This window comes from Mangifera indica, chromosome 3 (genome assembly GCF_011075055.1).
Source record: "Mangifera indica cultivar Alphonso chromosome 3, CATAS_Mindica_2.1, whole genome shotgun sequence".
NCBI lineage: Eukaryota > Viridiplantae > Streptophyta > Magnoliopsida > Sapindales > Anacardiaceae > Mangifera > Mangifera indica.
Genome location: NC_058139.1, coordinates 21,527,908 through 21,813,965, shown reverse-complemented (window position 1 = coordinate 21,813,965; position 286,058 = coordinate 21,527,908). Strand labels below are relative to the sequence as shown.

Genomic DNA, 286,058 nt, shown 5'->3' with positions numbered 1-286,058 from the left:
AATCCAATTTCGGTTCCGGTTCTTCTAGTTTTATCCAGGCCGGTTTCGGTTCAGTTCAAATGCATAACACACACAGTTTTAAAAACTGGACTGACCAGCTGAATTGGGACTCGGTGGTCAGTTGGGAAAACTTGTTTTAGCCTTTGAACTTGATTGAATCAATCTGTCTAAAACCAATACTATTCGACATATAATTACTCGCAGCTTTAAAACATGTCGGCATGATTGAAACCAATTATTGATGATAACAATGACAGGTTTTATTGTATCTGAAATAAGAGGTCTGCTGTGTAAGCAAATCATACATATCTGATGTAGCCTTTGATGAAACTTCTGAGACAGAAACCATAGCTATTTCTGGAGCCATTGTCTATTTTTTATGAGCCACACACTGGATAGTTTTCTACAAATCATGAAAATGAAATAAAATTTGTATCAATTAAATGTAAAATGCTAGAATTGCAGAAACCTAGACTGAGAAAATTCACTGTAAACCATGTTTAATTTAGTGTATATATATGTATGTGCTGCATTTAAACAATGTATAATTTAGATGATAAAGTAAATTCCATTTATGAATTACCCCATATTCCCTTCAAGTCAACATATTTTCTATTTTGTTACTTAATGTAAATTAATGAAACAGAATCAAGTAAAGCAGAGCATTAAAGTCAAAAACAAAAATCTTATATTCAGCATTGCAAGGCCTACCTTCAACTGGACAAAATGTGCAAACAGAGGGCACTCCACATTCAACAAAATGTGAGGATCAAATCAGTTAAGATGGCAGAAACAAAGTCCGTCTTCAGCCGGAGGAAATGAAGCCATGGTCTATCGCAAACTATTTATAGGAGTGACCTCAATCTTCTTTGGAGCTCCACACTTTCTGTAATCATAAAGCATAGCTCATTGAATTAACAAAATAGAAGAGAACATGAATTCAACCAATTCAATTCATGAAACAATACTAATGCTTGAGGCATTTTGGTGAGGCGATAATATACCGTATTGTTGTACAAACATTGTATGGTGGAATTAAGGTTGCCTTCCCAACATTCTTCTACTTCATCCTCTCCTCCTTCGGTCAACTGTAGTCTTTTGAGCTTTGGTGTACTCAAAACTCCATGACAAAAAGTCTCCATCTCCAAGCATTGCCTAACAATCACTTTTTTCAAGGATAAGAATTCTAGAGAATAATCCCCACAACAGAAGCTTTTAAGGCTGGACAAGCAGTGAAGTTCCAAACAACCCAATTTGCTGAAAACAATTGAATTCTCCATTACTTCATCTCCCAAATGTGTTATAATTTCCTCCATCTGTTTGCAATTAGATACATTCATTCTTGTAAGTTGACCCAAAGTTTTAGTTTTTGAGGGGGTCAGTAAATATCTCAATCCATCACACTTTGAAACTTCCAGAGTTGTCAAGTTCTGGAAAGTCAATGATGAGGACCATGAATTTTCTAAACTGTCACATTCTGATACTTTCAGAGTCTGAAGATTTTGAAAAGCATTGCAAGGCTGAAAATTGCCTCTCCATAGATGCTTTAACCTGGGCATTCCACACAACTCTAATTTTTCCAAGCTAGGCAATGCATCCTGGGAAATCGGTTAATCATAAAAAGTAAGTGTTGAATCGAAAAAGAAAAGATGATTAATTAAAGTGCTTAGCACTCTATATGGTGACATTTGTGATATTTGTGGACTTACTTATATTCATAATGATAATGATGATAATGTTGTCCAATAAGAAAAATTGGTACTTGTTAAATTATAGACATGATTAATACCTTGTAAACGAAGAACAGTGGTTGTTGACTGTCTCCGTGACTTCCTGGGATGCCCAATAATTCTGAAGCAAGGATCTCCACATTATTACAACCATATACCTTCAAAACTTCCAAAATTGGCCATTCTGAAATATGCATATCTGGGCAGAAACTCTTGAGACTTGGTAGCATCTCCAGAGACAGGTTGGTTAATTTGGAGAATACAAACCTGGGGACTGCTTCCCCTTTGGCAACAATTTTTTCCATCATACTAGACCTTTTCTCGAGCACTTCAAATATCTCCTCAACTGAATCACAATTTTGTACTTCCAAGAACTCCAGTTTCTGGTGCTTCCCAAGCATGTTAGATGGAAAAACACTTGCAAGATTTTTACAAAATCGTACGAACAAGCGATTTAATTTACTGAAGGAATCCACGGAGACCTGATTGTTCCATAATTTTACTAGCTGATCAGCATGGGTGATTTTCAATCTCTCCAAACTAGGTAGTCTTACCTGAAGATTACAAGTTACAATTGCAACATAAACATCAAATGTTAGTAACTTTAAAACTTATAAATAATATATGATGAATGAGAAAAAAATTAAAAAAAAAAATATTAATTGGATGGATCACCTTCTGATCAAAAAGAGATGGCACGTGAGTGGAGTTCTGCTTGGCACTCATTCCTTCAGGTTCTTTGCTTGATAATGTCATATTACCACATACATAACTGGAGATGAATGTTTCAATACCAGGGCAATTATCAATCCAGAGTCTGAATAAGGAAGACATTTCAACATAATTTTCTGTGGAGTTATAGAATGTTGTGAGTTTCGGAAGATCTCTAAGCTTCAGCTGGTATAGTTTAGGAAACAACATCATTTCTGCTCTCCCTTCATCCTCATCTATTACTCTTTCCATTAACATACAATTAGATATCTTAAGCTTCCTCAGTTTGAAAAGACTTTTCACCATAGAAGCTGGGAATAGATATTGCAAATGACCAAAGCCATCGATAACCAAGATTGTTAAATTCAGGAAGCAAGAAGATGTTTCCAAGCTGGGTAATACAACCTGCAGGAATATAATTTTTCTTTTTAGAAAAAAAAATTCATTTTGTTTCGTAAGTATGCAAATTTATTTGATTAAACATATCGGTGCAAAAAGAATCGAAACAAACTTACCTTAACAGTGAAAAGGGATGAAAAATGAATATTGAGCTCCTTCATGTAGATCTTTTCACAGTCCTTAACAATAATAGTTTGTAAGGGAGGAAATTCCAAAATTTTACTTCCCGAATAGAAGCTTGTCAAGTTAGGCAATGACTTAAACATGATAGAGTTCAATAGAGGGATTATAATTTTATCACTTCCCGCATCTTTCTCCCCCTCGCTTTTGATGATTTCTTCTATCAAAGCACAATTTTTCACTTCTATCTCTTGGAGTTGAACAAGGCGCAATAGTACAGATGGAGTCAATATATATTTCAAGCTGTTACAATTGTCAATTTTCAATGATCTGAATTTCTTTAAGCCCAAAATTTCTTGATGATTTACCTCCAAATCAAACACTTGTTCTAGTGACTCACAACTTTTTACCTCTAACAATTCCAGATTGTTGAAGTGGCATAACACATTCAATGGAATACCACTTGATATATTTGAAAATTTATCCACCACTAGCGACTTTAAATTCCAGAATATGTCCATTGGCAATTGGCCATTCCATAATTTTTCTTTCATGCTAGGGAATTCTGAGAGTGTCAAATGTTCAAGGTTACGGAAGCCAACCTATGAAAACCAAATATTAATTTATTTATAACAAAGTACAATAAAGATTTTGATTTTTAAGAGCCAAAGCAAAGAAAGTTACACAAAGTTAAATATAAGAACTCACATTCAGCAACAAGTTATCAAGGTGCAAGAGCACCATCTTCAAAGGTTTAAACTTTTATCCATGAAAGTTTTCATAATAAGTTTTCAACGAAAGTTTTGATTTATTATGATATAAGTTATCAAACTATTTTGCATTCAATGTGATAATGCACTGCTAGAGTTTACCATTATTGGCTGTGTGGAGAAAGAACACGGCTAAAAAAAGGGTATACTAAAGAAAAATGGCATTTTTAGAATAAATAATGAATTTGCTTAGAAAAGTAACTATATCAAAAGTTTGCCTAAAAATGTTTAGACGACAATTTTTTTTGCCTATTTTAATTAATCTCCCTTTATTTTTATAGTTTTAATTTGTGTCCCTCATTGTTATATAGGACCACCTCAAAGTTGGACAAGAAAGACCACTAATAAGATTTAATCTTATGCTGCCACTAATTGGACAAGCAGCTAAGAAAATAGCCACTATGTGGCCGTGAATATATATATTAACAAGAAAATGAATAAATTGTATAGAATTGTAATATTCTTTTTGCATGCAATTGACTATCTAAATATACATTGAAACTGGGTTTAAAAAAAAATACATTGTGGAGTTACAAATAGTTCTCTTAAAAATTTAACCAAGGTATAATGACAGATTTAGAACAGTTTGAGAAAAACCAGAATCCAATAAAACAAAAAATAATTGTTCAAAAACCAACGTATCGAAAAAAATTGAACAAACATCTTTCTTAATCTCCCCAATAAAAATTGAACAACCAGAATGAATAAATTGCTTAGTCTGCAATTGATTTGTATATGGCATAATGGAATTAATTCAATCGAAATATGGGTTTGGTAACCTTTCATCCCAGTCTATAGAAGATAATGCTCTTGTAGTTATGACTTTGCCAACATTCCATTAATCTCCCCAATAAAATCAAAATTATAATATACTTAATATCCCAATTAATATTTCAAACTGATAGGGACCTAATGTGAATTTTATTACTATTAAAATAAAACATGTTAGCACCTCTATTTTTACCTAGTAACAATATTCCCCATCCTCTCAATACAATCATTTCTATTTATTTTACCGTTTTCAAATCAAATATTTTATCCTAATCTTAAATATCATATCATAATCACAAAAATCTTATCTTGATTAAATATTTTATTCAAATCTTATATTTTCTTTATTATTAGTATTATTATATTGAGCTCCAACCAACAAATCTATTAGTAGTAATATTTAAAATATATATATCAGTAGCAATATTGTAAAAGGAGAAAAAAGCAAATGTTTAGTGGAAGAGTAAGTACCATATCTGTAAACATTTGTTGAATGGTAGAATTGAGATCATCCTTCCATAAATATTCCACATCATCATTTGGCTTAGTCAGTTGTACTTTCTTTAACAACGGTGTGCTTAAAATTCCTTGCGAAAAGATGTTCAATTTTGGGCATTGACTCACAATAACTTGCTCCAAACAGGGGAATTTGAAGGAATAATTGGCTGAGCAGAAGAATGCAAGGCTTGATAAACAGTGAAGCTCCAGAACTTTCAATTGGCCAAAAACAATTTCTTCTTCTTTGCCTCCCTCGTTCGCTATTACCTCTATCAATAGCTTGCACTCTTTTATTCTCATCGTTGTGAGATTGACAAGAGTTTTGGTTGCTTCACTTGTTAGTACCTTGGCTAATCCATCGCAATTGTATACTTCCAAAGTTTCAAGATTTTTGAAAGGCATTGCAGAGGGCATTAAAATTGTCAAACAATGACATCTGTACACTTCTAGCTTTTGAAGATTTGGAAGAAATGTGTTCCCTAGAAAATCTCGTTTCCATATATGTCCTTGTTCATAGGGGAATAGCTCTTTGAAACTACTATCAAAAAAAGCAACTGACTCCAAACAACTTAATTTTTTAAGGAAATCGAACAAAGAAGCAACCAATTCATCATCAAAATAAGACAGCAAAAGTTCTTTAAGCTTGCCAAAGCTCTCAACTATTTCAGAGTGTAGGAATGTCAGTTTGAAGTCATGTGCGTCTAATCCCAACAGTTCCAAATTTGGTATGACCTAAAAATTATGAACAAGTAAATAAGTAGGTGTGAGCATTAAGTCATCAACGAGTGCACCGCAATGCACAAATAAATAACTAGGTTTTTTTTATATAAATGGTACAGGTGTCACATGCTATATAACGTCAAATAAACAAGTAAAAAAATATATAAGCAGATCTATAATCTGCAGATAATGTAAATTACATTGCTGTAAACAGAATCATAAAACGCAAAAGTCCTATCTACTATTATGAGCCAAATTTTAACTTAAAAAAATAAGAAATTGGTTTATAAAGTGTGAAACTTATGTTACTCGTTAACTTTCTCCAGCTCACTATTTATTTATGTATTTTAAATTATTAATTAAATAAATATCTTATGAAGTAAATAGACCTTAAACAAGAAGTACATAAATGACCAAGAATTTTTAATCAACAAATTGAATAAAATCTTGCAACTGAAATATTCAGACGATTAATATATATTAACTCAACAGATTTATTGAGAAAAACAAATTTATTATAATCAAGCAAAAGGAAAAGTAGCCCTTAGTTTATTTTCATTTGCAATAGAAAATTTAATGTCCTTATGAATTGAAAAATAAAATTCATTGATGCCTAATTCAAATCTTGATTTTGAGTTGGTGTAGTATATCTTTAGGCCCAGTAGTTATCTAACATCAATTGGCTGATGGAAGGTCTCGAAGAGTTCCTCCACCTATTAGACTTGTCTTTTGTGTTGGATACTTAGTTGTACACCAATAATACTAAAAAGTGCAACCTCTTATAAAAGGGATGATGATCAAATCAATTTGGATAATGTAAAGATGTTTTATTTATGAGTGGGTTTCAATGAAATTGAAATCATACCTTTTCTAACAAAAAAAGGGCAGGCTGCCTCTCCCTGTCTCTGGCTTGAAAGCTAGGAAATTCAGAAGCATATAAATTTATGTTCTTGCAATCACGCACACCCATAATTCTTAACATTGGCCACTCTACTGCATGCAACCGCGGGTAGAAACATTTCAGTTCCTGTAAATTTATAAGTTGGATGTGGGTTAATTGTGGAAACAAAAAGATTGGGGCCCCATTTACTTCTTCCTCAGAAACAATTTTCTCCAACCCACAAGAGTATATCCGTAGCTCTTTAAGTTGCATGAGACAAGTAGCGGTAGAAACTGGAAAGAGACTTTTCATCCTCCAACAATTCCAAACCTCCAATTTCTCCAAATTGTGAAAGGTGAGATGTCCTTGAGTATTAGATGGAACAATAGCCAACAACTTTTCACATGATTCGACTCTAACTACTTTTAGTTTGCAAAAGGATTCAAGATGGAGTGTTTGGTTGTGCCATATCAGCTGCAAGCTATCCAAGTGTAAGAGCACCATCTTCTCCAAGCTTGGAAAAGCGACCTGCAGTAGACAATTCATGACATTAATTTTGGGGCATTTATATATGACTCAAAACGAAAAAGTGTTTTGCCAGATTGAACAACTATTAAACCAAATCAAATCTTCAGGTTTGTAGGAAACAGAATCATAAAAACAATATTTTGAGTTCAGATAATGATAACAAATATTGCTGGCCATGATACTAAAATTAAAACTAGTTAATGGAAAACTTTTTTCACCTATGCAAAGAAATATATTCTACCTGGTGTAATTTTTAAGGATATTATAATTTTTAACGAAAATTCTTCTTGCAAAATATGCGCATTATGATCAAATCTTGAGGTTTGTAGGGAACAGAACCATAACAACAATATTTTGAGTTCAGATAATGATAACAAAGATTGTTGACCATGATATAAAAATTAAAACTAGCTTAGAGAAAACTTCTTTCACTATTGCCTAGAAAGAAAATTTCTATTTGTTAGAGTAACTTTTAAGATATTATAACTGAAGGGGTGAAAAATTCTGGAAATGAAAATTCTTCTTGCAAAATAGGAGAAAATTATTTTAGAAGTGACAACCTTTTCACTGAAAAGAGGTGCATTATGATCAAAATGGTCTGTCTTCAAATCGGAGAAAACAAACGTCTCCATCTTTGGACAGTTGGCTATAGTAATATTTTTCAAGGAAGGGCATTCCAAATAGTTAGTTCCTGAATAGAAGTTTGCCAAGTCAGGCAATAGCTCAAGAACAATGGAATTCAGATGAGGGATGAAAATTTTATCAATGGCTCCCTCCTTTCCTTCCTCTTTTGTAATAATTTCTTCAATCAAAGCACAATTCTTCACTTCAATCTCTTGAAGTTGATCAAGGCCCAAGATTATAGAAGGAGTAAACATATATCTCAAGCTGCTGCAATTGTAAACCTTCAGCGTTTTCAGGTTGTTGAAGCCCAAGACTTCTTCCTTACTGCTCTTCAATAACTTTCCTTTTATATCAAATAAATGTTTCAATGAATGGGAATTTCTCACCTCCAAAGTTTCCAGATTTCTTAAATCATCGAATACATGGACCGGAAAAGCAGTTGACTCACCAAAATCCTCATCCAGTTCTAACCACTTTAAATTGCAGAATAAGCCCACTGGCAATCCTTCGTTCCAAATTTTCTCCTTTAATGTGGGGAATTCAGAGAGCTTGACATATTCCATGTTCCGGAAACCAATCTATCAAATCCAAAAAAGAAGGTTAAGCCACAGTACAATCAATATTTTGAATTTTGAGAGACTAAAAAAAAAAAAGCTTAACAAAATGAATATTTATGTAGTGAAAATGTTATTTGTTTTTGGGATATTAATTAAAATAAACAAAAAAAAATTCAGCCTAAATGTTTTTAGGCAAACTTTTGATACAGTTACTTTTCTAAATAAATTAATCGTTTATTCTAATAATACTCTTTTCCTTTAGTATACTTTCTCTTCAACCTTATTCTTTCTCGACCCAACCAACGGTGATAAACTCCAGTAGTACATCATCACATTGAATATAAAATAATTTGATAACTTATATCATAATAAATCGAAACTTTCATTGAAAAATTCTTGTGGAAACTTCCATAAATAAAAGTTTAAAACTTTAAATACTAATTTCTAACAGAGGTTTGATTTTGTTTATTTGTTTTGTTACTAATTACATTAGTTGCATAAATAGTGAATATTTGTTGTATTAGTCGAAGTAAAACAAGTTTTGATGTCAGATCAGAATGGAAAGCAAAAATAGGATTTTCTAAAAACTGAGTGCGAATGCGTGCATGCGAGAATGCATACATTTCTTTCACTTTATATAAAAATATTTATATACACGTGTGCGAAAGCATTCTCGCACTCATATCTCATATAAATATAAAATAACTTTCCATATAAAAATAACTTTTTATATAATTATTTTATAAAAATAATTTATATAAAAAATAAATTATTATATAAAAAATATTTTTTATAAAAATATTATTTATATAAAAATAATTTAAAAAACCATTCTTGCACTCAATGTGAGAAGTGAGTGCGAGAATGGTTTTTTATGTGTAAAAAATAAATTATTATATAAAAAATATTTTTTATATATAAATATAAACATAAAATATTTTATAGTTATATCAATTATTTTTATATATAAATTTTCTTATATAAAAATATATAAAATAATTATATAAATATTTTTATATAAAACGAAATAAATGCATCCATTCTCACGTGCACTCACTCGTACTTCACATTCGCACTCACACTCTAGAAAATAGCTTTTTTGCGCCATTCTACTCTTAAATAAAAACTTGTTCTACTTTGACTAATACAACAAATATTTACTGTAATCAGTAACTGAACAAATAAACAAAACCAAAACTCTCTCAAAAATTGGCATTCAAAGCTTTAAACTTTTGTTCGTGAAAGTTTTCACAACAAGTTTTCAACAAAAGTTTTGATTTATTATGGTATGAACTATTAAACTATTTTGTATTCAATATGATGATGTACTACTGAAGCGTATTGTCATCAACTACGTCAAGAAAGAACACGGCTAAAGGGAAGGTATACCAAAGAAAAAAGGTATTATTAAAATAAATTATGAATTTGCTTAGAAAAGTAACTACATCAAAAGTTTACCTAAAAATGTTTAGATGACAATTTTTTTTGCCTATTTTAATTAATCTCCCTTTATTTTTATAGTTTTAATTTGTGTCCCTCGTTGTTATATAGGACCACCTCAAAGTTGGACAAGAAAGACCATTGATAAGACTTGATCCTATGCTGTCACTAATTGGACAAACAGCTAAGAAAATAGCCACTATGTGGCCGTGAATATATATATTAACAAGAAAATGAATAAATTGTATAGAATTGTAATATTCTTTTTGCATGCGATTGACTATCTAAATATACATTGAAACTGGGTTTTAAAAAAAATACATTGTGGAGTTACAAGTATAATGGCAGATTTAGAACAGTTTGAGAAAAACCAGAATCCAATAAAACAAAAAATAATTGTTCAAAAACCAACTTATCAAAAAAATTGAACAAACATCTTTCTAACTTTTTCAAACTTGCTTAGTCTGTAATTGATTTGTATATCTCATCAATAGATTGAGATTAATGGCATAATGGAATTAATTCAATCGAAATATGGGTTTGGTACCTTTCATCCTAGTCTATAGAAGATAATGCTCCTGTAGTTACAACTTTGCCAACATTCCATTAATCTCTCCAATAAAATCAAAATTATAATATACTTAATATCCCAATTAATATTACAAACTGATAGGGACCTAATATGAATTTTATTAATATTGAAATAAAATAGTGTTAACATCTCTATTTTTACCTAATAACAATATTCCCCATCCTCTCAATACAATCATTTCTATTTATTTTACCTTTTTCAAATCAAATATTTTATCCTAATCTTAAATATCATATCATAATCACAAAAATCTTATCTTGATTAAATATTTTATTCAAATCTTATATTTTCTTTATTATTAGTAATATTATTATTGAGTTCTAACCAACAAATCTATCAGTACTAATATTTAAAATATATATATATATATATATATCAATAGCAATGCTGTAAAAGAAAAAGAAAGCAAATGTTTAGTGGAAGAGTAAGTACCATGTCTGTAAATATTTGTTGAATAGTAGAATTGAGATCATCCTTCCAAAAATATTCTATATCATCATCTGGTTTAGTCAATTGTACTTTCTTTAACAACGGTGTACTTAAAACTCCTTGCGAAAAGACATTCAATTTTGGGCATTGACTCACAATAACTTGCTCCAAACAAGGGAATTTGAAGGAATAATTGGCTGAGCAAAAGAATGCAAGGCTTGATAAATAGTGAAGCTCCAGAACTTTCAATTGGCCAAAAACAATCTCTTCTTCTTTGCCTCCCTCGTTCGCTATTACCTCTATCAATAGCTTGCACTCTTTTATTCTCATTGTTGTGAGATTGACAAGAGTTTTGGTTGCTTCACTTGTTAGTACCTTGGCTAATCCATCGCAATTGTATACTTCCAAAGTTTCAAGATTTTTGAAAGACATTGCAGATGGCATTAAAATTGTCAAACAATGACATCTGTGCATTTCTAGCTCTCGAAGATTTGGAAGAAATGTGTTCCCTAGAAAATCCTGTTTCCATATATGTCCTTCTCCATTGGGGAATAGCTCTTTGAAACTACAATCGCCAAAACAAAGTGACTCCAAACAATTTAATTTTTGAAGGAAATCGAACAAAGAAGCAACCAATTCATCATCAAAAAAAGCCAGCCAAAGTACTTTAAGCTTGCCAAAGCTCTCAACTATTTCAGAGTGTAGGAATGTCAATTTGAAGTCACGTGCGTCCAATCCCAACCGTTCCAAATTTGGTATGACCTAAAAATTATGAACAAGTAAATAAGTGGGTGTGAGCATTAAGTCATCAACGAGTGCACCGCAATGCACAAATAAATAACTAGGATTTTTTTATATATATGGTACAGTTGTCACATGTTATATAACGTCAAATAAGCAAGTAAAAAAATATATAAGCAGATCTATAATCTGGAGATAATGTAAATTACATTGCTGTAAACAGAATCATACAAGGCAGAAGTCCTATCTACTATTATGAGCCAAATTTTAACTTAAAAAAAAAAAAAAGAAATTGGGTTATAAAGTGTGAAACTCATGTTACTCGTTAACTTTCTCCAGTTCACTATTTATTTATGTATTTTAAATTATTAATTAAATAAATATCTTACAAAGTAAATAGACCTTAAACAAGAAGTACATAAATGACCAACAATTTTTAATCAACAAATTGAATAAAATCTTGCAACTGAAATATTCAAACGATGAATATATATTAACTCGACAAATTTATAGAGAAACAAATTTATTATAATCAAGCCAAAGGAAAAGTAGCCTTTAGTTTATTTTCATTTGCAATAGAAAATTTAATGTCCTTATGAATTGGAAAATAAAATTCATTGATGCCTAATTCAAATCTTGATTTTGAGTTGGTGTAGTATATCTTTAGGCCCAGTAGTTATCTAACATCAATTGGCTGATGGAAGGTCTTGAAGAGTTCCTCCACCTATTAGACTTGTCTTTTGTGTTGGATACTTAGTTGTACACCAATAATACTAAAAAGTGCAACCTCTAATAAAAGGGATGATGATCAAATCAATCTGGATAATGTAAAGATGTTTTATTTATGAGCAGGTTTCAATGAAATTGAAATCATACCTTTTCTAACAAAAAAAGGGCAGGCTGCCTCTCGCCATCTATGGCTTGAAAGCTAGGAAATTCAGAGGCATATAAATTTATGTTCTTGCATCCATGCACAACCAAAGATTTTAAAATTGGCCACTCTACTGCATGCAACCGTGGGTAGAAACATTTCAGTTTCTGTAAATTTAAAAGGTAGATGTCTGTTAATTGTGGAAACAAAAATATTGGGGCCCCATTAACTTCTTCCTCAGAAACAATTTTCTCCAACCCACAAGAGTATATCACTAGGTCTTTAAGTTGCATGAGACCAGTAGCGGTAGAAACTGGAAAAAGACTTTTCATACTCCAACAACAACTAACACTCAAACTCTCTAAATTGTGAAAGGTGAGATGTCCTTGAATATTAGATGGAATGATAGACAATAACTTTTCACAGGATTCAACTCTCACTACTTTTAGTTTGCAAAAGGAATCCACATGGAGTTTTTGTTTTTGCATATCAGTTGCAAGTTATCCAAGTGCAAGAGCACCATCTTCTCCAAACTTGGAAAAGCAACCTGCAACAAACAATTCATGATGTTAATAATTTTGTATAAAAATAGCCATAAGCTCAAAATGAGAATGCTATCCAAATATTGTGTCAGGTTGGACTGCTTTCAAAACCTAAAAGCATTTTGAAGGTAATAGGCAACATTGTTTTTTATTATAAAGAATTAACAAAATTACCTTTTCATCGAAAAGTGGGTTTACGTTAATAAAGTCGTCCTCGGAGTTCACCTCTTCCTTAGCTTTTCCCTCTGTTTCTAGATAAAAAGATTTGCAGAAGAATGTCTTCAAATTATGGCAATGCTCAATGTGAAGTTCTTTTAAGAAAGGGAATTCAATCAAATTTCCTACACCAAAACTTGTGAGTTTTGGAAGAACTTTGAGCTTCATGTACAATAGCTTAGGAAAACTCATATTGACTATCTTTTCCTCTTTTTGTACTCCTTCTAAGTCAATTATTGCTTCCATTGACTTACAATTGTTTATCAAAAGCTCTTGGAGTTGATTTAGACTTTTGACCATAGAGGATGAAAACAAAAATTTCAAGTCATTACAATCCTCCACAGTTAAACTTTTTAGGCATTGACTATAATGAAACATTGCTAGAGGTTGATGAATGCATGTATTCTCAAAATTAATTGAACATACTTTCAAGTTCTCCAATCTTGAAAAGACAACCTGTAAAAAACAAATTTTTTCATAAACTAATAAGAATAATTCTTTCTACTTCAAAAGAAAATGAAAGATGAAAATACAAAGCATACCCTCATATCAGAGCTGATCCTTATGAATTTGGGCAGACGTTGTAGTGTTAGAGAACACAACTGATTGAGCTCAGTCTGATTATTTGTTTCAATTTCATCACCTTCATCAAAAATCTCTTTTAGGTTCTTACAATCAATCACTTCAATTTCTTGTAGCTGCACAAGGTTTTCTACCATGAACAATGCAAAGAGATACTTCAATTTATCACATTTTTCTATTTTTATGATCCTTAATTTTCTGAAAGACCCTGCATTGAGTTGACCATGACATATATTCTCCAGTTTAATCAAATTACCAAGAATCAAGGACTCCAAGTTGGGAAAGACTAGTTTCCAAGCAACTGAGTTAATGATATATAAAAGCTCAAGATCATCTTGTACACGCAGATGCTTTAAATGTGGAAAACCATCCACACTGAGTTCATAAATGACATTTCTAAGACCACTTGTTCCTTCTAGACAGAGATCTTCGGTCATCTTCAGCAAACTTTTGACCCCATGGCCCAAATGAATACTATCATCGATCTTGAGTTTCAACATTCTTGAAGTTGAAAGGTCAAATTTAATAGACCACTTCCATTTATCTCCTATAAATATTTTAAAACTCTTCAGTTTCTTGAAGAACAAGTCTTGTGGCATAACTTGAGCATCCTGAATATGAAGATGTAAAGCTGTTAGGTTAGACAACCACTTCAACTCTTCAAGACTAGCATTTCTTCGTCCTTGATTATCGACTCCTTCAACTTCCCATTCAACAAAGCTATTGCCCATATATAATTCTTGCAAATGAGACAAGGAAGAGATGACATTTGTGGCAATGTATTTAAGGTTTAAACAATTGCTCAAATCTAACAACTTCAACCGAGTCAATTGTCCGATTTCTGTAGGCAACTCTTCAATATTAGACTCGACCAAGCTAAGAATTACTAATTTACTTAGCTCTCCGAGTATTCTTATATCCTCTAATATGCAGGATTTCAGAAACAATGTTTGAAGGTTTTTTAGGAAAGAAATGGATGAAGGTAATGGCAAGAATCGCAATCCATGGAGACTTAAAACTCTAAGTTCTTTTGTCTTTTCGAAAAAAGCATCTGCAATTTGTGGAGAGCGATTTTTACCAAATAGGAAGAACAACTTCAGTTTTGGATATTCTAACCGTTCAGGAAGATCATCATTGATATTTCTACAGGGCAAAGATATGGCAGTTGAATCTTTTGATATTCTCTCCCCCAACACTTCTTTCAAGTCGGTGACATTTTGAATATTAAACATCAACTTCTCTACTGATGCAATCGATACAGCAACAGCATGAATAATGTCATGCATTTTAACTGTATTGTCATAGGTACCATCCAACAATAAAGAAGAAGCTTTGAGATGATCTATCAACCTGTGCAATCTATTCCTTCCTTCTTCCAACGTATAAACGTCTTCAAACAAATTCCAACCCATACCATATCTTAATAGGTCATCAATAAACACACTATCACCAGCATTGTAGAAAGCACAGAGAAGAAATAATGATTTAGCTTCCTCATTTTTCAGAAAGTCGTAACTCAGCTGTGTCATAGAATACAAAGTTTCATTCATACCTACAATATGTCTTGGATTAGACCTTTTTAGTTGAGCCAAGGCATCGTCCCAGGCATGAAGACTCTCATTTTTTAATGCATTTGCAATTAGTGAAATTGCTACCGGTAAACCATCACATTTCTTAACAATCTCATCTGCTACAAGACGAAAATCAGACCTTTCAGCAGCATCACCCACAATCTTGCGAAACATATTCCATGCGTCTCCATTAGATAGAGGACCAATGAATATGTCCTTCTGAGTCTTCATATCTTTGCTTAATAAATCCCGATTTCTAGAAGTTAACAATATTGTGCATGGCCTGATCTTCTCATCTTTTTCTCTCTCAACATCACCGAGAGGAATTCCGATTGCATCTGAGTTAACTTTTGTGCACAACCTGATCTTCTCATCTTTTTCTCTCTCAACACCACCAAAAGGAATTCCAATTTTATCCAAGTCAAGTTTTGTCCAAATATTATCTAAAATTATTAGTAAATTCTGGTGCTTCTTTATCTTGTCACGTAGTAGATCAGTCCTTTGATATTCACCCTCCTGCCTAAATTCCAGGCCTAACTCATAAGCAACTTTTTCTTGAATTTTTTTGTAGTCTGGGGTTTGTGTTGCCTCAGCGATGACCACCTCATCAAATAACTTGTTTTTCTTTGCTTCCCATGCTACTTTTTTTACCAGTGTAGTTTTGCCCACACCTCCCATCCCATATACCCCAATCATGTTAAGATTAACATCCTGTATTGCCTCCATAATTTCCTGAAAAGCTTGCTCTCTAGAATCAAACGTCTCATAGTCTCTAACATACATGGATTCTGTCCTCTGTAGAGCAGGACGGTAGGAAACACAACTAAAATTGCCTTTCCCCAGCAAATCGGCACCATCCATTGTGGCTTTCATTGCTTGCTTTCCAAGCTTGTAACGTTGAATCAAATTAGGACATGACCCCACTTTTAAACAGCCGCCCTTGTTGCTTCATCCTCATCCTCAATGATGGCCTTTTCTACCCTTTCAGTGAACTCATCTACATCACTCAGCCATTTCTTTACAGCTTTATAAATCTCTTTCCCCTGTCTTTCAGCCGACTCTACAGGTTTTTCTACTGTTTCTCTTTTATTTCTTAGATCCTCAACTTGTTTTTTGAGGTCATTGATGTAGCTCTGGTACTTGAACACATACGATATCTGCTGTTTAAGCAAATCACATATCGACTCTGTAGCATTCGATGCAAGTCCCGCAGCAGTACTGATAGCTATTTCTTCAGCCATTGCATATAAACACTTGAACACACACACACTCTCTCTCTCTTTTTTTTTTTTTTTTTTCCTTCTCAAGTAAAGCCACAAGTAAAGGGTGCTTAGGAGGCAAGGGAAAGGAAAGAAAAAGAAGTGGACAACATTATATAACAAAATATTTCAGCAAATATTTAAGAGAAAAGCTTAACGAACAAAATCTAGTTTTGCAGAGAGAATACTGAACATAAAAGCAAGGCTAATCGATAACTCAATAATGAAAACAGTGAAACAAAAAGAAACAGAAAAGATAAAGAATGAAACTTCTAAGCGTTCTCAGGAAAAAAAAACAAAGAACACACGCACACGCACACACAACAAACAACTATAAAAATCAAAGTTTTTAAGAGCAACCCTCAATGAACATAGTCTAGCTTGAAGTAAACAGATAACTACCTGCAATAATAAAAAGAGAAGTTGACGATACTGCTAAATTTTTTTTTTTTTTATCGTAAGAAATTTTTTGATACTGAGTAAAAACAGATCTAATAAAAAGATAGAGAATTGATAGTTAAAACAGGGGTAAGGAAAATTATAGAAAAGTAATTTGAAACAACAGACAATTAAAAGAAAGAAATCATAAGGGAAGGCTTAGAACAAGTACAAGTAGAGCTTGATGGCTTGATCAGTATGTTTCTCTGAGAAGTAGAGGTAAGTTTTGAGGCACCACAGACTACAGAGTGTTTGCTTTACTTGTTTGCAGGTAAGAAAGAAAGCATTGATGATTGTGTAAGAATGAAGAAGCTGAAGAGACAGAAGATTCAACGCCCAAGTCTTGCTAATATTTTAATTACCACAGAAAAAACAATAATGTTTCCATTCAACAACTTCGAAACATCCAGACAAAGACAAATGTACCCAACTTTTCTCACGGCCGGCATCCACCATCTCCATAATGCAGGATTAATTAATTAATAAAACAATAATTTTGTTATGTAAATATAATAAAGAATGACCACTACTTTAAAGACTGGATTTGAGTGCTTGTCATGTTTGAATATGAGTTTGATCAAATACGGTTTGAATTTTAAATTATTAGATTAAGTTTAAATTTAAACTAGTTGAAGATTATTAATGTAATTAATATTATTATTAATAAAATAAATAATATTATTATATATTATCAATAAAATAAATAATATTGTCAGAGAGAAATTTAAGTTAAACTTTCAAACTAAAATTCTGTTTAAATTCACTGATGGACAAAAAAGATACTACTATCATTATATTTGTTGTTAACATTGGAGAGAGTTACGAATTCAGTTTGAGTTTGGGTTTGGTGTCCAGGCTAGTGACACTAAGACACAACAATATTGTTTTTGTTTTTAAACAAATCAATGTCATTATTTTGTTTACTTACGCTTTCCAAAAAATGGTCTTAGGTTGAGTCAAACCACTCTTTTGTGGTCGTATTAATTATGTCAAACAAGACAATTTTTAATTTTTATTCTCAAAATTTATTCTCAAAATTTTGTTTTTTCAACAACTTATCTGGTGTGAAATAACATCAAGCAACTTTGAAACATCAAATAAAGATTCAATCGCTGTATCTCTGCCTTCTAGAGGAAAGTCTGATGGGCTTCCCAAAAGATTGGGATGTCTGAAACTTATGATGTTTTTTTTTTTTTTTTTCCTATTTACAAGTTTAACAAGAGTTCAAATATAGGAGAACTCAAATTTTCTTTCTAAAATTTTAATATTTCACTGATTTTAGTAATTATTTAGTGTAAAAGCTTTCAGCTTTAGGCGCCACTAAATATTCAACTTTGGACTTGTGAAGTTGTGAAAGCTCTTCACTTTATTCAATATATTTCGCTTATTTGTAGCAGACATGGACAAAGAACCAGCAAAAAGGTAGCAAATATGTAAGCGATTATAAGAACAGAGCAAAACAAAATCAAGTTTACTCCAAAATTACTGAGCTGGAAATGGAAGTAAAAGAGGGGGAAGATTTGGACTTTGATCTTTATCAGCCAAAGAAATCCTGAACGCATCTTCCAGCAAAAACCCACCAGACAGTTCAACCAAAACAAAGTTCACAGTGAGCAAAACGACGCTCCACCCAACATAAACGGCGGAGAGACGATAGAGGTAGAAGTTTGGTTGGGCTGGGCTGGGAATGTCAAAGCTTAAGGTAAGAATAGGCCTGATTAGAAAGGGCTATAACTTTATTAGATTCAGCCTGGGCCAACATAAGCCTACGAGTACGAGAGATTAAGGAGAGATTATCCGAGACCAAAATAAAAGAAAAGGCTAGCAAGCTCCGCTTAAATTCAAAACGGCCATTTTAAATCAAGCTTTAATGATACCAAAAATGAAAAAGAGTTGCAAAGAAGAAATATTATAAAAGAAAAAAATATTTAAAAAAGAAGAAAAACCATCGGAGAGGTGACCTCCAATGTAATGGCATTGACGAGGAGTTAATCTTGAGCTAAAATTTAAATTAAATTTGTTCAAATAGAATAATAATCCGATGCTAAGAGGATTGTGTCCAAATCAGGATTAATGAATTATCTTACCTCTAATAAAATAAAATAAAAAATTAATTTTGAATTAAATTTTAAATATAACATATAAAATTATAATCTTACCTATTCATCCTATAAAGAGGAATTGTATGAAAAGTAATACTATGTATACTCATTTTGAATATATAATTATATACACACTTATATGTATCATCATATGATTGAATGTTATTTTATCTTTAATTCAAAATCATTTATTCATATTATAACACTTTTAAGTATTTATATATTTGTGTATCCAAAAGGGTACACACAATTTTATTGTTACATGAAACATGTGCATAGTGGGAGAAATGATTATGAAACACATAAGATCAGGATAAGATATGAAGAATTGTGAAATCGAGTTAATACTATTAACAAAATGTTATATAATATATAACATTATAATATAATTCGAAATTGAATCATAATATTAAAAAATGATGAAAATAAAAAAGGACAAAGACGTTTGACAATAAACGATAAGAGACAGACAAAATGTTATGTCATGATGGCATCAAGAGTGAGAGAAAAAGGAGAAAAACTAGGTTGACATTGACTTAATCTCGAGAGAGAAGACAATCAGAGACAGAAGAAGAAGGTCGTCAGAAAGAGATCTCCAAATCATTGAAAAGTGGGGGTGTAAATATGAAGTTCCAAAGATTTGGAGAGTAGCTGCAATAAAAAAAAGGGAAAATATGAAATTAGGGGAAAAAGACAATTTTCAAAACTAAAAAGAACTGCAAACTTATAACACACCCAAAACAAATTTCCCATGTTTTTCTTTATCTTGATATAAAATGAACTCAAATCTATCTTAAAATTAAAAAATTTATTGTCTTAAAAACAAATTTAAAAAATTTGAACACTAAACACCTTGATATAAGATATTCATTCCATAGGTTCAATGTTAAAATTCTTTAAATTTATATAAAACATTTTTATAATTTGAGATAAATTTTTAATTCTCTACAAAATATTTCTGTATTTGAAAGAAAAATATTAAAAATTATAAAATAATAAAAATAAAAGAGAAACAATAAAAAATTAATTTTAGTAAATAACTGGTTGGTTAACCTGTATTCTTAGGGTTGGACATAGATTTGAAAATCATTACTTATATAATTTGGATGGTTTTCGATCCACACCTATATGGTAAAACTCTTTTTTTTTTTTTTCTCTAGAAAAATAGTATAGTTTGGTTAGGTACAAGGAAGAAATAAATAGATTATTGTTATCAATCCAAAACTAAAATCATTGGCTTAGAATTTAATTGAAGCTAATAAGTATATTATTGAATCATATTCCTTTTTATGCTTTCAACAACTGACATTTTTATAATAAATATTTTATCTAAAGAAGAAAACATAACAAAATAATTTGAATCTTATAAAACAAATCTCTTCAACCCAAAACAAATAAATTAACAATAAAACTATAGAGGTTTATTTTTAATAAATAAATAAATATATAAAATATATATTATTATATAATTTGATGATTTTTAAATTTAAAAAAATAATATTTAATTATATAATGATATATATAAATATATATTTAATTATGTATTTAAAATGAATATGCATAATATTACACATTAATTAAATTATACAAACTATAAAATATTTTAAAAAGTTCGGGCAAATTTTTTTTCACCACTCAAGCTTGGGTAATTTAATTAATTTCCAAACAACAATAAAAAGAGAACAGGGCCACCCGTATCAACTCGACTCGTACATATTGTTCAACAATCAACACTAATGCAGCGGGCTTATTCACAAAAAACCAATAAATTAAAGCATAAGTTGAAGTATTTTACCTTTCCACCCACTGATTAAGTGATTATTCAAGCGGGCTGATTAGGGAAATTTTAAAAAATAGCCAAAATGCCCTCCCATTAAGCCGAAATGCCCAAAATCACTATTTCCAAGCCGAAATGCCCAAAATCACTGTTTCAAAAAAAAATGCCTATGCTTTTTTTAAATACCAAAATTACCCTTCCCCTCATATTTATATAACTCTCCCACTCACTATAGGGGTTTTAATGGAATTTTAGATAAATATAGGGGGTTTTTAGATATTTTACACTATAAAAGCATTTTGATATTTATTTATTTATTTAAAACTTTTTCTAAAATGACAAAATTACCCCTCCCTTCATTTATATAACTCTCCTCACTCACTATAGGGTTAAATGTAATTTAGGATAATATGAGGGGTTTTTGGATATTTTACATTGTAAAGACATTTTCATATTTATTTATATATTTCATTATTTTTTCTAAAATGTCAAAATTACCCTTCCCCTCATCTATATAAACCCTCCTCACTTATTTTATTTCCACACACTTCTCATATCACTCAAACACTCACTCTCACTTTCATTTTTTTTTCAACATCAATTAGTAGGGATTCGTTCGGACAAAGGAAGTTCGTATTTCTGAATTCGATTCGAAAAAATACCATTCATCAAAAAAGGTATTTATGTCATTCTTATCCTAAAACTTCATTTTTTTATTAACTCTAGTTTTTATGTCGCAATATGGAGGGTTAAATGCAATGTTTGACAAGTATGGGGGGTTAAATGTAATTTAGGATAAATATGGGGGTTTTTTTTGGATATTTTACATTGTAAAGGCATTTTCATATTTATTTATTTATTTCATTACTTTTTCTAAAATATCAAAATTACCCTCCCCCTCATCTATATAAACCCTCCTCACTCATTTTATTTCCACACACTTCTCATATCACTCAAACACTCACTCTCATTTTCATTTTTTTTTCAACATCAATTAGTAGGGATTCGTTCGGACGAAGAAAGTTCGTATTTTTAAATTCGACTCGAAAAAATACTATTCATCAAAAAAAGGTATTTATGCCAATCTTACCCTAAAACTTCATTTTATTTGTTAAGCATAGTTTTTATGTCGTAATATGAGGGTTAAATACAATGTTTGACAAGTATGGAGGGTTAAATGTAATTTAGGATAAATATAGGGGATTTTTGGATATTTTACATTGTTATGGGGGTTTTAGATATTTTACAATATATACAGGATTTATATAACATGTTAAAAATATATAGGTATTGCTTTGATACAAGACGACATACAAGGGTGTCAAATGAAATGTTATTAAAATTAGGGCGTATTTTCATATTAAACATTGTAGGCGCATTATAATTAAAATTATAGGTTTTTTCGAGTTTCACCGCTTTAGGATATATCAATGCACATTTTTCTTATTTCTGAAGAATTTTTCGATTGTTGTCATTCTATGGTATTTCAACTTTTAGGATTCAAATTTCAGTTTTGTTTTTTTGAATTTTACCGTTTTAGTATCTATCAACTCGTATTTTTCAGATTTTTTTAGAATTGTTCGATTATTACCATTCTAGGGTATTTCAATTTTTAGAATTCGAATTTAAGCTTAGTTTTTTTTGAATTTTATTGTTTTAGGATATATCCACTAGTATTTTTCAGATTTCTGCAGAAATTTTTTATTATTGACATTTTAAAGTATTTCAAAGTATAGAATTTGAATATCTATTTCAAAGTATAGATATTATAAAAACGTTTTAAATAGAACGTTACAAACAGATAGATGCATTTTGATATAAGATAACATACGAAAGTGTTATATAAATTGTTAAATAATTATAGGGGGATAAATAACATATTAGAAAAATATGAGGAGTTTTTTTTAATTATTAATAATTGTACGACTGATTTACATAGTTATTATTGATTTTTTTTTATACCTGAATAATTATCTTCAAAAACTTGTCATTGCAGGATTGATATTTAAAATGGAGGGTTATGCATCGGTTCATTACCAGGGAGAATGGATTCAAGGTCGCAACAACACAATGAAATATGTTGGAGGAGTCAAACAATTGATTAAAATCCCTTATGGAACAACATTCGAGGGATTTATTGAGCTTTTGACAAAGTATTGCAGTATTGCAGTATTGATCCAATGAAAAACTACATTCAAGTATCAATGAAGCCAAGAAAAATTAAGCTTGACTGTCCCATGGATGTTGTTGTCATCACCTTTTGTGTAACATGCGGGCAAAGTATAAACGAGACTCAAAGGTATATTGTAAACAAGTAATTAAATTTATAACAGTTTATCATTTTCAAACATTTTGCTTACAATGAGTTTTCATATTTTTTACCCTCTTACAGGTCGCGGGTGCATATTGGAAAGCCGTTAAATCATACACAGAGTCTGAATTTGGTTCGATGATGCAATCCATTGACTCAATGAACCCCCAAGCTGGAGCTTATCTACGGGATGTCGGATTTGAGCGTTGGAGTAGAGCATACTTTCCAGGACATCGATACAACATCATGACCACAAATATTGCTGAGTCATTTAACGCCCTTGTCAGACATGCACGGGGCCTACCTATAACCATGCTTTTGGAGTTTATTCGTGGTACCATGCAACGATGGTTTTACGAGAGGAGAACTCATGCAAGTAAGTATCAAATCGATATTAATTAAAAGTTGTCTCATGTACTTTTTTCCACTTTGTTAATCATATAACCAAATGTGTTCTTAATATTTGTTTGAAATTACAGATGAATGTCAAAACTTTCTCACCCCGTGGGTGGAAGATAAGATCAGTAATCGTCTATCAAAGTCTGCAAGTCTAGATGTTCGACCGATTACACCTACTCGGTATCAGGTTGTTGGATTTGGTGGATTCATGGGTATTGTGGACTTTGGTGACATGTCTTGCACGTGTAGAAAGTTTCAGCTTACACGTGTAGAAAGTTTCAGCTTTCACGTATTCCGTGCAAGCATGCCATTAAAGTTTATTGTTTTTGTTTTGCATAACTAAATAGATTAATTTTATGTTGAACCGATAATGAGTTTTACTCTTTAGCTGAATTGGAATGACTATAAGTTCTAGCCAATCAGACCTACCCTTAACCTAAATCAAATCACAAGTCTTAATCAATCAAATCTACCTTTAACCTACATTAAACTTACCATTTCTTGGTAAAATTGGTTCAATCAAATAGTTTGATCTCAAGATGTCCAAACCTCACCTTATTCAAAATAGAGAAACACGCAAATTAAAGTCAATCATTCCAGTTTTAATGCACATCAAATTTACTCAGCTAACAAATGGTACAAGATGGAGGCCACTCATTACCTGTACTAAAAACTTCGGTTGATTTCTTGTTTCTATTTATTCGCATTTGTTGATAGGTAGAGAAGATTAAGAATCAATAACATGCATGTATACAATCCCGAGCAATCCTAAAGTACGTGATTATTGGAGTCTCAAAATACAACATATGTTCAAACATTTTCCCTCAGCCTACTTTGACAACATATTTTATACCACAGCCACAGGTGGAGTTGGCCTATTCATTGCTCTTACTGGCGACTTCCAATCCATTACCTGCACAGGACAGATAAAATAAAAAAGTGAAATTTGATGTTATGGATATAATCAAACGCTTGAGGCTATCTTAAGGGTACATAATCAAACATTTTAAATGCAAATAGTCTCAGAAAGAAATGATGTTATGGAAATAAATCGAGGAAAAAAAAGAGCAATAGCATCATTCACTAGTCATCTTTATGTATTATAAATCTTTTCAACAAAGGTTAACAGAACATTGTAGTTGTCAGAACACAAGAAGTTACCATCAGGATCAAAGAAGAAGACTTGTTTGACCTTCCCGTTGGGCAGGGACCGTTGGAAAGTCTGTATTCCCTTGTCCTGCAAAAGAAAATTCCTTTTATCTTCACCTGCTATTATTATGATAATTAAAGCAATAAATAGGCCAGCTCTTGTTTATGGTAGAATTTATTAGGTGGTAAACTTTAGCATGTTTTACATTCTGCCCATGCATAAGCTCTAAAGGAAAGGAAAGATTAAATTTAAGGATTTTGAAGTTCTAGCTACCATTCGGTTCTAGCCTTAACTGCTCATTATGGACCATCCTCCTCTAATTTTAGTATAATCTTTCAGCATAGTAGCTCATGAATTGGAAACTTGAGCTACGAAGCACATTATGATAGTTTATATTTCTTAATTTGGTTGTTCAATTGTTGATCTTGTATGCTAATTTATGTGTCTAAACAATATTCCAACAAAGCAGCCATAAAAATCCTGAAGAATGGGTATGTTAAGCACCAGGACTTGTTTGGGAAAAATGTCCTAATCCTAATGGGTAGGGTCGAGTATATATAAATGGGAGCTATAATTGTAATAGAGCAGGAGAAGAAATTAGGGCTTTTAGGCAGTTTTGGTTGTGGGCACGGGAATCTTTTGGCTTAAGGCAGGTTTCTAGCGCTTCAAATGGCCGGAATTGGGAGGCCACAGCTTCTCAAATGCTTGGTTTATCCACTATAAACTCCAAAGCAATAAAAATAACATTTGTTCTCTTCATCTGATTGTGTGTTTTGTTGTTTGGTTGACTATTGGTTGGGTATCTATCAGGGTACCAGAAGTAGAAAGAATATTCACTCCATCTTATCCACCTTGTTTTTGATTAAACCATATCAACTAGGACATCAAATTCCTGTTTTTGCAAAGCTTATTTTGGTGATAACTTCAAAAGAATGAAAGTTCACCCATTCAGTATTTTTGGGTTCCAATTGTAATTTTGAAAAATCTATGCAATAATGTTTAGATTTTGCTTTCAAAATTATTATTATGAATTGTTGTTTTCATTGTTTGTCAGCAGCATCGCAAAAAATGATTAAAAACATTAAAAATAATCGAAAATTACAAGAAAAAAACAAAGGAATACCTAAAGAGTGTGCACAAAGGATTCAAAATGGTCGACAGTGAAGCAGATATGATGACCTCTGGGGAGATGGCTGGCGTCAAGGACGGGTGATGTGGCGCTGTAGGGACCTTCTGGAAGCTTGGTGACGGGGCTTCTCTCGATGAGGTGAAGAGCAAAAGCCCCAGGCAAATTTAGCCATATCACCTTGAATTCTCCGAAATCTGGGGCTTCAATTTCCTCAAAACCAAAAATCTACAAAACGTTCATAATTCAAGTAAGTTTTAACAAAAATTTATCAGTTTCAGTGGAAAATTATACCTCCTTGTAAAAGTTGGCGAGACGCCTTATATCCGAGGATTCTCGGGAGATGTGGTTCAGGTTTGCTGCTTGGGCTCCTGGCATTTTTGTGACGCTGTTTTCAGTTTTTAAGCCAATCTTTATCTGCCGTGGCGATTGTTTGCATTTTATAGTGGCTTGTTTCCTCATTCTTGAGCTATGCGACGTCGCTTTTATAGTGGCTGTTGGATTGGATTGTGAACCATTGGATCTCTGTACAATACCAAGACAAAAAACAGGACATTCGAATTTCATAATTCTGTGTCTTCCCTGTTAGAGACCTTGATTTCTGTCACCAAGAGAGACATGCAGATCACTCCTTCCTAATTAATTCAAAAACTTTACAGGATGCGGAAAAAAAAGCTTTACACAGGCAGAAACAAGTGTTCAAGAGAGAAGGAATACAAAACCATAATAAAAATGCAAAATGAGTTTGAAATCTCAGGAGATAGAAGAATGAATATCTGTTGTTTTATATTTCCCTTAGTTTTGACCGTGTTTTGTGGATGGTTGTTGAAGAGTGTGCTCATTGAACCAACCAGTTGAAACATTGGGATAGGGTTGGCATTCATGGTGGCAGCCAAGCGCTATAAGCTTGTCATTACAATGCCTGCTTCAATGAGTACTGAAAGAAGAATCATTCTTCGAGCTTTTAGAGCTGACCTTGTTCTCACTGATCCTACTAAAGGGATGGTGGGGGCTGTTCAGAAGGCAGAGGAGATTTTGGCTAAGACACCAAATGCTTACATGCTGCAGCAGTTTGAAAATCTAGCCAACCCAAAGGTACATTTCTCTAGTAAATAATGAAGTAGATGTAGTTGGCAGTAGTAAAAGTTTTCCAAAAATATGTCATTGTTGGTTTAGGTCCATTATGAGACTACTGGGCCAGAGCTATGAAGAGGCTCAGGATGGAAATTCGATGCCTTTGTTTCTGGAATTGGTACTAATGGCACAATTACAGGTGTAGGGACATTTCTTAAAGAAAAGAACCCCAAGATAAAGGTATGATAAATATTTAATTTCAAAAGTCAATCCAGATTGAAACCAATTTATTTTGTTTCAGAAATTCGACAGAACCTGTAACTGTCTTTTTAAAAAATCTAATGTTATTTGTGTCCACAGTCAATTGACATCTCATTGCTTTCCTTGTAATTAGCTACATGGTGTAGAGCCAGTTGAAAGTCCTGTCCTATCCGGTGGAAAACCTGGTGTGTTGTATGTCTAATGCCTACACTTCTTTGACGATCTCATCTCTTTGCATTTTCTTGTCCAACTGGTCTGGATATATTTCGGTAACATAAAATCGATGCATTCAATGTATTTGTCATCTAAAACAGAAGTAGCAAGTAGTTTTTGGCATTGATGCATAATAAATACAGGAGGAACTAGAAAGGAGTCCTTATATCCTATTGAAATGTAGATAGTATTACAAACTTTTGACACCTATAGACATGGATGATAGTATTACAAACTTTTGAGGAAGGGAAATATTTTAAGGAAAAGTTTGTCCTCTACGCTGGTTCTCTTGCTTCCTGACCACTGATGTGAAGTAATTTTTATGGCTTGGTCTGCTCATCTCACATAACCTCCTGTAGATGCATAGTAGATTAAGTTGTTGGCATTTAAGCTAGTAAAGCTTAAGTATGAGATTAAGTTGACAGCATTTAAGATGGTAAGCTTTAAGTATGAGTTTATGTTAGATAACATTTAAGCTAGTAAGCTTAAAGTGTTGCCTCAATACCAGAAAATAACACAACAGTTGATATTAGTATATTTGGAGTGCATTTTGATTCTTAAGTAAGCTTTACGTACATTTTCTTCAAGTTCATTTTTTAATGAATCCTTCACTTCATAATGGTGATATTAGTATATTTGGAGTTAATTCTTTCTTTTTTTGTTTTTGGCATTTGTCTATTTATTTTAGTTTCTATCACACAACAGTTGTTATCTTCTAATCTCTTAGCACCCGAACCAAGCAACACTCACAAACAGCAACACACAAACACACAGAATGCGATTGTCTAGAAATTGCACAGATTAAGACAAGATATACTCTCTGCTGAATTTTATTCACTAGAGAATAGAAATATTTATATAAGTTATCTCTTACAACTACCATAAAGCAAACAACAAGAAACCAAATTGGATAACCGGCAATCAGAGGAGTCTGGACGTCTGTCAGCCGGTGGCTGTCCATACCATTTCCATAATCTGTCTTCTTTCTTTTTCTCGTCCTTTTCCACTTTTTATTCCTCCCTTCTAACTAATTTCCAAAATCTCCATTCCAAGCAACCCATGTGGCTTTCCCCTTCATTTGGAATCCTCAAACATCTCAGCCAGCCCCACAATCGTTCCATCGTTTAATCCCCTGATGGCAGCCCTACGTCTCCTACTGTACATCTTGAATGTAGGAGCTGTAACATAATCTATATCTATGTCTCCCCATGTATTAGCTGCTCATTTATATGATAAAGGAATTCTTGGGTCATTGGCTGTGAGTGATGGATGTGTACTGTATGTATAAATGTGAAGGTCCACATAAGATCCAAGGAATACGCATTGGTTTTGTCCCAGGTGTTTTGCAAGTCAACGTTGTTGATGAAGTTATTCAAGTAAGTCAAATTTTCTTTCAAGAAACCCTTGAATTTGTTTACTATGAAATTTCAGCTCAATGCCCCATGGAGTCCTTCAAAAGCATGTTTTTGAAATGTGTAAACAGGGAAAATAATGATGTTAAAGAGTAATAATGTTATGAGGCGAATTTTGATAAGTCCCACATTAACCAAACATGAAATGTTTGAAGATTTTAAGTGAAATGAAAATTCAGAAAGAGAGTAGATGTTGGGAAATTTGAACTTCACATACCTGTTGTGTATTTATGTACTGAGTACATGCTTATATCTTATTGGGCATAGCAGCTTGCTTATTTCTTCCAGTGACTTTTTCTAGCCATGTTTTCAGATTGCTAAACCACCTTTTTTCCAATTTTGCAGATATCAAGTAATGAAGCAATTGAGACAGCAAAGCTTCTTGCCCTGAAAGAAGGTTTACTTGTAAGTTTTCAACTTCTCCAAAATCATTTACTGTAGATTTAAAGCTGTTCTTGCTAGCAATCTCATGGAATAATTATGTAGCTTCTTTCTTCACACTCACAGCAACAAATTTGTATCTCCAAATCATCTCCGACCATTGGAGTGTCTATTCCAGTTGGGAATATCATCTGGTGCTGCCGCTGCTGCTGCAATTAAGATTGCACAGAGACCTGAGAATGCTGGAAAACTTATTGTTGTAAGTGGAGACATTCCCTTAGCAGGTTCTTTGGTAAAGTTTTCAATAATTTTCAGTCTGTGCTTAAAGATGGACTTGTGAATTTCTGATGCAGGTAATTTTTCCGAGCTTTGAAGACAGGAATCTGTCTTCCGTCCTATTTGAATCTGAGAGAAAGGAGGCAGAAAACATGGTGGAGGAGCCCTGATTTCCTATTTCACTCTAGCATTTTGGTCTCCTATTGCTTCTCCTTAACATAATTACATGAATTGTAGTCATTTTAAATGCCTGGTACTGCTAGCTACTCATTATTAGCTACTCATTGTTCATATCAAATATACCAAAAATATAGATAATATATTTTGTTTGTTTGATTTCTTATACCAAGTAACTTGCCATCCTGTTTTAAATGCATAACACATATTGTCTTAAAAACTGGACCAACAAGCCGAATTGAGACTTGGTGGTCAGTCAGGAAAACTTGTTTTACCCTTTAAACTTGATTGACCTGCAGTTGAATTGGTTGAATCAGTTTGTCTAAAACCAATACCATTCGACATATAATTACTTTGCTGCTTTAAAACATGTCAGCATGATTGAAACCAATTATTGACGATAAAAATGGCCGGTTTTCTTGTATCTGAAATAAGAGGTCTGCTGTGCAAGTAAATCATACATATCTGATGTAGCCTTTGATGCAACTCCTGAGACAGAAGCTATAGCTACTTCTGGAGACATTGTCTGTTTCTTATGAGCCTCACACTGGATAGTTTTCCACAAATCATGAAAATGAAATAAAATTTGTATCAATTAAATGTAAAATGCTAGAATTACAGAAACCTAGACTGAGAAAATTCACTGTAAACCATGTTTAATTTAGTGTATATATGTGTATGTGCTGCATTTATACAGTGTATAATTTAGATGATAAAGTTAATTCCATTTATGAATTAACCCATATTCCCTTCGAGTCATCATATTTTCTCTTTTATTACTTAATGTAAATTAATAAAATTACGTGTATACACTTTGATTACATAATTAGGTATACAAATGATATGTCATCATGCGATTGAATGATTTTGAGTTAAGGATAAAATGGTTTAATCACATTATGACACTTCATATATGTAATCAATTGTATACTCCAAAACATGTACACATAACATTGCTTTTATGACAAAGTATATACTTTTATGACAAAAGCAGAAGGAAAATAACTCACTCTTCAACCAATAACGATACAAATATTATATCAGTTATTGTCACATTATCTTTTTACTTGGACTCCCTTAAGAGATCTAAAAATGTACAAATTTCAATTATAAAATATGATATAAACCTGGCAAAATTAATGAAACAGAATCAAGTAAAGCAGAGCATTAAAGTAAAAACCAAAAATCTTACACTCAGCATTCCAAGGCCTACCTTCAACTGGATAAAATGTGTAAACAGACGGCACTCCACATTCAACAAAATGTGAGGATCAAATCAGTTAAGATGGCAGAAACAAAGTCTCTCTTCAACCGGAGGAAATGAAGCCGTGGTCTATCGCAAACTATTTATAGGAATGACCTCAATTTTCTTTGGAGCTCCACACTTTCTGTAATCATAAAGCATAGTTCATAGAAATAAGAAAATTGAAGAGAACATGAATTCAACCAATTCAATTCATGAAACAATAGTAATGCTTGAGGCATTTTGGTGAGTTGATAATATACCGTATTGTTGTACAAACATTGTATGGTGGAATTAAGGTTGCCTTCCCAAGATTCTTCTACTTCATCTTCTCCTCCTGTCAACTGTAGCTTTTCGAGCTTTGGTGCACTCAAAACTCCATGACAAAAAGTCTCCATCTCCAAGCATTGCCTAACAATTACTTTTTTCAAGGATGGGAATTCAAGAGAATAATCCCCACAACAGAAGATTTTAAGGCTGGACAAGCAGTGAAGTTCCAAACAAACCAATTTACTGAAAACAATTGAATTCTCCATTACTTCATCTCTCAAATGTGTTATAATTTCCTCCATCTGTTTGCAATCAGATACATTCATTCTTGTAAGTTGACCCAAAGTTTTAGTTTTTGAGGGGGTCAGTAAACATCTCAATCCATCACACTTTGAAACTTGCAGATTTGTCAAGTTCTGGAAAGTCAATGGTGAGGACCATGAATTTTCTAAACTGTCACATTCTGATACTTTCAGAGTCTGGAGATTTTGAAAAGCATTGCAAGGCTGAAAATTTCCTCTCCATAGATGCTTTAACCTGGGCATTCCACACAACTCTAGTTTTTCCAAGCTAGGAAATGCATCCTGGGAATTCAGTTAATCATAAAAAGTAAGTGTTGAATCGAAAAAGAAAAGATGATTAATTAAAGTGCTTAGCACTCTATATGGTGACATTTGTGATATTTGTGGACCTACTTATATTCATAATGATAATGATGATAATGCTGTCCAATAAGAAAAATCGGTACTTGTTAAATTATAGACATGATTAATACCTTGTAAACGAAGAACAGTGGTTGTTGACTGTCTCCATGACTTCCTGGGATGCTCAATATTTCTGAAGCAAGGATCTCCACATTATTACAACCATATACCTTCAAATCTTCCAGAATTGGCCATTCTGAAATATGCATATCTGGGTAGAGACTCTTGAGACTTGGCAGCATCTCTAGAGACAGGTGGGTTAATTTGGAGAATAAAAACCTGGGGACTGCTTCCCCCTCGGCAACAATTTCCTCCATCATACTAGACCTTTTGTCGAGCACTTCAAATATCTCCTCAACTGAATCACAATTTTGTACTCTTAAGAACTCCAGTTTCTGCTGCTTCCCAAGCATGTTAGATGGAAAAACACTTGCAAGGTTTTTACAAAATCGTACAAGCAAGTGATTTAATTTATTGAAGGAATCCACAGAGACCTGATTGTTCCATAATTTTACCAACTGATTAGCATGGCTGATTTGCAATCTCTCCAAACTAGGTAGTCTAACCTGAAGATTACAAGTTACAATTGTAACATAAACATCCAATATTAGTAACTTTAAAACTTATAAATAGTATATGATGAACGAGAAAAAAATTTTAAAAAAAAAATTAATGGGATGGATCACCTTTTGATCAAAAAGAGATGGCACGTAAGTAGAGTTCTCTTTTGCACTCATTCCTTTAGGTTCTTTGCTTGATAATGTCATATCACCACATACATAACTGGAGATGAATGTTTTAATACCAGGACAATTATCAATCCAGAGTCTGTATAAGGAAGACATTTCAACAGAATTTGCTCTGGAGTTGCAGAATGTTGTGAGTTTCGGAAGATCTCTAAGCTTCAACTGGTACAGTTTAGGAAACAACATCATTTCTGTTCTCCCTTCATCTTCATCTATTACTCTTTCCATTGACATACAATTAGATATCTCAAACTCCCTTAGTTTGAAAAGACTTTTCACCATAGAAGATGGGAATAGATATTGCAAATGATCAAAGCCATCAATAACCAAGATTGTTAAATTCCGGAAGTAAGAAGATGTTTCCAAGCTGTGTAACACAACCTGCATGCATATAATTTTTCTTTTTAGAAAAATTTAAAAAAAAACTTCATTTTGATTCTTAAGTATGTGAATTTATTTGATTAAACAAATCAGTGTAAAAAGAATCAAAACAAACTTACGTTAACAGCGAAAAGGGCTGAAAGATAAAAAAGAAAAACTTCATTTTGATTCTTAAGTATGTGAATTTATTTGATTAAACATATCAGTGTAAAAAGAATCAAAAACAAACTTACCTTAACAGCTAAAAGGGATGAAAGATGAATACTGAGCTCCTTCATATAGATCTTTTGACAGTCCTTAACAATAATAGTTTGCAAGGGAGGAAATTTCAAAATTGTACTTCCAGAATAGAAGCTTGTCAAATTAGGCAGTGACTCAAACATGACAGAGTTCAATAGAGGGATTATAAGTTTATCACTTTCCACATCTTTCTCCCCGTCGCTTTTGATGATTTCTTCTATCAAAGCACAGCTTTTCACTTTTATCTCTTTGAGTTGAACAAGGACCAATAGTACAGATGGAGTCAATATATATTTCAAGCTGTTACAATTGTCAATTTTCAATGATCTGAATTTCTTTAAGCCCAAAATTTCTTGATGATTTACCTCCAAATCAAACACCTGTTCTAGTGACTCACAACTTTTTACCTCTAACAATTCCAGATTTTTGAAGCGGCATAACACATTCAATGGAATACCACTTGATATATCTGAAACTTTTTCCACCACTAGCAACTTTAAATTCCAAAATATGTCCATTGGCAACTGGCCATTCCATAATTTTTCTTTCATGCTAGGGAATTCTGAGAGTGTCAAATGTTCAAGGTTACGAAAGCCAACCTATGAAAACCAAATATTAATTTATTTATAACAAAGTACAATAAAGATTTTGATTTTTAAAAGCCAAAGCAAAGAAAGTTACACAAAGTTAAATATAAGAACTCACATTCAGCTGCAAGTTATCAAGGTGCAAGAGCACCATCTTCAAAGTTTTAAACTTTTATTCATAAAAGTTTTTATAATAAGTTTTCACCGAAAGTTTTGATTTATTATGATATAAGTTATCAAACTATTGTGCATTCAATGTGATAATGCACTACTAGAGTTTATCATTATTGGCTATGTCGAGAAAGAACACGGCTAAAAGAAAGGTATACTAAAGAAATAGGGCATTTTTAGAATAAATAATGAATTTGTTTAGAAAAGTAACTACATCAAAAGTTTGCCTAAAAATGTTCAGATGACAATTTTTTTTGCCTATTTTAATTAATCTCCCTTTCTTTTTATAGTTTTAATTTGTGTCCCTCATTGTTATATAGGACCACCTCAAAGTTGGACAAGAAAGACCATTGATAAGACTTGATCCTATGCTGCCACTAATTGGACAGGCAGCTAAGAAAATAGCCATTATGTGGCCGTGAATATATATGTTAACAAGAAAATGAATAAATTGTATAGAATTGTAATATTCTTTTTGCATGCAATTGACTATCTAAATGTACACTGAAACTGGGTTTTCGAAAAAATACATTGTGGGGTTACAAGTAGTTCTCATAAAAATTTAACGAAGCTATAATGGCAGATTTAGAACAGTTTGAGAAAAACCAGAATCCAATAAAACAAAAAATAATTGTTCAAAAACCAACTTATCGAAAAAATTGAACAAACATCTTCCTTACTTTTTCAAACTTGCTTAGTCTGCAATTGATTTGTATATGTCATCAGTAGATTGAGATTCGTGGCATAATGGAATTAATTCAATCGAAATATGAGTTCGGTACTAGTCAACAGAAGATAATGCTCTTGTAGTTATGACTTTGCCAACATTGCATTAATCTCTCCAATAAAATCAAAATTATAATAGGGAAAAGGACTATTTCCCATCCAACTTTTGATGCGTTCTTAAAATGCCACTCACGGTAGATGGAAAACCACTTTTCCAACCTATGACCAAACTACCATCCAATTTTTCAGTTAGGGACAGGGGCAAAATCGTTATTTTACTTTTAAAACCTTAAAACTTTAAAATTTTACCGTTTTCCCCCTTCAGGTTTTAAAAATTAATAATTAACCCATCCTCAAAGTTTGAAAATTTTAGATTTCACCCCTAGGGTTTGCTTTCTTCTCTGGCCACCACCGACGGCCTACTCATTCGATTGATCTCCCATCTGTGACTACAAAGGATGACGAAGGACGACCCTCCTAGCCCAGATCTGGATGACAAAACATCATCCAGATCTGGAAGAATAGACGAAGGACAGCGAAGCGTCGTCCTTCATATCTGGGTGGAGCGACGAAGAGAGACCTCTTCGTTGCATGATGGTGCGATGAAGAGATCTCGGTCTCTTCGTAGCATCGTGCAACGAGGAGATGAAGATCTCTTCATCGCACCATCGCCGTCAAACCAGGAGAAGGAGGAGGCTGGTGACGACGCCGGAGACAACGTCGGGAGATGAAGTTGAAGAATGGGGGTGAAATTGCTAGTTTTGAAAGTTATGGGGTGCAACTACATTTTGAAAAATATGGAAACCCTAGGTTTAGGGGTGAAAATGTTAGTTTTCAAAGTTTAAAAACTTTAGATAAGGTGAAATGTTAGTTTCTAAAACCTAAGGGGGGTGAATGGAAAACCCTCACGTCAATTTTGAGACGAATTTGACAGATTAAATTGAGAGGTATTTTTGTCATTTCATCTAATAAGGGTAAAATGAACATTTTACCCTTATGCAAACAAATATCATTCATATTAACGGCTCATGGGTGGGAAAAGTGGTTTTTCATCTGCTGTGGGTGACATTTTAAGAACGCATCAAAAGTTGGGTGGGAAATAGTCCTTCTCCCTACTTAATATCCCAATTAATATTTCAAACTGATTCGGACTTAATGTGAATTTTATTAATATTAAAATAAAATATGTTAACACCTCTACTTTTACCTAATAACAATATTCCCCATCCTCTCAATACAATCATTTCTACTTATTTTACCTTTTTCAATTCAAATATTTTATCCTAATCTTAAATATCATGTCATAATCACAAAAACCTCATCTTGATTAAATATTTTATTCAAATCTTATATTTTCTTTATTATTAGTAATATTATTATTGAGTTCTAACCAACATATCTATTAGTACTAATATTTAAAAAATATATATCAATAACAATGTTGTAAAAGGAGAAAAAAACAAATGTTTAGTGGGAGAGTAAGTACCAAATCTGTAAATATTTGTTGAATGGTAGAATTGAGATCATCCTTCCAAAAATATTCTACATCATCATCTGACTCAGTCAATTGTACTTTTTTTAGCAATGGTGTGCTTAAAACTCCTTGCGAAAAGATGTTCAATTTTGGACATTGACTCACAATAACTTGCTTCAAACAAGGGAATTGGAAAGAATAATTGGCTGAGCAGAAGAATGCAAGGCTTGATAAATAGTGAAGCTCCAAAACTTTCAATTTGCCAAAAACAATCTCTTCTTCTTTGTCTCCCTCCTTTGCCATTACCTCTATCAACAGTTTGCACTCTCTTATTCTCATTGTTGTGAGATTGACAAAACTTTTGGCTGCTTCACTTGTTAGTACCTTGGCTAATCCATCACAATTGTATACCTCTAGAGTTTCAAGATTTTTGAAAGACATTGCAGATGACATTAAAATTGTCAAACAATGACATCTTCGTACTTGTAGCATTTGAAGATTTGGAAGAAATGTGTTCCCTAGAAAATCCTCTTTGAAACTACATTTGGCAAAATTAAGTGACTCCAAACAATTTAATTTTTGAAGGAAATCGAACAAAGAAGCAACAAATTCATCATCAAAATAAGCCAGCCAAAGTATTTTAAGCTTGCCAAAGCTCTCAACCATTTCAGAGCGCAGGAATGTCAATTTGAAGTCACGTGCGTCCGATCCCAACAGTTCCAAATTTGGTATGACCTAAAAATTATGAACAAGTAAATAAGCAGGTGTGAGCAATAAGTCATCAACGAGTGCACCGCAATGCACAAATAAATAACTAGGATTTTTTTATACAAATGGTACAGGTGTCACATGTTATATAACGTCAAATAAGCAAGTAAAAAAATATATAACCAGATCTATAATCTGGAGATAATGTAAATTACATTGCTGTAAACGGAATCATACAAGGCAAAAGTCCTATCTACTATTATGAGCCAAATTTTAACTTAAAAAAAAAAGAAATCGGTTTACTCTCTCCAGCTCATGATCTGTTTATGCATTTAAAATTATTAATTAAATAAATATCTTACGAAGTAAATAGACCTTAAACAAGAAGTACATAAATGACCAAGAATTAATAATCAACAAATTGAATAAAATCTTGCAACTGAAATATTCAGACGATTAATACATATTAACTCTACAGATTTATAGAGAAAAACAAATTTATTATAATCAAACAAAAGGAAAAGTAGCCCTTAGTTTGCAATAGAAAATTTAATGTCCTTATGAATTGGAAAATAAAATTCATTGATGCCTAATTCAAATCTTGATTTTGAGTTCGTGTTGTATATCTTTAGGCCCAGTAGTTATCTAAAATCAATTGGCTGATGGAAGGTCTTGAAGAGTTCCTCCACCTATTAGACTTGTCTTTTGTTGGATACTTGGTTGTACACCAATAATACGATAAAGTGCAACCTCTAATAAAAGGGATGATGATCAAATCAATCTGGATAATGTAAAGATATTTTATTTATGAGTGGGTTTCAATGAAATTGAAATCATACCTTTTCTAACAAAAAAAGGGCAGGCTGCCTCTCCCCGCCTCTGGCTTGAAAGTTTGGAAATTCAGAAGCATATAAATTTATGTTCCTGCAATTATGCACAATCAAAAATTTTAACATTGGCCACTCTACTGCATGCAACCGCGGGTAGAAACATTTCAGTTCCTGTAAATTTATAAGGTGGATGCAGGTTAATTGTGGAAACAAAAATATTGGGGCCCCATTAACTTCTTCCTCAGAAACAATTTTCTCCAACCCACAAGAGCATATCAGCAGGTTTTTAAGTTGCATGAGACAAGTAGCGGTAGAAACTGGAAAGAGACTTTTCATACTTGAACAATTATTAACTTTCAATATCTCCAAATTGTGAAAGGTGAGATGTCCTTGAGCATTAGATGGAACAATAGTTAACAACTTTTCACATGATTCGACTCTAACTACTTTTAGTTTGCAAAAGGATTCAACATGGAGTGTTTGGTTGTGCCATATCAGCTGCAAGCTATCCAAGTGCAAGAGCACCATCTTCTCCAAGCTTGGAAAAGCAACCTGTAGCAAACAATTCATGATGTTAATATTTTTGTATAAAAATAGCCACAAGCTCACAATGAGAATGCTATCCAAATATTGTGTCAGGTTGGACTGCTCTCAAAACCTAAAAGCATTTTGAAGGTAATAGGCAACATTGTTTTTTATCATAAAGAATTAACTAAAGTACCTTTTCATCGAAGAGTGGGTTTACGTTGATAAAGTCATTCTCTGAGTTCACCTCTTCCTTAGCTTTTCCCTTTGTTTCTGGATATACAGATTTGCAGAAGAATGTCTTCAAATTATGGCAATGCTCAATGTGAAGTTCTTTTAAGAAAGGGAATTCAATCAAATTTCCTGCACCAAAACTTGTGAGTTTTGGAAGAACTTTGAGCTTCATGTATAATAGTTTAGGAAAACTCATATCGATTATCTTTTCCTCTTTTTGTACTCCTTCTGAGTCAATTATTACTTTCATTGACTTACAATTGCTTATCAAAAGCTCTTGGAGTTGATTTAGACTTTTGACCATAGAGAATGAAAACAAAAATTTCAAGTCATTACAGTCCTCCACAGTTAAGCTTTTTAGGCATTGACTATAATGAAACATTGCTAGAGGTTGATGAATGCATGTATTCTCAAAATTAATTGAACATACTTTCAAGTTCTCCAATCTTGGAAAGACAACCTGTAAAAAAAAATTGTTTTCATAAACTAATAAAAATAATTCTTTCTATTTCAAAAGAAAATGAGAGATGAAAATACAAAGCATACCCTCATGTCAGAGCTGATCTTTATGAATTTGGGCAAACGTTGTAGTGTCAGAGAACACAACTGATTGAGCTCAGTCTGATTATTTGTTTCAATTTCATCACCTTCACCAAAAATCTCTTTTAGGTTCTTACAATTAGTCACTTCAATTTTTTGTAGCTGCACAAGGTTTTTTGCTATGAAAAATGCAAAGAGATACTCTAATTTATCACATTTTTCTATTTTTATGATCCTTAATTTTCTGAAAGACCCTGCATTGAGTTGACCATGACATATATTCTCCAGTTTAATCAAATTACCAAGAATCAAGGACTCTAAGTTGGGAAAGACTAGTTTCCAAGCAACTGAGTTAATGATATATAAAACCTCAAGATCATCTTGTACATGCAGATGCTTTAAATGTTGAAAACCATCCATACTGAGTTCATAAATAACATTTCTAACACCACTCGTTCCTTCTAGAAAGAGATCTTCGGTCATCTTCAACAAACTTTTGACCCCATGCCCCAAATGAATACTATCATCGATCTTGAGTTTCAACATTCTTGAAGTTGAAAGGTCAAATTTAATAGACCACTTCCATTTATCTCCTATAAATATTTTAAAACTCTTCAGTTTCTTGAAGAACAAGTCTTGTGGCATAACTCGAGCATCCTGAATATGAAGATGTAAAGCTGTTAGGTTAGACAACCACTTCAACTCTTCAAGACTAGCATTTCTCCGTCCTTGATTATCGACTCCTTCAACTTCCCATTCAACAAAGCTATTGCCCATATATAATTCTTGCAATTGAGACAAGGAGGAGATGACGTTTGTGGCAATGTATTTAAGGTTTAAGCAATTGCTCAAATCTAACAACTTCAACCGAGTCAATTGTCCGATTTCTGTAGGCAACTCTTCAATATTAGACTCGACCAAGCTAAGAATTACTAATTTACTTAGCTCTCCGAGTATTCTTATATCCTCTAATATGCAGGATTTTAGAAACAATGTTTGAAGGTTTTTTAGGAAAGAAATGGATGAAGGTAATGGCAAGAATCGCAATCCATGGAGACTTAAAACTCTAAGTTCTTTCGTCTTTTCGAAAAAAGCATCTGCAATTTGCAGAGAGTGATTTTTACCAAATAGGAAGAATAACTTCAGTTTTGGATATTCTAACCGTTCAGGAAGATCATCATTGATATTTCTACAAGGCAAAGATATGGCAGTCGAATATTTTGATATTCTCTCCCCCAACACTTCTTTCAAGTCGGTGACATTTTGAATATTAAACATCAACTTCTCTGTTGATGCAATCGATACAGCAACAGCATGAATAATGTCATGCATTTTAACTGTATTGTCATAGGTACCATCCAACAATAAAGAAGAAGCTTTGAGATGATCTATCAACCTGTGCAATCTATTCCTTCCTTCTTCCAACGTATAATCATCTTCAAACAAATTCCAACCCATGCTATATCTTAATAGGTCATCAATAAACACAGTATCACCGGCATTGTAGAGAGCACAAAGAAGAAATAATGATTTAGCTTCCTCATTTTTCAGAAATTCGTAACTCAGCTCTGTCATAGAATACAAAGTTTCATTCATACCTATAATACGTCTTGGATTAGACCTTTTAAGTTGAGCCAAGGCATCATCCCAGGCATGAAGACTCTCATTTTTCAATGCATTGGCAATTAGTGAAATTGCTACCGGTAAACCATCACATTTCTTAACAATCTCATCTGATACAGGACGAAAATCAGAGCTTTCAACAGCATCACCCACAATCTTGCGAAACATATTCCACGCGTCTCCATTAGATAGAGGACCAATGAATATGTCCTTCTGGGTCTTCATATCTTTGCTTAATAAATCTCGATTTCTAGAAGTTAACAATATTGTGCATGGCCTGATCTTCTCATCTTTTTCTTTCTCAACATCACCGAGAGGAATTCCAATTGTATCCGACTCAACTTTTGTGCACGGCCTGATCTTCTCATCTTTTTCTCTCCCAACAGCACCAAAAGGAATTCCAATTGCATCCAAGTCAAGTTTCGTCCAAATATTATCTAAAATTATTAGTAAATTCTTCTCCTTCCTTATCCTGTTTCGTAGTAGATCAGTTCTCTGATATTCACCCTCCTGCCTAAATTCCAGGCCTAACTCATAAGCAACTTTTTCTTGAATTCTTTTGTAGTCTGGGGTTTGCGTTGCCTCAACGATGACCACCTCATCAAATAACTTGTTTTTCTTTGCTTCCCAAGCTACTTTCTTAACTAGAGTGGTTTTGCCCACACCTCCCATCCCATAAACCCCAATCAAGTTAACATTAACATCCTGCAATGCCTCCATGATTTCCCGGAAAGCTTGCTCTCTAGAATCAAACGTCTCATAGTCTCTAACATACATGGATTCTGTCCTCTGTAGAGCAGGACGGTAGGAAACACTACTAAAATTGCCTTTCCTCAGCAAATCGGCACCATCCATTTTGGCTTTCATTGCTTGCTTTCCAAGCTTGTAACGTTGAATCAAATTAGGACATGACCCCAATTTGAAACAGCCACCCTTGTTTGCTTTATCCTCATCCTCAATGATGGCCTTTTCTACCCTTTCAGTGAACTCATCTACATCACTCAGCCATTTCTTAACAGCTTTATAAATCTCTTCCCCCTGTCTTTCAGCCAATTCTACAGGTTTTTCTACTGTTTCCCTTTTATTTCTGAGATCCTGAACTTGTTTTTTGAGGTCGTTGATGTAGCTCTGGTACTTGAACACATACGATATCTGCTGTTCAAGAAAATCATATCCCGACTCTGTAGCATTTGATGCAAGTCCCGCAGCAGTACTGATAGCTATTTCTTCAGCCATTGGCTATAAATACTCGAACACTCTCTCTCTCTTTTTTCCTCCTCAAGTAAAGCTACAAGTAAAGGGTGCTTAGGAGGCAAGGGAAAGGAAAGAAAAAGAAGTGGACAACATTATATAACAAAATATTTCAGAAAATATTTAAGAGAAAAGCTTAATGAACAAAATCTAGTTTTACACAGAGAATACTGAACATAAAAGCAAGGCTAATCGAAAACTCAATAATGAAAACAGGGAAACAAAAAGAAACAGAAAAGATAAAGAATGAAACTTCTAAGCGTTCTCAGGAGACAAAAAAAAAAAGCGCGCACACACACACACAACAAACAACTATAAAAATCAAAGTCTTTAAGAGCAACCCTCAATGAACATAGTCTGGCTGCAATAATAAAAAGAGAAGTCGACGATACTGCCATTTTTTTGTTTTTAATATCGTAAGAAATTTATTGATACTGAGTATAAAACAGATCTAATAAAAAAGATAAGAGAATTGATAGTTAAAACATGGGTAAGGACAAGTATAGAAAAGTAATTTGAAACAACAGACAATTAAAAGGAAGAAATCAAAAGGTAAGGTTTAGAACAAGTACAAGTACAAGTACAGCTTGATAGCTTGATCTGTATGTTTCTCTGAGAAGTAGAGGAAAGTTATTGAAGACCACAGACTACAGGGTGTTTGCTTTACTTGTTTGCAGGGAAGAAAGCATTAATGATTAGGGAAATTGAAATTTTTACCACTATTTTATTCCGTGTATACAAAAATACCACCTATCCTAAAGATTTAACAAATATACCACAACAGTAATCACCTTTTCCAAAATGCCCCTCTTTAATCTTTCATACACAAATTCTTTCTCTTCTTTTCTGCAACTTTTTTTTCTCTTCTTCCAAAGTGATAAAGGAATCACTCTCTCTTCTTCCTCATCTTCGAAAACAAAAGAAGGAAGGAAAAAACTATATTCTTTAGATTAAGAATTCTTCTAAGTGAGGATATAAAAAAAAAGAGCAACCTACAAAAAAACTCAACCACATCCATTTTATACCATGGAAGAAATGACCATTGAAGAAGATCATTTAGTAGGATTTAACTGGAAAAAAAATTAGCATTTAAGGATTAAAACTGAAAAAAAAAAAAAAGGTGAAAGCAACTGGTTTCCGAGGGTTGGTGTTAATGCCAACCCTTGGTGTTAACACCAAGGGTTGGCGTTACCCCTGGAGATATATACATATAAGGGTTGGCGGCGCCAACCCTTATATGTATGTATATTATTAAATTATATTATTATATTAATATTAATATTATAATATATATTATTAAATAATATTATTATTTTAATATAATATATTAATATTATATTATTATAATATTATAATATATTATATTATATATTATAATATAAAATATATAATATTTTATATTATTATATTATATTATATTATATATAAAATATAATTTAATAATATATATACATATAAGGGTTGGCGCCACCAACCCTTATATGTATATATCTCCGGGGGTTGGCGAAACCCAGCAACTTTCACCTTTTTTTTTTTTTTTAGTTAACACAAATTTTTTTTTTTCAGTTTTAATCCTTAAATGCTAATTTTTTTTCAGTTAAATCCTACTATATGATCTTCTTCAATTGTCATTTCTTTCATGATATAAAATGGATGTGGTTGAGTTTTTTTTGTGAGTTGCTTTTTTTTTTATATCCTCACTTAGAAGAATTCTTAATCTGATGAATTCAGTTTTTTCTTCCTTCTTTTGTTTTTGAAGATGAGGATGAAGAAAGTAAGGATCTCTCTGTATGATTTTTTTATCACTTTAAAAAAGAGGAAAAAGAGAAAAAAAAGTTACAGACAAGAAGAGAAAGAATTTATGCATGAAAGATTAAAGAGGGGTATTTTGGGGAAGGTAATTACTATTGTGGTATATTTGTTAAAGCTTTAGGATAGGTGATATTTTTGTATACACAGAATAAAATAGTGGTAAAAATTTCAATTTCTCTAATGATTAAGTGTCGTCAGCTGGTAAGTCTTTCTCATGCAGGAATTTACCACATAAAAAACAATGATATTTCCATTAAATTACCCAGACAAAGACAAACATACCTGACTTTTCTCACCGCTGGCATCCACCGTCTACCCCATGCAGGATTTATTAATTAATAATACATTTGATTTTGGTGTTTAGGTTAATAATGCTAAGGCAAAACAACATTGTTTTCGCTCGTAAGCAAAACAGTGCCCTGGTTGGTGTCGTCGCTGGGCCAAGATGACACTTGGACACGTGAACCTTTTGCTTGGCATTCTAAAGGAAAAAAACTCTTTCACGTTTCTTCTAGTTGACTGAAGTCTCCAGGCTCTCCACCAGCACATTTTCTCTCGCGCTTTATATTCATTCAGTCACATTTATTGACTATCAGGCGCATTTGACAGTTCGCATTCGACAACAAGAGCCACAAAAATCGGATTTTTTGCTGTTCCGATGCGTCATTTGGTGGGATGATACATACAATAGGCTTTTGTTCAGATGATACAATGTGCAATGGTTGAACTAGAATCCCATTTTCTTTTGATTTTCTGTTCTGAGCTTGCTTAATCGAACTGTACATGTTAATTTGTTGCAGCTAATTTCGATTGGATAATTCTTGCATCAAAACCGAACATGTTTGCACTTCCTGTTTCAAGCAATTTCAAGCCAAACACGATCTTTGTTCTTCCAATGAACTCGATCTCGATCACCATTTTCACAAAGCTCGGTGAGCTTGAGCTCCCCCAGTCATTTCCCAATTGAATCCAAATTGCACTATGTTTCCATTCAATTCTGTTTAAATCTAATTCCATCGTCAATTGATTTTAGATATTATTTATATTATCTTTAATTTATAATTATTTAATGATATGATGGTATATTATCTTATATTTATACAATTTTATTGACGTTGTTAACTGCATGAGATCTAGGTAGTTTCTTATACCACAATGGTATAGCTGGAATTGTAAGGAAACTTGGGGATAAAAATCATATACTAATGTGTGGGAACATGTTAATTCAATAAATTGTCTTTTAATAATAAAATACGTCAAATTTGATTAGGGATTCCAGGCTTTATTAAACAAAAAAATATATATATATATATATATATATATATATATATATATATATATATATATATATATTACAAAAAATAATAAAATAAAAATTTTGTTATTAAATCATATAATTCAAAGTGTTTAGAATCTCTCATTTTTCATCATTCCAAGTGTTGAAGACCTCTTTAATCACCATTTTTGTAATAAATCCTAACTTATGGAACGAGAACAAATATTCAACTCCTATGATTTCCCCTCTTTTGAAAAAACACTTGTTCTTAAGTTGGTTTTTATCGATAGTGAAGCTTCAGAGACTTGGAGATGTTGTCATCAAATATGGTGATTGGTGAAAAGATAAAAACCTTAGGAATTTGGGGAAAAAAACATTTTTCAAAACTAAAAAAAAATTTAAAAATAAGATAAAACTATCATTTTTTAAAACCTATGAAAAAAATGATAAAATTTTATTTTTTTAATATTACTAATGAAATGATAATTTTATTCTTAACTTTAATAAAAAAATTTAATAAAAGTTAGGTGATGGATAAAATTTTGAGTTTTCAAAACCCTATAAGATGTGTATTTATTTTTATATCAAAACTTAAATAAAAATTAGTCTTTTAGCTCTATTTTTATAATAAATCTTAACCTATGAAGCAAGGACAAGTATCCAACTCCTATATTTTTCCTCCCCTCGAAAAAACACTTGTCCTTAAGTTGATTTTTTATTATATTTCTTCTTTTTTTTCTTTTCAATTTTTTCATACATTTTTTTTTTCCAAACATTACCCTACTTTTCTTTCCAATTTTTCCACGCGTAACCCTACTTTTCTTTTCGATTTTTCCACACGCGTAACCCTTCTTTTCTTTCCAATTTTTTCCACACGTCTTCCATCTTTCTTATTTTTTTATAATTTTTTTTCTTTATTATTATTTTTTTTCTTTTTTTTTTCAACTTTTTCACTTTCTTTTTATCTTTTCCCAGCTGTCTCAGCCACTTTCCAACCATTGCTGTAACTTTTTTTTTTTTCACCGTCTCATTGTCTAAACACTTATTCATTCTTTCAACTTCTCTTATGGCCAGCTGTTTCCCCTGTTTTTTACTTTTTTCATTTTTTCTTTCCCTACACCCATGACAACTATTCCCCTTTTTTACTTTTTTTTTTTAATTTTAACTAACTGTTATACAAAACTTTTTTTTCCATCTTTTATCTAGTTGTCCTTTTTTTTTTCTCTCTTCTTTTTTTTTTTTTTTTTCCTTTCATATCTGAGAGGACTTTCTTCTACTCTTTCACAATCAGCTGGTTTTTACCACTCACTTTTGCGATGAATCTAGCGTCGATGATCTCGTTTAGATATTGACTTTTCATTTATCTTCATTGCTTTCTTTTCTTCTCCTTTCGTTTTTTCTTTTTTTGGCCACTTTTCCAACCTCAACTTCGATAACTCTTCATCTTTTCAGTCATTGATTTGTCCCTCTGTCGGATCTATTATTCTGATATTATTTGTTAAGGTGTCCACCATTTATTCAACAAAGAGCAGAAAAATAAAGAACAACGTTATATATATATATACTTTTGATATATAATTTGGATACATGAAAATATATTATTAGTATTTTTTATAGTCCCAAAATACAGCACATGTTCAAACATTTTCCCTCAGTCCACTTTGAGAACATATTTTATACAACACCCACAGAGGGAATCGGCCTATTCATTGCTCTTACTGGCGAGTTCCAATCCGTTACCTGCACAGGACAAAAAAATGTAAAAGTGAAATTTGATGTTATGGAAATAATCAAACACTTGAGGCTATCTTAAGGGTACATAATCAAGCATTTTAAATCAGACAGACTCAGAAAGAAAAGATGTTATGGAAATTAATTAGGGAAAAGAAGAGAAACAGCATCATTCACTAATAATCTTTATATATTATAAATATTTTCAACAAAGGTTAACAAAATATTGTAATTGTAAGAAAACAAGAACTTAATATCTGGATCAAAGAAGAAGATTTGTTTGACCTTCCCATTAAGTATGGACCTTTGGAAAGTCTGTATTCCCTTGTCCTGCACAACAAAATTCCCTTCATCTTCACCTGCTATTATTATCATTATTAAAGCAACAGATATTCCAGTTCTTGTTTACAGTAGATTTTATCAAATTTAAGGATTTTGAAATTCTAGCCTTAACTGCTCATTATGGACTATCCTCCTCTCATTTTAGCAAAATCTTTCAGCATAGTAGCTCATGGATTGGAAACTTGAGCCCAATGAAGCACATTATGATAGTTTATATTTCTTAATTTGGCAGTTCAATTGTTGATATTGGATGCTAATTTCCCTGTCTAAACAATATTCCAATATAGCGGTAATCAAAAATATAAAGTATGGGTATGTTAGGACCTAGGGATTGTTTGGGTTGGGACACGTCTTAACGTAGAGAGGAGGGTAAGTATATATAAATGGATACTAGGGAGAAGAAAATCGACCCCACAATCACAATTAGCACGACACCTATCATCCCCAATACTTTTCCGAATGCCAGCCACACTATCTCCTTAATCTCCTTCGAAACTCCATTCACAAATCTCCCGCTTTCTCCTCTTTCCTCTCCTGCAAAACCTTTTTAACCTCCGATCCCATCTCGCTCAACTCCGCACTCGACTCGCTAGCCATTTTAGACTTCACGTCAATAGCAGTCTTTGATTTATCCCAGCTTCCTCGGCTTTCTTTGATGGCTTTAAAACCGACGGATCGATTTTTTTCTTAATGATGTTATGTGTGTGGGTGTAAAGAGGCAAAAAGATACCTGGTGATTGACATGTGTCAGTTGTGGTCTAACGAAGATTTTTGGGGGAATGTTCACCACCAAAAATTGCAGGGAAACTGCCATCCTCCGTCCTTCTTGGCCTGTGAATGTGAGTTGTGACATTATCTGGAATGACAAAAAGGATAGAGCCAAAACTTTGGTTGGGCTGGGCTAGGCTGACACTATCAAAGCTTAAATGAGAATGGGCCTGATTAGAAAGGGCTACAACGTGATTTTTTCAATTGAGCCTGGGCTACATAAGCTCACGAGAGATTGTATACAAAAGTCTAAATATTTTACTTAATATTAAAGGTGGATTCGAATCGAATTAAATCACTCTGAAAAAATGTCAGTTGAGCTTGCCTTGAATTCAAATCAATCAGTTTGATATCTAGCTCAACTCCCTTGATTGATAAACAGTGATACCAAAGAAGAGGAAGAAGAGTTGTTAGTAAGACTAAATTTGAGTTGAATCAACTCAAACTCGACTCAAACGAATCTAAACTAAACAGTCATGACTTGAACTCACTATATTATAAGGAAAGGAAGAAAAATAGCCTACAAAAAACCTTGGATACACCTCGCTTTTCTTGTAACCATTATTTAAATTCCTTTTGAATACTTAGTAATTACTATATAAATTCAGATATTTTTAAATATTAGATTGAAGTTGAACTCTATTGATCATTTTAAATTTAAATCGAACTTAAATTTAAACTAACCTTTTTAAATTCAAAGTCATCTTAAATTTAAAATAATTATTATAAATTTAGATCAAATTCAAATTTGTTCCTTGTTGTTCAAGGAAGCTTATAGAAGATATAATCGAAATCTCAATTTAAACAGGGCATTCAAAGACCAAATAAATCCAAAGAAGATGAGAAACAAAGCTGGTAAAGACACAACCAGCAATTTACATGAGACTTGGAACATTCTCGTTGAACCTGACAGTTGCAGCTATAGAAGCCACCACTCCACCGGGGTGTTTGGCCATGTTCGGATTATTTCTCAGCTCTGAACTCGCCACTCCTTCAGCATCCTGTTGAGTTGCTGACTCGCTGCCTTGTCTGCAGGCAATTATGCAGTCGCACCCTGCACCACATAAAAAGGAATTGCAAGAACATCAATACTATGTGTATTTACTTTGGGTATATAATTATATATATATATATATATATATTTATACATATCATTATTCAATTATGTGATAATACTTATAAATGTATATATATTTATGTATTCATAAGGGTACATATAGTTTTATTGTTACATGAAACATGTGCATAGCGGGAGAAATGATTATGAAGCACATAATATCAGGATAAGATATGAAGAATTGTGAAAGTGAATTTATACTATTGACAAAATGTTGTATAATATATAATAATATAATATGATTCGAAATTGAATCCTAATATTATGAAACGATGAAAATCAGAAGAGATAAAGACATCTGACGATAAATGATAAAAGATAGGTGGAATGTTGTGTTGTGATGGCATCAAGAGTAAGAAAGAGAGAGAAAAACTTAGTTGACATCAATTCTATCTCAAAAAAGAAGATGGTAAGAGACGAAATAAGAAGGTCATCAAAAGAAGACCTCCAAATCATTGAAAAGTGGGGAAGTATGAAATTCCAAAGATTTGGAGAGCAGTTGCAATTAAAAAAGGGGAAAAAAATGAAATTAGGGAAAAAAACAATTTTCAAATCTGAAAAGAACTACAAAATGAGAGGGTTACCCATAGGACTCGTTGGAAATGAATTTTTGCGGGCACGTTGGGTGTGCTTGTAGTACTCGTTGGTCACCTTATATTTTTTTTTCTATTCATCTACTTCTTTTTATTCAATATAAAAGTTACAATACACCTAATACAAATTTCACATATTTTTCTTTATCTTGACATAAAATGACTCAAATATATTTTTAAATTAAAAAAATTATTGTCTTGAAAATAAATTTGAAAAATAACAACACTAAACACTTTGTTGTAAGATATTCATTTCATAAGTTCAATACTAAAACTGTTCAAATTTATATAAAATATTTTTAAAAGGAGAAGATAATAAGTCTATTGAAGAAAAATAGTTTGATATGAACTACTTAAACTAATCAGACAAATTTTATTCAATAATATATTTTAGATAAATCAGTTTTAAATGAATACAAATATTGATTACTTGACTAAATGCAACGGATTTTTTTTCTTTTTTTAAAATAAAAATTCTTTATTTCAGATTGTATTGTTCGTCAGAGTGGATCGATGGTTTAACTTACCCACTATAACAGACAGTGGAGACCTGAAGAACACCTTGAAGAAGCTTCCAAGAGCTTACACATTACAAGTACTAAAATCTCTCTCAATCAAATTTTAATATTTAAATTTTATTGATAACTTTATGACTTCAAGTCACTTGAAAGATGCCTGGAATTTAGGGTTGGACTCGAATTGAATTCGTTCAATTAGAATAAGCTCGAAACGAATCAGTCTTATTCGAGCTCGAGCTTGAGCTATTTGTCAAATTTTCTAATTAAAAATTTTGATACAAAAACGATATCTTTTTAATAACGAAAAACAAGTCGAATTTAATTGAAGATAATAAGTATATTATCAAATCATATTCCTTTTATGGTCAATTCAATTGTTATGCGTATCCTCCAAACACATGACATGTGAGAAATTAGCATGGATGGGACTGAGGTTGATAATTTCCTTAATAAATATTTTACCTAAAGAAGAAAACATAACAAAATATTTTGAATCTTATAAAAAAATTTCACATATATTTGATTCTATTTTATTATATATATTAATTAAATTTTATAAAAACTTGGGATTTTTAGTAATTTGTTTATATACTAACTTTGTAAATTTAAATAGATTGTTTGTAGTACTTAAGAAATTCTAAAAATTTTATTTAAGATAGTTATTAATTATATTATGAAATTTTATGATTTTATAAGTTATAAAATTTCATAGAATTAGCTAGAATTTTAAAATAATAAACCTAAAATTTTTTATAAAGTTCATGCCTGTAACATAATTTATTTATTTTATATTTTTTTAATCATTTTAAATTTAAATATTTTTTATATATAAATCAATATGTCTAGTTATATTCTAGAGAATTTCGTAATTTTATCAGTTTAATATAATTTATTAAAATTGTTATGAGATTAAATTAAGACTAGGACTGTTCGGCTGAACTAGGACTCGATGGTCAGCCAGCAAAACTGGTTCTAGCTTGTGGGTTGGATTGACCGGCCCTTGAATCGGCTGAATAAATCTGTCTAAAACCAAAACCACTCAACAATTTAAAACATTATTTTGTTTAAATTGTCAAAGTAATACAAGATTAATTTAAAATAATTATACCACATTAAGTGGCCAATCCAGGGTTATAATTGTCTTTTCACTCGTAACTACTAGTTAGTTCTTACTGGCTCCCACTGCGATTGCATGCCTGCAGCTGTAACTGCTTAGCGCATGGTTTGCAGCCACTTAAAAGGGTGGATTTATCTTAATTGAGTTAGCTTGGAGTTAATTAAGTTCGGATTAAAGACATAATGTGCTTCTTCAGTTTGAGTACAGTATTCTTAGAGGATTATTAGTGGTATAAACCATAATTAGTAAATATACAAATTATTTGTGTTTAATTTATGTTCTCGTTTAATTCATATTTTATACATGTTGTTTCAAATTTTTGAGCCAAAAATATATTAAACAAATATTTGATATGTTTTTAATATTAAATACGTATTTTTTGTATTTTTTACATTTTTTTTATGAATTTTTAAAATATGAAAATATTTTTTACATTTTCAATTAATTACTGTAATATCATAATTATATAAAACAAAAATCAATTTTTCATCATCTAAATTTCTTATTTTTTTCAATAATTAATTTTTGATGATGAATAAATATTGATTATATATTATATTATATTAGATTTAATATTCAATTAAATACTTTATATTTGAATTGTTAATCAGAAGATCTATGAAAAGTGTTAAAATTATGTTTGATATTGCGATACTTTAAAAAACGTATTATTGATAATGTGTCGTATTAAACTCGTATATATATGTTTTAAATTTTTTCTGTATCCGAATTTTACGATCATTTTTTATAAACATATTTTTCACTATTTATCATATTATAGTTGTATAATTCTTATACATTTTTTTTTCTGTTCCCATTATTTATTAATTAGGATATAAACTATATCGTTGTATAAATAAATAGTTTGTCGATGGTATAGATAGTCCATCGTATTGGACAAACAAATCAATTTTAAATTAAGCTATCGAATTAGAGTTTTAATTCAAAATAAATTCATTCAAATCAAATAATAAGTTCATCTGAATCCCTAGCCATGGATAATTATAACCTTTTTATTATATAATTTGAAGAATCAAACTAAGAAAAAAAAGTCATATTCACAAAACTTTCTATAAACTCTATGGTGTTTATACTCATCTGAGGAAATTTTATTTTGAAGGTGTTTTAAATTTAAATTTGAATAAAGATCAACTTAAATTTAATTCAAATTTAAAATAATTAATTCAAATATGAATTTGATTTGATTATAATTAAAGAGTTATTGAAAAAACAATAAAGAGAAAAGTCAAAAAAGAAAAAATCATCCAGATAAAAAGAGCTTGAAAGGGTTAATACCAATGACCCTTTGAACTCAAATCGAGCTCTTTAACTGGATCTTTAATCTGAGTTTGGTAGTTCAAACCAAATACAGATTCGGATTCGAGCTGATTAGGCTCAAACCCACCTTTTGAATCAATTTCAAACCGAAATTTTTTATCAAGTACTCGTATGCTCTATTCAACGAGTGCCTGTGTCATTTGCAACGGTTGAATTCTTGAACAAGTTAATTTGTAGGCAGGCGTTTTCAATCCCCATCCTGTACCAGTTCCCGCACAAGCACTCAATTGAACGAACCATTATCAAGAAGCCAAGCTTTAGTTTTCAGCTTTTTGTTTGATGGATCTTCACATTTACGTTCCAATCTTTTCAATTTGCGTGTTGCAGGCACCAGGTCACTCAGCAGTTGCCCACCAACCGTCTGTTGTTTCGTTGCTATGGAACCTGTAATGTCTTACTAACTAATCCCTTTGTATTGTCGCTGTTGACCTAACCTAATGGAACTAATAGATTCAATTCAGTTCTTAGCTCGGCACAAGAGTTTGATTAGGGTAAACCGTCTCGACCAGGCTTGCCTATAGGTCCTGATCGGTCCGATCAGGGTTTAAAATCATTGGCTTGCAATATGAATTATAGACAAGCCAACAGCAATTGTAGTTGTATATCTAGTCAATTCTACAGGAAAGGATGAAAAATCAAGATAATTAGACATGTCAAAAACGAGATAAACTCCTGGCTGTCATATGTGAATCATTTTATTGCTGAACATCACAAGCAATAAGCAATGATCAAGTGCATTAAACATCCCCAGAACATTAAGGTCGCAACACAGGATGAACAAAATTAGAAGTTCAAATTCAGGATCTAACCACCCATTATACCTTTCAGTCATTAGCAGTTGCTAGTTGCAGAGACAGCAGCTCATCCTCGGGAATGGTTTTAATTGTACAATCTGATCGGGGATAGGCGGAACATAACAGTGCATAGCCAGGCTCCACCACATAATCACTGAGCATACCATCACTCTGATCAGCGGAGCCACTTATAATTTTAGCAGGGCAAGTCATGCACACTCCAAGCTTGCAGTCATGAGGCACATCCAAGCCAGAGTCCAACGCCTAGGGTAGGATTGTCTCATCGGGCTCCACCTCAAGCTCTGTGGACTCATCCTCATGCTCAATCACCACTTTGTAAGAACTCGTAATGCTCCATTGAAATCTTTATCTGTGTGAGACTAAGCATTTTCTGGGGCTAAAGTCGGAGGAATGGTGTTTAGTGCAGGTGGGGTGCTTTTGCTTGGTGAGAATGAAGGGACAAGATGGAGATAATAAACGAAGGGTTGCCATGATTTTGTTTGCCTTGTGAGAGATCACTGTTTTGGAAAAAGATAAGGTTAGCTTATGTTCACTTCTGCAATTTTGTTGGCTCAATTTCATCATCTGGGTGTATCAATGTGCTATTATTGTTCAAATATAACTTCTGCTTTCTTTTATATATATAAAATTGAAAAAAAAAATTAATTCATCTTGATAATCAGAATTTTGGGAAATAAAAAATAAACAAGAAAAATAACTTCGTCGGATCTCTCCCACCCCATGAGTTAATTCAAGAAGTGAGACTTTCTCCAACATTTATATGCTCATACCCAAATCAATTCTCAACCAATGTAGGCTTCCTAGCAGTATAGATGCATCTTGATCATTAGATCTAGAATTAGAAAAAAAAAAAACTTATTAAGAGACCTAAAGAAAGCACAGTTCAATTAATCATTCCAAAAGAAAAGAGTATTTATCAAGAAAGAATACACAGATTTCAAACATAAAATATGATATATACCTGGTAAAATCAATGAAACAGCATCAAGTACGGCAGACCATTTAAAGTAAAATCTTATACTCAGTATTGCAAGGCCTCCACCTTCAACAAACTTTGAGGATAAAATCAGTTAAGATGGTAGACACAAAGCCCCTCTTCACCTGGAGGAAATGAAGCTGTGGTCTATCGCAAACTATTTAAAGGAATGAACTCATCTTCTTTGGAGTTCCACACTTTCTGTAATCATAAAAGCATAGCTCATTGAATTAAAAAAATAGAAGAGAACATGAATTCAACCAATTCAATTCATTCATCAACAGAAATGCTTGATGTATTTAGGTGAGTCAATAATATACCGACTGGCAATCCTTCATTCCAAATTTTCTCCTTCAATGCGGGGAATTCAGAGAGCTTGACACATTTCATGTTGCGGAAACCAATCTGCAAAATCCAAAAAAGGGGTTAAAACACGGTACAATCAATATTTTGAATTTTGAGAGCTTAAAAAAAATAAAGCTTAATTATGTAATGAAATTTTTTTTTTATTTTTTTATAGTTTTAATTTGTCTGTTCATTGATACGTAGGACCACCTGAAAGTTGGACAAGAAAGAGCATGGACGGATTTGAAATCTTATGCTGCTACTAATCGTACAGGTAGCACAGAAAATACCCACTACAGAGCCCTATATGTGTCAACAAGAAAATGAAAAAATTGCATAGCATTATAATATTCTTTTGCATGTACTTGATACCATTTAGGTTCATCCATATATATATATACACGCATTAAAACTGGGTTTAAAAAATGCATTCTGGAGTTACAAGTAGTTCTCGTAAAAATTTAACAAGGTATAATGGCTGTTCTAGAGCAGTTTGAGATAAAGAAGAATCCAAATCAAAACAAAAAATAATTGTTCAAAAACCAAATTGGAAAAAAAATTGAACAAGCATCTTCCTTGATTTTAAACTTGCTTGCCATGCAATTGATTTGTATATGTCATCAGTAGATTGAGATTCGTGGAATCCTGGAATTAAAATTGAAATACGAGTCTGACAACTTTCATCCTAGTCGATACAAGAAAAAGCTTTTGTAGTTATGACTTTTGCAACATTGCATTAATCTCTCCGGTAAAATCAACATTATCATATACTTAATATCCCAATTAATATTACAAATAAACATATCTATTAGTAGTAATAGCAATGCTGTAAAAAGAAAGAAAAACAAATATTTTGTGGAAGAGTAAGTACCATATCTGTAAATATTTGTTGGACAGTAGAATTGAGATCAACCTTCCAAAAATATTCTTTATGAGTATCTGATTTTGTCAGTTGTACTTTCTTCAGCAATGGTGTGCTTAACACTCCTTTAGAAAAGATGTTCAATTTTGGGCATTGACTCACAATAACTTGCTCCAAACAAGGAAATTGGAAGGAATAATTGGCTGAGCAGAAGAATGTCAGGCTTGGTAAGGAGAAAAGCTCCAAAACCTTCAATTTGCCAAAAACAATCTCTTCTTCTCTGTCCCCATCATTTGCTATTACTTCTGTCAACAACTTGCACTTTCTTATTCTCATTGTTGTGAGATTGAAAAGGGTTTTGACTGCTTCACTTGTTAGTACCTTGGCTAATCCTTTGCAACTGCATACCTCCAGAGATTTCAGATTATTGAAAGACGTTGCGGATGGCATTAAAATTGTCAAACAATGACATCCACGTACTTGTAGCTTTTGAAGATTTTGAAGAAACGTGTTCCCTCGAAGTTGGAAATCTTGTTTCCATATATGTCCTTGTTCATACAGAAATAGCTCTTTGAAACTACTAACACTAAAATCAAGTGATTCCAAACAATTTAATTTTTTAAGGAAATTGAACAAAGAAGCAATAGATTCATCATCAAAGTTACGCAGCCGTAGTAGTTTAAGTTGGATAAAGCTCTCAGCTAGATCAGTGCGGAGGAATGGCAATTTGAAGGCATAAGCATCTATACCAACCACTTCCAAATTTGGTATGACCTAAAAATTACGAGCGAGTAAATCAGCAGGGATGAGCATTAAGACAACAACAAGTGTACTGCAACGCACAAATAAATAACTATAACTTTTTTATATAAATGGTACAGGTGTCCCATGCTATATACATTTAGTTTGGATATAACGTAAATTTGATGGTTGAAATGGAAACATACAAGGCAAAAGTCCTATCCACATTTATCCTAGTTAATTTTAACACAAAATATAAGAAATTGGTTTCTAATGTGTGCAACTCAATACTTTATTTATATATTTAAATTATTAATTAAATAAATATAACTCCGAAGTAAATATAGACTTTAAACAAGAATTGCATAAATGGGCAACAAATTTTAATCTACAAATTTTATAATATCTTGCAATTGAAACATTCAGAGGATTAATATATATTAACTCGACAGATTTATAGAGAAAACAAACTTATTATAATCAAGAAAAAGGAAAAATAGCCCTTAGTTTATTTTCATTTGCAATAGAAACATTAATGTCCTTCTTATGAATTGGAATTAGAAATTCACAAATGAATAATTTTATCATGATTTTGAGTTGTTGTACTATGTTTTTAGGCCCAACTGTTATCTAAACTCAATTGGTTAACAGAAGTTCTTTGTTTTTATAAATGAAGAGTTCCTCCACCTATTGGGCGTGCCTTTTGTGTTAGATACTTATTTGTACACCAATAGTACTAGAAAGTGCAACCCCTAATAAAAGGGAGGATGATCAGATCAATCTGGATAATGAACAAATGTTTTATTTATGAATGAGTATGGATGCAAATGAAATCATACCTTTTCTAACAAAAAAAAGGGTAAGTAGCCTCTCCTCGTCTTTAGCTGGAAAGCCAGGAAATTCGGCAGCATATACTTTAATCTTCCTGCATTTATACACATCCAAACTTCTTAGCATTGGCCACTCTATTGTGTGCAACTGAGGGTAGAAACATTTGAGTTCCCGCAAATTTTCAAGGTGGATGTTTGTTAATTGTGGAAACAAAAATGTTGGGGGCCCGTTAACTTCCTCCTCAGAAACAATTTTCCCTAACCCACAAGAGTTTATCGACAGCTCTTTAAGTTGCAGAAGACCAATAGCAATAGAAACAGGAAAGAGACTTTTCAAACTCCAACAATTGTTAACCTTCAAACTCTCTAGATTGTGAAAGGTGAGACGTCCTTGAGTACTAGATGGAACAATAGTCAATAACTTTTCACAGAATTCGATTCTCACTACTTTTAGTTTGCAGAAGGATTCCACATGGAGTTTGTGGTTGTGCCATATCAGCTGCAAGTTATCAAGGTGCAAAAGCACCATCTTCTCCAAGCTTGGAAAAGCAACCTGCAGTAGACAATTCATAACATTAATATTGGAGTAATTATTTATGACTTAGCACCAAAATGTGTTTACTCAGGTTGAACAACTGTTAAACCAAACCATATCTTGAGGTTTGTAGAGAACAGAATTGTAAAACAATATTCACATATGCATAATAGGAGAATTTCCAATTGTTGAGTTCAGATAATGATAACAAAGATAGCCGACCATGATATTAAAATTAAAACTAGCTAATAATAAACTTTTTTCACCTATGCCAAAAAGGAAAATCTCTACTTATTGGAGTAACTTTTAAGGATTTTATAACTGAAGGGGTGAAAAATTCTGGAAGCAAAAATTCTTCTAGCAAAATATGGGAAAATCATTTAAGAAAAGACAACCTTTTCATTGAAAAGAGGTGCATTATGATCAAAATGATCCGTCTTCAAATCAGAGAAAACAAACGTCTCCATCTTCGGACAGTTGGCTATAGTAATACTTTTTAAGGAAGGGCATTCCAAATAGTTAGTTCCTGAATAGAAGTTTGTCAAGTCAGGCAATAGCTCAAGAACAATGGAATTCAGATGAGGGATGAAAATTTTATCAATGGCTCCCTCCTTTCCTTCGTCTTTTGTAATAATTTCTTCAATCAAAGCACAATTCTTCACTTCAATCTCTTGAAGTTGATCAAGGCCCAAGATGATAGCAGGAGTAAATATATATCTCAAGCTGCTGCAACTGTGAACTTTCAGTGATTTCAGGTTGTTGAAGCCCAAAATTTCCTCCTTACTGTTCTTTATTGTCTTTCCTTTTATATCAAATAAATCTTCCAATGAATGGTAATTTCTAACCTCCAAAGTCTCCAAATTTCTTAAATCATGGAACGGAAATGCACATGACATGTCATAAACCTCATCCAATACCAACCACTTTAAACTGCGGAATAAGCCAACTGGCAATCCATCATTCCATATGTTCTCCTTTATTGTGGGAAATTCAGAGTGCTTTACAAATTCTATGTTGCGGAAACCAGTCTGTCAAATCCAAAAAATTGGGTTAAAGCACACTACAAAAAATATTTTGAATTTTGAGATGAATATTTATGTAATGAAATTTTTTCTATTATAGTTTTAATAGAAAAAATGCATACATTAAAACTGGGTTTAAAAAATGCATTGTGGAGTTACAGGTAGTTCCCATAAAAATTTCACAAGGTATGATGGTGGTTTTAGAGCAGTTTGAGAAAAACCAGAATCCAAAAAAATTGAACAAGCATCTACCTTGTTTTTTAAACTTGCTTACCATGCAATTGATTTACATGCCATCAGTAGATTGAGATTCATGGAATCCTGGAATTAAAAAATTTTTCAATTGAAATGCGAGTTTGACAACCTTTCATCCTAGTCTATAGAAGATAATGCTCTTGTAGTTATGACTTTGGCAACATTGCATTATTCTCTCCCATAAAATCAAAATTATAATATACTTAATATCCCAATTAATATTACAAACATACATACCTATTAGTAGTAAAATTTTAAATATATACCAATAGCTATGTTGTAAAAGGAAAAAAAAAAAAAGCAAAGATTTTGTGGAAGAGTTAAGTACCATATCTGTAAATTTGGTATAATCTAGAAATTATGAACAAGTATAGAAGTAGGTGTAAGCATTAAGACATCAACGATTGCACCACAACGCACAAATAAATTTGAAATTTTTTATATAACTGATGCAGGTGTCACATGTTATATACATCTAATTATAAGCAAGTAAAAACATATATAAGCAGATCTTTAATCTGGAGATAATGTAAATTTGATTGCTGTAACGGAAACATACATCGCAAAAATCCTATCTACTTTAATGAGCCAAATTTTAAAACAGAAAAATAAAAAATTGGTTTATAATGTGTGCAACTCGTATTACTCATTAACTTTCTCCAACTTATTACTTGATTTATATATTAAAATTATTAATTAAATAAATATCTTGCAACTGAAATATATAATTAAATAATATATTTATATTAACTTGATGGATTTAAAGAAAAAAAAATATTATAATCAAGCATAAGGAAAAGTACCCCTTAGTTTATTTTGATTTGAAATAGAAACATTAATGTCCTTATGAATTGGAAACTAAAATTCAGTGATGCCTAATTCATATCTTGATTTTAGTTGGGGTGATATATTTTTAGGCCCAATTGTTATCTAACATCAATTGGTTAATGGAAGGTCATTAGGTCCACCTGTTAGACTTGTCTTTAGTGTTGGATACTCCGTTGTACGCCAATAATACAAAAAGTGCAACCTCTAGTAAAAGGGACAATGATCAAATCAATCTGGTTAATGTACAGGTGTTTTATTTATGAGTGAGTATGGATGAAATTGAAATCATACCTTTTCTAATGAAAAAGAAGCAGGCTGCCCCTCCCAGTCTATGGCTTGAAAGCTAGGAAATTCAGAAGCATATGATTTTATCTTGCATTCATACACACCCAAACTTTTTAGCATTGGCCACTCTATTGCATGCAACCGTGGGTAGAAACATTTGAGTTCGCATAAATTTTCAAGGTGGACGTCTGTTAATTGTGGAAACAAAAATGTTGGGGCCCCATTAACAACCTCCTCAGAAACAATTTTCTCTAACTCACAAGAGTTTATCCATAACTCTTTAAGTTGCATAAGGCCAATAGCAATAGAAACTGGAAAGAGACTTTTCAAACTTGAACAATTCTTAACCTTCAAACTCTCTAGATTGTGAAAGGTGAGACATCCTTGAGTATTAGATGGAACAATAGTCAATAACTTTTCACAGAATTCGACTCTCAGTACCTTTAGTTTGCAACAAGATTCCACATGCAGTTTTTGGTTGTGCCAAATCAGCTGCAAGTTATCCAAGTGCAAGAGCACCATCTTCTCCAGGCTTGGAAAAGCAACCTGCAGCAAACAATTCACAATGTTAATATACTGGTATAAAAATATCCACAAGCTCACAATGAGAATGCTATCCAAATATTGTGTCAGGTTGGACTGCTCTCAAAACCTAAAAGCATTTTGAAGGTAATTTGTAACATTGTTTTTTATTATAAAGAATTAACCAAATTACCTTTTCATCAAAGAGTGGGTTTATATCAACAAGGTAGTTCTCCAAGGCCGCTTCTTCTTTAGGATCTCCCTCTGTTTCTGGGTAAAATGACTTGCAGAAGAACGTCTTTAAATTAGAGCAATGCTCAATGTGAAGTTCTTTTAAGGAAGGGAATTCAATCAAATTTCCCGTGCCAAAACTTGTGAGGTTTGGAAGAACTTCAAGCTTCATGTACAATAGCTTAGGAAAACTCATATCAATTATCTTTTCTTCTTTTTGTACTCCTTTTGTGTCAGTTATTACTTCCATTGACTTACAATTGCTAATCAAAAGCTTTTGGAGTTAGATGAGACTTTTGACCATAGAAGATGAAAACAAAAATTTCAAGTCATTAAAATCCTCCACGATCAAGCTTTTTAGACATTGACTATAATGAAACATTGCTAAAGGTCGGTCGATGAGTGTATTCTCAAAATTAACTAAACATACTTTCAAGTTCTCCAATCTTGGAAAACAAACCTGTAAACACAATTTTTTTTCCATAAACATAACTCATAAACTAATAAGAATACTTCTTTTTACATACAAAGAAAATGAGAGATGAAAATTCAAAGCATACCCTCATGTCAGAGCCGATCTTTATGAATTTGGGTAGGCGTTGTAGTGTCAGAGAACACAATTGATTGAACTTAGTCTCATCATTTGTTTCAATTTCATCACCATGGTCATTATTTTCTTCACCAAAAATCTCTTGTAGGTTCATACAATCAGTCACTTCAATTTCTTGTAGCTGCACAAGGTTTTTTGCAATAAAAGATGCAAAGAGATACTCCAACCTATCACAATTTTCTATTTTTATAATCCTTAATTTTCCGAATGACCCTGCATTGAGTTGACCATGACATATATTCTCTAGTTTAATCAATTTACTAAGAATCAAGGACTCCAAGTTGGGAAATACTATTTTCCCAGCAACTGAGTTAATGATATATGAAAGCTCGAGATCATTTTTTACATGCAAATGCTTTAAATGTGGAAAACCATCCACACTGAGTTCATAAATAACATTTCTAGCACCATTGATGCCCTCTAGAGAGAGATCTTCAGTCGTCTTCAACAAACTTTTAACCCCATGCCCCAAATGGATACTATCATTGATGTTGAGTTTGAACATTCTTGAAATTGAAATGTCAGAATTGATAGACCACTTCCTTATGTTTCCTACAAATATTTTATAACTTTTCAGTTTCTTGAAAAACAAGTCTTGTGGCATAACTCGAGCATCTTGAATATGAAGATATAAAGCTGTTAGGTTAGACAACTGTTTCAACTCTTTAAGACTAGCATTTCTTCGTCCTTGATTGTTGACTCCTTCAAATTCCCATTGAACAATGCTATCGCCCATATATAATTCTTGTAATTGAGTCAAGAAGAAGATGACATTTGTGGCAATGTATTTAAGATTGAAACAATTGCTCAAATCTAACAACTTCAACTGAGTCAATTGTCCAATTTCTACAGGCAACTCTTTAATATTAGACCCAACCAAGCTAAGAATTTCTAATTTACTCAGCTCCCCAAGTATCCTTATATCCCCTAATATGCAGGATTTCAGAAACAATGTTTGAAGGCTTTTTAGGAAAGAAATGGATGAAGGTAATGGCAAGAATCGCAATCCACTGAGTCTTAAAACTTTGAGTTCTTTCGTCTTTTCAAAAAAAGCATCTGGAATTTGTGGAGAGCGATTTATACCAATTAGGAAGAACAATTTCAGTTTTGGATATTCTAACCGTTCAGGAAGATCATCATTAATATTTCTGCAGGGCAAAGACATAGCAGTTGAATCTTTTGATATTTTCTCCCCCAGCACTTCTTTCAAGCCAGTGTCATTTTGAATATTAAACATCAACTTCTCTGCTGATGCAATAGATACTGCAACAGCATGAATAATGTCATGCATTTTAACCGTATTGTAAGTGTAACCATCCAACAACAAACAAGAAGCTTTGAGATGATCTATCAACCTGTGCAATCTATTCCTTCCTTCTTCCAATGTATAAACATCGCCGAACAAATTCCAACCCATACTATATTTTAATAGGTCATCAATAAACACGCTATCACCAGGATTGTAGAGAGCACAAAGAAGAAATAGTGATTTAGCTTCCTCATTTTTCAGAAATTTGTAACTCAACTCTATCGTAGAATACAAAGTTTCATCCATATCTAGAATATGTGTTGGATTAGACCTTTTTAGTTGAGCCAAGGCATCTTCCCAGGCATGAAGACTCTCATTTTTCAATCCATTTGCAATTGTCAAAATTGCAACCGGTAAACCTGCACATTTCCTAACAATCTCAACTGCCACAGGATGAAAATCAGAGCTCTCCACAACATCACCCACAATCTTGCGAAACAAATTCCATGCTTCTTCATAAGATAGAGGACCAATGAATATGTCCTTCTGAGTCTTCATATCTTTGCTTAATAAATCCCGATTTCTAGAAGTTAACAATATTGTGCATGGCCTGATCTTCCCATCTCTGTCTCTTTCAACACCACCGAAAGGAATTCCAATTGCATCCAAGTCAAGTTTTGTCCAAATATTATCCAAAATTAGTAGTAAATTCTTCTGCTTCTTTATCCTGTTACGTAGTAGACCAGTTCTCTCATATTCACCCTCCTGCCTAAATTGCAGGCCTAACTCAGAAGCAACTTTTTCTTGAATTCTTCTGTAGTCTGGGGTTTGTGTTGCCTCAGCAATGACCACTTCATCAAATAACTTGTTTTTCTTCACTTCCCAAGCTACTTTTTTTACCAGTGTGGTTTTGCCGACGCCTCCCATCCCATACACGCCAGTCATGTTAACATTAACATCCTGCAATGCCTCCATAATTTCCTGAAAGGCTTGCTCTCTAGAATCAAAGGTCTCGTAGCCTCTAACATACATGGATTCTGTCCTCTGTACAGCAGGACGGTAGGAAACACTACTAAAATTGCCTTTCCCCAGCAAATCGGCACCATCCATTGTGGCTTTCATTGCTTCCTTTCCAAGCTTGTAACGTTGAATCAAATTAGGACATGACCACAATTTGATACAGCCGCCCTTGTTTGCTTCATCCTCATCCTCAATGATAGCCTTTTCTACCCTTTCAGTGAACTCATCTACATCACTCAGCCATTTCTTAACAGCTTTATAAATCTCTTCCCCCTGTCTTTCAGCCGACTCTACAGGTTTTTCTACTGTTTCTCTTTTATTTCTGAGATCCTCAACTTGTTTTTTGAGGTCGTTGATATAGCTCTGGTACTTGAACACATACGACAACTGCTGTTTAAGCAAATCATATCCCGACTCTATAGCATTTGATGCAAGTCCCGCAGCAGTACTGATAGCTAGTTCTTCAGCCATTGCCGATAAATACTTGAACACACACACTCTCTCCCTCTCTCTCTTTTCTTTTTTTCTTCTCAAGTAAAGCTACTGGTAAAGGATGCTTAGGAGGCAAGGGAAAGGAAAGAAAAAGAAGTGGACAACATTATATAACAAAATATTTCAGCAAATATTTAAGAGAAAAGCTTAACGAACAAAATCTAGTTTTGCAGAGAGAATACTTAACATAAAAGCAAGGCTAATCGATAACTCAATAATGAAAACAGGGAAACAAAAAGAAACAGAAAAGATAAAGAATGAAACTTCTAAGCGTTCTCGGGAAACAAAAAAAAAACAAACACACACGCACACACAACAAACAACTATAAAAATCAAAGTTTTTAAGAGCAACCCTCAATGAACATAGTCTAGCTTGAAGCAAACAGGTAACTACCTGCAATAATAAAAAGAGAAGTTGACGATACTGCTAAATTTTTTTTTTTTAATCGTAAGAAATTTATTGATACTGAGTAAAAACAGATCTAATAAAAAGATAGAGAATTGATAGTTAAAACAGGGGTAAGGAAAATTATAGAAAAGGAATTTGAAACAACAGACAATTAAAAGAAAGAAATCAAAAGGGAAGGTTTAGAACAAGTACAAGTACAGCTTGATGGCTTGATCTGTATGTTTCTCTGAGAAGTAGAGGTAAGTTTTGAAGCACCACAGACTACAAAGTGTTTGCTTTACTTGTTTGCAGGTAAGAAAGCATTAATGATTGCGTAGGAACGAAAGAAGCTGAAGAGATGGAAGATTCAACGCCCATGTCTTGCTAATACTATTATTAATTACCACATAAAAAACAATGACGTTGCCATTCACCTACTTTGAAACATCCAGACAAAGACAAATATACCCAACTTTCCTCACAGCTGCCGTCCACCATCTCCATAATGCTGGATTAATTAATCAATTAGACAATAATTTTGTTATGACCACTACTATAATGACTGGATTTGAGTGCTTGTCGTGTTTGAATACGAGTTTAATCAAATTAGGTTTTAATTTTAAATTATTAAATTAAATTTAAATTTGAACTAGTTAAAAATTAGTAATGAGATTAATAATATTATTCACAAAATAAATAATATTATTAGATATTATTAATATAATAAATAATATCGTTAAAAAAGAATTTGAGTTAAACTTTTAAATTAAACTTCTATTTGAATTCACTGATTGACGAAAAAGATACTACTATCATTGTATTTGTTGCTAACATTGGAGAGAGTTACAATTTCAATTTGGGCTTGGTGTTCAAGTTAGTAACACTAAGACAAAACAATATTGTTCTTGTTCTTAAATAAATCAATGTCATCATTTTGTTTTCTCGTGCTTTCCAAAAAATGATTCTAGATTAAGTTAAACCACTCTTTTGAGGTCATATCAATTATATTGAATAGAATAATTTCTAATTCAATGACTAATATTACAATTAATAAACCAAGTATAGGAAAAGTTTGACGTCATCATTTATTTACTTATGACTTCTAAAAAGTGGTCTTAAATCGAGTGTTTCGATACTATTTTGTGCTTCCAAATTAGGTTTTGGGCCTAATAGAATTTTATACCAAGATGGAACAAACGCTATTATATTTCTTAGTAAAAGACCAAAACCTACTTTCATCCAAATGATTTTTAAATATTTTTAATTTAAAATTATTCAATTATTTTAGATGCACTCAGTTTTATTTAAGCCCTATACCTATATAGGTTGTTTTATACCACAATAATATAGTTGAAATTTTAAGGAATCCTCTTAAGAGAAAAGTCATAAAACTCTAACAGGTTGTTTAATTCCAATCAATAAAAATTATCTTAATAATCTATTTTTTATTACTTACATACATTTTCTTGTTCGGTTTGTCATTAATAAAAAATTACAAAACTTTTCTATTACAGATGGTGAAGTAATAGATAACGTAAGTGATAATCTGATTATCACTATCATCTTAGGATATTAAAAGATTACTAAGATTATCTTGATTTTATTATAATTATATTTTTATTTATTAATTTTTTTAGAACAAAAATAAATTTATTTTTAATTAATATAATAAATAATATAAAAAATATTTTAGAATAATTATCTTTAAAAGCATTTAAGTAAAATAATTTATTAATATTATTTTATTATCTTTAAACAAACAGAATAACTATTTATATATACTTATTTTTATTAATTTTTATCAAATATAATAATTATTTATAACTAAAAATTTAATATATTTTAAATATAATTTTTTAATTTTAATAATAAAAAATCATCTAAATCAAATATATCTTAAGGACATAAAAGAAAAAAATATATAAAAACTCTTAATAATAATGTGTGAGAACATGTTAATTCGATAAATTGTCTTTCAATGATAAAAAAAGGACAAAACTGTTACAGATTTGCTTTCCACCAAAGCAAGTCAAAAAAGGCGGTGCGAATTCATTTTTTATAGCGAGAAGAAAATGTTGAGGCTGACGCAGGAGAAGCAAAGAAAAGGGGTGTTAGTCAATGCATTAGGTAAAAAGGGAGGCGGCAAACTGCTGTATAAACCCCCCCCCCCCCCCCCCCCTTTCTCTATCATTTTACACATAATTTTCTCTTCTCTTCTCTTCATCCGGTTCATATATAAAAACTCGGGTAATTAATTAAAATAAGTAAAATTTTAAGCGTTTATACATTTTTAGGCCATCCTAAAAAAGTTTTATCAAAATAAGCAAATCGTATTTTTTTTACTCTTTTTACTTTTATATTGAAAAACCCAGTAAAAATATTTTTTCTGAGAATGTACGTCAGTTTATGGTGGTTACAATGGTGGCTAGGGATTTTACACTAAACCCTAAATATGTCAAATTATGTATATAGATGTTTTTGAATGTTTCGAACGCTTAAAATGATGTAGTTTCAATGTTAATGGATGTTTGGAAGTGTAGCCGTTGAGAGACAAAAACGCGCAAATTTACAATGTCACGCAAACTGCGCAAATTTATAGTGTTACGCAAACTGCGCAAATCGCGTAAACACTGTTTACACCGCGCAATCATTGTTTACATCGCGCAAAAGTAGATATTATAGTCTGTGAACAGTATTTTTTGCGCGATTTTTCAAGCAGTTTGCGTGACACTGTTCATAGTTTGCGTGACAATGTTCACAGTTTGCGCGACACTGTTCACTTTTTGCGCTTTTGTCTCTCAACGGCTACACTTCTAGACATCCATTAACATCGAAACTACATCATTTTAAGCGTTCGAAACATTCAAAAACATCCATATACATTCGACATATTTAGAGTTTCACTGTAAAATCCCTAGCTACCATCGTAACCGCCGTAAACCAACGCATATTCTCAGAAAAAATATTTTTACTGGGTTTTTCAACATAAGGGTAAAAAGGGTAAAAAAATACGGTTTGCTTATTTTGGTAAAACTTTTCTAGGGTGGCCTAAAAACGTATAAACGCTTAATTTTTTGCCTATTTTAATTAATTACCCTAAAAACTCTCTCTCAACCCTTCCTCTCTTTAATTATTCTTAATCTACTGTACTACAATTCTCCCTTGCTTTCTTTTATTTCGTATTTATTGAATTAAATTTATAATACGTTATCAGCATGATCAACTCAGGTATATTATATTTTTCTATTATGTTGTTATGCTATTTAAATATTATAAATACGGATATCCCAGTTGTAATCTCCCAGTTGACTTTTAATTTCTGTTATATTTCTGCTTAATTTTTCTTTATAATTATACAATATTTACAACCCAAAGTTTACAAAATTGTAAATCTGGACCTGAAGTCTTAGAACTCTTGAATCTAGATCTAAAGTCTGGAATATCATAAATCTGAACCTGAAGTTCTGAATCTTATTTATAACTTGAAGTTTACAAAATTATGAATCTAGACCTGTAGTTCTGAATATCATGAATCTGGATCTGAAATCCTAAATATCATTCGTAACCCGAAGTTTACGAAATCATAAATTTAGACCTGAAATTATAAATATCATTTGTAACATGAAGTTTACAAAAACCAAGAATCTGGACCAGAAGTCCTGATATTATTTAAATATTTATTTGCATCTTTAGTTATTTGAATATTTATTTATTTAAATTATTTATATCCGATTTACAACCTGAAGTTTGTAAAATCGTAAGAATATATATATATGGGCTCGAAGTCTCAAGTTTTACGATTTACAATTTGAAGTTTGTAAAATCATGAGAATACATATATATGGATCGGAAGTCCCAAGTTTCATCAAAGTCTTTATTTTAGAATAATAATATCACCTTTGTAACCTGAAGTTTGCATAAAGTGTGAAAAATATGGACTTGAAATCCAAAACATAATTAGAATACGTATTATAATATTTTGAATATTGAGTATAAAACCAGAAGTTTTGTAGATATGGGATAATATATGGACCTGAAGCTTCCAAAATTAATCTCAATATTTCTCCTACAAAATCAGCTGTTTTGTAAATATGAGATAATATTTGAACCTGAAGTTTCAAAGATTAACTCATATATATTGGTTATAAAACTAGAAGTTTTGTAAATATGATAATAATTGAACTTGAAGTTCCTAAAATTGGATGGATAATATTAAATGGGCTTTTTGCATGAGTCTCCACCTAGAATTTATGAGCCTTGAAAAACTAACTAAATAAAATGTTCCAGAAGGACAAATACAAGACTATTATTTTTGGACACATATCCCTGAAGGGTTACAAACTGAAATATGGATATAATGATAAATCCATTAAATTTGTGGAGAAATTTGAAAGATAGATTTGAACATCAGATTCAATAATACTCTCAATGACTCTATATTTAGTATAACTCTGCAATATTCAGAATCTTTTCCTGAATGTGAAAGATAAAATATTTATCACATTTTATTTTATGCTCCTGTAGTAGCAATATCGGAAAAAAAAATTCTGAATTCTTGTTATATATCATTTCCTGAAATGAATACAACTACCAAAAGTAATTGTAATACAGAGTAAACCACAAAATAATAAGCGTGGTTATAAATGTTATTGGTGATGTACTTGTAGTACACACAAACATTGGGTGGATTTATATTAAGCACCCCTAAGAATTAAATTTTTGATAAGTTAGATCCTGTCGATCTAATGAGTCTTGATGTTTCAAATCTTCTTTAAAAAAATAACAATATAGGTCACTTGAATAGTGACAAAGATGCCCAAGATTTTTATAAGTCCATCATATATATTTTGGAGTTATAAATATTATTTTGTCTTTCTTCCTTTCAATATTTTGTGTATGTTATAACTAACGTAATTTTTAAATGAAAGGAAATAGACTCTAAAATTGAAACTTTGACTTCAAAAACTGATGTGGAAAACATATGTTTGGTGGATAGTGCAACAACGCACATAATTCTTAAGGAAAAATTTTTTTTCTTATCTTTAACATTAATTGAAGCTAAAGTAACTACCATATCAGGATCAATTGATCTGATAGAAGGCTCCAAAAGAGCCACAATTATGTTAAATAATGAGACCAAATTAAGCATCAATGATGCATTATATTCAAATAGATTCAGAAGAAATCTACTGAGTTTTAAAGATATAAGAAAAAATGCTTATCATCTTAAAACCATGAGCAAAAATTGTGCAGAATTCATCTGTATAACTAGTAATGCCTCCGGAAGAAGGCTTATACTAGAAAATTATCTGTTTTATCATCTAGATTATATTATACAATTATAAAGGTAATTAAAACTTACGCAGTATCGAACCAGAAGTTTGTTGATCCAAAGCATTTATGCTTTGGCATGATGGTTTAGGCCACCCATGATCTACAATGATGTATAGGATTATTGAAAATTCACATAGACATATATTACAGAATCATAAAATTTTATTGTCCAGTGAGCAATTTTGCACCGCTTGTTCTCAAGGTAAATTAGTAATAAGACCATCTCCCTCCAAAATTGAAGGTGAATCCCTATTTCAAGGGGATATATGTGGACTCATTCATCTATCAAGTGGGTCATTTCATTATTTTATGGTCTTAATTGATGCATCTGCACAATGGTCTCATGTTTGTTTATTGCCTACCCGAAATGTTGCATTTGCTAAACTGTTAACACAAATTATTAAATTAAAAGCACATTTCATAGATTATTCGATCAAGTCAATACGGCTAGATAATGCTAGTGAATTTACATCCAAAATATTTGATGATTATTGCATGTCTATGAGGATTGAGGTTGAACATCCAGTCCCGCATGTCCACACACAGAATGGATTAGTTGAGTCTCTTATCAAACGACTCCAGATAATTACACGTACTTTATTATTAAAAAGTCAATTACCTACTTCTATGTGGGGACATGCTATATTACATGCGGCAGCGTTAATTCGCTTGCGACCTTCTTCTTATCATCAGTATTCTCCCCTACAATTGGGCTTTGGTCACTAACTTAATGTATCTCATTTGAGAATATTTGGTTGTGTTGTATATGTCTCTATTGCATCTCCTCAATGCACAAAAATAGGATACCAACGTCGTTTGGAAATATATGTTGGATATAATTCACCATCCATTATTAGGTACCTGGAACCATTAACAGGTGATATTTTTATTACACGATTCACAGATTGTCACTTTGATGAGACAACTTTCTAATCTTTAGGGGAAAAGAAAATGCCTCCTGAAGTCAGGCATGAACTTACTTAGTATGTACCTCCCATGTCTCATTTAGATTCTCGCATATCCCAAAGTAAAACTGAAATGTAAAAGATAATGCGATTACAAATTATTACCAATCAAATGCCTGATGCATCTGTAGATACGACAAAAGTGACAAGTTCATATGTTTCAGCTGCTAATGCACTAACAAGAATTAATGTGACTGCTAAACAGTCCATTCGAGCCGTGACTGATCAATCTACCTCACGCTAGAAGCGTGGTAGACCTGTTGGATCAAAGGACACTGTTCCTCGAAAAAGAAAGGTAAATGATCAAACAAATATCAATTAGTAAGATAATTGAAAAATCCACACTCTCCAATATTCTTCCAGAAGAGGTTATGATCCCTGAAGAGACACAAACCTCTGAAGTGGCACAAACCCCTGAAGTGACACAAACCTCTGAAGTGATACAAAATTCTGATGAACAGGAAAATGAAAATATTGAAATATCTTTAAATTATGTTCATACACGAGAGATGTGGAATCATGAAATAATTATAATTGATTATATATTCTCATTTGCAGTAGTTACTGAAATTCTGAATGATGATGATTTTGAACCACGTACTATAGCGGAATGCAAACAAAGACATGATTGCTTAAATGGAAAGAAACAATTCAAGCAGAATTAGCTTCTCTAGCAAAACATCAAGTGTTTGAGCTTGTAGTTCCAACACCTCAAGACGTACAACTCGTTGGATATAAATAGGTATTTGTGAGAAAAAGAAATTAGAAAAATGAAATTACTAGATATAAAGTCAGGCTTGTAGCCCAAGGCTTTTCTCAAAGGCCCGGTATAGACTTTGATGAAACATATGCACCTATGATAGATATAATCACATTCAGATATTTAATCAGTTTAACAGTCTCTGAAGGATTAGATATGCGTCTAATGGACGTAGTTACTACTTATTTGTATGAAAATTTAGACACTAAAATTTACATGAAACTCTCTGAAGGATACAAATTGCCTGAAGTAAAAATGGTCAATTCAAAAGGTTTATACTCAATTAAATTACAACGATCATTGTACGGATTAAAATAATCCGAACGTATATGGTACAATCGCCTTAATGAATATTTGAAAAAAGAGGGCTATGTGAATGACCCTATATGCCCATGTGTCTTTATCAAAAGGTCGGAATCAGGATGTTCTATTATAACAGTTTATGTTGATGACATGAATTTAATTGGGACTCTTGAAGAGCTCTCAAAAACTGCTGAATATCTAAAAAAAAGAATTTGAAATGAAGGATTTGGGGAAAACAAAATATTGTCTCGGCCTGCAGATCGAGCACAATTCAAATGGAATACTTATCCATCAATCAGCGTATATTGAAAAAATTATTAAAACGCTTTAATATAGATAAGGCTTATCTTTTGAGCATCTGAATGGTTGTTCGGTCTCTTGATCAAAAAAATGACCCATTTCGTCCTAAAGAAGAAGATGAAAAGATACTTGGTTCTGAAGTACCATATCTTAATGTCATTGAAGCCTTATTATATTTGGCCAAATGCACGACACCGGATATATCCTTCGCAGTTAATTTTTTAGCACGATTTAGCTCAGCACCAACCTATCGCCACTAGAACGGAATCAAATATATACTCCGTTACCTATGTGGAACTAGAGATTCGAGATTATTCTATTATGTCAAATCCCCTAAAAATCCTAGTTTGGTTGGATATGCAGATGTTGGTTATCTTTCTAACCCCCATAAGGCCCGTTCACAAACGAGATATGTTTTTACTTATAATGACACAACTATATCATGACGCTCCACCAAATAGACCTTGATTGCAACTTCTTCGAATCATTTAGAAGTTTTAGCGCTTCATGAAGCCAGCCGAGAATGTATATGGTAACAATCTGCCATCCATCATATCCGAAATGCATGTAATCTTCCTTCTACAACAGACACTCCTTCCATATTATATGAAGACAATGCAGCATGTATAACCCAGATTAGAGATGGATACATCAAAGGAGACAGAACCAAACATATCTCACCAAAGTTCTTTTACACTCATGAGTTACAGCAGAGTAAAAAGATTGATGTCAACCAAATCAGATCCAGTGAGAATCTTACAAATTTGTTCACTAAGATACTACCGACATCAACATTTGAGAAGTTAGTGTATAACATCGGTATGCGACGGCTCAACAAGCAACCAAGTTAATCCTACTACAAAGAGGGGGAGCGTTCATCGGGGGAGCGTTCATCAGGGGGAGCATTCATCAGGCAAAATTTGGAAGTTTATCCAATATTGGACAAAAGGTGCCCTATACTCTTTTTTCCTTCACTAGGTTTTGTCCCACTAGGTTTTTCTAGTAAAGTTTTTAATGAGGTAGTTTAAGCACGTCCAATGCTATCTTACAGAACATTTAATAATTATGTTCTTTTGCTTTAGTTTTTATCTCACTGAGTTTTTCTTTAGTAAAGTTAATATAATTCTCTGTAAGTAGTAGAAATCTAAAGGGCTCTAGGTGGCTTTCCAACAAAGCAAGTCAAAAAAGGCGATGGGAATTCATTTATTATAGCAAGAAAAAAATGTTAAGGCTGACGCAGGAGAAGCAAAGAAAAGAGGTGTTAGTCAATGTATTAGGTAAAAAGGGAGGCGGCAAACTACTATATAAACCCCCCATTTCTCTAACATTTTACACGTAATTTTTTCTTCTCTTCTCTTCATCCGGTTCATATATAAAAACTCTCTCTCAATCCTTCCTCTCTTTAATTATTCTCAATCTGCTTTACTACCGTTCTCCCTTGCTTTCTTTTATTTCGTATTTATTGAATTAAATTTATAACAAAAACTATTTTATTTTAAGTAAATTTATTCTCAAAATTTTGTTTTTTCAACAACTTATCTGATATGAAATAACATTCAACAACTTTGGAACATCCAAATAAAGATTGAATCGCTGTATCTCTGCCTTCGAAACTCCACTCAACAAATCCCCCGCTTTCTCCTCTTTCCTCTCCTGCAAAACCTTCTTTATCTCCGATCCCAACTCGCTCAACTCCGCACTCGACTAGCCAGCTGTTTCAGATTTCGCATCAGCAGCGGCGTCCGATTTATCCGAGCTTTCTCGGCTTTCTTCGATGGCTTTAAAAACGACGGATCGGTTTCTTCTCAATGCGGTTATGTTTGTGGGTATAGGGAGCCACTGAAACATGTCCTTTGTCGTCTGACGAAGGTTTTTGGGGGAATGTACGCCCCCGGAAATTGCGGAAAACTGCTATGTTCCATCTATGAATGTGTGTTGGGATATCATCGGGAACGGCAGAGAGAAGATGGAGCTAGAAGTTTGGTTGGGCTGGGCTGGGAATGTCAAAGCTTAAGATGAGAATAGGCCTGATTAGAAAGGGCTATAACTTTATTTTTCAGATTCAGCCTGGGCCAACATAAGCTTACGAGAGATTAAGGAGAGATTATCCGAGACCAAAATAACAAAAAAGGTTAGCAAGCTCTGCTTATATTCAAAACAGCCATTTTAAATCAAGCTTGATTCTCTCTGTTGATAAACGATGATACCAAAAATGAAGAAGAGTTGCGAAGAAGAAACATTATAAAAGAAAAAATATATCTAAAAAAGAAGAAGAACCATCAACGAGGAGTTAAACTTGAGCTAAAATTCAAACTTAATTCGTACAAATAGAATAATAATCCAATGTTAAGAGGATTGTGTCCAAATTAAGATTAATGAATTATCCATTCTCAATTTAAAACAAAATAAAAATTAATTTTGAATTTAAATTTAAATATAACATATAAAATTACAATCTTACCTATTCATTCTATAAAGAAGAATTGTATAAAGAGCAATATTATGTATATTCTCTTTGGATACATAATTATATACACATTTATATGTATCATCATATAATTGAATATTATTTTATTTTTAATTCAAAATCATTCATTCATGTAATGACACTTATAAGTGTCTATATATTTGTATGTCCAAAAGGGTTTACCCCGTAGGACTCATTGGAAATGAATTTTTACCAGCGTATTAGGTATACTCGTAGCACCTGCTGGTCACCCTATATTTTTTTCCTATTCATCTACTTTTTTTATTTAACATCAAACTTGTAACACACTCAAAACAAATTTCATATATTTTTCTTTATTTTAACATAAAATGAACTCAAATCTATCTTAAAATTAAAAAATTTATTGTCCTAAAAACAAATTTAAAAAATTTGAGCACTAAACACTTTGTTATAAGATATTCATTCCATAGCTTTAATGCTAAAATTCTTTAAATTTATCTAAAATATTTTTATAATTTAAAGTAAATTTTTAATTTTCTACAAAATACTTTCATACGTAAAAAGAAAAATATTAACAATTATAAAATGAATATATTAAAATAATAAAAACAAAAGGAAAATAATGAAAAGATAATTTTAGCAGATCATCAGTTGATTGACCTATATACTTAAGGTTAGATATAGATTTAGAAATTATTACCCGTATAATTTAAATTGTTTTCAGTCCACTGAAGTGAAATAGATTACCATCATCAATCCAAAACTAAAACCATTGGCTTAGAATTTAATTGAAGCTGATAAGTATATTATCAAATCATACTCCTTTTATGCTTTCAACAACTGACATGTGAGAAATTAGGATGGATGGGATAGAGACTGATAATTTCCCTAATAAATATTTTATCTAAAGAAGAAAACAAATCTCTTCAACCTAAAACAAATAAATTAACAATAAAACTACAAGAATGTATTTTTAGTATATAAATAAATATATATTTAATATATATTATTATATAATTTAATGATTTTAAATTAAAAATAAAATAATATTTAATTATATAATAATATATATAAATATATACTTATTTGTGTATTTAAAATAGGAACATATAATATTACTCATTAATTAAATCCTACAAACCATAAAATATTTTAAAAAGTTTGGGCAAATTTTTCTCACCACCCAAACAACAATAAGAAGAGAACAGGGCCACCCCTATCAACTCGACCCGTGCATATTGTTCAACAATCAACACTAATACAGCAGGATTATTCACAAAACACCAATTAATTAAAGCATGAGTTGAAGTATTTTATCTGTCCACCCACTGATTAAGTGATTATTCGAGCACCAGGCATGTGGGGTTTCAGAAACAGTGACGCCTTCTTCTCCAGCCATATCAGTGACATCACAGTGACCAAGAAGACTTGCTTTCTCATTTTGCATTGCAGCAGCAGGTCTCCAGAGACGTTGAATATGACAGGCTCTTGTTGGTTCATCTTGAGCGTTTGATCTGTAAAGTTGATTAGAACTTAGAATTAATGGTGACACAAGGAAGGTGGTATAGGGACTAGTAAACTCGGAAGAGCTTTGACACGTTGCTATGGAGACAGGTGTTGAAGGAGAAATTGGGTTCATCGTCCAGTACAAATTTTTTATACATAAAATATAAATATAAATTAATAATTAATTTAAAATCATCTAATCATATGATAACATATTTATATATATACAAAAAAGTGTGTACATAATTTTATTATTTTTGTTTTGCATAACTAATGGATTAACTTTATGTTTGAATCAATAATTAGTTTTATTCTTTAGCAAAATCGGATTGATTAAAAGTTTTAATCAATTGAACCTACCCTTAACCTAAATTAGACTAACCACAATTCTTGATTGATTGAATCTACCTTTAACCTATATCAGACTTACCATTGGGTACCGGCAAAATGGGTTCAATCAACTAGTTTGATCTCAAAATGTCCAAACTTCACCTTATTCAAAATGGAGAAACACGCAAATTAAAGTCAATCATTCCAGTTTCAATGCACATCAAATTTACTCAGCTAACAAACGTACAAGATGGCAGCCAATCATTATTTGTAATAAAAACTTCGGTTGATTTCTTTTTGGCCAAACGACTATTTCCCACCCAAGGTTTGACGTTTTCTCAAATACCCACCCGTTAACTATGAAAACACCAAAAGCCCACCCATCAGTGGTTAACTTTGACAGTTTCCGTCAGAAAAAAAGGTAATATGGTAAATCTGGCTCTCCATTTTAAAATCAATATAAGCGTTTTTAAAAAAAAAAATTCCTGCAACATTTAATGCTGCACGGGACGCGTGCACACGCAACGCACGGATAGCTGACGCGTGGCGTTGTCATCTGAAAAGCAGAACGATTTTTCGACGATTTTTGGCGATTTAGGGTTTGCAAATCTTTGGTGGTTGACGTGGCAGTACGAAAAGAAGACACCTGGCGAAAAAGCAAATAATCGGGCGCACAAAATTTGAATCAGCCGCCGAATACTGTGCGCTCGAAGGACGTGCCGCAGTCTGTATTAAATGCAGAATGATTATATTGAAATCAACGGTGGCAATTTTTGGGGCACAAATCGACGACTAGGGATTAGTCTAGGGAAAGTGAGCGAATGAACATGCGACACGTGAGGGGTCTTTGTGTCATTTCACACCAATTTGAAAAATGATTTTTCTCTTTCACCAACGAACGAGCGACACTTGTCCAGCCGACGTCAGATTTCAAATTTGAACAAAACCTTTGGCCTTCATTCTTTCGTTCAACATTCCATTCGCGTTAAGTCTTTCGTTTACCTTGTTTCATTGTGCTCCAGTGTGATCAACGGTGAACCTTTAACGGCGACGACAAAGACGACCACGACAAGACATCGTTCGACGTTACCAAGGGTGGACGAAGTAGTTTAGTACCAAAGAAGACGAGAAAGTACAACCTGTTTGCTGTTTTCGGCTACTGTGATCACCAACAGTTCCGACGACAAGTGTAGTGGCTTTTCGTGGTGAGTTAAACTGCAACGACGACGAAGTCTGCTCCAACTGAGGCCTTTAGAAAATATTTCCTGCCGTCCAGGTTTATTCTTTCGGATACCTTGTTTATCCTTGTTGTCGAGTACTGTAATAGTCTATGTAATGTTAGGGTTAGCCTTATATGTATATTTTGGGTACTATTATAGTCTGTGTTATATTAGGGTTAGCATTATATGTATATTTTAGGGCAAGACAAAAAAAAAAATTAACGTGGGGGTTTTGCATGTCCACTGTTGACGTAAGTTTCTGTGTATGACTTCTATTTTCGTGAGTTTTCAGTTCTATGTGAGTATTAGGAAGTTGAAGTTTGAAACAGGTTTTGGTTTTTCAGGGTATTGGGGTGCTGTAATGGTCTTTGTAATGTTAGGGTTATGCATTATACGTATATTTGAGTGGAAAAAAAAATTAACGTAGGGGTTTTGCATGTGTACTGTTAACATATTATTTAGGGTTGGGTTATATTTTGGTGAGCATTCAGTTATGTGTATGAGTATTAACTGCTTTTGTTGGGCTTGTGTATGAGCACTTTCGGTGGCGTTGAGTTCTGTGTATGGGTTATATGTTCAGTTTCTGTGTGTGAGTTAGGGGATGATCAGTTTCTATGAGGGAGTTAGGGCATGATCAGTTTCTGTTTTAAGTATTATGTATCAGTTTCTGTTTCATAATGATTAAACAATAAGGTAGGATACTTTCTGTCAAGTGCACACCCATTTGCATGCTGTTTTGAGTGATTCTGCATGAGTCATAGTCTTCTGTTTCTTTGCATACATGCTGATCAACAACAATGTTGCATACTGCCTTGTTTCTGTGCATGAGGAGTGTTGTTGTTGTGTCATTGGGTAAGTTGCATCATTGTTACATACGCTGGGAAACCCGAGAGTGCAGTGCTACTGGCGCGAAAGAGAAGTTTGCAAAAAACCTTAATTCTCTCTGGTCTAACAAGGCTGTGTAACAGTGTTGCAAGTTGCAACAATGATTAAACAATAAGGTAGGATACTTTCTGTCAAGTGCACACCCATTTGCATGCTGTTTTGAGTGATTCTGCATGAGTCATAGTCTTCTGTTTCTTTGCATACATGCTGATCAACAACAATGTTGCATACTGCCTTGTTTCTGTGCATGAGGAGTGTTGTTGTTGTGTCATTGGGTAAGTTGTATCATTGTTACATACGCTGGGAAACCCGAGAGTGCAGTGCTACTGGCGCGAAAGAGAAGGTTGCAAAAAACCTTAATTCTCTCTGGTCTAACAAGGCTGTGTAACAGTGTTGCAAGTTGCAACAATGATTAAACAATAAGGTAGGATACTTTCTGTCAAGTGCACACCCATTTGCATGCTGTTTTGAGTGATTCTGCATGAGTCATAGTCTTCTGTTTCTTTGCATACATGCTGATCAACAACAATGTTGCATACTGCCTTGTTTCTGTGCATGAGGAGTGTTGTTGTTGTGTCATTGGGTAAGTTGCATCATTGTTACATACGCTGGGAAACCCGAGAGTGCAGTGCTACTGGCGCGAAAGAGAAGGTTGCAAAAAACCTTAATTCTCTCTGGTCTAACAAGGCTGTGTAACAGTGTTGCAAGTTGCAACAATGATTAAACAATAAGGTAGGATACTTTCTGTCAAGTGCACACCCATTTGCATGCTGTTTTGAGTGATTCTGCATGAGTCATAGTCTTCTGTTTCTTTGCATACATGCTGATCAACAACAATGTTGCATACTGCCTTGTTTCTGTGCATGAGGAGTGTTGTTGTTGTGTCATTGGGTAAGTTGCATCATTGTTACATACGCTGGGATACTGTGTTTTTCTGTGCCTTCAGTCTCAAATTAATTGTTATTCTTTTAACTAATTCTGTGTTTTGTTAGGATGAGTTCTACAAAGTTGTTCACTATTAAATTTGAAGCTTGTGGCATACCATCTGAAATAAGAAATATTGATCCAGAAGAGTATAGCTTAATTGTGTTCATCAAGGATGTTAAGCAATGTATTGCAAATGAAAATGAGGAGGTGCAACTTTATCCAGGTGAGCAGATAAAAGTTGAAGCAAGATCAGCTAATGGAGAGGGTAATTACATCATTGCCAGTGATGAGGACATGATGTTTGTCTTTGAAGAGTATAGAAAAGTAGGTCAGCAAATTATTCAGATGTATGTTGAATTTATTCCAGTACAGAGTAGATCTCCTCGGCCTCTACTACCTTCACACAGTCAACCCAACACCGAACCAACAGAACGTAACTCACCCAACACCCAACCAACAGAGCCTAACTCACCCAACACCCAACCAATAGAAAGTTCTGATGAGGGAGAAGAATTTACCCAGCATGATGATGACTTTCATTGGAGTGATGCATCACATGAAGATGAGACTATTAGTCATGCCGAAGTTGAAATCAGGTCTGAATCTGTTGAGGATGATGATGAGACACGAGGACTTAATTATAAATCTGACAATAGTGATGGGGAAAGTGATGAGGGAGAAGATGATGGTGCTACCAGATTAGCTAGACATATGAAGGGATAGGCTTTTAAGAAAGGTGCAGATGGGAAGATTTATTTTGAGGTTGGACATGTTTTTGACAGTGTTGAACATTTCAGGGGTGTGCTGAAAGATTACACGGTTGATCGTGGGTTTGCTACAAAAAAGATATACAATGAGAAGAGAAGAATAAAGGTTGTGTGTAGATCAGAAGGCTGCCCATTCCATCTCTATGCAGCTCTGATGGTAGATGGTCAATCCTACCAAATACGTCAGTACGAGCATATGCACACATGCCTCAGGGTTAATGATAACCCAGCTGCGAGTGCATCATGGGTAGCTGAGAAATTTGGCAGGTTTATAAGGTCACAAGAAGGCAGTAGCATTAAGCCTCTAGCTTCTCAGTTGGAGCAGGAGCATTTTTTAAAGATAAATCATAGAAAATTGTATAGGGCTAAGAAAATTGCCACTGGTTTGACAGCAAAGGAGCATGCAGAGTCGTATAACTGGCTGTTTAAATATTGTCATATTGTGTTGATGACCAATGCAGGATCAAAAGCTGCCCTAAAGGTAATTAGGGATGAAATTCCCTCGACACCGCGTTTTCATCGCTTTTTTCTAAGTTTTGCTGCACAGAAGAAAGGCTTTTTAGAGGGTTGTCGTCGTTTTATAGGGGTTGATGGATGCCATCTGAAGGGGCATTTTGGGGGAGTCCTGCTGTCTGCTGTAGCGATTGATGCGAACAGTGGGATATTCTCATTGGCAATCTGTGTTTGTGAAGTAGAAAACAATGATAGTTGGGGTTACTTTCTGGGGATGTTGAAAGAATTCATGGGTGATGTCTTGCCTATCACTTTCATGAGTGATAGGCAAAAGGGAATAATACATGCCTTGCAAACTCAGTGGCCTAATGCAAAGAGTAGATTTTGTGCAAGACATGTATATGCGAATTTCAGGAAAACTTTCCCTGGGGTACATCTTCGAAATCTGTTTTGGGCTATTTCTAGAGCATCAAATAAAGTGGATTTTCATGAGGCATTAAATAAAATGAAGGCAGTGGATGAAACTGCTTACAAGTGGGTAATTGACAATGAGCCAGATCAGTGGTCTAGATTTGGCTTTGACACTGAAGCCAAATCTGACCATATCACAAATAATATGTCTGAAACATTTAATAGTTGGCTTGGAGAAGGTCGGGAGCTGCCTATTCTCAGTTTGTTGGAGTTGTATCGAAGAAGAATAATGAAGAGACTTTATAGTAGGCTGAAGGCAGGGACTGAATGGGTCACTCCATTGCCCCCACTTGTTGTTAAAAAATTGAACAAAAGTATTGAGACAGCTCGAAATGTCTCTATTTCATATGCTGGACTGCAAGAGTTCGAGGTGATTGATATGAATGGTATTCCAAGCAGAACATACACCTTGAATTTGGACAAAAGAATCTGTGATTGTGGGATGTGGCAGCTGTCTGGGATTCCCTGCCAACATGCAATCTGCTCAATATTGCACATGAACTTCCCTACCATTGATAAGTTTGTAGATGACAGGTTGCAAATTTCAGCATATATGAGAACATATGCTGAAATTATTCATCCTATTCCAGACAAGAGAACCTGGCCAGAGGAATGTGAAGATAAGCTGCAACCACCTGTTAGGCATGGCAAAGCTGGCAGGCCCAGAAAGGCTAGGAGGAAAGACCCCACTGAAGAGAGAAAGAGAAAACCTGTGTCTACACTTAGGTGTAGTCACTGCCATGAATTGGGGCACAACAAAAGGTCCTGCCAATACAATCCAAACAATGCAGGAAGACCCAAAAAAAAGGTATTGCTTCTGTTTATATGTTAGCATTCTGTTTGCTACTGTTTTTTCTGTTTTATTAAACCTACTCATTTTTTTTTCCCCTTATATCAGAGAAGAACAATCCCAACCATGGAAAGCCAGTCAGCTAAAAGTCAGTTTGGTTCATCTTCTTCCTCACAGCATCCAGAGTCACAGATACAATGAAACTGGGGATTTCCCTTATGTAAATTTTTTGGATAATTGCTCAATTGCTCAGTTATAAATTTTTTGGATAATTTTTTGGTTCATCTTCTTCCTCACAGCATGTAAATTTTTTCTATAGCTCAGTGAAATGTTCTCTGCATGTAAATTCTTTGGATAGCTCAGTGAAATGTTCACTGTAAGTATTCTGTGTATTCTGTGTTAATTTATAAATTAGTGCATATGAGGAGTATTCTGTGTGTGTGTTGACAGTGTTGAGAGTGTTAATTTATGAATTAGTGCTTATGAGGAGTGTTCTGTGTGTTGACAGTGTTGATATGAGGAGTGTGTTTACAGTGTTGATATGAGGAGTGTGTTGACAGTGTTGATATGAGGAGTATTCTGGGTTGACAGTGTTGATTTATGAATCAAAATGGTCTGTTATTGCATGCATTCCAGTACACAGCTATTTGCATTTCCAGGTTTCCAAGCAGGCCAGTATTAAGCAATGTATTACACAACTCTTTGAAGTATATTTATGAATCAAAATGGTTTGCATTTTCAGGTTTCCAAGCAGGCCAGTATTAAGCAATGTATTACACAACTCTTTGCATTTCATCACTTTCATAATCAAAGGCAGTTCCAACCGAAAATCTGTAATTCAAACTGAAATGATGCATTGTTTTCAGGCCATGGAAGTTGCTGGTTAAATTATGGAATATGAAAAATTGGTTAATTAATTGAGAGGGCATTTTGGTCTTTTTATTTAAGGGTTTTTAGGTCATTTTAGTGAAAAGGGTAATTACGTCATTTGGCATGCAGGACATTTTTGTCATTTCAATTGAAAAGGGTAAAACAGTCATTTACCCTTTTTTCTGACGGAAACTGTCAAAGTTAACCACTGATGGGTGGGTTTTTGGTGTTTTCATAGTTAACGGGTGGGTATTTGAGAAAACGTCAAACCTTGGGTGGGAAATAGTCGTTTGGCCTTTCTTTTTCTATTTATTCGCAATTGTTGATAGGTAGAGAAAATTAAGAAACAATAACAGGCATGTATACAATCCCGAGCACTCCTAGCGTACATGATTAATAGTCTCAAAATACAGCATATGTTCAAACATTTTCCCTCGGTCTACTTTGACAACATATTTTATACCATAGCCACAGGTGGAGTTGGCCTATTCATTGCTCTTACTGGCGACTTCCAATCCATTACCTGCACAGGACAGAAAAATATAAAAGTGAAATTTGATGTTATGGATATAATCAAACGCTTGAGGCTATCTTAAGGGTACATAATCAAACATTTTAAATGCAGAAAGTCTCAGAAAGAAATGATGTTATGGAAATAAATCGAGGAAAAAAAAGAGCGATAGCATCTTTCATTAGCCATCTTTATATATTATAAATCTTTTCGACAAAGGTTAAGAGAACATTGTAGTTGTAAGAAAACAAGAAGTTACCATCAGGATCAAAGAAGAAGATTTGTTTGACCTTCCCGTTGGGCAGGGAGCGTTGGAAAGTCTGTATTCCCTTGCCCTGCACAAGAAAATTCCTTTTATCTTCACCTGCTATTATTATCATAATTAAAGCAACGAATAGGCCAGTTCTTGTTTACGGTAGAATTTATTAGGTGGTAAACTTTAGCATGTTTTACATTCTGCCCATACATAAGCTCTAAAGGAAAGGAAAGATTAGATTTAAGGATTTTGAAGTTCTAGCCCCCATTCGGTTCTGGCCCCAACTGCTCATTCTGGACTATCCTCTCATTTTAGTATAATCTTTCAGCATAGTAGCTCATGAACTGGAAACTTGAGACTACCAAGCACAAAGGATTCAAAATGGTCGACACTGAAGCAGATATGATGACCTCTGGGGAGATGGCTAGCGTCAAGGACGGGTGACGTGGCGCTGTAGGGACCTTCTGGAAGCTTGGTGACGGGGCTTCTCTCGACAAGGTGAAGGCAAAAGCTCCAGGCAAATTCAGCCATATCACCTTGAATTCCCCGAAATCTGGGGCTTCAGTTTCCCCAAAACCAAAAATCTACAAAACAGAAAACTAAAGATCTACGAAACGTTCAAATTTCAAGTAAGTTCTAACAAAAAATCATCAGTTTCAGTGAAAAATTATACCTCCTTGTAAAAGTTGGCGAGACGCCTTATATCCGAGGATTCTCTGGAGATGTGGTTCAGGGTTGCTGCTTGGGCTACTGGCATTTTTGTGACTCTGTTTTCAGTTTTTAAGCGAATCTTTAACTGGCGTCGCTATTGTTTGCATTTTACGGTGGCTTGTTTCCTCGTTCTTGAGCTATACGACGTCGCTTTTGTTTAAAAGTCACTGTACACGTTGAATGGCTGTTGGATCGGATTGGTGCACATTGTGAACCATTGGATCTGTCACGGGTCTTACTTTGAGTATGCGCTCACGGTCATTGGCTGCTGACAGGATCTCTGTACAATACCAAGACAAAAAACAGGACATTCGAATTTCGTAATTCTGTGTCTTCCCTGTTAGAGACCTTGATTTCTGTTACCAAGAGAGACATGCAGATCACTCCTTCCTAATTAATTCAACAACTTTACAGGATGCAGAAAAAAAAGCTTTACACAGGGAGAAACAAGTGTTCAAGAGAGAGGGAATACAAAACCATAATAAAAATGCAAACTAAGTTTGAAATCTCAGGAAATAGAAGAATGAATATCTGTTGTTTTATATTTCCCTTGGTTTTGACTGTGTTTTGTGGATGGTTGTTGAACAGTGTGCTTGTTGAACCAACCAGTTGAAACACTGGGATATGGTTGGCGTTCATGGTGCCAGCCAAGCGCTATAAGCTTATCATTACAATGCCTGCTTCAATGAGTACCGAAAGAAGAATCATTCTTCGAGCTTTTAGAGCTGAGCTTGTTCTCACTGATCCTGCTAAAGGGATGAAGGGGGCTGTTCAGAAGGCAGAGGAGATTTTGGCTAAGACACCAAATGCTTACATGCTGCAGCAGTTTGAAAATCTAGCCAACCCAAAGGTACATTTCTCTAGTAAAAAATGAAGTAGATGTAGTTGGCAGTAGTAACAGTTTTCCAAATACATGTCATTATTGGTTTAGATCCATTATGAGACTACTGAGGCAGAGCTATGGAGAGGCTCAGGAGGGAAATTCGATGCCTTTGTTTCTGGAATTGGTACTAACGGCACAATTACAAGTGTAGGGACATTTCTTAAAGAAAAGAACCCCAAGATAAAGGTATGATAAATATTTAATTTCAAAAGTCAATCCAGATTGAAACCAATTTATTTTGTTTCAGAAATTCGACAAAACCTGTAACTGTCTTTTAAAAAAAGCTAATGATATTTGTGTTCACAGTCATTTGACATCTCACTGCTTTCCTTTTGTAATTTGCCACATGGTGTGGAGCCAGTTGAAAGTCCTGTCCTATCCGGTGGAAAACCCGGTGCATTGTATCTCTAATGCCTACACTTCTTTGACGATTTCATCTCTTTGCATTTTCTTGTCCAAGTGGTCTAAATATATTTCGGTAACATACAGTCGACGCATTCAATGTACTTGTCATCTAAAACCAAAGTATAAAGTAGTTTTTGGCATTGATGCATAATAAATACAGGAGGAAGGAGTCGTTATATCTTGTTGAAATGTGGATAGTGGGCCAAAGAACTATTTCACCCCTAAGTTTAAGTGTTATCCCAAAGTCACATCAATGAGGTTTGAAAAACCCAAAATCCCCCCTAGGGGTTTTTCAAACCTTACGGATGTGTCTTTGCAATAGCACACTTTTGACACCTATAGACATGGATGATAGTATTACAAACTTTTGAGGAAGGGAAATATTTTAAGCAAAAGTTTGTCCTCTACCCTGATTCTCTTACTTCCTTACTATTGATGTGAAGTAATTTTTATGGCATGGTCTGCTTATCTCACATAACCTCCTGTAGATGCATAGTAGTTTAAGTTGTTGGCATTAAGCTAATAAAGCTTAAGTATGAGATTAAGTTGACAACATTTAAGATGGTAAGCTTTAAGTATGAGTGTATGTTAGATAACATTTAAGCTAGTAAGCTTTAAGTGTAGCCTCAATGCCAGAAAATAGCAAGTAAATTTTCTTCAAGTTCATTTTTTAATGAATCCTTCACTTCATAATGGTGATATTCGTATATTTGGAGTTAATTCTATTTTGTGTTTTTGGCATTTATCTATTTATTTTAGTTTCTATCACACAACAGTTGATATCTTCTAATCTCTTAGCACCCGAACCAAGCAACTCTCACAACCAGCAACACACAAACACACAGAATGAGATTGTCCAGAAATTGCACAGATTAAGACAAGATATTGGAACAACTCTCTGCTGAATTTTATTCACTAGAGAGTAGAAATATTTATATAAGTTATCTCTTACAACTACCATAAAGCAAACAACAAGAAACCAAATTGGATAACAGGCAATCAGAGGAGTCAGGACCTCCGTCAGCCAGTGGCTGTCCATACCATTTCCATAATCTGTCTTCTTTCTTTTCTCTTCCTTTTCCACTTTTTATTCCTCCCTTCTAACTAATTTCCAAAGTCTCCATTCCAAGCAACCCATGTGGCTTTCCCCTTCATTTGGAATCCTCAAACATCTCAGCCAGCCCCACAATTGTTCCCTGGTTTAATCCCGTGATGGCAGCTCTACATCTCCTACTGTACACCTTGAATGTAGGAGCTGTAACATAATCTATATCTATGTCTCCCCATGTATTAGCTGCTTATTTATATGATAAAGGAATTCTTGGGTCATTGGTTGTGACTAATGGATGTGTATTTTATGTATAAATGTGAAGGTCCGCATAAGATTCAAGGAATAGGCATTGGTTTTGTCCCAAGTGTTTTGCAAGTCAACGTTGTTGATGAAGTTATTCAAGTAAGCCAAATTTTCTTTCAAGAAATCCTTGAATTTGTTTACTATGAAATTTCAGCTCAATGCTCCATGGAGTCCTTCAAAACCACGTTTTTGAAATGTGTAAACAGGGAAAATAATGATGTGAAAGAGTAATAATGTTATGAGACAAATTTGGATTAGTCCCACATTAACCAAACATGAAATGTTTGAAGATTTTAAGTGAAACGAAAATTCAGAAAGAGAGTAGATGTTGGGAAATTTAAACTTCACATACCTATTGTGTATTTATGTACTGAGTACATGCTTATATCTTATTGGACACAGCAGTTGCTTACGTCTTCCAGTGACTATTTCTAGTCATGTTGTCAGATTGCTAAACCACCTTTTTTCCAATCTCGCAGATATCAAGTAATGAAGCAATTGAGACAGCAAAGCTTCTTGCCCTGAAAGAAGGTTTACGTGCAAGTTTTCAGCTCCTCCAAAATCATTTACTGTAGATTTAAAGCTGTTCTTGCTAGCAGTCTCATGGAATGATTATGTAGTTTCTTTCTCTGCCGCTGCAATTAAGATTGCAAAGAGACCTGAGAATGCTGGAAAACTTATTGTTGTAAGTGGAGACATTCCCCTAGCAGGTTCTTTGGTAGAGTTTTCAGTAATTTTCTGTCTGTGCTTAAAGATGGACTTGTGAATTTCTGATGCAGGTAATTTTTCCAAGTTTTGGAGAGAGGTATCCGTCTTCTGTCCTATTTGAATCCGAGAGACAGAAGGCAGAAAACATGGTGGAGGAGCCCTGATTTCGTATTTCAATCTAGCATTTTGGTCTCCTATTGCTTCTCCTTAACGTAATTACATGAATTGTAGTCATTTTAAACTGGTACCGCTAGCTACTCATTATACAGCCTGATTGTTCATATCAAATACACCAAAAATATAGATAATATATTTTGTTTGTTTGATATCTTATACCAAGTAACTTGCCATCTTGTTTCAAATGCATAACACAGTTTTAAAAACTGGACTGACCAGCTGAATTGGGACTCAGTGGTCAGTTAGGAAAACTTGTTTTAGCCTTTGAACTTGATTGACCTGCAGTTGAATTGGTTGAATCAATCTGTCTAAAACCAATACTATTCGACATATAATTACTTGCTGCTTTAAAACATGTCTGGCATGATTGAAACCAATTATTGATGATAAAAATGACAGGTTTTCTTGCATCTGAAATAAGAGGTCTGCTGTGTAAGCAAATCATACATATCAGATGTAGCCTTTGATGCAACTTCTGAGACAGAAACCATAGCTATTTCGGGAGCCATTGTCTATTTTTTATGAGCCATACACTGGATAGTTTTCTACAAATCATGAAAATGAAATAAAATTTGTATCAATTAAATGTAAAATGCTAGAATTGCAGAAACCTAGACTGAGAAAATTCACTGTAAACCATGTTTAATTTAGTGTATATATATGTATGTGGTGCATTTAAACAATGTATAATTTAGATGATAAAGTAAATTCCATTTATGAATTACCCCATATTCCCTTCAAGTCAACATATTTTCTCTTTTGTTACTTAATGTAAATTAATAAAACTATATGCATATACTTTGAATTAGAGTGATTTTAAATTAAAGATAAAACGACTTAATCACATTATGACGCATCATTTATGTAACCAACTATATACTAAAAAACGTATAAACATCATTTATGACAAAATCAGAAGGAAAATAACTCACTCTTCAACCAATAATGATACAAGTATTATATCAGTTATTGTCATATTATCTTTCTACTTGGACTCCCTTGAGAGATCTAAAGAAGCACAAATCAATTAATCATTACATCAACAGAAAAGAGTAAATTATAATATAAACCTGGTAAAATTAATGAAACAGAATCAAGTAAAGCAGAGCATTAAAGTAAAAACCAAAAATCTTATATTCAGCTTTGCAAGGCCTACCTTCAACCGGACAAAATGTGTGAACAGAGGGCACTCCACATTCAACAAAATGTGAGGATCAAATCAGTTAAGATGGCAGAAAGAAAGTCCATCTTCAACCGGAGGAAATGAAGCCATGGTCTATCGCAAACTATTTATAGGAGTGACCTCAATCTTCTTTGGAGCTCCACACTTTCTGTAATCATAAAGCATAGCTCATTGAATTAAAAAAATAGAAGAGAACATGAATTCAACCAATTCAATTCATGAAACAATAGTAATGCTTGAGGCATTTTGGTGAGTCCATAAATATACCGTATTGTTGTACAAATATTGTATGGTGGAATTAAGGTTGCCTTCCCAACATTCTTCTACTTCATCCTCTCCTTCTGTCAACTGTAGTCTTTCGAGCTTTGGTGTACTCAAAATTCCATGACAAAAAGTCTCCATCTCCAAGCATTGCCTAACAATTACTTTTTTCAAGGATAAGAATTCTAGAGAATAATCCCCACAACAGAAGCTTTTAAGGCTGGACAAGCAGTGAAGTTCCAAACAACCCAATTTGCTGAAAACAATTGAATTCTCCATTACTTCATCTCCCAAATGTGTTATAATTTCCTCCATCTGTTTGCAATCAGATACATTCATTCTTGTAAGTTGACCCAAAGTTTTAGTTTTTGAGGGGGTCAGTAAATATCTCAATCCATCACACTTTGAAACTTGCAGAGTTGTCAAGTTCCGGAAAGTCAATGATGAGCACCACGAATTTTCTAAACTGTCACATTCTGATACTTTCAGAGTCTGGAGATTTTGAAAAGCATTGCAAGGCTGAAAATTTCCTCTCCATAGATGCTTTAACCTGGGCATTCCACACAACTCTAATTTTTCCAAGCTAGGGAATGCATCCTGGGAAATCAGTTAATCATAAAAAGTAAGTGTTGAATGGAAAAAGAAGAGATGATTAATTGAAGTGCTTGGCACTCTATATGGTGACATTTGTGATATTTGTGGACTTACTTATATTCATAATGACAATGATGATAATGTTGTCCAATAAGAAAAATTGGTAGTTGTTAAATTATAGACATGACTAATACCTTGTAAATGAAGAACAGTGGTTGTTGACTGTCTCCATGACTTCCTGGGATGCTCAATAATTCTGAAGCAAGGATCTCCACATTATTACAACCATATACCTTCAAATCTTCCAAAATTGGCCATTCTGAAATATGCATATCTGGGTAGAAACTCTTGAGACTTGGTAGCATCTCTAGAGACAGGTGGGCTAATTTGGAGAATACAAACCTGGGGACTGCTTCCCCCTTGGCAAAAATTTCCTCCATCATACTAGACCTTTTCTCGAGCACTTCAAATATCTCCTCAACTGAATCACAATTTTGTACTTCCAAGAACTCCAACTTCTGGTGCTTCCCAAGCATGTTAGATGGAAAAACACTTGCAAGATTTTTACAAAATCGTAGAAACAAGCGATTTAATTTATTGAAGGAATCCATGGAGACTTGATTGTTCCATAATTTTACCAGCTGATCAGCATGGCTGATTCGCAATCTCTCCAAACTAGGCAGTCTTACCTGAAGATTACAAGTTACAATTATAACATAAACATCCAATATTAGTAACTTTAAAACTTAAAAATAATATATGATGAATGAGAAAAAAATTAAAAAAAAAAAAAATTAATGGGATGGATCACCTTCTGATCAAAAAGAGATGGCACGTGAGTAGAGTTCTCCTTTGCACTCATTCCTTCAGGTTCTTTGCTTGATAATGTCATATCACCATATACATAACTGGAGATGAATGTTTCAATACCAGGGCAATTATCAATCCAGAGTCTGAATAAGGAAGACATTTCAACAGAATTTGCTGTGGAGTTGCAGAATGTTGTGAGTTGTGGAAGATCTCTAAGCTTCAGCTGGTACAGTTTAGGAAACAACATCATTTCTGTTCTCCCTTCATCTTCATCTATTACTCTTTCCATTAACATACAATTAGATATCTCAAGCTCCCTCAGTTTGATAAGACTACTCACCATAGAAGATGGGAATAGATATTGCAAATGATCAAAGCCATCGATAACCAAGATTGTTAAATTATGGAAGTAAGAAGATGTTTCCAAGCTGGGTAATACAACCTGCATGCATATAATTTTTCTTTTTAGAAAAAAAAAAACCATCATTTTGATTCTTAAGTATGTGAATTTATTTGATTAAACAAATCAGTGTAAAAAGAATCAAAACAAACTTAAGCTAACAGTGAAAAGGGATGAAAGATGGAAAAAAAAAAAAAACTTCATTTTGATTCTCAAGTGTGTGAATTTATTTGATTAAACATATCAGTGTAAAAAGAATAAAAAACAAACTTACTTTAACAGTGAAAAGGGATGAAAGATGAATACTGTGCTCCTTCATATAGATCTTCTGACAGTCCTTAACAATAATAGTTTGCAAGGGAGGAAATTCCAAAATTTTACTTCCCGAATAGAAGCTTGTCAAGTTAGGCAATGACTCAAACATGATAGAGTTCAATAGAGGGATTATAATTTTATCACTTCCTACATCCTTCTCCCCTTCGTTTTTGATGATTTCTTCTATCAAAGCACAGTTTTTCACTTCTATCTCTTGGAGTTGAACAAGGCCCAATAGTACAGATGGAGTAAATATATATCTCAAGCTGTTACAATTGTCAATTTTCAATGATCTGAATTTTTTTATGCCCAAAATTTCTTGATGATTTACCTCCAAATCAAACACTTGTTCTAGTGACTCACAACTTTTTACCTCTAACATTTCCAGATTTTTGAACTGGCACAACACATTCGATGGAATACCACTTGCAATATTTGAAAATTTATCCACCACTAACGACTTTAAATTCCAGAATATGTCTATTGGTAACTGGTCATTCCATATATTTTCTTTCATGTTGGGAAATTCAGAAAGAGTCAAATGTTCAAAGTTACGGAAGCCAACCTACGAAAACCAAATATTAAATTAATTAAAACAAAGTACAATTAGGATTTTGATTTTTAAGGGCCAAAGCAAAGAAAGTTACATAAAGTTAAGAATAAGAATTCATATTCATGTTTGATGAAATCAGAATATTGAATATTGACAATAATGTATCAACTCCTAATGAACAAGTTTCACATTCTTGTAATAAAAATTTCTTCCTCAAATTAATAATATAAAACCTTTTATGTAGATGGACTCTAACATATATTTTAAGAAACATGCTAATGAGATTAAAATAAAAACTTAGATGTGAAAACCAGCCAAAACTTAGACATGAATAACATGAAAGATTTGAATTCTTGTGCTGCAACTTACCAGACAGGAAGCAAAGAATAAAAGCAATATATATATGTGAATATATGGTAGAAACAAAATGAAAGCTAGTGCAGAATTTAAATATCCATGTATATATGATATTTATCAATAGTAAGGATATAAAAGGGGAAAAAAAGAATTCAATGAAAGGGTAAATACCATATCAGAAAACATTTGCTTGATAGTGGAATTGAGATCCTCTTTCCAAAAATATTTTTGATGACCATCTTGTTCCATTAGTTGTACTTTCTTCAGTAATGGTGTGTGCAACACTCTCCTCGAAAAAATGCTCAATTTTGGACATTGACTCACAATAACTTGCTCCAAACAAGGAAATTGGAAGGAGCAATTGGCTGAACAGAAGAATGCAAGGCTTGATAAAGAGTAAAGCTCCAAAATTTTCAATTCGCCTAAAACAATCTCTTCTTCTCTCTTTCCCTCGTCTGCTATTATCTCTGTCAATAGTTTGCACTCTCTTATTCTCATTGTTGTGAGATTGACAAGAGTTTTGATTGCTTCACTTGTTAGTACCTTGGCTAATCCATTGCAGTTGTATACCTCTAGAGTTTTAAGATTACTGAAAGACGTTGCGGATGACATTAAAATTGTCAAACCATGACATCTACGTACTTGTAGCTTTTGAAGATTTTGAAGAAATGTGTTCCCTTGGAAATCTTGTTTCCATATATGTCCTTGTTCATAGGGGAACAGCTCTTTGAAACTACTACCACTAAAACCAAGTGACTCCAAACAATTTAATTTTTCAAGGAAATCAAACAAAGAAGCAATAGATTCATCATCAAAGTTACGCAGCCAAAGTATTTTAAGTTGGGCAAAGCTCTCAGCTAGATGAGTGAGGAGGAATGCCAATTTGAAAGCAAGAGCGTCTAAACCAACCACTTCCAAATTTGGTATGACCTAAAAATTACGAACAAGTAAATCAACAGGTGTGAGCATTAAGACATCAAAGAGGGTATCACAACACACAAATAAATAACTAGGAAATTTTTATATTGATGGTACAGGTGTCCCATGCTATATACATTTAATCAGGATATAATTTAAATTTTATTGTTGTAATGGAAACATACAAGGCAAAAGTCTTATCTACATTTATCAGCAAAATTTTAACACAAAATCTAAGAAATTGGTTTCTAATGTGCGCAACTCATTTTACGCATTAACTTTCTCCAGCTTAATACTTTATTTATGTATTTAAATTATTAATTAAGTAAATATCCTCCAAAGTAAATATAGACTTTAAACAAGAATTACATAAATGGACAACAAATTTTAATCTACAAATTGAATAATATCTTGCAACTAAAACATTCAGATGATTAACATATATTAACTCGACAGATTTATAGAGGAAAAAAAAGCTTATTATAATCAAGAAAAAGGTAAAGTACCCCTTAGTTTATTTTCATTTGCAATAGAAACATTAATGTCCTTCTGACGATTTGGAAACTGAAATTCACTAATGCCTAATTTTATCTTGATTTTGAGTTGTAGTAGTATATTTTTAGGCCCAACTGTTATCTCACATCAATTGGTTAACAGAAGGTCTTTGTTTTTATAAATGAAGAGTTCCTCCACCTATTGGGCGTGTCTTTTGTGTTGGATACTTATTTGTACACCAATAGTACTAAAAAGTGCAACCCCTAATAAGAGGGATAATGATCAAATCAATCTGGATAATGTACAGATGTTTTATTCATGAGTGAGCATGGAAGAAATTGAAATCATACCTTTTCTAACAAAAAAGGGGCAGGCTGCCTCTCCCTGTCTCTGGCTTGCAAGCTAGGGAATTCGGGAGCATATAATTTTATCTTCTTGCATTTATACACACCCAATCTTCTTAGCATTGGCCACTCTATTGCGTGCAATTGCGGGTAGAAGCATTTGAGTTCCGGTAAATGTTCAAGGTGGATGTGTGTTAATCGCGGAAACAAAAATGTTGAGGCCTTGTTAACTTCCTCCCCAGAAACAATTTTCTCCAACCCACAAGAGTATATTTGTAGCTCCTTAAGTTGCACAAGACCAGTAGCGATAGAAACTGGAAAGAGACTTTTCATACTCCAACAATTCTTAACATTCAAACTCTCTAGATTGTGAAAGGTGAGATGTCCTTGATTATTAGATGGAACAATAGACAATAACTTTTCACAGAATTCAACTTTCACTACTTTTAGTCTGCAAAAGGATTCCACATGGAGTCTTTGGTTGTGCCATATCAGTTGCAAGTTACCCAAGTGCAAAAGCACCATCTTCTCCAAGCTTGGAAAAGCAACCTGCAACAAATAATTCATGATATTAATTTTGGGGCATTTATATATGACTCAAAACCAAAAAGTGTTTACTCAGGTTGAACAACTGTTTAAACCAATCAAATCTTGAGGTTTGCAGTGAACGGAATCATAAGAAAAATATTTTGAGTTCAGATAATATTAAAATTAAAACTAGCTAATAGAACTCTTTTTTCACCTACGCACAAATATATATATATATATATATATATATATATATTTTACTTGTCAGTGTGACTTTTAAGGATATTATAACTGAAGGGGCGAAAAACTCTGGAAACGAAAATTCTTATTGCAAAATATGAAAATATTGTTTAAGAAAAGACAACCTTTTTTGAGGTTTGTAGGGAACATAATCATAACAAAAAAAAATTTTGAGTTTAAATAATGATAATTGTTGGAGATTCCAATAAAAAGAAAGAGAGTTTCACATCTAATAAAATTGAGTAAAATAAATAGTATATAAGTGTATGAATTGGACTTTAACAGAAATCAATTGGTTTTATAAAATATGAGTCTCAATCTCTACATTTATAAATCCAATATATTTTGACATGGTATCAGAGTACAAGTCAAACGGCAGATCTAATAGCCTAAAGTGTTTCTGGACATAAATGACAATGCATTCAGCCAAAAACCGACTGAGCCAAACGACGACTCTAACAGCCTATGGTGGTTGCACTTGAGTGAGGATGTTCAAGAAAAAGAGTCTCAATTACTAGATAAAATTGAGTAAAGTGAATGGTATATAAGTGTATGAATTAGACCTTGATACAAGTCAATTGGTTTTGTGTAATATGGGTTTCGATCTCTACACTTATGGGCCTAATATATTTCGACCATAACAAAGATTGTTAACCATGATATAAAAGTAAAAACTACCTTATAATAAACTTCTTTCACCAATGCTAAGAAAGAAATTTTCTATTTGTTGGAGAACTTTTAAGATATTATAACTAAGGGTGAACAAATCTAGAAACGAAAATTCTTCTTGCAAACTACGAGAAAAATTTTAAGAGAACACAACCTTTTCGCTAAAAAGAGGTGCATTATGATCAAAATGGTCCTTCAAATCGGTGAAAACAAAAGTCTTCATTTTTGGACAGTTGACTATAGTAATACTTTCCAAGGATGGGCATCCCAAATAGTTAGTTCCTGAACAGAAGTTTGTCAAATCAGGCAATAGCTCAATAACAATGGACTTCAGATGAGGGATGAAAATTTTATCAATGGCTCCCTTCTTTCCTTCGTCTTCTGTAATGATTTCTTCAATCAAAGCACAATTCTTTACTTCAATCTCTTTAAGTTGATGAAGGCCCGAGATTATAGAAGGAGTCAACATATATCTCAAGCTGCTGCAATTGTGAACTTTCAGTGATTTCAGGTTGTTAAAGCCCAAAATTTCTTCCTTACTGTTCTTCAACGTCTTTCCTTTCATATCAAATAAATCTTTCAATGAATGGTGATTTCTTACCTCCAAAGTTTCCAGATTTCTTAAATTGTAGAATACATGGGACGGAAAAGCACTTGACAAATCAAAAACCTCATCCAATACTAGCCACTTTAAATTGCAGAATAAGCCGACTTGAAATCCGCCACTCCATATTTTCTCCTTTAATGTGGGGAATTCAGAGAACTTGAAATATTCTATGTTCCGGAAACCAATCTGCAAATCCAAAAAAATGGGTTAAAACATGGTAGAGTCAATATTTTGAATTTAGAGAGCTTAAAAAAAATAAAACTTAACAAAATGAATATTTAAGCAATGAAAATTTTATTTTATTTTTTTATAGTTTTAATTTGTCTGTTCATTGATACATAGGACCGCCTGAAAGTTGGACAAGAAAGACCATGGATAGATTTGAAATCTTATGCTGCTACTAGTTGAACAAGCATCTTCCTTGCTTTTAAACTTGCTTGTCATGCAATTGATTTGTATATGTCATCAGTAGATTGAGATTCGAGGAATCCTGGAATTAAAATAGAAATACGAGTTTGACAACTTTCATCCTTGTCTATAGAAGATAAAGCTTTCGTAGTTATGACTTTCACAACATTGCATTAATCTCTCCGGTAAAATCAAAATTATTATATACTTAATATCCCAATTAATATTACAAAAAACAAATCTATTAGTAGTAATATTTAAAATATATATCAATAGCAATGTTGTAAAACGAAAGAAAACAAATATTTTGTGGAAGAGTAAATACCATATCTGTAAATATTTGTTGGACAGTAGAATTGAGGTCATCTGTCCAAAAATATTCACCATCATTATTTGATTTTGTCAGTTGTACTTTCTTCAGCAATGGTGTGGTTAACACTCCCTCAGAAAAGATGTTCAATTTTGGGCATTGACTCACAATAACTTGCTCCAAACATGGGAATTCGAAGGAATAATTGGCTGAGCAGAAGAATGTCAAACTTGATAAACAGTAAAGCTCCAAAACTTTCAATTTGCCGAAAACAATCTCATCTTCTCTGTCTCCATCATTTGCTATTACCTCTGTCAATAGCTTGCACTCTCTTATTCTCATTGTTGTGAGATTGATAAGAGTTTTGACTGCTTCACTTGTTAGTACCAAGGCTAATCCATCACAATTGCATACCACTAGAGTTTTAAGATTTTTGAAAGACGTTGCAGATGACATTAAAATTGTCATGTAATGACATCTATATACTTGTAGCCTTTGTAGATTTGGAAGGAATGTGTTCCCTTGAAAACCTTGTTCATAGAGGAATAGCTCTTTAAAACTATTTCCATAAAAACCAAATGATTCCAAAAAATTTAATTTTTGAAGGAAATTGAACAAAGAAGCAATAGATTCATCATCAAAGTTACCCAGGTTAAGAATTTTAAGTTGGCCAAAGCTCTCAGCCAGATCACTGTGGAGGAATGTCGAGCTGAAGTCATGTGCGTCTAATCCCAACACTTCCAAATTTGGTATGACCTAAAAATTACGAACAAGTAAATAAGAAGGTGTGAGCATTAAGACATCAACGAGTGCACTGCATATACAACTAATTTCTTATATAAATGGTACAGGTGTCACATGTTATATACATATAATTATAAACAAGTAAAAACATTTATACCGAGATCTTTAATCTGGAAATAATGTAAATTATATTGCTGTAAATGAAAACATACCAGGCAAAAGTCTTATCTACTTTTAGGAGCCAAAATTAAATACAAAAAAAAAGAAATTGGTTTATAATGTGTGCAACTCATATAATCATTAACTTTCTCCCGCCAATTACTTTATTTATATATTTAAAATTATTTATCAAATGATTATAAACTTGAAACATGAATTACATATATGAAAAACAATTCTCAATCTGGAAAATTAATACCATCCTGCAAATGAAAATTTATTATAATCATAAACAAGGAAAAGTATTTCTTAGTTTATGTTAGTTGGAACGGAAACATTGATGTACTACTTACGAATTGGAAATTGAAGTCGATTAACACTTAATTTAAATCTTAATTTTGAGTTGGTGTACCGTAATATTTGGCCAATGGGCATCCCACATCTATTGGTTAACATAAGGTTTTCTGACTTATATATCGGAGGAGTTCCTCCACCAACTGAGCTTGTCATTTGAGTTGTACACTTAACATACTATAATTAGTGCAACATAATATGTCTAAATGGTTGTAAACATGTTGCATTTATAAGCAGGTATGGAACAAACTGAAATCTTACCTTTTCTAACAAAAAAAGGGCAGGCTGACTCTCCCCGTCTCTAGCTTGGAAGCTAGGAAATTCGGCAGCATATACTTTTATCTTATTGCATTTATACACATTCAAACTTCTTAGCATTGGCCACTCAATTGTGTGCAACCGAGGGTAGAAACATTTGAGTTCCCGCAAATTGTCAAGGTGGATGTTTGTTAATTGTGGAAACAAAAATGTTGGGGCCCCGTTAACTTCCTCCTCAGAAACAATTTTCTCTAACCCACAAGAGTTTATCCACAGATCTTTAAGTCGCAGAAGACCAATAGCAATAGAAACAGGAAGGAGACTTTTCAAACTCCAACAATTCTTAACCTTCAAACTCTCTAGATTGTAAAAGGTGAGACGCCCTTGAGTATTAGACGGAACAATAGTCAATAACTTTTCACAGAATTCAACTCTCACTACTTTTAGTTTGCAAAAGGATTCCACGTGGAGTTTTTGGTTGTGCCATATCAGCTGCAAGTTATCCAAGTGCAAGAGCACCATCTTCTCCAAGCTTGGAAAAGCAACCTGCAAATAACAGTTCATGACATTAATATTAGGGCATTTATATATGACTCAGAACCAAAAAGTGTTTACTCAGGTTGAACATCTGTTAAACCAAATCAAATCTTAACAGAATCATAAAAACAATATTTTGAGCTCAAATAATGATAGCAAAGATTGCTGACAATGATATTAAAATTAAAACTAGCGAATAGAAAACTTTTTTTCAGCTTGGTGTAACTTTTAAGAATATTATAATTGAAGGGGTGAAAAATTCTGGAAATGAAAATTCTTCTTGCAAAATATGAGAAAATTATTTAAGAAAAGACAACCTTTTCACTGAAAAGAGACGCATTATGATCAAAATAGTCCGTCTTCAAATCGGAGAAAACAAATGTCTCTATCTTTGGACAGTTGGCTATAGTAATACTTTTCAAGGAAGGGCATTCCAAATAGTTAGTTCCTGAATAGAAGTTTGTCAAGTCAGGCAATAGCTCAAGAACAATGGAATTCAGATGAGGGATGAAAATTTTATCAATGGCTCCCTTCTTTCCTTCGTCTTCTGTAATGATTTCTTCAATCAAAGCACAATTCTTTACTTCAATCTCTTTAAGTTGATGAAGGCCCAAGATTATAGAAGGAGTCAACATATATCTCAAGCTGCTGCAATTGTGAACTTTCAGTGATTTCAGGTTGTTAAAGCCCAAAATTTCTTCCTTACTGTTCTTCAACGTCTTTCCTTTTATATCAAATAGATCTTTCAATGAATGGTGATTTCTTACCTCCAAAGTTTCCAGATTTCTTAAATTGTAGAATACATGGGACGGAAAAGCACTTGACAAATCAAAAACCTCATCCAATACTAGCCACTTTAAATTGCAAAATAAGCTAACTGGAAATCCGCCACTCCATATTTTCTCCTTCAATGGGGGGAATTCAGAGAACTTGAAATATTCTATGTTCCGGAAACCAATCTGCTAATCCAAAAAAATGGGTTAAAACATGGTACAGTCAATATTTTGAATTTAGAGAGCTTTAAAAAAATAAAGCTTAACAAAATGAATATTTATGTAATGAAAATTTTATTTTATTTTTTTATAGTTTTATTTGTCTGTTCATTGAAACATAGGACCACCTGAAAGTTGAACAAGAAAGACCACAGATAGATTTGAACTCTTATGCTGCTACTAATTGGACAGGTAGCAAAGAAAATACCCACTACGAAGCCCTATATCAAAAAATTATATAGCATTACAATATTGTATTGCATGCACTTGATACCATTTAGGTTCGTCTATCTATATATCTATTAAAACTGGGTTAAAAAATGCATTCTGGAGTTACAAGTAGTTCTCATAAAAATTTAACAAGGTATAATGGCTGTTTTAGAGCAGTTTGAGAAAAACAAGAATCCAAATCAAAACAAAAAATAATTGTTCAAAAACCAACTTGGCAAAAAAATTGAACAAGCATCTTCCTTGCTTTTAAACTTGCCTGTCATGCAACTGATTTGCATATGTCATCAGTAGATTGAGATTCGTGGAATCCTGGAATTAAAATAAAAATACGAGTTTGACAACTTTCATCCTAGTCTATAGAAGATAAAGCTTTTGTAGTCATGACATTTGCAACATTGCATTAATCTCTCCGATAAAATCAAAATTATTATATACGTAATATCCCAATTAATATTACAAATAAACATACCTATTAGTAGTAATATTTAAAATATATATCAATAGCAATGTTGAAAAAGGAAAGAACAACGAATATTTTGTGAAAGAGTAAATACCATATCCATAAATATTTGTTGGACAGTAGAATTGAGATCGTCCTTCCAAAAATATTTTTTATCATTATTTGATTCTGTCAATTGTACTTTCTTCAGCAATGGCGTGTTTAACACTCCCTCAGAAAAGATGTTCAATTTTGGACATTGACTCACAATAACTTGCTCCAAACAAGGAAATTGGAAGGAATAATTGGCTGAGCAGAAGAATGTCAGGCTTGATAAGCAGTAAAGCTCCAAAACCTCCAATTTGCCAAAAACAATCTCTTCTTCTCTGTCTCCATCATTTGCTATTACCTCTGTCAATAACTTGCACTCTCTTATTCTCATTGTTGTGAGATTGATGAGAGTTTTGGTTGCTTCACTTGTCAATACCTTGGCTAATCCATTGCAATTGCATATCTCCAGAGATTTCAGATTATTGAAAGACGTTGCGGAGGGTATTAAAATTGTCAAACAATGACATCTACAAACTTGTAGGTTTTGAAGAAATGTGTTCCCTCGGAGTTGGAAATCTTGTTTCCATATATGTCCTTGTTCATAGGGGAATAGCTCTTTGAAACTACTACCACTAAAATCAAGTGATTCCAAACAACTTAATTTTTGAAGGAAATTTAACAAAGAAGCAATAGATTCATCATCAAAGTTACACAGCCGTAGTATTTTAAGTTGGGTAAAGCTCTCAGCTCCATCAGTGAGGAGGAAAGCCAATTTGAAGGCATAAGCGTCTAAACCAACCACTTCCAAATTTGGTATGACCTAAAAATTACAAGCAAGTAAATCAGCAGGTGTGAGCATTAAGACATCCACAAGTGTACTGCAACGCACAAATAAATAACTATGACCTTTTTACATAAATTGTACAGGTGTCCCATGCTATATACATTTAATCTGGATATAATGTAAAGTTGATGGTTGAAATGGAAGCATCCAAGGCAAAAGTCCTATCTACATTTATCCTAGTTAATTTTAACACAATATATAAGAAATTGGTTTCTAATGTGTGCAAGTCATATTACACATTAACTTTCTCCAGCTCAATACTTTATTTATATATTTAAATTATTAATTAAATAAATATCCTCCAAAGTAAATATAGACTTTAAACAAAAGTTACATAAATGGACAACAAATTTTAATCTACAAATTGAATAATTTATTGCAACTGAAACATTCAGATGATTAATATATATTAACTCAGACAGATTCATAAAGAAAACAAACTTATTATTATCAAGAAAAAGGAAAAGTAGCCCTTAGTTTATTTTCATTTGCAATAGAAACATTAATGTCCTCATGAATTGGAAACTGAAATTCACAAATGAAAAATTTTATCTTGATTTTGAGTTGGTGCACTATGTTTTTAGGCCCAATTGTTTTCTAAAATCAATTGGTTAACAGAAGTTCTTCATTTTTATAAATGAAGAGTTCCTCCACCTATTGGGCATGTCTTTTGTGTTGGATACTTATATGTACACCAATAGTACTAGAAAGTGCAACCCCTAATAAGAGGGATGATGATCAAATCAATCTGGATAATGTACAGATGTTTTATTCATGAGTGAGTATGGAAGAAATTGAAATCATACCTTTTCTAATAAAAAAGGGGCAGGCTGCCTCTCCCTGTCTCTGGCTTGCAAGCTAGGGAATTCAGGAGCATATAATTTTATCTTCTTGCATTTATACACACCCAAACTTCTTAGCATTGGCCACTCTATTGTGTGCAACCGAGGATAGAAACATTTGAGTTCCCGCAAGTTTTCAAGGTGGACATTTGTTAAATGCGGAAACAAAAATGTTGGGGCCCCGTTAACTTCCTCCTCAGAAACAATTTTCTCCAACCCACAAGAGTATATCTGTAGCTCTTTAAGTTGCACAAGACCAATAGCAATAGAAGCTGAAAAGAGACTTTTCAAACTCCAACAATTCTTAACCTTCAAACTCTCTAGATTGTGAAAGGTGAGACGTCCTTGAGTACTAGATGGAACAATAGTCAATAACTTTTCACAGAATTCGACTCTTACTACTTTTAATTTGCAAAAGGATTCCACATGGAGTTTTTGGTTGTGCCATATGAGCTGCAAGTTATCCAAGTGCAAGAGCACCATCTTCTCTAAGCTTGGAAAAGCAACCTGCAACAAACAATTTATGATATTAATATTTGGGCATCTATATATGACTAAGAACCAAAAAGTGTTTAGTCAGGTTGAACAATTTTCAAACCAAATCAAATCCTAAGGTTTGTAGGGAACATAATCATAGCAACAATATTTTCAGTTCAGATAATAATAACAAAGGTTGCTGAACACGATTTTAAAATTGAAACTAGCTAATAATAGAAAACTTTTTTCACCCATGCACAAAAAGAAAATTTCTACTTGCTGGAATAACTTTTAAGGATATTATAAATGAAGGGGTGAAAAATTCTGGACATGAAAATTCTTCCTGCAAAATATGTGCATTATGATCAAATCTTGAGGTTTGTAGGGAACAGAACCATAACAACAACATTTTGAGTTCAGATAATGATAACAAAGATTGTTGACCACGATATAAAAATTAAAACTAGCTTAGAGAAAACTTCTTTTACCAATGCCTAGAAAGAAAATTTCTATTTGTTGGAGTAACTTTTAAGATATTATAACTGAAGGGGTGAAAAATTCTGGAAATGAAAATTCTTCTTGCAAAATATGAGAAAATTATTTAAGAAGTGACAACCTTTTCACTGAAAAGAGGTGCATTATGATCAAGATGGTCCGTCTTCAAATCAGAGAAAACAAACGTCTCCATCTTTGGACAGTTGGCTATAGTAATACGTTTCAAGGAAGGGCATTCCAAATAGTTGGTTCCTGAATAGAAGTTTGTCAAGTCAGGCAATAGCTCAAGAACAATGGAATTCAGATGAGGGATGAAAATTTTATCAATGGCTCCCTCCTTTCCGCCGTCTTTTGTAATAATTTCTTCAATCAAAGCACAATTCTTCACTTCAATCTTTTGAAGTTGATCAAGGCCCAAGATGATGGCAGGAGTAAATATATATCTCAAGCCGCTGCAACTGTGAACTTTCAGTGATTTCAGGTTGTTGAAGCCAAAAATTTCTTCCTTACTGTTCTTTATTGTCTTTCCTTTTACATCAAATAAATCTTCCAATGAATGATAATTTCTCACCTCCAAAGTCTCCAAATTTCTTAAATCAGAGAATGCATGGAATGGAAGAGCAGTTGACTTATCAAAATCCTCATCCAATACTAACCACTTTAAATTGCAGAATAAGCTGACTGGCAATCCTTCATTCCAAATTTTCTCCTTTAATGTGGGGAATTCAGAGAGCTTGACATATTCCATTTTACGGAAACCAATCTGTAAAATCCAAAAAAAGGGTCAAACCACGGTACAATCAATATTTTGAATTTTGAGAGACCAAAAAAAAAAAAGCTTAACAAAATGAATATTTATGTAATGAAAAAGTTATTTATTTTTGGGATATTAATTAAAATAGACAAAAAAAAATTCCGCCTAAACGTTTTTATGCAAACTTTTGATGCAATAACTTTTCTAAGCAAATTAATTGTTTATTTCAATAATACAATTTTCCTTTAGTATACCTTCCTTTCAGCCTTGTTCTTTCTTGACCTAGCCGACGATGGTAAACTTTAGCAGTACATCATCATATTGAATACAAGATAGTTTGATAACTTACATCATAATAAATCAAAACTTTCATTAAAAACTTGTTGTTGAAACTTCCATAGATAAAAATTTAAAATTTTAAATACTGATTTCCGCAATAAGTTTGATTTTTTTTATTTATTTAGCTACCGATTACATTAGTTGTATAGATAATGAATAACTGTTGTATTAATCAAAGTAGAACAAGTTCTGATGTCAAATCAAAATGGAAAGCAGAAACACAATTTTCTAGAAACCAAACGCGAATGCAAATGCAACTGCGAGAATATGAAGTGCGAGTGCGTGCATGTGAGAATGCACATATTTCTTTCACTTTATATAAAATTATATATATATACAGAAGTGCAAAAGCATTCTCGCACTCGCGTCTTATATAAATATAAAATAATTTTTTACATAATTATTTGTATATATTTTTTTATAAAAAATTTTTATATAAATAATTTTATAAAAAAATATTTTTATAAAAATATTATTTAGATATAAAAATAAATTATTATTTTTATATAAAAATTATTTATAAAACCACTCTCGCATTCAATGTGAGAAGGGAGTGCAAGAATGGTTTTTTATATAAAAAAATATTTTTTTATAAAAGTATTATTTATATATAAATATAAACATAAAATATCTTATATTTATATAAATTATTTTTATATAAACATTCTCGCACTCACTGAGTGCAAGAATGTTTTTTTATATAAAATAATTTATATAAGTATATTTATATAAAGCAAAATAAATGCACGTACTCACACTTCGTATTCTCATTCGCACTCGCACTTGATTTCTAGAAAATAGCTTTTATGCTTTCCATTGTGTTATTACATCAAAAGTTATTCTACTTTGTCTAATACAACAAATATTCACTGTTTACATAACTAATATAATTGGTAACTAAACAAGTAAACAAAACCAAATTTCTCTCAAAAATCAGCATTCAAAATTTTAAACTTTTATCCGTGGAAGTTTTTACAACAAACTTTCAATGAAAGCTTCAATTTATTATGACATAAGTTATCAAACTATTTTGTATTCGATATAATGATGTACTGCTAGAGTGTATCATCATCGACTGTATCAAGAAAGAACATGAATGAAGAGAAGGTATAGTAAAGAAAAATGGTATTATTAGAATAAATGATAAATTTACTTAAAAAAGAAACTATATCAAAAGTTTGCCTAAAAACGTTTAAACGACAATTTTTTTGTTCATTTTAATTAATATCCTTTTATTTTTATAGTTTTAATTTGTGTCCCTCATTGTTATATAGGACCACCTCAAAGTTGGACAAGAAAGTGCCACTAATTGGATAGGCATCAAAGAAAATAGCCACTATGTGGCCGTGAATATATATATTAACAAGAAAATGAATAAATTGCATAGAATTGTAATATTCTTTCTACATGCAATTGACTATCTAAATATACATTGAAACTGCGTTTTAAAAAAAATACATTGTGGAGTTACAAGTAGTTCTCATAAAAATTTAACCAAGGTATAATGGTTGTTTTAGAACAGTTTGAGAAAAACCAGAATCCAAATCAAAACAAAAAACAATTGTTCAAAAACCAACTTACCGAAAAAATTGAACAAATATCCTCCTTACTTTTTCAAACTTGCTTAGTATGCAATTGATTTGTATATGTCATTAGTAAATTCAGATTCGTGGCACGATGAAATTAATTCAATCGAAATACGAGTTTCAAAACCTTTCATCCTAGTCTATAGAAGATGATGCTCTTGTAGTTATGACTTTGCCAACATTGCATTAATCTCCCCAATAAAATCAAAACTATAATATACTTAATATCCCAATTAATATTACAAACTGATAGGGACCTAATGTGAATTTTATTAATATTAAAATTAAATAATGTTAACACCTCTATTTTTACCTAATAACAATATTCTCCGTCCTCTCAATACAATCATCTCAATTTATTTTACCTTTTTCAAATCAAATATTTTATCATAATCTTAAATATCATATCATAATCTGTTAGGATTAGGACACTTGCCCTCAATCTAATGGTAAGTCTCCATTATAAATACGTGTTTAAGGTTTCAAAAGAGAGGAGGAGAGAAAACATATTAGGGTTATATTTGGACAGTCATCCTTAGCTGATTCAGGGAGGTTTTTGACGCTGCAAATGACCGGAAAATAGGAGATCCCGAACTTCTCAAATTATTCAATTTATCTTTGTAATTTTTTAATTGATGAAATAGTTTTAGTTTTTTTTTTTTGTGTTTTATTTTATTGTTTTAGATGAATTAGGGGCTAGGTTCCTAACATAATCATAAAAATCTCATCTTAATTAAATATTTAATTCAAATCTTATATTTTCTTTATTATTAGTATTATTATTATTGAGTTCTAACCACTATATCTATTAGCAGCAATATTTAAAATATATACATCAATAGCAATGTTGTAAAAGGAAAAAAAAGCAAAGGTTTAGTGGAAGAATAAGTACCATATCCGTAAATATTTGTTGAATGGTAGAATTGAGATCATCCTTCCAGAAATATTCTACATCATCATCTAGTTCACTCAGTTGTACTTTCTTTAGCAACGGTGTGCTTGAAACTCCTTGCGAAAAGATATTCAATTTTGGGCATTGACTCACAATGACTTGCTCCAAACAAGGGAATTTGAAGGAATAATTGGCTGAACAAAAGAATGCAAGGTTTGATAAACAATGAAGCTCCAAAACTTCCAATTGGCCAAAAACAACCTCTTCTTCTTTGTCTCCCTGGTTTGCTATTACCTCTATCAATAGCTTGCACTCTCTTATTCTCATTGTTGTGAGATTGACAAGAGTTTTGGTTGCTTCACTTGTTAGTACCTTGGCTAATCCATTGCAATTGTATACCTCCAGAGTTTCAAGATTTTTGAAATACATTGCAGATGGCATTAAAATTGTCAAACAATGACATCTGCGTACCCGTAGCTTTTGAAGATTTGGAAGAAATGTGTTCCCTAAAAAGTCTTGTTTCCATATATGTCCTTGTTCATAGGGGAATAGCTCTTCGAAACTACTATCAGCAAAACCAAGTGACTCCAAACAATTTAATTTTTTAAGGAAATCGAACAAAGAACCAACAAATTCATCATCAAAATTAGCCAGCCAAAGATTTTTAAGCTTGCCAAAGCTCTTAGCTTGATCAAAGTAGAGGAATGTCAGTCTGAAGTCATGTGAGTCTAATCCCAACACTTCCAAATTTGGTATGACCTAAAAATTATGAACAAGAAAATAAGTAGGTGTGATAGGCAGGTGTGAGTATTAAGTCATCAACGAGTGCACCGCAATGCACAAATAAATAACTAGGATTTTTTTATATAAATGCAACAGGTGTCACATGTTATATACATCTAATAAGCAAGTAAAAAAATATATAACCAGATCTATAATCTGGAGATAATGTAAATTACATTGCTGTAAACAGAATCATACAAGGCAAAAGTCCTATCTATTATTATGAGCCAAATTTTAATTTTAAAAAAAAAAAGATATAGGTTTACAGTGTGTGAAACTCATATTACTCGTTAACTTCCTCCAGCTCACTATTTATTTATGTATTTTAAATTATTAATTAAATAAACATCGTACGAAGTAAATAGACCTTAAACAAGAATTACATAAATGACCAATAATTTTTAATCAACAAATTGAATTATATCCTGCAACTGAAATATTCAGATGATTAATATATATTAACTCGACAGATTTATAAAGAAAAAAAATTTATTATAATCAAGCAAAAGGAAAAGTACCCCTTAGTTCATTTTCATTTGCAATAGGAAAATTAATGTCCTTATGAATTGGAAAATAAAATTCATTGATACCTAATTCAAATCTTAATTTTGAGTTCGCGTAGTATATTTTTAGGCCCAGTAGTTATCTAACATCAATTGGCTGATGGAAGGTCTTTGGGTTTATACACGAAGAGTTCCTCCACCTATACTTTTTTTTTTTGTGTTGGATACTTAGTTGTACACCAATAATATTAAAATGTGCAACCTCTAATAAAAGGGAGGATGCTCAAATCAATCTGGATAATGTATAGATGTTTTATTTAAGAGTGGGTATGGATGAAAATGAAATCATACCTTTTCTAACAAAAAAAGGGCAGGCTGCCTCTCCGCTTCTCTAGCTTGGAAGCTTGGAAATTCAGAAGCATATAAATTTATGTTCTTGCATTTATACACACCCAAACTGCTTAACATTGGCCAATCTACTGCATGCAACCGCGGGTAGAAACATTTCAGTTCCCGTAAATTTTCAAGGTGGATGCGTGTTAATTGTGGAAACAAAAATATTGGGGCCCCATTAACTTCTCCCTCAGAAACAATTTTCTCTAACCCACAAGAGCTTATCCACAGTTTTTTAAGTTGCACGAGACCAGTAGCGGTAGAAACTGGAAAGAGACTTTTCATACTCCAACAATTTCTAACCTCCAATATCTCCAGATTGTGAAAGGTGAGATGCCCTTGAGAATTCGATGGAACAATAGTCAACAACTTTTTACAATATTCGACTCTAACTACTTTTAGTTTGCAAAAGGAATCAACTTGGAGTGTTTGGTTGTGCCATATCAGATGCAAGCTATCCAAATGCAAGAGCACCATCTTCTCCAAGCTTGGAAAAGCAACCTATAGCAAACAATTCATGATGTTAATTTTTGGTATGAAATATCCACAAGTTCACAAAGAGAATGCAATCCAAATATTGTATCAGGTTGGACTGCTCTCAAAACCTAAAAGCATTTTGAAGGTAATAGGCAACATTGTTTTTTATTATAAAGAATTAACTAAATTACCTTTTCATCGAAGAGTGGGTTTATATTAATAAAGTCGTTCTCCGAGTTCACCTCTTCCTTAGGTTTTCCCTCTATTTCTGGATAAAAAGATTTGCAGAAGAATGCCTTCAAATTAGGGCAATGCTCAATGTGAAGTTCTTTTAAGAAAGGGAATTCAATCAAATTTCCTGTGCCAAAACTTGTAAGTTTTGGAAGAACTTCGAGCTTCATATATAATAGTTTAGGAAAACTCATATCGACTATCTTCTCCTCTTTTTGTACTCCTTCTGAGTCAATTATTACTTCCATTGACTTACAATTGCTTATCAAAAGCTTTTGGAGTTGATTAAGACTTTTGACCATAGAGGATGAAAGCAAAAATTTCAAGCCATTACAGTCCTCCACAGTTAAACTTTTTAGGCATTGACTATAATGAAACATTGCTAAAGGTTGATGAATGCATGTATTCTCAAAATTAATTGAACATACTTTCAAGTTCTCCAATCTTGGAACGACAACCTGTAAAAAACAATTTTTTTCATAAACTAATAAGAATAATTCTTTCTACTTCAAAAGAAAATGAGAGATGAAAATACAAAGCATACCCTCATGTCAGAGCCGATCGTTATGAATTTGGGCAAGCGTTGTAGTGCTAGAGAACACAACTGATTGAGTTCAGTCTGATTATTTGTTTCAATTTCATCACCATGGTCATTATTTTCTTCACCAAAAATCTCTTTCAAGTCCTTACAATCAGACACTTCAATTTCTTGTAGCTGTACAAGGTTTTTTGCCATGAAGAATGCAAAGAGATATTTCAATCTATCACATTTTTCTATTTTTATGATCCTTAATTTTCTGAAAGACCCTGCATTGAGTTGACCATGACATATATTCTCCAGTTTAATCAAATTACGAAGAATCAAGGACTCCAAGTTGGGAAAAACTAGTTTCCAAGCAACTGAGTTAATGATATATAAAAGCTCAAGATCATTTTTTACACACAGATGCTTTAACTGTGGAAAACCATCCACACTGAGTTCATAAATAACATTTCTAACACCACTCATTCCTTCTAAAGAGAGATCTTCGGTCATCTTCAACAAACTTTTAACCCCATGCTGCAAATGAATACTATCATCGATCTTGAGTTTCAACATTCTTGAAGTTGAAAGGTCAAATTTAATAGACCACTTCCATTCATCTCCTATAAATATTTTATAACTTTTCAGTTTCTTGAAAAACAAGTCTTGTGGCATAACTCGAGCATCCTGAATATGAAGATGTAAAGTTGTTAGGTTAGACAACCGCTTCAACTCTTCAAGACTAGCATTTCTTCGTCCTTGATTATCGACTCCTTCAACTTCCCATTCAACAAAGCTATTGCCCATATATAATTCTTCTAATTGAGACAAGGAGGAGATGACATTTGTGGCAATGTATTTAAGGCTTAAACAATTGCTCAAATCTAACAACTTCAACCGAGTCAATTGTCCGATTTCTGCAGGCAACTCTTCAATATTAGACTCGACCAAGCTAAGAATTGCTAATTTACTTAGCTCTCCGAGTATTCTTATATCCCCTAATATGCAGGATTTCAGAAACAATGTTTGAAGGTTTTTTAGGAAAGAAATGGATGAAGGTAATGGCAAGAATCGCAATCCGTGGACACTTAAAACTCTAAGTTCTTTCATCTTTTCGAAAAAAGCATCTGCAATTTGTGGAGAGCGATTTTTACCAAATAGGAAGAACAACTTCAGTTTTGGATATTCTAACCGTTCAGGAAGATCATCATTGATATTTCTATAGGGCAAAGATATAGCAGTTGAATCTTTTGATATTCTCTCCCCCAACACTTCTTTCAAGTCGGTAAAATTTTGAATATTAAACATCAACTTCTCTGCTGATGCAATCGATACAGCAACAGCATGAATAATGTCATGCATTTTAACTGAATTGTCATAGGTACCATCCTCCAATAAACAAGAAGCTTTGAGATGATCTATCAACCTGTGCAATCTATTCCTTCCTTCTTCCAATGTATAAACAACTTCAAACAAATTCCAACCCATACTATATTTTAATAGGTCATCAATAAACACACTATCACCAGCATTGTGGAGAGCACAAAGAAGAAATAATGATTTAGCTTCCTCATTTTTCAGAAATTCGTAACTCAGCTTTGTCATAGAATACAAAGTTTCATTCATACCTAGAATATGTCTTGGATTAGACTTTTTTAGTTGAGCCAAGGCATCGTCCCAGGCATGAAGACTCTCATTTTTCAATGCATTTGCAATTAGTGAAATTGCAACTGGTAAACCATCACATTTCTTAACAATCTCATCTGCTACAGGACGAAAATCAGAGCTTTCAGCAGCATCACCCACAATCTTGCAAAACATATTCCACGCGTCTCCATTAGATAGAGGACCAATGAATATGTCCTTCTGAGTCTTCATATCTTTGCTTAATAAATCCCGATTTCTAGAAGTTAACAATATTGTGCAAGGCCTGATCTTCTCATCTTTTTCTCTCTCAACATCACCGAGAGGAATTCCAATTGCATCCAAGTCAACTTTTGTGCATGGCCTGATCTTCTCATCTTTTTCTCTCCCAACACCACCAAAAGGAATTCCAATTTTATCCAAGTCAAGTTTTGTCCAAATATTATCTAAAATTATTAGTAAATTCTTCTGCTTCTTTATCTTTTCACGTAGTAGATCAGTTCTCTGATATTCACCCTCCTGCCTAAATTCCAGGCCTAACTCATAAGCAACTTTTTCTTGAATTTTTTTGTAGTCTGGGGTTTGTGTTGCCTCAGCGATCACCACCTCATCAAATAACTTGTTTTTCTTTGCTTCCCAAGCTACTTTTTTGACCAGTGTAGTTTTGCCCACACCTCCCATCCCATATACCCCAATCATGTTAACATTAACATCCTGCAACGCCTCCATAATTTCCTGAAAAGCTTGCTCTCTAGAATCAAACGTCTCATAGTCTCTAACATACATGGATTCTGTCCTCTGTAGAGCAGGACGGTAGGAAACACTACTAAAATTGCCTTTCCCCAGCAAATCGGCACCATCTATTTTGGCTTTCATTGCTTGCTTTCCAAGCTTGTAACGTTGAATCAAATTAGGACATGACCCCAATTTGAAACAGCCGCCCTTGTTTGCTTTATCCTCATCCTCAATGATGGCCTTTTCTACCCTTTCAGTGAACTCATCTACATCACTCAGCCATTTCTTAACAGCTTTATAAATCTCTTCCCCCTGCCTTTCAGCCGACTCTACAGGTTTTTCTACGGTTTCTCTTTTATTTCTGAGATCCTCAACTTGTTTTTTGAGGTCGTTGATGTAGCTCTGGTACTTGAACATATACGATATCTGCTGTTTAAGCAAATCATATCCCGACTCTGTAGCATTTGATGCAAGTCCCGCAGCAGTAGTGATGGCTATTTCTTCAGCCATTGCCGATAAATACTTGAACACACACACACACACACTCTCTCTCTTTTTTCTTCTCAAGTAAAGCGACTAGTAAAGGGTGCTTATGGGGAAAGGGAAAAGAAAGAAAAAGAACTGGACAACATTATATAGCAAAATATTTCAGCAAATATTTAAGAAAAAAGCTTAATGAACAAAATCTAGTTTTACACTGAGAATACCGAACATAAAAGCAAGGCTAATCGAAAACTCAATAATGAAAATAGGGAAACAGAAAAGATAAAGAATGAAACTTCTAAGCGTTCTCAGGAGACAAAATAAAATAAAAAAAAAAAGCGCGCGCGCACACACAACAAACAACTATAAAAATCAAAGTTTTTAAGAGCAACCCTCAATGAACATAGTCTAGCTTGAAGCAAACAGATAACTACCTGCAAAAATAAAAAGAGAAGTTGACGATACTGCTAAATTTTTTTTTTTTATGGTAAGAAATTTATTGATACTGAGTAAAAACAGATCTAATAAAAAGATAGAGAATTGATAGTTAAAACAGGGGTAAGGAAAATTATAGAAAAGTAATTTGAAACAACAGACAATTAAAAGAAAGAAATCATAAGGGAAGGTTTAGAACAAGTACAAGTACAGCTTGATGGCTTGATCTGTATGTTTCTCTGAGAAGTAGAGGTAAGTTTTGAAGCACCACAGACTACAGAGTGTTTGCTTTACTTGTTTGCAGGTAAGAAAGAAAGCATTAATGATTGTGTAAGAATGAAGAAGCTGAAGAGATAGACGATTCAACGCCCAAGTCTTGCTAATATTATTATTAATTACCACATCAAAAACAATGATGTTTCCATTCAGCTACGTTGAAACATCCAGACAAAGACAAATATACCCAACTTTTCTCACAGCTGGCGTCCACCATCTCCATAATGCAGGATTAATTAATTATTATGTAAATATAATAAAGAATGACCACTACTTTAAAGACTGGATTTGAGTGCTTGTCGTGTTTGAATATGAGTTTGATTAAATACAGTTTGAACTTTAAATTATTCAAGTGACAGTTATTAATAAGATTAATAATATTATTAATTAAATAAATAATATTATTAAAGAGAAATTGAAGTTAAATTTGTAAATTAAACTTTTGTTTGAATTCATTGGTGAACGAAAAAGATATTATTACCATTATATTTGTTGCTAACATTGAAGTGAGTTACGAATTTAATTTGGGTTTGGTGTTCAAGTTAGTAACAATAAGGCAAAACAATATTGTTTTTATTCTTAAACAAATCAATGTCATCATTTTGTTTATTTACGCTTTCCAAAAAATGGTCTTAGGTTGCGTCAAATCACTCTTTTATGGTCGCATTAATCATGTCAAACAGAACAATCTCTATTTAATGGGTAACTCTATAATCAATAAACCAAATAAGTAAAGAGTTTGATGTCATCATTTTGTTTACTCATGATTTCTAAAAAATGGTCTTCCGTCAAGTGTTCTGATACTATTTTGTGCTTCCAAACTAGGTTTCGGGTCCACTAAAATTCCATACTAAGATGGAACAAGAGCTATTCTATTTCTTAATAAAAAACCAAAACCTACTTTCATCCAACTGATTTTTAAATATCTTTGATTTAAAATTATTCAATTATTTTATATACACTTAGTTTTATTTAAGTCTACATGGTTTCTTATACCATAATAGTATAGATGAATTTTTAAGGAGTCCTTTTAGGAGAAAAGTCATAAAACTCTAAGAGATTGTTTGGTTCCAGTTAATAAAAGTTACATTGATAATCTATATATTATTATTTACATTATCTTGTTTAATTTATCAATAATAAAATATTACAACAATCTTCTATTACGAGTGGTAATATGATAGGTAATGTAAGTGGTAATCTGATAATCACTCTCACATTAAATATTAAAAAATTAACAAGTAATTTTGATTTTATTATAATTATATTCTTATTTATTAATTTTTTAGATTAAAAATAACTTTATTTTTAATCAATATACCAAGTAGTATAAAAAATATTTTAGAATAATTATCACAAGAATATTTAAATAAAATAATTTATTAATATTTTTTTATTATCTCTAACTAAATAGAATAATTATTTATACCTATTTATTTTTATTAAATATAATAATTATTTATATCTAATAATCTAATTTATTTTTAATATAATATTTTAATTTTAATAATAAAATATTATTCTAAAATGATAAAGAGAAAAATGTCATATGTCCTAAAATCATAAAGAGAGAAATGTCATAAATCACAAGATAATAATGCGTGGGAACTTGTTAATTGGATAAATTGTCTTTCAATGATAAAAAAGGACAAAACCATTTTAGACAGAGAGCGAAAGTTGAAGGACTTTTGGCAAATTTATTCTAAAAATTTTGTTTTTTCGACAACTTATCTGACGTGAAATAACATCCAGCAACTTTGAAACATCCAAATAAAGAGTCAATCGCCGTGTCTCTGCCTTCTAGAGGAAAGTATGATGAGCTTCCTAAAAGGTTGGGATGTCCGAAACTTATGTTGTTGTTGTTTTTTTTTTTTTTTTTTTTTCTATTTACAAGTTTAACAAGAGTTCAAATATAGGAGTACTCAAATTTTTTTTCTAAAATTTTAATATTTTACTAATTTTAGTAATTATTTAGTGTAAAAGCTTTCAGCTTTAGGCGCCACTAAATATTGAACTTTGGACTTGTGAAAGCTTCACTTTATTCAATATATTTCGCTTATTTGTAGCAGACATGGGCAAAGAACCAGCAAAAAGGTTGCAAATATGTCAGCGACTATAAGAACAGAGCAAAACAAAATCAAGTTTACTCCAAAATTACTGAGCTGGAAATGGAAGTAAAAGAGGGGGAAGATTTGGACTTTGATCTTTATCAGCCAAAGAAATCCTGAACGCATCTTCCAGCAAAAACCCACCAGACAGTTCAACCAAAACAAAGTTCACAGTGAGCAAAACGACGCTCGACCCAACAATCACACCTATCACCACACCTGTCGTCCCCAATACTTTACCGAACGCCGACCATTCTATCTCCGTAATCTCCTTCGAAACTCCACTCAACAAATCCCCCGCTTTTTCCTCTTTCCTCTCCCGCAAAACCTTCTTTATCTCCGATCCCAACTCGCTGAACTCCGCACTCGACTAGCCAGCCGTTTCAGATTTCGCGTCAGCAGCGGCGTCCGATTTATCCGAGCTTTCTCGGCTTTCTTCGATGGCTTTAAAAACGACGGATCGGTTTCTTCTCAACGCGGTTATGTTTGTAGGTATAGGGAGCCACTGACACATGTCATTTGTGGTTTGACGAAGGTTCTCGGGGGAATCTACGCCACCGGAAATTGCAGAGAAACTGCTATGTTCCGTCTATGAATGTGAGTTGGGATATCATCGGGAACGGCGGAGAGACGATAGAGGTAGAAGTTTGGTTGGGCTGGGAATGTCAAAGCTTAAGATTAGAATGGGCCTGATTAGAGAGAGCTATAACTTTATTTTTAAGATTCAGCCTGGCCGGGATAAGCCTACGGGCGATTAAGGAGAGATTAATCGAGACCAAAAAAAAAAGAGGGGTTAGCAAGCTTGGCTTAAATTTAAAACGGTCATTTAAAAAATAAGTTTGACTTTCTCAATTGATAAACAATGATACCAAAAATGGAAAAAAATTACAAAAAAGAAGAATTATTGAAGAAAAAAATACTTAAAGAAGAAAAAGAATCATTAGTAAGGAGAGTTCTAATATAATAATATTGAAGAGGAGTTAATCTTGAGCTAAAATTTAAATTCGATTTTTCAGACAGGACAATAATTCAATGTTAAGAGAATTGTGTCAAAATTACAATTAATGAGTTATCCTATCTCTAATAAAAAAAAATAAAAAAAAATTAATTTTGAATTTAAATTTAAATATAACATATAAAATTATAATCTTACTTATTCATCCTATAAATAAGAATGAGGAGAGAAATCACAAATATTCTCACTAGAAATTTAGAATATACTAAACACTATAGAATATTTTTATAAAAATAAGGTTAAACCAACATTTTTGAATCCAAATCGAGTTTGAATCTATATATCAATCAGTCTGATCCATTAGTTGAATTTATAATATTAATATGAAATAATTTAAATTATATATATTAAATTTATTTATTGGACAAAGTTTAATAATAAATGTTTGCAAAGTAATGGTATAATTACATGAAGAATACCATGTGAATTTAGTTTTTAGAATCCATTTGAGTTCTTACATAACAATGCTATGTATATAAACTGGCCAATCGAACCTACCCTTAACCTAAATCAGACTGACCACTAGTCTTGATTGATCGAATCCATCTTTAACTAACTTACCATTGGGTGTTGGTAAAATCAGTTCGATCAACTAGTTTGATCCAAATTTGTAGACTCAAAATCTCCCAACTTCACCTTATTCAAGATGGAGAAACACCCAAATTAAATTCAATCATTCCAGTTTCAATGCCCATTAAATTTAGTCAGCTAACAAATGGTACAAGATGGAGGTCACTCATTACCTGTAGTAAAAACTTCGGCTGATTTCTTTTTCTATTTATTCTCATTTGTTGATTGGAAGAGAAGATTAAGAAACAATAACAGGCATGTATACAATCCCGAGCACTCCTAACGTACATGATTATTAGAGTCTCAAAATACAACATATGTTCAAACATTTTCCCTCAGCCTACTTTGACAACATATTTTATACCACAGCCACAGGTGGAGTTGGCCTATTCATTGCTCTTACTGGCGACTTCCAATCCATTACCTGCACAAGACAGAAAAATATAAAAGCGAAATTTGATGTTATGGATATGATCAAATACTTGAGGCTATCTTAACGGTACATAATCAAATATTTTAAATGCAGATAGTCTCAGAAAGAAAAGATATTATGGAAAAAAATTGAGGAAAAAGAAGAGCAATAGCATCTTTCATTAGCCATCTTTATATATTATAAATCTTTTCGACAAAGGTTAAGAGAACATTGTAGTTGTAAGAAAACAAGAAGTTACCATCAGGATCAAAGAAGAAGATTTGTTTGACCTTCCCGTTGGGCAGGGACCGTTGGAAAGTCTGTATTCCCTTGTCCTGCACAAGAAAATTCCTTTTATCTTCACCTGCTATTATTATCATAATTAAAGCAACGAATAGGCCAGTTCTTGTTTACGGTTGAATTTATTAGGTGGTAAACTTTAGCATGTTTTACATTCTGCCCATACATAAGCTCTAAAGGAAAGGAAAGATTAAATTTAAGGATTTTGAAGTTCTTGCCCCCATTCGGTTCTAGCCTTAACTGCTTGTTATGGACTATCCTCCTCTCATTTTAGTATAATCTTTCAGCATAGTAGCTCATGAATTGGAAACTTGAGACTACCCAGCACATTATGATAGTTTATATTTCTTAATTTGGTTGTTCAATTGTTGATATTGGATGCTAATTTATGTGTCCAAACAATATTCCAACAAAGCAGTAATAAAAAACCTAAAGTATGGGTATGTTAAGCACTAGGATTTGTTTGGGACACATGTCCTAATCCTAAAGGGTAGGGTAAAGTATATATAAATGGGAGCTATAATTGTAATAGAGCAGGAGAAGAAATTAGGGTTTTTAGGCAGTTTTTGCTGTGGGCACTTAGAACCTTTTGGCTTAATGCGGGTTTCCAGCGCTTCGAATGGCCGGAATTGGGAGACCACAGCTTCTCAAATGGTTGGTTTATCCACTATAAACTCCAAAGCAATAAAAATAACATTTGTTCTCTTCATCTGATTGTGTGTTTTGTTCTTTGGTTGAACATTGGTTGGGTATCTATCAGGGTACCAGAAGTAGAAAGAATATTCACTCCATTTTATCCACCTTATTTTTGGTTAAACCATATCAACTAGGACTTCAAATTCCTGTTTTTGCAAAGCTTATTTTGGTGATAACTTCAAAAGAATGAAAGTTCACCCTATCAGTATTTACTTGTATTCACCAGTATTTTTGGGTTTCGATTGTAATTTTGAAAAATCTATGCAATAATGTTTAGATTTTGTTTTCAAAATTATTATTATTATGAATTGTTGTTTTCATTGTTTGCCAGCAGCATAGCAAAAAACGATTAAATACATTAGAAATAATTGAAAATTACAAGAAAAAACAAAGGAATACCTGAAGAGTGTGCACAAAGGATTCAAAATGGTTGACAGTGAAGCAGATATGATGACCTCTGGGGAGATGGCTGGCGTCAAGGACGGGTGACGTGGCGCTGTAGGGACCTTCTGGAAGCTTGGTGACGGGGCTTCTCTCGATGAGGTGAAGAGCAAAAGCTCCAGGCAAATTCAGCCATATCACCTTGAATTCCCCGAAATCTGGGCCTTCAATTTCCTCAAAACCAAAAATCTACAAAACAGAAAACCAAAGATCTACGAAACGTTCAAATTTCAAGTAAGTTCTAACAAAAAATCATCAGTTTCAGTGGAAAATTATACCTCCTTGTAAAAGTTGGCGAGACGCCTTATATCCGAGGATTCTCTGGAGATGTGGTTCAGGGTTGCTGCTTGGGTTACTGGCATTTTTGTGACTCTGTTTTCAATGCTTAAGCGAATCTTTATCTGCGGTGGCGATTGCTCGCCTTTTATAGTGGCTTGTTTCCTTGTTCGTGAGCTATACGACGTCGCTTTCGTTTAAAAATCACCTTCCGCGTTGAATGGCTATTGGATTGGATTGGATTGGATTGGTGCACATTGTGAGCCACTGGATCACTCCTTCCTAAATAATTCAACGACTTTACAGGATGGAGAAAAATAGCTTTACAGAGGGAGAAACATGTGCTCAAGAGAGAGGGAATGCAAGACCATAATATGAATGCAAAATAAGTTTGAGTTCAACAATGTCATGACAATGGTGTAGTATAGAAACTTATGGTAGGTGTATCATTTGAAAAAAATCTTTTTGTAAAAAGGAATTGGTGTACTGTATGACAGTATGTAACCATTCTAATCGTAGCTGATCTGTGTGCACACCCTTTTTCATTTCTTTTTTATTTGGGTCCGATCGAAGAATTAATATCTGTTGTTTTATATTTCCCTTGGTTTTGATTGTGTTTTGTGGATGGTTGTTGAAGAGTGTGCTCATTGAACCAACCAGTGGAAATACTGGGATAGGGTTGGCATTCATTGCGGCAGTCAAGCACTATAAACTTATCATTACAATGCCTGCTTCAATGAGTATTGAAAGAAGAATTATTCTTCGAGCTTTTGGAGCTGAGCTGGTTCTCACTGATCCTGCTGAAGGGATGAAGGGGGCTGCTCAGAAGGCAGAGGAGATTTTGGCTAAGACACCAAATGCTTACATGCTGCAGCAGTTCGAAAATCCAGCCAACCCAAAGGTACTTTTTTTCCTCCCTTCTTACTAATTTGCAAAGCCTCCATTCCAAACAACTCAGGAGGCTTTCCCCCAACATTTAACACCCCAAAAAATCTCAGCCAGCCCCACAATTGTTCTCTGGTTTACTCCCCTGGTGGCAGCCCCACGTCTCTTACTGTACACCTTGAATGTAGGAGCTGTAACATAATCTATATCTATATCTAACTATGTATTACTGTTTATTTACATAATAAAGGACTTCTTTGGTTACGGTTGTGACTAACTGGATGCTATTGTATGTATAAATGTGAAGGTCTGCATAAGATCAAGGAATAGGTGCTGGTTTTGTCCCAGGTGTTTTGCAAGTCAACATTGTTGATGAAGTTATTCAAGTAAGCCAAATTTTCTTTCAAGAAATCCTTGAATTTGTTTACTATGAAATTTCAGCGCAATGCTCTGTAGAATCCTTCAAAAGCATGTTTTTGAAATGTGTAAAACAGTAAAAATAATGATGTGAAAGGGTAATAATGTTATGAGATGAATTTGGATTAGTCCCACATTAACCAGAAGTGTTTGAAGATTTTAAGTGAAATGAAAATTCAATAAGAGTGTAGGTGTTGGGAAATTTAAACTTCACATACCTATTGTTTATTTATGTAACGAGTACATGCTTATATCGTTTTGGACATAGCAGTTTGCTTACTTCTTCCAGTGACCTTTTCTAACCATGTTTTCAGGTTGCTAAACCACTTTGGTGTAAGCGGAGACATTCCCCTAGCAGATTCTTTGGTAAAGTTTTCAATAATTTTCTGTGTGTGCTTAAAGATGGACTTGTGATTTTCTGATGCAGGTAATTTTTCCAAGCTTTGGAGAGAGGTATCTGTCTTCTGTGCTATTTGAATCCGAGAGGAAGCAGGCAGAAAACATGGTGGTGGAGGCCCGATTTCCTATTTCAATCTAGCATAATTACATGATAGCCACTCATTGTACAGCCTGATTGTTCATATCAAATTTAACAAAAATATAGATATTATATTTTGTTTGTTTGATTTCTTATGCCAAGTAACTTGCTATCTTGTTTTAAATGCATACCACACATTGTTTTAAAAACTGGACTGGCCAGTCAAACCAGGACTTGACAGTCAATCGACAAAACTTGTTTTAGCCTTTGAACTTGCTTGACCTGCAATTGAATTGACTGAATCAATCTGTCTAAAACTAATACCATTCTACAAATAATAACTTGTTGCCTTAAAAGATGTTGACTTGACTGAAACCAATTATAAGGATAAAAATGACAGGTTTTCTTGTATCTGAAATAAGAGATCTGCTGTGTAAGCAAATCATACATATCTGATGTAGCCTTTGATGCAACTTCTGAGACAGAAACCATAGCTATTTCAGGAGCCGTTGTCTATTTCTTATGAGCTATACACTGGACAGTTTTCTACAAATCATGAAAATGGAATCAAATTTGTTTCAAGTAATTGTAAAATGCTAGAATTGTACAAACCTAGACTTAGAAAATTCGCTGTAACCATGCCAAATTTAGCGTATATGTATCTATGTGCTGCATGTATACCACGTATAATTTAGATGATAGAGTAAATTCCATTTATGAATCACCCCATAAATGTAAATCAATAGAAGTTTATGTATATACTTTGAGTACATAATTAAGTATATAAATGATATGTCGTTATGTGATTGGATAATTTTGAATTAAGAATAAAATGACATAAGCACGTTATGACATATCATTTATGCAACCAATTTTGTACTAAAAAACGTGTGCACACAGTATTGTTCAAACTAAATACTTTCATGATAACATCAGAAGTAAAATAGCTCACTCTTCAACCAATAACGATGCAATTATTATATCAGTTATTGTGACATTATCTTTCTACTTAGGACTCCCTTAAGAGATCTAAAGAACGTACAAATTTCAATTATAAAATATGATATATACCTGGTAAAATTAATGAAACAGCATCAAGTAAAGCAGAGTGTTAAAGTGAAAACCAAAAATCTTATACTCAGCATTGCACGGCCTACCTTCAACTGGACAAAATGTGTAAACAGGGGGCACTCCACATTCAACAGAATGTGAGGATCAAATCAGTTAAGATGGCAGAAACAAAGTTCCTCTTCAACCGGAGGAAATGAAGCCATGGTCTATCGCAAACTATTTATAGGAATGACCTCAATCTTCTTTGAAGCTCCGCAGTTTCTGTAATCATAAAGCATAGCTCATTGAATTAACAAAATAGAAGAGAACATGAATTCAACCAATTCAATTCATGAAACAATAGTAATGCTTGAGGCATTTTGGTGAGTCGATAATATACCGTATTATTGTACAAATACTGTATGGTGGAATTAAGGTTGCCTTCCCAACATTCTTCTACTTCATCCTCTCCTCCTTCTGTCAACTGTAGTCTTGTAAGCCTTGGTGTACTCAAAACTCCATGACAAAAAGTCTCCATCTCCAAGCATTGCCTAACAATTACTTTTTTCAAGGATAAGAATTCTAGAGAATAATCCCCACAACAGAAGCTTTTAAGGCTGGACAAGCAGTGAAGTTCCAAACAACCCAATTTGCTGAAAACAATTGAATTCCCCATTACTTCATCTCCCAAATGTGTTATAATTTCCTCCATCTGTTTGCAATCAGATACATTCATTCTTGTAAGTTGACCCAAAGTTTTAGTTTTTGAGGGGGTCAGTAAATATCTCAATCCATCACACTTTGAAACTTGCAGAGTTGTCAAGTTCTGGAAAGTCAATGATGAGGACCATGAATTTTCTAAACTGTCACATTCTGATACTTTCAGAGTCTGGTGATTTTGAAAAGCATTGCAAGGCTGAAAATTTCCTCTCCATAGATGCTTTAACCTGGGCATTCCACACAACTCTAGTATTTCCAAGCTAGGGAATGCATCCTGGGAAATCAGTTAATCATAAAAAGTAAGTGTTGAATCAAAAAAGAAAAGATGATTAATTAAAGTGCTTAGCACTCTATATGGTGACATTTGTGGACTTATATTCATAATGATAATGATGATATCGTTGTCCAATAAGAAAAATTGGTACTTGTTAAATTATAGACATGATTAATACCTTGTAAACGAAGAACAGTGGTTGTTGACTGTCTCCATGACTTCCTGGGATGCTCAATAATTCTGAAGCAAGGATCTCCACATTATTACAACCATATACCTTCGAATCTTCCAAAATTGGCCATTCTGAAATATGCATATCTGGGTAGAAACTCTTGAGACTGGGTAGCATCTCTAGAGACAGGTGGGTTAATTTGGAGAATACAAACCTGGGGACTGTTTCCCCCTCAGCAACAATTTCCTCCATCATACTAGACCTTTTCTTGAGCACTTCAAATATCTCCTCAACTGAATCACAATTTTGTACTCCCAGGAAATCCAGTTTCTGGTGCTTCCCAAGCATGTTAGATGGAAAAACACTTGCAAGATTTTTACAAAATCGTAGAAACAAGCGATTTAATTTATTGAAGGAATCCACGAAGACTTGATTGTTCCATAATTTTACCAACTGATCAGCATAGCTAATTTGCAATCTCTCCAAACTAGGTAGTCTTACCTGAAGATTACAAGTTACAATCGTAACATAAACATCCAATATTAGTAACTTTAAAACTTATAAATAATATATGATGAATGAGAAAAAAATTTTGAAAAAAAATTAATGGGATGGATCACCTTCTGATCAAAAAGAGATAGCACGTGAGTAGAGTTATCCTTTGCATTCATTCCTTCAGGTTCTTTGCTTGATAATGTCATATCACCACATACATAACTGGAGATGAATGTTTCAATGTCAGGCAATTATCAATCCAGAGTCTGAATAAGGAAGACATTTCAACATAATTTGCTGTGGAGTTGCAGAATGTTGTGAGTTTCGGAAGATCTCTAAGCTTTAGCTGGTACAGTTTAGGAAACAACATCATTTCTGCTCTCCCTTCATCTTCATCTATTACTCTTTCCATTAACATACATGTAGATATCTTAAGCTTCCTTAGTTTGAAAAGACTTTTCACCATAGAAGATGGGAAAAGATATTGCAAATGATCAAAGCCATCGATAACCAAGATTGTTAAATTCTGGAAGCAAGAAGATGTTTCCAAGCTGGGTAATACAACCTGCAGGAATATAATTTTTCCTTTTAGAAAAAAAATTCATTTTGTTTCCTAAGTATGCAAATTTATTTGATTAAACATATTGGTGCAAAAAGAATCGAAACAAACTTACCTTAACAGTGAAAAGGGATGAAAAATGAATACTGAGCTCCTTCATGTAGATCTTTCGACAGTCCTTAACAATAATAGTTTGTAAGGGAGGAAATTCCAAAATTTTACTTCCTGAATAGAAGCTTGTCAAGTTAGGCAATGACTTAAACATGATAGAGTTCAATAGAGGAATTATAATTTTATCACTTCCCGCATCTTTCTCCCCATCGCTTTTGATGATTTCTTCTATCAAAGCACAGTTTTTCACTTCTATCTCTTTGAGTTGAACAAGGCCCAATAATACAGATGGAGTCGATATATATTTCAAGCTGTTACAATTGTCAATTTTCAATGATCTGAATTTCTTTAAGCCCAAAATTTCTTGATGATTTACCTCCAAATCAAACACCTGTTCTAGTGACTCACAACTTTTTACCTCTAACAATTCCAGATTTTTGAAGTGGCATAACACATTCAATGAAATACCACTTGATATAATTGAAACTTTATCCACCACTAGCGACTTTAAATTCCAAAATATGTCCATTAGGAACTGGCCATTCCATAATTTTTCTTTCATGCTAGGGAATTCTGAGAGTGTCAAATGTTCAAGGTTACGGAAGCCAACCTATGAAAACCAAATATTAATTTATTTATAACAAAGTACAATAAAGATTTTGATTTTTAAAAGCCAAAGCAAAGAAAGTTACACAAAGTTAAATATAAGAACTCACATTCAGCTGCAAGTTATCAAGTTGCAAGAGCACCATCTTCAAAGTTTTAAACTTTTATTCGTTAAAGTTTTCATAATAAGTTTTCAATAAAAGTTTTGATTTATTATGATATAAGTTATCAAACTATTTTGCATTCAATGTGATAATGCACTACTAGAGTTAATCATTATTGGCTGTGTCGAGAAAGAACACGGCTAAAAGAAAGGTATACAAAAGAAAAAGGGCATTCAAACTTCCTTACTTTTTCAAACTTGCTTAGTCTGTAATTGATTTTTATATGTTATCAGTAGATTGAGATTCGTGGCATAATGGGATTAATTCAATCGAAATATCAGTTTGGTAACATTTCGTCCTAGTCAACAGAAGATAATGCTCTTGTAGTTATGACTTTGCCAACATTGCATTAATCTCTCCAATAAAATCAAAATTATACTATACTTAGTATCCCAAATAATATTACAAACTGATAGACACCTAATGTGAATTTTATTAATATTAAAATAAAATAGTGTTAACTAATAACAATATTCCCCATCCTCTCCATACAATCATTTTATTTATTTTACCTTTCCAAATCAAATATTTTATTCTAGTCTTAAATATTATATCATTATCACAAAAATCTTATCTTAATTAAATATTTTATTCAAATATTTATTTATTTTTATCATTTTTATTAAATAATTAAATATCATTTTTATTTATTTTACCTTTTCTTTAATATTAGTACTATTATTATTGAGTTCTAACCAACATATCTATTAGCAGCAATATTTAAAGTGTGTGTGTGTGTGTATATATCTATATATATCTATATCAATAGCAATGTTGTAAAAGAAAAAGAAAGCAAATGTTTAGTGGAAGAGTAAGTACCATGTCTGTAAATATTTGCTGAATAGTAGAATTGAGATCATCCTTCCAAAAATATTCTACATTATCCTCTGGTTCAGTCAATTATACTTTCTTTAACAATGGTGTGCTTAAAACTCCTTACAAAAAGACATTCAATTTTGGGCATTGACTCACAATAACTTGCTCCAAACAGGGGAATTTGAAGGAATAATTAGCTGAGCAGAAGAATGCAAGGCTTGATAAACAGTGAAGCTCCAGAACTTTCAATTGGCCAAAAACAATCTCTTCTTCTTTGCCTCCCTCGTTCGCTATTACCTCTGTCAACAGCTTGCACTCTCTGATTCTCATTGTTGTGAGATTGACAAGAGTTTTGGTTGCTTCACTTGTTAGTACCTTGGCTAATCCATCGCAATTGTATACTTCTAGAGTTTCAAGATTTTTGAAAGACATTGCAGACGACATTAAAATTGTCAAACAATGACATCTGTGCACTTCCAGCTTTTGAAGATTTGGAAGAAATGTGTTCCCTAGAAAATCCTGTTTCCATAGATGTCCTTGTTCATAGGGGAATAGCTCTTTGAAACTACTATCAAAAAAAGCAAGTGACTCCAAACAATTTAATTTTTTAAGGAAATCGAACAAAGAAGCAACCAATTCATCAGCAAAAGTGGACAGCCAAAGTATTTTAAGCTTGCCAAAGCTCTCAACTATTTCAGGGTGGAGGAATGTCAATCTGAAGTCATGTGCGTCTAATCCCAACATTTCCAAATTCGGCATGACCTAAAAATCATGAATAAGTAAATAAGTAGGTGTGACCATTAAGTCATCAACGAGTGCACCGCAACGCACAAATAAATAACTAGGATTTTTTTATATAAACAGAACAGGTGTCACAAGTTATATACATCTAATGAGCAAGTGAAAAAATATATAACCAGATCTATAATATGGAGAAAATGTAAATTACATTACTGTAAACGGAATCATACAAGGCAAAAGTCCTATCTACTATTATGAGCCAAATTTTAATACAAAAAAAAAAGGAAATTGGTTTATAATTAGTGAAACTCATATTACTCGTTAACTTTCTCCAGCTCACTATTTATTTATGTATTTTAAATTATTAATTAAATAAATATCTTATGAAGTAAATAGACCTTAAACAAGAAGTACATAAATGACCAAGAATTTTTAATCAACAAATTGAATAAAATCTTGCCATTGAAATATTTAGACGATTAATATATATTAACTCGACAGATTTATAGAGAAAAACAAATTTATTTTAACCAAGCAAAAGGAAAAGTAGCCCTTAGTTTATTTTCATTTGCAATAGAAAATTTAATATCCTTATGAATTGGAAAATGAAATTCATTGATGCCTAATTCAAATCTTGATTTTTAGGCCCAATAGTTATCTAACAACAATTTGCTGATGGAAGGTCTTGAAGAGTTCCTCCACCTATTAGACTTGTCTTTTGTGTTGGATACCTAGTTGTACACCAATAATACTAAAAAGTGCAACCTCTAATAAAAGGGATGATGATCGAATCAATCTGGATAATGTAAAGATGTTTTATTTATGAGTGGGTTTCAATGAAATTGAAATCATACCTTTTCTAACAAAAAAGGGCAGGCTGCCTCTCCCCATCTATGGCTTGAAAGCTAGGAAATTCAGAAGCATATAAATTTATGTTCTTGCATCCATGCACAGCCAAAAATTTTAACATTGGCCACTCTACTGCATGCAACCGTGGGTAGAAACATTTCAGTTCCTGTAAATTTAAAAGGTGGATGCAGGTTAATTGTGGAAACAAAAATATTGGGGCCCCATTAACTTCTTCCTCAGAAACAATTTTCTCCAACCCACAAGAGTATATCAGTAGCTCTTTAAGTTGCATGAGACAAGTAGCGGTAGAAGCTGGAAAGAGACTTTTCATACTCGAACAATTTTTAACTTCCAATATCTCCAAATTGTGAAAGGTGAGATGTCCTTGAGTATTAGATGGAACAATAGCCAACAACTTTTCACATGATTCGACTCTAACTACTTTTAGTTTGCAAAAGGATTCAAGATGGAGTGTTTGGTTGTGCCATATCAGTTGCAAGCTATCCAAGTGTAAGAGCACCATCTTCTCCAAGCTTGGAAAAGCGACCTGCAGTAGACAATTGATGACATTAATTTTGGGGCATTTATATATGACTCAAAACGAAAAAGTGTTTTGTCAGGTTGAACAACTATTAAACCAAATCAAATCTTCAGGTTTGTAGGAAACAGAATCATAAAAACAATATTTTGAGTTCAGATAATGATAACAAAGATTGCTGACCATGATACTAAAATTAAAACTAGTTAATGGAAAACTTTTTTCACCTATGCAAAGAATATATTCTACCTGGTGTAATTTTTAAGGATATTATAATTTTTAACGAAAATTCTTCTTGCAAAATATGCGCATTATGATCAAATCTTGAGGTTTGTAGGGAACAGAACCATAACAACAATATTTTGAGTTCAGATAATGATAACAAAGACTAATGACCACCATATAAAAATTAAAACTAGCTTAGAGAAAACTTCTTTCACCAATGCCTAGAAAGAAAATTTCTATTTGTTGGAGTAACTTTTTAGATATTATGACTGCAGGGGTGAAAAATTCTAGAAATAAAAATTCTTCTTGCAAAATAGGAGAAAATTATTTAAGAAAGGACAACCTTTTCACTGAAAAGAGGTGCAGTACGATCAAAATGGTCCGTCTTCAAATCGAAGAAAACAAACGTCTCCATCTTTGGACAGTTGGCTATAGTAATACTTTTCAAGGAAGGGCATTCCAAATAGTTAGTTCCTGAATAGAAGTTTGTCAAGTCAGGCAATAGCTCAAGAACAATGGAATTCAGATGAGGGATGAAAATTTTATCAATGGCTCCCTCCTTTCCTTCGTCTTTTGTAATAATTTCTTCAATCAAAGCACAATTCTTCACTTCAATCTCTTGAAGTTGATCAAGGCCCAAGATTATAGGAGTAAACATATATCTCAAGCTGCTGCAATTGTGAACCTTCAGCGTTTTCAGGTTGTTGAAGCCCAAAATTTCTTCCTTACTGCTCTTCAATAACTTTCCTTTTATATCAAATAAATGTTTCAATGAATGGGAATTTCTCACCTCCAAAGTTTCCAGATTTCTTAAATCATCGAATACATGGATCGGAAAAGCAGTTGACTCACCAAAATCCTCATCCAATACTAACCACTTTAAATTGCAGAATAAGCCAACTGGCAATCCTTCGTTCCAAATTTTCTCCTTCAATGTGGGGAATTCAGAGAGCTTGACATATTCCATGTTGCGGAAACCAATCTGTAAAATCCAAAAAAGAAGGTTAAGCCACAGTACAATCAATATTTTGAATTTTGAGAGACTGAAAAAAAAAAGCTTAACAAATTGAATATTTATGTAGTGAAAATGTTATTTGTTTTTGGGATATTAATTAAAATAAACAAAAAAAATCCGCCTAAACATTTTTAGACAAACTTTTGATAAGCAAATTAATCGTTTATTCCAATAATACTTTTTTTCCTTTAGTATACCTTCCCTTCAACCTTGTTCTTTCTCGACCCAGCCAACGGTGGTAAACTCCAGCAGTACATCATCACATTGAATACAAGATAATTTGATAACTTATATCATAATAAATCGAAATTTTTGCTGAAAAATTCTTGTGGAAACTTCCATAGATAAAAGTTTAAAATTTTGAATACTAATTTTTAAGAGAAATTTGATTTTGTTTATTTGTTTTGTTACCGATTACATTAGTTGCGTAAATAGTGAATATTTGTTGTATTAGTCGAAGTAAAACAAGTTCTGATATCAAATTAGAATGGAAAGCAAAAACAGAATTTTCTAAAAACCGAGTGCAAAGTGTGAGTGCGAATGCATGCACGCAAGAATGCATACATTTCTTTCACTTTATATAAAAATATTTATATACAAGTGTGCGAAAGCATTCTCGCACTCATGTCTCATATGAATATAAAATAATTTTCCATATAAAAATAACTTTTTATATAATTATTTTACAAAAATAATTTATATAAAAAATATTTTTTATAAAAATATTATTTATATAAAAATAATTTAAAAAACCATTCTTGCACTTAATGTGAGAAGTGAGTGCGAGAATGGTTTTTTATGTATAAAAAATAAATTATTATATAAAAAAATATTTTTTATAAAAATATTATTTATATATAAATATAAACATAAAATATTTTGTAGTTATATCAAATATTTTTATACCAAAAAAAAGCAAGTGACTCCAAACAATTTAATTTTTGAAGGAAATCGAACAAAGAAGCAACCAATTCATCATAAAAAAAAAACAGCAAAAGCTTTTTAAGCTTGCCAAAGCTCTCAACTTTTTCAGAGTGTAGGAATGTCAATTTGAAGCCATGTGCATCTAATGCCAACACTTCCAAATTTGGTATGACCTAAAAATTATGAACAAGTAAATAAGTAGGTGTGAGCATTAAGTCATCAACGAGTGCACCGCAATGCACAAATAAATAACTAGGATTTTTTTTATATAAATGATACAGATGTCACATGTTATATAACGTCAAATAAGCAAGTAAAAAAAATATATAACCAGATCTATAATCTAGAGATAATGTAAATTACATTGCTGTAAACGGATTCATACAAGGCAAAAGTCCTATCTACTATTATGAGCCAAATTTTAACTTAAAAAAAAAAAGAAATTGGTTTACTTTCTCCAGCTCATGAGCTGTTTATGCATTTAAAATTATTAATTAAATAAATATCTTACGAAGTAAATAGACCTTAAACAAGAAGTACATAAATGACCAAGAATTAATAATCAGCAAATTGAATAAAATCTTGCAACTGAAATATTCAGACGATTAATACATATTAACTCGACAGATTTATAGAGAAAAACAAATTTATTATAATCAAACAAAAGGAAAAGTACCCCTTAGTTTATTTTCATTTGCAATAGAAAATTTAATGTCCTTCTTATGAATTGGAAAATAAAATTCATTGATGCCTAATTCAAATCTTGATTTTGAGTTCGTGTAGTATATCTTTAGGCCCAGTAGTTATCTAACATCAATTGGCTAATGGAAGGTCTTGAAGAGTTCCTCCACCTATTAGACTTGTCTTTTGTGTTGGATACTTAGTTGCACACCAATAATACTAAAAAGTGCAACCTCTAATAAAAGGGATGATGATCAAATCAATCTGGATAATGTAAAGATGTTTTATTTATGAGTGGGTTTCAATGAAATTGAAATCCTACCTTTTCTAACAAAAAAAGGGCAGGCTGCCTCTCCCCATCTATGGCTTGAAAACTAGGAAATTCAGAAGCATATAAATTTATGTTCTTGCATCCATGCACAGCCAAAAATTTTAACATTGGCCACTCTACTGCATGCAACCGTGGGTAGAAACATTTCAGTTCCTGTAAATTGAAAAGGCAGATGTCTGTTAATTGTGGAAACAAAAATATTGGGGCCCCATTAACTTCCTCCTCAGAAACAATTTTCTCCAACCCACAAAAGTATATCAACAGCTCTTTAAGTTGCACGAGACCAGTAGCGGTAGAAACTGGAAAGAGACTTTTCATACTCAAACAACCACTAGCTTTCAAACTCTCTAAATTGTGAAAGGTGAGATGTCCTTGAGTATTAGATGGAATAATAGACAATAACTTTAAACAGAATTCAACTCTCACTACTTTTAGTTTGCAAAAGGAATCCACATGGACTTTTTGTTTTTGCCATATCAGCTGCAAGTTATACAAGTGCAAGAGCACCATCTTCTCCAAACTTGGAAAAGCAACCTGCAACAAACAATTCATGATCTTAATATTTTTGTATAAAAATAGCCACAAGCTCACAATGAGAATGCTATCCAAATATTGTGTCAGGTTGGACTGCTCTCAAAACCTAAAAGCATTTTGAAGGTAATAGGCAACATTGTTTTTTATTATAAAGAATTAACTAAATTATCTTTTCATCGAAGAGTGGGTTTACGTGAATAAAGTCGTTCTCCGAGTTCACTTCTTCCTTAGCTTTTCCCTCTATTTCTGGATAAAAAGATTTGCAGAAGAATGTCTTCAAATTATGGCAATGCTCAATGTGAAGTTCTTTTAAGAAAGGGAACTCAATCAAATTTCCTGCACCAAAACTTGTGAGTTTTGGAAGAACTTTGAGCTTCATGTACAATAGTTTAGGAAAACTCATATCGACTATCTTGTCCTCTTTTTGTACTCCTTCTAAGTCAATTATTACTTCCATTGACTAACAATTGCTTATCAAAAGCTCTTGGAGTTGATTTAGACTTTTGACCATAGAGGATGAAAACAAAAATTTCAAGTCATCACAATCCTCCACAGTTAAGCTTTTTAGGCATTGACTATAATGAAACATTGCTAGAGGTTGATGAATGCATGTATTCTCAAAATTAATTGAACATACTTTCAAGTTCTCCAATCTTGGAAAGACAATCTGTAAAAAACAAATTTTTTCATAAACTAATAAGACTAATTCTTTCTACTTCAAAAAAAAGAAAGAGAGATGAAAATACAAAACATACCCTCATGTCAGAGCTGATCGTTATGAATTTGAGTAGACGTTGTAGTTTCAAAGAACACAAATGATTGAGCTCAGTCTGATTATTTGTTTCAATTTCATCACCATGGTCATTATTTTCTTCACCAAAAATCTCTTTTAGGTTCTTACAATCAGTCACTTCAATTTCTTGTAGCTGCATAAGGCTTTTTGCTATGAAGAATGCAAAGAGATACTCCAATCTATCACATTTTACTATTTTTATGATCCTTAATTTTCTGAAAGACCCTACATTGAGTTGACCATGACATACATTCTCCAGTTTAATCAGATTACCAAGAATCAAGGACTCCAAGTTGGGAAAGACTAGTTTCCAAACAACTGAGTTAATGATATATAAAAGCTCAAGATCATTTTTTACATGCAGATGCTTTAAATGTGGAAAACCATCCACACTGAGTTCATAAATAACATTTCTAACACCACTCATTCCTTCTAGAGAGAGAACTTTGGTCATCTTCAACAAACTTTTAACCCCATGTTGCAAATGAATACTAACATCGATCTTGAGTTTCAACATTCTTGAAGTTGAAAGATCAAATTTAATAGGCCACTTCCATTTATCTCCTATAAATATTTTATAGCTTTTCAGTTTCTTGAAGAATAGGTCTTGTGGCATAACTCGAGCATCTTGAATATGAAGATGTAAAGTTGTTAGGTTAGACAACTGCTTCAACTCTTCAAGACTAGCATTTCTTCGTCCTTGATTATCGACTCCTTCAACTTCCCATTGAACAAAGCTATTGCCCATATATAATTCTTCTAATTGAGACAAGGAGGATATGACATTTGTGGCAATGTATTTAAGGTTTAAACAATTGCTCAAATCTAACAACTTCAACTGAGTCAATTGTCCAATTTCTACAGGCAACTCTTCGATATTAGACCCAACCAAGCTAAGAAATGCTAATTTACTTAGTTCTCCAAGTATTCTTATATTCCCAAATGTGCAGGATTTCAGAGACAATGTTTGAAGGTTTTTTAGGAAAGAAATGGATGAAGGTAATGGCAAGAATTGCACTCCGTAGGCACTTAAAACTCTGAGTTCTTTCATCTTGTCGAAAAAAGCATCTGCAATTTGTGGAGAGCGATTTTTACAAAATAGGAAGAACAACTCCAGTTTTGGATATTCTAACCGTTCAGGAAGATCATCGTTGATATTTTTATAGGGCAAAGATATAGCAGTTGAATCTTTTGATATTCTCCCCCCCAAAACATCTTTCAAGCCAGTGACATTTTGAATATTAAACATCAACTTCTCCGTTGCTGCTATTGATACAGCAACAACATGAATAATGTCATGCATTTTAACTGAATTGTCATAGGTACCATCCTCCAATAAACAAGAAGCTTTGAGATGATCTATCAACCTGTGCAACCTATTCCTTCCTTCTTCCAATGTATAAACATCTCCAAACAAATTCCAACCCATACTGTATTTTAATAGGTCATCAATAAACACACTATTACCAGCATTGTAGAGAGCACAAAGAAGAAATAATGATTTAGCTTCCTCATTTTTCAGAAATTTGTAACTCACCTCCATGGTAGAATACAAAGTTTCATCCATACCTAGAATATGTGTTGGATTAGACCTTTGTAGTTGAGCCAAGGCATCTTCCCAGGAGTGAAGACTCTCATTTTTCAATGCATTTGCAATTAGTGAAATTGCTATTGGCAAACCGCCACATTTCTTAACAATCTTATCTCCTACAGGACGAAAATCAGAGCTTTCAGCAGCATCACCCACAATCTTGCGAAACAAATTCCATGCGTCTCCGTAAGATAGAGGACCAATGAATATGTCTTTCTGAGTCTTCATATCTTTGCTTAATAAATCCCGATTTCTAGAAGTTAACAATATAGTGCATGGCCTGGTCTTCTCATCTTTTTCTCTCTCAACACAACCGAATGAAATTCCAACTGCATCCAAGTCAAGTTTTATGCATGGCCTGATCTTCTCATCTTTTTCTCTCCCAACACCACCGAAAGGAATTCCAATTTCATCCAAGTCAAGTTTTGTCCAAATATTATCTAAAATTATTAGTAAATTTTTCTCCTTCTTTATCCTCTCACGTAGGAGACCACTTCTCTGATATTCACCCTCCTGCCTAATTTCCAGTCCTAACTCAGAAGCAACTTTTTCTTGAATTCTTTTGTAGTCTGGAGTTTGTGTTGCCTCAGCGATGACCACCTCATCAAATAACTTGTTTTTCTTTGCTTCCCATGCTACTTTTTTGACCAGTGTGGTTTTGCCCACACCTCCCATCCCATATACCCCAATCATGTTAATATTAACATCCTGCAATGCCTCCATAATTTCCTGAAAAGCTTGCTTTCTAGAATCAAACGTCTCATAGTCTCTAACATACATGGATTCTGTCTTCTGCAGAGCAGGACGGTAGGAAACACTACTAAAATTGCCTTTCCCCAGCAAATTGGCACCATCCATTGTGGCTTTCATTGCTTCCTTTCCAAGCTTGTAACGTTGAATCAAATTAGGACATGATCCCATTTTGAAACAGCCGCCCTTGTTTGCTTTATCCTCGTCCTCAATGATGGTCCTTTCTACCCTTTCAGTGAACTCATCTACATCACTCAGCCATTTCTTAACAGCTTTATAAATCTCTTCCCCCTGTCTTTCAGCCGACTCTACAGGTTTTTCTACTGTTTCTCTTTTATTTCTGAGATCCTCAACTTGTTTTTTGAGTTTGTTGATATAGCTCTGGTGCTTGAACACATAAGATATCGGCTGTTTAAGCAAATCATATGCTGACTCTGCAGCTGTTGATGCAAGTCCCGCAGCAGTACTGATAGCTATTTCTTCAGCCATTGCATATAAACACTTGAACACACACACAGGCACACACTCTCTCTCTCTCTCTCTTTTTTTTTTTTTTTCCTTCTCAAGTAAAGCTACAAGCCTAGGGGGCAGGGGAAAGGAAAGAAAAAGAAGTGGACAACATTATATAACAAAATATTTCAGAAAATATTTAAGAGAAAAGCTTAATGAACAAAATCTAGTTTTACACTGAGAATACTGAACATAAAAGCAAGGCTAATCGAAAACTCAATAATGAAAACAGGGAAACAAAAAGAAACAGAAAAGATAAAGAACGAAACTTCTAAGCGTTCTCAGGAGACAAAAAAGAAAGGGCGCGCACACACACAGAACAAACAACTATAAAAATCAAAGTTTTTAAGAGCAACCCTCAATGAACATAGTCTAGCTTGAAGCAAACAGATAACTACCTGCAATAATAAAAAGAGAAGTTGAGGATACTGCTAATTTCTTTTTTTTTTTAAATCGTAAGAAATTTATTGATACTGAGTCAGTATAAAACAGATCTAATAAAAAAGATAAGAGAACTGATAGTTAAAACATGGGTAAGAAAAATTATAGAAAAGTAATTTGAAACAACAGACAATTAAAAGAAAGAAATCAAAAGGGAAGGTTTAGAACAAGTACAAGTAGAGCTTCATGGCTTGATCAGTGTGTTTCTCTGAGAAGTAGTAGAGGTGAGTTTTGAAGCACCACAGACTACAGAGTGTTTGCTTTACTTGTTTGGAGGGAAGAAAACATTAATGATTAAGTGTCGTCGGCTGGTAAGTCTTTCTCATGCAGGATTTACCACATAAAAAACAATGGTATTTCCATTCAATTACCCAGACAAAGACAAACTTACCCAACTTTTGTCACAGCTGGCATCCACCGTCTACGCCATGCAGGATTTATTAATTAATTAATAATACATTTGATTTTGGTGTTTAGGTTAATACTGCTGAGACAAAACAGTACAGTGCCCTGGTAGGTGTCGTCGCTGGGCCAAGATAAAACTCAGGATTTTTTTTTGGCCGAAGGATTATTTCCTAGTCAAGGTAGGATGTTTTCTCGAGTTTTTATTTGTTAATTTTGAAAATTTTATTTATCCACCTATAAATAGTTAAAATTAACAAAATTCTAATTCTTTAAAATTTTATCTTTTTTTTCTCTCCTAACTCTCTAAAAACTAATCATTTCTCCCTAGATCAAGTTTTATAAAATAATATTTCTTCTTTGGGTTTAATTTTCAATCTTCGGTGTCATCACTGATGATGAAACTTTTCAAAGGAATCACCATGCTTCGACGGTCTCTTTTCTCTTTTCTGAAATGCCAGTCGATAGAAATCTAAATTGAAAAATTGAAGAGTTTCATCGGGAGACGTGAACCTTTTGCTTGGCATTCTAAAGGAAAAAAACTCTTTCACGTTTCTTCTAGTTGACTGAAGTCTCCAGGCTCTCCACCATCACATTTTCTCTCGCGCTTTATATCTAAATGGTGGGATGATACAATAGGCTTTTGTTCAGATGATACAATGTCCAATGGCTGGCTAGAATCCCATTTTCTTTTGATTCTCTGTTCCGAGCTTGCTTAATCGAACCAAACATGTTAATTTCTTGCAGCTAATTTCGATTGGATAATTTTTGCATCAAAACCGAACATGGTCGTACTTCCTGTTTCAAGTAATTTCAAGCCAAACATGATTTTTTGTTCTTCCAACAAACTCGATCTCGATCACCATTTTCACAAAGCTTGGTGAGCTTGAGCTCGCCCAATCATTTCTTAGTCGAATTCAAACTGCACTATGTTCAAATTCAATTTAGTTTAAATCTAACCCTACCACCAATTGATTATAGATAGTAATCAAATTTCTTTTAATTTAAAATCCTTCAATTATATGATGACATATTATTTTATATTTACATGGTTTTATCCAAATGTTTTACAACTTAAAATCCTAGATAGTTTCTTATACCACAATGGTATAACTGAAATTGTAAGGACATATAAGGGAGAAAAGTCATAAAATTCTAAATAATAATGTGTGGGAACATGTCAATTCAATAAATTGTCTTTCAAGGATTAAAAAGGTCAAAATTTTGTAAATAGAGAGTGAAAGTTGAAGAACTTTGACAAATTTTTCCTAAATAACTTGTTTTTTTCAACAACTTAATTGATTTAAAATAACATTTAAACAACTTTGAAACATCCAAATAAATTGGCCTAGTCTTTCTCAAATCGGCTCACTATCAAAATGTTATCCAATTTGAATATATAATCCATAATTGTTATGTTTTTGGGTTTATAACCAAACAGTAACTCAAATATTAGCAACCTAAGATGCACATGCCGATCTCTACAAATCCCAAATCTCGCTTTGTCAAGGGATGAAAAAACTCCAAGTTTTGAATTTGACTCGAATACATTTTTTGTCATTACCTCCATCAATTTGTTGCCCAAAGAATATTCGAACATGTGACAGATTGAAATCTCTCTTCTCATCCTTTAAACCTTGTTGTATCTAAACAAACAAGGGATTTACTATGTAAGCAAATCATGATACTTGATTTAGCTTTTGATACAATTTCAGAGTTTAAACTAAATCAAATTCAATAAAACTATACATATTTGATGTGTATCATCCAATGATTTGGTGATTTTAAATTAAAAATAAAGTAACATTCAATAATATAATGATATATTACTTAAAAATAAGTATATATAGTATTATATAATCAAATTTGATTAGGATTTCCACCCTTTATTCAACAAAAAATACAAAAATATAATAAAATAAAAATTCTGTTATTAATAAAAGAGGTACAAAAATAAATTGAACAATTCAAGAAATTCAAGATCTCTCAATTTTCATCAGAAACCTCTTTAACCACCGTTTTTATAATAAATCATAACCTATAGAGCGAGAACAAGTACTCAACTTTTATCATTTCCCTCTCCTTAAAAAACCACTAGTCCTTAAGTTGGTTTTCTTTTTAATATTTTTCATCACTTCTTTTTAATACATCTCTTTTTTTTTTTCAAACATTACCCTACTTTTCTTTCCAATTTTTCCACACGTCTTCCAACTTTCTTACTTTTTTATAATTCTTTCCTTTATTATTATTATTTTTTTCAACTTTTCCACTTTTCTTTTTTATGTTTTCCCAGCTGTCTCTGCCACTTTTCCAACCATTGCTTTAACCTTTTTTCCACCCTCTCCAATTGTCTAAACACTAATTTATTTGTTCACCTTCTCTTTTTACAAGACGTTTCCAACTCATTCCCCTGTTTTCTACTTTCTTTTTTTTTTTTCACTCCTCCTCCCATGCCAACTATTCCCCTTTTTTTAGACTAACTGTTTTACAAAACTTTTTTTTCCATTTTTTACCAAGTTGTCCTTTTTTTCTTCTCTCTTCCTTTTTTTTTATCTTCTCTTGTTTTTCTTTCATATCTGGGAGGATTTTCTTCTGCTCTTTCACAATCAACTGGTTTCTACCACTCACTTTTGCCATGAATCTGACATCGTCGATCTCGTCTACATATTCATCTTTCATCCATCCTCATTGCTTTCTTTCTTATCCTTTCTTTTTGTCTTTTTTTGGCCACTTTTCCAGCATCAACTCAAGGGACTCTTCCTCCACCCCCCGGTCGGATTTAGTTGGATATCCACCATTTATTCAACAGAAAGCAGAAAAATAAAAAGCAATACTATGTATATATACTTTTGATACATAATTTAAATACACAAAGATGTGTAATCATATGATTGAGTATTATTTTATTTTTAATTCAAAATCATCTAATCGTATAATAACACATTATTTGCATATCTAAATTATATATAAAAAATACATACATATAATTTTATTAAAAATAAAACATAAAAACATAATAAATAAAAATTATTCCATCAATGAGAACCAGATAGTTTGAGAGTCGAGCCTCCCATTTTCCAATTATTCGAGGCCCCATTTACCTCCCACGATCAGTCAAAGGTAGCCGTGCACAATACCATAAACCTACCCGATATAATTAGAATAAAATCTGAATCCTATCATTTAAATTCTAATGTTAGTACTTCCTAATTTTAGATATTTGAATCTTAATTTGATTCATACTAATTATAGGAGGAGCATTAAGAAATATTATATTTTCTTATGGTTGATTGCTGATTATAAATTCTATATACACGTCAATAGCAGTCTCTAATTTATCTGAGCTTTCTCGGCTTCCTTCGATGGCTTTAAAAACGATGGATCAATTTTTTTCTGTGTTGCTATGTGTGCAGGGAGGTGTAAGGAGGTAGGAAGATACTGTGTGATTGACACGTGTCAGTTGTGATCTGACGAAGGTTTTGGGGGTAACGTATGCCACCAGAAATTGCAGGGAAACTACCACTCTCTGTCCTTCTGGGCTTGTGAATGCGGGTTGGGATATTATCGGGAACAGGAAAGGAGATAAAGCTACAACTTTAGTTGGGCTGTGCTGGGCTGACACTATTAAAGCTTAAGACACGAATGGGCCTGATTACAAAACGGCCATAACGGTATTTTCAGGATTGAACCTGGGCTACATAAGCTTACAAGATACTTGAATTAAAAAATCTATAATGTTGAATATTTTACTACCGAACTAAATCAATCCGAAAAAAAGTCAATTGAGCTTCCGGTTTCAATGCACATCAAATTTACTCAGCTAACAAATGGTACAAGAGGGAGGCCACTCGTCACCTGCAGTAAAAACTTCAGCTGATACAAACCCACACTTGCACAAAAACTTACACCACTTACTTAGAAAGAACTCACAAAACTCACTCACAAGACACTTACTACACTCACACACAACCCACACTATTTTTGACACACTTAGACTCACACAGATTTTAATTTTGCTTATACTCACTAGCAGCACACACTTCTTTATTCTACACTTACTAAGACTGGCTGCTTCTATTTTTCACACCCAAATGGCTAAACTTCAGGCCTATTTATACTTGTTGTTGTCGGTTAACAAAACCAACTTAAATTTATTCAAAGTTCTTGAAGGGCGGTTGCATGAGCTGGATCTTCGTTCTCCTTGGAAGCTGCAGCAAGTTGCAAGGAAGAATCTGGATTCTTGTGAAAAGGAGAGGCAGTGCAATTCTTGTGGGGAGAAGATAATTCTGGAGAGAGAGAGAGGCAGCGCTTTTAACAAGGTAGAGTAGAGAAGATTAAGAAACAATAACACACATACATACTTCCCGATCACTCCTCACGTGCATGATTATTAGAGTCTCGAAATACAGCACATGTTCAGACATTTTCCTTCAGTCTACTTTGACTAAATATTTTACATGACAACCACAGATGGAATCGGCCTATTCATTGCTCTTACTGGCGACTTCCAATCCATTACCTGCACAGGACAGGAAAATATAAAAGTGAAATTTGATGTTATGGAAATAATCAAACACCTGAGGCTATCTTAAGGGTACATAATCAAGCATTTTAAATGCAGATAGACTCAGAAAGAAAAGATGTTATGGAAATAAATTAAGGACAAAGAAGAGAAACAGCATCATTCAATAATAATCTTTACATATTATAAATATTTTCAATAAAGGTTAACAAAATATTGTAATTGTAAGAAAACAGGAACTTACCATCTGGATCAAAGAAGAAGATTTGTTTGACCTTCCCATTAAGTATGGACCTTTGGAAAGTCTGTATTCCCTTATCCTGCACAACAAAATTCCTTTCATCTTCACCTGCTATTATTATCATTATTAAAGCAACAGATATTCCAGTTCTTGTTTACAGTAGATTTTATCAAATTTAAGGATTTTGAAGTTCTAGCCCCAATACGGTTCTAGCCTTAACTGCTCATTATGGACTATCCTCCTCTCATTTTAGTAAAATCTTTCAGCATAGTAGCTCATGGATTGGAAACTTCAGCCCAATGAAGCACATTACGATAGTTTATATTTCTTAATTTGGCAGTTCCATTGTCGATATTGGATGCTAATTTCCCTGTCCAAACAATATTCCAATAAAGCGGTAATAAAAAATGTAAAGTATGGGTATGTTAGAACCTAGGGATTGTTTGGGTTGGGACAGATGTCTTAATCTAGAGAGGAGGGTAAGTATATATAAATGGGTACCAGGGAGAAGAAATTCAGGTTTGTAGTCGGATTTGACTGAGGACAGCTTCTAAAATGGAGGCTTTCAACACTTCCAATGGCCGGAAGTAGGAGACTACAACTCCTCAAATTACCTGATTATCTACTGTAAATACCCAAAATCAATTAAAATAACTTCTGCTCTCTTCATTTGATTGTGTTCTTTTGTTGTTTTAGATGAATATTGGTTGGGTATCTACCAGGGCACTGAACCAGAAGGAATATTCTCTCCATATGAGCCACCTTGATTTTTCGTTACCAATAAAATTATGGTACATATTTAATATATGTCATTATGTGATTAGACAATTTTGAATTCAATAAAACTACATACACAACTTAAGGTTAAAATAATCAATAAAGCTATGTATACACATAAGAGTGTGTGTACATTTCTCGTTGGTTATACCATATCAACTAGGACTTCAAATTCCTTTTTTTCAATTAAACCGACTGTAATCATGAAGACACGATTCATAGGTTGGACATGGTTTAGAGCCCAACGGGCTTAAAATTTCATTTGTTTCCCACTTCATTATCTCGTTGTGGACAGAAACAGCAGCCTCGCAAAAAATGATTAAAAAACACAAAGGGTGCGTTTGTTTGGCGGAAAGATAGATTACCTTGGTAATCTATCTTTTATTCTCTTGTTTGGTTTGTCAGTAATAAAAGATTACAGTAATCTTCTATTACCAATACTGACGTGGCAGGTAATATAGGTGGTAATCTGATTACCATCTTCACCTTAGGTATTTAAAGATTACTGGGGTAATCTTGAGTTTATTATAAAAAAATTATTATTTATTAATTTTTTGAGATAAAAATAAATTTATTTTTAATTAATATGACAAATAATATAAAAATATTTAAAAATAATTATATTCAAGGGCATTTAAATAAAATAATTTACTAGTAATCTTTTATTACCTTTAACCAAACACAATAATTATTTATACCTATCAATTTTATCAAACATAGTAATCATTTATACCCAGTAATCTTCTAAGTAATCTATCTTCAAAGTAATCTTTCTATTTTAGTAATCAAATATTACCCAAATCAAACGCCCCCAAAAGGTAATCGAAAATTACAAGAAAAAGCAAAGGAATACCTGAAGAGTTTGCACAAATGACTCATATTTGTCGCGAGTGAAGCAAATATGAAAACTTCTGGGGAGATGGCTAGCGTCAAGGACGGGTGACGTGGCGCTGTAGGGACCTTCTGGAAGCTTGGTGACGGAGCTTTTCTCAATAAGATGAAGAGCAAAAGCTCCACGCAAATTCAGCCATATCACCTCGACGGCGAAATTTGGGGCTTCAATTTCCTCAAACCCAAAGATCTACAAAACACAACCGAAAAAAAAAAAAGTTCATTTTCACCCTAAATATGTAAATGGCCAAACGACTATTTCCCACCCAAGGTTTGATATTTTCTCAAATGTCCCCCCCCTTTAACTATGAAAACATCAAATACCCACCTATGGCCGGTTAGATTTAACAAAACTCTAACGTCTGAAAATTTTATCTCTTTTTGCCCCCCTAAACTTTAAAACCTAAAATTTCCCCCCAGTATAACTTTTAAAAAATCGCAATTTCACCCTAGGATTTGGTTTTGAAATCTTCGACGACCTCTCCGGCGTCGTTGTCGATGACCTCTCCCTCCCGTAGCAGCCTCTCCTTCCGACGAATGCTTTCCTCCCATTTGGAGGTTTGATCGGCGTAGGAGACGTCTTAGGAGACGAAGAACTTCGTCGGAGAAGACGAAGTTCTTCGTCTCCCCAGACGAAGACGAAGTCGTCGTTTTCGTCTCCTAAGATGTCTCCGAAGCCGATCGAGCCTCCAAATGGGAGAAAAACATTCGTCGAAAGGAGAGGCTGCTACGGGAGGGAGAGACCGTTGACAATGGAGCCGGAACGGTCACCGGAGATTTCAAAACCAAACCCTAGGGTGAAACTGTCATTTTTTAAAACTTAGGCTAGGGGAAAATTTTAGTTTTTAAAGTTTAGGGGGGTAAAATTAGATTTTATTTTAGTTTATTTTTAATATTATAGCAAAAATAACGATTTTACCCTTATCACCGTTAAATCTAACCGGTTATGGGTGAGTGTTTGATGTTTTCATAGTTAAATGGTGGAAATTTGAGAAAACATCAAACCTTAGGTGGGAAATAGTCATTTGGCCTACGTAAATTTTGACAAAAATTATCAGTTTCAGTGGAAAATTATACCTCCTTGTAAAAGTTGGCGAGACGCCTTGCGTCCAACGTTTCGCTAGTTATTTGGTTCAGTGTTGCCCCTTCGGCTACCGGTATTTTTGTGGCTCTATTTTCAATTTTTAGGCCAATCATTTTCTGCCCATCCTGACCAGTTATGTCGAGTTGTTCGCCTTTTATAGTGGCTTGTTTCAAATTATACGACGTCGCTTTTGCATAAAAAATATATCTATATATATTCCGAGTACGTAAATAATACCCACCTTATAATTGGATGATTTTAAAAAAAATTAAAATAATATCTTATTATATAATAATATTATTATCTATATATTTAAATTATGTATAATACATATGGTATTACTCATTTAATAATAACAAAAGTTTGTCTATCTTGATAAATCCAAAAGTTATGAGAGATAAATATTAAAAATAGTGTTATATATACTAATAATTATATATTATTATGTGGTTAACTAATTTTAAATTAAAGATAAAATAATATTTAATTATGCGATAATATATTATTATTTAAATATAAAATTATATATATTATTTGTATATATAATCTTATTGTAATATTTAACCAAATAGAATTACAGTTAGATAGTATATGATAGATGCTTTCTCATGCAAGTTAAAGCTGAATGCTATTACATGTTGTGGATTGAGGAATATCCTAAGCTAAACTTAGGATAGTTAATTTGCGTATTAAAAATTTAATTTTTTTTATATTATATATCATATATTGTATTATATTGTATGATACCTTTTTTAAATAAATTAATAAAAAAATTAATTTTAAATTAATTTTTTTATATTTTATATTTTATTTTTCACTTCAATTTAACGTTATTAATGTTTTTAAAATAAAAATAAACGAGTAAAATACTTATATCAAAGTGTTACTAATTTAATAAAAAAAATATAAATTAAAATTAAAATTAAATTTCATCATATGGTAAAGGATAAATAAATAAAAATATATAGTTATATATTATATCCTCCATTGCAATAAAAAAATCATTCTTATTTTACAAAGGAAAATAAGTTATATGTGATACTCTGATTTTAAATTACATCTGAATCATGGTAGCTCAATCTCGAAAGTTAATTTGATTTGATTTAGTTTGATTTGAATTTATTTAATTTAAATAAAAAGATTATGTTTATTGTTTGAACCACGTTGAATTCGAGCTAGGAGGCGTTTGGTTCAGTTTGGCACAAATTCAGTTTGAATTAATAGTTTCGACTATTATTTAGTAAAACAACATCGTTTTGTTAATTACTCATAAATTTAAACCATGAATCCGAATTAAAAATTCGAACCATAAATCTAAACCAAAATAAACTACAAATTCAAACAATTGATTACAGTCAAACCGAATTGAATCATGTTATATTTGAATTAAACTCTCGATTTATATTCATCCTTAATTTTATGTCCAATTTAGTTCATAAAGGTGTATCAATTTATATTATTAATTTTATTAATATAAATTAATACACATCATATCATATAATATATATATAGAATATCATATTAATTTTTAATATATTTTAAAGTTTATATTATTTTTTATTTATATCATATTTTATAATATTGATACTTATGGTTGAAACAGCCACATCAGTTTCATCTGTTGATGGGCTTTGGCTAGGTGATGTTTTGAGTTGTCGGAAAGTGGTCTCTCAAGTCTACAGCAAATGAACAATGACATTGTCCGACACAATATCGACCAGACACAAGAAAATTGAGAGAGTTCCCTTTAATTTGATCTTCCTTAATCGGATTTGGTCTCCTCTACCTTTGTATAGTACTTTATATTTAGAATAATACTAAATATATCCATATAAAATATATATCTATTTATGTATTTAAAATAAATATATATAATTTTGTTATTATATTTATAGTATAAAGAGGTAGGGTCACATATAATTATAATATTGACACATCTCTAATACATGTATGAATATAAAAATTTATTTTTATACCAATTATAGGGAAATAAGGTAATTACATCAATTATATTATTCTAATTTGGTAGGTACAAGAATTTTTCTTGGTAAACATGAGATTAAATAATAAAATAATTTTATAAATTTTGAGGAGTCAAACTGTCAAATGGATGTCTTCTCACCATATCTGAGTGATGAGATTTTTATCATAATAAAATTATATATATTTATTTTAAGTATACAAATAAATATATATATGAGATGTGTCATCGTATGATTTAATGATTTTAAATCAAAGATAAAATAATATTTGATCATATAATAATAAACATAAATATGTATTTATTTACACGCTCAAAGTGGCTAGAAATAATATCAATCTTTTCTACCCACACCCTAAATTGATTTGCGAATAAGTGGTATACTTGGTTACTCAATCAATAGTTTATCGCTAGTTAGTCAGAAGTAGTTTCATCATATACCACATAAGAACTCTAAAATAAATGCATTTTTATTTGTTTATATCAACGAGATAAAAAATTATGTTGATTTAGTTTTAACTACCGTTTAGATATTCAAATTATATATCATGATGAGATTATGTGATTTTTTTGAATTAAAAATAAAATAACAATCATTTATATAATGATATATTATTTAAAAACTCAATTAAATATTTAAAATTGAGTATGAGTGGCTCTGCGTAATTTGTTAAAAAATAAGGAATATAAACTGATCGGTTCTTGAAAATAAGAAAGAGAACCTAACCCCTCTTATAATAGGTTCTTACTAGAAATCAAGACGATCATTTCTGAATAGAGTCCGGTCATAAAACTAACAATTTTAAATTTCTTAAGAGACAAATTTTGTTTTTCACTTTCTGAAGATTTATAATTTGGTTTAAATCTAGGTGATATTAAAATTTTAAAATTTAAATCACCCTTAAGTAGCAAGAGATGATTTTTTTTTTGTAATAAAATTTTTTATCCAAATTAGATAATTTTTTCGAGATAAAACTCATCACACTGAATAAATCAAATCTTAGATTCAGTCATCAATCTCATGATCATTGAATCAAATAATTTAATATTTTAATCTTGATATATAAAAAAATACTTAAACTCATATATTTTTTAATCTAGAGTCTTTTCTATTATCTCAAACTAACCCCCCACTCAGCAAGAGATGGATTTGCCCACTGAAAAATAAACGAATTAAAAGAAGATGCGAAGGGCACATTATCTCTGTGATAGAAAGCAGAAGAAGCAGCTTTTCAATTTGTCAAAAATAAACGAATTTGAGTTATTGGCTTTTAATGCAGAGCAAAAAGTCATTTAATGCTATTCTTCTCCCAACAACATAAAATCTTGGCATGGCTGCTTCTTTTAGTCCTTACCAGATTCTTATTTTTTTTTTATTTTTTGGGTTTCCAGAGACGAGCAAGGGAGTTCTCTTGTACTTCAACGAGTTACATGAGCACAAGATTCAAGATGTGGGTATTTTTTTAGGCCAAACGACTATTTCCCACCCAAGGTATGCTGTAATGACAAGTTTCCCCCCTTTAACTATGGAAATACCAAACACCCACCCATGGCCAGTTAAATTTAACAGAACCCTAACGCCTGAAAATTTTATCTCCTTTTGCCCCCCTAAAGTTTGAAAACAAAAATTTCCCCCCAGCCTAAGTTTAAGAAAATGGCAGTTTCACCCTAGGGTTTGGTTTTGAAATCTCCGGCGACCTCTCCGGCTCCGTTGCCGACGGCTTCTCCCTCCCGAAGAATCCTCTCCTTCCGGTGATCGGTTTCCTCCCATTTGGAGGCCCGATCGTCTTCCCAGACGAAGACGACGGCTTCGTCTTCGTCTGGGAAGACGAAGAACTTCGTCTTCCCCGACGAAGTTCTTCGTCTCCCACCGCTTTTCCGGCGACGATCGGGCCTCCAAATGGGAGGAAACCGATCACCGGAAGGAGAGGATTCTTCGGGAGGGAGAAGCCGTCGGCAACGGAGCCGGAGAGGTCGCCGGAGATTTCAAAACCAAACCCTAGGGTGAAACTGCCATTTTCTTAAACTTAGGCTGGGGGGAAATTTTTGTTTTCAAACTTTAGGGGGGCAAAAGGAAATTATATTTTAGTTTATTTTTTAATATTATAGAGAAAATGACAATTTTACCCTTAACCCCGTTACTTTTAACTGGCCATGGGTGGGTGTTTGGTATTTTCATAGTTAAAGGGGGGAAACTTGTCATTACAGCATACCTTGGGTGGGAAATAGTCGTTTGGCCATTTTTTTATGACGAAAAATTTTATCTAAATTAAATTATCTTTTTGATATTAAATTAATTATATTAAATAAAAAAATTTTGATTTAATGATTAATTTTATAATTATTAAATTAAATAAATTAAAATTTTGACTTTAATATATTATTTTTTAATATAAATTTTTTTTATCACTCAAATTAATTTTGTTCAGTTTGGGTATTTTGCTTTCCCTCCAAACAGGGAACACATTCCTTCGGTCATAAATTATAAGAATATTTTTATATATTTTGAAAAATTTTGTGCCGTATTTACTAAATATAAAGGCGTTTTATTTTCTTCTAGATTCTGGTGTTTTAAACCGAATCCAGTCGCGGCAATTGGCGCGTAACATTTAAATTCTCTCACTAAAAGGGAAACCTCCTCCTATTCCTGGTCTCTCTCTTTCGATCCCAACTTTTCGTTGTCTCTCCCGTATATACATCCTCCGTAAACAGAACAAATCATTTCTCTTCCTCTGGCTGCCTCTCTCTCTTCTTCTTCTGAAGCTTCATAATGACGATGAGGAGAGGAGAGCAGAGGCTAGAAGCCATCTCTGCAATGGACCGTACAATCATCAACAATGGGAGAAATTATACTCAGAAGGAAGAGCAAGAGGTTGAGGCAATCTCCCATCTTCTGGAGGAAATCACAGTGCTTCTTTCTCAATGGAATGGCCTTCAAATGGCTGTCGAAAATCAATGGGGAGGCCGTGACTCTGTCCAGAAAGCCCACCAGCTTGCTGTTGATGTTCTCTCTTGGTTTTCTCAATCAAAAGGTCAGTTCTTTTTTTCTTTCCCTCCTTGTTTTAATCTTTGTAATGTAGATTACAGTTATGTTTCTTGTTGTTTTTGCAGCGCTGCTTTATGTAGATGACTTAGAAACTCTGTTACATGAAAGTTTGCTGCTCTCTTTGAATACAGAAATTGAGGATGGCAGCATAGAGGAGGTATATATATATATATTTTTTGGATTTATGCTAATTTATTTGATGTTACTACAACAAATTTCACAAAAAAGTGATGAAACTTTTCGCGCAAAAAGCATTACCAAAGTACGAAGAAAGAAATTGTCCTCAATGACAGATTACTCAGGGCGAAGAATTTGGTTTATAAAAGAAGAATTTTAAGATATTAGCCAGGGTGAATGTCTTTTAAGGCCTTGATGATGATCAATAATGGATTGGATCAATAATTTATCAACAAGATACTTAACCTTTCAAGGATTGAACCGAAAATTTTCCCAGTTGGTGCTATATGATTTTGTATTAGGACATACACTTGTTTTCTGACAGTTATTGTTTAATTCAATACTAGTTCTGCTTTATTAGGTTTGATGACAATGGAATTTCTCTGCATTTTTGTTATGCTTTGGCAAAAGCTTGGTGGGTTTATTATAGGATTTGGATTTATTCATGTATCTCCGACTCACACTTTTCTTGCAATAGTGTCTTAAATAGGTTTGTTCATTCTAACGTGGTTACCATCCAACCCTCTGATGATACTATTCATTTGGTTTTCAATCCTTTAGTTAGTAGAATAAATGTTAGAAGTGTGTTCGATTGATTCAATATCGATGAACCTAGGAAAGAGAGTTGATTGGTGTTGAGTGTGTAAATTCATATCTCTTTGGTTAATGAGATCCCAAAAAAGTTTATCGATCTCAGTGGGTGTAGATCTTAATAGGCATATAAAAGTTATTGTACATCAAATAACATCAAAAGTGTTGGTTTCAAAAGATGAAATGTCTAATTTTTTTAACCCAACAATCTGATTGGATTGTTACAAGCAGAACAAACGGTGTACGCTTTGGAAGAAGTGATCTATTATCAAGCTATCTTATTAGGAAAAACAAGAGCATCTTTGAATACTTAGTTTTATATTTAAAGCTAGTTTTCAAGAAACCACTCGAGTTTTGGCAAAAGTAGCTCTTCGGGGTCATATTGATTGGTTGAAAGGCCTGAAAGAGAATGTCTTTATGGTTGTATGGTCCTTGTTGATACTGGATTCAAAGGATTAGAATACTCTTCAGGGCAGCCTAACAACATTCTTTTGGAAACACACTAGGAACTCTGTGCACCAGGTCGAATGAACTCAAGTTGGACATTATACATTTGATCTAAGCTCGAACCAATCCCATGTTTGGCTCCCCTCAGATAACGTACAACAATATTTACATTCATAATATCAATCTGTGTGTCATTTCTTGGTTCTGTGGAAAACTTTAGCCTCATCAAGCTTCTTTAACGTGGGCAAAATGAAATGAAATTTCTGTCTGGCCTGTCTTGAATGCAAATAAAACTTATTAGTAGCTGTTATTCGGTAAACTCTGCACAGAATCATTTTTAATTTTTGCTACTTAAACTACTTCTTGTGCATTTAAGCTTATCAATCATGTATTGTGGCTCCAAGCAGGTTGCAGAGAAATTGATGATTATGTATGAAGAATACTTGCAGAGATATAATGGGATAATAGACGGAGGTAGAGAAGAGCACCATTAATTAAATCCACAGGTAACTACAGCATACTAGTGTCTCATTAATTTTAAGGGTTTAAGCAAACTATGTGCACCTGTTTTTGAGTATTCAATCAAATACCTAAATTATATGTTATTATGTGATTGGGTACAATCAGTCACATAATGACAAATCATATAGGTACTTAAAACTGGATAAGTAACACCTAATCAGATGATTGGAGGCTCAATTTTGATTATCCAATCAAGTGTCCAGATGATGTGTCATTATTTAATTGAGTGATTTTGAATTAATGATAAACACAATTACATGATAATACATCATCTGAGTATCTAATTGGCTACTAAAAAATGAGTAAGTAATACTTAATCACATGATGACGCATCATCTGGGTATCTAATTTGGTTTTTAAAACTGAATATACATAACATTAATATTCAAGATCTTCTTATAAGGAAAGGACTTGGTATAAAGTTTATCCATATATCTTTCTTCACATGTCAGGTGTTTGGAAACATTTATTATCAGAGATTGAGAGAACAAATGGAATGTTGTAAGGAATCCGGTTAATTTCAATAGCCAATGACTGTTTTATGTCATGGTATATAGGTATTTGACTGTATTTCACCTTGTATTCTAACATTCTTTAGTTATATAAAATGTGATATATATTTTTCATTGAAATATTATGTGATTCTACTAAGAACATAAATATTAGTTAATAATGTAAGAGAGCAAAAGAATGCATTGATAGGAGAATAGAAGACTCATTCAGAATTTTTTAGAAAGCTATGCCCATGGGTTATTTAAACTTTTATGTATGTTTTAAAATATTATAATGGGAATGAACTTGTAAACTATTAGTGTGGAAGTGTGCACCAACAGGAATTACACCGAGTCCAGCAGACTTGGGGATAGACAGTTTTTAACATGGTTTAGTTGGAAATATCAATAGCTTACATCCATGAAGTTGTTATTATCTCAATATTATGGAACTACTGAGTGAGTGGAAAATAATACAAATATTGTGCGCTTCTCAGTGTCTTTAAGCTTGTGTCCATGCCCCTCTTCCTTTTCCATTGTTATGCATTTATAGTGAGAGTCAGAGTTACATAAGTTTAAGATAGTGTGTTTGTTAATGACTTGATAGATGTCGTCATGGTTTTGATATGGTAGGAAAGTAGTTGAATTTCAATTGTGATTGATAAAATTAATAATGATGATTCTCTATCAATAAGAAATACTTATTTAATGTCAAATGATTGATTTTTTTTTGGCGGATTTGGTCTCTTTTTCCCTAATTTGTGGCTTCTAAAAGAAAAGACATTCTGCTTAAAACTTATCCTACAAGTTGCAGGTAGGATTGATGCTTGTTCGCTAATTGTTAATCACCATTGGAAGTTATATTCATGAGTTAAGGGGACAAACTTTGATGACATAACAGAAATAAACAAATAAATTATCATTTCAAGGATGATTTCCTTGACAATAGGAAACACTCGGATAATGCAATCCTAATGGTTTCTGTTTTTTGCATGTTGACTTCTAAAAGAAAAGATATTCTACTCAAAGTTTACCTTACCTTAGAGGTTACAGGCTGAATTGATGTTTGTTTGCTGATCGTTAATCACTGTTAGAAGTTATATGTGTGAGTTAACTCCAGGAACTTTGACAGTATAACATAAATAAACAAAACAAATTATCATTTAATTGATCATCTTTATTAGCCTAGAAGCCAGCAATTTCAACATTTTGAATATCTAGGAGTTTGATCATCAGGGTGCCTAGCTTTTCCAGGACCCTGACTGTGCTAAAGACAAGCAAAAAACCAATGAAACTCAGATAATTACAGAAAACTTGAAAGCCAAAATAAGTGCTGATCAGGAAGGGAAATGCAGATTTGCATTTGGTTTCTTATTTGTTCCCGGTTCATAGTAATAATTGAATATTATATATATCCAGTTTTGAGTCCCAACTGAATACCACATAATGTGTTATAATGTATCATCACGTAATTAAATTATTATATTATAATATATCATCTGAATATTTAATTAAGTACTAAAAAAATAGATCTTCAAGAATCCATGCCTTTCATCTCAAGTTAATCATGATTTTCTTATTTGGCTTTCACGGTAACAAAATTTTTAATTTCCTTTATATATGTATATCAATATAAAATTTTACAAATAATCTAATATTCCATCAGTTTTATTAATCCCTATTGTTAAAACCATCCTTTTGTATTTCCCTATTGTCATTTGGCTGAATGTAATCCCCAGCAAACTTTATGAAGATAATGATATGTAAAATTTGAAAAGTTAATTTTTTGTATTTATCAATAGTTACAGGACAATTTTTTATTAATTTACATAATATATAATTAATATCATTTATATTACTAATAATATTAATAAATTACATTTTAATCTTAATTATTTTATAATTTTCATTTTCCTTCAATTTTTCTCTATTTTTTCTTTCTTTTTTTTTTTTTTTACAGTCAAAAAACACTCATGGGAGAGTTGACAAATCTAAAAGTAACAAATTCCAAATCTAATCTGTGAGCTATAAGTTGAAAGAGAGATAGGGTGACGATGAAATTAAAGGGGGAGAAGTTGTTAGAGTTGGTGAAGAAATCAACAAAAGAGGAGAAGGCAATGAGATGATGACGATAAGAGATGGAGCAATCATCAATGTGTCTGCTTGGGGCTCATGCAAGCAACAAGGCAAAATCTATAGATTTAGGCAAGAAACGATAGATCAATATCAAGTTGGTAGTGAGTAATGAGACAACGTTAGAAAAGTTGTGTATAAGGTTAAAAACGTAATAACAATAAGAGGGTCCAATTTTGAAATTCTGAAAAGTTGAATGGTTTGTAGACAACAATAAGGGTGGTAACACACGAGAGAGACAATCGCATCTGAGGGGATAACAATTTATGAACTTCTAGAGGGCAAACAGCAATATAGATTCGACTAAAATAGAGGGTATTGTTGTCTTTTCAACAGCTTTATAAAAAATTTAATATATTTTATTAACAGTTGGGTAAGGGAATGGACATTTTTACCTTAAAAAGATTGAAATTAATGTCATGAAAGTTCCGAGTGGTAAAGTTACTCAGCCTTGTCATTCGACAATTACTCGGGGACTTAGCTTGGCAGTTCTTCGTTTTGATCTCTGGAAAGAACAGGGCATTTCAATCGGTTGACACAAGCTTGCGATCACACAATTGGAGTTATTATTTTACCTTCTTTGGATCTTGCTTCTTTCCCTCAACTTGGTATTGATTTTTCTAACTCTTACTTTTTTGTTTTGCAGGATTTGAGGTTTAATTTCCTCTATCAATGGCAGAACCTTCTGACTTTACCCCTAACACTGATAAACCCGAAGAGTTCAGTAGTGGGTAAGCTTTATTTGTTCTCTATTTTCCTATTGTTTCAATAATTTTATATCTATTTCTTTATTATATCATTTTGGGAATTGGAACATTAAATGGATCAAGCAAATGTGTGTGACAGAAACAAGCATGATGTTATGAAGGGAAATTTTCTTTTAAAAAACTATCGTGTTTTTATCTGACGATGAAGATCTATGTTTTCTTACCTGGGTAAAACCCTAAATTTTAAACCCAGAACTTTATTAAATCCAAGGGAAATAGGTTTTAAGAAAGTGGTCATTCGATTCTTGTGGAAGCATGCACAAAAAGAACAAAATTGGAAATCAGCTGGGGGAAGATTCAATTTATGGTCGAAGATGAGTTTATCAGCTGGACAATGTAGGAAAATGCAGTCCAGAATGAACAAGTTGATTCCAATATTATGAATTTTTTCTATTTATTCCAATAAAGTTTGCTTTGACTCTACTATGTGAGGAGAGAGGGGATTTCTACTCTTTCTATCACCGTATATTAACTTGATCACCATATGGAATCTGCCAATGTGCTATTTTTTTCTTTTTTTAATTTTTTAAATCGGTTTTTAGTTTCTTTTGTTGCCAGTCTTATTTCTATGTCACTTGCCATTATGTAGTAGCGCCAGTTACTTGTAGGAAGGAAGCTATATTTTTGGACAACAGTATTTCTGATGGAAATAATGTTTGCAGGGTAGAGGAGAATGACCCGGTTCCAGCATTGCAAAGTGGCGAAGGTTTGCCTTATGCACCTATAGATTGGCCAAATCCCGGTGATACTTGGGGTTGGAGGGTCGGAAGGAGGTTCAACTCTTTAGGGTACTATATTGATAGATATTTGTATCTTCCAAGTAGTCTTCAGAAGCCCACCATTACAAAACAGTTTGCAAGCAAGTTAGCAGTTGAACGTTATATTCAGTCTGAATTCCCAGATGCAGACCTTGACGCATTTTGGGCCTCTTTCAGTTGGAAGGTCCCTGCACTAAAGGATTCAGCTGGAGGTCAGCTCAAGTTTTGGTCTTGTCCCATTATATTTATATATTTCTCTGTCATCTTATTAGAAAATCAGATTTTCATTTTTCAATTTGCAAGATTTTCTATGTGACATGTGTGTTCTGGTATGTTTTGTGTATGTGTAGTTTAGTGTGCTAATGATTTAGGGTTTTTATTATAGATGTTGCAAAATTTGATGAGCGTTTGGACTCACACTATTTGGCAAAAAAGTAATTTTACTTTAGGGGTTAAATTAGTTTGTGTTCAGTGGAATAACTGTGATTTTGACAGTTCCTGCTCCAAAAGTAATACTTAGTGGAGAAATTCCCAAGGAGCTCTACTGTTGTTGTTGATAGCTTGAAATGCAATTCTTGAAAGCAGCCACCTTGCTTGACTCCAGCTTCCCTCTTTTAAGATCTCTGTAGTTGAAAATCACATTACAGATTTCAATATTTGTGTTTATTTAGATCTGTAGTAATTATGTTGGAACCGATAAAATTTAAAGCATGGTAAAATTCTATGACCTTAGTACCTTCTCAACTTAACTCGGGAAGAAAACAATGATGTCAATACCTTTCTTCAGATGTCATAAGTTGTTTATATCAACATTGTTCATATGACCTTAGTTTGGTGAACTTTCCATCTTGCAGTTTACAGTTTGATCATCCCACTGGTCTGTTTACTCCAGTTTTGGTTGCAAATATAATTTTGAATTCTGTTTCTAGCATGTTATATCAGTTTTTCAAGAGCTGACAATTTGTGGTGTTCACTGTTCTTTCATTTATGTATTCTGTCTCTGTTAACTTAATAATATGTCAAAATTGTGATGATGACTGTAAGATCCCAGTTGCTTTACTTAATTTATTTGATTTAGTGTATTAAACTCTTTTTTGGGTTGGATAATAAGTCATCAGAGGTTCAAAAGTGGTGCAAAACCATCAAGTCTCTGTCAATGTGCTTCTTTGCTTAACCTGTATCCTATTCCTTCCTAAATTTATGGGGAGATGCTGAATAAAGTTTGCCATTGCCCTCTCAGTATCTATTCAAGGGTAGAAATCATTTTCTAATTCTCTGTGGCATGTTTAATGAATGAGTTTGTAATAGCTCCCTTCCAAACCAACCAGTTTTCTTTACAAACTTTTAACAATAATTTTTAAGTAGCCAATAGTCTGTAGCTTTTACTGTGAATTTAATGGTAATTTAAAAATTAGGGAAGATGGAAGCTGTCAAAGTTCTAAAGTAGAGTAAGACACATCTATGGAGCCGATAAAGCCATGTGCAGATTATTTAAAGATATATTGTTAATTTGACATCTAAAGAACTATAATTTGTTATAAAAAATTGACATCTCATGACTGAAATGATTTTATGAGATATATCGCTATACTTTGTTTATTTCCATTGCTATTTTATTCATACTTTCATATGCTAGGACAAGGGCTGACTTCAACATCTCTTCTGCATTTTAGAGAGAATATTAGTTTATTGTAAAGAATTTTTTCTCTTTTTGTCCCCTTATTCTAGTTTTATATGCTTTCAAAGTTCTGAACTATTTACATAAAATGACAAAAAGAGAATTATCTAATATGGTTTAACAAGTCACTAGCATTTGTATTTGGTATTGAGTTTATTAGATATCCATCTCTGCCTTGCTAATTCGACTGGAATGTATTAATCCCAAATAATTGTTGTAGTGGCAGCTACCCCGCTGAGTGCGGTGTATGCAACCCCGCTGAGTGCTGTGTATGCTGCTTCATCAAGTGCAGAGAAGGTTGAAGAAGGCAAAGAAGAAAACCCTGTTGCTACAAATAGAAAAAGGAAACATACAGCAGTTAAATCATTAGCCAATGGACGAACTCGACGATCTGTTCGACAGGCTACTAAAGGTTCAAGTAGAGTAAATGGAAATAAAAGGGTAACATCAAATGCACGAAGGAAAAATAAGAAGGGTACGGCTGACTTTGAGGATAATCAACCAGACAATGGTTTATCTGCTGGAAGCGATTCACCATCTGCACGAATCCAAGAGGACTTCAAGAACTATCTTGATTCTTTGATTGAAAATCTTGCCCAACCTGCAACCGGTAATTCTCCTGCGCAAGAAAATGAGTTGGCTCAAAATCAAAGTAAGCTTCTTTATCTTTTTTTTTTTTTTTTTTAAATCAGTTTTACTTATATCGTTTTTCTCTAAAACCTAAAACCTTAATACACTAATTAAACTTTGGAGGAATCATACCTAAGAAAAAAGCCTAATAATAATTAATTAAACAAATTACATCAATTATTTAGGTTGCATTTCATCAAAGTGTACTACATTTATTGTTGATGCTACCCCAAACTTAGTTCTAAGGTATTTTTTAGAAATCATTTAGTGCATAGTTTGTGAATCTGTTATCAATTGAGTTTTTGATGTAGGAATGGTTTCACATAAGCTCCTAAGTTTATTTTGGTTTGTTATTTGGGAATCTTTCAAGGTTTCAAGTTTTCTGATATGCAGGATTATAATATAACTTACCATCCCATTTCTGTTATAGTCTTTCTATTATATTTAACCTGGGTTTCAAGTAGAACTCATCTCTGCCCTTGTGCATGACAGTTGAATATGAATTTTTCAGTTATTTTGTTTATGAATTGTTATTCCTTAAATTCATGTTTGGTAAATCTTACACTCTTATAACAAGGGAATGTAAGCATGCTGACAATTTCTTTGCAGTCCCCCACAATGATGCCAATGCTACTTTCCTCCATGAAGATAAGGAAAAAATTATCCAGCAGCTTCAGGCAGATATAAATACCGTCTTATCGGCCATCCAAGGAATTGATAATCAGATTGGCCAACTTCAATCCCGACAAGCAGAGGTAATGAAAACAATAGAGACTAAGAAGGGTTTAATAGCTAAGTTATCCGTTGATAGGCAGAAGGTGGGCAATGGTAAAATGACGAATCAATATGAGTTAAACTCCGAAAAGCCTGATGAAAGCTGAAGAAGGAGAGTGCAGGGAAGCAAGAGATGGATATCCTTGCTAAACTAGGTGTAGATCCAGCTAACGTTTATGCAACTTAGACGGATTTTTCGTACGTGATGTTATAGCTTAATCGCAGCTGGGACTTTTGATTCCATTACTATGTATGTATGCTGGTGTCAAATTATGATGTACTTGAACTCTTCACTTACATATTTATGGACCAACCAGCCAAACAATACTGTTGTCGTAAGAGTTATATGCTTGTGTTACAATGCATGAACATCTAGTACGAAGGAAAAATACTGACTATTCTCTATTTGAACTATGTCAAATCCATAAATTTCACTTTTATAGTGGAATGTCAGAACAGATTTGAATATAGAAATAAAACGGTATCTTATATTTTTTTCTTATTTTTATTGTTTTCTTACTCTTTGAGTAAAGTTTTATATATAAATAATGTATATAATTTTGTGAATAAATAATAATAAATTATATTATGATTAGATAATTTATGGGAGATAAAATAAAATTGTGCACGGACATTTATTGCACTCTTCCTGTTTTTTGCAATCTCATCTCTCTCCTTTTCTGCAGCAACCTGTTCTCTCAGACATTTGTGCACGATTATATTATTTATGTCCCTGAGAAATTTAAGTTACAATTTTATATATGATTCATTCAATTCAAATTTAATTTTTATTTTGTTTTATGTGAAAATAAAATAATTATATGATTTCGATTCGATAAAAAGTTATTACTTTCAAATAATAGAAATAAGATATAGAAGGAATATATTTTGATAGGTTGTTGCCTCTGAGGAGTGACTTCCTATCCAAAGTTGATTTAATGGCTCAATTTTAAATATTTAATTAGGTGGTAATGTCAAAAATTTCCGACCAAATTTTTTTCAATTATTAACTTAATAAATTTACCAATCAAGGAAATTACTATTGACTAAGAGGGGACTCACCTGTAGGGAGGGTTATAGTCGTCATTTTGCGTTTCCTGTGTTTACTTGTATGCCATGTCGCAGATCAAGCTTGGACTCCATCTTTGCTTCATAGTTCTTCATTTTGATCTGTCGAAGGAACTTGGCTTATCACTTTCTTTGCACAAGCTCAAAATCACAAAGTTGGAGTTGTTTTTTTATTTTAAAAATTTTTCTTTGGGTTTTCTTTATTTCCCTCAACTTGATATTGATTTTTACGCGCTCTTGCTTCTTATTCTACAGGATTTGAGGTTTAATTAATGACAGACCCGTCTGACTTTACCCCTAACGTTGATAAACCCGAAGAGTTCAGTAGTGGGTAAGCTTTATTTGTTCTTTTTTTTTTTCCATTGTTTCAACAATTTGGTATATTTTTTCTTTATGATTTCATTTTGGGAACCGGAACAGTAAATGGAACATGCAAATGTTTGTGACGGAAACATGCATGGTGTTATGAAGGAAAATTTCTAATAAAATTGTTGTGTTTTTATCTGACTATGAAGATCTATGTTTTCTTATGTGGGTGAAGCCCTAAATCCAAGGGAAATGGGTTTTAAGAAAATTTTTGTGGAAGCACGTACAAAAGAACAATTTTGGAATTAAACGGGGGAAGAATGCGGAGTAAAGTTTAGTTTTTGGAAAGATTCAATTTATGGTCGAAGACCAGTTTGTCAGTTGGACAATGCAGGGAAAAAAATGGAGTCCAGAATGAACAAGTTGATGCATATATTATGAATTGTTTCTATTTATTCCAATAAAGGTTGCTTAGACTGTCGTATGTGAGGAAAGAGGAGATTTCTACTCTTTCTATCACCATATAATAACTTGATCACTATATTGAATCTGCCAATTTGCTGTTCTTTTTTTTTTTTTTTTTTTGGGTTTTTAGTTTCTTTTGTTGCCAGTCTTATTTCTATGTCACTTTTCATTATGTAGTAGCACCAGTTACTAGTGGGAAGGATGCTATATTTTTGGACAACAATATATCTGAGGGAAATAATTTTTGCAGGGTAGAGGAGAATGACCCGGTTCCAGCATTGCAAAGTGGCGAAGGTTTGCCTTATGCACCTATAAATTGGCCAAAACCTGGTGATATTTGGGGTTGGAGGGTTGGAAGGAGGTTCAACACTGAAGGTTACTATATTGATAGATATTTGTATCTTCCTAGTAGTCTTCACAAGCCCACTGTTTCTAAACAGTTATCTAGCAAGCTAGCAGTTGATCGTTATATTCAGTCTGAATTCCCAGATGCAGACATTGAAGAGTTTTGGGCCTCTTTCAGTTGGAAGGTCCCTGCACTTAAGGATTCAGCTGCAGGTCAGCTCAAATTTTGGTCTTGTTCAATTATATTTAGATATTTTTCTGTCATCTTGTAGGAAAAATTGGGTTTTCTTTTTTCAATTCACAAGCTTTTCTATGTGATAGGGGTGTTCTGGTATATTTTGTGTATGTGTAGTTTAGAGTGCTAATAATTTAGGCTCTTTATTATAAATCATGCAAATCTTGATGAATGTTGGGACTCACACTATCTGGAAAATAGTAATTTTACTTTAGGGTTTAAATTAGTTTGTCTTCAGTGGAATAACTGTGATTTTTCAATTTGTCATTTCAACTCCAAAGCATTATCTTATCTTCAAAATATAACGGATTAGGAATATATCATAAAAGTGTAACCTCTTTCCTTAATCCTATAAATATAAAGATTATTCAAGGGAAAATGGGAGAAAAATAGAAGAGAAGGGAGAGAAAAACAAAAGAGATAAGAGAAGAACAAAGAGATACAAAAATATGATATTCGATACTTAGGATTATCCGAACATCATCTTAAGTCAAGGGATGAGGCACACATAGGAATCCATCTACATTCTTCAGGACTTTTGTCTAAAATTGTCTTCTTCTTAGGACACCTCTATTGTAACGTCTGTTCGTAAGAGACATTAATACCATGATCGTGGATGTAGGCTTCTGAATGTACTGAATTACATTAAAAAATCATTGTATATCCAACTTTCTTTGTCTTTATTTTATCTCATTGTTGTAGATATCAAGATCACTTAATTAGTCCTTAATGCCGCTACCGTACTCGATTTTGTGTAAGACTTTGAATTGCGTAAATTATTTGGTAATTAGAAATCTCATCAACATGAACTATTTACATAAATGGAGAGTTTTGACCAAATTTTAAAGGAGTTGAGAATTATCTAATTTAGTTTAACCGTGGGGGATATTGCAAATATGTTTGCAAAAATCTCATATTTGAGAGAGATACTTTAACAATTCACTTGAGCCACTATAAATAAGCTCAACCCACTTCAACAATTCATTAAGTGTATGGTTTGTGACTCCGTTATCGATTGAGTTTTTGATGGAGGAAGAGTTTCATATAAGCTCTAAACTCTATTTTAGTTTGTAATTTAGCAGCACTATAATATAAATAACCCATTTCTGTTATAGTTTTTCTATTTTGTTTAAGCTGGGCATCAAGTAGAATTCATCTCTGCTTGTGCATGACAATCAAAGATGAATTTGTTTCAGTTATGTCATTTATGAATTCTTAGTCCTGATTCATGTTTGGTACCTCTTACACTTTTAGAACAAGGGAACATGCTGACAATTTCTTTGCAGTCCCCTACAGTAGGTTCAGTACCAGTAAGGCCAATACTCCTCTCAATAAAGAAAAGAAAAAATTTACCAGGCAGCTTCAGGCAGAAATAAATTCCAACTTATCAGTCATCCAAGGAATTGATAATCAGATTGCCCAGCTTCAATCCCGGCGAGCAAAGCTTTCAGAGATACTAGAGACCAAGAAGGGTTTCGTAGCTAAGTTATCTGTCGATGAGCAGGTTGGAAATGGTAAAACGACGAATGAAATTGAGTTAAACTCCGAAAAGCCTGAATGAAAGATGAAGAAAGAGAATGCAGGGAAGCAAAAGATGGAAATTCTTGCTAAAGTAGATCCAGCTAACGTTTTTGCAACTTAGACTGATATTTAGATTATGAAGCTAGAGCTTGACTGCAGCTGGAACTTTGGTGTTAAATTATTTTATGCTGTACTTGAAGTCTTCCCTTTTATGTATATGGACCAACTGGCCTAACAAATACTGTGTATCTTATAGTTATGTGTTGTCTTACAATGCATGAACATCAAATTCACACAGAAAAACACCATTTATGAGTAATGAAAAATAGCAGAAAATATGTTAAAGTTCATGTGATTTTAAATAGAAGTTTTGCGTACATGATAAATAAATGAAACAGGAGGTTTTATGTTATAAATAGTTCAGTAGATAAATTTGTTATGTTATTTCCTTTAAAGGGATCAAATTAAATATTTTATTTTCAAAACAAAACAAGGCAGACAAACCTTCATATTTTGTTTATCCAGTGTCTATAAGAGGAAACAAATATTGAAAGTTTGGTTTTTATTGTAGGAAAATTTAGACATTTAGTTTTTTAATTAGTTAAATCTAAGAGTTCAACACTTTCAATAGGAAAAAAAAAATTGATAGTTCTATACTTTAAGTGGTGCTATACTTAAAATGATTGTTTACCACATCAATTTATTTTTTAAATAAAATTATGTATATTCATTTTACGTATATAAATATATACACATTTATATATATTATCACATAATTAGAAGATTTTGAGTTAAAGATAAAATAAATTCTAATTATGTAATGACATATATAAATATATATATAATTGTATATCCAAATATATACATTATATATTAAAACAAATGCACGAGACTATAATTTAGATATTTGTAGTTTCCTAATCGATAAAATGTTTTTAATAATTATCTTTAAGGTAATTTTTTATTACCATTTTTACTTTAATTATTAAAAAGTTAATAAAATAATTTTGATTTTATTATAATTATATTTTTATTTATTAATATAAAAATATTTTAAATTAATTATATTTAAAAATATAATATATAATAATTTTTAAATATTCTTTTAATTTTGATAATAAAATATTTTTCAAACTAAATACTGACCATTCTTTGAAATAAATGCATCATTCTGAAATTCTAATTTCTAATCTGTAAATTTATTTATAATTGAAAAATAGGCTTTAAAATTTGATATTACTTTTGAAAATTACCTACCAAATTATTTTCACTTGCTAACTTAATACAGTTTACCAGCCGGGAAAATTATTAATTTATTGTTGTACTAACCGGAGACTCACTGTACGGAGGGTTATAACCGTCATTTCGCAGTTCTCCGATTGTCCTCCATTATTTACTAGTGGACTTGTGTCTGGATTCCATCCTCGCATAATAGTTTCATTTTGATCTCTAAGGAACTGGGCATTTCACTCACTTGACACAAGCTCAAAATCACACAGTTGCAGTTTTTTTTTTTTTAATTTTCTTTGGGTATTTTCCTTTCCCTCTACTTGGTATTGATTTTTACTCGCTATTACTTCGTGTCTTGCAGGATTTGAGGAGCAATGACAGACCCTTCTGGCTTTACCCCTAACACTGATAAACGCCAGGAGTTCAGTAGTGGGTATGCTTTATTTGTTCTCTTTTTCTCTATTTTTTCAATATTTTTTTAATTATTTCATTTTGGGAATCAGAACAGTAAATGGAACGTGCAAATGTTTGTGACAGAGACATGCATGATGTTATGAAGGAAATGTTTTCCTTTGTGGGTAAAACCCAAATGCAGGGGAAATAGGTTTTAAGAAAGTGGTAATTTGATTCTCGTGGAAGCATGCACACAAAGAGCAAAATTAGAATTAAGCCGGGCAATAATGTGTTGAGTTAGGCTCTTGAGCTGAGCTCAAGTAAAACACCAATAAGCCTCTAATAGTTTCAAATATTGCATTACATGCTTAAAATTTTATTTCTTAACTTTAAATATAACAGGTGATTAATAAATATATAAGTTGTAGGGTTTAAATATAATTTTTTTAGCCGAACTCAAGTAAGACATGTTTGCGTGAGCTCAAGCCAAGATCTTAACAGCTTGGCAAGCTTGAGCTCGAGCTCTGTATATATGTAATCAAGCTGAGCTTGAGCTAAGAACTACTCAGCTTAGCTTAGCTTGTGTGCACCCCTGATTGGCCAATTCCAATATAGGTTGCTTTGACTTGTGAGGAGAGAGGAGATTTTTACTCTCTCTATCACCATATACTAGCTTGATCTACAAATTCTCCTAATTTTATGGTTCTTGTTGCTATTTCATTGAAAATCGAAAGTAAAATATTATATCAAGCTTTGAGATCACAAGTTCGAACAATTATTTACTGTCAAAAACCACTCTCAAGTTTACTGCTAGCAATCTGCCATCTTCGTTAGGGAGGGGTAGATGGATGATTTATATAATGGATTTTATGCACTGAAGGCTTCTAGGTTATCATAGTTCATAGATAACATAAAGAATGGAGGTTATCAGGATATGTGCTGAAGAATATTTTGTTAGTGAAACTGCGCAATAAGTTTAAACTTTGTTAAAAAAATAGCTTAATATTTGTATTAATTCCATGGAGTTTTGCATTTAGTAAATAATTGTGCAACTGAAAAGATTTAATTATTGCTTAGTTAAGGCTTAAAGAGTATTATAAGGGAGAATATATTTGAGATTTGGCAAATGGATCTCCTCTCAATTCCTTTAATTAATTGGTAGATTATGTGGCCAACCAGCTGAAGTATTTAAATTTATGCAAATTTTGTAATTGCAATTCCGAAATGTGAATTAAGCAATTTGATGAAATTTTTATTTTTGAATATTATATGTGAATCTGCCAATGTGCTTTTCTTGTTATTATTTATGGGTTTTTAGTTTCTCTCGTCATCAATCTTATTTCCATGTCACTTGTCATTATGTAATAGCACCAGTTACTTGTGGGAAGGATGACATATTTCGGACAACAGTATTTCACATGTAAATAATGTTTGTAGGGTACAGGAGAATGATTTTCTTGAGCCGGTTCGACCTTTGCAAAGTGGTGAAGGTTTGCCTTATGCTCCTATAAATTGGCCAAAGCCTGGTGATACTTGGGGTTGGAGGGTCGGAAAAAGATTCAGCACTTCCGGGTACTTTTCTGATAGATTTTTGTATCTTCCAAGTAGACTTCACAAGCCCAACGTTCCGAAACAGTTCGCAAGCAGGCTATCAGTTGAACGTTATATTCAGTCTGAATTCCCAGATGCAGACATTGATGCATTTTGGGCTTCATTCAGTTGGAAGGTCCCTGCTCTGAAGAATTCAGCTGGAGGTCAGCTCAAGTTTTGGTGTTGTTCCATTATCTTTATATTTTTCTCTGTCATCTTGTGAGAAAATCAGTTTTCATTTTTCAATTTGCAAGCTTTTCTATGTGACACGTGTGTGCTCTGGTTGTGTTCATGTATAGTTTAGAATGCTAATAATTTAGGGTCTTTATTATAGATATTGCAAAATTTGATGAATGTTTGGACTCACTCTATCTTTAAAAAAGTTGTTTTACTTTTGGGGTTATATTAGTTTGCGCTCATTGGAATAACTGTGATTTTGACAATTTCTGATCCGAAATTAATACTTAATGGAGAAATTCCCAAGGAGCTCTACTGCTGATGCAGATAGTTTGAAAAGCAATTCTTGAGAGCAGCCACCTTACTTGACTCCAGCTGGCCCTGTTTTAAGATCTATTTAGTTGAAAACCACACTACAGATTTGAACATTTATGTTTATCTAGATTTGCAATAATCATGTTGGAACTGTTCAAATTTAAAGCACAATAAGCTTTAATTCCTTCACAACATCACATGGGAAGAAAACAATTGTGTCAATAATTTTGCTCAGATGCCATAAGACAGTTATATCAACATTGTTAATGTGACCTTAGTTTTGGTGGACTTTCCATCTCTCTGTTTACCGTTTGATTGTATCACTTTCTGTCTGATTACTCTAGTTTTGGTTGCAAGGATAATTTTGAATTCTGTTTCTAGCATGATATATCCATTTTACAAAAATCTGACAATTTACGGAGTTCACTGTTCATCCATTTATATATTATGTCTCTCGTGGTTAACTTAATACTGTGTCAAAATTGTGATGACTGTAAGATGCCAGTTGCTTTCCTTAATTTATTTGATTTAGTGTATTGAGCCCCTTGATGGGTTGGATAGTAAGTCATCAAAGCTTGAAAAGCGGTGCAAAACCATCAACTATCTGTCAATGTGCATCTTTGCTTAACATGTATCCTATTCCTTCCTTAATGCCCGAGGAGATGCTGGACATAGTTTACCATTGCTCTCTGAGTATATCTCCGAGGGTACAGATCATTTTCTAATTCTCTGTGGCATGTTTAATAAATGCATAAGTGATAGCCCCCTTTCAAACTAACCAGCATTCTCTACAAGCTTTTAAGAATGAATCTCCTAGTACTGAATATTTGGAGCTTTTACTGTGAATTTAATGTTAACTTAAAAATTAGGGAAGATGGAAGCTGTCAAAATTCTAGAGTAGAGTAAGACACATCTATGGAGCTGCTAAAGCCATGTGCAGTTTTTTTTAATATACTGTTGATTTGACAACTGAAGAACTATAATTTGTAATTAAAAAAATTTGACCTTGTTGACTGAAATGATTTTATGAGATATATCGCTATAATATATATATATATATATATATATATATATATATATATATTTCCATTTCAACTTCATTTATAGCTTCATAAGCCAGGAAAAGGTCTGACTTCAATATCTCTTTTGCCTTTTTAGAGAGAACATTTCAATGTAATGGATTTTTTTTTCTTTTTGTCCCCTTATTAACATATGTAGTAATATATGCTTTTAAAGTTTTGAACTATTTATATAAAAAGAGAATTTTTGACCAAATTTAAAATCAGTTAAGAATTATCTAATTTAGTTTAACAAGTCAATATCATTTATATTTGTTTCTGAGTTTATTAGATATCCATCTCTGCCTTAATAATTTGACCGGATTGTGTTAACTTCAAATAATTGTTGCAGTGGAAGCTACCCCACTGAGTGCAGTGTATGCTACCCCGCTGAGTGCAGTGTATGCTACCTCAGCGAGTGCAGAGAAGGTTGAAGAAGGCAAAGAGAACCCTGTTACTTCAAATAGAAAAAGGAAACATACAGCTGCTGGAACAATAGCCAATCAGCGAATTCGACGATCTGTTAGACAGGCTACTAACAATTCAAGTAGAGTAAATATAAATGAAGGTGTAACATCAAATGCACCAAGAAAAGATATGAAGAGTACAGCTGACTTTGAGGATGATCAACCAGACAGTGGTTCATTTGCTGGAAGCGATTCACCATCTGAATGTATGCCCGAGGACTTCAATAGCTATCTTGATTCTTTGGTTGAAAATCTTGCCCATCCTGCAACCGGTAAGTCTCTTGGCCTAGAAAATGAATTGGCCCAAAATCAAAGTATGCATCTTCATTTTTTATATGGGTTTTACTTGTATAGTTTTTCTCTAAAACCTAATACCTTAACAGACTTATTAAACTTTGGAGGAATCATATATAAGAAAAAGCCTAATAATAATTAATTAAACATATTACATCAATAATTTAAGTTACATTTCAATTAAGTTTACTAGATTTATTGTTGATGCTACCCCAAACTTAGTTCTAAGGTATTTTTTAAGAATCATCCAGTGTATGGTTTGTGACTTTGTTATCAATTGAGTTTTTGATGTGTAAATAGGTTCATATAAGCTCCAAACTTTATTTTAGTTCTTTAGGAATCTTTCAAGTTTTCTTATTAGCAGGACTATAATATAACTAACCCATTTCTGTTGTAGTATTTCTATTATGTTTAAGCCTAAATTCAACTCTGCTTGTGCATGACAATGGAAGATGAATTTGTGTCAGTTTGTCATTTATGAATTTTTATTTCTCAAATTTATGTTTGGTATATCTTACACTCTTAGAACGAGAGAATGTAAGCATGCTGACTATTTATTTGCAGTCCTCAACAATAAGGCCAGGGCTATTGCCCTCGATAAAGAAAGGGAAAAAATTACTCAGCGCCTTCAGGCAGAAATAAATTCCAACACATCGGTCATCAAAGGAATTGATAATCAGATTGCCCAGCTTCAATCCCGGCGAGCAAAGGTAATGGAGACAATAGAGACTAAGAAGCATTTAATAGCTAAGTTATCTATTGATGAGCGGAAGGTGGGCAATGGCTAAATGATGAATTAAGTTGAGTTAAACCTCTGAAAAGCCTGACTGAAAGCTGAAGAAAGGGAATGCAGGCAGGGAGGCAAGAGATGGAAATCCTTGCTAAACTAGATCCAGCTAACGTTTTTGCAACTTAGATTGAGATATAGATTATGATGATGCTATAGCTTTATTGCAGCTGGAAATTTTGATTTCATTGCTATGCATCCATCTCGGTGTTAAATTATGTTGTACTTGAACTCTTCACTTTTATGTATATATGTACCAAACTGGCCTAACATCATATTTTGAATATAGATTGTTGTTGTGGTGTTTATTGCCTATTGAATTGTGTTATGTTAGTCAAAACCCCTAGACTAATAGTTTGAAGAGTGTTTAAGGTTTATTCACTATGCTTTCTTTTTGGATTTGAATATCGATTAGATTATGATAACAAAGGTTTGCCCATTTGATTGAATAAAAGGTTTTGACTAAATTAGTCCATGTTTGGCAAATACATTTGTATAAATTCTAACTATATACGGTGTTTTAGTCAGATTTGACCAAAATTGATACCCATAATTTTATTGATTTTAAAATTCATTATTTGAGTTTTAGTCTTTATTTCTCCCAACTTATTTCTCTCGTGTTTTGTAGGGATGTCTAATGTTGTGTAAGGATGTCTGGATCTAAAATTCTAATAGAGGAAATCGCAAAAAAGAATGTTTGAATTGAACTTAAGATTGTTTACAATAGCCTTGGACTACCGAATTATATATATAAAAGGTATTTACAATTAAAATCCATGTTAATTCGTTTATCATGGTTCTTATTAGTCCAAGGTACTTAGCTAAAACCATGGGTTTTTCAAGGTAAACCCATAATGTTCGTTATAAAAGTAAACTTATGAAACTAGGCTTTCCTAAGTAAACTTATGACACTAGGGTTTCTTGATTAAATCCTATGGATCCAATTAGAAAACATAATGACTAAATCTTAAAAATCATTCAAATCATTAAAGAGTTTAATTCAACTTACTCGACTAAAAAATAATAAACACCGTAATCATAATCTATCTTTAGAATAAAAGTTAAAAAATTGTATTAGAGGTATCGTAAAGAATTTAAGATTTAGTGAAAATAATAAGATTTAATAAAGACGGCAAAAGATAAAAAAAATATTTTTTTACTATAAAAATATCATTTTCGCTTTTTTTTTTTGGTTTCCATTCTACCAAATTTATTAAACAAAAATTGATGAGCACCTCACTTTTTTTTTTTTTTAATCATTAACCATGTTCTAATTAGGGTTGGATTCAAATCGAATCGAGCCAAGCTCGAGCTCTATTCGATTTACATATAGTTGTACTCAAGCTTGTGAAAATTAAACTTGAACTTGGTTCAATTCGTTTTTCGTTATTAAAACGATATCATTTTAATACATATTGATCAAAATGATGTCGTTTTGTATCAAAATTTTTAATTAGAAAATTTGATGAGTAGCTCAAGCTCGTATATGATTGATTCGTTTCAATCTCATTCAAACCGAACTCAAGTTCGAACGGACTCAATTCGAGTCCAGCCTTAGTTCTAATCAAAACCATGAGTTTTTTGAGGAAACCCATGCATCAATCATAGAAACAAAATTATAAAACTAGGGTTATCTAATTAAAATCTATAAATCCAACTAAAAAACTGTAATGACTAAATCTTAAAAATCATTAATTAAAGGGTTTAGTTCAATTTATCTAATTAATAAATAATAAAAAATATAATCATAATCCCTCTTTAGAAGAAAAGTCAAAGAATTATATTAAAAATATTGTAAAAAACTGGAAATTCGACAAAAAATGATGAGATCTGATGAAAATGGAAAAAAATAAAAGGGGCAATTTTTGCTATAGTTTTTTCAATTTCATTCAACCAAATTTATTAAATAAAAGTTTACAAGCAGTTCACTTTTTTTTTTTTCTTCAATACATTCACCATATTCTAGCCAAAACTATAAGTTTTTGGAGGAAACCCATGAATATCATAGAAGCAAACTTATAAACCTAGGGTTTTTTCTTATTGAAATCTATGAATAAAAGTATAATCATAATCTATTTTTATAATAAAAATTAAAAAATTGTATTAAAAATACTAAAAAGAACTTAAAATTCAGTAAAAGATGATAAGATGTGATAAAGATAACAAATGATAAAAAAATAATTTTTATTACAAAAATATCACTTTTTATTATATTTTTATTTTTATTCGACCAAATTTATCAAATAAAAGTTGATGAGCACCTCACTTTTTTTTTATAAATTAACCATATTTTAGTCGAAACAATGAGTTTTTGCAAGAAACCCATGTATAAGTCATGAAAGCAAACTTATAAAATTAGGGTTTTCTAATTGAAATCGATAGATCCAATTAGAAAACGTAGTGTCTAAACCTTTAAAAACATTTAAATAATTAATTAGAGGATTTTGTTGAACTTACTCAATTATAATCACAATCTATCTTTAAAATAAAAGTTAAAGAATCATATTAGAGATACTGTAAAGAATTTGAGATTCAACGAAGAATGATGAAATCTCACAAAAACGATGAAAGATAAAATGGGCAATTTTTACTATAAAAATATCATCTTTTGCTATTTTTTGACCAAATTTATCAAACAAAAGTTGACGGGAAGCTCACTTTTTTATATCCATTAACCATATTTTAGCCAAAACTATGAGTTTTTGAAGGGAAACCTATGTATCAGTCATAGAAGCAAACTTATAAAACCAGAGTTTTCTATGGTTTTCCTAGTAAAATCTATTAATCCAACTAGAAGTCCTAGCAAGTCTAGTGATTAAACTAGGGCTGGATTCAAGCTCGGTTCGGTTTATATATAGCTAAGCTCGAATTTGAGCTCGTGAAAGTTAAACTCGAACTCGGTTTGAACTTGACTCGATTCTTTTTTCGTTATTAAAATGACATATTGAATAAAACGATGTCATTTTGTATCAAAATTTTTAATTGAAAAATTTGACGAGTAGCTCAAGTTCGATCAAGCTTGGCTAGGGCTAGCTCATTTTGTGCTCATTCGAATTGAGCTCGAGTTCGAACTCAAACAGACTCGGTTCAAATCCACTCCGAGATTAAACATAAAAAAACATTCAAAGCATTAATAATAATAAATCCTATAATCACAATCCACCTTTATAATAAAAATAAAAAAAATTATATTATAAATATCATAAAAAATTTAAGATTCTATAAAAAAATAATAAAATCCGATAAAGATGATGAAAGATAAAAAAGGACAATTTTTACTATAAAAATATTATTTTTGCTATTTTTTTCATTTCTATTCTGCCAAATTTATTAAACAAAAGTTGACAAGCAACTCACTTGTTTTACAAATAAATTAACCATATTTTAATTGAAACTATGAGTTTTTGTAGGAAACCATGTATCAATCCTAGAAATGTACTTATAAAATTAGGGTTTTTTTAATTTAAATCTATGAACCTAACTAGAAAACGAAACAAGTCTAATCGCCTAAATATTAAAAAAATTTAAATCATTAATTAAAGGGTTTTTTTGAACTTACTCAACTAAATAATAATAAATACTATTAGAGTTAAATTCAAGTTTAACTTGATTTATATATAACTAAATTCAAATTTAAATTCATCGAGCTTGTGAAAATCGAGCTCAAATTTGGTTTGAATTCAATTTGACTTATTTTTTATTATTAAAATTATATCGTTTTAATACATATTAGTCAAAATGACATCATTTTATATCAAAATTTTTAATTGAAAAATTTTGGTAAATAACTCGAGCTTGAGTTCGAGCTCCATCAAACTCATCTAGGATTGACTCATTTCAAACTTATTTGAACTGAGCTCAAATAAACTCGATTCAAGTCTAACCCGAAACACTATGATCACAATTTATTTTTATAATAAAAATTAAAAAATCACGTGAGAGATATCGCGAAGGACTTGAGATTAAATGAAGAATGATAAAATTCGATAGAGACGAGTACAGATGAAAAGGGTATTTTTGACTACAAAAATATCATTTCTTACAGATTTTTCCTTTCAAACAGTATTCTTTAATATAACCTCCTTAAAATTTGCCCTGTGCGGCGGCCAAAGCCGTTCAAGCCACCCTTCGTAGAAACTCCATTGATTTTCTTATAGGTCCACTTTTTTATTTGATTTTTATTATTTTCAGAATCTCTACAGGAAATTTTGATTTTTCTTCTTTTAAATCTTTTTTATTTTAACATTCTGAATCATTTTAATTTCTGATGTTTCTGTGAACTTTGATCTGGCCTTGGCAGGTAATAAAACAGGCTATTCGTTCAAGGCGAAACCCTAATTTCTCTTACTTTCTGTGTTTGTACAGCTAAGGTTTTCACAGGTGAAGTTTTGTTTACTGTCTTTGATCTTCGCATGCTTTATTCTTTTAACGTTAAACTTACATTTCTACTATAAAGAGTACATTTTTAGCTCTTTGAGATTTAATCGAGGTTGTAGAAATGTTTCTGAACAACTTTGGTGATAGTAATTAGCTTAATTAGGTTGTTTACAATGAATTAGTAATCTTTTTGTCAATGATTTTGATTAAGTGAACCAAATTTATAAATATTATGTTTAAGAAATGAAAAATGATGAAGAATAACTTGAAAATTCCTTGTGTGATTGTGAGCAATCGAACGAGTGTTAGAGAATATAAGAATTATTTAGCTTTAGCACATCCTCTTGAGTTCATGCCATTTACAGAAACATGTCTTATAAGTAAGAAACTGTGTTTGTGATAGAGACCTGACAGTATTAAACGAACAATCTCTACACAATCAAATAGCTATTAGATGAATAAGCTCCACAAAATAGGAAAATGTTGATTGATTTAATCCCGACAATCTTAACAACTCAGCAAAGTAGTGGAGATTAATAGCAAAACTGGAAAATAGGTAACATAAAAGGAAAATAATAAACTGAAAACCTGGCAACAGGGGTGCTAGAATCCCCACAAGGCTACTGCCTTTCTCCCTTAATTTTTTTAAATTTTTCCTCCCCCTTTGTTTCTATCTTTGCTCTCTTTTTTTAACTGGGCAGTATTCCATCAGTCTCCATTTCATGCTCCACGTGTACGGCTCCTTTTAGCTGCATTACCTGATTTTGCCACTTCATTTGAGTTAAAATTCTCCTACATGAACCGTTATATTTGTCCTTATGCACCTTAGGTCCTATCAGTTTGATTTATCAAAATGACTTTTGCGCTTGATGTAGAACGTTTAGCGCTAATGATTTCCAAATGGAATTGTATTACAGCTTATCAGGCCTAACTACTTGTGCTCTAGAGATGGAGTTGATGGGTGTTGATAATACTAATGAAAGTACTGAAAGGTTGCCTAGTGTAAATGGAAATGGTATTGATCTTGGGCCAGTTTCACCTGATGAGGCTGGGGAAGGTTTGCCATATGCTCCGATAAATTGGCCAAAACCTGGTGATAACTGGCGTTGGAAAGTCGGGAAGAGAGTAGCAGTAACGGGCCATTATTTGGATAGATACCTGTATCCTCCAAAACGCTTTCGTCATCTCGGTGTCTCTATGAGTAGGGGAAGTGGTTTTGCAAGCAAGCTTTCTGTTGAACGGTATATTCGAAAAGCATTTCCTGACGAAGATGTCAACAAATTTTTTGCCTCATTCAGCTGGAAGATCCCTGCAACAAAGAAGTTATCAGTCAATGGTCAGCTCTATATATTACTGTGTTTCTTTAGTGATATTGGATATATGTCAGCTTTTTATTTTTGGTTTTATATGTTTAGATGCATTTGTTCAATGCTTTTTAAGGCTGTTCTGGGAAAGCATGTTAGTGTGTAGAATATGTTATCTGTATATGATGGAAGTTTAAATGAAGAAATAAACTACAAAAGTTAGCATTTAACGCATCAAAATTCCCACATTGTGTATTCAAAACATTGGATTATGCATAAAAATACTGTTTAGCAGGCATAAACTGGAATATGGCCTGATGAGCAAGGTGGTCACATGAAAACTGAATGAGCAATTGGTTGATTTACCTTTGCTCAGAACCTTGCTTTGTTTTTTCAGTTCACCCTTTTACCCCTTCTTTTCTTTTTATGTTCCGGACATGATTTCTTTAGATTCATATCTTTTTCATGTTCTATTTATTTATTGCATGATTTTGTTATGATTGATGTTGTAGTTAATGGTGCAAGTTATTTACTCTTTTCTTCACATCTAATTTTCTTCTTTGTCCATCAATGTTGACTTGATATAGGTAATGTAGAAGGTCAAACTCTTTTTACTGTATTTTCTGAAGAGATAGCAGAACATTCTCAGCCTGACTCCCCATCAGAGGACGGGGGCTGTAAGGCCAGAAATAAGATGTGCAGCAGTTTGGTGGTGCAAGCAGAAAATTCATCTTTAACTGCCATGCCTTGTGATATTTGCTGCAACGAACCTCGGTTCTGCCGTGATTGTTGTTGTATTCTCTGCAGCAAGACTGTGAATTTGAAATATGGCGGCTACAGTTACATCAAATGTGAAGCAATGGTGGGTGAGGATTACATATGTGGACACATTGCTCACTTGAAATGTGCTCTGCGTTGTTACATGGCTGGGACTGTTGGAGGAAGCATTGGGTTGGATGTTGAGTACTGTTGCCGTCGCTGTGATGCAAAGACAGATTTAGTTCCACATGTTACTAGACTTGCAAAAATATGTGAATCTGTTGATTCCTCAGTTGATGCTGAGGAAATTCTGAATCTCGCTGTCTGTATTTTGCGTGGTTCAGAAAAGACCATTGCTAAGGAATGGCTATGCCGTATTGAACTGGCAATTCAAAAGGTAAAGCTGATGAATTATAGGTAGAGGAACAACTGCTTTCTTGCTTTTGCACATGTTTTGTCCTTATCCCCTTTTGGATTGCTAAACCAGCAGCATGACCCATTGAAGTGTAATATTTACGTCAGCTTAAATGTGGGGCTTCTCTTGAAGATATCTGGAAAGTTGAAGATGCTGACTTGGCCATTTTTACAGGTAAATGTCCAGTACCTTATAACCCAATCAAGATAACAATTATACTGACCAACAAATCCATATTGTTTGATGCTCAGTGAGAAATCGACAATTTAATTAATTTAACTTGAATAAGTTTTTTTTTTTCCTTTTATTTTTAGGCAAACTCTCACTCTGGACTAAGTGGAATGACCTTAGTTCATGATACTCAATCTGCCCTCCTGCTCTTTCTCAGTTAAAGATTCTTCATAGTAGTTGTATTCTCTGATCTGACATATCTCCATGAGATTAATTTAGACAATAATAGCATTTCTCTATCTGTTCTTAAGCCATTGGTACACCACCGGAAGCTCTATTGGTCCATGATAAGAAAAATCAAGTTTTACCCTGCATTTTATGGCTTTTGGATTAAGTCACTTTAGGTGCATGTCACAGATACTGTAGATACATTGAAAATTATGGTCGTAAGTGGAAGTCATTGTAATGTTCAGGTTTATTATAAATAAAATTACCTAACAATTTCTTTGTGAGATGTGATTGGTATTCTTTATAGAATGGTTTAAGTTAGCTTAAATATGAAAGCATATAACTGAAGTATACAAAGTACACCCGAGTGTGGAAATTAAAAGAAGTCCAATTTCTAGGAAGAGTTTTATTTATGCATTTTACTGACAATAGCAACCCAAGAAAAATTCTCAAGAATCACAGTTCCAGCCTTGTACTAACTATCACAAGCCAATGTCCTAGGTGACATAACCAAGTGTAGCTTGTGGGTGCTTTAGTTCTAGAAATGAGTCTACTATTAGGTTGAATTGTTGAAGTTTTGTTGTGGTAACAAAAATAATAATTATAAAATAACAGTACTGTATTTTATTTGCCCTTACTCATGATCCTTGCTTTGGTTTATTCATTTCTGTGGGTTTGCTGCCCCCACCCCCCTTTATCTGCCCTGCTTATTTATCATTGATTTATTGTGCACAGGTGTTGGTGATGAAAATGCCACAGAGGAGCTTACAACCGACCAAGATTCTATAGTTGCTGAAACAAGCCCATTGCGATCCATGCCCGCATATTCTGATCAGTGGATGGTGGTATCTCAAAAACTTGGGGAAGAGATTGATGACGTTCTTCAAGCATTGAAGAAGTCCCAGGAAACTGAATATAAATTGGCAGAGGAAAGGCTTGATTCACAGAAGAATTACCTTTGTAATCTGTACCAGCAACTTGACAAGGAGAGGTCCGAATTGGCACATCGCACATGTGTGGCTGACCCAGATATGCTATTAAAAGCTGTGTTGGACAGAAAGAACCAGATAAAACTGCAGGTCAGGGTACTCAAAGATATGGAAAAAGTGGCCAGAGGATTTGGAAGGACCTCAAAAAAAATTCTCAAGGATCACTATGATCTGGAGATTGATGACTAAAACAAATATCCTTATGGGGTATGCTGGATTGAATTTGTCAGATGTATTCATCAAACTTTGCTGTAGAACACATCACCTTTGCATTCTTTTAAGTACACATCTCATAGCTTGAATGAGGTTTCAAACTACAGGAGATTGAACCGTGTGGTGGGGCGCGATCAAAAGCGGGCCGATAATCAATCTGAAAAGAAATGAATGGTTGGAGCAGTCTGTTGGCAAACCAATGGTTGGATCTTTAGTGAACTGTAGTCAATTGTAATGGATAGTTGAGGGAAATTGTATAAATGAGAGGGCTGTGCTTTGTTGTTTTAGTGGGGGTAACATAGCCTGATTGCCCTCATGTGACATGGCTTTTAAAACTGCAAATCAGTTAGCCACAGTGATGGTAGAATGAGTCTGTCATCTCTTTAGAAATGGCTTCATTTGAGAAATTAGAGCGCCACATCTTTTCTACGTTGTGGTTAAATCAGTCTATTGCTTGAGGATATTTTTTTTTGGTAAGTAATTAATTACAAAGTTTTACAAGCATAGTAAAGACTTAAATTCTACTATTGTACTAGTTTTATAAACCTTTGATTATGCCTCGAGGATTTTATTTTTCTAATATCTGGTGAATTTTAGCAACCTCGGGGCTAATTATCGGAGGTTGCAAAATTTATTGTCAGCGCTGAATATATTTTTGGGACAATATTTTTGCTATAATTAAGTTGTTGAAATTTTGGTAATTTAAACACGTTGGGGGTGTGGATCAACATTTTTATTAATTATTAGCTCTAATATATTTGAGATTCAATTGTTGAAATGATTTAAACTAATATAATTTGGATACTCAATATATTATCTACCCTTCTTCCCAGTTTGCGACTTATATATTCCCCCTATATACATTTGTAGCTTAGATGCACTTGTTATACATGGGGTGACCATTTATACTTTATATTCTGAACACTTTCTCTAAGTTCATTTGGGTGGGATGACTAATCTACACTTGGGTTTTGCTCATCTTTTACTTGACATGAAATAATGTCCATCTCTTCTCTATTAGCCTATCTAAACTTGAGTCTAACTATTTTTTGTTAAACTCGAAACATAGTCTAGCTCACTGTGATTAGCCCAAGGGTTCACATGGGTTTTAATTCAAGGTCTGACTTCTTTCAACGAATTTTATATCATCGGGTTTAGGTACTATATTAGTAATCTTAGACCTTGAAGTAGGTTTTATCCCTTCTTGATTAGCCCATCTAAACTTGGATCTAATTCTTTTAAGCTCAATCCAAAAAATTACCGAGCTCATCTTGGCTAGCCCATGGGTTCATGTGAGTCAAGAAGAGATTCCCTGTACATTATATGCTCTTATTCTTTTTCTTTTTTCAAGTGGCAGATGTTGTAAAATGTAAAGCACTAACAGATGCAATGCAAAAAAATGGTTAAGTAGCCAATAGTTGAGTTGTAGATTCCTCCATTAATAGAAAGAAGTTAATGGCACTGTCGTTGTAGTAGATAATTAGATAATGATAAAGTAGGTACTGCCTGAATTCCCTGCCAAAGAACTGAAGGCAGGGCATAAATTCTAGTTGCCGAAAGAGTTGGGAACGTATGGAGGCTGCATAAGCCATAAAGAAAAGATTCCAAAAGGATGGCTTTTCCAGCGCAGTCCCGGAACTTCACGGCTCAGAATGGAGATGAGGGTGACACAGACTAGAGCAATGAATTTGCCCAAAAACAATACAAGAGGCGTCTGGTCCTGAGTGATGCACACAGGAGAATAAATTCGATGTCCCGCAAGCCAAATATTTTAATAATAAAACTATAGATCCTCATTTTTTAGCATATAATTATATACATAGATAATATATAATTATATGATTGAATAATTTTAAATTAAAGATAAAATAAAACTCAATCACATAATGACATATTTTCTGTATACTGAAAAGTGTGCACTTATAGTATTATTTATATTTTAATAAAGAAGTCATCTTACATCTTATATATTCAACTATCAATAAAGCTTTGTGTATGCATTTGGAATACACAATTGAATACACAAATAATATATTATTATCTGATTAAGTGATTTTGAATTAAAAATAAAATAACACTTAATCACAATATGACAATCATCTGTATACCCAACTACATACTCAAAAGTATGTATACATAATATTGTTATTTAATAGTAATATTATACGTATCTACTTTGAGTACATAAGTAATTATACACTTATGTGTGTCATCATATGATTGAATATTTCATTAAAATTATCCTATCATATGATAACATATCAAATATGTATCTATTTATATACTCAAAATAAATACACATAATTTTATTGTCACTATAGATGCTCAAAGTTTTATTGTTTTTCCGTCAAAGTCGTTACATCCAAAAATATTCTGCTGGCCACAAGTGGGAGGCTTGCAAAGTGTAAACACATTCCACATAATTTTTCTATTGAAAAAAACAATCACTAAAGAAAAACTTTGGAGTTTGGATATTCGGCAGGGAAATGGCAAGAAACAGGTGGCTAAAATAGAATAAAGGGGATTTACTCCAAACATGTTAAACATTTAAAAAGGTCTCCAAAGCAGAAAAGAAATGAAATGAAAAAAAAAAAAGGTTGATGGTGGTACAGACTTGTGGAAATTTCTCAGCCATCAAAATTGGAGCTTTATGATTTATCTAAGTGTCCCATTCATGTAGCCTTGGATTTCGTGTGCTGGCAGCTTGATTGAACCCAAAACGAGATTGCACAAGGTCAAGCTCAAGTTCGAGTTCGGTTTAACAAACTTGCAAGAGGCTCAATTTTGCTAATAGGATAATATTATTTTATTTTATTTAAAAAACAATATTATTTTGAACCATGATTACATTATGTAAGCACAACAAAATGACTTTATTTCTCCATATACTTCAGAAGCAAAACAACGTTGTTTTGAACTTGATTCTAGAATATCAAGCTGAGCTCGAGTAGACCCAAACTCAACCTCGGCTTAGCTCAACTTAATTCTAATCCAACTCTACTTCATTCATGAGTGAATCTGACAAGGATCCATCAAATACCTATTGATGTTTTGCACAGAAGTCCTGACTAATAACTGAGTTATTCTTCTTCCTTCGGTTCATTATAATAACAATCAAGTCAATAACATCCTGAATGTTTGAAAGTACTCTCTATAGACAGCACAGTAGGCCAGCCAAAAATGTTGGTATCCTTTTGCAAAAGAAAGTAAAATGTCCAGAAAGTATTTTGAAAGAAAACCTCCTGAGAATTAGGCAGGAGAAAAAGCAGGTTTAGAAAGCAAAATCTGATCCCCTTTTGAGCTTCACAAGATAATTTGAGCTCAAGTACAGAAAACTGGTAGGAGGACTATTTTCGTAGGAAAACCAGGCGGTGATACACGGTTTCATGCGTCTAAAGAAGTCTTCTAACAGTACATCAAATTATTTCGAGCAAAATGAAACAAGAACAAAAAGACATCAAATGGTATCGATCAGTAGGTCGATCAGGAGCATAGAGAGAAAAAAAATTACTAAAGTTAAAAAAAATGTGTCAAATAGAAGATTGATTACTAAATGAAGGGAACAAATGGGACCGAAAGGACACCACAGACAATATAATTTATAATTAGTCAGCAAAGCATGATATTGAATACCTTAAGCACCAAAAGAAAATGCTATGCTAAGATACTTTAAATCCAAAGATTAGAGGGAAGCATATATTCTTAACCACGACATAACAAGGGAACCAATTCTTTGAATTAACACGTCAGATGGCAGTGTCCACCAGCCATATATTCTTAATTGAATCATCTTAAGAGCTAGAATACAAAGATTTTAAAATGTTTCAAATACTAAGAATCTAAAGTACTAGGTCAAAAGCGCCTAGGAAGGAATCGGTTATATGGAATTCAAAGTAAAATGCAACACTCTCATCAATTACCAAGAAAAATGAAATCACGCATGGGCGAGAACTAAACATTTCAAATCTTATGATTCTCACATAAACGATACAAGACTGAAAAAACCCACAACTCCATTGAAACTAAAACAATGTTCAGTCAGCTAATTGTCAATAATTTCTGATTATTCAACCAAAATAATTGTAATCCATTTTTTTCTTCCGAATGACAGAAATGTTCAACTTTCTTGTCCAAAACTCCAACTACAGAAACAAAATTGCTTCATATTAACAATTCAGCCAGGCCATTACTACTGAAAAGGGGGAACCAAAAGCTCATCAAAAAGTAAAATAAAGAACCATCTTCATTTCCATTGCCATTATCATGCAACAAAAACAACATTTCCGATTCATTGAAGCAAAAATAACCATAAAAAGCCCTCAAAAACTAAACTTGCAGGCTATAGTTCAACAATAAAAAGTAAAATATAATTAAAGCATAAAAAATATCACTATTTATCACAATTTAGCCAGGCCATTAGTACTGATAAGGAGGAACAGAAAGCTCATCAAAAAAGTAAACTGAAGAACCATCTTCATTTCCATTGCCATTATCATGCGAAAAAAACAACATTTCCGATTCATTGAAGCAAAATTAACCATAAAAAGCCATACTAAACTTGCAGGCTAAAGTTCCACATTAAAAAGTTCCATAAACATAATTAAAGCACAAACAAGATCACTATATATCACTGTACAAGCACAAGCCTATTGTTTCCCATACCTCCTCTAAAATCCCCGTTTTCACCACCGCCACGACCACCGCCCTCTCTCTCTTCCAGACTCTCCAAGCCCCCACCTTTCGGCACTGTCACTATCAGCTCCCCATCCACATAAACCGCACTCGCCAATTCAGGTCGGGTCGTCTCTGGAAGCCGAAACCGCCACATATCCAGCTCCAACTCATCCAACGATGACAACTGCACAGACCCATTTGGCCTAACAACGATTTTAGTAACCCCAGGATGAATTTGGATCATATGAGCCCTCACTTCGCCGAAACCATCAGTCTCGGCAACGAACTTGAAGCAATCCGGCTTCTCCTCGACAGCCACGTCAGCATCGGACCTGAAAGGAAGCTCAAGAACCCGAGTAAAGATATGAGGCAAGCGACGGAGCTTCTTGTGAAACCCAATTGAGAGATTTTGTGGGTTTCTCAAATTGTTATTGTTATTACCATAATATTGAATGGTAATGTTGTTTCTCTTCTTTGTGGGCACGGGGTAAACCTTCATGGCTGTTTTGGGTGCTGAGCTTTGTGGCGATTTGGTGTTGTCTGTTACAATCGTCAAAGAAAACAAGATCCCAGAAGAGAGAGCGAGAGATATAAATACAATTAGAAGAAAAAAGATGCCAATGCCTTCTTCAAGAAGAAAAGCCAAGGATTGAAGTGGGAAGGAATCAAAAAATTGTTGGGATTGTGATAACAATATAAAAAAAAGAAAAGAAAAAAGGCAAAATCATAAAGGAATGGAGTATGTCAAATCCCTAAAGGCTGAAGGAGATTGTTGACAATATATTCTGTGAATTGGTAATTGAGTTTTCTGCTTTGCTAGTGTTTGAAGTGCCAAAGAAACAAACGGAAGGAAATGGTTTTGAGTTATGGTTTACGAAATCTCCTTTTCAGAGGTAAAGGGGAATCAATAAACAGACAAAAGAGAAGGTTTGATGACGTTATTGCACCTCTGGTTCCTGGAAATTTCCTTCTTGCCATACACGCTAACTTTTGTTATTTTTATTTTTCATTTTCTTTCCAAATTTGTTCTTAGTACTTCTAAAAATCTAGCCTCTGTAAAGAAGTTAAAGATTTCATCTATAAGAAAGTATAGATTTATGTTTTTTTTGATAATACATCTAAATCAAATTCTTAATTAGATATAAAATTTTATCTATTTGATATGGTTAGTTCAACTTTAAATAGACGATCTAACAACTTTTTTATCAAACCATTTAAAAACTATCTATTTTCTATTTTATATTCTAACATTTCATATTTTTTATATGTAAATCTCTCTTGATTGATGTATTTTTCATTAGTGCAAATTAAGACACCAACAAATTCAATACGCATTAGATTCCTTTCATAATCATAGACGAATTCATATGCTAACTAAATTTGAACCCATTACACTACTCTTTGTAAATTTTACCAATATATATATATATATATATATATATATATATATATATATATATATATATATATATATATATATATTCTTTTTCTTGTCATATTGGAGGCATCAAGTTTAAAAAATGATGTTACAAAAAGGTTTTGGAGGGTAATTAATTGTTGGAGAAAGGGTAAGAAAATTACATGCAACTTCATCCACTACTGAAAAGACGCATAAAAGAAACCCAAGTTAAGCTTTTGCATATATTATAATAGAGATTTAGACCCATAAAACTAGAAGTAGATTTGGAAGTTCGAATATGATATAGTGTCATTTTGGGTTGTATGGTAAAAGATTTTTTAACCTAAAATTAAACTGAATTAAAATGTTTAAATATATTTAATATAAAAATAGCCCGAATTATAAAGAGGTTGGCACAGTTGGTCCTAAATTGATTTGATTAAGAAACGGGTTGTGATATATCGTGTCAAAATATAATACTTTTAACTTGTTTGATTTACCTGACTTAAAATGACATACTTGAGATGAAATGATATGTTTTACATATTTTTCCCACACATATTGGTTTGATATGAAACAAGACAACCCAAACATGACACAACACTTATATATTAGATCATATTCGAGTTATGAAAGGTCAATCTATATATAATTTGATTCACAAATAAGTCCACTCAAGACCCCAAGGGTGACTTGAGTGGCAAAAGGATGAGCTTCCAAAGTAGAGAGCTTGGGTTTAAGTCCCTCTATATGACATACTAAAATAAAACTCTCAATTTATCTAGTTTAGTGATTACAGAATCAGGTATTGGATCTAGAGTTTGACATGTTCAATATAATTGGTTCCACTTTAAAGGATGTCCTGACTCAGATAGAGTTTTTTGTTAAAAAAAAAAATAAGTTAACTCAAAACTATTTGAATTAGAATTTCTGGAAAAAATAAAAAAATTATTCAACCCAAACCAATTTTGTTACGTGAAGTATTGAATTAATAGATAATATCGAAAATTACGAGCTCTACATAAGAGAAACCCAAGTCAAGCTTTTGCCTATATTATAATAGAGATTTGTAATTAGCTTTCTAAGTTAATCAAAACAACAATAGTATTCTTATTTAATCTATTTTGGACAAAATAAAAGTCAATCTTAAGCTATATCATGTCCCATGCCATGCACAATTGATAATACAAAAATTATTTGTTCAACCATCATCATGTTCATTAATAAATTGAACTTATTTAACTAATCTTGATGCTCTTACTTACCACTACTAACTATATCATTAATTAATGTTAGTTAAATATTATGTTAAGAGCTATGCTAATGCAGCCTAAACTAAATATTCTTTATGATTAAAAAAATAGAGCAATTGTATGCGTACCTACTTTAAGTATATAAATAGGTATATATTTATGTATGATATTATATGATTGAGTATTATTTTATCATTAATTTAAAGTAGAGACATATAGTTTTATTAAAAAAAATATTGTAAATTTAGAGTAATACTTATATATACAGTTTTTTTGTACATAATTAGATGTATAAATAATGTGTCAACATACAATTAAATATTTTTTATTTTTATTTTAAAATCACACAATCATATGATAATATTATATATATATATATATATATTAAAAAAAGTGTCTTACCAGTTGACTTAGGTTATTGATTTCGATGGTTCATTGCTTAGAGTCAAACAGTATTTTGCAATTGAAGATAGACCCTTGCCACCCAGACCAAATTCAATTTTGGTTAAATTTAATTCAAGTTTAATTTTTAATAATTAAATAAGTAAAATTGTTCTGAATAATATTTTTGATATTATTTAAACAATGTATTAGTTTGATTGTCGGTTGATTGAAATCGACCCCTTCACTTGATCAATATCTGTTTCAAATATGAAAAAATTAAAGAAGAATACAAAAATTGATATAACATTATCAAATCATGACATATTTTTAATAAGTAAATTTATAATTATTATATTACATAAGTTAAGATATAATAAATACTTAAATTTGAACTCTTTCTCTATAAATTTTTCCCTTGGAGTCATTAATAATATATTATTGTTTGTGTGCACTGTGTCAATTTCTTGGGTGTTGAATATAAAATGAATTCTTTTTATGGGAAATGAAAAGAAGGTGCAAATCCGATTAAGCATGAAGCTTCCAAGAAAGGAAGAGGAGAGATTGTGAAGAGAAGAGAAAGAGGTACTGTTTACTTTTGACTTGCCTAAAATTTGTCTTCTTCTTCTTCTTCCTTAACGCCGAACGCGTATGGAGGTTGGGCCACAGATACAGCAGTAGTTTCTGCAACTTTTCCTGTCCTGGGAAGGTGGTGGATCATCCAAGAAAAAACCCTTCAAATATTATATCCAACATTATGACTCAACAAACACCACAATACTTAGCTTTTCTGGTCAACTGATTAAAGATTGATATGTTAAACTTTCTTGACTAATTTTCCACAACCAGTTCAAGCTGAAATTCATTCCAACTATTGTACGGTATGATTGTAAGACTATTAATGAAATAAATAATATTATCAATAAAAACAATATTATTAAAAAAATGAATTATATTATCAAAAGGACAAACAAATTAAATTCGAATTGATTTAAATCTTTAACTCGAATTTAATTCATTTAAATTGAATTGTTTTTTAATTGAACCTACTCTTGACACAACTCATCTCAAGAAACTCCACTATTTTGGCTAAAAGGCATGGCCAAAAACTTGAGAGATCAAAAATATTAATTTTGCTGAGTGTAGTGATGGATTAATTCAAGTCGTGCCAAGAGCTAGATAAAACTTGACCCAAACCTATAATACCCAACTCAAATTTGAGTTCAAATTTGTTTGAATTGGTGTGCAATATAATATCACTTCAAGATTTTGAATAAGATAAACAATGTCATTGAAAGGATAAACAATATTATCTCAAATTTGAGTAAACAACTCGAAGCCGAATAAAACTGTCAAATTGAAGCTTCAATTTGAGTTTAGCTCTTTCAAACCGAGTGATGGATTCTCACCAAACCAACTTAGTTTAAATCCACCCAGCCCTGCCCCATGGCAAGAGATTCCACTATTTGGCTAAAAGGGCATAACCAAAAAAGCTGGGAGATCGAATATGTTGATTAGCAATGTGTTCCATTTATGTCTAATGGTTAAATTTGTCTATAATATAATCCTTTCATCGGCTGTTTTTTGTTAGGCTGGCAAATGCAGAAGTATTGGTAAAAGGCCAAACGCCCAATTATAGAAAAGGGTTGCAAATTTATGCATTCAAAGTTACCTCCGAATTTTCTGAAAATTATGTACCTGACAAAGGTTCAGCATTCCGATTTGCAATTGTAACCTTCACAAGCTCAACGATGTTTAAGTTTAAACTTTCCTATCTGTCTTCCCTTCCTAGATTTTCATGACAATCAATTTGGTGAGCCTATGCATAATGAGGGTCCTGAGAACCTTCACGACGGCGAATTCGATGACGCCAGTGAGATCTTTTATGGTTACGCGTGAGTACCCTGGTAGGCGTGCTTGTGGTATTAGGAAAAACTGCAATTCTTTTTGTGCCAGAGTCACTCTGGAAGTCACTATGGGCCTCGTTGTGGGAATTGTTGTGATGTGAGAGTAGCATGGGAGTCACCATAAAACTCACTACGATTCAAAAATAAATTTAGAGATATCAGATTGAATAAAAACAAAATACTTGAAAGTCAATGAAAAAATAATAAAATTTTAAATCATCATAAACTCTCTGAATAAAAACGCCTAGAGATAAGCTGCATTCTCCAAGAATCATCTAAATAAAATTTTTTCTTGGAATAAAGCAATTTCATAAGAATTGTCACTGTCAAGTCTCAACAACTAATAGACTCTCCACAAGGCAACTGACTGTCTTATGAAACCCAGTGAGGGTACATGCAGGAATCCACCGCACTGCACACAAATCAGTGCTGAAGTATCAAGCTAGGGCCAGGATAAATTGTCTTGGGATTTCAAACAGTAGATAGCAATCAGTTGACATCAAGAAAAGCTTGATATATCACTGAAATTAGCAGGTTAATGGAGAGGAATTCTTGGTGGGGGGAAGAGTTTCCAGGTTGTGAAACAAAAAGCTTAATCTGTTGTGGCAGAACACATAAAATGACATCAAATCTGTGCACGCACATGTAAGTAAATGCCTGTAGATTGAGAGGAAATGAACAATGTAAACACTAGCAGGTCCTCCAAAGTAAGTAAAATTATACATACTTAACCATGCAACACCAGATCCAACAAATGCGCCAGCCATAAACTCCCTAAGAGCTTTAGACTTGTACGTTAGAATAACCATTGCTTCTGCAAGTCTCTCCTAGAGAAGCATTTGTTTTCAGAATACGATGTAGCAAAAATTGCAAATGACATTTTCTTTGTGTCTCGAAAAAGAAGCAACGAGATAAAAAGTACTATTTACTCCAAATAGTAACATCTAATCTAGTTTACAATATGGATCCTGTTTGCTCTCAAATTCTCGTAAACCCTGTTCTAGCTTTACACAGCCAAAACAAATGCATCATCTTCTCCATAAGAAGAAAAAACAAAAGCACTTAATGACATCCTTTCGATCACATCATTACAAGAACTTTTAATATGGGATAATCAAAGAGAGATTAAAACCTCTGAAGGTATAAAATTACCACGTAGAAGGGAGGGAACACTGTTTTTTTTATTGAATGACAAGTTTAGTCTCTTAAAAACGGAAAGGTTAGATCCTTCAATAGAAAAAAGGTGATAGTTCATCAGTGTTGTAATCGAAGTTATCTCTACAATCAAACATGGCCTAATTTAAGGAGATGCAAGTGTTGGGAATGAAACCAGATCGAGCCACCATGCTTAGCGTCCTATCAGCTTGTGCTCATCTTTGTACACTGGATCAAGCCAAAAGGATTCATTTATATGTTGGTAGAAATCATTTGGAGGAGATTTGCGTCTCACCAATGCTCATATGTGGGAATATGGAAAGGGCAAGAGAGGTTATTGACAAGATGCAGAGAAGAAATGTGCGATCCTGGACTAGTATGACCAGAATGCCTCTGCCACAACATGTTGTTATTTGAAAATCACTGAAACTGCATACTTTAATGGTTGACAAATGCCTGAAGCTGCATACTTTCTATTACAAGGGGTGAACTGAAACTTGGGAGGTCTTCAGTAGCATAATACAAGTATTTCAGGATAAATCAGAAGTGAAAAACAAAATAGATTTCTTCCCCTCGGAGTCAAATTGCAAAACTAGATTAGTTTTGCAACATATTCTCTTAATATTCAACATTCTACCGGAAAGCAAATTGTGCAGCAAATTCGATTGCAAAAAAGAGCTTTGTCACCATGTTGGCTTTTTTGTGATTTTTAAGGTCCCTCACGAACTTCAGGAGATCACAGGGAACTTCAAATCATATCTTTGCTTAAAGCACCTAGTTACTGAAACTACATATAAGAAAGCTAACTGAAGATTGAATTTAATGGTTCTCAAAAGACCTACAATATGTAAAACAAAATGACAATGATTGTACTTCTTCTCACAAGAAATGAGAATTGGATGTCTGCAGATTCAGTGCGCTTCTGATGCTCTTAAGTTGGTATCTGGAGATGTTCTCGTGCAGTAAATCTTCTGTACTGGTTCCAAATAGAAGAAAACAGGCAAAGCTTTTCATTCATCCTTCTTATCCCACTTAAAATACAGGATTTCAAGAGTTCCATTGTAACTGAAAACAATCTTGAGTTCTCCAATATCAAGCTCTGCCTGTACTCCAGAATCCATGTGTTAGGATCTAGCTGCATAACTGAAGCTCCCCATTTCTTCTGCACCCATGAAGTGTTCACCTTTCTAATCGAAAAGCCAATATCTCCATTGGGCCACTTTGAAAATCCATTGAAAGACAACATGAAGCCAAGTAAGAATGTGGCTAATGAATTCAATAAAGAAAATAATTTTCTCCAGAGAATGTAAACAAGCATACCTCAGTGACTCTACCAGATAATATGGAGAAAGACCGAGAAGAAAATCCGGCTGTGAGCAACCCTGCAGTCTGCAAAGGCCACCCCCATATGCTTACCTCTTCGGTTGCAGATTTATACAATACACATCGTGAATTCAAGAGTAAACCATCCTGAAATCAATTCAAAATGGAATGCCGGTTAAGTTTACAAATTGTAACAGCTGAAATAAACACATAACAGAGAGATTGAGAAGACAGAACCTGATTAATTTCCCATTTAGAATCATTGTAGCTGCAATTTGAGACCTTGCTATGAACAATTCCCTCTAACTCACTTGTTAAGAACCTCAGTCTCTCATTCAAGTCATTAACAACACAAGACCTTTCACCAACACTCCTCACAATATCCGGAGACAATACAGGCCTCAAAACTCCAGACACCATCCAAGAAAACCCAAATTCAACGGCAAGTAACAAGTTCAAAACCAAAACCAAAGTTAAAAAAACACCCTGAAAACCAAAACCCTTCTCATTCTTTCTCTTTTCCGAAGCCCTAACACTCAATCTTGCGGTTGATTTAAGAGCAGGAGAGTCCATTATATTGAAAGAACTGGATCTGGGTGTTGTCACAATAGAAGGATCAAAGGAGATTGGAGTTGTCTCTACATCCTTAGGACGAGAAGTGGAGAGTTTGGTGAGGGAGCTCTTTTGAACGCTGAAAGGCATGAGGTCAAGAGTGGCATTGATGCTGGCTAAGCAAATTTCACAATTACAATTAGCGTCTTTTCTGCATCCAGGGTAGTAACAGCTATCTGCGTTTTCCGCTTGGTGCTCTTCCATGGCAGTGACGGTGGTGCTTGATTTCACAGAAGAAGAAGAGCAAGGTGTTAATGTTACAGTTTTCATGGCTAAATCACGTTTGTGTTTTGTGTGGTTTTGTATTTTGGAACGAAATAAAACAACGGGGCTTTTGTTTTGAAATTTGAAAACCCAACGGTCGAATTTATCACTGTCAGATAAGTATTTTTCAGTTTAACAGATAAGGTTTGAGATAAAATGACTGAAATGGCCTCTATTTTTTTAAGTTATAACGGACAATTCCGTACATAATAAATCACTTAAAAATTATGAGATATTTGTTCTGATTTCATCGGCCTTGAAAAAGGAACACGAGAGTCAGTAAATTAATATTAACCAGTGTTCTTAAAACTACCGGATCACCCCGTTCGACTGGATAAATCATAAATTAGTATATAATTTAATTTAATTTTATAATTTAATTATTTTTTTATTGATATAATAAAATATTAATTATTTAATTAATATATTTAAAATTATATTTTATATTTAAAAAATATGATAAAGATTTAATACTATTTAAAAAATATATAATAATTTAATAATAGATTAAACCAGTTGATTGTCTAATTGAACCAATTAAACCATTATTGTAATTGTTCGCTCAATCTACGTATCACATGCTACTTAAAGTTGCAAGGAAATAGTATCATCCACTTTGACTTGTGTCACTGTTTCATCTTTAAAAAGCACATTGTGAGAGGAGTACGAGAGAATGAGAGAATGAGTTTATATTAACCTAAAATCTTTAACTCTTATTTAACGTGAAATCTCTTTACAACATTTTGACACACTCATATAGAAACCCATTATTATATATTTCATTTTCTTTAATTTCATGCCTCACTTTGTCAGGGGAGAGAAAGAGAAGGAGTTTACATTGATCGAAAACAATCGACTTTTGTTTGTTATAAGATTTTCTTACGAGGCTTTGACATATACTTACTTATGCGAAAACTTTTATTTTATTCTTTGTTTTATTTAATTTCATGTCTCACCTTACCTTAGAATTAGGAGTGCATTCAATCTGAACCAAACTTAAATAAAGGTTAGTTTGAACTTGGTTTATTCGATTGCCAAAGAAGAATAATTATTTAAATCCATAAGAATTACTAGAGAAAAAGGAGAAGAATCGTTAGTGAGATCATCTTCAGTTCAAGCCGAGTTGAGTGGAAACTAAAATTTATTTCAAACTTGTTTAAGCCAAACAGTAATCTAAACTTCGATAGTTTGGATCGAATCCAACCTTACTCAGAATCTCACTAGAACCGGACAAAGACTCTTCCATTGTCTCAATGGCTCACGACGCATCTAGACATCAAACTCATGACAATTCTATCTGACTTCACTAACCAAATGTTGACCTTTCAATCAGTGTTTCAAATCTTCAACTAATCCCATTGAGGGGGCGTTTGGTTTGGATAATATTTTATTATCAAAATAAAAAGATTACCTCGAAAATAGATTACTTAGAAGATTACTGGGTATAAATGATTACTATATTTGATAAAATTTGATAGGTATAAATAATTATTGTGTTTGGTTAAAGGTAATAAAAGATTACTAGTAAATTATTTTACTTAAATGCCCTTGAATATAATTATTTTTAAATATTTTTATATTATATATCATATTAATTAAAAATAAATTTATTTTTATCTAAAAAAATTAATAAATTATAATATAATTATAATAAACTCAAGATTACCTCAGTAATCTTTCAATACCTAAGGTGAAGGCGGTAATCAGATTACCACATATATTACTTGTCACGTCAGCATTGATAATAAAATATTACTGTAATCTTTTATTACTGACAAACCAAACAAATGAATAAAAGATATATTACCAAGGTAATCTTAAAATCTCCCAACCAAACACCCCCTGAATCTTAATTAGTAGTGTACTGTAATTGGTCAAAACACATGAAATTTTCAGCTCTCCAATTATGCATAATATTTTATTACTGACAAACCAAACAAAGGAATAAAAGATAGATTACCAAGGTATTCTTAAATTCTCCCAACCAAACACCCCCTGAATCTTAATTAGTAGTGTACTGTAATTGGTCAAAACACGTGAAATTTTCAGCTCTCCAAGTATGCATTGGTTCAGCTCTTTCTTGCACTCAATTTATTTGAACAGAAACATGCCCCTGTTGACACAAAGAACTTAAAGGAGAGACTAATAGAAAGATTTGTCAGGTAATGATAATTGCAGTGACACAGAAACTTAATCCTCCTGACTTGCAATTTATCACTTCATTTTGTCATTGGAAACCAATCAAACCATGAATGCTTGCACCAATAGGGAACAACAACTGAAGATTGGTTAAATAGTTGTGAGTTTTTAAATTGGACGAAGTGTTTGTAAATTGGATAATATATAGATAATAGATCGAACTATTAGACCAAAATATTATATATTTCGTTTGGAGGGGAGAGTTGACCAACACTTTGCTTTCACAAGGAGTTCAAGTTTCAGCACAACAAATCTAATTTCTTCGCGTCCCAAGTGGTAGTTTGAACGTTAAATGAGTGAAATTTCAAGCATAAGAGTACGTTATTTCAAGATTAAGTTTTTAACTTATTTAATCCAATAATTGTGAGAGTCTCACCTGCTCAAGTAAGGTTTTTTTGTTACGAAAATAAATCTGACTTCTTCATGGATCAGCTCAAATTTGATTCAGTACTAAGAAAGTTAGATTGTTTTGGCTTACAAAAAGATTTGTGATTCTGTTTTCCAATTCACTCAACTTAGCTACTTAAAGTAAGCTCACAAAATCATTATCCCCAGCTAAATGTGTTAGGATTTTCTGGGAAAATCTGTCTCTTTAACCTGGAAAAGAAGAGAAGAATTGAAGAACATACTCAAATATACCAAGTAGGTAGTGAAAAACAAAAACAGAACATCCCCTGTACAGGAGAAGTGGCTAGCTATGTATATTATTCCATTTTACTTCCCATGAGTATTATTACAATTTTGTGCTGGCCGACCTGGTGTGCTTCTTAGAAGAAGATGGTGAAGAAGTCAAGTCCCCTGACCTTCGTCTTAGCATCTGTCTCATACCATTTGCTACTCCAACTGCAGGATTTGAATTGAATTTACCACAGAATGACATGTGAGCTTTCACAGCTTCTTCCATGTCGAATGCCTTGTTTCCCCTACCAACTTCATCTCGTACAGCTTCTGAGCACAACCCACATAACCATTTTCCAGAAAATTCGGCCTTTACTACACTGATATAGTGCTGCGTACAATCTTCTTTCAATCCACAACACTCACACTTAACTGATTCAATCTCCATTACATAATCTTCTCTTTTCTCTTCTTGTTTTCTCCCAGCTGTTGAACTTGAAGAGCTTGTAATGTGAAGGACTCACTGCTAAGTGTTGTGCTTGGTGTTGCATGAGAGCTTATATGGTGGGTATTTTTTTTTCTTGTAATGATTAACCTCACCCAAGTCAGACTGATATTTTAGGACCAAAATAACCTCATTGAATAAGTCAAATCTCAAGTTTAATGATTGACCCAACAATTATTAAACTAAATAAGTCAATAATTTGATCTTAAAATATCGTTAAAAAAAACTTAAAATCATACTCTTTTATATATAGAGTCTCATTTTTTGTTATTGAAATTATCTCAGGGTTTATATGATGGGTATTGGGAGAGAAAGAGAGGTTAGATAGAGTAGGGAAAAGTGCCATGATTTCCTCCATGTTCTAAGGGACACAGGGCAGTGGAATTTGAGACAAACTGGGTGAGTGGTGAGAGGGGGCCTCAGGATTGACACTTTCTACCATTTAAAACATTCAACTGAGTGGGGTTTTTCATTTGTTGCTTTCTTTTCCATCGTCGTCATTATTTCTTTTTAATTTGATTGACAGTTTCTTGCGGTTGGTGTTGTGGAAACTTGGCTGTAAATGGCTTGAGATTTCTTGGCTCTAACTTGGGAAGGCTTTATTTGTTTATTTTGTTCTTGTTATGTGATAATTGCATAAATACCGAGGAAAAAATAAAACTATACATATAAACAAATTGTATAAACTTATCTGAATAAACTGAGATAATACATTATAATTAAATGATGTGATTGTTTACTCTTTTTTTTCCTCTTACTTCAAAATCACTCAATCAGATACTATCATATTAACTTATACAAATAATATTGTACGATTTATTTATACATATAATATTACTTTTATGAAAAATTATCTCTCTCTTCCTTACGAGATATCTTTAAAAAACAAAATTATGAGTTCAACAAAATTCGAAACAGACAATACCTCATGGTTCTAAAAGTCTACCTTGTGCAGATGGAAACAAATGTCAAGTAAGTCATTGATAGTTGAATGGACGCAACAAAAGAAATTGACAACAATATTTGGATGTTGTCTTTCAATGTGTTGTACAATAATGGCAACAACTTTTTGGCATGATTAGAACAGCTGAACATGTTTTTTCAATGGAGAAGTTATGTTCATGTTATTATAGTCAAAATTTTATATGTGGATGCTTTGTAATTGGTCTCTTTCTCCGTCTCATTTTGTTATATAATAGTTTCCTATCCGTGGATCTTTGACTTGAGAAGCGATCATTTGCATAAGTGATAATTTTTATCTTGAGTAACAGATAGATTTCTCTCACTTAGAGAATGTAATTCGTTGATTAGTATTCCTTCTATGTCATTTGTCCATAATGGAAAGCAATAATTTTAAGTCTTATTAGTGACAAACATATATTATCATTTAAATAAAGAAGATTAAGGGGATAAACAAAATCGTAAGTTTGGTGAGTAGGCCCTTATAAAATCTAATAATTGACTTTTATCCTGACTAAATCTTTTTTAGGACACGTAATCTCTTATATAAATACTTTATCGGATCATTATTCTAATATCATTAATATCATAATCGTAGACTAAAATTTTCAACCAATAGATGAAACCAAGATAAAAAACTGCTTTGTAATTGATTTTCTATTAGCACTTATCTCATATATCATAATAGACATTAAGATTTAGTAACGAATCTTCAATATTGTTTCTATAACAACATAACCTATTTGATGTAAGATTTTTAATTGCATAACTCGATAGGTAATAAAAAATCTCGTCGAAAATCACTTACCTCTTTCCTTCCTTTCTCTATAACTTTAAGGCCAAAGGACTTATTCCCACCCAAGGTTTACTTTTTTTTTAATTTTCACTCATTAATTTTTAAAATCTCAAATATTCACCCGTTAACTTCGCCAAAGCCATATTATGACTTTCTTTTTCTTATGACACGTTACTGACCATTTATTAGCATCATTAATAGCTATCAATTATTGAAGAATGAGACATTACTCTGTTCTAATAATTTGTGGATGCTTGAGGTTGAGGGCTACTCTCACCCATAAAAGACAAGGTTGCTTTCATCTTTCTAATTTTGTTGACTTTGTTTGGAAAGAGATGTCTCCAATCATGCCATCTGTCCAATTATAATTGGGCAAATTCATTAGCCTCAATTGAAAATTGAAAGATGAAAATGAGCTTAGAAATTTAGTGCAATAATACTCTATTATAAACTATGGGTACAATAAATGCATATAAATTAGTTTTTTATTATATGATTTAATAGTTTTAAATTACAAATATAAACAATTAGAATATTCAATTATATTACAACGTATCCATCTGGTTTACATATTAATATCCACTATTTATATAAGTAATATTACTTTGCAACAAACCTTTGCAGAGCAATTAATAGTCCTAACAGGAATTTAAATTCATGCTTTCTCACAAAAAACTTATCATTCATAAAATCTTCAAGCATTTTGGTATGCCATCTAGGGGTGCATTCGAGTTTTATCAAGAGTTTAGCTCAAATCCAGAATATTTAACTCAAACTTGGTTCGCTTGAACTGACATTGAGTTTGATAGAGAAACCACCAAAAGCCGTTAGAGAAGAAGAGGTTATTATGTCATCCATATCTAAAGTAGAAGAAGAGGTTATTATGGTTACCCACACCGAGTTGGCTTGGGCTCGAAAGCCTGTTCGATTCAATTCAAATTCATTTAGTTTATATATGAACTGAGTTCTAGTTAAGATGAACTCAAGTTAGAGAGAGTTCGACTCAATTTAACTTACGAACTGGATAAATAACTTGATTTGGTTCTAACTTGGCTAGTAACTCGATTCGAATGATGTTAAATAATTGTTAAACGATATCGTTTTATTAATAAATCATGAATTCAAACTACAAATCTAAACCACATATCTGAGTTATGAATTTGAATTATAAGTTTAAGCTAAACTCAAACTAAACATTTTTCATTTGAACCAAATTCAAACTATCCTTAATGTTGGTTGGACGAATTCGAGCCAAACTCGAACCAAAGGGTATTCGAACTTAGTTTTGTTTGTATCCACCTCTAATTATGGTGGTGAAATTATTTGGTTTCATTAGTTTGTTTGTAGCTTCATTAATCAGATAAGTCAACCAAAAAACGAAGCATAATTACCCAATAAAAACTCATAGATATCAAGAAACTTCACCTATGGTCCACTCACTCTGGTTTGGAAGATCTTCTAAAGAATTTGCACTCAAAAACTTCATCAATGGACTGTGGCTTACCCAGCCTGTATGTACATAATGAACACAGAGATACGGATGAATGATCCAACTTAGTACAAACAAGTGTTGGATATATATATATATATATATTAGTTTGAACGAAGAACAGGAGTACTTGGACGACTGTATGCATGTACAGAAGCATTTACTGTAGTCTGTAGTCAGGTATTATCCTCTTCAGTAAGTCCTAAATTACAGGTCCACAGACAAGCCATGGCCATGCATTCGAGGTTGCAAGTTTCTTCTTGTTCGGCGACAATTCCAGTGGCCACTGTATATGGAGATTACTCTTGATCTCTGTCGAGGTCACAACTTGGGCCCGATTAACGGTTAATATCCTGAAAGTGTAATCCTGGAAATGTTAAATTAGTATAGATTTGGAAGGGATAAGGCCAATCTTTAAAACTATAGACACCACGTGTAAAATATTTAATTTAATACTTAAATAATATATTATTATATAATTAAATAATTTTGATAGTCAATAATTCTCACATGGCTAAGTCTATTTGTTTTCTCCATTATCCTGTTAAATTTCAGTACGATGGTTGAGTCATTTCAAAATGTATTGCCCTTCACATGGCAACCCACATGCATTCTCCTGCCCAACTTTGGATTCTTTCCTCACCACCACTCAACTTTAGGGATAGATTTACTTTGAGCCGAATTAAGTTAAACCACAAAATTATCAACAAGAAAAATAATATTATTAAAAAATTAAACAATATCATTAACAAAATAAACAATATTATTGAATTAACAAACAAAATAATCTTGAACTGAATAATAAATTTAAATCAAATTTGCTCAAATCGAGTCTACCTTAATATATAAATCCATAAGAACTAATGTTTTCTTTGCTTCGAGAAATTGATAGGTTTATCCACATCTTACTAGATCGATTATAGCCACAAAGTCCCATTATCCACGCTTCCTTTTAGTTTTTTCACAGCCATCATCATTGTGCTCTCCTAATAATCAAGATGACTAGTATTACAGGAATATTTTATGTACAAATTATGGGTATTAACATATATAATTAAATTAATGCTTTATTATACGATTAGAGGATTTTAAAATAGTATTAATATAAATAATTAGATTACTTAATCTTATAATAACACGTTAGTTTGCTTGTACTCATTAATATCCAATATTTTTACACGTAGTATACTCATAGTTTTCATAGTTAAACAACAAGATGATCCACTTTAAAAAACAATAATACTTTTGCACTATTCATAAGTATAAATACGATACAAATATAGATATGTCATCATATGATTGATAAATTTTGAGTTAGAGATAAAGTGACATTCAATCACATAATAACACATTAATATTTATTCTCATCTTATGCTCAATTATGAGCAATACTATGATACCCACTTTAAATGCATAAATTAATACATATTTATGTGTATCATAATGTAATTGGGTGTTATTTTATTTTTAATTTAAAATCACGATAACACATATTTATTTATGTACTCAAAATGAGTATATATAATTTTATTGTTATTCTTATAAGTTATATATTTATCAATTATAGTCTAAATTCAAAGTCAGAAAGTAAAATTTTGTGAGGGCATTTACAAAATTCAAAACTTTTAGAGATTTATTGATAATTTATTCAAATTAAACTATGTGCTTGCAAGCTTACCAAGTCAACCAACATCAAACTCGAGCTCCGCTTGACAACCAACTTTTTTAAACCTGACATGAGAATGGGGAGAGGATTTTATAGCATATATCAGTAAAATGATCTCTGTACAGACAATACAGTGGGTTAATCAAAATATATTCGCCAGTTTGCCGAAAAATAATGTCATTTTGAACCATCATTTCTCTAAATCTATTGCCCTGATATTTACAAGACTCTCCCCTCCGGTCACCTCTTTGTTATGTTTAGAATCTCTAAATTTTACAGTCCATGGAGGAAACTATAGAAAATTTTAACTAAATTTCATTTCAATTTCTCCAGTCTCTTTCTCGGCGGTACCTGGACTATCCTGGGGCAGTAGACCGAGGAGGGGCAACGGCAACAATGAGCTGAGGTTGCATAGGATTATCAGAGTGACCAGGTTGTCGAATCTGTCTTTGGTGACGCCCAAGGCCTGTGTCAGGCCAGCACCTATGAGCCCCCCGAGGACACTACCACCATTTGATATGGACATGAGAGTTGCAAAGAGTGTTGCTTCCATACCCTCTGGACACAACCTTGCCGCTGGCACAAGGACAGGCAGGAAAGAAGCCTGCAGCCAAACAAACACTCTAGTTTTCTACTGGATATACTAGCAAAATCAATCTTGTGTAAAATAGTGCAGAGGAAAATAATTATTTTGTCTAATGCATGTGTTTCTCTTGTGCTTTTGAATTTAAGTTTAATAAATAAGAAACACTTGAATGGCATACCAACATCCCAAACCCTTAAATTTGTGTTTGTTTATCAATTTTTCTCTCCATTTTTCTTTTTTTTTTGGGTTAACTGAAACAAATTCTTTCCCCTCCTAAGGAAGCAAAAGACTGGCTTTACAGTTAACAACCACCAAAAAGCTTCATCAAAACCAAGCTGTTGTGCTTTTACAAGTCGTGCCTTCCCCATACCATAGAAGCATGATCAATGATCAGTGAAACCATCATCATGTCATTTACTCACACATGAACTATTGCAAGAGTAAGATGATAGCCTTGCTCCTATAGTCCAACTGATGAACACTAAAAAGTGTATATTTATTAAGAGTTTTAAGTCGTCATTCTCACATTTAAAGTGCCATTACTTCTCTAACTTAAGCACTTTTGTAATCTTGAGCCTAAAATGAAGAGTTGTCCTTAATTCATAATTGATGGTTGTTTTGATGTAAGTTCAGTAAAATAGGCATAATTCTTAATCTAAAAGTCGGATCAAAATGATTCTTGTACTTGTAGAAATATAATTCAATTCCCTACAAAGTAGAACACTTGAAAGATCAAATCGAATGGTTGATAAGTGTTGTATTTACTTCTTTAATCAATTTAGAAACCCTTGTAAAGTGGGAGACTTGATTCATTATGGACTATCATTGGCACAACAAAGAACTGGATGATCTAACTTGGGAAGTTTGATTTGTTGTAAACAAAGATTGGCACATTGAATGTTTGGACTCATTTACAAGTGTTGGCATTAAGATTTGTTGTAAACACTGAATGTAAATTAGATCATTTGCATCAAATTGCATTGAACAGTTGATTACACACTTCACACAAATATCAAATCCCTCTCATCAAACATGCATTCATTTTTCCACATAAGGTAATTTCTACCTAAATAACTATTAAGTAACTCCATTAGAGATAAACGTAACAAATAAATTTGTGAAGGAATCAATGTGGGCTATACAAGTAGTAATGCACAAGCCATTGCAGAAAAAGCTACGCACAAAGGTCTTGCGAGCATGGTTTCTGACCTAACTGTTCAGGGAATATAAAAGAATAGTATAAATAGAAAGAAGTGAATAACCTTTTCTACCTTTTTTTGGAGTAGAACAGTTTAGAATATAGAAGAAAAAAATTGTTAAACATCAACAACAGCTTTTGAGCGTTGGAAAATAGTAATACCACCTCACTTCAATACTTTGAGAAGACTGAATTAGTTCAAAACCAACTTAAGGCACAATTTAAGATGCTCAATACAGATATAAACTTCATTTTCGCAATAAAATTATCGTGAAGAGTGGGAAAGGTAAACTACTACCAAACCAGAAGCTATAAGATGGATTGCAAGTAAAATTAATACAAACTGGGAGGTATGGAATGGATACCAGGAGGTCCCTGTACACAATTGGATAATGGTGAAAATTTAGGAATCGAGTTAAGCAATTCTCAATAATGATCCTAACCTCCTTTATTATCCATGCTTCTATCATAATTTATCAGCTGCCCCACGCCCTTATGTCTTGAACTCAACTAAAATAAACAGGGTCATTAGAGCTGGATTCGAACCGACCCAACTTGTGTAGGCTCAATGTGCAACTCATTTCGAGCCAAATTTGAGTTAGAGCTTTAGTTCAACAATTTGACTTGAATTCAGCTTGAATCTTTCTCCAATGACACTCTTTAACTAGTTGCTGACACTATTCATCCCACCGGTAGCCCTCCAAAACATCTTCGACAAGCTCAAACAAACCATTTAGGATTTGAGTCAGGTCAAAGCCAGCCCATGTACACAATTGGATAATGATGAAAATTTAGGAATCGAGTTAAGCAATTCTCATTAATGATCCTAACCGCCTTTAATATTCATGCTTCTATCATAATTCATCAGCTCCCCCATACCCTCATGTCTTGAACTCAACTAAAGTAAACAGGATCATTAGAGCTGGATTTGAACAGACCCAGCTTGGGTAGGCTCAGTGTGCAGCTAATTTCTAGCTGAATTCACACTACAACTTTAGTTCAACAGTTTGACTTGAGTTCAGAATCCCTCTCCAATATACTGTTTATCCCATTGCCGACACTATTAATCCTGTCAGCAGCCCTCCAAAACATCTTCAATCAGCTTGAGCAAACCATTTAGAATTTGAGCCAGGCTAAAGCCAGCCCATGTTTGGGCTTGGCTCAAATCCAGTCCTAGTAATGGTCATTGAATGAGAGCTCTCACGTTATTCTGCTCCATACAAATGCAGATTCAAGAATATTAGTATCTTGGCTTAAATGATTTGTCCAGGTCATGAGTTAAAAAAAGTTCAATTTAATTGGCTTAAATGATATTATTTTGGGCAATAGCAACCAAACAATAGATTTTGACTTGATTACAATACAAGTCAAACTCAGTTTAAGTTCAATTCAATATTATAGTCAAATTCAAGTTCAACTCTTTTTACGTTGAGTTAAACTTAAATTAATTTAAAGAAAGTTTGTCGAGCCTAAGTATAAACTTAAGTTCGATTTAAATCTACCCTTAAACATAGACAATTATAACACACAAAAATATTAAATTTACAATTTCCCCAAATATATTTACACTGATTGACTCACAAACAAATACATACATACATTCATACACACATACATACATACATATATATATATATATATATATATATATATATATATAAAAGATTATTTATTTGCCAAAATTTTAGCAGAAATGGTTAGATATTAAATACTTGAATTAAAACCCATTATCATATCTTAAAAGGGTTTTAATAATCTTTTAAACTGTTAATAACTCAATTACAAATCAATTTAAATCAATTAACATTTGAAGACTTGTAATTAACAATTTCCACCAATTGATGGGCCAACAAATTTACTCTCATCAATTTGAAAGTTTCACTAAACACTTTCACATTTTCTCATTAATGAAATTTAATTATTTTTTATCAATTTTCAAATATAAATTTATAGTCAAGTCGTTTATTAAAAGATAAAGAAAGAAAATGATATAGTAATACATATCTTAAATAATATAATCTTATATTAAAATTTTATGTTGAAATTACGAAAATATTAATAGTTAACTCTTACGTTTAAATAACAAAAGTATTAATAATCAAGTCTTTTATTAAAAGATAAAGAAGGAAAACGATATAACAATACATATCTTAAATAATATAATATTATATTAAAATTTTGTCGATGAAATTATGAAAATGTTAATAGTCCACTCCTACATTTAAATAATAAAAGTATTACTATTCAAGTATTTTATTTTAAAAACAAAAAGAAAATGATAGAATAATACATATGTTAGATTATATAATCTTATAAGGACAAATAATGAAATCTCTTTTTTACCCTTAGTTATTAAAAAATTTCTTTTTTACCTTCATCTAATACTACACTTATAGAATATTGCTCTTTATTTTCACTATTCAGGTAATAACAATATCGTATCGTAGTCGTAATCAAACCGTTTTTTATGTCACTTGTAAAGTGTAATTAAACTGAATCAAGTTAAGTGGTGTATAGTTCAAACTTTATCTCAATAACATTAAGAGTTATCTTGAGTTTAAACTTGTCAAGCTAAAAAATTCTCGATTTGAACTCACCAAAAAAACGGCTAACCCAAACTCACCTAAAAAATTTACATTTTAATCTTATAACTTATATATTTATCAATTATATCCTAAATTCAAAGTCAAAAAGTAAAATTTTATAAAGGTATTTGCAAAATTCAAAACTTTCATAGATTTATTGATAATTTACTCAAACTGAACCATAAGCTCACAAACTCACCAAGTTAACCAACATCAAACTTGAGCTCCGACCGACAGGCAGTTCTTTTACAACCACAGTCACATGAGAATGGGGAGAGGATTTCATCGCATATATCAGTAAAATGATCTCAGAACAGACAATACAGTGGGTTAATCAAAATATATTCGCCAGTTTGCCGAAAAATAATGTCATTTTGAACCATCATTTCTCTAAATCTATTGCCCTGATATTTACAAGACTCTCCCCTCCGGTCACCTCTTTGTTAAGTTTAGAATCTCTAAATTTTACAGTCCATGGAGGAAACTATAGAAAATTTTAACTAAATTTCATTTCAATTTCTCCACTTTCTTTCTCAGCGGTACCTGGACTATTCTGGTGCAGTAGACCAAGGAGGGGCAATGGCAACAATGAGCTGAGGTTGCATAGGATTATCAAAGTGACCAGGTTGTCGAATCTGTCTTTGGTGACACCCAAGGCCTGCATCAAGCCAGCACCTATGAGTCCCCCAAGGACACTACCACCATTCGATATGGACATGAGAGTAGCAAAGAGTGTTGCTTCCATACCCTCTGGACACAACCTTGCCGCTAGCACAAGGACAGGCATGAAAGAAGCCTGCAGCCAAACTAACACTTAGTTTTCTACTTAAAACACTAGCAAAATCAATCTTGTGTAAAATAGTGCAGAGGAAAATAATTATTTTGTCTAATGCATGTGTTTCTCTTGTGCTTTTGAATTTAAGTTTAATAAATAAGAAACACTTGAATGGCATACCAACATCCCAAACCCTTAAATTTGTGTTTGTTTATCAATTTTTCTCTCCATTTTTCTTTTTTTTTTGGGTTAACTGAAACAAATTCTTTCCCCTCCTAAGGAAGCAAAAGACTGGCTTTACAGTTAACAACCACCAAAAAGCTTCATCAAAACCAAGCTGTTGTGCTTTTACAAGTCGTGCCTTCCCCATACCATAGAAGCATGATCAATGATCAGTGAAACCATCATCATGTCATTTACTCACACATGAACTATTGCAAGAGTAAGATGATAGCCTTGCTCCTATAGTCCAACTGATGAACACTAAAAAGTGTATATTTATTAAGAGTTTTAAGTCGTCATTCTCACATTTAAAGTGCCATTACTTCTCTAACTTAAGCACTTTTGTAATCTTGAGCCTAAAATGAAGAGTTGTCCTTAATTCATAATTGATGGTTGTTTTGATGTAAGTTCAGTAAAATAGGCATAATTCTTAATCCAAAGGTCGGATCAAAATGATTCATGTACTTGTAGAAATATAATTCAATTCCCTACAAAGTAGAACACTTGAAAGATCAAATCGGATGGTTGATAAGTGCTGTATTTAGTTCTTTAATCAATTTAGAAACCCCTGTAAAGTGGAAGATTTGATTCATTATGGACTATCATTGGCACAACAAATACTTGATCTCATTTAGACGTTTGTACAAAAAACTAGATGATCTAACTTGGGAAGTTTGATTTGTTGCAAACAAAGATTGGCACACTGAATGTTTGGACTCATTTGCAAGTGTTGGCATTAAGAGATAGCTAAAGAGAAATTATATAATTACTTATAAAACATAAAATAAGTTTTTACTTGGTAAATTCTTCAGTTGGAACTACCCTTGTGAGTGGAGTTCAATTGAGTTATTAAAAGTGTTAAACCTACCTTATTCGATATACCCAGTGTGGATCCCCTGACCTTAGCAATCTTTCTAAACTTGAAACTTATTGCAGAGGATTGCTAACATTTATGTTTTCTTTCATTATATTTTGTGGATTTGTATTTCTTTGATTAGTTTCTATGAAGATTTGGCACTCAAAACTCCCAAGATTAACTACTTGAGACAACCTACACTTAGGTTTGCAATAAAAGAGTTGTAAAACCTAGCTATGTTTAGAAGTGATTAGGTTGAAGAAAAATTATATTACCTGACTAAGCACGGTAAGGATCAAAGAATCCCCAATTGCAAACCACTTATCACTTATACCAAACTTCCTATTCAGTCCAGTAACAAGGAATACCTAGACAAAAATAAGAGCAATGGTAATAAGAATGAAACTTGAAGAAGGAACTCAAATAACGATGGTAAATCTTAAAATGTCCATAAGAAATGCAGACAATAATGCAAACCTGGGTCATCCCAAGAGCTGTACCAATAATGGTTGTCCCAAGAAAAATCTTCCTCAGAGGAACAGTTTTTAGAAATCCATTATACAGCCCAACACCAAGCAATGAAGCAATTGAAGTAACAAGCTTGACACGCCCTAGAAACTCTGGGGTAAAACCAAGTTTATTTGTGCTGAAAGCAAAAAAGGAAAAAAAATTGTCTAGTTGATACAAATACTCAAACTGAAAAATATCTACACTAGCCTGAATTAAATTGCAGAAAGGATAATGAACAGAATCATGAATTACACATACGTGAAGTAAAACATGGCAGAGTCTGAATGTGGAGTCGCCTGCCACAGGAAAATGAATAAAGTTGGAAGAAAAACGTTGGGCTGTCTCACAGCACCCCATAACTGAATAATGTTTTGTTTAGAGCTTTCAAGAAAGCCAGGACCACCTAAAGGAAAATTCTGCCCCACACGTTGTTCTTTTACTAGAATAGCAACTCCAGATGTTATAAGTGGTAGCAATGCTGTGACACCAAAAACAAACCTGTGAAATTATGGGTGTCAGCAAAAAGATGTTTGAAATAAAACTAGCACTAAGAATTTATTCTCTGACACTAACCAACTTGGTACCTTACACCATAAGCATCAACCAATGAGCCACTAAAGTAGGAGCTCACAATCCCACCAAATGCTGAGGATCCCCAACATAAAGACTGAAGAGATCCTGAAACACTTTGTGACTCACCACGAGCCCTTTCCACAACCATGGAATCTACAACCTACAGCACATATGACTACATGCCATGTTTTCTATGACTAAGTAATTTAGGAAATTCTTAAAGTTCAATAAACTTACAACATCTGAGAAGGCAACAGAAAGAGATCCAAGAAGTATGCTAAAAGCAGCGCTGTACTTGCCGTCAACGAGGGTGGCCATCAAACTCCATGAGATTGCTCCAAGAAGCCCTGATAGAACCAAGTATGACCTCCTTCGGTAACCAAAAAGTGGGAGAGAATCACTAAAAATAGAGAGACAATAGTTCAGAAAAAATCATCAGTACCAAAAGTAATTTTAATTAAGCCAAATGTAGCAAACAGTTCACTAATTCATACCTAATAAACCCATAAAGAGGTTTGATAAGCCAGGGCAATGCAGAAAAACCAAATATTACAGCTGTCTAGTCAACCATGTATAATTTGTCAGCCCTTCAAATATCAAGCTAACTGTACTTAAAGTAATCAACAACAAGAAAAACAAAATAGTTGACACAGTTATCTTCAGAGATTAGAAAGAGAGAGACAGCAGGCAGCTAAAACTGATTCATGGAGAACGGGCAAACAAATGGAGCCATAATTTTTCATTTAACACCATTAGTATAAAGCTCAAATAAAAAACGTTCATAGAAAACTGGAAGTGTGATTAAAAGGGATAATTATCATGACTTTTCTCAAAAACAAAATAAAGAGCAATTTAAGGCAGCATACCTCTGCAGGATCTAGATGCAGATCATCTTTTATGTAAAAATTGACAGCAAGCCTTGCAAGGCCTAAAACACCTTGTACAAAATATACCATGGCAACTGCAAAATTATCTGGAGACAACTCCACACCAAAGAATATGACTCTGCCAATAAGGGATCTGTTTTTCTGCACAGCAGTCTTACCAGAAGCACCTATATCTCCTTCTATATCTGTCATCAACATGTCCCCTTTTCCAGCACCTGAACCACACAAATAAGTTATAGGTATAGAAAGAGAGCATCCATGCTCTTAGGTTACCCAGTAAAAGTGCATGACATGCCTGTCTTGAAAACATATGTAGTTATGAACCTATGAGCATCCATGGTCTAACAAAAGAAATAGGAGTTACCAGTGCATTGATCGTTTTGTTCACACATGTACTTATGTTGCTACTATGATACATGTAAACCTAGGAAGTAGAAATATTAAAAAATAAAAAATATACTACCATACAACTGGAACTCTTCTTGTTGCTGGATATTAAGCAAAATACTAAAATGTCTTGACTACTTCAGCAAAACTAAGATATAAATCTGATTAACTACAAAGGTTGCAACTCATCAAACAAAGACTGTAAATTAGATCATTTGCATCAAATTGCATTCAACAGTTGATTACACACTTCACACAAATAATACAGACTGGGAGGTATGGAATGGATACCAGGAGGTCCCTGTACACAATTGGATAATGGTGAAAATTCAGGAATCAAGTTAAGCAATTCTCAATAATGATGCTAACCTCCTTTAATATCCATGCTTCTATCATAATTTATCAGCTGCCCCATGCCCTTATGTCTTGAACTCAACTAAAATAAGCAAGGTCATTAGAGCTGGATTCGAGCCGACCCAGCTTGGGTAAGCTTAATGTGCAGCTCATTTCAAGTCAAATTCGAGTTAGAGCTTTAGTTCAACTGCTTGACTTAAGTTCAGCTCGAATCTCTCCCAATGACACTGTTTATCCTGTTGCCAACACTATTCATCCCACCAGCAGCCCTCCAAAACATCTTTGACTAGCTCAAGCAAACCATTTAGGATTTGAGTCAGGCTCAAGCCAGCCCATGTACACAATTGGATAATGGTGAAAATTGAGGAATCGAGTTAAGCAATTCTCATTAACGATCCTAACCTCCTTTAATATCCATGCTTCTATCATAATTTATCAGCTGCCCCATACCCTTATGTCTTGAACTCAACTAAAGTAAACAGGTTCATTAGAGCTGGATTCGAACCAACCCAGCTTGGGTAGGCTCAGTATGCAGCTCATTTCAAGCCGAATTTGAGCTAGAACTTCAGTTCAACAGCTTGGCTGGATTATGGCCAGGCTCAAGCCAGCCCATGTTTGGGCTTGGCTCAAATCCAGTCCTAGCAATGGTCATTGAATGAGAGCTCTCACGCTATTCTGCTCCATAAAAATGCAGCCCCAAGAATATTAGTATCTATAAACGATATTAAATAAGCCTAAACTTAATTAATTTCATTCCATCTTTAGGCCAACGAGTGTAGCAACATTTAGATGTCAACGGTTTTCAAAGCTTGATAATTAATAAATGAATTAAACCAGTAATACTCTTCTCAACTTCATTTATTAGCTAAATTTTAGCCTTATCCTCAGACAGTAAATATTTGAATTAATTTTAAATTCCTATTAAGCAACAAATCACTCTTTATTAATTACATTCCAAATTGGAAATAAAAATCAGAAGAAAATCGCAAAGCTTAAGCTGGTAATAATAACCGATTAACGGAAGGAAACGAACCCCATTCGTGATCCACAAGCGGCTTGTCCATTCTGTCACGTCGGAGAGAAGAAGCATGCGGGGGAAAAGCAGCAGGCATGCCGTTTCTCTGGAGCGATTGCCAGCGTGTTCTTCCGACGGAGGATCGGTGAGCCCCGGCGATGACAAAGCGTGGTTTGCTATGAATAGCGAGGGAAATGAAGGAGAAAATTTGGTTTTCTGAAGGTACAAGTAAAGAATGCCGGTCAAGCCATTCAAAAATGATTTAAATTGTGTTTGTTTGGTGAAGTTGAGGCATGCATTTTGGGTGGACCTAATGACGTAAATTGTGAAATCATGTCATTGGTAATGAGCATAATTAGTAAATTCGAGGAGGTTAAAAAAAAAATGTAACGAAAATTATATAATTATAATACGATAAATAATAAAAAATCATATATATAAAAAATAATTATAAATTTTAGATATTTAAATAATACAATATAATATCAATAATACGTTTCTAAAAATATAATAATATAAACATAATTTTAATATTTTTTATAAATCTTCCGATTAATAATTCAAAATTAAAGTACATAATCGACTATTAAATTTAATATAATATAATATTTAATCAAGATTTAATTACCATCAAAAATTATGAAAAGAGATTAGAAATTTGAATGACAGAAAATTGAGTTTTTTGTTTTCTATAGTTATAGTATTATAGTAATTAATTGAAAATACAAAAAATATTTTCGTACTTTAAAAAATATATAAAAAATAAAAAACGTAAAAACGATAAAAATATTGTTTAATACAGAAAATATATAAAATATGTGTTTAATATATTTTGAGTTCAAAAATTTAAAACGACATATTTAAAATATGAATAATTCACATTTTTACTGATTAAGATAATAACGTTTATAATTCAAAGGTAGATTTAAACTGAGTTGACTTAGACATCAATTTATATCTAATTCGGATGAATCAAACTTGAGTTAAAATTTTAGTTTAGTTTGAATTTGAAAGTTCACTAGTATCATAGTATCAAAACTCTTCTTTTTTGACCATTTTTTTTTATTTTTCTTCTCCTTTTTTTAGTGTTTCAATGTGTTCTTTTATGATATTAAATCGAGCTTGGATTTAAGCGAACTGTTTTGACTCTAAGCAGACTCTTATTTAAGTTTGACTTTAATTCGAATTCATCTTCTCAAATTAGTGAATAGAGAGTACAAGGATTCTCAAATGAGTTGACACACATAAATATATATTTATCATAATTATTAATATTTTATGATATACAATACGATATAGGTAGAAAACGATATGTATCATGAAGAGTATCAAATTAGTGCAATATAATGGATGTATCATGCGATATGATACGTATCCTATGACACAATATATATTACCGGTATAAATTGATACACTTTTTAAAAAAAAAATGATAATATACAAATGGTATATATGAGAAATCTTAAATTTTCAAAAGTATTTGTAATATTTTCTGTCAATTAGATTTTTTATTATTTTATTTTTTCAAAATTATATCATACATTACGATATTCGATACACAATATAAAAAGTTATGTTCTTGATAGACAATTTAACTACAGTTATATTAAATTATATATTTAAAATAAATACATATAGTATTGTTCTATAAATAAACTTGTAATAAAATAAGAATTAAGATAAAAATCCTATTTTGTTTGTGTGGAAAACCTAAGTCAATTTATTCCATTAATTTATATAAAATACTATCAATTTTGTTCTATAAATTTTCATAGAATAATAAAATATAAAAAATTCATCGATTAAAAATACATATAATTAGAGTGTAATTATATGCAAATAATAATAATAATAATAACGATTAGTAAAAAAATTTTAAAGTGGTTCAATTTACTGCTCAAATTTTTATGTTTATTGTTATGTTATTGATCATCGAGTGAGATATTGTCATAATCTTGTATTTACAAGAGAAAAGGAATGATTATGATTAATTATATAATTAAATACATTTATATTATATTATATTGAATCTAGATATTTAATAAATTTTGTTGTTAAGTAAATATATTTATTATGTCATTTTGAAAAGGTCGAAATTAGTGGAAGGTTATCTTGTGAAATTAAGAGATGAAAGTGACATATTGAGATAACAGAAAACAGTTGAAACTGATAGAAGGATTTCTATTCGTATTTTTAGTTAATCTACATGTAAATTATGTGTCTAATTATTGTTTGTATAACCAATCGCTTGTTATACACTCATCTAGTATAGCTCTTGTATATTTTACTAATAATAAGTCAGACAACACAACACTATCTTGAAAAACATTGGAGAGAAAGTAATTCGAGAATCTTTGATCTAATCTTTTCCAAAACTCAAAAATTAAATAATTTGTTATTAGAACTAATCAATGACTTTAAAAAAATAATATTCTCTTACATCAATTCAACAATAAATCAAAAATAAAAGTTCAAATAGATCATAGATTAGTCCTCCGCATATGACAATGCGAAAATGAGGGGTAGGGATGACTCATTGTCCCACTACGAACATACACAAAAATCCTCTTTTCATATCTTTGAAGAATAATTCTATTCCCATCTTTATCCTCTCTTTATCTTTCCCACTTAAGTATTATTATAATAACGATGATATAATAAATAATTAAAAATGTAATAAATATCTTTAAAATATGTATGAAGCGAGGAGGGGATAAAGTGGTAATGATAACCAATTATTAGGCAATTGACGAAGTTCCATTGCTTTATAATTTTTTAAATTTATATTATAAGTGATTAATATTAAATTGAATGTATCACTTTCTTGATTATGATGCTAATGTTATCATTTGAAATTCATATTTTAATTATTCGGTTTGATATTCCAACCATAGTTTTAAAGTGTTCAAGATAATGAACTATTTCGAACCACAGTTGAATTATGTCGAGTTATGATTCAATTATTGGTGCAAATCTTGATCCAATAGACTTGTTGACATCATGTTAACTTCAACATAATGTTATACTTATATTAACATGAGTTTTAAAAAAGTTACAATTGATAAGAAAAGTAATATACCATTAAACCACAATTCTACTTAATTACATATTATATCAACTATTATATCTAGATACAGTGATGGGTTGTGTCGGGTTGGCTTCGACAAGACCCATCGCTCATGCGGGTCGTGGCAAACTCAAGACCCATATAGTCAGAAACCCTTATGTTAGACCAACTTGAGAAACTATATAAGTCTATAACATGACCCATATTACAATAGATTATATTGTGTCGGACCTTTAACACGTTAATAGTCGGTGGGCTTTTGGTGAACTGACTCATTAATTATATATATATCTTATTACTTTTTATTATATTTTTTAAATTTTTTATACTAATCTTTTAATTTTTCTGATAAGAATAATGATAAATAATTAATAAATTTATATTTCTCATATTATCTCTTGGTTTTCCCATAAGAATAATGGCAATTTTTTTTTTTAAACTTTTTAATTTTTCATAATATTAATACACACCTTTTTTATTCTCTACATAAATTATTTGGATTTCTTATGTAATAATAAATATAAAAAAAAATTGTGTACAGTGTCAGACCGAGCCAAACTGCACTTCACAGCGCATAGACTCCTATAGTACATATCTGGCTCCTGTGGACCCTGCCAAAAAAATAAAGTTCGGACTGACCCAACCACACTGACCAATTGAACCATGAAAAGCTCCAAACCGAATCCTTGTCGGGTTCAAATTAGGTTTGGGTTTAAAAAATGGGTTTCCACCATCCAATGGATATATGAGTTAACAGGCTTACAGCTAGCTCTGCATTAACATTTAATGATTGAAGAAGAGCAGTTGGATTGCGTTAGGATTCTCAATGTTTATCATACGAAGAAGATGACAAGAACAAGAACTACTATAGATATGCCTGTATCAAGAAAATGAAATCCAAAATGTGAGAGGGCAAAGCGGAGGTCCAACATCAGGTTCCAGAAATTCCATGTCAGGTTTTCTGTCTTGCCCAAGAACTTGTCCCTTCTGATTGAATGCAGAGAGAGCTCAGGCCCCCACTGCTGGGTTCCTGTTTAGAGAAACCTACTCACCTCCCTATCTTCCCGGCAAAATTCTTTTGTTTGTTTGAATTTCTTAACTTGTTTAATAATTCATATAAAACAAGACAGATTGTCTGTATTTACACCCGAGTTGTATTCAGTTTTGAGTCTAACATGATACTATATAATTAAATATTTAAATAATTATATATCATCTGAATATTCAATCGACTGCTTAAAATTAAATATACTTAGTTGTTACATCAACACTAGGTTTTCATATAATCTTATACTTACATAAGAATCTAAGACAACATTATTACTTAGAGTAGATTTGAATCGAATCGGTTTAACACTTTTAATAATATTATTTGTCTTATTATGTATCTTGTTGGTAGTATTATTTATCTAGTTGAATAATACTATTCATCCTTTCGGCAACGTTTCAGTAACTTCTTCAATTAGTCTATTTGAATTGAATTCATATTGATCATGATAGATTGGAACAAAATTCCTCTAAAAAATAAAAGCAATATGTGTATATATATATATATATATATATATTTTTTTGGTATATAATTTAGGTATACAGATTATGTGTCATTATATGAATGAGTGTTATTTTATTTTTAATTCAAAATTATCAAATTATATGATAATATATAATCTGTATACTCAAATTATATACAAAAATACAATCGAATAATTTTATTAAAAAAATAATTAGTCTTCCATCAATTGCATTAGGTTACATGAACCAACTCCATTTTAGGCCAAAAAAGGCTTGACAAAATGAAATAAAATAACATTCAAAAGAAAAGAAAAATTCAACTTCAGCTCGGGCATTAGTCCTCTCATTATGGGTGGATTCGAATTGAGTTGATATTGTACAAGTCAAATTAGTAAATAATATGTCAAAGATGGTAAACGATAACAATAGGGCAAAGATATGTTGAAGAAGAAGAAAAACGATCACCTATGAGGCAAGTTCCGTCATTGTTTAAAAGTTAAACTTGAGTTTAAAGAACGAAAATTACTTTATTTTGAGTTTAAAGAACGAAAATTATTTTACTTTGAGTTTAACTCACTCAAGTCAAATAGTGATCGAAGATTGAACTAATTTAACTTGAATTCATTCTTAGTCCTCTCCATAATTACAAAATGATTGGTTTAAACCCATTTTTCAATTACCAATCCAAGTTTTGATTCGATCAAAAACCTTATCCAGGTTTTTCCTAGTCCAACAATCTGATTGGAAAAACAACGCTTTATAAAAAAAATATTTATTTATAATATATTACAACAATAAAACTATATTCATAAACATTTATATACACAATTAAGTACGTAAATAATATATCATTTTACAATTAAGTGATTTTGAATTAAAAATAATATAATACTCAAACACATGATAACACTTCATCTGTGTATCAAATTATATATTTAATAATATATACACATAATATTACTTTGTATCACAAATGAAACTTATGATATGATGACGTTGGTCATGCGCATCAAATGTTGGGATTTGTTAAAAAATAATGTTTAAAAGCTTGCGTTTGAAGTATGGTAAAACCGATGGTTAAACCACAAACTGGCACAACTTATCTCGACTCATCTATACTAAATTTGTGACAAAGTTCTAATTAAACCAGTTCGACTGATCAATCCGATTTTCATACCCATGGTATAAATAAAAAAGAATAAGAAAAAGGTAAAAAGTAAATTTTACTCGTACACAAGTCTTTGAGAGACAAAAACTGTGGGTGAAACCCACCAGCAATCCCTAATTATCCCTTGAAGAAATTCATAAACACTGCAATTCTTTAGCAGGACTTCAATTCCTCTGCCTCTACAAGGAGCTTCAGAAGAAGTGTAAAGTAACTAAGGGAATAAAAATCTACACAACCAGAATCAATTATCTTAAGACTTTTTCAATGTAGAACCATCTTCATCCAATAATCTGCCTTCAATTGATGCGAAAAATTTATGACTCAAACTGGGTCCAATTGATCCACTCCTTCCTCCACCATCATCTCCTGGAAACGGCATTCACAGCTGCAAAATGCTTTATCTCCCCTGCAAATTATGAAGTCTTCTTAGTTTTTCATTCATTTCCGCAAGACTATGCACACTCTAGTTTAGTGCGATTTAAAAATTTTTTTAAATTAAATTAAAAAATAGTTTAAAAAATTTTTAAACTAAATCGAACTAAAAAAATACAACTTGATTTAATTTATATTATAGTTTAAACTTATAAAAATCATTCATTTTTTAAATATATTATTTGATAAAATTAATTAAATTATAATATTATAAAAAAATATTGTATTAATATAAAAAAAATAACAAGATAAATATAAAAAAAATAAAACACTAAATTATTTACTAAAAAAATTATATATATATTTAGAGATTTGGTTAGGTTTAAAAATTACTTAAATTGTAGTTTAAATTAAAAATTGTTTATAAAAAATTTATCAATTTAAACTAAACTATTTTATAAACAAAAAAAGTTCGATCCGAGTTTAACTATTGGAATAGAATTATGCATACCCAAACATTTTCATATTTGTACATGGCAAACGAGGAGAGCAAAGGAGAGAGGGAGCATCTATTTGATCATGGCAAAAGGAAAATATACGTACCTGTAAATGTAAATGTCTTTTCCCTGTTCAAGATTCTTCTTGCAAGTGTAACAAAAGCTGAGAAAATTTTCAGATGGGCAGTTCATCCGATTAATAGCAGCAGTGATGCCGTTGTTTTCTTTTCTCAGGGGAGAGAACCCAGTAACGCCACAGCAGCTTTCAACAATGCAATTGTCAAAAATATGAGTAGTTCTTGGATTTGGTCCATGAGAAATGACACAAGTGTAGTCCTCAGAGAGCTCCATCTCAGAGGCAGAGAGACAACCGGTGAAAACTCGAGGAGAATTTGGGGTCTCCAGAGACGAATTCACTGAGCCAACAGCTGAACTTTTTGCTGGAGAGAGAGAGGAAAAAGAACCCAATTGAGAAGGGATTTGGATCTTTAGCTGTGACCCGAAATGAACCATTCGGGTCTCAGATTTTGACTCTTTACAGTCTGGTTTCACATCTTCAAGAACATCAACAATGGCAAGACCAATTCCTTTGCAGTCCAATTTGTGCCTAGCTTCAGGTTTCTTGAGAATAGAAAATCGCTTGCTGCTAATATCAAGAATTGAAGTTGGGCTCATTGCAGAAGCCTCAGTTTCAGAAATACCCTTGGTTAAAACAGTGAATAATCTCGGAAATGAAGTGAGTTTTCTTTTCTTTTCTGTGGTGCGCGATGGAAGAGAGCCATTGTCTGCCATTAACACAGAAATTTGCATAACCCCACTGCAACACAAAGAATAAATTTATCTAAAGATTAGATTTTTATTTCTTTTCATGTACTTATGAGAGAGAGAAAAAGACAGACCCACCTGAAAGATTGAAGCTGTTACAGAGAAACAGCCATGGATTTAATTCTTGTAATTCACAACAAAAGCCACCTTTGAGAGAATCAAACTATATACTATGTTACAAAGTTGAGAAATTTAATCAAATGGATGGTGGGAGAAAATAAAACTGAAAAAGCTTTACTTTTTCCCCGACTGTCTCGCACTTTCTTCCCAATTTTCTCAGGACGAATCACTCAGTCACAGAACAGAGCAGACCAGCAAATGCATCAGCACAGACTGCACAGCAACACAGACCGAAGAAACAAGAAGTTTTTTTGTATTTTTGTTAAAGCCATCTCTTTTAGTCTCTGCTTTTCACCTCTTCTTTAACTTTAATAAATGTCCTTTTACTAGAAATTTTCCTTCGCCCACCACGGACAAATTTGATCCTATCATTAAGAAAACAAAAAAATTTCTGAAAGAAGAAAAAGATTCAACCTTTACATACAAACAAGAATACAAGACCAGACCATTTAACAACAAAAACTCCCAAAAAAAATACGAAAAAACAAATTTAACTCTTCTTATATCAAAACCCCACTTTCAGTTTCAGTTTTTTTCTCTCACAACGAGTCCTGAAAAATAGACAAAAGTTGGAGAGAGAGAGAGAGAGAGAGAGAGAAAAGGCAGCTCGTGCGATGAGAAAGAGGGTTATTGGTCTGATTATAAAGAGACGTGTGCATGGGAATCAGTGGGCTTTGATTCGATGAACAACAAACCCACTCACTCACCATCACAACAACGCCCACTGACTCAAGCAACTCAACTCAACTCAACTCAGCTCAGCTAATTATCTTATTCTTTTCCTCATGTATCAGTTTTCCATTTTTGGGTCGTCCCATCAGAGCCAGACTGTTTGATCGGGGGTGAACCAATCATGTTAAACAAATGTTATGATTAGGGGTGGATTCGAAACGAGCTTTGCTCAAATCAGTCCGAATCTGGGTTTACCTTGAGTGAGTCCGAGCTCGAATACAAGTTTGAATTTTAAGCAAAAACGAACACGAGTTCGAACACGAATATTGGTTAAGTGAGCTGAGCTCGGCTCATGAGCTGAGCTCGGCTCATGAGCCGAGTTCTCAAATAAAAAAACATTTATTTCAAAGAAGAAACGACACCGTTTTTCTTTGAAAATATGAGCCTAAAGCGAATCCAAACCCAAACACATGAACCTGAATATTAAAATTATGAAACGAACCGAACACGAACATATATTTAGTGAGCTCACGCAAGCCCGAGCCCGAGTTTGGGCTCACTGAAAAATAGCCGAAAATGAGCTGAGCCTTGTTCAGATTCGATTCGATTCGTATTCACCCCTAAATATGATCATTAAAATATATAAATTAAAATTTTAATTTTCAAATATTATCAAATTTAATGATTCTTCTTATCACGTATCAGTCTTTGATTTCTGAGCCGACTTTCTAATGGTTGATTTTAGGTTTAACAACTGATTTCATCATTATTAAATCAAATAGATTAATAGAATCTCGGTTACCACTCAAATTACCTATTTTACAGGCGACCCTCTCTTTCACTTTTTTGTTTCTTTCTGTCTTCTCTGTCTGTCTAAGCCATCTTTCTCTCAGCATCAGTGGAAGCTGCTGCGAATATTATCTTTTTTGAAAACTCGAAAGCTGACGGGACTCACCAACCAAACCGTACAGCGCAATAATTTAATCAACCAACTAGGCCTTTTACAATCTTTGACGTTGATTCTATCTCACCGTCGGCTCCGCCTCGGCTCGGCGCTATTTGTTGTCGATTTACAAGGCTGCAGTGGATGAATATTTAATTATTTATATATAAGTTCTAACCTGGATAATTTTGGATCTCACTGCTGTTATAAAAATATCGGCTACAGGGGTGGATTCATACGAAACTAGTCTAAAGTTGATTTGAGATCAGTTAGTAAAGTTGAATGAACCAGTTTGAATAAAGTTTGAATCTAATAAAGTTATATTTGAATTGAGTTAATTATTTTAAATATCAGTTTAATTCAATTCAATTTGATTTAAAGTTAAGTCAGATTTAACTGAGAAGAGTCAATTTACTTTTACAATCAAGATAAATTTGATTTAAAAAAAATTCGATTCAATTTAATTTACAAGTTTAAGGATGGTTCGGTGTTGTTCAAACTTGATTTGTGACTTAAATTAAATTATATCAAATAATTGTTAAAACTATCTTGTTTTATCCATTATTATGTAAAACCATATTATTTTATCAATAACCCATAAAATTGAGTCAAACCAAATCATTTTTTATTTAAATTAAACTCAAATTTTCATTAATTTTGGCTCGTCAAAGTCAAGCTCATCCATATTTAATTCAAGTTAAACTTGTGTCAAAGGTGTTTAATTGGACTCACTCCATATTCACCTCTGTTAGGAAGGTTTATTAATTCCTAAACTTTGAAAATTTTTTTAATTTAATATATTAAAATATCATTATAAGCCCAAACACTTTATATTGACCGCCTTTGATTCCATTTTACTATACTTTACTTTTATTCCAGGCCAAACGACTATTTCCCACCCAAAGTTTGATATTTTCGGAAATATCTACCTTTTAACTATAGAAACACCAAACACTCATATATAAATAGTTAAAATTAATCGTAGTAAGGGTAAAATCGTCATTTTCTCTATAATATTAAAAAATAAACTAAAAGATAATCTATTTTTATCCTCCCAAACTTTGAAAACTAAAATTTGTCCCCAGACTAAGTTTTAAAGAATGACAATTTCACTCTAGGGTTTCATTTTGAAATCTTCAACGACATCTTCGGCTCCATTGCCGATGACATCTCCGGCTCCATTATCGATAACCTCTCCCTCCCGAAGCATTTTCTCTTTCCGACAATCTCTTTCCTTCCATTTAGAGGCTTGATCGACGTCGGAGACGCCTTGAGAGACAAAGAACTTCGTCGGCAATAGAGTCGAAGATGTCGTCGGAGATTTCAAAACGAAATCTTAGGGTAAAACTGTCATTTTTTAAAATTTAGACTGGGAGAAAATTTTAGTTTTTAAAGTTTAGGGAGATAAAAAAAGTTAAAATTTTCAGATATTAGGATTCTGTTAAATTTAACCAGTCATGGATGGGTGTTTGATATTTTCATTGTTAAAAGATGAATATTTAAAAAAATATCGAACCTTGGGTGGAAAATAGCCGTTTGACTTTTATTCAAACTTAACTTTCGTAAAATTATTTATACGCTACTATAGAATCAGATACTCATCAATACAATAACTAGTATATTACTGTGGCAAATAGTACAACTAGATAGATAAAAAAGCAATTTTTGATTGAAATTATTAGGTGAAAATAATTAAAATTATATCAAATAATTAAAATTTCAAATTTATCAAATAATTAAAATTTTAAATATTTCAAATTTTTAAGACAGACCGTAAGATTGAGCCATGGGACCACAAGTGAGTGCGGTCCGTCGAATTGGAGAGGTGTGGCAGGCCATGATGTTAGAGTTGGCAAAAGTCAAGAATGGTGGTGTCAGGTGACGGACCAGCTAGCTCTTGCTATTGCTTCATTCCACCATCATCACACGCGCGGCAACATTAACTCACAATCATAACCTCCAATACGACGTCATTTTGGGTCCTACTTTTAACTCCCAGTTAAATGACCCGGCAAACTCCACTCGAGTCGACCCCACTCTACTCGCTACATGGCTATTGTTCTGTCCTCGTCTCTTCTTCAGTTAATTATTGGTGGATTTCGGAGACTATCTGCCACCTAAAATGTCTTTCGTGATTTTGAGTGAGGGCTTTTTCGTAATTTCTGTACAGAGAATGTGCAGGGCCCCGCCTGCCACAGTGTTAATCAGTGGTGTTTGACTAGGGCTGGAGAGGAAGAGGTCCCCCTTGACCCATTAGCTCAGTTTCAGTGGGCCAGATAAGCAGGGCCCATGGGTTTCGTTTTTGTCAAGAAAATGTCCTCAAAAGAATCCAAATCCTTTAGGATATGTCATAATGTCCGACGATAGTTTTGAATTGAGTTAATTAATATTTTTTAAAATTAAATTAATGGTAAAATCAGTTATTTTATTAATTTATAATTTAATTAAATAATTAATCAGTTAAATTTATTATCAAATTATTATATATTTTTTAACAATATCATATATTTAATATATTTTTTTAAATATAAAACATAATTTCAAATATATTGATTAAATAATTGACACTTCATTACATAAATTAAAAAAATCAATTACAAATTATTGATTTTAAATAGTTTTTTCGATTAAATGAGTTTACAGAGTTTGATGAAATTTCAAATAAGTCAATATTTATATATAGATCAAATTAGATTATAGACTAATTCACAATTCAACCGATCAATCTAATTTTAAAAACATTAGAGCTAACTCAAACTTAAACTTGTTTATCAATCAATTCGAACAAACTTAAAACAAGTTTAGTGTATTTCAGCTTGAGTCAGCTCAAGTCCAATTACCTTTGCTCCATAAATTAACATTTTTCTAAATGTTATAGAGTCCAGCTAACTTTGTTGCATAAATGTTTCGATGAAAAATGTGTAATTAAGTGCTCCTAATTTTGTAGAAATTGTTTTATATCCAAGTATGGAATGGTAATGATATAACAGTATTGTTGACATGTGATAGATGAAAAGACATTACCACATCAGTCTGTATAATATTTCTGTGTACAAATTTTGTGCATATAATATTACTATATCTTTTATTACCTTGATAATTTATTTTTTAGTATTTTTATTATAAGATTCTGATATATTTTCAATAATGACGTGATAGTTAATATAAAAAGTAATCCACTTTTACTTTATATATTAAAAAATTAATAAGGTCATCTTAATTTTTTTTATTTTTTTTATTCTTACTTTTTTAATTTTTAGAATAAAAATGCCCTCAATTTTCAATTAAAATAATAAATAACAAGAAAAATATTTGTATACCCATTAATATTTCATATAATAAATAAAATAATATATTAATATTTTTTATTTTTTTATTACTTTCAACCAAACACAATAATTATTTATATATCAATTTTATCAAATACAGTAATAAATTTATATATAGTAATCTCTAAAGTAATATATTTTTATGAAAATATTTTATTTTTAGTAATAAAATATACTTAAACCAAATGCACCCTAAATGTAATAATTTTGTTTTCATTTAAATATAATTTTGCATGATGTTAATAGTATATCATGATGATGGGAGGGAACAATAACAAACTTATAAGTTTCAATCTATATATTAACGATAATATGTTATAATTTGATTGAGTGATTTTGAATTAATGATAAAATAATATTTAATAATTTAGTGATATATTATGTTAATGTCTAAATTAGTCCTAATTACGAGTGTATACCGTATTACTTATAAGGGAATAAGAACATTTTGTATCTTTTGGTGTGTGCCAACCAACAAGTCCATATAAACTTTTTACAAAGTTTGAATCAATCCTATAAGTTCCACCCACAAAGAATATCCTGAAGCACATGAACTCAAAATTTAGAATCAAATCAAACAATACAATACATCTCACTTCCAACAAAGAGGTCCATGATTTGTAAAAAGTAAGGAAGAGAGATGCATGGAGTCCTTTTGGGTTTTCTAACTAAACCCTATAGCTCATATTGGTCTAATTCATTCATTAATCTCAATTATTGAGTGTAAAGCAACAAAAGGGTAATCATGATTCATACTTCTTAGTTATATCGCTAGTGTCTTTATGGCTTGTAATAAAAGCTTAAACTATGATATACGGAAGTTAAGGTTAGATTCAAATCGAGTTAAATTTGAATATAAATTAGTTTAAACATGATTTAAATCTATAATAGACAATTTAAACTAATTTGAACTAATAGAAGTCATCGTCAAAAGGATATATATATTGACATGATAAATAATATCACCCAACGCAATGAATATTATTATCAATAGTATAAACAGTGTTAATAGAGGAGGATTTGAGCCACACACAAGTCGAACTATCTAATTGAAGTTTTAGTTTGAATTTTGCTTGAATCAAATTGATTACGGAGCCAAACCACATGGTTGGTTCAAATCCAACATTACTCCCACTCAAGGTTTGTTGAATCTCCAAACTAGTACCCACTACATATTAAAAACTCAAACTTCCACTCATGTGTTGTTAAAATTAACAGAATCAATTAATTACAGAGGTAAAATCATCATTTAATTAATAATATATTAAAGCTCATGTCCCCCCAAAACCTAAATTTTGAAAAGTTAGTTTTCCTCCTAGGGTTTTACTTTTTTCCTTGCTTTTCTCCGATGACAGGAATCAATTTCATTCCATCAGATGACCTCTATTAGTTCCATAGACAACTCTCTCACTTCCAAATCGACAAATAGACAACAAAGTTTGAACATAAAAACCCTTCAATTTTGAATGTCGATTTGTCTTCATTCTTTCAGTTGAACGCATCTGCATGTTTGGTCTTCATTCAACCAATTCTAATCATTGGAGAAAAGCAAGGGAAAAAAATAAAATCCTAGGGGCAAAATGAAACTTTTCAAAACTTAGGATTATAGAGAAAAATGATTAGTTTTTAAGGTTTATGGTGAAAAATGAGATAACATTTTAGGATTTTTAATATATTACTAGTTAAATGACGATTTTATCTTTGAAACTAACTTATTATGTTAATTTTAGGCCAAAAGACTATTTCCCACCCAAGGTATGCTGCAATATCAAGTTTATACCCTTTATCTTTGATAATACTAAATACTCACCTATGAACAGTTAAAATTAACGATAATAAGGGTACAATTGTTATTTTCTCTATAATATTAAAAATAAACTAAAATATAATCTCTTTTTGCCCTCATAAACTTTAAAAACTAAAAGTTGCTTTCAGTCTAAATTTTAAAAAATGACAGTTTCACCTTAGGGTTTCGTTTTGAAATCTCTGGCGTCATCCCCAACTCTATTGTTGGCAGCCTCTTCCTCTCGAAGCATCCTCTCTCTCCAGCAGTCTCTCTCCTCCCATTTGGATGCTCGATCAACATCAGAAGAATAGTGGAAGATGAAAAACTTTGTCAGAGAAGAAAAATGTTCTGTTAATTTTAACTGTTCATGGGTGAGTATTTGGTATTAAGGATAAAGGGTGGAAACTTGAGATTATAGTATATCTTAGGTGGAAAATAGTCCTTTAGCCTTAATTTTAACAGTTCATAGGTGAAATTTTGAGTTTTCAATACATAACAGCTATCAATTTGGAAAGTCAACAAACCTTGGGTGGGAATTAATCTTTTGCCAAAGATTTGGAATTGCATCTATTAATTGATAACAAAAAATCTCATATATATAATATATTTAGAAACTTTTCGTATAGTTTAACTCATACACATTATTGTGTTTAAATATACAATAAAACTTTACATACATATTTTTAGTATATAATTTAAATATATAGATAATATATTATTATGTGATTTGATAATTTTAAATTAAAAATAAAGTAACACCGAACAATATAATAATACATATTCTATATATCTAAATTATATATTAAAAGTGTATGCGCATAATAATGTTATTAAATTTATTAGATTATTTTAAATTAATAATAATTTAAAACTTTGAAATAAATGGTAATAATAGATTAAGAGGTTAACTGTGATATATATATTTTTTTATAATTAATGTGGAATTTACCCATAAATAAGAGGAAAAAGAATGTTAAAATTGGTAAATAACAGAAAACTAATTAATATTATATGTTTCTTCTATAGGTTTAGAAAACCGATAATTTAATCTATGATTAAACTTTAAAATATTACATTTTCCCTTTAAAGTTATTTCCTTTTTTTCATCCCCTTTTCCAATGTTATCACCGGTTGGCTTATCTCTCTCTCCCCTTTTCTTCCAATTATTTTGCGTTGTCTATCGACAAAAATGATGTCTTTGTCTAGTAAAAAAGATGAATCACCTTGTCTAATGACAAAAGACAATGTCTTTGTCTTTAGATAAAAACATTTTGTTTTTATTTAATGATAAAGATATTGTCTTCGGCTAGAGAAGACGTTGAATTTCAAGAAGAAAAATGGAGAAAGAGGGAAGCCGACCGGTCACAATATTAAAAAAGGGGAGGGAGAAGAAAAAAACTTTATGAAAAAAAATGTAACATTTCCAAGTTTATTTTAGAGAAAAATTGTTAGTTTTATAAACTTAAAAGAGAAATAGATAATATTTTTTATTTTTAATATATTATTAGTTAAATGATTAATTTTAATTAAACTTATGTATATATTCAGAATATAGAAAGATTTGAATAATTGACTTGTTTGTTTTTAATCTAAAAATAATAAAACTACGTTTACTTTTTTTGTATATATAAATAAGTATATATTTGATATACATCATTAAGTAATTAAATAATTTTAAATTAAGAATAAAGTAACACTTAATTATATAATAACACATAATAAATATATATTTATATAAAAAATAAATATAAATAATATTATTCATTTCAAAATTATTAAAATTTTCAATATTCATTGACGAAGGCATTTGCGGTGGCATTTCACCGAGCGCAAAAGTTCAGTGGGCAAAATCAAGCTCTCCTTTTCTAAATTTTTGGGCTGATGTTAAATGATGTGATTTTCAGGCGGCGTTTGCTTTCATGTATAAAAAAATATTAGTTTGATATTTTATTATTGATATTATTTTATTTAATTATAAAAATATTTTATTATTATTTATGATATAATAAATAATATTATATTATAATAATAAAATAATAATTTTATTTTTATTTTAATAAATTTTTTTAATTATAATTAATTTATAAATATATATTTATCTTTGCATGTGCACTAGTGTACGAAATAGCCCTTTCGCCATCAAAATAAAGATAACAGTTATGTGTGTCTCTTACGTAAATTCATATCTTAATCTTAATCCATTCCACGTTGGGTATGACGGGGATTTGAAATTCCTAATACGACAATAAGACCACTCTTTTCATTGAAACATCCGAAGACATAACTTATCGGATAATCTTGTAATAATTTATTTGTTTTTTTTGATAAATATCCAATCGACTTTAATTCTGATTGAAATGACAGTTGATTTGATGGCTATGACGTCAGACCAATAATGAAAAATCTAGCCTGAAACCCTGAATTTAACAAGAGTTCAACACCATAAGCAATTTTATTAAACTCTGAGTGAGTTTAATTCGAATAAGTTTGAAATGAGTCTATTTATATAAATTTGTTTGAGTTTTAGCCTATCTTCTATAAACTCGATGAGCTCAAGCTTAAACTCAAGCTCTACTATAAATTGAATTGAGCTCAAATTTGATTCGATTCGAATTTAATCTTGATCAAAATCTAACACCAAGGGACGTTCGGTTCAATTGAGAGAGATTAAAGGGTATTTTAGTAATTTAATTTTTATTATTTTATTTAATTTATAAATAATAAAAAAAATTTATAATTTTTTATTATTAATGATAATAAAACCTATAATATAAGAGATAATTTAATTATTATCTCCATTTTAACTATTAACAGATTATCAAGATAATCTTGATTTTATTATAATTATAATCTTATTTATTAATCTTTTTGATAAAAATAATTTTATTTTTAATTAATATAAATAATATAAAAAATTTAGAATAATTATATCAAAGACATTTAAGTAAAATAATATACTAATATTATTTTATTTTCTCTAATCAAACATAATAATTATTTATATTTATCTATTTTTATCCAATTTTATCAAATATAGTAATAATTTATATCTAATAATATTTTAAACTAATTTTGATAATAAAATATTTTTTAAACGTAACACCCCCTAAACATCGTGTAATTCGTACTAAAGTAAAATTATTTTGATAATTTATTTTTGTATTATTTATATAATTTTATTTAGTTTGTCAATAATAAAATGTTACAACAATCTTCTATTAGTAATGATGGTGTGGTAGGTAATATAAATATCACCTCTGTCTTAGGAATTAAAAGATTGTCAAAGTAATTTTAATTTTGTTACAATTTTACCCTTACTTATTAATTTTTTGACTAAAATATCCTTATTTTTAATTAATATAATAAATAATATAAAATATATTTTAAAATAATTATATCCAAGGACATTTAAGAAAAATAATATATTAGTATTCTTTTATTACCTTAAACGAAACGCAATAATTATTTATATATACTAATTTTTATCAAATATAATAATAATTTATATTTAATAATCCGTAAAATAATTTGTCTTTGTAGTAATTTTTTATATCTGTTAATAAAACATTACATGAACCAAATACACCCTAAAGAGGTGTTTGGTTACTGAGAATAAAAGATTACTTCAATAATTTTTTTTTATTATTTATATTATTTAACTTAGTTTGTCAGTAATAAAAAATTTTGGTAATCTTTTATTAGTAATAGTGATATGATAAATAATATAGGTGATAATTTTATTATCACTCTATCTTAAGTATTTAAAAATTATTAAGTTAATTTTGATTTTATTATAATTTTAACTTTATATACTCATTTTCCATTAATATAACAAGTTTCCTGAAAAATATTTTACAATAATTATATTCAAAGACATTTGAGTAAAACAATATCTTCGTATTATTTTATTATCTCTAACCAAACAAAATAATTATTTATACTTATCAACTTTTATTAAATTTTATCAATCGTAATAATAACTTATATCTGATAATCTTTTAAAGAATTTATTTTTAAGACAATTTTTTATTTTTTATAATAAAATATTATATAAACCAAACGCACCATAAATCCATCATTTAGCTCTAACAGAAAGAAATCAAGTTAGAGATTTGAGTCAAACTTTTTTTAGTTCAAATTAAACTTGAATCTCTTTAATTAAATTTGATTTAAATTTGAATTGAATGAATTCTAATTAGGCTAAATAAAGTTAATTTGATTCGAATCTGGCCTAAATTAGTCTTCAATTCCGGGTGGAACAGAAAACCCGGAGGGGAGGGGCCATTTAAGACGACCCTTTTCAGTCGGGCCCGGTGATTAAATTATTGGCCTTAAATTAAAATCTTCTCTGCTTAAGTGCTTATCACTTCAGGGGACCTCCCTCCTAGACTTTTAGTGCAGCCGCATAACGTCACGTATAAAAAGTCCCTATTTATCCAGAATTAACCCGTTTGATTAGACCCAAATCCAATCACTTCTTTTAAAGAAAAGACAAGGGAAGGGATGATGTTATCTTCACAAGTGTGGTTAAAAGGAAGTGATGAGATCATAGAAACTACAAGACGAGTTCAATCAGACTCCTGTAACCATCCGATGTTGATGTTCACATTATGCTGTCTAGTCTCCATCTTATCTAAGCAGAGGAAGGGTTTGATTCGGAAACAAACTTAATTTGAGAAGAGCTAAGTTTGAATTTGAGTTTGACTTTATCAAATTTTTTTTTTAAGTTGTTCGAAATTATAGTATTGAAATGAATATAGTTTTGAGTTCAGTTTGATACTATAGTCAAACAAAAAATAACTAATACGACGTTGTTTTGATACGTATTAATTAAAACGATGTTATTTTAATTTATTTATATTAATTTTTTTCAAGTTTATAAGCTTGATAAATTAAATACCTCTTGAGCTTGAATTCTAAAATATTTAATTCTTCAATTTGAGACCATGTTTGAGTCCTCTTAAGTCGAGTTCGTTTGAGCTGAACTCAGATATATTCGGCTAGAATCCATCCCTAGGTACTGGACATATGCGGCCCATCCATTCTGCCCAGCCGGGTCAACCTTCAGAGCTGGGAAAATAGGGGCCCATATTTAACCCAACTCAACACCCCAAGGCTTGGTTGGTTGAAGGGCCTGGCTCTAAAGGACCGGACCCTTAGAGACAAATGTAGGACCTACATTGGACTAAAACTTGGGCCCATATTTATTATTATTATTATTATTATACAAAATTTAGAATTATAAATTTTAGTATATTTACTTTTAATTTATAATTTATTATAACCTTTTAATGCTTAAATTAAAATTTAAGACCAAATGACTACTCTCAACCAAGGTTTGATGAAATAATATATTATGATATTTTAAATTTAAAAATTTCATTTTTTTCATACATTTGTTAAATTTGTTAACAAAATCTATTTTTTAAAATTGTTTAAAAGACCAACAAAAAAAAAAAGAGCCCTTAAGTAAGTAATACATTGCCCCTGAAATTTTATTAAATGATTTTTGTACCCCTAATTTATATTAATTGTGATCAAAACTCAAAAAATTATTAGTACAAATATAGATATACGAATTTCAATGATGAATAATCATATATTTGGAGCGGGTAGCATAATATTTTAAAATATTAAGGTTGTTTATAAAATTTTAAGGGTTTGGATATTAAAAAAAGTTTGGGGTGTTTTTGAAAATTTTAAATTTTAAATATGCTTCTCAACAACTTAAAAATAGATAGTTACTCATAAAAAACTAAATATAATGTAACAAATTAGAAATGTAAATATCATATTGTTAACTATTAGGACTACAATATATTCTCATAATACATGGGGTGAACATGACAATTTTTTGAACAAAATAGGGAGAAATATCAATTAAGTTATAAAAATGACATTTACACCCTATAATACTATTCATAATTTATTCCAATAAAAGTTTTATTGTAATATTTTAAATTATAAGACAAATTGCAATTAATTATACTCCTATTGTAATATCAAAATTAAATAATATATTTACCCTTTTATTGTTAAATGTAATTATTGACTTTAATAGATAAGAAAAAAATTAAAAATTTAAATTTAAAGGGTAAAAATTTATCATTTAATCAAACATTCGGCTGAAAATAGTCTTTTAATCAAAATTTAACTATAAAAGTGAACACTAATATACATTTTAAACTAGACATGTCAATTAGACTGGATCAAATGAAGGTTCTGTCTGAAGCTTATAATTTAGGCTTAACCCAACATTTTAGTATATTTGGCCTAACCTATGAGCCTTTTGGGGCTAGATTATAGACTTTAATATTAAGTCTATTGGTTGACCTGACCCGACATTGTTTAAAAATTAAAAAAAAAAAATGGCAGAAGCCTTCCTCTGGCTTGTTTTGTTTTGTTTTTTAAAATTTTTTATTTTTTATTTTTTCGATATAAACCAATCCAAATAATTTTCATTTTTAATTTTATTTACAAATTTCTCTATCTTAATTCTTTCATTATATTCTTAATCTCATTTTCTCTCATTAACTTTCTTTTGGAAACTATTTGAATTTGTAAATAATAATTCATTGTGTTTATAATTTCAATTTTGTCATTACAATTTATTACAAATGGATTCAATGTCAAATGAATTCAGAAATTTAGACGTTAAAGACGAGTAGATAAATGATATGATATATATATTTTATTTATGTTTATAATTATACAGTATATAAATTAATTTATTTGTGATATGTTATAAATTTATAATATTTTTTATCATATAACCATAATAATTCTCTACCATAAGTGTGAGTATATAAATAAAATATTCGAAGTACTATATTTGATTTTAATAATTGAAAAATAATTTGTATTTAAAATTTTTTATTAAAATTAAAAAAAATGTTTAAATGGGTCGGTTTGACCCTATATATATTGGACCTTCAAAAATTTATGGGCCAACTTAACTCAAAGGCCTATTATTATGTGAGCTTAAGGTTTGATCTAACCCATGAGTCCGATGGGTTGAACCGAAGCTAGCTTGCCCCATTGACATGTCTGCTTTAAATATAATTATAAGTATGATTAAAATAAATGGTAATTGAATAATGCATACATATTGTTGATTTAGAGTAGGATGATTAAAAAATATAATATGCAAATTACCAAAATTTAAAGTACTCGTAAATGATATAATAATTAAATGTTACAAATTAAGTATCATTATATTCAATAATGTCTTTCGAATTTGTGTATTTGAATAAGTTGAGTAGGAAAGGATCTTTGGGTTGGTACTATAGTTAGCAATCTCTGAGTATCGGTATCTTACTACATAATAAAAAATGACTTTAACCATCTCATCAATTAAAAAATATCTTTTAATTCTATCCCCCTCGATAATGCAACCATCAATTGAAAATATTGACTCAGATTCAATCATAGAGATTGATACCAAACTTTGAGAAGATCAAACTTTGTTTTTCTTTTTTAATTAAATGGATTGAATTTTTAAAATTATTTATTAAAGGAATCAATTTTTTAGATTTTCCAATGAAAAAAAATTAAACTTTCACTTTTTTGAATGTATAAAACTAATGACATTGCTTCTAAAATAAAAATAAATAAATAATCCTAATTATATTTGTTTGGTACTTTCAAATATAATAGTACGAGAATGTCAGTTTGAATTAGAAATGACAAATGGGTACGATAAGCCCATGGCCCAACACATGCACGACATTTGGGCTTAGCCCGCTTAGGTATGACAAAGAACCCCAAGCCATGTTGGGTTATTTTTTTAATTAAGGAAATTTGTTAATTTTGTCGGATGGGTTGATCCATCCATTAATCGGGCTAAAATAATTAGCAAAATTAATTTTATATAATTAAAAAAAAAGGAAATTTATTTGCTGAGCCAACTTGCATAAAGTTAAGGGCTCATTGGACACAACCCAAAGGCCTTGGGCTATGTTCCAAATCTCAAAATTTTACTGAGTTGACCTGACATAAAAGCCCATTAATAAATGGGCCTTGGTATCACTGGATGGGCTGGGCCATGATTGGCCCGACAGGGTCTACTACCTCTAGTTTTGAACTTGCATGGTTTTATTTTTTTAAGAGTTGACCGTTAGGGGTTAAAGGGTAATTTAATATTATTTTATTATTAATTTATGCTTGGTCCGGCCGCTCCGGCCCCCGCCCCCATCTCTCCCCGATGAGAAGTAAAATTTTACTCAAAATAAGATTTAAAAAAAAAAAAAATCCGAGCATCATCAGTATAATCTGCAGAGCTTGTGGATCTGGCATCACCTTCATAGCCATAAAAAGATTATTAAGAGAAAATACAACAACCCGTCTCTGAATGGATCCTTTATCGGCTCTACGTGACTTCACAGTGCGGGGCGAGCTCGACAAGGTCACCCAGACGGAAAATGAAATCCACTTCGGCTCCGACTACACCTTTGCCTCCTGGATCGAGACCCCTTTTCGTTCCAAGCAAGGTAATCTCTACACTCTCCAAACCCTCGTTTTCTTCATAAAAAACTACAGTCTTAAGCACACCGAGTACATCCAGACCGCCCGTGCCCACTGCATCCCTCCCGTTACTTTCCCCGATCGCAAACCCCTCTTCGAATACCTCACCGGTAAAATTGACTCCTCTGACCAGATCGAATTTCATCTCCCCCAAAACCCTAACTCCCTCGATGGGAACCACGGCGAAACGTTTACTGACGGCGATGATATTCCGAGGGGTAATAATTACAATTACAACAGTTTTACCATGTTTGATGACGGAAGAGGTTTTGAAAATCTTGAGAACATTGATTGCTTGGCTTTGATCAGAGCGGCGGAGAAACCGTTGAAGGACCGTGAGCAGTTGTTGGAGTGTAAGAACAGTGATTTTTATAGTGTTCTTGTGTCTTCGACGAGGCGGGAGGAGGAGAGACACAAAATTGAGTTGCAACAGAGGAAGGATGGGTTAGTTGCAAAGAACAGGCTAATGGGAGTTGACGAGAGAGGGTTAGGTTATGGGGCTGATGAGGGTTTTGAAACAACACCGAAGCCGAAGATGTTGCAACTGAAAGGTGGGAAGATTGGTGAAGGGGTGCCAATCATTCTGGTGCCGAGTGCTTTTCAAACTTTGATAACTATTTACAATGTGAAGGAGTTTTTGGAAGATGGAGTGTTTATTCCTACTGACGTGAAGGTGAAGAACATGAATGGGGTGAGGCCGGAGTGTGTGACAGTGCAGAAGAAGTTTAGTAGGGATAGAGATCAGGTGGTAAAGGCCTATGAAGTTAGAGACAAGCCATCAACATTGAAGGCTGAGGACTGGGACAGGGTTGTGGCTGTTTTTGTGTTGGGGAAGGAGTGGCAGTTCAAAGATTGGCCCTTCAAGGACCATGTGGAGATTTTTAACAAAAGTAAGTGGACGTTTGAGATAATTTTGGTTGTTGTATAATTGAATTTGCCTAATTTTTAACCAAATTGAATACATCAGGGTTTAAAGTAGAACTGGTAGGTTGATTAGAACCATGTGTGTTGGTGCTCCTGTTGTTTTTCAATTTGGAAGTTCATGTGCATATAGATGCTCGGCTGTTATCGGATTTTGGAATTCATGTGCATATTTGATGCTTAGGCAGTTAAGAAATTCACCCTAAATTGGACTTTAAGTAGGGCTGGATTTGAACCGAGCCAACTTGCCATGGTGTTTGTCTTGATTTGAGGTGAATTAGAGCTGGAGATTCAGCGCGGCAGCTTGGTTCAAGTTTAACTTGAATCTCCTTCAAGTGATATTATTTATTTTGTCAACGACATTATTTATCTCTACAGTAATACTATTTATCCTACTAGTGACCCTTTGAAGACTTCTCTTGCTTGAGCTTGACTAAGTTTGAGCTCAAACAAACAATTATGAATTTGAGCCGACCTTGAGTCAACCCATGTTAGGACTTGGCTTTGCGCGAATTCAATCCTAAGTTTTATATTGATGTTAAATTTGAGTTTGTGTATGTGGTTTCAGGAATGATTGATGGTTTTTGTTTAGTTGAATATGTTAATTTTGCATTTGGCAAAGCCGCTGGGGTTATTGTTGCTTCTTTTGGGTTCTGGGACGATCATGGACTGAAGTTATCGTGTTTAGAAATGTGAAGTGTGACATTCTATATCTGTTATATAGTGTTTGGAACCTTATCTGTGTAAGTTTGTATAATATAAATGCAGTTATTGGCTTTTTCCTGCGGTTTGAAGATGACAGCGTGGAGTCTGCAAAGATTGTGAAGCAATGGAATGTAAAAATTATTTCTGTGAGTAGATTTTTCCCGTTAAGCTGCTTATTTTTGTTGTTGTAGTGTGACAAAGTTTTGCATTCTTGGGTGGAACTGAGTTCTTATGTCTTGTCAAGTTAAATTCTTTGCCACCATTGGTTAAGATTAGCCTCAAATGTGCAGATTAGCAAGAACAAGCGTCACCAAGACACAGCTGCAGCTTTGGAGGTCTGGGACAGACTAGAAGAATTTGTTCGGGCACGGTCACATTCCTAAAAGGTGCAGAGTTTTAGAGAATTTTGTATGTATGCTTTTATAAAGTTTCTCAATTGTGACCAACATTTTGAATGTAACTGTGAATTTTGGTAGAATCTTTCAGAACTTTAATTCTTTAGTTTCTTTTAGGTTGTGTTGTGTTAGGGAAAGAGTTTATGTTAGGAAAAAAAGGAAGAAGAGAGACGCAGAAGAAGTGACATGTGGCAGAATCCCAGAGGAGAGACAAGTAGCAGACAAACAAGGATTACCAAATTGCACACAACCACAATCGGGGACCGCTGTGACTGTCAAGGCTGCAATGACAGCTGGGGAAAAGGCAGAAGTGGTTAGAATGCAGGATAAAAGAGAGGAAGCAAGGGAAGAGAGGGGGGAGGAAAAATCAGAAGGAGAAAAGGAAGAGGAGAGCCTAGCCTCTCGAATGCTGGTGGAGGAGGCTTGAGCTGGAGTTCCTTCAGTTCAGTGCTTAATTTCTTTAGTAATTGGTTTCTTGATTTCCTATCTTTATTATTAGAACTGATTGTAAGCAAAACAGAGCACTTGTGATCTCTGCGGCTGTTATTTTATTTTAATATCAAAGATACATTCTGAAACAACAACTGGTCTACTGTTTACTACCATATTTCATACAACATTTACTGTTGCATTGCTCTCGTATCTACTATAGTCTGATTGCAGTGGCATCCAAATACCCTTGTCGAAGCCAAACCGAGTTGTTTACCAGATAACTGATAGTAGGTACCTAACATTTGGTATCAGAGCATGACTAGAATGGAAAGCCGGGTGGAAGGAATCGAGACTGAGTTAACTGGAATGAAAGAAAAAATGGAGGAGATGAACAATAGGATGGGAGGCATGGAGGCTAACGTAGAATCCCTTCATGGCTACCTCCATGAATTGAGGGATACCATTATTGGGAAGGAGAATGGAGACAAAGGTAAAGCACCAACGGAGCAGGAAGCATCCCCTTCCTTCTCACCACCTCCCAAAGAGGTGAGTGCTTCTCCACCCCTACGAAACGAAGACGGGCTACGAGGAGAGGAGAGGAGACCTCTTCAAGGGAAAGACAAGGAGGAGACCTAACTCATGAATGTCGGGACAACCCATACCGACGACTTGACCTTCCTGTTTTTAGTGGCGACAAAGCCTTGGAATGGATTTTTCGATGTGAGCGATATTTTGACGTTAACCACCTAACCGAGCAGGAATGCCTCATGACGGCAGGAGTATGTATGGAAGGTACAGCAGATGGGTGGTTGAAGTGGAGAGAAAGACAGAGGGAATTTACCAGTTGGGAAGAGTTTAAGAATGTAGTGTTGAAACAGTTTAGAGCAAGACATGAAAGAACCCCGCGAGAGGAGCTGCTAGCACTCCGACAAACAGATTCTGTTCAAGAGTATCGCTGCAAATTTGAGTTACTGTCGTTAGCGGTGGATGATATGTCTGAGGAAACCCTCACTGATATGTTTATGAACGGACTAACGGAGGAGGTCCGAGCGGAACGAAGTTGTTTCATCCACGAGACTTGGAAGAGGCGATGCAACGTGCGCTGGAGGTAAAAGAGAAGAATGAAATCATAGATGGAAGAACCGGCCCCCGACCCGCGAAAGCCCAACCGAAATTTTCAAGCAGCCCAACCCGATTCACCAACCCTATCATCCTACCCAATTCGACAGCCCAAAACCCAACCCGAGCCCAAAGTCAAACAGCCTCCAGCCTGAGCCCAAAGTCAGACAGCCTCCAGCCCAAACGCCACTTTCCAACCAAACTCCTATAGTAACCCTAACCCAAACCCTCAACTTGTACCCGGTCCAACTCGGAGCCAAGGGGACGCCCGCTCCTTTCTCTAAAACCGTAATTTTTTTCACCCAAACGTATCAACTTTTAGGTCACCAATTAATTCAAATGGACCAACAGCCATCAACCGACGAGATGGGGGCTCACGAAGATTGTCGGACGAGGAGTACCGAACGAAGGTGGAAAAGGGATTGTGCTTTCGTTGCGATGAGAAGTTTGTGCCTGGACATAGATGCCGTTACCGACAGCTTCGGATACTAATCGCTAGTGAAGAGGAAGTCGAGGAAGGGAACGAGGGGGATGAAGAAACTGAGACGGTGGAGGAGAGAGAGATGGAGGCTATACTAAATACGAGCTCAGTGGTGGGAATCAACACTCCAAAAACCATGAAAGTGCTAGGGACAGTGAACGGCAGAGAAGTGGTGGTGCTCTTGGATAGTGGCGCCACCCATAACTTTATTTCGTAAAGGGTTAGTTAGTGAGCTTAACATTCCATTGCGACTTCTAAAATTTGCTATGGTATTGGGAGATAACAGGAGGGTGAGCGGATTGGGGAGATGCGATGGCGTGGAAGTGTGTATACAGGGAATTGCCATTATTCAAAATTTTCTTCCATTTCAATTAGGAGGGGTTGATCTTATATTAGGGGTTGATTGGCTCAGCAGATTGGGTGAAGTAAAAATAAACTGGAAGAATCAAACTATGAAGTTTGTATGGGAAGGAAAGAAAGTGGAAATAAAAGGGGACTTCTTTCTGACTTGTCTGGAAACTACTTTTAAAACGGTGATGAAGTCTGTTTGCAAGGGAGGAGAAGCTTATTGGATAGAACTAGGGACGATAGAAGAGGAGGCTGCTACAAAGGCTAATCACTCTGCCCCTGGAGTAAGAGAATTGCTAGAAGAATTCAAGTCTTTGTTTTCTGAACCCCATGGCCTTCCACCACGGCGTTCCAGAGACCATGCCATACGTTTAGTAAGTGGGGCTCAGCCACCAAATGTTCGGCCGTATCGTTACCCCTATTATCAAAAGGATGAAATTGAGAAGATTGTCTGTGAAATGCTTACGGCAGGTATAATCAGACCTAGTGTCAGCCCGTTCTCGAGTCTAGTGATCTTAGTCAAGAAAAAAGATGGTGGGTGATGTTTTTGTGTTGACTATAGAGCACTGAACAAAGTTACGGTCCTTGACAAATTTCCTATCCCGACTATCGATGAGCTATTGGATGAACTAATTGGAGCCGAGATCTTCAGCAAGTTGGACTTAAAGGCTGGTTACCACCAAGTATGGGTCCGTGAAGAGGATATAGAGAAGACGACATTCCGCACACACGAAGGGTACTACGAATTCCTCGTCATGCCTTTCGGCCTCTCAAACGCTCCAGCCACTTTTTAAAGTGTAATGAACGAAATTTTCAGGCCATATTTACGGAAGTTTGTTTTGGTATTTTTTGATGACATACTCATATACAGTAAAAGTCTCCAGGATCATCTTGAGCATCTGGGAAAGGTGCTGGAACGTCTGCAGGCCCACAACTTTGTGATCAATAAAAAGAAGTGCTCTTTCGGGTGTGGGAGAATTGAATATTTAGGACACATTGTATCCAAGGAAGGAGTGGAAGCCGACCCCAAGAAGATTGAAGACATGCAGAGTTAGCCTCTTTCGAAGTATTTGAGGGAGCTGAGAGGATTCCTAGGACTGACTGGATATTACAGAAGATTTGTTAAGGGTTACGGAAAGATTGCAACCCCCTTTACGAATCTCCTGAAAAAGAATGCCTTCAGGTGGGACACAGAAGCGCAAGAAGTTTTCAGAAAACTAAAAAATGCCATGATTTCTATACCTGTGTTGGCTATGCCGAATTTCTCCAAAGAATTTGTGGTAGAAACCGATGCGTCTGGAAGTGGTTTAGGGGCTGTGCTCATGCAAGAAGGGAAACCCATAGCATTCTTGAGCAAGGCTTTGTCATTACGAAATCAAGGGAAGTCAATTTATGAAAGAGAGCTTATGGCTATTGTATTGGCTTTGCAAAGGTGGAGACATTACCTCTTAGGGAGGCATTTCAAAGTAAGGACTGACCAAAAAAGCTTGCGGTTCCTCACAGAATAGCGTGTGATTGGCCATGAGCAGCAGAAATGGGTGATTAAAATGTTGGGATTTGACTTCGAAATTATATACAAGCCTGGATGTTAAAACAAAGCTGTTGATGCTCTCTCCAGAAAACCACAGTTCGGTGAAGAAATCAGAGCAATTTCAGTGGCACTAGTGGCAGAAACCAAAAACATTCAGTAGGAGGTATTACAGGATGAAAACTCAAGTGGTTGGTCAAGAAATTCTGAGTCGGCAGCATGAGCATCAAGGTTACTCACTTAGAAATAGGAATCTTTTATACAGAGGATGCATCGTCCTACCGAGAGGATCCGAATTCATCCCACAATTCATCCAAGAATTCCACTCTTCCCCATATGGAGGGCATTCTGGATTTTTCAGAACTTACATGAGGGTGAAATCAATTTTATTTTGGGAAGGAATGAAAAAGGATATCAAGAAGTTTGTAGAGGAATGTGGTGTGTGTCAAAAAGTGAAGTATGAAGCAGCTTCTCCGGCAGGATTACTCCAACCACTGCTAATTCCAACAAGTATATGGGAGGATCTTTCAATGGACTTCATTACAGGACTACCGAAAATTCAAGGTGTAGACACGATACTGGTGGTGATCGATCGCCTCACGAAATACGACCATTTTCTTACTATTCGGCACCCTTATACAGCCAAGGAAGTAGCTAAAATCTTCGTGAAGGAAATAGTGCATCTTCATGGCTTCCCAAAGACCATTGTGATTGACAAGGATCGCGTCTTCATGAGCCATTTCTGGTCAGAGATGTTTAAAGCTGCAGGAACCACCTTGAAGTTTAGTTCGGCATACCATTCTCAAACGGACGGACAAACTGAAGTTGTCAATCGAAGCCTTGAAGATTATCTCCGCTGCTTATGCCTAGGACAAACGAAGAGATGGATAAAATGGTTAGCATGGGCTGAGTATTGGTACAATACATCTTTCCACAACGCGGCGGGGATGACCCCTTTTAAGGCAGTATATGGTAGGGAACCACCACCGCTCCTTAAGCTAGTAGAAGAGCATTCGAAGGTGGAGGAAGTGAACAATCTGATACAGGAAAGAAATTTGGTGCTGGATCAATTGAAGGAAAATTTGAGTAAGGCGCAATCCAGAATGAAAAAGCAAGCAGATAAGTATTGTAGGGATATAGAATTCAACATAGGGGATTATGTGTTCCTTAGGTTCCAGTCGTACCGTTTTCGTTCCTTGGCGGCACGATCAAATGAGAAACTGAGTCCCTGATATTATGGACTTTACGAAGTAATAGAAAGAATCGGAAAGGTGGCATATAAGTTGAAGCTGCCTGAAACTGCTCGAATCCACCCTGTTTTCCATATTTCGCAGCTTAAAAGGCATTTGGGATTTGAAACATTCTGCCAGAATTTACTAGACTGCCTAAATGAAGAAGGTGAATTGGAAACACAACCTGAAGGAATAATGACTCACAGATACAATCGGCAAGGAGAATTGGACCTGTTAATTAAGTGGAGGAAGCTGCCTGCTTATGAAAATTCTTGGGAACTTTACACAAAACTCAAGCCACTTTTTCCAACATTGCACCTTGAGGGCAAGGTGCCACTTGATGGGGAGGGTAATGTTAGGGAAAGAGTTTATGTTAGGAAAAAGAGGAAGAAGAGAGACGCAGAAGAAATGGCACGTGGCAAAATCCCAGAGGAGAGACAAGCAGCAAACAAACAAGGATTACCAAATTGCACACAACCACAATTGGGGACCACTATGACTGTCAAGGTTGCAATGGCAGTTGGGGAAAAGGCAGAAGCAGTTAGAATGCAGGATAAAAGAGAGGAAGCAAGGGAAGAGAGGGGGGAGGAAAAATCAGAAGGAGAAAAGGAAGAGGAGAGCCCAGCCTCTCGAATGTTGGTGGAGGAGGCCTGAGCTGGAGTTCCTTCAGTTCAGTGCTTAATTTCTTTAGTAATTGGTTTCTTGATTTCCTATCTTTATTATTAGAACTGATTGTAAGCAAAACAGAGCACTTGTGATCTCTGCGGCTGTTATTTTATTTTAATATCAAAGATACATTCTGAAACAACAACTGGTCTGCTGTTTACTACCATATTTCATACAACATTTACTGTTATATTGCTCTCGTATCTACTATAGTCTGATTGCAGTGGCATCCAAATACCCTCGTCGAAGCCAGACCGAGTTGTTTACCAGATAACTGACAGTAGGTACCTAACATGTTGTAAATCATTAACAATGAACGTGGATTATTATCATAGTAATACTTGTTATCTACTTACCTTTTTTTGCCAGTTTGATTCTTGAGATGGTGATAAAGATTTTTGGGGCCATGTGTCTATGGTAAGAAATACCACATGAGATCCGGGTTGGAACGTATGTTAGATCAGTGCTCCATGTAACAGTGTATACCAGCACTTCTATTCTACTGAATTCAATAAAACAATAATTGTCCGAAGCTGTAGCCAACTTGTTTTAATCTCCCTTGCTGGAGCTGCTTCCCTGTAGTACTTGGGTTGCTGATTGTAGACAAGAAGTGAATTTTCTCGCAAACCAAACATGGTCTAATAGTTATACAGTCATTTCTGCGAATTGTTTATGGGAAGCAGGCATTTCTTTGTTGACTCAATTCTGCAAATACACTGAGTATTTTTGTGTACACCAAGATGCTGTAATCTGTCATACAGTAAACCTATGTATTAAGGAGTTACAAACTGTTAACTTTTTTGTTTAATTATTGCTTTAAATCATCATGTCAAATAGTATTGTCAGAAGTTCAATTTTTCGTATCCAAATTCAGTTTTTAACTTGGTTATCTTTGGAACATATCAATTCCCCTTGCACACATATGACTGTGCATCAAGAAATTTCAATTTTTAAGTTGTTCTTGTGCTCACCAATATGTATCCTCTGTTAATTACATTTCTATGATAGCTATTAACATGCAATGGATGTGCTAACAGCTTTGACCCTGCACGATGCACGGTTGTTCTGAAGTATGAGAAGGATACCAAGGGCAGTGTTCCTGGAATACTGTATTAGGTAATAGATCCTTGGAGGGACTTCTGTTTATATTGATGTCGTTTTGCTCACTGGTTCTTGCTTGACCTTGAAGTGTTATATATTAACAAATGCTTATCTGTTGAAACCAAATAATGTTTTTATTGATAGGTGAAGAGAGGTAGAATCTTTTCAGTAATACAAAGCCACACCAACCCAGAAGGGTGCTGCAAAATGATTATGACATAAAACCTCAGCCTAGAGGAAACTCAAAAAAAGAATACAACAATATGGTAATCACTAAAGTATGCTGACTGTTGAGGTAATGAAATCAGTATGTTGTGAAGATTGAACTATATGATGCTGCAAAGAGCACAAAGACTAGCAGACAGAATGGCGACTTGATGGAACTGCCATTTGATGAGGATCCTTCTGTTGATGGTACAGTTTTAGATCCAGTTCCTGTACATGAATAAATATCATTATGTTTGTTAAACCAAAACTACAGCCAAATGTAGGATTTTAATCAAACTAAACATCTAGTGCTTGATTCGCATATTAATAAAACTATGTGCTCTTTGCATATTATCATCTAGGTACTAATTGGGTACTCAAAACTAAGTGTACATAGTATTGCTCTTTTCAAATGACACGTAAAATGATACATAAGTGAGGCAGTACCTGGAACTGTGCTTGGAGATTCTGGTGATCCTGCTGGAGCATTGGCTGGAGAAGCAGCTGAAACAGGCAAGGGGGTTGTTGTTAGTGAAAGAACATGATGATCTTTGATTAAAGAAGTTTTAAGCATCTTATTTTCATTGAAAATTTTAATTGCTTTCTTACCATTGCAGCTGCTGATAGGTGGAGTCTGCACATTGCAATTACTGGGTAAAGCCAGAGCCTGACTCTGGTTGACATTAATGCCCAGAGATGAGCCACCACCATTAAGAACCTCACACAAGCACTGTGGTGATGATCGGACGACACTAGCCAGCTGTGTGCAACATTGAGCAGAAGGGGTTGAAGAGTTCCCCGTTATGTAATTGAGACACGGCGACAAGCTGATCAATACACTTGTGCAGCTTGACTGAGCTCTGGCCCCTGCCCAGAAAATGGTAACTAGAATCAAAATCAGACCCATCACCGAACTTCTGTGTGCCATAATGCTATTTCTTCTAAAACCCCAGAATTAGATTGATTCAGTGTAGAGAGAAGAGAAGGGTGAGGTTTATATAGGTAGTTTTACAAGAAGAAGAGACAAATGCAAGTTGGAAATGTGCAGGTGAACAACTTCTCCTACTCTTTAAAAAAAACATATCTTTGGTCAATATAAAACATTGAAGCTTGAGGAATGATTACACATGGAGACTTGGCAACTAGTTGTGTGGCAAAATCAGAAGTGGGTTGCGTGGGTGTTTAGGTGGCCGACTTCTGCTTATTGAATATTGACTGGTCTTTGTTGAATTATGGCGAGAACTAAGGAGACAGCATAACGTTTCTCTCATTCCAGCTTTTTGTGGAAAATGTCTTTGGATCCTTTATCTTTGAGAATGCTAATAAATTATAATCAGAAAGCAGAAACTCCCATGAAAATTCAAGGCGACTGTATTGAAGGGCCACAGAAACTCCCATGAAAGATCCGCCTGCTTCTGATCCCTCACAAAAATATTTATATTTGGGATATGATTCGGGTTGGCTCGGTTTGATTTAGCTTAGTTCGAATTCATTTGATTCGAATTTGAATTTAATCCGAGCCAAAACATTGACTTGTTTTTGAAACCAAACTGAATTCGAGCTAAGGGGTGTTCGTTTCGGTTTAGCTTAAATTAGTAGTTCAAATTTGTGACTTGAATCAGTTTGAATTCATCATTTAAATTGGTTGTTTAAATTCGTAGTTTGGTTCGGTTTGAATTTGTTACTTGAAGGAGTAATTTTGAATAGTATTTTGATAAAATGACGTTATTTTGTCATTAAATCACGAATCCGAGTCATAAATTCGAACCATGAATTTTAGCCAACCCAAGTTTTGAATTTGACTCATCAATTCGAGTTATAAAATTGAACCGAACTTGAATCGAATCATGTTGAATCATTTTTTATTTAAGTTTGGATTTTATTTTGGCTTGATAAATTCGAATTAAATTCTAATCAAACTTAAAATAAGGGGTGTTTGGACTTAGCCTTGATCTTATCCATTCCTAATTATTTATTAGGAAACCTGGCAAAATGGTTAACTTGTTATCAATGGGTATCGAAAAAACAAATACAGGTTATTAGTTTTGGACTCATTCCCATTTTACCGCAATTTAAACAAATTATCACTGAACTTAGTACCTTCTTGTGATGAATCTCTTCTAAACTCATAAATTCTTATTCTTGATTTTGAATGGAGAGTGTTACATCACATATATATATATATATATATATATATATATATATATATATATATATATATATATATATATATATATATATATATAAGATAAAGCTAAAAACTAAGCACAAGTCTATCGTTTCTATCATGAGTTCAAACTAAATATTTCTCAATGAGTTCGAACTTAAACTTTACTTGAATACAATCAAATGGGATAGAATTTGATTCCAACTTTAATGGTAATAATCTATCTTATTTACCTTGTCTCTGCCCTCTTTGTCATCACTCTTATCTTTTGTTTTAGCTGTCTTTAACTGATCAATCTTGAGCACTTTGCTTGTTTAGCAATCCCATCAATTATAAATTCATCCTCAATAATTCATGTTTGTCTAAGGCTTTATCCTTTGTAATGACTGTTTTACACCCAATGTTTATATTAATGATACTTTTTCACCCTTTAAATTTAAAATATAGTTTATTCATCTGTCATCCAATTTCGTTGATGAAATCCATAAGGTTTTATGATGGATGAAATCCGTAAGGTTTTATGATAGATTCAATAAAAAGACAAAAGTCCCCTTCGGTATTTTACCAATTTAGTATATCTTTACTAAAGATGAATAACAATTGAGCAATGGCCTCTCCTTGCCTGCGTCTGTGGCTTTTGGAGAAGCCATGCCCTGCCGCTCTCTTTCTGCTGCTGCATGTCTCCTATTGTCCCGCTGCTCTCTTTCTGCTGCTGCTCTCCTCGTTTCCCTGCCTAGTTTTTCTGCAGATTTTCTTGGGTGCCATGTCTTCTTCCAGTCGCCCAGGTCCAGTTTTGCTTCTCTGTCAGGCTGCTTGCTTCCAGTATGCATTTTCTAGAGGTCAACTTTCCTGCTGCTGGTCTCTGCTGCTTGCTGGCAGCCATTCTTCATGGTTGTCTTCTGCTGGTCTCTCGGTGGCCGCTTGTGGTTCTGTCCTTTTTGCTGGATTTTTTGATTGGTTGTTAATTCTTGTGTTTTTGTGGGGTGTGGTCTGGCTTGCTGTCTTGTTTCTTGCGGGTTTTTTGTTTGGCTGTTTTTTTGGTGTTCGGTCAAGTTTGTTCAAGCTTGTCTGGTTGTAGTTTTCTCTCGGCCTTCCTCAGATTTGGTCCAGGTTTGGATGTTCTTGGTCCACTTTCAACTGTTCCCTGTTTTTTTTTTTTTAATATACACATTAACTTATAAGAAAAGACACTTGAATAATATTACATGTATATAATTCATATAAATAGATAATATATTATTATGAAATTAAATATTATTTTATTTTAAATTTAAAATCATCTAATTATATAATAATACATAATCTATATACATACATAAATTATGTATTAAAAATAAATACACACAATTTTATTAATAACAATTCATCGCAGGAAACCTTCATTAATTTGTCACCCCTAGTTAATAATAAGTTCGCCAGGCTAGAATCACATCACCACATCACCAGCCCTACACCACCATGTCAACACCGTCGCCAATTGCCCCACCAAACTACCATTGTTCGCTTCTCAGCTTCCTCGTGTTTTTTGGCAGCACGTAACTTTCCTTCTGTTGTTTCTCTTCCAGATCTATCATTATCGACTATCCTCTGTTAATTTCTTCTCCACCCTCAGCAACTTCTCCCTCTTCAATTTCGTCGTCACCTCGCCTCTCCTCCTCTTTGATTCCTTCATCGATTTCTTCTCACTTTGTGAATTTTCTAATGGTCAAGAAATTAAAAAAAAAAGATGAAGAAAAAAACGAAAAAAAAAAAAGTAATTAGCGTTTGTTTGTCTTATTAAAAACGTAAATAATATTAGTTCTATTACATATTATTTAAAGTGACAAAAATAACGTTTGATTTCAATTCATGGGTGTAAAAATGGATATCTCAAACTTGAAAGGTAGCAATTGTTAATTCATTGAAGTTGGGGGGAAAAAGTTACAAGGCCTTCTAGATCTAATTGAAAAAACAACATTTTATAAATTTAGAACGCATATGCGAATCTTTGTTTGTCAAGGAATTTGACTAGAAATGTTCATAAATTCCATTCGTGAATAAGACTACAGGTGAATTGTTTTCGGATCCAAATTAGGACTTGACCCGGTCAAGGGCTAATCTAAATCAACGACAGTCCAATAGGAATATAAGTATCACTGAATAATATAACACAAGTTCAAATATAATTAAATAAATTTATAATTTATTGGTACGGTGGATTTTCTTTCTAATATCAAACATAAATAAAAATTAGAATAATACATAACCAAATTTCTATAATGTGAATTGACAATCTCAAACATTTCAACAATATTATATGAATATATTTTTTTGTATATATTTGGGTATATAAATGATGTTATCGTTTGATTGAATATTATTTTATATTTAATTCAAAATAATCTAATCACATGATGACATATCATCTGTATACCTAGACTGTGTATTAAAAGTATGTTTACATAGTTTTATTGCAAACATTTCCTTGAAGCTTTTAAACCTTGACACCAACAATTGGCTGAATTGTCATGTTTTAATCAATTTGTTCCAAAATGAACTTTGATCTATTTTTGCAATATATAGATCTTATAACATGGAAGTAGAACTGGATCTAAATCAAGTTCATTTGACTTGTTTGATTTGAACTAAGTTCAAGTTAAAACTTAAGCTCGAAAACTTGATTTAAATTTAGTTTGAATCCTCTTATGATAATATTGGTATACTATTAAATTCGTCAGTGATACTATTCATCTTATTAATAATTCTTTAATGACATCTTTAATTAGTTCGAATTAACTATTATATATTTAAATCGAACTCTAGCCAGCTCATATTTGGATTATGTTTGGCTTACGGAGAAAGATCAATCTAGACCTGAAACAAGTCAATTTTAATTCAAATTTAGTTTAAATCTTTTGATGACAATATTTTTATACTATTTAATTTGCTAGTGTCACTATTTATTTCATTGATAATCCTCTCTAATGACATCTCTAATTAGTTCGAGTTAGCTATTATAGATTCGAATTGAACTTGAGCAAGCCTTTGTTCACTCGTTCAGGCTTGACTTGGCTTGGCTTAGCTCGAATCCAAACCTACGGGAGGAAGATCAAATTTAACTAAAATAGTGATGATTATTTATTCATATAGACTGAAACAAGTCTTACAACCCATAACACACACCAAAGGGAAGCTTGTAAAATCTCACTCTCATAACACATAACTTATATATATTGTGCAAACCACACAAACTTAAATAGAGAGCTCACTGTGAAGCTCAAAAGGAACTCAGAAACTGCTTGCTGTTAATGCATATGAAGCCATAAGCACAGCAAACATGATCGCAACTTGATGGGCTGTGTTTATGATCTCAGTATTGGCAATGGCAGCACTCACACTAGTTGATGGAACCATTTTCGAGCCAGTTCCTGCTGTAGTATCACTTGGTGAAGCTGCCGGAGAACCCTCTGGAGAGCCAAAAGGAGACATCACAGGCCCGTCAGCAACAGCTGCCCAAACTTAAAGCATCAAACTCTAAATGAAACAGCCTATTATGAATGATCATTTTGGGATGTTCACATTTACTCTTACCATTACATCGGCTAACAGGTGGAGTTTCCACATTGCAAGCACCAGGGAGGGCTAGAGCGAGCGTCTCATTGATTGAAACACCAAAGTTCGAGCTGCCTCCGTTCAGCACGGTGCAAAGGCACTGGGGGTTCGACTTGACGACGCTGGCAAGCTGTGAGCAGCAGGACGGGGATGGGGTGGAGGAGCTGCCGCTCACATAAGTGAGGCAAGGGGCAAGGGAGATTATCACATTGGTGCAATCCGATTGAGCCCGGCTGGTGGTTGCCCAAAATGAGAACAAGGTCACTAGGACCATCGAGAAACCCATCCCTGTTGAAGCCATGTTATGATGATAACGTTGCAGCTTCTGAGTTGGAGTTTTTGCTTGAACAATTGGTGATATTTATATGGGATGGAGATATTGCCGATTAAGGTTTATTTGGTGAACAATAACAGGCTCTATGAGGTAAGATTTTATAATATATAATAAAGATTCACTGATTCATAGGACATTTATAAAAATAGTAGATTGGTAAGGGTTATAATGTTACGTGTACTCAATTTTGAGTATTCAATTAGATACATTGATGATGTGTCATTATGTGATTGAATATTATTTTATTTTTAATTCAAAATCATTCAATCACATAATAATACATAATCTAGATTGAGTGTTCTCAAGCCAAACATTTCTTTCAAGGTTATGTCGATCACACCAAACAGGATGGGTTTGTTGAATCTTATACCCAAGACCTCTTTCTTCGTCCAAACTGGACGACGCTTCCCCAAACAAACACTACTTAGACTACCCTCGATGGTGAACATATAGTATTATCGCCTATGTGATAATTAAATAAGTCCATTACAAATTTTATTAGACTCAAAATTTTCCTCTTACTTCAAATGTATGCATGCTGATACAAGTTTTTGAGGGTGTTGTGTGAGCTGAACACCTGGGGTTGGAGATTGATCTTACATTTTTGGAAAGGGCAGTCAGTGACCTAACTTCAAAACTAGACTATTTTTTCACTTAAGATTACTTGGTATGATTCTAGAATGGATACATGAATCTTGACACCATTCATTCAATGGCATGCCTCTCCGTAATGGGGTGACCGGATTCAAGTCGGTTTGGCTTGAATCATTGATTGAATCAAATAAGTTCATCTTGAGTTGTAGTTTTAACGTTGTAACTTCATTCAATTATTTCTCTAATGTCAATTTTCACCCAGTTTGTACCACCGTTTATCTTAACAAATTTTGATGATATTATATACTAATTCGAATAAATTGAAATTTGAGTTAGATATTATAGATTCAATTCGAACTTAATTGATTTAAATCTACTCCTACCTCCATTCTAAAACTTCCTAATGGTCAAATGCATACTTTCAATCACACCCGACCAAAGCTTCTCCTCCTTGTAAAATATGATAAATCATAAATGTATGAAAAATCACATATTATTAGCATATAATGTTAGAAAATTTGATTGAGTAGGCAAACATTAATTATTTTTTAATTTTATAAAATCGGATATATTAAGTCCAATGAGATCTTACGATGAGCTTACTTACTTAATAATATAATTTGGGTTGCAACAACAATTTGGGTTTTAGGGTTTAGATGGGAGGGTTCAATCTAAGTCTCTCTCTAAAATTTACAACAATATTAAAAATTAGATAACTTTATCCATCGAAAACAATTATTAAGAAAGATTTTACGAAAGAAAGACCAATAACCAAATTCAAATAATTTTAGAAATTCTACAATTTCATAAAACATGTCGTAATCAGGTATTTCATTAACCTTCAATTTTAATACATATTAATCTTATATATAAACTTTTAGACTAGTATATTTGTTAGCTAGGAGTCTATGTGAGGACTCAAGGTTTAAATTAAATATTTGTACATAGTATTAATATTTATTTAATAATATAATTATATTGTAAAAATCTAAACCAAATAAATAATCATATTCTACATATCTTACCCCATTCTCAATATGTATTTATAAAATTAGACATTTTATAGGAAATTTTTGGTTATTTTTGAGAAATAATTAAGAAGATGTTGGAAAATAAATAATGCTATAGCATATAGAAAAATATAAAAATATATTGAAAATAATAGAGAAATTAGAAAGTGGGAAAATCATAATCTAATTATTTTCAACTTCTATTGCTAATCTGTTTTGTATTATTTCCTCTAGAGGGAAAATTTCACTAATTGGGCCTAGGCCCATTTACTTTGTTAAGTACATTGGAATATGCATACCCAGTTCATTACGAAAACCTTAACTATACCCACTTTGAATCTTGTATCATATCGTGTATTAAAAAATTAATTTTTTAAATTATGTATCACATATCGTATATAATATGAAACACTTTAAAAAAATAATAAAATTATAAAATTTTCCATTCACCATGTCACCTTGAAAAATATCCTAATCATTTTCGAAGGTTTAGGATGTTTCAGATACACCCGTACTAAATCATTAATTCTCTAGAAATTTGTATCAATATACTTACCAATAAGTATTATATGGTATGATATGCGCACCATATGTGCCAGTTTTTTATACATATTAAAATACGTTTTTTCAATTATATCATATCGCATGGGTATGCGTGAAACGATACTAATAACTATCATCATGCTTAATGCTTTACCAAAACAATGTACTTAATTAATTTTACAATAAAACCATATGTACCTACTTTGTATATATAAATGAATACACACTTATATATGTTATTATATGATTGAGTAATTTTGAATTAAAAATAAAATAACAATCAATCACGTAATAATACATATAAGTGTGTATCTAATTATGTACTTAAAGTGAATACACATAATATTACTCTTAATTTTATAAGCAATATTAAGAGTTGGTCATTTGAAAGCCACCAATTTTATTAACAATCTTGCAATGCTAACCTTTTGATATAAAAAAGCCGCCATCGGTAGAATCATCAACCAAAATGGGGCCCTGAAACAATGCCACGTGGCTAACGGTTCAACCTCCATTGTCACAAAAATTAGTTTAGGTAGCTGAGCTTCAAGACCAACTTGAAATCCACCATGTTTATGTTTCCCTCTCGAATCTTAACCTTTTCTTCTATAAATTCCTTCGTTCTTCTCTTCCCCAATCACCAAATCATCTCTTTCGCGTCATTTTACGTCTTTTAATCATGAAGCTCTCCTTGTCTTTGCGGTGCTCGCTTCCACTTCTGGTGGCCACCGTAGCTTTTGTGGGTTCTATCTTGCCTGTTTATGGGCAAGTGACTACGCCCTGCACGGCTTCCATGATTTCAAGCATCAGCCCTTGTATGATGAATTTGATCACAAATAGTTCTGCCAATGGTACTTCGCCGACCGCCGACTGTTGCAATGCACTCAAGTCCCTCACAAGCACTGGCATGGACTGTGCCTGCCTCATTGTCACCGGAAATGTCCCTTTTCAGATACCCATCAACCGAAGCCTCGCCATCTCTCTGCCCCGAGCTTGCAACATGCCTGGCGTCCCTCTTCAATGCAAATGTAAGTAAATTTTCCGATATTTTAGTCCTCTTTTCAGTACAAACAAAATGCTAATGGAAATTTTCTTTGTCTGCAGCCACTGCTGCACCTATTCCTGCTCCAGGTATCTTTACCAATCCATTTTGACACTTTTAGGAAGGGTTGGACTCGAATTGAGTTAGGTCACATTCGAAAGTTGGCTTGGGTTGGTTTAAATTTGTTTAGTTCAAATTTAAACTGACTTCGAATTAAAAGATTCAGCTCATTTTAAATCAAACTAAATTTGATATAAATTTAGTTTGACTCGGTCTAGCTCACAAAATGGGTAAATAACTCAATTCAATTTGAATTAACTCGTAGCTCGGTTTAAATTATGTTAAGTAATTATTAAATGACATTTTTTTCTTAATAAATCACAAACTCAAACTATGAACTTGAGTAACAAATTCGAGTAATGAATTTGAATAACAAATTTGATTCAAATTCAAACCGAATTTGAATTGAATTATTTTTATTCAAATTAGACTCAAACCATCCTTAATGTTGGTTCAATGAATTCGAATCAAATTATTTTTTATTCAGGTCAAAAAGTGTTTACACTCAACTCAGTTCGTATCCACCCTTACATTTAGGATTGTTTTGGCGAATTGAATAGACTTTAACCATTTTGTTTTCTAATTTGCAGGTCCTCCATCATTTGGGGCACCACCAGCTGCAAGTCCGGCAGGTAAACTTCTACCTATGTAGTTTCTGAAGTTTCTATTTTTTTAAAGATCAAATTAAACTATATATTTCTTTCTGCAGCAACTGTTGTTCCTGATCCTACACCCTCTGCTACAGCGCCAGAATCAGACACAACACCAGTATTAACTCCACCATCTACGGCTGTGGATCCAAAAGCCCCCACCCTGACTCCGGGGAGCCGCTCTGTTGTGACTCCATCATCAGTTGCCATGCCCTCTTATAATTTCTCACCATCTCTTCTTCTATTAGCAGTAGCATTGTTGGTAATGAAGTATTACTAGGTCTCTGCCTTTGGATCTCTATTTATGTACTTAAAACTTTGAGAAATGTTCTTTTGGTATGTGATTATTGTTCTGGGCTTGTTCATATTCTATATTGAGTCATTTTTTAGTAAATAAACTTGCGAAGAAGCTTCTTTACTGTTTGTGACAGACCTTGGAATTCTTGAAAAATGGATTCTTAATAGTTCTCCTGGCTATTTGTTATGAGCCTGTTGTAAAAAGTTATTTTAGACTAAAGAATTTTGGCATGTTTACAGAGTTCAATATCAGTAATACACCGAATACAACAACTTGTTTATCGGTAACAGAACAACATTGCATATACAAATTCTTGTGTAGAAAGAAATATCACTATGATTTGGGTTATCCTATATCGGTCGGAAAAAAGAATTAGATGTTAGTGTATAAGTGTGAGAAAAATCTCATTCCTTAAGTTAGCTTTTGAACCTCCCAGTTACAATTTATCTAAAAGTCTACCAAAGTCAATGACGAATCTAAAGATACAATATAAAAGGGTCATCTTCAACTAAGAAAAGGTTATCAAGTCTAAAGAGGTATTAACACACTTATTTTTCATACCCAATGAAGTTAACTCAAAAATTTCAATCCCAAGGGGGTCAATTGATCCCCCCTTGGGTTCACCACAACTAAAGTAATTGATTGGTGTGAAGCTCCAACCAATGGTAAGTAGCTCCTCTGCTGATTGGTACATGAGGAGAACAAAAATGGGCTCATGAAGATTTAACCCATTTCATTCCATATTCATGTCATGGTCATCAAATTAGTCCCTTCTAGTTGGTTAAAAAAATGTTGTTGAATGTACCTTCACAGAGATTCATGACTCCCCACAATCTGCATGATTGACCCCAATTCAGCAACCCTTAAGCATACTTTCAATCTTCCTTTTTTTTAAACATTATTATTTACTCTTTTAGTACAATTTGGACAAATAAGTTTTTCTTTTATGTTTCTGATTACTCTCAAACATTAAAATGTAACACCATCAAAGCATCAACATAACTAACTTCTATTTCTGAAATCTCCAGAAGGAAAGAATAGGTTCTGCAGATTTGGCAGACTTGCAGATTATCATCTCTGGAAAAATGCCTATCAAAATTAAGTACAAAAAAGAAAAAAAAAATTATAAGGGCATTGTAGGAAAGATCTGTGAAAGCTCTAAAACATGCCAAAAACACCTTATTTGCAAAGGCAGATATATATGTACGTGCCATGCTTTCTAAGTAGACTTACATCCTTATATTTGCATTTTCATAATGGATTCCAGGGGCATGGTTTTAATCAAAATTACTTGGATCCTTTTCCTGGAACTCTGTGTTTTGATCCCGAAAATCAACAGCCAAATTCCAGGGTGCTCCATTGAGGGCATCAACCTGCTGCAATGCTTGGATCAAGGTGATAAAACTTCCATTGAAACATGCTGCAAAACACTCACTCAGGCTGTTCAATCTGGGTATAACTGCTTGTGCTCGCTGTTAGCATCATCCAACATTCCTCTCTTAAGCGCTCCAATTCCGTTACCATTTTCGAATTGCTTCATTTCTGTACCTCCTCTGACACTTTGTCGAGGTAACGCTCCAATCTGTGCTTGGTTTTCTTCACTTCTTGAATTTGATTAATGCTAACAGGGTTTTTTTCCTGTAATTTTCACATGAAGTTCTAGCTCCAATGCCAATAGCCATTCCACCATCTAGCCCTGAGCAGGCACAGCCTTTTTCTCCACCGGAAAATGTGATTCTGCCGCTGCCTCCACAGGAGACGGTGCAGCTTCCATTGAACTCGACAACAGTTGTTGACACTTCAAATAATTCAACTGAAAGTTCTGCTCCCAAATGCAATGTGTCCAAGTCCGGGAATGAATGGTCAAGTGGGGAAAATGAAACTAAAATGTTGATGCTTATAAGTCTGTTCCTGTGCTTGGCTGTTCATGTTTGTATCTTATTTTCCTAATCCTCTACTTATCAATGAATCTTGCTATGCATTGTACACTCTTCATGTGAATAAAACATTGTACTTTTTCAAGTATATGAAGAACAGTAAGAAAATGCAGTGCAAGTGAATTGATTTTGCCTTAAATTTCTATGGAAAAATCAGTTAGGATATGAAACAAAATTTAGATATCAAGGCAGTGAGACCTTCTTAATGAATTCCATCATGATTCTGCTTGAAACAGAGCTATTTGTGAAGATTGCTTTTACAGAAAATCAATGGTGTTGTACATTGTCCTTAGAATAATCTAATTTATCAAATCTTTTAAGGATATATATATATATATAGAAGAGAGAGAGAGAGAGAGAGAGAGAATATCCACATTTACCTAGCTTATTTTGCATATATTAATACATTTTTGTGGCCTGTCATAGTATTTGAGTATAGAATTTGATTATGCTTAAAGAATATTTTAAGATCGGTCAAGACTCATTGGAGGTGTAACCCCTCACAACAGGGAGATCAATGGACACAATATGTGACAAGATGATTTGGCTGAAAAATGTTCTGAAAGAGTTGGGCAAGACATAGGATAATAGTACACTTTTAAATGATAGTCAAAGTGTTATTTATCTGACCAAGAATCTAGTTTTTTATCCAAAATCGAAAGCACAATAAGTAGAGATATCATCCCATTTGTGGGTTGATAAATGATGGAACATAGTTATTAAAGAAGATTCCTATACCGAAAAACCAAAGAGACTTGTTGACCAAGATTGTCACCACTGACAACTGGCCTCCATGGTTAGTGATGTAGAGGCATCACAACAGGAGATCATTAAGTTCCTTCTTAAAGATTAGTCTCCAAGTTGGTGACTGTTGGAGTGTGGAATTTGATCAAATGAGACAGGCATCTTGACTGAGTGTCATAGGGGAATACATCCCCACAATAAAGTCAAGAGACCTATAAATATGTAATTATATCTCTCATATCATATAATTATAAAATTAATAAGAACCCTAATGTAGTTGTAGATGTGGGGTATTATTAGCTTAACAACCTAAATTTGTCTTGTTTTGTAGACATGATTTTGATTTCTAAAATTAATAGTGGAAATGTTTTAAGTGACTTAATTTGATTAATTATGGGAAATTTTGACCTTAAAATTAAATGATTATTAGTATTTTGATTATAAAAGTTCATATTATTCTATACTCATTTATTAAAACAAAAACAATCTTAAAAGACTTTAATTCGTCGTACGAAGAAATTTATGTATTATTAAATAATTAAATGATTTAATTATTTTTTATTTATTTATAACTGATAATACTTAACAGTATCAAATATAAAAAATTGTTGACACCCCTCTACCCATTGTATAAAAAAAAAATCAATGAAACTATAAATACTTATAGTGAGTACCATTTTGAGTAGGGCTGACTTAAATTAAGTTGAGTTTGACTCGATTTGAATATATCCAAACTTGCGTTCCCTAAACTTGTTTCAAGGGTGATCGAGTTCAACTAATTTAAGAGGAGTCACGCTTGAATCGAGTTTAGGTATTGTCATTAAATAAAAATAATGAAAATCATATCGTTTTGATTTATATTAATCAAAATGAAATCATTTTAATCGATTTATATTTAAGTTTTTCAGACTCATGAATTGGGTGAACTGAACACCTCTAAAATTTAAGATAAAAAATATTTAACTCTTAAGTTCGAATTCGAATAAATTTGATATTAATAATAATATATCATTATATAATTTAATAATTTTAAATTAAAAATAAAATAATATTTGTCATTATTAATATTTAAATCGGCACTAAATACTTATTGGATTGCTATTAAAAAATTCATTGGATTTACTACTATTAAGACTTGAAAGAATGAAAAGAAAAGGGCAAATACGTAAAACGACTCGTTTCAATAGGCAGTGGCGCCAATTCTTGTTTCTATATAACAACCTTAACCGTCTTCGGCATACCAACCAACTAAAACCTTAGAGATCTCCCTCTCAAGTCCGGGCGAAATCATGACGGCGCTGACAGCTCTCCTCCCCCTTCTCACCTTCACACTTTTCCTTGCCACGTCAGCACAACTGCCAGAGCCTGATGGTTGTTCCGCCGTGCTGGTGGCGTTTTCGCCATGTCTTCCATACGTATCCGCGCCGCCCAATAACAAGGCCGAAACGGTGCCGTCTCACTGCTGTGACGTAGTAAACTCGGCTTTCGATTCTGGCTACGGTGACTGCCTCTGTGAACCTATCCGTCAGCCGCTCTTCTTTGGCTTTCCGATGAATGAAACCAGACTCCGTTCGCTGTCTTCCGTTTGCCAATCTCCGGAGTCGATCTGTTCCTCAGGTATTCATTTCCTTAATCTCGAAATTATTTGAGAATCAGAGACTAGGGTTTGGCCTGCCATTGTTAAATGACTCGTAATTTGTGAGCGCATGATTTGCATCACAGGGACATCAGAAACGGATTTGGGCCGCTTGACTCCTGATTCAGATAGTAAACAGCAATTCCCGTTTCCTTTTGATTCAGGTGAGCCGCCATTTCAGATTCCGAAACCACCTGAATCAAATAACCAACAAGACTTTCCCATTCCGAAACCTTCTGATAATCACCCACCATTGCCAATTCCTCCAACAACGTCTGATAATCACCCACCATTGCCAATTCCTCCAAAATCTTCTGATAATCACCCACAAGTGTCAATTCCAAAACCTTCTGATAATCACACACCACTGCCAATTCCTCCAAAACCTTCTGATAATCACCCACCATTGCCAATTCCAACAAAACCTTCTGATAATCGCCCACAAGTTCCAATTACAAAACCTTCTGATAACCACCCTCCATTGCCCTTTCCAAAACCTTCTGCTTCAGGTAAGCAACCACATTTGCCTTCTGATTCAGGAAAGCAACCAGAATTGCCTTTGCCCCCGCTTCCACTTCCAAAACCTTCTGATTCGGGTAAGCAACCACAATTGCCTTCGCCTCCTCTACCACTACCAAAACCTTCTGATTCGGGTAAGCAGCCTTCGCCTCCTTTCCCACTTCCAAAACCTTCTGATTCGGGGCAGCCACCACATTTGCTATCACCCCCTTCCCATGGTGCGACAACTCCAGAAATCCCAAAACCTTTTGATCCAGGTAAGCAACTACAATGAACTCAGTCTATTCATTCATTTTTTTTTTGTAATTATTATTATCATTTAGAAATATATGCTCTTGCAAGTATCAAACGCATATTTCACTTGAATTACATTGTTGGTGTATAGCAAACTGAGGTGGCAATGACATTTTGTTATCAAGGCATTGCTAGTGGTACCATGGCCGCTTACTGAAGTTCACAATTTTGCAGGTCATGATAATGCCTCAGCTCCAATCACGACTTCACCTACAACTCCAAGTTCATCCTTGATAGTATCCAGAGGTTCTAGAGCATCAACAGAGTTTTACAAGAGCAAGAGCTTGTTTCTACCAGGAATACTGATTTCCCTTCTTGTCTTCACTCATACATAGTGATACAGGTACTACTCATTTAGATGTTCTCACTTTCATGTGTTAAACAACTATGTGATTGCCTGTAACAAGTTCATATAGGAGTTTTTAGGCATAAAAGTGTGGTTTTGATAACGATTTCCATCTTTAAGTTTGAGACAGAACCATAATATAGCACAAACATAATTACATACATTAGTTGTTGATAAGAAATTGCATCAATAACAAATATAAGTGAACTTATTTATTACACGTTAAAGCTTGATCAAACCTTTCGAATGGCTTGTATCTCCAAACTCAGTGATAAAGCTTACAAAATTCAATGCTCAGACACACTCTACTGCCTAATCCAAGAAAATAAATTATGTGTATTGGATATCCAGATGATATGTCATTATGTGATTAGATGATCGTATATGCTGACCAATGTGAACCTTCCCTGAGAAGATGAAAAACAAGTTTCAAAACAAAGCACACTTTTAGCTCACAGATGCTGGGTAAATAAATTACATATCTTGATACCATTACAAAACGCTTTAAGATGTTGGCTCTCTTATTTGTGTTTTTTATCAGTGTTACATGGGTTCCTTTAACAATTTGATTTAACAATAACAAACAAGGACCGCCAGTGATTTCTCTGCAAGTATAATATACAAGAATCATTATTAAAGTAATTAGGAAATGATGGCACTGGTGGCTGGCAGGTGACCAAAATTTAGGATGAACACAAGAGCTAATATTAATTGATAGAAAAGCGGCGTCAATCAAGACACTGTGAAATAAAACTTCATTTTTCAGTTCGAGAATTCCACTTCAGAAGTTGAATTAAATTTCCATAACATTAACTAATCTTAATATTGACAGTTCAAGCAAGAACGCGAAGCAGTTCAAGTATAAAGCCGTCGCGCTTACGAAGCAGTGGTTTCTTTGACAGATTCACGCCAGGCATACTCCCTTGCTCCATCTTTGTCAACTATCTTAATCACGAAGTTTGGGGGTGCCACAACCAGCCTGGACCGGATCTCCATTATGCACTTATCAACCAAATCAATCGCTTCTTCCACTGACATACCGCTGTGGTAGTGTCTGTCCATCATGGAGAGTGAAAAGTAGGAGCCATAACCAAATGCACCCTTATCAACCTTGTGAAGACTAGCAATGTAGTCGATGTAGTATAGAGATGGGCCTGTCTCCTTATCATAGCCAGCTAAAAGGATGTTGACCATGTATGGGTTCTGAAACCAAATACCACAATTAGTCATGTCATATGTTTGATATATGACTACCTAAGCAAGAAAAGTAAGTATTAACTAACAACTGCAGTTACAAGCTTATGCATGTCCCATGTTCTATCTGTGTGTATATAATAGACCTGCTAAACCAACATGCTTGAGATGCCCATAGGAAACAATTGAGCCATGGCTAACTGAATAATCAGTTTGTTTGTTAATATCAAAAGATAAAAATATAGTCAACGGCACAACAACAAAGGGCCTACTATGTGCTCTCAAAGATAAATGGTTATGCTCTCGCTTTGAAAGTTACTTTATTTTCTCTTACTAGGTTACTTTCACTACTCTCATCAGTAATAGAACTCTAGTCCTGTACAACAGTTACTTTGTCCATGAAGGGCAATCAAGAAAGGATTAAACCATTAACATAAATTATAGATTAGTGATTTAATGTATCAACATCATATTTATGTCCCTTATTTCAACCCAAAAAAAAAAGGGAAAATTAACCTAATTACAAAATGGGAAGCAGTGAAGCAGTCATAAAAGATAATAAGAAGATATCCTCCAAAGAAGAACCTGAAAGGAACTGGCAGAAATAAAGAACAACAATACAACTTGAATTAACAACACTCTTCATTGACTTTAGGACAGGGAGTGGAATGCAAACACTATATACAGTATTCCCCATATAGTTGAAACATGCAAATTTCTTAATACCTATTACTTGTCTATCCATTAAAAAGAAAATCTATTTTGTCTCAGTAGAATGGTATTACTTTGCATTAATCTGTGCTTAGATGCTTGATGTTCTAAGTATGACCTGAGGAAAGTCATTTATACAATACTTTAACCTCAACTCAAAAACCATAAGTTTAGCACTCATTGCACACAAGAAACAGGACATTCATAAAAGATAAGTTGTAAAATAGAACATGCAAAATTAATCTAGTCATTGGTCAGTAGGGACACCAACAAAGTTTGTCAAAGGAGATTTCTCAGTCTGGAATATCAAAACAAAACCTCAAAGACACATTTCAAAAAATCCGTAATGTGGATAAATTTCACATCAATTGATTCCCAGCTAAAAGCAAAAGTTGTCACGTATCTTACAATCCCTTCCTATCTTTTGTCCAAAAAAACCCAAGCTTATTTTAACCAGGCAATCCCTAGCAAGTACCAATTTGCAATGCCTACAGCTGTAACTCATCACAACAGCTCTGTAGCACACATTGCACAAGAACGACAGCATCCAAACAAGTGCAGGGCTACCCCAATGCTTTCTGCTTCCAATTGCCAAGGTCCATTTTTCTTTTTTTAATCAATCCAAGGGTAAAATAAGAAACACAAGAACCTGAAGAACATATAACTCATAACAAGAGACATGAGAAGAAAGATAGCCGGATTTCAAATATAAACCAGCCAGCAAGTAAGCCAATGTCTAAGAAGGCATTATCCCTTGAATGGAAACAACTATGTTTAAATGATATGTAACATCATATTCAAATAACCCAAACACCAAATCTGATTTACTGAAAAAAGCAAGACCTCAGTGAAGTTCTACTTACATCGCTAATGCCTACCTAATTATCAAACATTCTTCAAATTTTATAATTCATTTATTAATTGAATATTCAAAAACACTAAATAAGCCAGTAAATCTAAAACGCTACGTTTAACAAAAACCTCATTCTACACCGCACTGAATAAATACCTTTCTCAAAGCAGTAGCGAGCTCTCCTCGCGTAAAGTTGGCCGCTGCTGCAGTCGTCAACGGAATTCCGTTACGAAATTGGTACAAAGCCACATTTTTCTGTATAAACTCCGTAAACTGCACTCTGCAAAAAAAAAAAAAAGGAAAGAAATACGCATAAAAAGCGTACGTATACACAGGCAAAAATAAACATGTATAAATGAATGTACCTGTCACCAGGTTCACCGCTTGCAGCGATGAGTTTGTGAGAGTCGAGGACCATGATCTTGTCTTCGTTAGATTTGTGAACAAGTATACTGTGAACGGCCGACGTATCAGCCACTAAAATTGAGAAACCGTTGCCGACTAAACCGAACACGCACTCCATGTTTCGGTGGATCTGGTGGCGGTGGCGGTTGTTGTGGTAGTAGTATTGTCGATCTGTTTCTGTGTTCTGTTCGAGTACGGGCTTCTTGAGGAACAAGAGAGAATCGGGTCTTAGGAGGGCAGTTTAGTCATTGACATTACCTGAGACTTTAGATTCCCTATGTTTGGTTGCGGGAAGAAAGATAGTCTCATTTTGGAATAATGTTAGTATACGCTGGTTTTAGATTATCCCAATCTTTATTTAGAGTAAATAAATTTTCTTCTCAATTCTACAATTTGACACTTGTTCTTGCTCTCCTTGACCAATATTTTAGTGCACATCGGTTAAAATAATATTATTTTATTTTAATTAATTTAAATCAAATTTGTAAACTTAATTAGTTAAAGACCCCCAATTTTGAGTTTGTTCCAATATAAAACTCTTAAATTCAAACTCTCATAAATCGAATTCGTTGTGAGTTTGTTTAAGTTAAATTAGTAATTAAGATAAAAAAATGTGTTGATTTATATCGATAATATATATTATATAGTTGATATGTACACTATATCATACCAATTTTTAATACTCTTCTAATTATATATGTGAAACATTTACGTGAATCTCACATCGATAAAATATAAAAATATACTGAACATGTGTACTTTGTAAGATGTTTAAGATATTTTATGTATCACTGGATACTAATAACTATGATAAAAATGAAATGAAAACATTTCCATCGGTAAATGTCAAGAACATTTGAGAGAAATCTGAATACTATTATTTCATTCAAAATTTTCAGGAATACAACTGAATACAGATTTACACATTCTGAGTAGGTGGCCATGGTCCAAGACATCTGGGTGGACCAACGGGGGTGCAAGGAGCGCCGTCTTTAAACGCTCAAATGCACTGATCAAAGGGAATTCCTCCGCCGGCAGACCGACAGAATGCCACAACTTTCCCGACTCCTCTGTAGCACGGCTGACATACTTGTTTGCACGCCGCCAAATCGGGACACCCACCGCCCCTCGTTGCTAATTCACAGCCTTTGCCTTCATGTAAACAGCCAAAAAATAAATTATATAAAAACAGCAATCTGTCTTCGAGATAAGGCAGATTTATGTGGTTCGGCTAATAAGTAACAAACCTGAAGTGAGTACGGAGAGGAAGAGGAGGAGGAAGGAAAGGAAGACAGAAGTTTTGGCTATCTGAAGAGTGAATTGTTGGCTACTTGAATATCAGGGGGTCTGCCATGGTGGGCATTTATAGGTGGTGAGTATTATGAAACCGATGCATTGAAGTGAGTATCAAGGCATGGTTCGAAGAAAATACCATTTATGGCAAGATATTGATTTAAAAACCTCTCTACTCTCTTCCTTCCGTTGAGTTTATTTCCCTCTCTTCTTTGTACGGCAAGGATAGATGGTAAAAATCATCCCAAAGATAATTTGAGTGACAAAAAATAAGACTTTATATATAAAAATATGGGTTTAGGTCTCATTTGTCAATATATCAAAATCAAACTTCTGACCTACTTGATTCAATGGTTATGGGATTGGTCACTAAATCCAGAGTTTGTCAAGTTTGATTTAGTTGGTTCCAACCCAATGTGATGGTCTAAGCCAAAATTGTAAAGATCTCAACTATAATTAATATGTTATATCTGTTTTAAACTTTTACATCAAGGGTATCATTGTAATTTAGTAGAGTCAAGGTCATTTAAGTAAATGGATGCAACAACAAAACGTTTATAGTTGCTCTAATAGCACATATAAAATTTATTTTGTATAAACTAAATAAAATAAATCAATCAACTGTAATTCCAAGATTTACTCAGATTATAAAATATTGAAATAAACTTTAAGGTTTTAAGAATATTTGGATTGTCGTGTAATTTGAATCCATAAAGCATTTGAAATTACATGTTAAGATCACTTCTTGACATGATTTAGTCCTCTACTCTAGAAACCTTTCTCAATGATAGTTTTGAATGGGTAAGTTATATTTTGAAACAGAGGCCTAGTTAATTTATAGTAAGTTAATTTACCCCTTATTAAAATTCAATAAACCTCAAGACTCACACTTATGTTATCCACTCATATTGTAACTTTTAAGTGTATTTGATTTATCTTTATTGATCACTTAAGTGTATTTATAAACTAACATTAGGCTATTAAATTATTCGATTTTATTAAACCAAAACTATAATTAATATTAACCCACATCTGGAAATTTCTAACATAAATTCGCTAAGAATTTACCCTAGGTATAACGCATTGTTTTTTCCCTTGAGTAGGTGGCTGAAGGCATTTTTCTTTGGCTTTCTCGTTCGCACTGTCTTGCAGCTCTGCTAGGGTTTGCAATACATTGAGGAAAACTCTTAGTTTTCTTTGATTGGTCATTGGTCTCAGTTCAGTGTAGAAGTCTAGTCTTCGATTGTCACTGTTTCAAGTCAAATACAGTAACTTTATATTTTTGATTGATTGTTTGTACGTGTATTACCTGTAAAACTTTGATATTGATATTAGCGGATCAATTAGAGAAATATTCTCTACCTTGGATGTAGGGTTTCAATTTTGAAACCCAAACCAAGTAAATCACTTCTGTTTTTCTGTTATTTGATGTTTAATAGCATGTTTGTTTAATAATAAGTGATAAAGATTCAAGATCGAACATTAACATAATAAATTATAAAGAGAAATATTATAAGTATCCACTTTGAATATATAAATGAGTATTTGTTATCACATATTAGGTGTTACTTTATTTTTAGTTCAAAATCATATAATGACACTCATCCAGTGTGTACCCATTTATGTATTCAAAGTGGAATTATATAGTTTTATTGTACAATAAAACTATGTATGAAACACCTAAATGGTAGCTATAGTGACAAAAGATGAGACTTCATGAATAAAAGAGTATGAGTTTAAGTTTTCTCTAACGACATATTAAGATCAAACTTTTGATTTACCTGATTCAGTAATTGTGAAATCGCTGACTAATCCTAAAATTTGTCATATTCAATGTGGTTAGTCTGACCAATCACATATCTTGAATTTTTACAACTTTCCTATGCAACTATCATACGGGGAAAACAACTGTGCCATGTGCAGCTATGCTTCTCATTTTCCTGTTCAGCTAATCACCTTCCTGAAAAAAGAAGGCCAAGAGGTTTCCCTTCTCAGTAGAGTATTTGCAGAACAAAAAATTATATCAGGTCAAAGCTTCTGGTTTTTGTAAGTGAGTACCCACAAACCAAATACCCAACTCCTTGATTTTACTTGAATCATCAGAACAACTCTGAATGATTATCTTGAGACCTTTCATATTGAGTTAAAGATGCTTTAAGCTCTTGAGAGTTCAATGTTAATCTGATCTGTCAGGCATTGAACATATTAAAATTGGTGTTCATGAGATTTTTTGCGAACAGAATTTTTAACATGGTTTAACACACTATTACAAAGTTTATATCTATGATTATATTATTAGCTTTAGAAAAAGTATTCCTAAATGGTTTACATTGTGATTACATAAAAGATGTCTTAAAAAAATGTAGATGAGTAGAGATCTCGTGTAAACGTGGATACCTTGTATATATCTCTTAAATGCTCTTTAATGTCTGTCTTTTCCCTTTGCATGATGAAAAGGAAAGGTTACAATTTTATCTGTTGAAATTTAAATTTATATTCAAAATTTAATTTCTAATTCTATTTTATTAGAGAAGAGGTAATTGACAGATAATTGACTAAAGAGTTGTTATTTTGTACGTAGACACAAAAAAAAAAAAATGGAAGATGATTTGAAAGGGTGTTGCCTCTAGTTAAAGGATTTCTACCAACATAACGGGTTATTAGTAGTTATTCTTATAGTTTATCACTTTATTGAGTATCGTTGAAATAAAGATTAGTTAAATCAATTTGAAAAACTAGAGTCATTGGACATGTGACACAACAATAGATAGAGGATGACATTGTGTAAATAATTACAACAAACCCAACAAGAATACATAATGACCTAGCTTTTTCACTAATGCACTACCGAAACATCTCAAATTTCATCATTGAAGAGGGGGTTGATTTAAAATATGGCTAAAAGCTTATTCCCACCGAGGTTTGTTGAATTTCCAAATTAATATTTGTTAAGTATTGAAAACTCAAACTCTCATTTGTAGGCGGTAAAAATTAACAAATCACTTAGTTGTAGGGGTAGATAATCATTTAACCAGTAATTTATTAAAAATAATAAAATTTTATTTATTTTCTTATTTAGTTTAAAAAACTAACAATTTTCTTCTATGATTAAATTTTGAAAATTATATTTTACCCTTGTTAGGTTTTCATTTTCTGGCAAATTTTCTCTAACCCTCTCTCCCTTCTCCCCCTTCTCTGGAGTTGTTGTCTCTAATGAAGACGTCGTTCATCGTTATTTGGGTCTTAAATCAATTTGAAAACAAGAGTCATTGGACATGTGACACAACAATAGACAGAGAATGGCATTGTGTAAATAATTACAGTAAACCAACAAGAATACAGAATAAGCTAACTTTTTCACCTCCACAGAAATATCTCAAATTTCTTCACTGAAGAAGGGACAGATTTAAAATAACCCAAGGAGCAAGTCAAGTATATATGCCTGCCTCTTGAGCTTGCCTCAAAAAGTGGAACAGGATGTGGGTTGCTTTATGTATGCCAAATTTTTGCTTCTAATTTCAATTCACTAATCAGTGTCAGTGTCTGTGTCTTTTTTCATGGGCTTTGCAGAACTTGTAATCTACTATTTGTTTGGAGAATACGAACAAAATTTTCTGATTGGTCAAAGCTGGAGCTTGATGCTGAAGACTGACTTGTCCTGATAGCCAGTGCCTAGATGTTTTATCATGCGGCTAAAACCAAAAACCAAAGGCTTTTGTCTGTGAAGGCAGTTTGAGTTGTGGAAATAAGGTATATAAGCATTAAAGTCGATATGAGTTTGAAAATAACGTCTTAAAATTAAACTTTTAATTTATCCTATATAATGTTTATGAGATAGATTATTGGATTTAAGGTTTCATCTATTCAATGTGATTGGTTCAAGCTAGATTAGGTCAAACAGATAACTTTTGACTAGACTTAAAAAAAGATAATTCAATTCAAAAGATTTTTTCGTTAAAAAAAAGAAGTAAAAACAAAGCTCCTTGTATATAATAAAGTGGGAAAGAAAACTCAAGGAAACGTTGCATTACTTAATTGTAGACCTAGGTATGATACAAACCGAGTTAAGTCTGAACATAGGTTGGGTCGAGTTTGACTTGATGTGGCTCGAGTTTGTGGTCCATTGGTGTCGTTGGAATTCATAATTTGATGTCCTTATTCCAATTGTTAAAATAAGATCATTTTGTCAATCATTCAACTCAATTTAAGTCGATCTACAACCAAGTTTGAATCAAGTCAAACCAAATAATTGACTCATGAGTTAGATGAAATTGAACTTTTCCTTAGCTCAAGTTTGACTTGGTTTCAATTCGAGTCGAGAACCTTGGCTTGCACTCAACTTGAGCTCAAACCATACAAACTCGGGTTGAGTTGGCTTTTAAGCCCGGGTTGGCTCAATTCAGGTTCAGCCCTATTTAATTGTTTAGTTGACCCATAGTTTTATTTTTTATTTTTTCATAAACAATTTCTTCATTTGATTTCGAGTTTTGGCATCTGGGTTTATAAAGCTTGAAAAGCTTTACAAATGATACTTTAATTTGAAGGCATAAAGAAGAAGGAATGGCTGGAATACTACAGGAAGTTGCAATGAACTATGGCTTTCATTTCAATTGAGGCCCTTGGCATTAAACGAAGAACCAAAGATAATGTTCGCTCATTTAGACCAATAAACAACCAAATTAAAGCATAGTAAAGGATTAACGGCCTCAAATCAATTCAAGTTGTTTTGTTATCAAAAGTAAGCTGCCCACAATCAAAGTAGAGGCTTTGAAAATACAGTCTAATTGGGTTGATTCTTTTATTTTCTTTCCTTTCTTATGTACGGGTAAGTAGGGTTAGATTTGAGTCAAGCCCAAACATTGATCGGTGCAATCTTGAGTTTATTCGAGCTAGTTGAAAATGTTATCGAGGGTTGTTAGTAAAATAAATAGTATTATTGACGAGATAAATAATATCATTAATGAGATAAGTAGTGTTATCAATAGAAAATATAGTGTCATTGGAGAATGATTCGAGTCAAACTTGAGTCAAACTACAATATTGAAGCTCCAACTTGAATTGAGCTTGACATCAAACCAAGTTGAACTAGCTCGATTAGAATTTAGATGGTGAGAGCAAGGTTGGACCCAAACCAAACTAATTCGGTCTCGAAAGTTAGTTCTGCTCGTTTTGGTTTAGTTTAAATTCGTTTAGGTTAACTCAAGACAAGTTCCATTAAGGAGGGTTAATTTGTTTTATAATCAAGTCAAATTCAAGCTAGAGGGAGTTCCCCTCAGTTTGCCTTGAAAGTTGAATAATGACTCGATTTGATTTAAACTTACTTGTGACTTGATTTGAGTCATCTCAAACAATTTTTAAAACGATGTCGTTTTGATCATTACTAGATAAAACCACGACGTTTTATCAACAAGTCGTAAATTTAAGCTATAAATCTAAGTTATGAACTCAAACTGAACTTCAAACTTTAAATTTAGGGATTAAGCCAAACTCGAGCCACCCTAAACTTTAATTTGACAAACTTGAACTAAATTTCGGTCATCCCATTTTAAATTCAAACTAAACTCTAACCAATAGATGTTTGGATTTGGTTCAGTTCGAATCCATCCCATAGTGAGAGTGACTACTTTAAGCACAATCATAGATTGTGACCAAGCTGGTTAAAGAAAGAAAGAATGAATGAATGAAAGTATGACTTGGTGGGCTGCCGTGTTTCTCACCTCATGCCCCATTATTAAATCATGCTTTCACTGTCTGCGCCCGTGGAAATTTATTAATGCATGCGAGAGAAAGCCAGCTCTTGCATCAATAAACGTGCAAAAATACGCCTCCCCTATCATAGTTTTGAAAGGCATAATTCTGTCATATTTGCAGATGTCATGTTTCTGCTTTCATTGTTTCCTCTGTGGCCCATCAAGAAAGACTGCAAAAGACAAATATTGATATGGGATTCTCCCCAGAAGAGGGCCTCTACTCTCTAAATCATGACTCCCAATAAGCCTGCAATATTCTGAAAATCTGTTTTGTGCTTTCCAGTTTGTTATTCAGAGTCACACCATAATAAAAAGGAAAAGTAAAGATCAGTGCATATGTGAGGTTATCAAGAAGCCAACGTATTCAGCAAAATCATTTGCAGCAACAGTGAGATGTGAGAGAGAGGGCAAGGGCCAATGGCCATTCTGATGTCAATCATAAACTTCAATATATATTTATATTTCTCTTCTGACTTTGCATTTGAAACAAAAAGTAGCTCCACAAATGATTACATCGGCCATCTTTCAGTCATAAAAAATGTCCTAAACTAGCAAAAGAATCTTGAACAAAATAATCCTCAACCCACTGGGCTGTCCTGAGTTCATCTGCAAAACAAAAAGGCTTGATCTTCACTAGCTGGGTGCTGAGCTCCAAAAGCTTGCAAAGAACTTAGGAATACCGTGAAGGTCAGTGTTTGTTTATCAGGAAACTGAATTATGCGTTGTACTGAAACAGGTAAGTTTTGGTAACAATATCTGATGATCAAAGGTACTCTGCGTTTGCCATGTGTGGAGTTAGTTAACCAGTCAAGTTACAAAATATACACCTGATGAAAGAAAGAAAGAAAGATAATATTAGGCAAAAAGAAACCAAAATGTTTTCAAAACCAGAAAAAAAAAAAAAAGTAAAAGAGAGTACCGACCTTTCTTGGTTAGTGGGCAATGGAGTGTCTCCATCACCCTTCATGGATGGCAATCTTTTTAAGTGATTCCTGCCTGCAGCCGGGGACCAAATTTTACATGATTATTGGAATAAACACACCATCTTCTCAAAAGAACTAAGCAATGGAAAGAAATGTAAATGTGAAACACTTCAATAATATGCTAAGTACATTGTGCATATTAAGACTAGAACTGAGTTTTCATAGAGATTCAAATTATTCTGGAGAAATTTCTAAAAAAGAAATGATTAAGATTTTTTCAGGAAAATTAAGTGGGTATCTCTTCCATGTTCTTGATTTATAAAGTATATGCAAGCCTGAGTACCATCATGATTAAGGCCTTCATGCCAACCCATATGAATGCTTTCCCCCACCCATAACAAAAAGGCTGAAAATAGATAACTAAATATAAAAAGTTCGGTGGGGTTTTCACCTGATTGAATGAGATGATGCAAACCACACTTGATATGCAGAAACCCATTGAAATTCTTCACTGATATATACAACCTGGTTACAGCCAATTTGAAACCAATTAACCATTGGAAAGGTAAAGTAATTGCTAGTAAGAATTACGAACAATGTACAATAAATAATAATACCAATAATTAGTGAACAAATGAAGCATTGCAAGCTTGTTTAGTCCCCTAACAACATGTGGATTTGGGATGTGTGGGTGAGAGAGAGAGAGCATACTTGATAAATAGGTCATCACTTTCTTCCCATCCATCAAAAAAAGCTGAGTTCTGTGTAGCCATGTGAATATGGCAAAAGCTCTTCAACCTCAATCCTGGAACTAGAATAACTCATGCTCTTCTTCAACCGGCTATGACTTGACTCAACCTCAGCCCAAAATATGCCATAAACTGGTCTATGATCAGAGAACTTGGATTCACCACGAACATAAGATAACTGGTGAAGGCCTTCTCCATGCCACAAAATTCGATCACACCTTCGCACACAGAATTAGTTGCATCAGCACTGGATTATAAAATATAAATATGCCCATACAGGATCACAATTATGTTTGTTTGTGAGTAGTGCTCTATACACTATGTTCGTTTGCCTTCTAGTAGAAGACATGTTCTTACCAAGCAGGCGTTCGGCGCTTCTCCTTAGGGTGCATATCATCCCCTGCATATCTGTCTGAATTAGTTGAATACTTGTATGTTGGTGGGAAATAAATTTTTCCTTCATTCCATCCCACGAAAACACGACCTTGTCTCTGCTCTATCCGCAACTGCCGAGAAAACAAACAAAGTGTTAAATTAAAAGTATTTTATGATATGCCTCTTCGTCATAATAATATCGAGGCATAATGAAAATAGAACAAAGAACATTTATAGAGTACTAAGAGAATTGTAAACATACCTGGTCATTTTCTAACAATGCCCTCCAATTTTGCATCTCAACAAGTGCCTTGGCAGATCGGTATGAGAGAGCAATACGATAATTCAAATCCCCAAGCCAAATTACTCGACTGGAACAAAACATATATAATTACAATTTGAAAAAGAAAGCAGTTAAAAAACTTCTAAACATCTGGAAGTTGTAAACCAGCCAGAAAAAAAAAAAAAAAAAAACTCAGTGTTTAATGTATTTTTTGACATTATCCAAACTCTTTATTTGAATAGGGGATCTTATGCCGGAAAACAATAGATGCATAACAGATGTCAGCATATGAATCAATGATTGAGTCACAAGTCCCCTTAACTAAACAATTAAATTAATGTACAGGAGAATAAAAGCAATTCTGTTCCCATTACTTCCTTATCTAGATATTCTTTTCCTTCATATGCATTGCTGTTTATTAATGGTTGATGAACTTACTCATGCTGGAGGATTGTTCCTGGGGACTTCTCGTCGCCCGCACCATGAACACGCGGAAACCTTGTCTTTCTCAAGATCTCCATGACATCAGCATTCCTTCTTAACTGATCTCCCTCTTTCTGTCCAGAGGTTAAGTGACTACAGATGAAGCAGAAGCTTGTTTGGTGCAATAACATACTGACTGCAATAGATCCCTATCAAACAAAGCAATGTGAGTTAACTATATCTGGCCCTGAATAGGAGAAAATCATAGCACAGTACATGTGTCAAAAAAATAAATTGAAAACTAATATGATTCATTCTAAGAATACCTTATTTCCAAGATAACCCATCAGTCCTCTGCCTACACAAGATACTTTCATGTTTTTAACATGTTCGCTCAATTCACTTCTCACCCATACTGTGAGGAATATGCCAACCATCTGCTTACTGGCAACTAGGCAGTACCTTGAATTTCCTGGCATCCTATAGCCATGGTCCATGGATGCAGATCCACCATAGGACATCGGTGAGTACAATACAGTACTTGGTGAATCTCCTGGACCGTTGTCATCATCAGAGGAACCCCATCTTGAGTAATCACTAGGTCTGGAGTAATCACTGGGTCTGGAGTACGAGTAATCGCTAGGTCTAGAGTAATCACTAGGCCTGTGACCCCATCTAAAACTTGAGTCGAAGTCACTTGGCCTGTGACCAAATATCACCCTATCACACACACTGAATCGCCGATCAAGTTTTGGTTGTGAAACTGAAGGGTCATTGTCCAATTTCCAGGTGTGAGTAGTCTGAAATGATCGGCGATGGAAGAAGGATGAGTTCTTCCTTCTAGTTGATCCCTCAAAATCTGCATCCATTTCTACAACCGGCTCAGGAATGGGAGATGGTGTATAACAAGCACTACTTCCACTAGTTCCTGGACGATTATTAAGAGTCTTTCGAATGAGAGCCAGCCATTTTTTGGCAGGACCATTGTCTTCTGCCCCCAGAACATTACCAGCATTTAGAGGAACTATCTCTTGAAATCTGAAATACACATTGAATAGAAGTGCCGTAATTAGTAATGGGTCATTTACAGTTTCTGTAGTGGCAGATGTGAACATAAAGACAACCGAACAAGGCCATACCCAAGAACATAAATGTCTGCAGGAGGTGACGAATGAAGCCAATCTTCAAGACTCAAATTACTTGGTGGGGATCTTCCGGCGACATTCCAGGTAGCTACGAAAACACTGCTCCAAATTGAACAAAGACAAGTAGTTAGAACCGTACATCACAGAGAGACAAACAAGATCACGAAAAAAAATAGTAAAACATTTAATTGTAAATTAGTACCTATAGTTCTGCACATCTATAATCCGCGGGTGGTCAAGATTCATTCTCCCCCGTCGAACTGACTCCCCATTTTTGTTAAATTTCTCTGTGCATCAAAAGGGAGAGGAAAAAAAATTAGGAATAAGGACCTTAAATAGTTCAAGGGAATATGAAATTTTTGAAAATTTTGTATATAAGAAAAAAGAAATCATAAGTATGGCTTCCTAGCAATACCAACCCGTTTTACTCTTTTTGATTGTGCAAGGCTCCCTCTCTGAGAAACTCGTTCTGTATTCCACTTCACCTCCTGAGGATGAAATCACTGTTAATTTAACAATCATAATTGTACAAACAGTGAGATATCTTGAATTGCTAGAAGATTTAACAATCCTAAAGTTAAAAAAAAAAAAAAAAAAAAGCAGCGAGAGAGAGAGAGAGAGAGAGTATATCCTGGAAAGGATAATTCAGAAATAAAGGAAAGAATAAAGAATGTTTAACTTGAATCTTTGATGGAATCCAGCAAAATAAAAACCTTTTCTTATCGTAGACTCTGTCTCTGGGTAATTTAATTGAAGAATTAATTTTTTGAAAACCAAATTTCATGAAATGGGAAGTTGATATTAAAACTGGAAAAAAAAAAAAGAGAATAAGCCTTAAGAACCTCCATAAACAGGATCATCTGCCTGAAAGTCCTCAGTTTTGCTCTTGATATTGAACCATTTTCTAACCATTTTCTTAGACCATGAGAGCTTCACCAAAAGACACAAAATAACCAACATCAGTAAAATAGTCTCCAATTGTGTTACATCAATTTCACAACCAAACATAGGAGAGAGATCACGGGAAAGAAAAGAAAAAACCTTGCTTTTAGAGTTCCCATCTCTCATTGTTTCACTTCTACCTCATACAGCTTCACTTTATACTATAACCCCAGCACCCAGTTTTGCTTAGAATAAGCAAAAATGTTATAAACTCAAGGGAATTTTCATTCCCCAACTTTCCCGACTTTGAAGCTCAAAAATGGAGACAATGAGGCCAAACAGCAACTGGGTTGTTTTGATATTAACTTCTTCTAGCGTTATATTATGTAGATGAAAGACTGGAGCTAACAACAAAGAAGGTAGAAGCCTGAAAATAAGAGTACAAAGAGTTGAAATGTTGAATGCGTGAAAATGAGAGGAAAGATTCTTGAAGTAGAACAAGACAATGCAGGAGACAGAGAGAGAGATAAAGAGAAAGCTTAAAAGCCTGCTCCTTGTCTTTCTCTCTCTTTGAAACAAAGAGCAAAGCGCTTAAGCCTCGTTCTTAGTAAACAGCAAAGAAAGTCCCGACTTTGAACAGAATAAAGTGAAGAAGAAAGAGAGAGAGGGAGAGACATAGACGGAGCCTTAAGTGCTTTTTTGTAGTTAAATCTTTTTACTAAGGCAAGTTTTTCCCACCCAACGTTTGGTGAATATCACCAAATGGTACCCTTTCATTTTAAAAAATCAAATTTACATCCTTCTGTTAGTGAATTTTGTTTGATTTTTCTAAAAATGACTTATAATTATTTTATCTTTATATTAACTTTACAAAACTAACTTTAAATTTAAAAAAAAAAAATCAAACTTTCACTTGTCACTGTCTTTCATTAGTGAATTTTATTTGGTTTTCTTGAAAATAGCTTATGATTATTTTTATTTTTTAATTAAAATTACAAAATTAATATTACACTTAATATAAATATCAAATCATCAAAATATTATTATCAGTTCAAAATTTTATCACTCACATATTTAAAAATATTAAAACTCTAATTAAATTTAAAATGTTATATTTTGTTTAATTTTTTAGGGATGTAACATCATTAATTGAAACTACCAAGGGCATATTAAAATTTTAAAGTTTTTAAAATGTCCCCAAATATTTTTGAATTTTCAAAACCTTTTGAAAATTTTATCATTAACATTTTCAAAAATTCTAATTCACCCCTCAAATTTTTTTTTTATAGAAAAATTTACACAAAAAAACATTCTTGTCTTTTTACTTAACAAAAGTCAATAATGGAAGCGGATAATGAGTGAGAATCTGTTTCTTGAAACCTAAATGTGAGAATTGTTAATTCAGAAAACCTAGGGTGGGCACAAAATTTTGGCTTTCACAAAAATAGAAATAGAAATAGAAAACGGGAATGTCGTTTTGATGGAAAAACGAGGATAAAACGACAAGAAGAGGAAGACGTAGAAAGGCTGCCCAAGGTCAGGAAAGTGTAGGGTGGGAGACGTATTGTAGCTGTAGCCTTGTTTCCCGTTCTGGTCTTCCAATCAAAGTTAAAGCAATTAAAGAAGGAAAAAGATAAAGATTTATGTCTTCTGCATTTGTTTCTGTTTCTTTCTCCCTCTTTTCCTCTTGCCTTTTTTTTTTTTCAAGCTTATTCTTTTCTTGGGTAAGGATGATTTGGGGTTTGTCTGGTTCATTGACAAAGAAAAAGAATATCACCTCATAAGTCCTAACTTTGATTAATAACATCCTATTGTAAATCAAATTATGAAAGGAAGTAAGGGTGGATTCGAACCGATTTGGTTCAACATAATATTTGGTTTGAACAAATCAACCTTGAGTAAGGATAGTCTCAACTCGACTTAATGGAGTCAGCCTATAAGTATAACGATTTTTCATTTTTTTATATATTTTTTTCTCTCACAATTGTTCTTTATCACTATTGGTAACTCTTCTTTTTCTTCGACAACTTCTCTAACAAACTCATTATCAGCTCAATTGAATCAAACTTAAATTGATCATTTTATATTTAAGTCAAACTTGAATTGGCTAATGTTGTCTGTATTCGGATTGATTTAAACTAAATTTGAATTGAAGCTTCAGAATGAGAATTTAACTCAAGTTTGACTCAAATCCCCATCTGATAATATTATTTATTTCGTTAGTGATACTATTTATCTCATCGATGATATCTCTGGTCAACTTAAACAAATTCAAAATAAACTAATCTTTATTATTTCGAGAAGAAATCAAGTCAATTCATGTTGAGACTTGGTTTGTCTCAAATGGAACCCCAGAGTAGACCCTTCTTTAAGCTCCGCTCAACACCATGTTCAGGAATAATGTTAAGTGATATGGATGTTCAATCTAGAATTTATTTTTATTCTTTTACCTCAAGGAGTAAGTTACTATGGATTTTGCCACATTTGGGTCAGTGCAATTTTTGCAGCCCCTAAGAGGTAATGTAACTAGTTAAAATGTGAAATTTCCAATTAATCTTGTAAGGGTTTGAGTTTGAAACTTATTAACGTCAAATCAAGATAAAACCTCTTGAATTATATAGTCCAATAATAATAATATCAATCATTGAACCCGAAGTTTTATCTTTTTAATATGATTTATTCGACTCTAAAAGAGTTATTCAACTCGAATAGGGTTCTCTATTACAAAAAAAAAAACATTATGATTTTTGCTCCATTACCTCTCTCTCAGCTTAGGGCAATAGATTATATCACCCTTTTTAGTAAATTCACGTCATTTCTAGTACCCAAAATAGTTGTATTGATTTGTGATATCAAATCAGAAACATCATGAACTTTCGGCACACTGGGTAGCCAATGCCCTAAATTCTGGGTTCATGTACCCCGCCGCTCAAGTTGGCCACTTCACGGCCGCGCTGTCTCTGTTTGGCTTCTAACTTTGGAACTTTTCATTGACTGATTGACTGACTTGGGGGCTTTCTTTCCAAAATGCGGCAAAATCTTTAGACTGTTTGGGTAGTGGTGCTTCTTGATTCTAATGATTGTTGTTGGAGCTTATGGGCAAGTTTATTAAGTATTAAAAGGGACATAGTTTAATGAACCTGACGGCGCAACATTTGAAGTTGGGCAGGGCAGCAAAGCAAAAGGCATCCTCCACAATCCAAATGGGAAATCCTTTACAACTTAATAAACCACCACTAACCCAATTGCAGAGCAGCTCCTTGCCCACATAATTGCTCTATTGTTGTTGGTACCAATTAGGACTTAGGAGGAGACGATTAGGGTTTGTTTGAAGTGTTGTGTTGTCCCATTTGAGTAAGATTACCTGCGGGTGAATTCAAAACAAGTTGGCTTAAACTCGATTGGTAACTCAACTCAAATGAGTCTGAAACAAATTTAACTTAAATAAACTTAAACTCAAGTTCGAACCAGGAGTTTTGTATTGTTGAGTTTGAGCTTGGGGTGTTCGATTTACTAAACTCACAAACCCGAAAAAATTTGATTTGAATAAATTAAAATGGCATTGTCCTGATTAATGTGCATCAAAACAACATCATTTTTGTTAATTTTGACTCAACTATAGTATCAAACTAAGCTCACTTTGAGATCAAATTGATGTTATAGTCAAACTACAACTCAACTACTTTCAAACTGAGTCGAACTCAAATTAGTTAAGTGGGGCTCCTTTAGCTCTAGCTCAGCTCTTTCAAACTGAGTTGAAATTGAGTCTATATAAGTTCAAGCTTAGCTAGCCTTAAATCTAGCTCTAATATTACATGTGCAAATTATAAGAACTAACAAATACAAAATAAAATGATGTGTTATCATATAATTAATTATCTAATTATTTGTTTTGAATATAATTCAAAATTACTTAATCGTATTATAATATATTAGTTTATTTGTATCTATTTAGATCCACCATTTGTATATAAAGTATTGTTGATCATATTTTGTTGTCATGTTTTCCCTTTCATTTTAGATCATATCCCTAACTTCTAACTCAATCTCTCGTAGATTCTACACCCTAATATACTAATAAATTATAATTAGAATTCATATTCATAATTTATTTTTGTCATAATTGGGGGTGAAATAAGTCAAGTTAAGCTCAAATGAGGGTCAATTCGAGCTTAATTTAAATATAAAATACCTAGTTCAAACTCAACTTGCTTAAGTTGGTAAAAAATGACATCGTAGAAGAAAAGCAGTCATTGAAGAAGAAAAAAAATAATCGTCTAAGAGGCAAGCTCTGATAGTAACGTCGATCTCAAGCTCTATGAGTTGATTTTTGTCAATTTAAAATTGGTCTATTCAAATCGAATCTAAATCAACTTAACTTAAGTTTATCTCGACCTATAATCTTCAATTTATAAAAAGAAAAATCTAAATAGCCTAAAGCTTATAGATATTTGTATACATGTCAGCCAAGTGGTGGAGGAGGTCAATGTCAAATATGTAATCATCGTTAGATTAGTGTTTGGCACACTCTTTCTAATTTTATTTTCTTCTAATACAGGATCAATCACAATCTCAATATGATGGACAACTAAGAATATATTTTTCCACAAAATTTAGCTACACCTATCTTTGTAGCCTTTTCAATTAGGCCAACAGACTTATTCCCACCCAAGGTTTAGTGTATTCCCAAACTTATATCCGTAAAGTTTTAAAATTTTAAATACTCATCTATCGTCTAATTTCTATTAGAATTTTTTGTTAATAGTAAAGGTAAAATCGTTATTTAATAAATAATATTAAAAAAATAAAATTTGATCTCATTTTCACCCATTAGTTTTTAAAAATAACAATTCCCCCCAAAACCCAAGTTTTGAAAAGTTACCCTTTTTCCCTTGTTAGGGTTTTCTTTTTATCTTCATCTCTGTTAGCGATCGAAATTTGTCGATGTCACCATCCCTTTAGTAAAGATCAGCTTTGTCTCTCTCTCCCGATGCACTCTCTCCCTCTAGATTGGCGTCTCATTTGAGCACCGACGTAGCTAATTCAATCTACTAAGAATCAGCTAAGATTTGTCTTCGTCAGTCGATTCGATCATTTCATTTCAAGAGTCGATGATGACAGAAGTTTTGTTTAGGGAGTCGATGACAGACCTTTTGTCTCAAGAGCCAACAACAAATGAGATTTGGCTGAGAAGTTGGCTACTTTTGCATTCGTCAGAGATGGACAATATTTTTTGAGATTTGCTGAGAATGGTCGAATCCGTCAGCCCTTCTATCATTAGAGGTGACAAAGAGCATCCGTTGAAGGTTGAAAGTCTCAAAGAAGGCAGCCGAAGTGGATTTTGTTGCCTAAAAATTGGTTGGTTTTTTAGTTGAACCTAATTGGGAAAAAGGGTAACTTTTCAAAACTTGGGTTTTGGGAGAAATTATTATTTTTTAAAACTAATGGGTGAAAATGAGATCAAATTTTACTTTTTTAATATTATTTATTAAATAATGATTTTACCCTTACTATTAACAGAGAATTCTAATGAAAATTGGATGATGGGTGGGTATTTAGGTTTTTGAAACTTCATGGGTATGAGTTTGCGAATACACTAAACCTTGGGTGAAAATAAGTCTTTTGGCCTTTCAATTAACTCATGAAATTCTAAGTAAACTAGCATTAAACTAATGTAAGAATTATTGGGCATATAGAGCAATTGACATATATGTAATGCTTAAAATTACATCATAGGAAAATACACCAAATTGGGGCATAATTTAGTGGAAGGGATTAGAAACAGTGAAATTACGGTGTATAAATAACGTTTTTAAGGTGGTTCAGATTGTTATTCAAAATTTATGTTTATCATTATATTATTAGTTTTTGTGTTTACAATTTGACAACGAAACAGTATAAATGTAAAAAACATCGCTCTTAAACTTTTGTACATTTCTTAATTTATAGGATAAGAAATTGGGTTGCATATGTTATTTTATAATTGAATATTAAAACCCTAGTATAATAAAATTGGACAAATTTTTGTCAAGGAAAGTGGATGATCGTGAGCGCCCGATTTAGTAGGAAAGAATCTTTATCATGATGAGGAGATTTTGGAAAACGATTGTAAATGTTAAGAGTTTTTCTTTCCACTCTTTGCACAAAAGGTCTTCTATCCGTACTGTATCATGAACTTGCAAGTGCATGATCTAGTTGGTTGTTATACATATAATTTGTATAGATAATTGTTATTTATCAAATGATCGTCTTTTTAATGTTGTTTCTGTGAGTTTGACTTAAAAGAAGTCTTTGACCTGCACAACATAAATATTTATATATTCAAAACAAGAATAATGAGTGGGATTCCAAAGATCTAATCAGCATAAAACAAAATGAAATGGTGGTGATATGCTTTTCCTTTTTGTATGAATTTAAGAACAACATGTTTGTTTTTGGTTCTTCTAAATAATGAAGTGGGTCATTGTGGAATCATTTGAAGCAATAAGGAGAGAAAGAAAAAGTGAAGATTGAATAATACAAAGAAACTTGTAAAGTGATTAGTTGTATCAAAGAAAACTAAAGAGTCATGGGCCATATTTAGTAATTGGATATCTAAAGAGCCATTCAAACTGACCCTACAAATACATGAATACCATATATCTTTCTTTTAACTCTTTTTCAACATTCAATTCAACTATTTATTTTACTATGTACAGTTTGGTATGGGTAGTTAAGCCACTAGTTTTGGAATCAATGTAGATATGATGAAAAGGTACGGATAAAATGCCCATCACCTCATTCTTATCTTAAGTAGGGCCCTAAACGAGTCAAGCCACTTGCTATTTGCTTGCAATTCAGCTTGTATTGAGTCAAACTTGAGTTTGTTATTGTTTGGTTCAATAAACCTATAATATGACTTGAGTTTGATATCAGTAAACCCCTAAAAGTATGAGGTATGACACTTACACCTCTGAAATTTTACTTTCAAAATTTGAATTTATGATAGTTGATAAATATATAGATTATGGGGTGTAATTAGAAGTTTTTGAATTGGACTCGAACTAATGATTTCTATCTCAAACTTGAGCTCGACAAACATACAAAATTGTCATATCAATTTGTAGAGAATAATCTATATAGATGTAATATTATTCTTCAAATATTAAATAAAACTACGTATCTAAACTTACATGGCCTATTGTGTAATTGGGTTATGTGAAGAGGGAGAATAGAGCAGTGTTATGCGTACAATTTTTGTGTATAAATAACAATATATTATTATATAATTGGATAATTAAACATTAAAGATGAAATAATACTCAATCACATTATGACACAAATTTGCTTATGCACATAGTTTTTTGGAGAGAATATTGTTTGTACATGAAGGAAGAAATAAAATTATGTGGGGTAAAAGGAAATTTTTGTGAAGAGGGAGAATTTTTCAAAATCTAGAAAGGGAAATGGGTCCATATTAAATTGGAGATGACTGACAGAAGAACCAGTTTCAACCCTAAATTACCAACCATTTCTGTCTAACTCTAGTAGTCAATTATTATCTAAGCCAAAAGCAACATTTTGCTCGTTGAACAAATACATAATTTATTCTTTGATTTTATTTTTTTAAAACAAGAAATCCAATTCAAGTTGAATCACTCCTTTACGACCAAACTAATTACCAAGTAAGTCAAATTTCGAATCTAGTGATTAATCTTATAATTACTGGACTAAATAAATTAAAAATATTATCTTAGAATTTAATCTTTGATTCTCAAAGTTTTTTCATATAAATATTTCCAATAGTACCCAGATTCCATCCTGGATCCATATGTCATATTTTGGTCATTTTTATGTTGAACTTCAACATGAAACGACAAGAAAGAAACAGAGTAGCAGATGAATCTTCCAATTGATGATTTCATACGCCAGCCAAAGAGGACTCGGCATTTCCTTCCAACTCCCATTTTTTAGCCCAAAAATACAAGAAGATAATTACAAATTTTTATAATATTTTTTTGTAAGTAGAATAATTAATTTTGATTACTTAATAAAGGAAGAATTTGGGATTTATTTATTTTCTCAAGGTGAGAGAGAGAGGGTTGCCCAGCTTTAAAAATAGGGTTGGATTTGCTTATACCAACCACAAACAAAGCCCAATTTGGTATTGGTTAAATAATGTTATAATTAATATATTATAAGACATATTAAATTAATACTATATAATAAATATATTATATGATACGATACGTATCTTATTATATGATACATATTATTAATACGAATCGATATATTTTTTTAAAGCAAATAAAAATATAATAAGAGTGTATATGAGAAATTTAAATTTTTAAGAGTGTGTAATATTTTCTAAAATGATGATGTATTAATTAAAATTTTTTATTATTTTATTAATATTTATTATATTATTATATAAAACACATATTATATGATACGATATGATATTCGATACATGATATGAAAATTTTTATTTTTAATACACGATATGATATACGATTCGACTACCATGGTTGGATATAGAGCAATGTTATATGTATATAATTTTGAGTATATAATTGATGTGTCATAATATGAGTAGATATTATTTTATTTTTAATTTAAAATTATTAAATCACATAACGACATATCAAATATGTACTTAATTATGTTTTCAAACGTGTATTAAAATAGTTTTATTAGTTAGATATATATAGAGATCTTATATCAGCGATATTAAAATAAAGTTAGTTAAATAATTTTTAAACTTTTAAACTATTAATGCGTGTTATAAATTGTAAAACCCTGAAGTAAAATCGTGAAATATTATGTGTTCAAAGCAAATAAAATTTTGATAATGGATTGTCCTATTGAACAAGATTGTGCCAAAATTTTAATTTGAATTCCAAATTAACCCGTATTCGAATATTTGAACCGATTTGAAACCCTAGGCACTAGATTTGGAGCAGTGAATCTGAGACAGAAGAAAGGAAAAAGTCAAAAAAACCACCATAAACAATTCCAAGAAGATCTGTTTCGCTTTGCTTTGTCGAGCTTTATCTTTTTGTTGGATGTCTCTATTTGGCTACAAAATAAACATCACAAATCAAAATCAATCCAGATTTACGAGGCAGTCAAAGGTTAGCAGCAGCAGAAGCAGAAGCAGTCGTCGTTGCTGATATCTTTTTTTTTGGTTTAGATTCTTTGTATTTTCTGCTTTTTTTAGGGTTTGAAGGTTGAACTGAAGCATGAATACGGAGACCCCATTTCTTTCTCTTTCCTTGGGGATTGCTCACATTCGGTCTCACTTCTATCCATTTATACGTTTTTAACCTCCTTCCTCAAAATTTTCGGACATTCCATCTTTCCACTGCTTTAGCTTAGGTCTAACAAGGGTAGTTTAAACTCGATTCAAATTTAATTTGATCAACTTAAATTCGAGCTTGAGTTATCTCGAATGGTGAATAATAATGTCGAGAAGAAGGAGAACAATTATTAGAGATAGGGACAGATTTAATTTGAATTAGTTTTGATCGATTTGATATTTAGTTTGATTCAAACTGAAGTTTGATAGCTCAACTCGAGTTCAAATTTTATTTCTCTCTAACAATATTGTTTATCCTATTAGTGATATTATTTATTTATCTGTGATGCTATTTATATTGTTAGTACGCTTCTGACGACATTTTCAATCAGTTTGAACAAATTAAGCTACCCATTATGAATTGAAGTAGAGTTTGAGCTAGATCATATTGTGCTCAACTCAGCTTAGATGTAGCAATGGTCAAAGAAGAAGATCATTGGTGCAGTGCATTGACAAATCTTTGAACTCGAATTGAATTATCAAATTAAAGTTTTAATTTGAATTCGACTTATTTAAATCGAATATAAATTTAAATCTAAGAAACTATAGATTCAAATATGAGTCACCTCAATTCAAATTCACCTTTCAATTTTAATATAGGCCAAAGGACTATTTCCCACCCAAAGTATGTTATATCTCAACTTTTCATACGTTAACTATGAAAATCTCATTTACCCACTTATAGATTGTTAAAATTAATTGTTTAAAGGACAAAATCATCATTTTATTTATAATATTAAAAATAAATTAAATTTTAATCTAGTTTTCCCCCTCTAACCCCTAAAAACTAATCATTTCCCTCAAGGTCAAGTTTTAAAAATAGCATTCCCGCCCTAGGGTTTAACTTTCTCTTTGACTTTCCAGGCCAGATCTCGGTCGACCGACATTCTAGAGGAGAAAAGAGAGATGGCTAGAACATGGTGATGCCTCTAGAAAGCTTCGTCGTCGGCAATGACACTGGGGATTAAAAGCTAAATCTTAGGGGGAGAATACTATTTTTTAAAACTTGGCCTATGAGAAAATGGTTAGTTTTAGGGGTTAAGGGAGGAAAAGAGATAAAATTTTGAGAGGTTAAGGTTCTGTTAATTTTAATCGTTCATAAGTGGGCAAATGAAATTTTCAAAGTTAACGGGGGAACTTTGGGATAATAGCATACTTTGGGTGGGAGATAGTGTTTTGGCCTTTAATATATTATTTTAATTTCGAGGATGAAGAATAATTACAGGCATGGCTATGCTCCGCATGAAAAACGTTAATTATGTCACAATTACGGAGCCCACTTTCCAGATCCATTCTGTGAAAAAGGTTGTAATAATTAAAGGCCAAATAACTTATTCCCGCCCAAGGATTAGTGCAAGCACAAGGTCCCACCCGTGGGGTTTTACAAACTCATACATCCACTTATTATTTAATTTTTATTAAAAAATTTTATAAAATTATATTTAAAACTAAAATTTTATCAGTATTATTAAAAAATATATAATTCTATCTCATTTTCCTACTTAAGTTTTGAAAATTTACATTTTATTTTAGCATTAAGTTTAAAAAGTGACTTTTCCCTCCCCTCCACATCCCTAAGGTTTTCTTCTTTCCGACAACAATTACTATCTCCACCACTTTCCTCCCTTCTCCCTTTGACACCACCGACAACATTTGATGATGGGCGAAGAAGCTTTGGCTAACAACAAAACAAAGACGAAGAATTAGCTTCAAACCATTTAATCAACTCTCCAGATTCGTGGCCTTTTTTGTTGAATCAACTTCGTTTTTTGTCAATTAGACAAAAAATGCAAAGGATTTGAAGAGCCAACTCGATGGTCTATAGTCAATTCTTTGTCTTTAATTCATCGTCTACTAGAGCTTCTTCGTTTGTCATTAGACATCATTAGTCGTGGCAGAGAGAGAATGGATAAAAATGGTGGAAATGATGGCCGCCATTGAAAAGAAGAAAACCCTAGGGATGTAAGGGGGAAGTCACTTTTCAAACTATAGGGTAGGGTGAAATCTCATTTTCATAATATGGGGAAAAATAAGATAAAATTATATATTTTTTAATTTTACTGATAAAATAACAATTTTACCTTAGTCATAACAAAAAATTTTAATAACAGTTAGATGATAGATAGATTTTTAAGTTTTTAAAATCTCGCAGATGAAAATTTGTTTCTACACTAAACCTTGGCAGGAACAAGTCTTTTGGCCAATAATTAAATAACAAAACATGTTGGTCCAATCGGTGATATATTTTTATACTCAATTTTCTTTCAATTTTTTCTTAGCAGTAAAATTTTTTGTGAAGGAGTTAAGTATTAACAATAATGTGTCATCGAGTAATTAGATAATTTTGAATTATATATAAATTGGTTATGTATGGTAGTCTATACTTTGAAGAATGTTTGTAATTTGGACCACAAGATTCAATCAATAATACTTTGATTGCAATGTTGGCTAAAGTAAAGAAGCAAATCATATGAATAAATTATCCTTTGATTGCAATGTTGGTAGAAGTATACTCCATTCTTTATTTTACTAACTAGTAACATCAATTTCTTACACTTAGATTTAGTCGAATACACAAAAATTGTGTCAAAGAATTAACTAGTTGCATAATTAGTAATTATACATGTCTCTAATATTTTTAGAATTGGATCAGATATCGATCTGGTTTGGGGGGGGAAGGGGAGCATAGTCTATTTCAACTGATGATTGAATCGATTGACCAGTGATTAGAATAGTTAATTATTTAAAAATAATATTTAAAAAAGTTTTTATATAATTTATTATTAATTATATCATTTAACTTTTTTTTAACATTAAAATAAGCGTAATTTGATTATATATATATGTGTATATATATATATGTGTATATATATATATGTGTATATATATATATATATATATATATATATATATGTGTGTGTGTGTGTGTGTGTATATATATATATATATATATATATATATATATATATATATATATATATATATATATATATATATATATTCATATATGATAAATATAGTCTTAAGTTTAAGTTTTTATAATGAATTTTAAAAAATTAACTTTTTATGTTGATTGTATCAAACCCAGTTTTGTACCTAGTCCAACTAGATGGTTCAAACAATTTAATCTGATTTAATTATAAAAATAATTTTTAAATGAATCAAAATCGGTTTGGCTAGTAGTTAATGTTTCAATCGGTTGGTCTAATCCAAATTTTAAGGTCATGCATGTTACCTATATACAAATCAACTATGAATATAAATAGTTAATTGTCTATTTAGAAATAACGAAAAGAGAAAGACTTGACAGTTTTAACCATCCTCGTCATCTTTTTAGCATATCGATCTAGTCTCTCATATTAATTCCCATCTTTATCCCTGATCATCATAAGATTGCAAAATTATCTTTGATTTTATCTCTTGATCAACTGATATATGCATGTAAGCTTCAGGGTAATAAGTCGAATCACTTTCAATACATCTTAAAAAATATTGTTCATTCTTGTTGTTTACGCTAAAATGTGCTTTACTAGTTGTCATATTTCTCTTTAGTGTAAATTTTTGTACCAAAAGCATATATTTTAATTTACAGTAAAATCATACTAACAAATTTTTTATATACAATTTGAATATACAGATGATATATTATTACGTGAATGAATAATTTTAAATTAAAGAAAAAATAATATCTAATTATATAATAATATATTATCCATATATGTAAATTATATACGTAAAATGTATACATGTAATGGTGACAGAGGAATAGAAAACCCAGTCCAATAAATGAAACTTTAGGGAAGAAAATATAAAAGAGGGATGATACTTTAAAGAAGGATGGAGATGTGATAGAAAATGGGTCAGTGAGAAGTCACCATTGATTCATATGTGGTGGTAATCATTTTTCAAATTCTAATTTCCCTCTGAGCATTTTATTATGCACCTTCCATATTGTCCAGCTATCAAATCATGAAATCTCCCCCAAATTTTTTCTCCATCAAACTCTCTATTTTGCATTTATTACTATTGAATTGATATCAAGGTGGTATTGGATTAGGTTGAATATTCTAATTTTTGTTCTCGATTTTGTAAGGGAGATTATTATTATTCGTGTCTCATTCTCGATACATGAATAATAGAGATTTCTTATTTTCTCTATATGAAAAAAAAAGTTCTTTCTTTCATTTTTTTTATCTTTACCGGAAAAATTCTTTTAATATTTATTAGATGATTTGTAATAATTTAAAATTTTAAAAATAATTTAGTATTTAAAGATAGATAGGGGGATCTTAGTTATGTCCATCCCATCTCTGATTTTATCTAAAATTGTGCTCTCATTCGAAAAGGTGCGGACCAAAGACCCAGTCTGAAAAGCGAATTGCTGTTGCTAATTGATAGGGGCACACTAAATAGTCTTCCTGTCCAAATCTCACCTAGCGAATTTATTAACCCATTTCATATCAAATCTTTGGTACTGTTTGGTAGATATTCGACTTTTAATTCTTGGCCAAACCATTGTTGCCACCCAAATATTGTTGTTTTTCCAAGGATCCCCTCTTTAATTTTAAAAATCTCAAATATCTACTCATGAGTAGTTAAATTTAATAAAAATCTAACCCTTTAAAATTTTATCTTTTTTTCCTCCCTACACTTTAAAAATTAAAAATTTTCTCTTAACCTAAGTTTTAAAAAATGTAATTTCCCTCTAAGATTTAGTTTTCAAATCTTCGATGTCAAATCAATGTCATTGTCGGTCGTTTATCCTTCTCGAAGTTTCCTCTTCCTCCGACAGTTACTTTCCACCTATTTGAACACCCAATCAACGTCGAATAAAGCTTAGAAGATAATAGGAGACAAAGAGCTTCGTCAGGAAAGATGAAGCTCTTCATCTTTCAGAAGAAGATCGACGTCAAACGAACTTCCAAATGGGTGGAAAGAGACTGCCAGAGAGAGAGGAAGCTTCAGGAGGGATAGGTAGTCGACAATATTACTAGATTTAGTGTTGGAGATCTAGAAACCAAACCTTAGGGAAGAAATATCATTTTTTAAAACTTCGGTTGGATGAAACTTTTAGTTTTTAAAGTTTAAGGGAGGAAAAATATATTATATTTTAGTTTATTTTTAATATTATAGATAAAATGATGATTTTATTTTTACTATTATTAAATTTAATTGTTTATGAATAGGTATTTGAGATTTTTAAAATTAAGGGAAAAATACTGGAGATAATAGCAATCCTTGGGTGGGAAATTGTCCTTTGGCCTTAAGTCTTTCCACTAACCCACTCTGCCCTTTACACGTTTGTACGGCCAAAAAAATCAAATGCAATAGTGGATTTCATATCTGCCTCTGTCTGTGAAGTTTAAAAAATAATTAATTAATTTCTCTAGTTCTTGAAATCTATTAAATTTAAAATTAATTAAAAAATAATCAGATTTGTATTTGAGGAAATTATAATTATTAATTTCTTACTATATATATTAAATTAGTATAATATAATAATTATATTGTATGATATAATATATATTATTGATATAAATTGATACACTTTTTTAAAAAATAATACAGTGAAGGTGTATGTGAGAAATTTAAAATTTTAAATGGTGTTTGTGATATTTTTCAAAATGATAACATGTCAATTAGATTTTTTAATTATTTTATTAATATTTACTTATTTTATTTTTTTAAAAGTTATATCATACAATACGATAATCGATACATGATATAAAAAATTAAATTTTTGATATACGATACAATATACAATTTAAGTACTATAGGCGAAATGTTTAATCAACAATAAGCGGATAAATTGACTTTTAGATTAAAAGGGTGAAAAATCGTAGTTTTATCACTCAAATAGTTATTTAACTATAGTTATCAGTATTCTATGATAAATGATATATATCATATAATATGATATGATACATGTAGAAAATGATACATATTATAAGTGTATCAAATTAATACAATATAATAAATATATTATATGATATAATACGTATTCTGTGATACAATCTATATTACTAATACAGATCGATACACCTTTTAAGAGAAAACGATGATATAATATGTATGCATACGAAAATTTTTTTAATTTTAGAAATATTTATGATTTTTTAAAATGATGACGTATCAATTATAATTTTTTATTATTTTATTTTTTAAAAACGTATTATACGATATGATATAATATATAATATAAAAAATTAAATTTTTGATACACAATTCAATTATCTATTCAACAAATCAGAGTATTTCCAACCCTTTTTTTTTTATGTTAAAGTGACATACACCCTTTTATTACAATTTTATTTGCAAAGAATTTCACAAAATTATTTTATTATATGTATTAAGGATGCCAGTTGAGCCAAGCTACTTGTTAAGAAGTTTGAAATTGGATTAAATAAAATATTAATAAATTTTAAATTTTATATATATATAT

General features: G+C 32.7%; 29 protein-coding genes, 1 long non-coding RNA gene and 2 pseudogenes across 48 annotated transcripts; 13 read left to right on the top strand and 19 right to left on the bottom strand.

Annotated features, from left to right (window-relative positions):
- Window positions 1-184: 184 nt before the first annotated feature.
- On the bottom strand, window positions 185-32,363 carry LOC123210170. 3 transcript variants are annotated; one of them, XR_006501228.1, is made up of 4 exons: window positions 31,937-32,362; window positions 31,155-31,745; window positions 712-886; window positions 185-403 (listed from the first exon to the last, which is right to left on the bottom strand). XR_006501228.1 is itself a non-coding variant. In XM_044628406.1 (3 exons), the coding sequence occupies exons 1-3, from the start codon at window positions 32,276-32,278 to the stop codon at window positions 860-862; spliced, it is 960 nt and encodes a 319-aa protein (XP_044484341.1). In that variant the 5' UTR covers window positions 32,279-32,362; the 3' UTR covers window positions 666-859. The 3 variants fall into 3 exon arrangements, 2 of the variants coding, with proteins under 2 accessions (XP_044484341.1, XP_044484342.1); XM_044628406.1 differs by lacking the exon at window positions 185-403 and having other exon boundaries at window positions 666-886; XM_044628407.1 differs by lacking the exons at window positions 185-403; window positions 712-886 and adding an exon at window positions 30,651-31,036 and having other exon boundaries at window positions 31,937-32,363.
- On the bottom strand, window positions 24,243-26,298 carry LOC123210174 (annotated as a pseudogene).
- On the top strand, window positions 26,413-29,756 carry LOC123210187 (annotated as a pseudogene).
- Window positions 32,364-32,426: 63 nt separating the features above from the next.
- LOC123211636 lies at window positions 32,427-41,886 on the bottom strand. The gene is made up of 7 exons (XM_044630428.1): window positions 39,034-41,886; window positions 38,450-38,947; window positions 37,738-38,280; window positions 36,203-36,925; window positions 33,226-33,831; window positions 32,671-32,992; window positions 32,427-32,431 (listed from the first exon to the last, which is right to left on the bottom strand). The coding sequence occupies exons 1-7, from the start codon at window positions 41,884-41,886 to the stop codon at window positions 32,427-32,429; spliced, it is 5,550 nt and encodes a 1,849-aa protein (XP_044486363.1).
- Window positions 41,887-53,189: 11,303 nt separating this feature from the next.
- LOC123210165 lies at window positions 53,190-61,133 on the bottom strand. The gene is made up of 8 exons (XM_044628397.1): window positions 60,723-61,133; window positions 60,014-60,553; window positions 58,013-58,645; window positions 57,092-57,635; window positions 55,521-56,285; window positions 54,625-54,709; window positions 54,290-54,505; window positions 53,190-54,160 (listed from the first exon to the last, which is right to left on the bottom strand). Exons 1-5 carry the CDS (start codon window positions 61,008-61,010, stop codon window positions 56,218-56,220), a joined length of 2,073 nt encoding a protein of 690 aa, XP_044484332.1. The 5' UTR covers window positions 61,011-61,133; the 3' UTR covers window positions 53,190-54,160; window positions 54,290-54,505; window positions 54,625-54,709; window positions 55,521-56,217.
- A 127-nt stretch (window positions 61,134-61,260) lies between these two features.
- Window positions 61,261-64,110, bottom strand: LOC123211635 (probable disease resistance protein At4g27220). The gene has a single exon (XM_044630427.1). It carries the CDS (start codon window positions 64,108-64,110, stop codon window positions 61,261-61,263), a length of 2,850 nt encoding a protein of 949 aa, XP_044486362.1.
- Window positions 64,111-81,291: 17,181 nt separating this feature from the next.
- On the top strand, window positions 81,292-82,420 carry LOC123210172. Its single transcript, XM_044628408.1, has 2 exons — window positions 81,292-81,997; window positions 82,088-82,420. The coding sequence occupies exons 1-2, from the start codon at window positions 81,335-81,337 to the stop codon at window positions 82,178-82,180; spliced, it is 756 nt and encodes a 251-aa protein (XP_044484343.1). The 5' UTR covers window positions 81,292-81,334; the 3' UTR covers window positions 82,181-82,420.
- A 768-nt stretch (window positions 82,421-83,188) lies between these two features.
- LOC123210183 lies at window positions 83,189-84,645 on the bottom strand. The gene is made up of 4 exons (XM_044628419.1): window positions 84,290-84,645; window positions 84,027-84,200; window positions 83,620-83,695; window positions 83,189-83,372 (listed from the first exon to the last, which is right to left on the bottom strand). Exons 1-4 carry the CDS (start codon window positions 84,371-84,373, stop codon window positions 83,335-83,337), a joined length of 372 nt encoding a protein of 123 aa, XP_044484354.1. The 5' UTR covers window positions 84,374-84,645; the 3' UTR covers window positions 83,189-83,334.
- Window positions 84,640-87,969, top strand: LOC123210175 (cysteine synthase 1-like). Of its 2 annotated transcripts, XR_006501229.1 has the most exons (5): window positions 84,640-85,177; window positions 85,259-85,396; window positions 86,989-87,068; window positions 87,449-87,654; window positions 87,749-87,969. XR_006501229.1 is itself a non-coding variant. In XM_044628410.1 (3 exons), the coding sequence occupies exons 1-3, from the start codon at window positions 84,965-84,967 to the stop codon at window positions 87,010-87,012; spliced, it is 375 nt and encodes a 124-aa protein (XP_044484345.1). In that variant the 5' UTR covers window positions 84,640-84,964; the 3' UTR covers window positions 87,013-87,295. The 2 variants fall into 2 exon arrangements, 1 of the variants encoding a protein (XP_044484345.1); XM_044628410.1 differs by lacking the exons at window positions 87,449-87,654; window positions 87,749-87,969 and having other exon boundaries at window positions 86,989-87,295.
- On the bottom strand, window positions 87,966-113,427 carry LOC123210160. 5 transcript variants are annotated; one of them, XR_006501220.1, is made up of 20 exons: window positions 113,253-113,427; window positions 109,772-113,046; window positions 109,188-109,685; window positions 108,478-109,020; window positions 106,841-107,599; window positions 103,391-104,032; window positions 102,262-102,804; window positions 100,676-101,431; window positions 99,216-99,857; window positions 98,365-98,907; window positions 96,862-97,602; window positions 95,676-96,314; window positions 94,091-94,633; window positions 92,499-93,257; window positions 91,377-91,982; window positions 90,704-91,144; window positions 90,087-90,581; window positions 89,305-89,895; window positions 89,011-89,185; window positions 87,966-88,399 (listed from the first exon to the last, which is right to left on the bottom strand). XR_006501220.1 is itself a non-coding variant. In XM_044628388.1 (19 exons), exons 2-19 carry the CDS (start codon window positions 112,637-112,639, stop codon window positions 89,159-89,161), a joined length of 12,636 nt encoding a protein of 4,211 aa, XP_044484323.1. In that variant the 5' UTR covers window positions 112,640-113,046; window positions 113,253-113,427; the 3' UTR covers window positions 88,770-89,158. The 5 variants fall into 5 exon arrangements, 4 of the variants coding, with proteins under 4 accessions (XP_044484323.1, XP_044484324.1, XP_044484325.1 ...); XM_044628388.1 differs by lacking the exon at window positions 87,966-88,399 and having other exon boundaries at window positions 88,770-89,185; XM_044628389.1 differs by lacking the exons at window positions 87,966-88,399; window positions 91,377-91,982 and having other exon boundaries at window positions 88,770-89,185.
- A 3,763-nt stretch (window positions 113,428-117,190) lies between these two features.
- LOC123210179 (uncharacterized protein YwkD-like) lies at window positions 117,191-119,304 on the bottom strand. Its single transcript, XM_044628416.1, has 4 exons — window positions 119,144-119,304; window positions 118,824-119,054; window positions 117,688-117,763; window positions 117,191-117,440 (listed from the first exon to the last, which is right to left on the bottom strand). Exons 1-4 carry the CDS (start codon window positions 119,225-119,227, stop codon window positions 117,403-117,405), a joined length of 429 nt encoding a protein of 142 aa, XP_044484351.1. The 5' UTR covers window positions 119,228-119,304; the 3' UTR covers window positions 117,191-117,402.
- A 151-nt stretch (window positions 119,305-119,455) lies between these two features.
- LOC123210188 lies at window positions 119,456-121,067 on the top strand. 2 transcript variants are annotated; one of them, XR_006501233.1, is made up of 5 exons: window positions 119,456-119,578; window positions 119,779-120,042; window positions 120,334-120,412; window positions 120,758-120,776; window positions 120,871-121,067. It is a non-coding gene; the product is annotated as an uncharacterized LOC123210188 (long non-coding RNA). The 2 variants fall into 2 exon arrangements; XR_006501232.1 differs by having other exon boundaries at window positions 119,456-120,042.
- Window positions 121,068-121,823: 756 nt separating this feature from the next.
- Window positions 121,824-136,135, bottom strand: LOC123210162 (probable disease resistance protein At4g27220). Of its 2 annotated transcripts, XR_006501223.1 has the most exons (9): window positions 135,986-136,135; window positions 132,482-135,768; window positions 131,184-131,726; window positions 125,892-126,650; window positions 124,307-124,912; window positions 123,758-124,197; window positions 123,144-123,638; window positions 122,372-122,965; window positions 121,824-122,253 (listed from the first exon to the last, which is right to left on the bottom strand). XR_006501223.1 is itself a non-coding variant. In XM_044628394.1 (6 exons), exons 2-5 carry the CDS (start codon window positions 135,347-135,349, stop codon window positions 127,489-127,491), a joined length of 4,587 nt encoding a protein of 1,528 aa, XP_044484329.1. In that variant the 5' UTR covers window positions 135,350-135,768; window positions 135,986-136,133; the 3' UTR covers window positions 126,520-126,650; window positions 127,484-127,488. The 2 variants fall into 2 exon arrangements, 1 of the variants encoding a protein (XP_044484329.1); XM_044628394.1 differs by lacking the exons at window positions 121,824-122,253; window positions 122,372-122,965; window positions 123,144-123,638; window positions 123,758-124,197; window positions 124,307-124,912 and adding exons at window positions 127,484-128,025; window positions 128,585-129,223 and having other exon boundaries at window positions 126,520-126,650; window positions 135,986-136,133.
- A 3,836-nt stretch (window positions 136,136-139,971) lies between these two features.
- Window positions 139,972-143,841, bottom strand: LOC123211634. The gene is made up of 4 exons (XM_044630425.1): window positions 143,722-143,841; window positions 142,607-142,834; window positions 140,980-141,055; window positions 139,972-140,732 (listed from the first exon to the last, which is right to left on the bottom strand). Exons 1-4 carry the CDS (start codon window positions 143,839-143,841, stop codon window positions 140,695-140,697), a joined length of 462 nt encoding a protein of 153 aa, XP_044486360.1. The 3' UTR covers window positions 139,972-140,694.
- A 4,510-nt stretch (window positions 143,842-148,351) lies between these two features.
- Window positions 148,352-151,124, top strand: LOC123210980. Its single transcript, XM_044629479.1, has 4 exons — window positions 148,352-148,741; window positions 148,821-148,912; window positions 150,378-150,476; window positions 150,945-151,124. The coding sequence occupies exons 1-3, from the start codon at window positions 148,480-148,482 to the stop codon at window positions 150,462-150,464; spliced, it is 441 nt and encodes a 146-aa protein (XP_044485414.1). The 5' UTR covers window positions 148,352-148,479; the 3' UTR covers window positions 150,465-150,476; window positions 150,945-151,124.
- Window positions 151,125-153,517: 2,393 nt separating this feature from the next.
- Window positions 153,518-158,062, top strand: LOC123211290. Of its 2 annotated transcripts, none has more exons than XM_044629914.1 (5): window positions 153,518-153,678; window positions 153,763-153,847; window positions 154,546-154,853; window positions 156,546-156,971; window positions 157,559-158,062. In XM_044629914.1, exons 2-5 carry the CDS (start codon window positions 153,789-153,791, stop codon window positions 157,828-157,830), a joined length of 1,065 nt encoding a protein of 354 aa, XP_044485849.1. In that variant the 5' UTR covers window positions 153,518-153,678; window positions 153,763-153,788; the 3' UTR covers window positions 157,831-158,062. The 2 variants fall into 2 exon arrangements, with proteins under 2 accessions (XP_044485849.1, XP_044485848.1); XM_044629913.1 differs by having other exon boundaries at window positions 156,540-156,971.
- Window positions 158,063-158,802: 740 nt separating this feature from the next.
- On the top strand, window positions 158,803-162,013 carry LOC123211289. Its single transcript, XM_044629912.1, has 4 exons — window positions 158,803-158,946; window positions 159,047-159,122; window positions 159,813-160,120; window positions 161,429-162,013. Exons 2-4 carry the CDS (start codon window positions 159,064-159,066, stop codon window positions 161,701-161,703), a joined length of 642 nt encoding a protein of 213 aa, XP_044485847.1. The 5' UTR covers window positions 158,803-158,946; window positions 159,047-159,063; the 3' UTR covers window positions 161,704-162,013.
- Window positions 162,014-163,015: 1,002 nt separating this feature from the next.
- Window positions 163,016-168,286, top strand: LOC123211346. 3 transcript variants are annotated; one of them, XM_044630011.1, is made up of 5 exons: window positions 163,016-163,161; window positions 163,255-163,326; window positions 164,724-165,040; window positions 166,779-167,165; window positions 167,752-168,286. In XM_044630011.1, exons 2-5 carry the CDS (start codon window positions 163,268-163,270, stop codon window positions 167,973-167,975), a joined length of 987 nt encoding a protein of 328 aa, XP_044485946.1. In that variant the 5' UTR covers window positions 163,016-163,161; window positions 163,255-163,267; the 3' UTR covers window positions 167,976-168,286. The 3 variants fall into 3 exon arrangements, with proteins under 3 accessions (XP_044485946.1, XP_044485947.1, XP_044485948.1); XM_044630012.1 differs by having other exon boundaries at window positions 163,060-163,164; XM_044630013.1 differs by having other exon boundaries at window positions 163,081-163,153.
- A 3,687-nt stretch (window positions 168,287-171,973) lies between these two features.
- Window positions 171,974-176,931, top strand: LOC123211345 (OBERON-like protein). Its single transcript, XM_044630010.1, has 6 exons — window positions 171,974-172,131; window positions 172,275-172,354; window positions 173,269-173,687; window positions 174,243-174,811; window positions 174,937-175,003; window positions 175,964-176,931. The coding sequence occupies exons 3-6, from the start codon at window positions 173,300-173,302 to the stop codon at window positions 176,404-176,406; spliced, it is 1,467 nt and encodes a 488-aa protein (XP_044485945.1). The 5' UTR covers window positions 171,974-172,131; window positions 172,275-172,354; window positions 173,269-173,299; the 3' UTR covers window positions 176,407-176,931.
- A 3,955-nt stretch (window positions 176,932-180,886) lies between these two features.
- Window positions 180,887-181,986, bottom strand: LOC123210143. Its single transcript, XM_044628367.1, has one exon. The coding sequence runs from the start codon at window positions 181,601-181,603 to the stop codon at window positions 181,058-181,060; it is 546 nt and encodes a 181-aa protein (XP_044484302.1). The 5' UTR covers window positions 181,604-181,986; the 3' UTR covers window positions 180,887-181,057.
- Window positions 181,987-187,762: 5,776 nt separating this feature from the next.
- LOC123210830 lies at window positions 187,763-189,437 on the bottom strand. The gene is made up of 3 exons (XM_044629317.1): window positions 188,760-189,437; window positions 188,520-188,669; window positions 187,763-188,418 (listed from the first exon to the last, which is right to left on the bottom strand). Exons 1-3 carry the CDS (start codon window positions 189,402-189,404, stop codon window positions 188,131-188,133), a joined length of 1,083 nt encoding a protein of 360 aa, XP_044485252.1. The 5' UTR covers window positions 189,405-189,437; the 3' UTR covers window positions 187,763-188,130.
- A 2,776-nt stretch (window positions 189,438-192,213) lies between these two features.
- On the bottom strand, window positions 192,214-192,882 carry LOC123212198. The gene has a single exon (XM_044631269.1). The coding sequence runs from the start codon at window positions 192,661-192,663 to the stop codon at window positions 192,331-192,333; it is 333 nt and encodes a 110-aa protein (XP_044487204.1). The 5' UTR covers window positions 192,664-192,882; the 3' UTR covers window positions 192,214-192,330.
- Window positions 192,883-197,765: 4,883 nt separating this feature from the next.
- LOC123212343 (folate-biopterin transporter 1, chloroplastic-like) lies at window positions 197,766-207,844 on the bottom strand. Of its 3 annotated transcripts, XM_044631446.1 has the most exons (10): window positions 207,598-207,841; window positions 206,580-207,239; window positions 205,803-206,038; window positions 205,431-205,495; window positions 205,174-205,336; window positions 204,948-205,096; window positions 204,622-204,861; window positions 204,331-204,499; window positions 204,129-204,221; window positions 202,242-202,796 (listed from the first exon to the last, which is right to left on the bottom strand). In XM_044631446.1, exons 2-10 carry the CDS (start codon window positions 206,623-206,625, stop codon window positions 202,497-202,499), a joined length of 1,461 nt encoding a protein of 486 aa, XP_044487381.1. In that variant the 5' UTR covers window positions 206,626-207,239; window positions 207,598-207,841; the 3' UTR covers window positions 202,242-202,496. The 3 variants fall into 3 exon arrangements, with proteins under 3 accessions (XP_044487382.1, XP_044487381.1, XP_044487380.1); XM_044631447.1 differs by lacking the exons at window positions 202,242-202,796; window positions 206,580-207,239 and adding an exon at window positions 197,766-198,235 and having other exon boundaries at window positions 207,598-207,844; XM_044631445.1 differs by lacking the exon at window positions 206,580-207,239 and having other exon boundaries at window positions 207,598-207,840.
- Window positions 207,845-213,314: 5,470 nt separating this feature from the next.
- LOC123212176 (FCS-Like Zinc finger 8-like) lies at window positions 213,315-215,917 on the bottom strand. The gene is made up of 3 exons (XM_044631238.1): window positions 215,099-215,917; window positions 214,302-215,012; window positions 213,315-213,732 (listed from the first exon to the last, which is right to left on the bottom strand). The coding sequence occupies exons 2-3, from the start codon at window positions 215,003-215,005 to the stop codon at window positions 213,648-213,650; spliced, it is 789 nt and encodes a 262-aa protein (XP_044487173.1). The 5' UTR covers window positions 215,006-215,012; window positions 215,099-215,917; the 3' UTR covers window positions 213,315-213,647.
- A 14,123-nt stretch (window positions 215,918-230,040) lies between these two features.
- Window positions 230,041-239,563, top strand: LOC123210026 (protein CDC73 homolog). 5 transcript variants are annotated; one of them, XR_006501191.1, is made up of 5 exons: window positions 230,041-231,283; window positions 232,083-232,165; window positions 232,310-232,405; window positions 239,258-239,336; window positions 239,466-239,563. XR_006501191.1 is itself a non-coding variant. In XM_044628184.1 (4 exons), the coding sequence occupies exons 1-3, from the start codon at window positions 230,221-230,223 to the stop codon at window positions 232,400-232,402; spliced, it is 1,239 nt and encodes a 412-aa protein (XP_044484119.1). In that variant the 5' UTR covers window positions 230,041-230,220; the 3' UTR covers window positions 232,403-232,427; window positions 238,590-239,182. The 5 variants fall into 5 exon arrangements, 3 of the variants coding, with proteins under 3 accessions (XP_044484119.1, XP_044484118.1, XP_044484117.1); XR_006501190.1 differs by having other exon boundaries at window positions 232,310-232,427; XM_044628184.1 differs by lacking the exons at window positions 239,258-239,336; window positions 239,466-239,563 and adding an exon at window positions 238,590-239,182 and having other exon boundaries at window positions 232,310-232,427.
- Window positions 239,435-240,751, bottom strand: LOC123210028 (non-specific lipid transfer protein GPI-anchored 5-like). Its single transcript, XM_044628185.1, has 3 exons — window positions 240,138-240,751; window positions 239,976-240,032; window positions 239,435-239,756 (listed from the first exon to the last, which is right to left on the bottom strand). Exons 1-3 carry the CDS (start codon window positions 240,454-240,456, stop codon window positions 239,626-239,628), a joined length of 507 nt encoding a protein of 168 aa, XP_044484120.1. The 5' UTR covers window positions 240,457-240,751; the 3' UTR covers window positions 239,435-239,625.
- Window positions 240,752-244,962: 4,211 nt separating this feature from the next.
- Window positions 244,963-245,587, bottom strand: LOC123211633 (non-specific lipid transfer protein GPI-anchored 5-like). Its single transcript, XM_044630424.1, has 2 exons — window positions 245,266-245,587; window positions 244,963-245,183 (listed from the first exon to the last, which is right to left on the bottom strand). The coding sequence occupies exons 1-2, from the start codon at window positions 245,585-245,587 to the stop codon at window positions 244,963-244,965; spliced, it is 543 nt and encodes a 180-aa protein (XP_044486359.1).
- A 2,749-nt stretch (window positions 245,588-248,336) lies between these two features.
- Window positions 248,337-249,886, top strand: LOC123212252 (non-specific lipid transfer protein GPI-anchored 20-like). The gene is made up of 4 exons (XM_044631340.1): window positions 248,337-248,795; window positions 248,872-248,898; window positions 249,460-249,501; window positions 249,579-249,886. The coding sequence occupies exons 1-4, from the start codon at window positions 248,447-248,449 to the stop codon at window positions 249,797-249,799; spliced, it is 639 nt and encodes a 212-aa protein (XP_044487275.1). The 5' UTR covers window positions 248,337-248,446; the 3' UTR covers window positions 249,800-249,886.
- A 1,168-nt stretch (window positions 249,887-251,054) lies between these two features.
- On the top strand, window positions 251,055-251,767 carry LOC123210108. The gene is made up of 2 exons (XM_044628311.1): window positions 251,055-251,386; window positions 251,475-251,767. The coding sequence occupies exons 1-2, from the start codon at window positions 251,074-251,076 to the stop codon at window positions 251,765-251,767; spliced, it is 606 nt and encodes a 201-aa protein (XP_044484246.1). The 5' UTR covers window positions 251,055-251,073.
- A 1,979-nt stretch (window positions 251,768-253,746) lies between these two features.
- Window positions 253,747-255,454, top strand: LOC123212157 (vegetative cell wall protein gp1). The gene is made up of 3 exons (XM_044631215.1): window positions 253,747-254,115; window positions 254,221-254,910; window positions 255,122-255,454. Exons 1-3 carry the CDS (start codon window positions 253,788-253,790, stop codon window positions 255,280-255,282), a joined length of 1,179 nt encoding a protein of 392 aa, XP_044487150.1. The 5' UTR covers window positions 253,747-253,787; the 3' UTR covers window positions 255,283-255,454.
- Window positions 255,455-255,975: 521 nt separating this feature from the next.
- On the bottom strand, window positions 255,976-258,675 carry LOC123210321 (proteasome subunit beta type-2-A). The gene is made up of 3 exons (XM_044628600.1): window positions 258,417-258,675; window positions 258,208-258,331; window positions 255,976-256,496 (listed from the first exon to the last, which is right to left on the bottom strand). Exons 1-3 carry the CDS (start codon window positions 258,572-258,574, stop codon window positions 256,170-256,172), a joined length of 609 nt encoding a protein of 202 aa, XP_044484535.1. The 5' UTR covers window positions 258,575-258,675; the 3' UTR covers window positions 255,976-256,169.
- A 7,251-nt stretch (window positions 258,676-265,926) lies between these two features.
- Window positions 265,927-270,942, bottom strand: LOC123210340 (type IV inositol polyphosphate 5-phosphatase 7-like). The gene is made up of 13 exons (XM_044628636.1): window positions 270,439-270,942; window positions 270,240-270,327; window positions 269,817-269,885; window positions 269,600-269,684; window positions 269,392-269,496; window positions 268,579-269,290; window positions 268,268-268,461; window positions 267,809-267,917; window positions 267,529-267,677; window positions 267,134-267,389; window positions 266,874-266,947; window positions 266,423-266,495; window positions 265,927-266,326 (listed from the first exon to the last, which is right to left on the bottom strand). Exons 1-10 carry the CDS (start codon window positions 270,463-270,465, stop codon window positions 267,167-267,169), a joined length of 1,761 nt encoding a protein of 586 aa, XP_044484571.1. The 5' UTR covers window positions 270,466-270,942; the 3' UTR covers window positions 265,927-266,326; window positions 266,423-266,495; window positions 266,874-266,947; window positions 267,134-267,166.
- Between the last annotated feature and the right edge of the window lie 15,116 nt (window positions 270,943-286,058).

Bases quoted from the DNA above. Each gene is read 5' to 3' on its own strand.
- LOC123212343 (XM_044631447.1), bottom strand. From the start codon at position 207,676: ATGCCTGCTGCTTTTCCCCCGCATGCTTCTTCTCTCCGACGTGACAGA. The intron at 204,500-204,621 runs GTATGTGTAATT...TTTTGCTTTCAG, and splicing joins TCTGCCATGTTTTACTTCAC to CACAAATAAACTTGGTTTTA. The intron at 204,222-204,330 runs GTTTGCATTATT...ATTTTTGTCTAG, and splicing joins CAGCTCTTGGGATGACCCAG to GTATTCCTTGTTACTGGACT.
- LOC123211634 (XM_044630425.1), bottom strand. From the start codon at position 143,841: ATGATTGGCCTAAAAATTGAAAATAGAGCCACAAAAATACCGGTAGCC. The intron at 142,835-143,721 runs GTATAATTTTCC...TGTGTTTTGTAG, and splicing joins TCGCCAACTTTTACAAGGAG to ATCTTTGGGTTTGAGGAAAT. The intron at 141,056-142,606 runs GTATTCCTTTGC...TTTGTTGTGCAG, and splicing joins CATTTGTGCAAACTCTTCAG to GATAAGGGAATACAGACTTT.
- LOC123212157 (XM_044631215.1), top strand. From the start codon at position 253,788: ATGACGGCGCTGACAGCTCTCCTCCCCCTTCTCACCTTCACACTTTTC. The intron at 254,116-254,220 runs GTATTCATTTCC...TTTGCATCACAG, and splicing joins GGAGTCGATCTGTTCCTCAG to GGACATCAGAAACGGATTTG. The intron at 254,911-255,121 runs GTAAGCAACTAC...ACAATTTTGCAG, and splicing joins CCCAAAACCTTTTGATCCAG to GTCATGATAATGCCTCAGCT.
- LOC123210143 (XM_044628367.1), bottom strand. From the start codon at position 181,603: ATGAAGGTTTACCCCGTGCCCACAAAGAAGAGAAACAACATTACCATT.
- LOC123211289 (XM_044629912.1), top strand. From the start codon at position 159,064: ATGACAGACCCGTCTGACTTTACCCCTAACGTTGATAAACCCGAAGAG. The intron at 159,123-159,812 runs GTAAGCTTTATT...TAATTTTTGCAG, and splicing joins CCCGAAGAGTTCAGTAGTGG to GGTAGAGGAGAATGACCCGG. The intron at 160,121-161,428 runs GTCAGCTCAAAT...ATTTCTTTGCAG, and splicing joins ACTTAAGGATTCAGCTGCAG to TCCCCTACAGTAGGTTCAGT.
- LOC123212176 (XM_044631238.1), bottom strand. From the start codon at position 215,005: ATGCAAATTTCTGTGTTAATGGCAGACAATGGCTCTCTTCCATCGCGC. The intron at 213,733-214,301 runs GTACGTATATTT...CATAATTTGCAG, and splicing joins AAAGACATTTACATTTACAG to GGGAGATAAAGCATTTTGCA.
- LOC123210108 (XM_044628311.1), top strand. From the start codon at position 251,074: ATGGATTCCAGGGGCATGGTTTTAATCAAAATTACTTGGATCCTTTTC. The intron at 251,387-251,474 runs GTAACGCTCCAA...TTTCACATGAAG, and splicing joins TCCTCTGACACTTTGTCGAG to TTCTAGCTCCAATGCCAATA.
- LOC123210160 (XM_044628388.1), bottom strand. From the start codon at position 112,639: ATGGCTGAAGAAATAGCCATCACTACTGCTGCGGGACTTGCATCAAAT. The intron at 102,805-103,390 runs GTTGTCACTTCT...TGTTTGTTGCAG, and splicing joins CACCTCTTTTCAGTGAAAAG to GTTGCTTTTCCAAGCTTAGA. The intron at 94,634-95,675 runs GTTGTGTTCTCT...TATTTGTTGCAG, and splicing joins CACCTCTTTTTAGCGAAAAG to GTTGCTTTTCCAAGCTTGGA.
- LOC123211346 (XM_044630011.1), top strand. From the start codon at position 163,268: ATGACAGACCCTTCTGGCTTTACCCCTAACACTGATAAACGCCAGGAG. The intron at 165,041-166,778 runs GTCAGCTCAAGT...TAATTGTTGCAG, and splicing joins TCTGAAGAATTCAGCTGGAG to TGGAAGCTACCCCACTGAGT. The intron at 167,166-167,751 runs GTAAGTCTCTTG...ATTTATTTGCAG, and splicing joins TCTTGCCCATCCTGCAACCG to TCCTCAACAATAAGGCCAGG.
- LOC123210830 (XM_044629317.1), bottom strand. From the start codon at position 189,404: ATGAAAACTGTAACATTAACACCTTGCTCTTCTTCTTCTGTGAAATCA. The intron at 188,670-188,759 runs GTTCTGTCTTCT...AATTGATTTCAG, and splicing joins CTAAATGGGAAATTAATCAG to GATGGTTTACTCTTGAATTC. The intron at 188,419-188,519 runs GTATGCTTGTTT...GGATTTTCAAAG, and splicing joins TATCTGGTAGAGTCACTGAG to TGGCCCAATGGAGATATTGG.
- LOC123210980 (XM_044629479.1), top strand. From the start codon at position 148,480: ATGACGATGAGGAGAGGAGAGCAGAGGCTAGAAGCCATCTCTGCAATG. The intron at 148,742-148,820 runs GTCAGTTCTTTT...TTGTTTTTGCAG, and splicing joins TTGGTTTTCTCAATCAAAAG to CGCTGCTTTATGTAGATGAC. The intron at 148,913-150,377 runs GTATATATATAT...GGCTCCAAGCAG, and splicing joins AGGATGGCAGCATAGAGGAG to GTTGCAGAGAAATTGATGAT.
- LOC123211345 (XM_044630010.1), top strand. From the start codon at position 173,300: ATGGAGTTGATGGGTGTTGATAATACTAATGAAAGTACTGAAAGGTTG. The intron at 173,688-174,242 runs GTCAGCTCTATA...GACTTGATATAG, and splicing joins AAAGAAGTTATCAGTCAATG to GTAATGTAGAAGGTCAAACT. The intron at 174,812-174,936 runs GTAAAGCTGATG...TATTTACGTCAG, and splicing joins TTGAACTGGCAATTCAAAAG to CTTAAATGTGGGGCTTCTCT.
- LOC123210340 (XM_044628636.1), bottom strand. From the start codon at position 270,465: ATGAGAGATGGGAACTCTAAAAGCAAG. The intron at 269,886-270,239 runs GTTCTTAAGGCT...TTTCATCCTCAG, and splicing joins AGATGATCCTGTTTATGGAG to GAGGTGAAGTGGAATACAGA. The intron at 269,685-269,816 runs GTTGGTATTGCT...TTTGATGCACAG, and splicing joins AATCAAAAAGAGTAAAACGG to AGAAATTTAACAAAAATGGG.
- LOC123210179 (XM_044628416.1), bottom strand. From the start codon at position 119,227: ATGCCAGTAACCCAAGCAGCAACCCTGAACCACATCTCCAGAGAATCC. The intron at 119,055-119,143 runs GTATAATTTTCC...TCTGTTTTGTAG, and splicing joins TCGCCAACTTTTACAAGGAG to ATTTTTGGTTTTGAGGAAAT. The intron at 117,441-117,687 runs GTAACTTCTTGT...TGTCTTGTGCAG, and splicing joins CTTCTTCTTTGATCCTGATG to GTAATGGATTGGAAGTCGCC.
- LOC123212198 (XM_044631269.1), bottom strand. From the start codon at position 192,663: ATGGAGATTGAATCAGTTAAGTGTGAGTGTTGTGGATTGAAAGAAGAT.
- LOC123210028 (XM_044628185.1), bottom strand. From the start codon at position 240,456: ATGGCACACAGAAGTTCGGTGATGGGTCTGATTTTGATTCTAGTTACC. The intron at 240,033-240,137 runs GTAAGAAAGCAA...TGCCTGTTTCAG, and splicing joins ACCTATCAGCAGCTGCAATG to CTGCTTCTCCAGCCAATGCT. The intron at 239,757-239,975 runs GTACTGCCTCAC...ATTCATGTACAG, and splicing joins ATCTCCAAGCACAGTTCCAG to GAACTGGATCTAAAACTGTA.
- LOC123210183 (XM_044628419.1), bottom strand. From the start codon at position 84,373: ATGCCAGTAGCCCAAGCAGCAACCCTGAACCACATCTCCAGAGAATCC. The intron at 84,201-84,289 runs GTATAATTTTTC...TCTGTTTTGTAG, and splicing joins TCGCCAACTTTTACAAGGAG to ATTTTTGGTTTTGGGGAAAC. The intron at 83,373-83,619 runs GTAACTTCTTGT...TGTCCTGTGCAG, and splicing joins CTTCTTCTTTGATCCTGATG to GTAATGGATTGGAAGTCGCC.
- LOC123210026 (XM_044628184.1), top strand. From the start codon at position 230,221: ATGGATCCTTTATCGGCTCTACGTGACTTCACAGTGCGGGGCGAGCTC. The intron at 231,284-232,082 runs GTAAGTGGACGT...ATATAAATGCAG, and splicing joins TGTGGAGATTTTTAACAAAA to TTATTGGCTTTTTCCTGCGG. The intron at 232,166-232,309 runs GTGAGTAGATTT...TCAAATGTGCAG, and splicing joins GGAATGTAAAAATTATTTCT to ATTAGCAAGAACAAGCGTCA.
- LOC123210175 (XM_044628410.1), top strand. From the start codon at position 84,965: ATGGTGCCAGCCAAGCGCTATAAGCTTATCATTACAATGCCTGCTTCA. The intron at 85,178-85,258 runs GTACATTTCTCT...TTATTGGTTTAG, and splicing joins AAAATCTAGCCAACCCAAAG to ATCCATTATGAGACTACTGA. The intron at 85,397-86,988 runs GTATGATAAATA...ATAAATGTGAAG, and splicing joins AAAAGAACCCCAAGATAAAG to GTCCGCATAAGATTCAAGGA.
- LOC123211635 (XM_044630427.1), bottom strand. From the start codon at position 64,110: ATGGCTGAAGAACTAGCTATCAGTACTGCTGCGGGACTTGCATCAAAT.
- LOC123211633 (XM_044630424.1), bottom strand. From the start codon at position 245,587: ATGGCTTCAACAGGGATGGGTTTCTCGATGGTCCTAGTGACCTTGTTC. The intron at 245,184-245,265 runs GTAAGAGTAAAT...AAGTTTGGGCAG, and splicing joins ACCTGTTAGCCGATGTAATG to CTGTTGCTGACGGGCCTGTG.
- LOC123211636 (XM_044630428.1), bottom strand. From the start codon at position 41,886: ATGGCTGAAGAAATAGCTATCAGTACTGCTGCGGGACTTGCATCAAAT. The intron at 36,926-37,737 runs GTATGATTTCAA...CATAATTTTTAG, and splicing joins CCCTTTTTTTGTTAGAAAAG to GTCATACCAAATTTGGAACT. The intron at 33,832-36,202 runs GTACTTACTCTC...TGGTTTTCATAG, and splicing joins AACAAATATTTACAGATTTG to GTTGGCTTTCGTAACCTTGA.
- LOC123211290 (XM_044629913.1), top strand. From the start codon at position 153,789: ATGGCAGAACCTTCTGACTTTACCCCTAACACTGATAAACCCGAAGAG. The intron at 153,848-154,545 runs GTAAGCTTTATT...TAATGTTTGCAG, and splicing joins CCCGAAGAGTTCAGTAGTGG to GGTAGAGGAGAATGACCCGG. The intron at 156,972-157,558 runs GTAAGCTTCTTT...ATTTCTTTGCAG, and splicing joins TGAGTTGGCTCAAAATCAAA to TCCCCCACAATGATGCCAAT.
- LOC123210165 (XM_044628397.1), bottom strand. From the start codon at position 61,010: ATGGAAGTAATAACTGACACAAAAGGAGTACAAAAAGAAGAAAAGATA. The intron at 58,646-60,013 runs GTATGATTTCAA...TGGATTTGACAG, and splicing joins CTTCTTTTTCATTAGAAAAG to ACTGGTTTCCGCAACATAGA. The intron at 56,286-57,091 runs GTATGATTTCAT...CGTAATTTTTAG, and splicing joins CCTTTTTTTTGTTAGAAAAG to GTCATACCAAATTTGGAAGT.
- LOC123210321 (XM_044628600.1), bottom strand. From the start codon at position 258,574: ATGGAGTGCGTGTTCGGTTTAGTCGGCAACGGTTTCTCAATTTTAGTG. The intron at 258,332-258,416 runs GTACATTCATTT...TTTTTTTTGCAG, and splicing joins AGCGGTGAACCTGGTGACAG to AGTGCAGTTTACGGAGTTTA. The intron at 256,497-258,207 runs GTATTTATTCAG...ATTTGGTTTCAG, and splicing joins TCGCTACTGCTTTGAGAAAG to AACCCATACATGGTCAACAT.
- LOC123210162 (XM_044628394.1), bottom strand. From the start codon at position 135,349: ATGGCTGAAGAAATAGCTATCAGTACTGCTGCGGGACTTGCATCAACA. The intron at 129,224-131,183 runs GTAGGATTTCAA...TGGATTTTACAG, and splicing joins CCCTTTTTTTGTTAGAAAAG to ATTGGTTTCCGCAACATGGA. The intron at 128,026-128,584 runs GTTGTCCTTTCT...TGTCTACTGCAG, and splicing joins CACCTCTTTTCAGTGAAAAG to GTCGCTTTTCCAAGCTTGGA.
- LOC123212252 (XM_044631340.1), top strand. From the start codon at position 248,447: ATGAAGCTCTCCTTGTCTTTGCGGTGCTCGCTTCCACTTCTGGTGGCC. The intron at 248,899-249,459 runs GTATCTTTACCA...TCTAATTTGCAG, and splicing joins TGCACCTATTCCTGCTCCAG to GTCCTCCATCATTTGGGGCA. The intron at 249,502-249,578 runs GTAAACTTCTAC...TTCTTTCTGCAG, and splicing joins ACCAGCTGCAAGTCCGGCAG to CAACTGTTGTTCCTGATCCT.
- LOC123210170 (XM_044628407.1), bottom strand. From the start codon at position 32,278: ATGCTTGGGAAGCAGCAGAAACTGGAGTTCTTAAGAGTACAAAATTGT. The intron at 31,746-31,936 runs GTATTAATCATG...CTGAATTCCCAG, and splicing joins CACTGTTCTTCGTTTACAAG to GATGCATTTCCTAGCTTGGA. The intron at 31,037-31,154 runs GTATATTATCAA...TTATGATTACAG, and splicing joins AATGTTTGTACAACAATACG to AAAGTGTGGAGCTCCAAAGA.
- LOC123210172 (XM_044628408.1), top strand. From the start codon at position 81,335: ATGTCTGAAACATTTAATAGTTGGCTTGGAGAAGGTCGGGAGCTGCCT. The intron at 81,998-82,087 runs GTATTGCTTCTG...CCCTTATATCAG, and splicing joins CAGGAAGACCCAAAAAAAAG to AGAAGAACAATCCCAACCAT.